Source organism: Crinia signifera, chromosome 9 (assembly GCF_055691185.1).
Source record: "Crinia signifera chromosome 9, ASM5569118v1, whole genome shotgun sequence".
In the NCBI taxonomy this organism is placed as follows: domain Eukaryota; kingdom Metazoa; phylum Chordata; class Amphibia; order Anura; family Myobatrachidae; genus Crinia; species Crinia signifera.
The window spans coordinates 130,031,346-130,274,064 of record NC_139225.1 but is presented as its reverse complement, the minus strand read 5'-3'; the positions used below and the strand labels follow the sequence as shown (position 1 = coordinate 130,274,064).

General features: G+C 45.2%; 2 protein-coding genes across 4 annotated transcripts; both read right to left on the bottom strand.

The window, feature by feature from the left end:
• Positions 1-94,847: 94,847 nt before the first annotated feature.
• On the bottom strand, positions 94,848-135,602 carry LOC146036034 (cytochrome P450 2G1-like). Of its 2 annotated transcripts, XM_083159801.1 has the most exons (10): positions 135,347-135,602; positions 130,343-130,505; positions 120,216-120,368; positions 110,548-110,708; positions 107,269-107,445; positions 105,043-105,184; positions 102,402-102,589; positions 98,707-98,848; positions 98,024-98,070; positions 94,848-97,028 (listed from the first exon to the last, which is right to left on the bottom strand). In XM_083159801.1, exons 1-10 carry the CDS (start codon positions 135,515-135,517, stop codon positions 96,945-96,947), a joined length of 1,428 nt encoding a protein of 475 aa, XP_083015927.1. In that variant the 5' UTR covers positions 135,518-135,602; the 3' UTR covers positions 94,848-96,944. The 2 variants fall into 2 exon arrangements, with proteins under 2 accessions (XP_083015927.1, XP_083015926.1); XM_083159800.1 differs by lacking the exon at positions 98,024-98,070 and having other exon boundaries at positions 135,347-135,600.
• Positions 135,603-143,673: 8,071 nt separating this feature from the next.
• Positions 143,674-218,261, bottom strand: LOC146036032 (cytochrome P450 2G1-like). 2 transcript variants are annotated; one of them, XM_083159798.1, is made up of 10 exons: positions 218,237-218,261; positions 217,690-217,955; positions 205,584-205,746; positions 197,999-198,151; positions 194,320-194,480; positions 192,556-192,732; positions 155,259-155,400; positions 154,586-154,773; positions 152,473-152,614; positions 143,674-148,915 (listed from the first exon to the last, which is right to left on the bottom strand). In XM_083159798.1, the coding sequence occupies exons 2-10, from the start codon at positions 217,867-217,869 to the stop codon at positions 148,734-148,736; spliced, it is 1,488 nt and encodes a 495-aa protein (XP_083015924.1). In that variant the 5' UTR covers positions 217,870-217,955; positions 218,237-218,261; the 3' UTR covers positions 143,674-148,733. The 2 variants fall into 2 exon arrangements, with proteins under 2 accessions (XP_083015924.1, XP_083015925.1); XM_083159799.1 differs by lacking the exons at positions 217,690-217,955; positions 218,237-218,261 and adding an exon at positions 206,764-207,325.
• Positions 218,262-242,719: the final 24,458 nt, after the last annotated feature.

Sequence of the window (242,719 nt, the reverse complement as noted above, 5' to 3'; positions counted from 1 at the left end):
TATGCAAAACATCCATTCGTAGTGCGGTGGGTACATTAGCAGTGCGGCGGCGGTGCAAGGCTCGCTAAGCAGCAAACTAACACTGCGAGCCAACCAGAATTATCTCCTTCAGGGATGTAGTTCAAATCCCGGCAGTCGGAATTCCGGCCGCCGAAATCCCGACCACCGAAATCCCGGCACTTTGTCCCTCTGTGGGTGTCCACAGCACCCATAGACCCTTTACTTGACTCTTGAGCCTAGAAATAACTCAAATAACTCACACTGAAACACCTTATCCTAAAAATAAGACACGGACACCAACTGCGTAAGTTTAAAGGTCATGGAATATTTATTGTAACTGGTATGACCCTATTTGTTAAGGGATGGCAAAGAAAAGCACTTGAGACCAGCAACCCCCGCGGATGTTACTCATGGCAGCGCCCAGGGCGCCCCAAACCGCTAACATCTCTCCATTGTGGGTACAGCCCGCGCTGTAACGGATATGCCCCACCCCTCCTATGGCCTGACGCAGACACTCCCAGGAAGTGACCAACGCCCCACCGCGTTCACCGCGTTGAGTCGGGACTCGCCCGCCATCCTGGCAGAGGGGGGGGAGGGGCCACAACCGCACAGAGACCACCTGACCACCCCACCTGAGTGCTGGTCGATAGCACCTTCTTGCCGATTAATAATTAAAGCTATTAAATATATTTGGTGAAAGGCCCGTGAGCCAGGTAGCACAGATAAAGGGAAGGAAGGGTGGGAATCCAGACTCAAAGAGGAAGTCCTTCCTATCCACTTGCCTATAAGTACCCCTCTCTAAGCTGCCGCCCCTATGCTACCTGATTGGCAGATCTAACTGCCACTCACCTGAAATTTCCTATGGCCTTATCCTATCTGTCAATAGCTTTATTTAACAATCACAAATTCACAGGCTCTTAAATACACTTGAGCCTATGCGGCCCTTGTTCTATATTACCTCTCAAACTGTACCTGTTCTTAAGGCCCCCATACACTAGGGCGACTTGTCCTTAGGACAAGCCCCCCCGACTTCCCCCTGAGCTTCCCCGGCTGCTCCCCGGGGGAGCTTGATTAGATTGGCACTTGATGTGCCATTTTTTACATGTGATAAATCGTCTCGATTTATCACATGTAAAAAACCCGGGGAGCAGGGGGGGCTACAGAGGTCGGAGCTGGTGGGAGCAGGGGGGCTGGGGACGCTGCGGGGGACACGTCTGTGTCGCCCGCTGCTGGGGACGCTGCGGGGGACAGCGTCTGTGCGGCGAGGCGGTAGAGGGAGCAGGGGGGGCTGGGGACGCTGCGGGGGACACAGGCGGCATAGAGCCGGGCAGGGGGAGCCGGCGGGAGCTGTCAGTGCTAGAAAAAAAAGCCTATACAATGAATGGGCAGCCTGTGATTGGCTGAGCGCTCTCTCAGCCAATTGCTGACTGGCTGAGAGAGCGCTCAGCCAATCACAGGCCGCCCATGCATTGTATGGGCTTTTTTTTTTTATTCAATACTGACAGCTCCCGCCGGCTCCCCCTGCCCGGCTCTATGCCGCCTGTGTCCCCCGCAGCGTCCCCAGCCCCCCCTGCTCCCTCTACCGCCTCGCCGCCCCACTAGGTCCCAAGTCGGGTGGTCGGACGTGCAGCAGGTCCGACCACCCGACGCAGATCCGATGCGCACGGGACCGCGCATCGGATCTGAGGGGACATCAAAACTAGCCGATTTTGGTCCGATTTCGGCCAGATCCGACTGATCTGGCTGAAATCTGACCAAAATCGGCTAGTGTATGGAGGCCTTAACTCATGCGATCTAATGCTAATCTGCCAGTAGTGTACTCTGTGATCTAATGCTAATCTGCCAGTAGTGTACTTTACAATATAATGCTAATCTGCCAGTAGTGTACTCTGCAATATAATGCTAAACTGCCAGTAGTGTACTCTGCAATATAATGTTAATCTGCCAGTAGTGTACTCTGCAATATAATGCTAATCTGCCAGTAGTGTACTCTGCAATATAATGCTAATCTGCCAGTAGTGTACTCTGCAATATAATGCTAATCTGCCAGTAGTGTACTCTGCAATATAATGCTAATCTGCCAGTAGTGTACTCTGCAATATAATGCTAATCTGCCAGTAGTGTACTCTGCCAGTAGTGTACTCCGCAATATAATGCTAATCTGCCAGTAGTGTACTCTGCAATATAATGCTAATCTGCCAGTAGTGTACTTTGCAATATAATGCTAATCTGCCAGTAGTGTACTTTGCAATATAATGCTAATCTGCCAGTAGTGTACTCTGCAATATAATGCTAATCTGCCAGTAGTGTACTCTGCAATATAATGCTAATCTGCCAGTAGTGTACTCTGCAATATAATGCTAATCTGCCAGTAGTGTACTCTGCAATACAATGCTAATCTGCCAGTAGTGTACTCTTCAATACAATGCTAATCTGCCAGTAGTGTACTCTGCAATATAATGCTAATCTGCCAGTAGTGTACTCTGCAATACAATGCTAATCTGCCAGTAGTGTACTCTGCAATACAATGCTAATCTGCCAGTAGTGTACTCTGCAATATAATTATAATCTGCCAGTAGTGTACTCAGCAATATAATGCTAATATGCCAGTAGTGTACTCAGCAATATAATGCTAATATGCCAATAGTGTACTCAGCAATATAATGCTAATATGCCAATAGTGTACTCTGAAATATAATGCTAATCTGCCAGTAGTGTACTCTGCAATATAATTCTAATCTGCCAGTAGTGTACTCAGCAATATAATGCTAATATGCCAGTAGTGTACTCAGTAATATAATGCTAATCTGCCAGTAGTGTACTCTGCAATATAATTCTAATCTGCCAGTAGTGTACTCAGCAATATAATGCTAATATGCCAATAGTGTACTCAGCAATATAATGCTAATATGCCAATAGTGTACTCAGCAATATAATGCTAATCTGCCATAAGTGTATTCTGCAATCAGGGGCGGGCTGGGCCGGGGGGCCGCTCCATAGGTGCTGTTGTGGGCCGCCTTACCTCCTCCTCCACCGCCGACGTGATATATAGTAGTTACATAGTAGGTAAGGCTGAAAAAAGACTTGCGTCCATCTAGTTCAACCTGGTATAGATATCCATTGCTGATTTGGTAGGTTCTGGTATTTTACAGACAAATTATATTTCTTATTTCTACCCATGGATGTTTTTCTCCAGTAAATGTTTGTCCAACTTTGCCTTGAACGCATTTAATGAGCCAGCCGTTATCACCTCTCTGGGAAGAGAGTTCTAGAGTTTGACTGTTCTGACCGTAAACAGTGCCGAATTTCCCATTAGGCACGTGAGGCACGTGCCTAGGAGCGGCACATGTTTGGGGGCGGCACTTGGATGCTTCTGTTGCTGCTGTCAGCCTGAAATGTACCAGTAACTCCACAATATCCACTGTACTGTTCCATATTCCATCTTGTATAGCGTGTACATGGATAGGGCATGCAGATACTGTCCCTGTAAACTGTCCTACTGTACTTACTCTACTTACTCTACTCTACTGTACTTATTCTATTCTATCAAATGAGGGCTTAATCAATAAAAAAAATACAATTAGGCAGGGGGGGCATTATTGTTGTGCCTACGGGCGCCCTCGCTCCTAAATCCGCCCCTGACCGTAAAGAAATTCTTTCTACTAGCTGAATGAAATATTTTTTCTTCTAATCTATACTCATGCCCTCGTGTCCTAGATTCCTTTCTAGTAGAAAAGAGGTTGTGTGACAGTTCCTTATATTGGCCCTTGATATACTTGTACATGTTGAGCATGTCTCCCCTTAAACGTCTCTTTTCTAATGTAAATAGTCCCAAATTGCTTAATCTCTCCCCGTAGCTTAAATTCTCCATTCCCCTAATAAGCTTTGTTGCTCGCCTTTGGACTTTTTCTAATTCTATGTCTAATTCTCTTTTTATAGTGTGGGGCCCAGAACTGCACTCCGTACTCGAGGTGAGGTCTCACCAATGCTTTATACAGTGGCATAATTACCCTTGAGTCCCTAGTTTCCATTCCCCTCTTAATACATGCCAGAATTTTGTTGGCCTTTTTTTGTAGCTACATTACAATGGGCACTACATCCCAGTTTGCTGTCTATTTGGACTCCTAGATCCTTTTCAAGTATGGAATTACCCAGTTCCTCTCTGTTGTAACTTGCACACTGGTTGTGTCTCCCAAGGTGCATAACCTTACATTTATCTACATTGAACCTCATCTTCCATTTTTTTGCCCACTCATCTAGAATTGCAAGATCATTTTGAAGCATGGTGACATCTTCTGATTTGATGACTTTGCTAAGTTTTGTATCATCCGCAAAGATGGATACATTGCTGAGTAACCCTATCCCAATATTGTTAATAAAAATGTTAAACAAAATGGGCCCCAAAACCGAACCCTGGGGCACTCCACTTAGTACCGGTATCATATCTGATACGGCACCATTCACAACCACTCTTTGGACCTTATTCTGGTAACGGCGGCCGTACGTACGTACGTTCCGTATCAGCGTACTTTTGCCGTACGCGGCCGTTGAGCGAAAGTCCAGCCACAAAACAGCCGCATACGGACGGGCACAAACACAGACTAAGGGAAGTGGCGTACAATTGAGCGTACGCCAACGTACACGGACGGATCACCCCTTAGACTCCGACAACTGGCGTACAACAGAGCGTACGCCACCGTTTACGGACATCTCTCGTCCGTCTTCCCACCGACTTCTTGCGGCTATCTGAGCGTACGCCACCGTGCACGGGCGGGTCTCTATTGTTTTCAATGGAAAACTCAGCGTGTCACCGATCGTGAGAGTGAGCGTACGTCCGTGCAAGCTGGCATACCCTTCACATATATGAACCTGCTAATCTAGCCTTTCAACTATGATTAAGCCAATTAAATGAATTATTCTAATTGTTAATCAATTATTGTTTTCTATTACTTCAATTGTCTACCTTAATGAACAGCCTAAAAATAATAAATTTTACCCCTCCTTACATGTATATTTATTATGTTCTAATGTTGCATTTTAATCACTATCTATGTGTCCACACATTGCTTTTACATTTAAATAAAGTCATGGTGGTGTTTCTGTGTATGTACTAAATTATGTCAATAATTAGTTTAATCCGATTTTGTAAGATGTATACCTAGTTTAGGAAAAAAAGAAAAGATTGTCACTAATTCGGCGCACCTAGGAGAAAGAAATATATTATATATATATATATTCTAATATATAGCTTTTATTGGTTTATTTATTAACAACTGGGACATATAAAAACACAAATAAAGGTAAGACAGGGTAAGTATAAAAGGGGATTTACCCCGCGTAGTGTGTCCCCTCTATCCCCAATAGGTCTGTAGTGATTCTTAGTGTAGGATACTGTTAGATTGGATCAGCGCTTTTAATTATCGGGTATTCCTGAAATACCTTCTGATTGGTTGCAGAGCGAGTAACTTATGTGTGTATGGTGCTGTTTCCAGCAATTTGACAATTTGCTGGGATGTTGCCAGATATATTGTATCTCACTGTGTCTCGGTGAGGCACATACAATCAATTGTCTAGGAAAACACAATGTGTACCCCTTGAGTCATCTGCTATATATATTTTCTGCCGGGGGTATTGCTGTTTATGCCTAGTATGCTGGTATTTGCTGGAAGCACTTCACTTTGATCGCACAATGTGTATGGTGCTGTTTCCAGCGATTTGACAATTTGCTGGGATGTTGCCAGATATATTGTATCTCACTGTGTCTAGGTGAGGCACGTACAATAAATTGTCTAGGAAAAACGCAATGTGTACCCCTTGAGTCATCGGCTGTATATTTTGCCGGGGGTATTGCTGTTTATACCTAGTATTCTGGTATTTGCTGGGAGCACTTCACTATGATCGCGCAATACAGGGGTGATACTCGGGATACACCCTTTTTAGTATGCACCCTGTAGTGCCGCGTCTCCTGCCAGCTTCTTCCTGAGTGATGGGAGAGAGTCGTGCAGTGCGCTCTAAGCTCAGGCGCTACACTGTGGGTGCAATCTGTGTCCCGGCTTCCTCTCCGTGTGCTGGAGAGAGCCGCGCCGGACACTGATTGCAAGTGCGCCTTTGCTGCATGGGTGTGTCGGGTCTCTGTGGTGTCACTAGCAGTGATTGCTCAAGTGATCCACACCCAGACGCCCGTGACTCGCCTCAGAGTCGTGTAGCGCTGCCAATCTATCTAAATACAGATCAAAAATATACATTTCAATGGGGAGGGGGAAGAGGGGATTTAAACACACTAGGTGTGTTTGGTTGACGCACGTGTCGCCACCAGCTTCATCAGGACCAACCGCGTCAGCCCCCAGAAGTCCTTCTTATACCTGCACACCCCATGAATATTCATCAATTCAGGTATGGGTGTGTCTATCAGTTATCGGCTCATTGTTTGTTTTTTTACTTTTTTTTACTTTTTTCTCGTTGTCATAGTATATTGTCTCTGTCAATGTGTATTAGTTATTACGCAGTATATTATGCTCTTGTTTCTTTGCTGATACGTCTTGGTTTATCTGTTGTTATGAGAGCGAGACTTCACTAATTGCTTGATGCAGTTACATTGTTGTGAATAGGACTACATAGGACCTGTTGATGCTATCGGCTAACTTAGTGAAGTAACTCAAGGGTTAAATTAATGTTGATATTCAATGATATCCTTATTTAAATATGTTTATGGTTTTATGACTATGTCTGTTCTTGTATGGACAAGTTAAATGAATAAATATGTGTGGATTCCACACATTGACATAATAATCTCTCATCATAAGGAGAAGAAAAAAAGGATGTAATATTACCCTTATGCACAGTAATAAATGAAGAACGTGGAGATACAAAACCCGGACTTCATGATCACTATAATTTAATTATTCACCACTTTTTGACACTATTCAAAAACAGAACTTCTCTGTACAACTAATTCCCTACATGCACCAAATAGAGGATATCAGGAATGAATAATAGGATAATAATATTAAAAATAAAAATAAAAACATAAATAAATGCATCTGTACACGACAATGCACGGATATTCCCAGTACCAATATGAAGTCTCTCTACATCGTATTTACGCTATACCCAAGGGTAACCCTGCGCAAAAGACAACCTAGAACTGCAGCTTAAGAGATGATATAGACACGGGGACACTCGGAAAATCTTATCCAGATGTCATGGACAAATCTGGATATAATCAATAAATGCTTAATCCTCTCCCATTCCCCGCAGCTCCCCTGATGATCTGTTGAATCAAGAAAATACGCAATTTCAGGACATTTCTAAACTATAATCAATCAACACAGTAATAATCACGTCCTACATTTTTATGCATTCTTATGGAGTCCAGTGGTGATAGTACTCTCACTATCTGTGACAATTTCGCTTTCCCTTTTTTTCTTCTCCTTAGGATGAGAGATTATTACGCCAATGTGTGGAATCCACACATTTATTCATTTAACTTGTCCATACATGAACAGACATAGTCATAAAACCATAAACATATTTAAATAAGGATATCATTGAATATCAACATTAATTTAAACCTTGAGTTACTCCACTAAGTTAGCCGATAGCATCAACAGGCGATGTAGTCCTATTCACAACAATGTAACTGCATCAAGCAATTAGTGAAGTCTCGCTCTCATAACAACAGATAAACCAAGACGTATCAGCAAAGAAACAAGAGCATAATAGGCTGCGTAATAACTAATACACATTGACAGAGACAATATACTATGACAACGAGAAAAAAGTAAAAAAACAAACAATGAGCCGATAACTGATAGACACACCCAAACCTGAATTGATGAATATTCATGAGGTGTGCAGGTATAAAAAGGACTTCCGGGGGCTGACCCGGTTGGTCCTGATGAAGCTGGTGGCGACACGCGCGTCGACCAAACACACCTAGGGCGAAATGTAATAGGGTGCGATTTTTGGACGAGTTCCAAACTCGCCAGAAATCGCACCTTTAAAAATCGCATTTTTTGACGCTAATTCGCATATGTAATGAGATGCGAATTAGCGGCAAAAAATGCCATTTGCCGCGATTTAGGTCGATTTTTAGTCATGAAAATGTGCGCATTTTCAGTACTGAAAATGTGCGCATTTTCATATATGCGATTTTGGTTGTAAAAAAAAAACGGCGTGCGGTCCCCCCCCTAAACATAACCAGCCCCGGGCTCAAAAAGCCGGTGCTGGTATCATAAAATCAAAGGAACAATCAAGTTGGGGTTCCCTGGATTTTATAAAACCAGCACCAGGCTCAAGGTCCGGCGCTGGTTCCCAAAATACGGGGGACAAAATGACTAGGGGTCCCCCGTATTTTAAGAACCAGCACCGGACACAACCAGCCAGCAGGGTAATGCCACAGCCGGGGGAAACTTATTATATAAGCTCCCGCGGCCAAAGCATTAACCCCCTGGCTGGTCAGCATGGGCAGGGGTCCTGGGGAAGTGGGGACCCCCCAAATGAAGGGGTCCCCCCCCTCCAGGACTTACCAGCCCATGCTGATAGTCCGGGGCTGTCCTCCATGCCCCTGGGCTGTGGGCATGGAGCTGATGCTTTGTGTAAAAAAAAGAATGATAACTATTGTTTTACACTGGCGAACTATGAGTCCCAGCAAGCCTACCCCGCATGCTGGGACTTGGGGAACCACAAGTCCCAGCATGCGGGGCATTAAAGGGCCCGCTGGCACTTGTAGTTCTGCAGTGTAAAAAATAGTGCACAAAATCACACTGACACCCTGTAAAATAAAACTTTAATACACACAAAACACACACATACTGATACTTACCTACCTTGAGCCCGTAGGTCGGTCCCTGGATCCTGGATTCTTCCTCCGGGGCTCCAGGGCAGAAGAGTCCGGTTCCGGGGCCTTGGTCCTGGTTCCGGGGCTGGTCCTGGGGTTCCGGGGCTCCTGGCGTGAAGAATCCGTGGTCCGGGATCCGTGGTAGTCCAGAGGGGTACCTAAGGAGGAAAATCCAACTCACCTGCTCCCCGGCGGCGACCTCCGGTGACAGCGCTGCTCCAGACTGGTACCCGGCTTGCAGGAGGTTGTCCGGCGCTGAGATGTTTCCTCCTCGCCGTCTCTGAACAGAATGATTTCTCGGCCAATCAGGAGCCGAGAAAGTCGGCTCCTGATTGGCCAGAAATCATTCTGAATATAGACGCCGAGGGAGTAACATCTCAGCGCATCCAGAGTATGTGTCTCGTTGAGGCACATACAATCAATTGTCTAGGAAAACACAATGTGTACCCCTTGAGTCATCGGCTATATATATTTTCTGCCGGGGGTATTGCTGTTTATGCCTAGTGTGCTGGTATTTGCTAGAAGCACTTCACTTTGATCGCACATTGTGTATGGTGCTGTTTCCAGCGATTTGACAATTTGCTGGGATGTTGCCAGATATATTGTATCTCACTGTGTCTAGGTGAGGCACGTACAATAAATTGTCTAGGAAAAACGCAATGTGTACCCCTTGAGTCATCGGCTGTGTATTTTGCCGGGGGTATTGCTGTTTATACCTAGTATTCTGGTATTTGCTGGGAGCACTTCACTATGATCGCGCAATACAGGGGTGATACTCGGGATACACCCTGTTTAGTATGCACCCTGTAGTGCCGCGTCTCCTGCCGGCTTCTCCCTGAGTGATGGGAGAGAGTCGTGCAGTGCGCTCTAAGCTCAGGCGCTACACTGTGGGTGCAATCTGTGTCCCGGCTTTCTCTCCGTGTGCTGGAGAGAGCCGCGCCGGACACTGATTGCAAGTGCGCCTTTGCTGCACGGGGGTGTCGGGTCTCTGTGGTGTCACTAGCAGTGATTGCTCAAGTGATCCACACCCAGACGCCCGTGACTCGCCTCAGAGCTGAGATGTTACTCCCTCGGCGTCTATATTCAGAATGATTTCTGGCCAATCAGGAGCCGACTTTCTCGGCTCCTGATTGGCCGAGAAATCATTCTGTTCAGAGACGACGAGGAGGAAACATCTCAGCGCCGGACAACCTCCTGCAAGCCGGGTACCAGTCTGGAGCAGCGCTGTCACCGGAGGTCGCCGCCGGGGAGCAGGTGAGTTGGATTTTCCTCCTTAGGTACCCTTCTGGACTACCACGGATCCCGGACCACGGATTCTTCACGCCAGGAGCCCCGGAACCCCAGGACCAGCCCCGGAACCAGGACCAAGGCCCCGGAACCGGACTCTTCTGCCCTGGAGCCCCGGAGGAAGAATCCAGGATCCAGGGACCGACCTACGGGCTCAAGGTAGGTAAGTATCAGTATGTGTGTGTTTTGTGTGTATTAAAGTTTTATTTTACAGGGTGTCAGTGTGATTTTGTGCACTATTTTTTACACTGCAGAACTACAAGTGCCAGCGGGCCCTTTAATGCCCCGCATGCTGGGACTTGTGGTTCCCCAAGTCCCAGCATGCGGGGTAGGCTTGCTGGGACTCATAGTTCGCCAGTGTAAAACAATAGTTATCATTCTTTTTTTTACACAAAGCATCAGCTCCATGCCCACAGCCCAGGGGCATGGAGGACAGCCCCGGACTATCAGCATGGGCTGGTAAGTCCTGGAGGGGGGGGACCCCTTCATTGGGGGGGTCCCCACTTCCCCAGGACCCCTGCCCATGCTGACCAGCCAGGGGGTTAATGCTTTGGCCGCGGGAGCTTATATAATAAGTTTCCCCCGGCTGTGGCATTACCCTGCTGGCTGGTTGTGTCCGGTGCTGGTTCTTAAAATACGGGGGACCCCTAGTCATTTTGTCCCCCGTATTTTGGGAACCAGCGCCGGACCTTGAGCCTGGTGCTGGTTTAATAAAATCCAGGGAACCCCAACTTGATTGTTCCTTTGATTTTATTATACCAGCACCGGCTTTTTAAGCCCGGGGCTGGTTATGCTTAGGAGGGGGGACCGCACGCCGTTTTTTTTCTTTTTTTTTTGTTTTAACTATTTTTTTACAACAGAACCATGCACAGATCTCAATGATCTGTGCATGTTTCTGATAAAAGCGCCAGGCAGAACCTGGTCTATTTTTTTTGCGATTTTTAGTAAGCTTTACTAAAAATCGCAACCCATTAAATATGCGACTTCTATCCTTTTTAATGGGAAAACATCTGGATGCGATTTTTAGTCTAACTAAAAATCGCACCTTTAAAAAATGCGATTTTTCCCGCAAATCGCACCCTATAAAATATGCGATTTTCGGGAAATGGGCGAAAACGGCATATTTTGCGGGAAAAATCGCAAAAAAAAAAAAAACGCACCCTATTACATTTCGCCCCAAGTGTGTTTAAATCCCCTCTTTCCCCTCCCCATTGAAATGTACATTTTTGATCTGTATTTAGATCAGGGCTGGGCAACACCGGCCCTCCAGATGTTAGTGAACTACACATCCCAGCATGCCTTGCATCAGTTTCAGCATGGCCACATAGCAAAACTAATGCAAAGCATCCTGGGATGTGTAGTTCACTAACATCTGGAGGGCCGCTGTTGCCCAGCCCTGATTTAGATAGATTGGCAGTGCTACACGACTCTGAGGCGAGTCACGGGCGTCTGGGTGTGGATCACTTGAGCAATCACTGCTAGTGACACCACAGAGACCCGACACCCCCGTGCAGCAAAGGCGCACTTGCAATCAGTGTCCGGCGCGGCTCTCTCCAGCACACGGAGAGGAAGCCGGGACACAGATTGCACCCACAGTGTAGCGCCTGAGCTTAGAGCGCACTGCACGACTCTCTCCCATCACTCAGGGAGAAGCCGGCAGGAGACGCGGCACTACAGGGTGCATACTAAACAGGGTGTATCCCGAGTATCACCCCTGTATTGCGCGATCATAGTGAAGTGCTCCCAGCAAATACCAGAATACTAGGTATAAACAGCAATACCCCCGGCAAAATACACAGCCGATGACTCAAGGGGTACACATTGCGTTTTTCCTAGACAATTTATTGTACGTGCCTCACCTAGACACAGTGAGATACAATATATCTGGCAACATCCCAGCAAATTGTCAAATCGCTGGAAACAGCACCATACACATTGTGCGATCAAAGTGAAGTGCTTCTAGCAAATACCAGCACACTAGGCATAAACAGCAATACCCCCGGCAGAAAATATATATAGCCGATGACTCAAGGGGTACACATTGTGTTTTCCTAGACAATTGATTGTATGTGCCTCAACGAGACACAGTGAGATACAATATATCTGGCAACATCCCAGCAAATTGTCAAATTGCTGGAAACAGCACCATACACACATAAGTTACTCGCTCTGCAACCAATCAGAAGGTATTTTAGGAATACCCAATAATTAAATGCGCTGATCCAATCTAACAGTATCCTACACTAAGAATCACTACAGACCTATTGGGGATAGAGGGGACACACTATGTGGGGTTAATCCCCTTTTATACTTACCCTGTCTTACCTTTATTTGTGTTTTTATATGTCGCAGTTCTTAATAAATAAACCAATAAAAGCTATATTTTAGAAAATTTCTTTCTCCTAGGTGCGCCGAATTAGTGACAATCTTTTCTTTCTTTCCTAAACGGTGTTCTATTCATTGTCCAGTGGCAGCACACCGCATAATCAATAACTAATACCATTGTTTATAGATCTATAGGGGTCCCATCAATATCATTAATCTATACCTTCCTGTGCGATTGACAAACCCCCCTGTTTTTAACATGTATACCTACCCTGATGTTATGTGTGATGTTTTAATCTAACAACAATAAAAAATCATGCCTTTTCACTATGTGTTATTTCACCCCAAAACACACACATTCACACATCATTCGTTACCCCTCACCTCAAATTACCAATATAACTTACATTACACATCTGTATGTACCTGCCCTTACAAACCCTCTCACATATTTATGATTAAAAACACAGGCAACTTCAAACTTTACAAAAACTTTTATTGTTAACAAACATAATAAGGGGGGGGGGTAAAAACAAATTACATGAGGGCCTCCAGACGTCCAAAAAGAATATTTAAATAAAATAAAGTCAGGAATATTTCCCTCATTATATTGGCCACCTCCTCCTGGTGCTGTTCAGTGTCTGTAGTGAAGGGGAAAAACACAGTATAATTAATATATAATATACACAAATGTTTGTTGCATTGTAACATAATATGAATTTGTGAGTTAAGTGTGAAGGCCACATACATTTTTCAACTACATTGAAGATGGGTCTGCTGTAAACACAGTACTAAAAATTAATATGTTTACACACACATACTATTACATAACATTAAATAAATTCCTCCTTCTTGGATGAATGTATGCTGTATCCCAATTGGTAGGTTTGTGTTGGGGGACTCACCTCTAACCTCACAATTAGGCTGTGCTATTTAAGGGTAATGACATTGTTGGGGCTTAAGCACTCCTTACTAATCAAGATTTTGGACATTGCTGTACAAATTATAGGCCTAAAGCTATGTTTGTAAAGCATGCATCTGCATGGCCTCACACACTTTTAACAAAACAATCTATAAATTAATGTTGCACATCATGCTGGGAAGTGGAGTTACACAACACCTGGACCCACATAACTACAACACCACTAATGTTGGATATGTCATTGGATGTACTGTTATGTCAATTATTCAAGGGGTGAGCCATGGCCACACTCAAAAAAACCACCAAGGGGACCCTTGTTCCTGGAGAAGGACAGGCCACACCGACCTGCAGTGATATGTTGCAACTAATGATGATGTTGGATACACATATGTGGTTGTTGTGATTGTTTTTGTGTAGAAATGTGTAGGAAAACATTAGGCACATTATTTACTTACGGCTAGAAGACACATCCTGCTTGCCGCTGGTTGGGTGTCCGGTGGTTGGGGGGGGGGGCAGGAGCAAGGGGGATGGGATTGGAGTTGGGTTAGAGGCATTGGTTTGGAGTGGGGATTGGAGAGGTTGGGGTGTGGGTGGTGGGGAGGTGTAGGGTGGTTGGAAATGGGGTGGGGAGGGGGTAGGGGTGGGGGTAGGGGTGTGGCTGGGGGTAGGGGAGTGGCTGGTGGATGGGGAGGTTGATATGGGGTGGGATCCAGCAGGCCCCAAAATTTCCTCCTCCGGCCCTTCCGCTGCCTCCTCCGGCCCTTCCTCAGCCTCCTCTTCCTCCTCCGGCCCTTTCTCTGCCTCATCTTCCTCCTCCGGCCCTTCCTCTGCCTCCTCTTCCTCCTCTTGGGCTGGCTCCTCCCGTGCTGGCTCCTCCTGGGCTGCCTCCTCCCGGGCTGCCATGCGTGCCCTTGCGCGTGCTGAAATGTTCATGTTGATGGCATTGCAATCAAAGGTTTGGTTTCATAAATTTGGGGGACAAAATTTTTTAACATTAGGCATGCTCATAACCTTACAAATTATCATTTCAGTTGCATATACCCCCCATATACCCCCCCCCCCTATACACCCCATATACACCCACATACTCATGCACATGTTTTAAAACTATAGAACTCAATGCTACAAAACGCATACAGATTTGAAATTTATATACTTACATCGGGCAATATGGCGCCGAATGGCGCATAGCAGATGTGGCTGCCTCCGCTGCAGGTCAGACCAGCGCCGCTGAACCTGCCCCAGGTTTCGTCGGACGCCGGTCCTGCGGTATATTAAGCAGCGGGCAGCGTTATACGCCCGCCGCTTAGGTGCAATAGACAGATATGGGCCCCTGGGCCCCAGGTGCTAGTCCATTACTTGGACCAACGCCAGCAGCTCCATGTTGTTGAAGGGGGTAGCCCTTGGGGAAAACATATTGGCAGTGGCGCAGTTATTAATTGCAGGTACATATATAACTTTGGGTGGTTGCTGATTGGTCTAAAAGCGAGTTTTTTTATTAATAACTTTATCAATCCATCTTGCATTAACAATATGTATGCGAATAAAAAAAATTGCGGACCTTTACTATATGCACACCATAACATACATTATGCTTTCAATGTAGAGAGACGTACTGTATATACAGTGTGCGAAAAATAATACACGCAAACCATCTACTAATACATACGCTGATAACAAGGCACATACAACATGCTTTCAATGTAGAGACGTACTGTATATACAGTGTGCGAAAAATAATACACGCAACCATCTACTAATACATACGCTGATAACAAGGCACATACAACATGCTTTCAATGTAGAGACGTACTGTATATACAGTGTGCGAAAAATAATACACGCAACTATCTACTAATACATACGCTGATAACAAGGCACATACAACATGCTTTCAATGTAGAGACGTACTGTGTATATACAGTGTGCGAAAAATAATACATGCAACCATCTACTAATACATACGCTGATAACAAGGCACATACAACATGTTGGTTTATGACACATTTATCCTCATAACAAATGTAGGGAAAGCATTGTTATGTTAGTATGTTTATACATTTGTGTTAAAAAGCATACATGTACTCCCAACAGAGACCACCTGAAAACACTCATCATTGGAATAACATGTGCACACATTTCACCATGTAGCACACAATGGTCAACAACCTGTGCATGTGCATGTACAGGTGAATGCTCAGGTGCGTTGAGACCAGCGTAATTTCCGCGGTCATAAACGTGGAAATAATCGGAGGGAAATATAGGCGGGAAAAACTGTGAAAATTAGCTACTACATTGTGGTAAAAAATATACGCCCCCTTGATCCAGGCGGTAAATTACCACATAAATATCCAGTCAGATGCTGGCCATAATTGCTGCAAACATGTCTGAGTCAGATGATTCCGCAGCTGAGGACGCCCTACGAAGAGCACAAGCAGAATCCCTGCTTGAAAGTTTGAGGCAGAGGGAGCAGGAGCGGAGAAGGGGGCCCCTCACTAACAACGCCACCAGCTCCAGAAGGACCAAGCAACCAGCCACAACAACAGGTAGCATCTCTCCAAACATGTGAGACCAGCAGGTGCATGGTGAGAGAACTGGGGCCACCAGAAAACGACCTGCACCATCTAGGCCGAGTACTGAGCAGGATACCACCACCAAAAAATGAAACCCTGCATTTCTAGAGGCAGAATTGAACATTTTAGTTCCCAGGGCACGAGAATGGATAGAATTGCCAGCCAGGAAGCCGGGTGCCAGTGCAAGAAAAAAACCTTTGGGAGAAGATCACAGAGGAGGTGAACCAGGTGTCAAAAGTGGAAAGAGATATGGCATCAGTGAAGAAAAGGCAAGTGTGTTGCTCCACCTGATAATGTCATATGTGTGTACAGTACATATGTTACATGTATGTTTTGATAGTAATAGGAAGGTGTGTTTGTAGATATTGCTACACTTCAATGTCACATGTGAACACAACGATGTCTAATAACCCACATTTATATATGAAACATGCACCATTGGTGTGATGTGAGGTCATGGGCACACTTCTGCTCATGTGAAGTATGTGATGGGACAACAGAAAGTGTGTAGTTGTTAAAGAGTTGTAGTAACAAGTTCCAGATGATGCTACTGAAACAATGATGTCAAAACTGTGCACATGTAGCTGGTGTGAAACTACACATCCCAGCATGTCTTCCCATAGTTAAATAACTCCATATTATCAACACTGTCAAGCTATGGTGGGATGTGTAGTTTCACTACAGGTGGAGGTGCATAATTTGTCCAGGGATGATGTCATTTCTGCATAGTGATATATGTATGTGCATTTAGTGGGCTAATGAATTAGATGAGACACTGAAATGCCTCATAATGGAGACATTTATGTGTGTGTGGGAAACATAAGCACCAAAAACATAAGGTCACACACACTAGGAAATGTAACGTAGTCATGATGTTCACTAGCACAGTGGTGCACATATCTCATGGTGATATTTGTATGTTTTAACTTGTAGGTGGTCAGACTTTAAAACTACACTGAAGAGGAAGATGACTGACCAGTACAACCACAGCATGTCCACCGGGAGGGGGCCTATCCCAGAGAACTTGGAATATGCCCCCATGGAGGAGGCGGCCTTGGATGTAATTGATGTTGCCGAGGTCAGGGGGATATCCAATATGGATAGTGGGCTCCCGGTGGAGGTTTTTGCTGCTCATTTTGATGGTAAGTCACAGTAATGCATTGTATTTGGGTAGAGAGATTTTTTTGTGTATGTGATGGTGACATTGTTTAAAATTATTATCCTAGAAGAAGCAGGACCAGCTGATCAACCGGCAGCATCTTCCTCTTCAGAGCCACAGGTGGAGCAAGTGGTCCAGCCTCCACCAACACACCACCTCCCGCCACAGGCCACATCTGATGCCAGGTGGATCGAGATGCTGGACAAGATCCGGCAGCAAGGGTTGGAGGCTGCAGGCCGTCACCAGCAGTGTGTGCAATTCATGGGGGATTGGAAGGAGAGCAACACCCAGCATATTGAGGCCATGCAACGCCAGAATGACATTCTGGTGGCTGGCATGCAAAGCATTGCCCAACAACTCAGCCATGACATTCTGGCGGAGCTGCTGACCACCGCCAGATCCCTAAGGGACAATCCCCCATCTGCTGGGCCACCCCAAGCTGCTCCCCAACTTCCACCTCTGCTGACCCTCCTGTGTCCACTAGGGGAAGAGTTGCACTGGACTTCCACTTCCTATATTGGCCATCTATCCATTTTCGTACCATGGGCATTAAAGTCCTTATTTTGACCTCTAGAAATGCAGGTTTTATTTTTGGTGGTGTGTATCATGTTTAGTATTCTCCCTGGTTTTTGCAGGTCGTATTCTGGTGACCACATTTCTCTCACCATTGCATTTGCAGGGTAACACATGTTTGGAGATATGCAACCTGTTGTTGTTGTTGATTGTTATTTTTGACAATATGTTATATTTAATTTTTCGTTCTGAATTTAAATTGTGAACTAAGCTGTGATGCTGAACAGCAAATACATTTATTTTAAGAATGAAAACACAATTGTATGTGTAATTTCTTGTGTGAAACAAATACATGTATGTGTACTTACTGACTAGGGTATTTTTGTGCATTTATTGAAGTGTTGTAGAAGTTTCCCATGTGTAACCCTCTCCATGGCCATTCATATGTTCATATCCAACTTTTCCCAGCTAATTAGTTTGTGTCAGCACATGTGCAGAGCAACTTAATAGGTGAGAAAGCAGTTTCTGTGCAGGTGAGGGAACTCCAACATTAGTAGGTAAAAGCAGGTCCAGAACAATGATCTCGTCATGGAGTGGGTGAGGTAGGCAAACAGGGATCAAAATGTACATTTGTGTAGGAATGCATATGTGTCCTCCCTAAAAAACCAGTAATGTCTTGGTTCAGGTATGTTAAAGATGTGTGAGTCGAACAAACATGATGAAATTGCTTGTGAACAAACATGTTAACACATTTTCATAAAAATGATTTCTCAGTGTCATAAGCAGATGTAGGAATCCTTTGTTAGAGAGATGTGATTGCAATAATGTGATTGGTGGCATTTTACATCCAGAGTGTAGTAAAATTAAATTCATAGCAGCGCAGAAAGTGGTACAGTAATGTATTTTGGATGCTATACAAAGATTGTGTGCAAAATAGTGGGCATGGGCTGAAAAACATTGCAGAAACATCCTTTGTAGGTGTTAGATGTGGTTTATGTATTTGTATCATAAATACAAAACATATGTATGTTTTAGAGTGAAAACGTTGACATATGTCTACGTGTGTAGATTGAGTGTGCTGCTGTGTAAAGTATAGGAAAACACGTAGAGATTGTGTACAAATGTTTTAGAAATACCTACCTTAGCATATATAAGCTGATCTTAAAAAGATTCTTACCTTAAATAAAACCAACCTTTACATGTAGAATAGAATCAACTTTATTGGCCATGTGTGCTTGCGCACACTAGGAATTTTTTGTGGATTACAGTGCAGCATCAAGCAGGGATGAAAAGGGGGGAGAGAGACATTACATATATTACATAAAGACATTACAAGCATTTAATTTCTAGCTACGACTATGGTGGTCAGGTCGCCAAGTAGGGACATGTTGTTTGGCTGTTGATATTGGGATTGCATTCGCTTTGATTGGATTGTTCAGGTGATGGACGGCTAACGGAAAGAAGCTTCTTGCGGATCTGGACGTTTTGACGGGGATGGACCTGAACCGTCTTCTGGATGGAAGGATGTCGAACAGGTTGTGACCAGGATGCAGCTTGTCATTTGCGATCTTCTCAGCACGTTTCCTTACCCTGGATGAGAACAGATCCCTTATCGGGGGGAGGTCGGTCCCTATGATCCTTTCTGCAGTCTTCACTACCCTCTGCAGTTTTTGTTTGTCGTTCTCGCTTGCGCCACCGTACCAGACTGTGATCGAGGAACATAAGACAGACTCCACGATGGCGGTGTAGAATACGCACAGCAGCTCCTGTGGGATGTTGAATTTCCTGAGTTGCCTCAGGAAGAACAGGCGCTGTTGGGCCTTTTTGATGTTTGTGGTTATGTTTAATCCCCATCTTAGGTCACTGGACATGGTTGTCCCTAGGAATTTGAAGGAATCAACCCGCGGCACCATGTAGAGAAGTGTAGAAAGATATGCTTCCAATGTGTTTGAGTGCTGTGTGTGGCTTGCAGGTAGTGAAATAATGGTTTGGACTTAATAGACTGCAGCATTGCTTATTACATTCAGGTGTATGTGTTTGAGTAGTAATCAGCGTTAATTAGCAGACACATGCGCCCGCTCTCATGCGGTATCTGTAGGGCTGGTCAGAGGCGGCGGTTGGTGTCCGCCTGTTTTGTGTCTGAAATGAACGGTGCTTTCTCCGATCGAGCGGTAGTAGCAGCGTACATTTTTTGTGCACACCCCCGTATACGCACATGTTTACGCCCAGTTTCCCTCATTATTTTGGCCGCTCCCCTCTTGCGGACAGGTTTTTTCGCACGGAAAGACCCGTCCGTGAGCATTGTGGAGTCGTCGCGCCTGCGCATTGCGGAAGGTACGCATGCGCAGATAAAAAAAAATAAAACGGGAACGTACGCTTACGGCCCAGCCGCCCGAACCAGAATAACCTCCTTTGTTCTCTATTACATAGCCAATTCCCTACCTATCTGCAGATATTTTCACCCAATCCTAGGTTCTCCATTTTATTAATCAATCTCTTGTGTGGGACAGTATCAAATGCTTTAGCGAAATCTAGGAAAATCACATCTACAGCATTTCCATTATCAAGGTTTTTGCTTACCTCTTCATAGAACCCTAGTAGATTAGTTTGGCATGAACGATTTTTCACGAACCCATGTTGGTTAGTATTGTAGTATGAGAAGACGGTGATGATCTAAATATTCCTGGATACCATCCCTTAAAAATCCTTCAAATAGTTTACCCACAATTGATGTTAAACTAACGGGTCTGTAATTAGCAGGATCTTCCTTTTTTCCTTTTTTGAATATTGGCACTACCTCTGCTATTCTCCAATCTTTTGGTACTATACCTGACGATAGTGAATTGCTAAAGATATAATGTAGGGGGGTAGCTAGTTCATCCCTTAATTCCATTAATACCCTCGGATGAATCCCATCTGGCCCTGGTGATTTATTTGTTTTGAGTTTGCTTAGCCTCAGTATTATTTCCTTCGGCGTGAAATCCACAATGAGATCTGGCTTATTTGTCCCGTTTGTGGTAAATGTTTGTTCCACAGTCTGCTCTCCCTTAGTAAATACTGATGAGAAGAACTCATTTAACAGTTTTGCTTTTCCCTTGTAACAGTGACACTTTTTCCACAAGTATCAGTTAGTGGGCCTATGTTTTCCTTAATTAAACGTTTACTATTTATGTATTTAAAAAACTTCTTTGGGTTGGTTTTGCTTTCAGTGGCTATGCACTCTTCATATAATATTTTAGCTGCTTTGATTACCCCTTTACAAGTTTTTTTGATTCTTTGTATTTTGCGAACGCCTCCTCATTCAAGTTATTTTTATAGAATTTAAAGGCTCTGGTTTTATTGTTGATAGCTGACCTTACTTCTTTGTCCAACCATGGTGGCTTTTTTTGTTGAATTTACCTTTAGTTACTTTAGGAATGTATTCAATAGTTAGTGAATCAAGCACCTTTTTTTAGAGTATCCCACATTTCCTCTGCATTTTTTCCCTCCATAACCGTTTCCCACCCAATTCCTGTTAGGGCTTCCCTGAATAATTCAAAGTTCGCTTTTCTGAAGTTCAGTATTTTTTCAGATCATTTTGGATGTAATTTTCTGAAGTTGATTTTCAGTGAAACCATATTGTGATCACTGTTACCTAATTGTTCAATTACTTTTGTGTTTGAAACTAAGTCTGTGTTATTTGTTAATACTAAGTCCAAGAGTGCCTCATCACGAGTTGGAGTTTCTACCGTTTGTGTAATAAACTGGTCTTTAAGTAAGCTTAAGAACCCATTGCTCCTTGCTGATTTACCTGTTTCGTTTTCCCAATCAATGTCGGGTAAATTAAAATCCCCCATAATTAATACCTGACCCTGATTTGATGCTTGTTTGATTTGGTTTAAAAGAAGAGACTCTTCCCTTTCATTTATATTTGGTGGTCTATAGCATACCCCTATTATAAATTTGTTTTTTGTTTTTTTTATTATTGTCGGTTATTTCTGCCCACACTGTCTCCGAGTTGTCTTCTTCCAGGTCTGTGCTCATATTTTTCTCACATGATGTTAAGTTATTATTTACATATAGGCACACACCCCTGCCCCTTCTATTTTCCCTGGCTTTCCTGTAGAGTGTATATCCCTCCATGTTTAATGCCCAGTCATGCGACTCATTACACCATGTTTCTGTAATACCAATGATGTCGTAGTCGTCCCTACTGATCACCGTTTCTAGCTCCCCGATTTTACTCACTAAGCTTCTTGCATTAGCCAGTAAGCATTTTAATTTATGTTTATTTTTAGATATGGCTCTAATATTGTGATTAGTTTCACCCCAGGACTCATTTGAATTCTTTACTAGCTTCCTCTTTCCCCTCTCCCCTTCAATAGACTCTCTACAGGCCTCCCCACCATGCACACTGCCTGCCCTCTTTATAGTTCTGGGAATTCTTCCTCTGTCCTTCCCTCCTTCCTGTATACTAAGATCATCTGTACCTAAGAACTGTAATGGGGTAACGTGACTGTTACAACATAACATTTTATTACATGACATTCCTGATGCACCCTGAGAGTTACCCCCGATTATACCCTTGTTATGTCCCAGGACTTTGTCTATGACTCCGTTCCCCCCCCCCCCCCATCTCCTTCCCCCATATGATTCCTGATCCCAGTCCGGCTGCCCCGTCCCCCCCCATCGCCTAGTTTAAAATCTCCTCCAACCCTCTAACCATCCTTCCCCCCAGCACCGCAGCCCCCTCCTCGTTCAGGTGCAATTCATCACGGCAAAAAAGATGGCGCCTGACCGAGAAATCCGCCCAGTGTTCCATGAACACGAATCCCTCTTTCCTACACCAATCCTTTAGCCACACATTTACCTCCCTGATCTCCCTCTGCCTCCCTGAGCTAGCGCGTGGCACTGGTAATATTTCTGAGAAAATTACCCTAGATGTCCTCGCCTTTAATTTCTTACCTAATTCCCTATACTCTTTCTTGAGGACATCCCACCTACCATTGACTTTGTCGTTGGTGCCGATGTGCACCAAGACCGCCGGGTTGCTCCCAGCCCCTCCCAACAATCTGTCGACTCGGTCCGCGATGTGTCATACCCGAGCACCCGGGAGGCAACAGACCGTGCGGCGATTGCGGTCCCGATAGCAGATTGCCCTGTCTATTCTCCTAATGATGGAATCCCCTACCACCACTATCTGCCTTGGTACCTCACTAACTGTCATCCTGTTTGAGCTAGAGGGACCACTCCTCTGGTTGCTAGAGGAAACAGTCTCCTCCAGCTCCGTCATTTCGTCTCTATCCTCCCCCGAAACTTCATCCAACCGGGCAAATTTGTTCGGGTGTGATAGATCCGAGATGTCGTTCCTGTCCCTCCTGTCCCTCTTGTTTCCCCTTCTAACCGTGACCCAGCTGGCTGGCTGATCCTCCACCTCTACCAGTGACCCCATCTGCAACTCCTCCACCGTTCTATTTAGGCTTTGCTCAAGATTGTTAATGTCTCTCAGTCGCTGAACGGCCCGCTCTAGATCAGTGACCTGGGCTTCCAGGGCGGACATTCGCTCACATCTCGTGCAGATGTATTCGCACTGGGACTCTTGCTCCAGGTGCGCCTACATCTTGCACAACATGCACTGAGTGAGATTCTCAATCAGGGCCCCACCCATTTTATCTACCTCCCTGCGACTAACCCCCTAGTATACAATAGAGAGTTAAATTACAATGCAATTACACACTACAAGTTAATTTCTATCAAAATATAATAAAGTTGATACTTATCTGTTCCTGCAGCTGTGTCACACTCCTGGTGTCCTCACACCTGATGTGTCTGCAGCAGCGACAGTAGGGCTCTAATCTTGTCCTCTGGTCTCCTGCTGATACTGGCTGTCTTGCAGTCTGCTGACACACCACTCTGTATCTGTCCGCTTCCTCTGTAATTTCTTCCAGTTGCACGTTTTCCTCAGTGGCCCACTCTCAGATCATGCAGCACACTATCTGCACTTTGTGGACCCTTTAACAGGTCAGGCACCTGGGCTTCAAGCAAGGAGAAAAAAAAACAAACAGAAGGGACAGAAGCCTCTTGCAACCTGGTTTAACCCCTTCCTGGATGTAACTCCTTCTTGGATATAACTCTGCACATAAAAAATGGCAGTTCAAAATTCACAAGTTCATTACATTCACTTGCCCCCTGCTGTTCTTATACTGCTGCTACTAATCAGCTACCCACCTGAGGTAGATAACCACTCCCACACTCCCTCCTTCAGCACTATACTGTGCAAAAAAAAAATTACACAGTTTAAACACACAAAATATACAATCCCCTCAGATTAATCCCACAATGCACCTACTAAACACACCACTCCTTCTTGGATATAACTCTGCACTTATTAAAAATGGCACTTAGAATAAAATGGCAGTTCAAAATTCACAAGTTCATTACATTTACGTGCCCCCTGCTGTTCTTATACTGCTGCTCTTAATCAGCTACCCACCTGAGGTAGATAACCACTCCCTCCTTCAGCACTATACTGAGCAAAAAAAAAAAATTACACAGTTTAAACACACAAAATATACAATCCCCTCAGATTAATCCCACAATTCACCTACTAAACACACCACTCCTTCTTGGATATAACTCTGCACTTATTAAAAATGGCACTTAGAATAAAATGGCAGTTCAAAATTCACAAGTTCATTACATTCACTTGCCCCCTGCTGTTCTTATACTGCTGCTACTAATCAGCTACCCACCTGAGGTAGATAACCACTCCCACACTCCCTTCTTCAGCACTATACTGAGGTAGATAACCACTCCCACACTCCCTCCTTCAGCACTATACTGAGGTAGATAACCACTCCCACACTCCCTCCTTTAGCACTATACTGAGGTAGATAACCACTCCCACACTCCCTCCTTCAGCACTGAGGTAGATAACCACTCCCACACTCCCTCCTTCAGCACTATACTGAGGTAGATAACCACTCCCACACTCCCTCCTTCAGCACTATACTGAGGTAGATAACCACTCCCACCAGTGGTGCAAGTAGAATTTTTTTCTTGGTGGTACTGATGGCCTCCACCAAAAATGGGCGTGACCATGTGTCATGAGGGGGCGTGGCCACACAAAGCTAGAGGAGTGACTAAATGACAATAGTGGCGTGGCATCAGGAGACAGGGAATGAGAAACAGGGAATGACTGGGGGTGGGTTGGCTCTTGGGGGAGAGCCGGGCAGCTTGTGCTTACAATTGTGCAGCCTGCTCTTCAGTGTGACAGGCTAAATCAGCAGTAGCCGGTAGCTGCATACAGCACCAATCATAACGCTGGGTGGGCTGCGGATGCATTATATTTAGACTTAAAATAAAAATAGAATTGACAGTGGGTCAGGGGGTAAGTGGTACTGCGTACCTGCAACATATTTCTTACAGGTACTCCGTACCACGCCGTACCCCCTTACTTGCAACACTGACTCCCACACTCCCTCCTTCAGCACTATACTACTAAACACACCACTCCTTCTTGGATATAACTCTGCACTTATTAAAAATGGCACTTAGAATAAAATGGCAGTTCAAAATTCACAAGTTCATATATATATATATATATATATCCGGTACCTTCTGGGCTTTATCAGAACCAGCAAGGAAAAGCGGCACTCCACGGACTTATAGTAAATAGGCTTTTAATCCATAAAGTGATACTGTGATGTACAACGGATTTATAGTAAATAGGCTTTTAATCCATAAAGTGATACTGTGATGTACAAGTATCACCTTATGGATTAAAAGACTATTTACTATAAGTCCGTGGAGTGCCGCTTTTCCTTGCTGGTTCTGATAAAGCCCAGAAGGTACCGGAGATACATATATATATATATATATATATATATATATATATATTTATTATGCAGCGGGCACTTTAGGCACTGGGTTTTTCTAAAATTTGGTAGCATCTAAATCCCAAATTATTTCTGCTGTTTGCAGTCTGTGTTCCTGTTATTGTGCAGGGGCAGCAGCCTATGGTGTCTTGGTTATTCAAGGGGGGCAGCCTGTGGTGTCCTGATTATGCAGGGGGAGCAGCCTGTGGTGTCCTGGTTATTATGCGTAGGAGCAGCCTGTGGTGTCCTGGTTATTATGTGCGGGAGCAGCCTGTGGTGCCCTGGTTATTCAGGGGGGGCAGCCTGTGGTGTCCTGGCTAATATGCGGGGGAGCAGCCTGTGGTGTCCTGGTTATTATGCATGGGGAGCAGCCTGTGGTGTCCTGGTTATTATGCAGGGGGAGCAGCCTGTGGTGTCCTGGTTATTATGCAGGGGGAGCAGCCTGTGATGTACTGGTTATACAAGCCTTCAGCCCCCCCCCCCCCTGCATTCGTCTGAATGCGGGTCGCAATCGCGGCTCCGCTCTCTTACTGAATTATTCTCTACCCATTTGCGGCACTATTATTTTTTTCCGGGGGGGGGGGGGGGGGGCAGTTGGATCTCCAGGAATCGCTGATGCGCTGTTACTTATGGGCCAGTGCTCTGAACTTGCCCCCTAGGCTAAAAGTTGCCAGCCAGCCCAGGGGCAAACGCAGGATTTTCAGAAGGGGGTTTACAGAGGGGCGGAGCAAAGCACGGAGATGGACACTTAGATGACCCAGTATAAGCCGGGTCAGTTAAAGTATTATAGATAGACCAAATGTATATAAATAATAATAATAATAAAAAAATAATATATATATATATATATATATTAATATATACATACACACATTATATATATATATATATATATATATATATATATATATATATATATATATATATATATGACACAGGGGCATCAACAGCAGTGTAGGCCCCTGGGCATAACAATGTATTGGGGCGTATAGTGGAGTGGGCTTATTATTCATAATTTTCTGGTGGGAGGACAGCTTGCTTGACTGCAGATATCTCCAGTTCCCTGAAATATATTTCTTAGATTTTAATGGAATTAAAAACTAGATAATCCCACCTACCAAATGGTATTGGGGACTAGGGGATCAGAGTTCAGGAGGCAGAGCAATCTGCCAATGAGCATATAAAACTACATACCAGGTGTGTGGAGCTGGAGCAGTAACTAGCTGCTGGAAGGCGGATATCTCTGGTTCTGCGAATAGTAGAGACAAGCTACTAATGTCCTTCAAAGGAGCAGAGTCCCAGCTTTTGGAATATACCCTCAGAAAAACTCAGACAGAACCTGAAATATCTGACTGGGAAGAGCAATTAACAGGCTTGGATGGGGACCACTGCTTTGAAGTCAGATATCTCCGGTTTCCAAGGGCCGATTTTTAAAATTCTTGTACCCATTGAAAGAGGGAACCCTCAGCTTTTACCCAAGGGCCCTAAGACTCCTGGGGGGGGGGGGGGTTCTGGGTACTCAGACCCCCCCCCCCCTGCGTGCGCTCCTGTCTGCAATGTAATGCTAATCTGCCAGTAATGTACTCTGCAATAAAATGCTAATCTGCAAGTAGTGTACTCTGCAATATAATGTGAATTTGCCAGTAGTGTACTCTGCAATATAATGTGAATCTGCCAGTAGTATACTCTGCAACATCACGCTAATCTGACAGTAGTGTAATCTGCAATATAATGCTAATCTGTCAGTAGTATAGTCTGCAATATAATGCTAATCTGCCAGTAGTGTCCTCTGCAATAACTCTAACTCATTTTTCAAACATAGCTGATTGGCTAGTGCGTTATCAACAAGCACTAAAACATCGGATTTCATAGAATGTTAAACCTCGATACTTGGGTCTGTTCATACAGTAAGTAGTCAGATCACTGCCCCATGTTAATGATCAGCATTTTTTTTATATACAAGATCTACAATACAATAAGAAGATTAACCCTTTGAATGCCAAGTGAATATGTCAAAAAATAGGTGTGAAAATTGTCAAAATATTTATTCATCATAATGACCTGTAATGTTACCCTTATATAGGAAATATAATCCTTTTTTTACACCACATCTTTATTTGAATCTATATAACAAATGTGAGCGACTGACATTTTTATTGGATATTTTGCATATCTCTCACAGAGATGTTGGCACTCGAAGGGTTAAATTAAACTCTCAGGACAGTACCGGTTTCATAAACAAAATGCATTAAGATTTTATCTGTTCTTTTTTTGTTTTATATATATATTCTTTATTTCTTTTCAAACATACATAACAACAAAAAAAATAGGGTTTACAGTTTAGATCTTATACAATTTTTTTAACAGATTTAAAACATTTATCAACATGTTGATCTGTTCTTGGTCTGTTATTGAGGTTTTGATGAGAGAGACAGAATGGCCTTTAAATAAATTAATCTGCTGAAGTTCGTCTGTAAATCATTTGTGCTTGTACTCCTGCCAAAATATATTTGTTTGGCATTTTTGTAGCTGAACAAATAAGATAACACATCTTTCAGGCTATTTAATTCAAGACAAAAATGTTAAAACATGAAAAAAAAAACTGGTTTAACCTCTGCCTTTATCTCAATATCATGATTAATGTTACATGTCATAGCGACAGAGTTGAGTTATATAAAGGTACATGCTGAACCTTTCATAAATTCTACAGAAGAAAAAAAACAAAATATTCCACCTCGCCATCATGTGATAAAAAAGCATTCTTGGCCAAAGGATGAAATTCACAAAAGTTTTCTAGAACATTTACCTCACATAATGTTCCATAAGTATTGCAACAAAGCCAGCTGTGGCAAAAGCAGAATACAGATGGAGTCGGCGGTATTTGGACTATTTGTCTACAGCAAAAAGATCAACAACCATTAGTTAGACAAGCAAAAGGTCGACATGCCAAAAAGTCAGCATGCCAAAAGGTCGACATGCCAAAAGGTCGACATGCCAAAAGGTCGACACTGCCATTAGGTCCACAGTTTATAGGTCGACAGTCAAAAGGTCAACATGGGGTTTTCCACTGTTTTTTGAGCACATGTCGGCACATGTCTACCATCCAAAAAAACAGTGAAAAACCCCATGTCGACCCTTTGACTGTCTACCTAGACACTGTCGAACTAATGGCAGCGCCGACCTTTTGGCATGTCGACCTTTTGGCATGTCGACCTTTTGGCATGTCGACCTATTTGCTTGTCTAACTAATGGTGTCGACCTAATGGTTGTCTATCTTTTTGCTGTAGACAAATGGTCCCGCTTCCGGAGCCGGCCTGGTTCTTGCAGCCGCCAGTTCCCACCAGGGGGCGCGTGCGCACGAGATGCTTGCGTGCCCTGTGGCAACGGAGCTCCCCGCCACCTTCTGCCACCTCCCCCACCGACATCGTCGATCCCCATCACCGCCCTGTCCCCCCCCTAACCATGCCCATCTCCCCGAAACGGAGATGGGCAGGGTCCCACTGCCCAGCCACCGAGAGACTGGGACACGCGTGCACTGGGGCAATTTGATGGAGTCCCCCTCTGCCGGCTCTCTCCAGTGGGGACGTTGTGGCGAGAGCCGAGCAAGAATGAGAGGGGTTCCATCTGTACCAAACAATGCACATAAAAGTTACTCAGCTTGGCATGCATTCTAACCAGGGATTAAAGTGGTCCTGGAGAGGAAGTGGAACTTATTTCCTTACTTTCACACCATTCACCAACCCCCACTTAAAACCCTGTAGCTCAAATAATGTGCATGCCATTATCCCAGTTTGCACTTATCCCTGTCAAATGCATCTTATATACAATGTGAATTAGAAGCACAAGCAGTTTCTGCTGTTTAAAATGATATACAGCATGTCTATATTCTGTATGTATTTGCAACTGTATCTGAATATGAAATGTTTTGCTACAGTGGTTTCCCCCTCAAACACTGTAACATAATTTGGTATGCAGATACAGATACAGTTACAATTACTTACATAATGTAGGCATGCTGCATATCATTGTATACGACTGTATCAATATATTACATTAATACATTAATGCTGACTGTTATAAAATACTTATGAGACTACAGTATTTGGCTTCAGAAGACTAAACCAGATTTAATGCTGATGTTTGGTCTGCTAATTAATTCAAAAACAATGCATTTGACATTGCCAGTATTGTCACGTTAGCCACAGAGTGCTGTGAGTTGAATGTTCTGTCATAATCCAATGTACAATAATACACCTGTTACTATCTGACCTTGGCTTTTCAGATAGACTCTGATATGGTTAGCCATCAGTCCAGTTTTGTGAAACAAGGTAGCAACTTTTTAGCATTAGTGTAGTAATCAGTTTGCATATAATGGATACAATTGTGATTTAGTATACAACTTATTATATAACTAGGTGATTCATCGCGCCCTACGGGCCCTCTTCACACCGTCGTAAGGCGTTGCGCACCCTTAATTTGTGTACGTTTGTATTGTGAGACATATGGTTAGAATTGTATGAAGATGGCCTGTATTGCAGCTTGAGTTATAGGTGAATTGTGTTAAATAGAGAGCATATGATTTGGGAAGGGGGTGTGTATTGTTTCATTTAATTAAAAAGCGGTTACAGAGTAAGATGTACATTGATAGTGTGGAGGGTACAGTGACATTTATGTGTGTGGGGGGGTGCGTGTTGTTTAGGTGTGTGTGTGCAATAGTATAGTAGGGTGTTTTTGAGTCAGCTTGTCCCCACTTGCGGAGGTCACGACACAGGAAAACAGGAGGCTGGGTAGTGATAATGGTGTGTGGGCATAAGGGGGACTAAAGAGAAGGGTTCCTACTGGGTGGGAGTTAGGGTGCATGAGAGCAGGAGACTGGTCTATGAGGCATGATAGGGGTATGTGGGCAACACAGCGTCAGTGACTCCCCAGAGGTGGAAGTTACGGTTCAGGAGTGCAGGAAGCTGGGTAGTGATAGGGGTGTGTGGGCATACGGGGGACTAAAGAGGAGGGTAGGGACACTGTGCAGCTTCTGCCAGGGGGTGAGGGTCCAGCGTGGCAGCACAGGAGTACAGGACGATGCCCCTAAATCAGTGTCTCCTCCTACTGGGTGGGAGTTAGGGTGCATGAGAGCAGGAGGCTGGGTGGTAAAGCATGATAGGGGAATGTGGGCAACACAGGGTGAGCGGGTCCCCACTGGCGGAAGTTACGAGGCAGGAGAATAGGAGGCAGGGCAGTGATAGAGGTGTGTGGGCATGAGGGGTAGTAAAGGTTTTTGGCTGTTGCAGAGTAGGGATGGGCATTGGTGCAAACGCCATCGATGGTTGGCATTGATGGTGATTTTGCACCCTGCCATCGATAGTAGTAACATATTACTTGGATAACCATCGATTGTTGTAGCTATCGATGGTCATCCATTATATCTGACTGAATAGGGCGTGGGTCAATCAGAACTCGGTGGCGGGATCTCCGGGTGTGGGGGGGCCGAGCTATGCTCCGTGTCCCGGCACCTTAAAAAAAATTGAAACTTGATCGGTTCTCCTTTGCCATTGATGTAGGGAAACCATCTGGTCCTCCCACATCGATAGCAAAAGTATTCAACATTGGCCATAAACCATCGATGATTTGAAATCATTGATGGTCGATGGGCATCCCTAGAACTGGAGGACGGTGGGGGACAGTATGCAGCTCCCGGCAGTGGGTGAGCGTCTCCTTGCCCTGGGAGGAAGTAAGGGGTGTATGAGAGTAGGAGGCTGTATAATAGTGGTATGTGGGCAAGACATTGATAAAAGTTGTGGCGCTGGTGCAGAGGACCGTGGGGACACTTCTGGCAGTGGGGGAACCTGCAGCGCGGCAGCTAGGGGCTGATTTCCCACCTAGGGGCGGCACCTGCTTTTGGCGGTACAGGATCCCCCATTCTGACGGGGATATGTGAAATGCAGGAGCGGGGTCGGGGGGGTCCGCTGGGGGGAATTGCCGGAAGGTGGTCAGGGGGTCCGCAAATCGCGGGAGGGGGCACGGGGGGGTTTGAATCGCGGGAAGGGGGGTCCACAAATTGCGGGAGGGGGGTTGTGGGGGTCAGTGAATTGCGGGGGTGTGCCGTGAATCGCGGGAGGGGGGCGCGGGGGTCCGCGAATCGCGGGAGGGGGGCTCGGGGGGTCATGAATCGTGGGAGGAAGGGGCCTGGGGGGTCATGGGGGTCCTCAAATCGTGGGAGGGGGGGTGCGGGGGTTGCCGTGAATCACGGGAGGGGGGGTCTGCGAATTGCGGGAGGGGGTCAGGAAATCGCGGGAGAGGGCACGGGAGGGGGGGTGGCGGGTGTCCTGGGGGGGTGCTGGCAGAGGGGGCGGGGGTGCGGGAGTAATGGTGGATGGTGGCTGTGGAGTAATGGTGGATGGTGGGCATGTACTGTAGCCCTGGCTGGGCGGGGGGAGATGATGTCATGGGGGTGGGGTGTGTAGAACCCTGGTCTTTTCCTTAGGAGGGGCGGGTTTGTGTATCCCGCTGGGCGGGAACGTTAAACACATACATAGAACACTGGTCTTTTCCCTGGGGGGGCGGGTTTGTGTATCCCGCTGGGTGGGAACGTTATATACACAGGGATGAGTGACAGATCTGGCTAAATATATAAGAGATGAAATATAATGAAAAATGGGAACATATACTGTACTTACCACTACTAACCAGGGGTAAAGTTGAGGGAGGGGGGTTCAGGTTGGAACTGAGATTTAGTCTTAGTATGGTATGTGGTTAGATGATTTTAATAAAGTACTTGGACCAGAGGCTGCTGAAAAGGGGGACGTACTAGATGTAATGTCTGGTTTGTAAGTACATAATGCATTTCTATGAGCAGTGGAGGATTTTGCCTATGGGCTGCAGAAGAGTGCCCCTCCCCAAAGTAAAATCCGCAACCCCACTCAGCCTTAGTGGCGCCAGATGCAGTCTGTGAGACTGTACTGGCTTCACAGTGACTGGCAGTGACCTCTTATTGGAAGTCATATCTGTCAGTTACCCAGAGTGAAGGCAATCCCATTGGAAAGTTTCCCTTCCTCCAGGACTGCAAGTCTAAACTGCGATAGGCAAAGTGTAGGAACTACTTTGGCGTCACTCTGGAAAAGCTACCCTACTATACTGTGGGTTAGATCCCTGGGACCCACAAAAGAAGATATCTTACAAAAGAAGAGGTATTATAGTGTGGTGGCGCTACGACCTTTTACAACCGGTGTGCGATAGGCAGGGAGCTGGCAACTTTTCCCGGGAATTGGCCCGGGAACATTTCATTTTTGGTGTGAAAGGGGTATTAGAATGCAGTAAAGCACATTTGGTGCAAATAACGTACAGTACAGTCTAGAGCCCAATCAGTATAAAAGCTAGTCTCAAGTAGCCAATCATATATATAACAGGAAATAAATCAGATAAGTAATAATCAGAGATGTCAAACATTCCTAAGCCTCCTGATTTGTAGGTGGGGCCTAATTTAGACCTGACCACAGGGCACATTTTGTTTGCAAACAGACAAAGCCATGTGCACTACAGGTGTGGCTGATATAAAACGTTTAGAGAGAGACATCATATCAATTCCAATTGAGGGGGTAATTCAGACTTGATTGCCTAGCAGCAAATTTGCCAGAGTTCAGGTAGATGATGCCCCGCTACAGTGAAATCCCAGTTTACAAATGAATGTGAACACTGTGAGAAGGGATGTGTACGGCTGCAGATCTATTCACAGCCGTGCAAAAATCTTCAAAACCATTCGTAACCGGCTGGCCATGGAATGGTATTTCCACAAGGGCACCAGTAATCGCAGGCTCAGAGTAGCCAGAGACTTACTCGGTGGCAGTGATGGAAACAGGCATACAGTATATCCGGCCTGTTGCTGACATCGCATGCCCTAAAATACTTGGGCACACCTGCATTTTCCCTGTAACTTCCAGCAGTTTTTTCAGCACGATTAACGGTTTTCTTGTTACTCAAATGAAATGTCTGGTTTACACCCCCAGACGTCTACTTCCTGTCAATCAACTTGGGAACGGCATGCATATAGAAATAGTTTCAGGAAATCATCACAGGATGGCCTCGCGCATGCGTACTGCAAACCATACAGTGCATAGGTGCCAATACTGTGGGAGCTAAGGGGCCCGAGCACCCACGGAAATTGATGAGCACCCACGGGCCCGAGTCCCGCTGCTGGGCCGCCATATTACCTTGCTAATTTGCGGCTGCAGCACCCACATTGCCGGACTCGCCACCTGGGAAACAGTATGCCGGGAAGAGTGTATTCTGTCCGCGGAGTACCTGCACTGTGGAGGCATTTATGTACCTGCACTGTGGGGGCATTTATGTACCTGCACTGTGGGGGCATTTATGTACCTGCACTGTGGGGGCATTTATGTACCTGCACTGTGGGGGCATTTATGTACCTGCACTGTGGGAGCATTTATGTACCTGCACTGTGGGGGCATTTATGTACCTGCACTGTGGGGGCATGTATGTACCTGCACTGTGGGAGCATTTATGTATGTGGAACTTTGTTGCCCTAATTTGAATATTGGAGACAACTGTACATAATATAAATTGGTATTACTTTGTGGCCACACCCCTTCCCCAAGAAGCCACTCCTCTATATTTTTGGCTTGAGCACCCACCAGAAAAAACATAAATCGGCACCTATGATACAGTGTAACAATAATCAATCGCTGAGTGAACAGGTCTGAATTGGGCTCCAAGGGTCAAAGGTATCTGTCCTTAACAAGGATAGCATTTAGGTCTCTGTATTCTATACAAGATATAATCACTCAAATCCTCTTAACAAAAAGGAGCCCAGCTTCTATAGGTGACAAACTGATGAACCCACATTCATGGTTCTTCCTGATATATTCAACTGCCTAAGTGCCAGAGGAGGCATTTTTCCTGGCTTCAGATTGATTGTAGCGTAATTGTGTAGCGTACTACGGCCCATATGCATGCCCAGTCTATCGATAACAAGCCGTCATGCAAATTCGCGGCTGTGCGATCAGGCCTGAATTACCCCATAAGACTCATTTGCAAGCCGATATACAAGTGCTAAATACAAAAATATTCTGGGCCTCATCCAGACCTGTTCACTAGGCTGTGTATGTTCGCAGCCTAGCAGACAGGTAAATGCTGCCCGGCCGAAAGTTATGTGATGTCAGCCGCCTGCCCCAAGCAGGCATCATCCTTGCCGGCATTAGCAGGGGAATGACCAGCATTTTTAGGGGGATAAGACACCGGGCGTTTCCCTGCCCACTCGTATTGTGCCCCTCCTGGAACGGATGGAGCAGCAAGTGTGAAACTCACCAGAGCTGTTTGCTCCCTGGGTTTGCACATGCGCCTATTTACACAAGCGCAAACCATCAACATCGGAACAGGGACATATTCGGACCCGAACAAAGGGGTCTGAATCGGCTCCACAGTGCAGTCTAGCTAAGTGGGAATGTTGCCTCCGATTGGATAATTTGTGCACAATTTGGATACATCTTTGAGTGAAAAATATGCTCAAAGAAGCCGGGTCACACAGGAGCTAAGAAAGCTGCTTGGCACAACTGTGGCAAGAGTATATGAGTATACAGATGTAGCCCTCTTCGTACTTGCAGGGGCTGGTGATTCTATTGCCAGCCCCCACCAGCGGCCGGCTACCGCCAGGGGCAGGAGATGCTCGCTCACCCCGTAGTACGGAGCCTGCTGGGGGACCCCACCGCCTCCCCCGCCGTCACCGCCGGTCCCCCTCGCCCCCCGAGCCCCCTTCCCGAACTGGGCATTGTCTCCCTGAAGCGGAGATGGGCAGGGATATGCTGCCCAACTGCCTTGATACCGGGACGCGCGTGAAAGGGATCTGGTGGGTGCCGGGCAAAGTTAAAGCCAGCTCCATCTGTACATCTGCCGCAAGGTCTCCTTTCAAATACACATTTGGGTACTTGTGTATTACAACGGCGCCCGATTTCATGTAAATCGCATCCGATATCGCATCCGATTTTCTGACGATTTTTGGCCGATTTGATCTGCGATGCAATTTTGCGTCCGATTTGCGTCCGATTTTCGGCCGATTTTTTGCCGGTTTTCGGCCATTTCCTCCTGATTTGCATGTTATTCCATCCTTGCACACCCCCAGGTACTATGCGATGGTATGCGATGTGATTTTCGGGAAAATGCCCCTGATTGTACAATTAAATATCGCATAGCAACGCATGCCAGCAAGTGGCATGCGATGTGATTTGCAATGTTAAATGCACCCCCATTGTTAATGCCACCCCCACTATCAATGCCAACCCGAAGCGTGGCGAGCGGAGCGAGCTCGCGAGGGGCGGCGGTACGCGTCCTCCGACCTTGTCATACCCCCACTATCCATGTCGGCGTGGAGTTGATTTTAGATAGTGTGGCGAGCGCAGCGAGCCACTGAGCCCGAAGCGTGGCGAGCGCAGCGAGCCCCGCGAGGGGACGCGGATTACTTTACATGTATTCCGCGTCCCCTCGCCGGGCTCGCTACGCTCGCCATGCTTCAAGCTCGGTGGCTCGCTGCGCTCGCCACACTATCTAAAATCAACTCCACGCCGACGTGGATAGTGGGGGTATGAAAAGGTCGGAGGACGCGTACCGCCGCCCCTCGCGGGCTCGCTACGCTCGCCACGCTTCGGGTTGGCGTTGATAGTGGGGGTGGCGTTAACAATGGCGGTGCATTTAACATTGTAAGCACCCATCAGGGTGATTGTACAATTACAAATCGAATCGCTTCACATGCATCGCATGGCATGCATCACATGCCACTATATGGCATGCGATGCACTACGATGGAAATCGGGGGTGTGCAATGATGGAACAGCATGCAAATCGGCCGGAAAAAGTGAGAAATCGGTCGAAAATCGTCCGGAAATCGGCCAAAAATCGGCCGCAAAATCGCATCCGATTTTTCCATGCGATTTGTGGCCGATTTACGGCCGATTTTCGGCCGATTTCGTGGGCGCCGTCAAAATACACAAGTACCCACATTTGTTGCCAAATTATAGTGGTATACCTGTGCCATAAGCATCTCTGTGCTACATATTCCATTCCCTTTGCAACAGGCTAATCCCTTGCAAATATTTGCTGCACTCATAAATAATTCATGCCTGGCTTCACAAGTCGAATAACATTATATCAATTGTATTAATCCATATAGAAATGTGGTTAGTAGGCTAGACTTACGTAGTGGACATGTCAACGCACGTTTTGCTTGGTTAGTTTTAGCAAGACAACAGAAAGGAAAAAATTCAGCAAACACTGATGTATAACTGCATTGTGTAATGCCCGGTACACACCAGGACGATGGTGCTCATGAGCGGGTTGTCACACGAACGTTCGACCCGCTCACGAGCTGATGGCGCTGCTGAAAATGCGGCTGATGTGTTCGCAATCCGATCACGACCCCCACCCACTGCAATGGTTGGTTCTGAGATCCTACCTGCTGCAGGTAGGATCTCAGAAAAGACCGACCGACCAGCGGGGACGCGCATCGGATCGGGATCGCATCAAAAGGACACTGAAATGGCCCAAAACATGGCCAATTTACATACAATCGGTTGAGATTGTATCTAAATTGACTCATTTTGGGCCATATCGTCCTGGTATGTACCCCACATAAGAATAGGTACTGGTGTAGTTTCACAGCGCCAGCATGACGTCGTGCGTCTGAGTCCCCTTGCGGGGCTCACTTCGCTCGCCCACGCTGCGGGCTTGGTGGATCGCTAAGCATGCCACACTATCTAATATCAACTCCATGCCAACATCGATAGTGGGGGTATGAACTATGCATGTTGGCATAGTTATTAGTTACTAATACCTAAGAATATCAACAATTTAGTAATATTAAGTAATGTTTAGTTGAGGAGATATCCTGCAATATTTCTGTATGAGCAAATTTCCCAAAAAATGAATGGTGGCAAAAATGATATACCTACCCACATATGCAAAGCTATACAGATCTGGACATGCATCCAACCTGCATGGACAACACCTGGGCCTAGAGTGCAATAAGTCATCAGCATCATGTTCATTCACCTGATCCAGGGGAGGCTCCAGTGAAGCGGTCGACAGCACAGTTCAAAGATTAAATAGGGGAGCCATACAGCTGCCATTCCAATTCGACTTACTGGCAGTTGGTGTTTCCCCCCCTATTTGAATTTTGAAGTGTGCTGCAGTGCGGCCCCATTACCTGGAGAGGAACCGGAAGGTTTACCAACTGTTGGTAATCCGACAGTCGGAATCTCAACTGTCAGGAGTCTGACAGTCAGAATCTCCCACATACAGTAGAAGGAGAAAAGAATATGTGAGGAGTGAAGCTTACCACCAAGCCTGCAGCATGGTAAGTGCAGTGAGCCTGCATGGATCTTGAATGTGCTCCCCCCCCCCCCCCCCCCCCCTCCCTGTTGGGTTCCTGACAGTAGGGATTCTGATGTTGAAGAAATGAACATTTCAATCCGACTGTCAGAGAGTTATAACATACCCCTCTGGAGATGCAAAAAGCTATGCCTCCAAACAGGAGCTCATAAGAAAATGGCTGGTCAGAATAAAAATTACAGGTCAGACTTTCTGGTCTGCATATGGGAGACTGCCCATCGCCACCCTTGCTCGCATTGCCACCTCCTTTTCCTCTTCCCCAGTTGTAAGATTTAATGTATCTATATGGAATACCAATCTGCTATCAGCATGCAATCATTATTGGACCTGTGTGTCAGATCCTGGTCCAGGAAGTGAATCTGCACAGGTGAGCATCTCTGTACTTACCATAGCTCATGCTGATTCATGTACAGCTGTATGCCTCTGATAAATTGGCATCCAGAATTTAAAAAATTAATCAAAATAAATAATTCTGTGATACCCTGTCTACCTAGCACACCAAGCACCAGTTTTTACTGTGTATTTGAAAAACTATATACTATATTAAGATTCCACTGGTGTCTGTCTCCAGGCTGATCAAATGGTCACAAATATTGTTCATATATAGAAGACAAAACAGTAGTTACTGTGTATGTTCTTGTTGCCATATTCATGGCAATTCCCAAACATGAAGGAGAAGATTATGTTCCATTCCCAGTCAGTGCTGGTGGCTCACAGAATGATCCTAGAAGATATTAGAAGATATGCATAAAGAAATTAGAAGATATGCATAAAGATGTTATTCTCACACCACATTACTATATTGACAGTTACTGTAAAGGCTGAATGAACATTGCAGCAGGGGCACACCTCTGTCTTGGCACCTGTGCCCACACTGCACTCAAAAGAACAGAGCTGGTGATTTTTATGAGCATGATGCACTAGACAAAAAAGGAACCTGCCCAGTTACCCCGGAAAACAGGTGTTTTGGGTTCTTCCCAGAATTAACAAATTCCCATTTGTGACTAGAACATATGCAGTGATGGCATTTCTACCACTGGATACATAATCATGGAGCAAAGAACTGTGCTAATTCTCTGCTCCAGTCATTTGGTGGTTACTAGCACAGTCAGCTGGTGAGTAACAGTATAGTGCAAATTCCTGGCTCCAGGCAGTTGGTGAGTATAGGTACAGACAGTGCTAGTTCCTGGCTCCAGTAAGTTGGTGAGTTCTAATATAGTGCTACTTCCTGCATCCAGGCAGTTGGTTAATATATGTACAGTGTTTGTTCCAGGCTCCAGGCAGTTGGTGAGTATGGGTACACGTTTCGTTACTGGCTCCAGGCAGTTAGTGAGTATGGGTACACTGCTAGTTCCTGGCTCCAGGCAGTTAGTAAGTAGAGGAACAGTGTTTGTTCCTGGCTCCAGGCAGTTCATGAGTATGGGTACAGTGTTTGTTCCTGGCTCCGGGCAGCTGGTGAGTAAGGGTACAGTGTTCATTCCTTGCTCCCGGCAGTTGTTGGCTCTAGACAATTGGTGAGTAGAGGTACAGTACAGTACATTTCTAGTTTCTGGCACTAGGAAATTGGTGAGTACGGGTACATTTCTTGGTTCTAGCCTTTTAGCGATTACAAGCACAATATTAGCTCCTGGTAGTTAATAATTACATTTAAATCACCATTTACAGTATTGGCTCTGGAAATTTGTCAGTTACAAGAACTTTACAAGCGAGTGTCTATTATATTTGGACCAGATAAGCGCAGTAGCTCCTCCTACCTTATGGAGAGTGGATGGCTGCCAATCTGCTATTTTTTTTGGGTGGCCGTTGAGTTCATCCATTTTATAAACACAGGACTTAAAGTGGTCATGCAGAGGTGTAGGGAACTAATTTCTCTATGCCACCTATTTACTCCCCCTCCCCCCATCCCCTACCCCATTAGGCATTGACAGGGCCAGTGGTAGGGTTTTTTTGCACCTCCATGCACTCACCAGAATGCTTTTCTGTGAGAATTAATGTGCAGGGCCAATGTGGAGGTTAAAATGTTCCACCTCACCATTAGAGGTGGTGGAACTCAGTTCCACCCTGTTCCCCATCACTTTAACCCCTGTATAAACACAAACATTCTAAAAGGAAAAGGAAGGTTGAGATAAATGTGGATGCACAAAAATCCCAGCTTCTAGTAACTTAACTGGCTGTAGCCCCGATAATCCAGGTAGCTTTGGTGCAGTCAATGCAGAAGTGGTTTACCATTGGAAGCACATTCTATTAATGGCAGTCTGGACTGGCAGTCCCAGGGAGAGACAACCGCTACCCCTGGGACTGACAGTACAGTTTATAGCTAGTAGAGAACACTTACAACTTGCATCTTGCCAGTCCATGGACTAAAATATTGGGAGATGTGGTGGATTTTACTGGGAGGAGGGTTGCTGCTCCTAGCTAAAACAAGCCACTTGTTAAGAATTATTTTGCAATCGCTTGCAAGTACTATGGACCTGATTCTGGTTCACTCAAAAAATCTAACTCTCTCTGAACATGTTACATCTGTCCCCCTGCCATGCACATGTTGTTGTTTTTTTCCATTAGAGAATTTGCTTTTTCGAGTGAACCAGAATCATGCCCTATGTTCCTTGCAATCATTCCTTTTTTTATGTTATTCTGAACTTTAATTGCTATGTACAATATAATACATCACCCTATAACATATTGGTGGTGATTTGTGATTTCCTTCTCAACATTTACTGTAACCATAGAACACAGGTTAAATGGGAGCTAGAGAAGATATATGACTATGGGCCCTATTCAGTATGGTAATTATGAGGGGCCGGTATGTGAAGTTTTTGGTTTGCCACCAGGTGCCGCTGCAATTCATCATTGCTCCGGCACTGTGACAGCTGATCTGGAAATCCCAATTTAGACTCAAATAATCCCTGCAGATAAATAATCACAGTAAATAGCCAAAGATGTAACTGGGAAATAAACAGGATACAATGTTGCTTATTAGTGGAGCATTTTTTCCCCTAATGGATTAGAAATAAATAACTAGAATACTTTATTGTTGACTTTTAAAGCTATTGAGATGCAACATTGCATCTCAATAGCTTTAGATGCAACATGCAAGATCCCAACATTAACTGTATTTATTTGTAATCCATTAGAAGTACAAGTAGCCTCATTTATAAGCAGCATTGTATCCTGTTTACTTGCTACTGTGTACATCTTTGGATATTTTACATGGTGATTTGAGTCTACAGTATCAGACGTTTAATGCTTTGAAATTTATATCAACTAAACATTTAGTCCCGTCGTGCTGAACATATGGGGCCTGCTTCAGGCCTGTCCACCAGGCTGCGTGTAATCGCAGCCTAGCGAACAGGTCAACACCACCCGTCACCCAGCTGAATGCCCATCCCCCTACCTGGTGTCCGAATCCCGTTGCAAGCATGCTGCCAGGAGGAGGAGAAATTATTTGATGGTTTCTTCAGCCTTTACTCTGAAAAGTAAGTCAATACTTCCTTTTCAGATTCCCACAGATCGCTGAATTAGGGGCGGGTGCTGATCCCTTGTGTCATGTGACCCATCCCAAGTAGGCATCGGCAAGCCTGCATTCTCAGGGGAACACCAACGTTTTTATGGGCACACCCATATTGTGCATTGCCCTGCTCTAGCCCCCCGGCCTGCCCCCTTCCCTCCCCTCACAGTGCGAACGCCTCAGTGATTGTGATACTCGCCGAAGGCGTTCACACAGGGGGTGTGTGCATGTGCAGACCCCCACCATCGATAACGGGGGCCAAATTCGGACCTGAACTGATGGGTCTACATCGCCCCCTAAATTCTATACTATGGGGTTAATTTACTTAGATAGGAGGTCATTAGACATGGAATGTTGCCCATAGCAACTACCTATTTATTTAGTGCCTTCTAGAAGATAATAGATAGAAGCACCATCCTATCTTCAATAAAAATTTTAGTAAATAAACCCCAATGTGTTCCAAAATATGCCTGCTGCATGATGCTGGAAGGGAAATTGGAACATAATGATTCTTAAAATGTGATACACGTCTCATCAGAGTGGCTTCCAGTGCACCGACCGCCATCCGCCAAATGGGGAGTGCACACATCGATACGCTTGTACGCCCCATTCTCAGCAATGGATGCTCGAGTGTGTGAGACGCTCGTGCGTCCATGTCCACTGGATCGCCATCCCACAGATACCATCGGATGGTGCACCAGTGGACATACAGAGAATGGCCCCATCTGTAGTTCCATCTTACCAAATACACCCAGTGTTCACTGTGTACTCTGGAGATGTGGCCCCTGAAAAAGGGGGCATGGCCCAATTGAACTGAGCACTGACTTGGCTGTTCTAGAAGCTAGGGGTTAAATAAGTGTTACAAAATGGAAAGTAGTAGAAAGTATAATATCAGTGGAACATAAATAGTGCTGAATAAATGTTAATAATATACTTTCTAGCACTCGCAGTGTCACTTTTTTATCCCTAGCTATACCCGAGCCGCGACCCAGGTTATTGCCGCTCCAGTCCGGGCCGGGGCTTGGTGTAAAAGGGGTAAAAAATGTAACCCAGGTCCTATTACCCGGTGTCCGTCCCGGCAAATGTTCAGGGTCGGACACAGGGCTTACCCGGAGTCAGGGGCAGTGTAAATGGGTAACCAGGGTCATCCAACCCAGGGATCCATTTCCACCAATCAGGGAGCCCCAACCTCCGGACTGCAGCACACCCTGAGGTCAGTCCGGAGGTTTGGCAGGGGCTGCTGTCTGCGGTACTGTGCAGACAGCAGCGGAGGCTAGGAGGAGGTAAATGGATGCCTGTGTGTGGCATCCATTCACCTCATGAACAGAGGCTTGGGGCAAACAGAGGCTGGGGGCCGCCCAGCAGCTTACCTGGGTGCTGGGCCTGCCTCCAGTATGTCGGTCGGCGTTGCCGGGGTGTCGGTCGGCGGGTTTCCCGGGGCTTGGAGATGATGTCATGTCCAAGTGACGGCTCAGGGTCCAACTTCACTGGCGTCGCCCACCCAGCATAATGCCGGTGTAAAAGGAAACAACTGCCGGGTCACATCTGAGTCCAATAACCCGGTTGCGACCAAGCAGTTTTTCCCTTGTGTGCTGCCCTGGGGTGACTGGAATTTGCTGGCTTTTTTCCCACACCCCAGATTCAAAGGTCATCAGAGATACAAGGTCACCTTGATGCTGGTTGGTGGGCAAATATTTCTTGGCTAATGAATATACTAAGAACCTTGATTGTTGATTAGTAATGTGGAGTGTGCATCTGCACTGTGTGTTTACTTTGCAGGCCAGAGATGACGTGGTTCGCTGCTTTTCAGGTATTCACTTACATTAGCACTATAATGTGTCATTCATTGCTTATAACCATTATTCTTGTAAACAGATAAAAAGGAAAATCTTATCAATTGAACTCAATGAGTGTAATGAAATTGTTTAGGTCCAAAACAGTTCACAATTGTAGACATCTGTAAATGTACTGTAAAATGCTTGTTAAATGTTTTTTTGCATGGTGTCAGAACTACATGAGAAATGTGAAATGTGACCTGACCTATATATTTGGCAGCTGCTCTCTGGTCCATTGCGATGTTTGAGGGCTCAAATCCACACACACAGTAAATGGTAGAAGAAGCTGGTACACTGGGCATGTGCAGCAGCATTGCTCTGTCCCTTACACTGCATGATGTGGTGGCAGCTCTGCTCTAGTAATAAATAAACAGAGAAATAAGGTGGAAATTATATATTAGAAATATATGAATATATATTTTATTTATTTATTAAGAGTTTCTTAAATAGCGCACACATATTCCGCAACGCTTTACATAGTTGAACGTTCACATCAGTCCCTGCCCCAGTGGAGCTTACCATCTATATTCCCTACCACATGTACACGCACACACAGACATTCTAGGGTTAATTTGTTGGTATCGAATGAGCCTACCAGTATATTTTTGGATTGTGGGAGGAAACCAGAGCACCCGGAGGAAACCTACGGAAGTTCGGGAAGAATATACAAACTCCGCACAGTTAGGGCTATGGTGGGGATTGGACACATGACCTCAGCGCTGTGAGGCATTAATGCTAACCATTACACCGTCCGTATATATATGCACAATATGCCATTAAATAAACGGTGGGGGACAATAAAAACATAAAATTTATTAAACCTGTTAATCTGAGCATCCACATCTTAGTTTTAACCACATTTTCTTAACTTTTTTTTTCTTGACTAACTGTCTTATAAAGAAGGTGTAAATCAGGCATGTCCAACGTTGGCCCTCCAGATGTTTTGAAACTACACACCCCAGCATGCTTTGCAATAGTTTTAGCATTCTCTAATAGCAAAACTGTGGCAAAGCATGCTGGGATGTGTAGTTTCACAACATCTGGAGGGCCAACGTTGGACATGCCTGGTGTAAATGGTACACCTCTGTTTTTAATAAATTACAAATAAAAACTACATTTAAGATTTGTAACAATCATTTGGCTCTTTGTAAAGGTATCCTTTGAGTGCACCCTAAACAGCTCTACTACTATTTATTTTTCATTTTGTAACCTTAGACAAGTCTCATCCAGCTTGTGCCATCTATCAGAGTAATGTCATCTATTACAGTGCCATCTATCATATTAATGATGTAGGCACTTTAGATCATGCATCCACACCCTATACTGTGCTCACATGTGCATTTGCAATTTGCATAATTATCTACAGTTCTTGTGTGGTTTAATATGGGGATTATTTCATCTCTAGCCAAATTCATCCAAATGAAGAAAAACATAAAAGGGACTTACTTTCATCACCAATGGGCCTGATTCAGGTCTTGTTGCTGTGTGTTACTACCCAACTGTCCCATTTCGCGTGACCAGTCCAGCTCACCCGGGGCCAGCAGTGTCACGCGGTGGGGGGGGTAGTTGGGAGTCCAACCCCTGCTACCTGCTGCTCTGCTTAGCAGAGCTGCAGGGAATAGATGTTGTGCGTATGCCCACAACTTCTACTCACTGAAGAGGAGCGCTGTGGGACAGCGAGAGCACTGTGGGCATGGGTCACTCCCCCTGAACTGGAGGCCTCTAATTTCAGGGGTGCATCTTCAGCATGCACAAGTTTCCCACCTCCGCTGCCACCAATGTTGGGATGTACAGTATGCTTTGTGCATGCACCAGATCCAAACTGCAAAAGGGCCTAAAGGGTCTGCAACATTAATCACACTACGGCATCAAACAGTCAGTGATTAACAGTCTGATGCCATTTAGGGACAGGGAGAGGATGGCAACAGCCTCCATTTCCCAAATCAGAGGAATGTTACAGCTGTAGTTGGGTAGGAACATGGTCAGGACAGCCGTTCTTGTTGCGGTGGCCATCTTGCACGACCCCAGCTGGTGGATATTGTCACAGAGGATTGGATGGGGCATCCTAGATTTTAGCTCAGTCTACAATGCCTCCTGCTGCATTACCACATTATTCCTATTACCAATAGTGCTATTGCTTCCATGTAAACAGCAGGAACGGCTTCTCCGTCCACATCTGAGTTTAGACTAAAATCTCCAGAACATTTCCTATCAGTGGAAGATAGTCTGCCAAGACATCGAGACCCATTAGTCAGTCAGACCTATGGGTCTGTAGTGAAACAATCACTGTATTTAAATAGCATATTACAAGGATTAATACTGAACATGGAGTACTCTCACTCTGATCCTTAATGGTTCTGTTTTGCAGAAAACCTCTGTAAATGTACAGAATGATAGAATTTATACCTCCTGAAATTTGGGGGCGTGGCTTTGCAGTCAGGGGTCGTTGTCTACAATCACGTCACTCCCACAAGGTCATGCCCTGATTTCACTGCTGTGGGGACATGTCCAGCGCTCAGTGAGTTGCTGGCCATGCCCTTAGCCCCCCTGCCTACCTGAATAGACGCTTCACACTCTGAAGACTTATGTCTCAACTTCTGACACTTGAAGCAGTTGTCATTTGGCTTTTTGGGCATTTTACGCCTTTGGTCTCTACAGGTTTGCACTCTTGAAACTGCAGTAGCTACTACTGAACAATCTCTGTTGATAGCTTCATAGCACAAGGCTCCATAGCAACTACAAGGAACTCGTACTTGGGCATAAAGTTTTGCATCATTTATAAGTATTAACACTTTATTATATAATCATCACCATCTCTACAGCCTTTACGCTGTGCAGTTTCCAAGTTTCTTAAAAAAAAATCTGTGTTTATTGCACACCCAGCGTATATAAATATCGGTATCCTGACAGTGGATCAACCTGGTTTAGGTCAACAATAAAAAGGTCGACCACTAGGGGTCGACGGCATCTACTTAGATGTCTATACTTCGACGTCTGCATTTACATAGACAGTGGCGCTGGATCCAACTGGATCTTAGTCATCAGTAACAAACATAGGTTTTTTGTTCTTTTTTGGTGCCAGTCCACTTGGGGTCTTATTCAGACCTGTTGGCTAGGCTGCATATACTGAGTATACTTGCTGTCTAGAGAACAGGTCAGGGTAAATAAATAACTGATCCATACTCTGCCACTCTTGTGTAGTATGCTAGATGTAAATGGTACACTTGATTTTATGGCCTCTCCACTACATTTTTATTTAGCTTATTCATTATTTCACACATGTTTTGGGAACAACCAAAGACTAAAGGCAATACTAATTTACCATAGATTAGATGATCATTAATTAAATGGAGAGCACAGCCTTCCAATAGAATGATGCCAAGTACTGAAAAATCAGGAAGGGAAAGCTACAGTATGTAATTGTAGGAGAAGATAGCATCAGATGCATATTAAACACATGGAAATAGCATCATAATTAATACACATAACACAAGAAGGCAGCTCCGGGCATAACTGAAACTGGGTTACAAAGCAGTGACATGGAAATATACCGAAGGTGCAGGACATGTCAGGCTCTTACTTTTGCACCTTGCATCCTAGCTGTAACACTTTTAGCAAAAATGACCCATAGTCTAAGCATTGTAATTGGCACTGCATATGGTGCTTGTGATTTTTCCACCATCATTTATTCTTTATTTTATTTCTTCACAAATTGCCTTTAATGTCTAAAAGAGGTTTTGTCATGAAGCCTTTTTTGGATCATCCTATATAAAAAATATTTCATACATGTACTATTAAAGAGAGACACATGACCTCTACTAAAAGACCTCTTCCAGTACTAGTACTGAAGGCCCCCATACACTAGGGCGACTTGTCCTGAGGACAAGTCGCCACCGACTTCCCCCTGAGCTTCCCCTGCAGCTCCCCGGGGGAGCTTGATAAGATTGGCACTTGATGTGCCATTTTTTACATGTGATAAATCGTCTCGATTTATCACATGTAAACCCGGGGAGCAGGGGGGGCTGCAGAACAGGGCTGCTGGTGGGGGGCGCTGCTAAGGCAGCGTGCAGGGGACGCTGCGGGGGACAGTGACAGAGCCGGGCAGGGGGAGGCGGGAGCTGTCAGTGCTGGAAAAAAAAGCCCATACAATGAATGGGCAGCCTGTGATTGGCTGAGCGCTATCTCAGTCAATTGCTGACTGGCTGAGAGAGCGCTCAGCCAATCACAGGCTGCCCATTCATTGTATGGGCTTTTTTTTTCCAGTGCTGACAGCTTTTCCTGCCCGGCTCTTGTACTGCCAACTCTGGGCAGTATTCAATGAGCATTTTGGCGATGTGCAGCGAATCCTGTTTAGGATTCGCTGCACATTCGCCACTGCTCGCTGCCACCTGGTCAATCATTTGTCGCTTATAAGGACTGGACACACCCCCATTACAACCCCAACATATTGGAAACTCAGTGCTAACATGCTCTATCTTATTATGAAATAATCATATGGAATTCCATGCTTTTTTAACCATTATAAATGTATATACAGTCTCTTATCTATTTACATATCTCTAGAGAGATATATGCTGATACATGCTGGTAACCATGAATTTTTATTGTTTTTTTTTTATTATCATTTATATGCATAATAATATGTTTTATTAATTTATTTTAGCCGGCGCTGGAACACATACCTTTTTGCTATACCTATTTTGGGGCTGACAATCCCATTACCAGCTGCCTGTTAGTAGCGTATCTCCCATTCCTTTTTCCTTTGACACTCCAGCATTCACCACTTTCTGACCCCGGTCACAGGTAAGCCCCCTGCTCACAGAATATAGCTAGGTGACATGCTGCCGGAAACAGGGGTATGTTTTGGCACCCCCCTTACTCCCTGCAGTGAATCGGGGGCCTGGCCATCAGGGTGACAGTACCGATTATAACCTTGTTTTGTGAGGAAAGGGTTCAGGGCCGGTGCATGGCACCAGAGCGCCCCAGACTGGGGGGGGGTGCCCCCGCGCTCACTCGCTCCACGGGGAGGGGGCCGACGCTTCGCTCCACGGGGGGGGGGGGGAATGGCCAACGCCGCTTCACACCACTAGGGGGGGGGGTTCGGCCGCCGCTTCGCTCCACAGTGGGGGGGTCGAGTTGGTGGCAGGAGATGCAGTGCAGGAGGAAGGGGGGGGGGGTGTTAGAGATGCGGCAAGGGCCATAGCACCGGTAAGGCTCCAGGAGGGTCTGTGCGGGGGCTACTCCCGCCGCAGATGGACACAAATAATGACATGCACGCTCTAGGATTGCTCTGGGGGGGGCTCACTTACCTGTTTCTGCTCTCGTCAGCCGGAGCAAACTGTGATCTGGCTGTAATTCTTGCATGTACTCCCGGCCTGTCCCTTTCAATGATAGATGCGCTGTTGGACACAGCACACAGAAATATGGGGCAGCTGCAGCCTGATACTGACAGACGGATATTTTCTGGCTGTCAGGGGGTATGCATGTATATAGCAGCACTGGCCCTAGTGCTGCATGCACACTCCCTGGCTGGCTGGCTCACCTCAACACTTGGCCAGCAGCACAATGAAGAAGGAGGTCACCTGTGCCACAGTGGAGAAAAAAGGTTGCACTGCAGCCGCGGAGGAGGGGTTTCCTGCGGCACAATAAAGGTGAGCAGTGAGCACCCTCAAACCTGCAAGACGGCTGGAGCTTGCGCTCCAACGAAGCCGCCCTCCCTACAACCCAAACTGCGGCTGTTACCTGCCGTTGGTATGTAGAGCATGAAACAAACACACAGTTGCATAGGTTACACTCCTTACAGCTCTCGAGCACACGATCACAGAGACGCTAGGCCACGCCCTAGCGTCTCTGTGATCGTGTGCTCGAGAGCTGTAAGATATAAGCATAGTGTCGACCCATAAGGAATTTATACAAACAGGTGTGAGGACAAAAGACGCCTGACCTCTGTGGAACTTTGGGAATTATCCACCTGGGACTGGTATTGTTTATCACAAAAACTTTCTCTATATTACCTTTGTGCATTGTCATTATCCTTTTTTGCATTAATAGAAGGATTATTTATCATTTCAGCTTTGCAGTCAGGGGTAGGGATGGGTAATCATATGATGTTTCATCGATAACATTGGATTGATGCTTTCAATGTTCGATGTTTAACCCTGCAATGTTAAGGATCCAATGTTTCCTCAACATCGCTAGATTTCTCCCCCGATGTTTTTCTCAATTTTCCAATGTTTTATTTTTTTGTGTGTGTGTGTCACTGTGTGGTGCTGTAACTGCTTTCGGCAGCAAGCTCACTCCTTGTTTTATATTCATAGACAACTTAAAAAACATACAAAACAGTAACACACACTGGGCCAGATGCACTAAGCTTCAAAAGTTATAAAATGGAGAAAGATAAACCACCAGCCAATCAGCGCCTACCTGCCATGTAGGCCACGCCCTAGCGTCTCTGTGATCGTGTGCTCGAGATCTGTAAGATATAAGCATAGTGTCGACCCATAAGGAATTTATACACACAGGTGTGAGGACAAAAGACTCCCGACCTCTGTGGAACTTTGGGAATTATCCACCTGGGACTGGTATCGTTTACCACAAAAACATGGCCAGCGCTCGGTGAGTTGCTGGCCATGCCCTTAGCCCCCCTGCCTACCTGAATAGACGCTTCACACTCTGAAGACTTATGTCTCAACTTCTGACACTTGAAGCAGTTGTCATTTGGCTTTTGGCCATTTTACTCCATTGGTCTCTACAGGTTTGCACTCTTGAAACTGCAGTAGCTACTACTGAACAATCTCTGTTGATAGCTTCATAGCGTAAGGCTCCATAGCAACTACAAGGAACTCGTACCTGGGCATAAAGTTTTTCATCATTTATAAGTATTAACACTCTATTTTAGAATCATCACCATCTCTACAGCCTTTACGCTGTGCAGTTTCCAAGTTTCTTAAAAAGAAAACTGTGCTTCTTGCACACCCAGCGTATATAAATATCGGTATCCTGACAGTCGATCGACCTGGTTTAGGTCAACCATACCATGGTCGACCACTAGGGGTCGACGGCGTCTACTTAGACGTCTATACTTGGACATCTGCATATAGACCAGTGGTCAGGGAACTCGGTCCTCATTACCCCACACAGTGCATGTTTTGCTAGTAACCCCGCAGGTGCACAGGTGTACTAATTACTCACAGACACATTTTATAAGGTCCGCAGATGAAGTTAATTATTTCACTTGTGATTCTGTGAGGAGACCTGCAAAACATGCACTGCGTGGGGTAATGAGGACCGAGTTCCGTGACCACTGACATAGACAGTGGCGCTGGATCCAACTGGATCTTAGTCAACAGTAACAAAGAAGACATGGGTTTTTTGTTCTTTTTTGGTGCCAGTCCACATGGGGTCTTATTCAGACCTTTTGGCTAGGCTGCATATACTGAGTATACTTGCTGTCTAGAGAACAGGTCAGGGTAAATAAATAACTGATCCGTACTTGTGTAGTATGCTAGATGTAAATAGTACACTTGACTTTATGGCCTCTCCACTACATTTTTATTTAGCTTATTCATTATTTCACACATGTTTTGGGAACAACCAAAGACTAAAGGCAATATTAATTTACCATAGATTTGATAATCATTAATTAAATGGAGAGCACAGCCTTCCAATAGAATGATGCCAAGTACTGAAAGATCAGGTAGGTAAAGCTACAATATGTAATTGTAGGAGAAGATAGCATCAGATGCATATTAAACACATGGAAATAGCATCATAATTAATACACATAACACAAGAAGGTAGCTCCGGGCATAAATGAGACTGGGTTACAAAGCAGTGACATGGAAATATACCGAAGGTGCAGGACATGTCAGGCTCTTACTTTTGCACCTTGCATCCTAGCTGTAACACTTTTAGCAAAAATGACCCATAGTCTAAGCATTGTAATTGGCACTGCATATGGTGCTTGTGATTATTCCACCATCATTTGTTCTTTATTTTATTTCTTCACAAATTGCCTTTAATGTCTAAAAGAGGTTTTGTCATGAAGCCTTTTTTGGATCATCCTATATAAAAAAATATTTCATACATGTACTATTTAAGAGAGACACATGACCTCTACTGAAAGACCTCTCCCAGTACTAGTACTGAAGGCCCCCATACACTAGGGCGACTTGTCCTGAGGACAAGTCGCCACCGACTTCCCCCTGAGCTTCCCCGGCAGCTCCCCGGGGGAGCTTGATAAGATTGGCACTTGATGTGCCATTTTTTACGTGTGATAAATCGTCTCGATTTATCACATGTAAACCCGGGGAGCAGGGGGGGCTGCAGAACAGGGCTGCTGGTGGGGGGCGCTGCTAAGGCACCGTGCAGGGGACGCTGCGGGGGACAGTGACAGAGCCGGGTAGGGGGAGGTATTCAATGAGCATTTTGGCGATGTGCAGCGAATCCTGTTTAGGATTCGCTGCACATTCGCCACTGCTCGCTGCGTTCCGGAGCCTCGCCGGCTCCAGTATTCAACGAGTCTGGGGCTCGCTGCCCCTGACCGGCGAATTTTAACTCCTGCCGCGATGCCGCAGGGAGCCTGAGGACGGCGGCAGGCAGGGAGATGGAAGTCTCCTTGCCTGCCCCAGAACGTTTGTGAGGGGAGGTGGGCTCCCCGGGTGCCAGGCAGCACAGGCTGCCCCCCGGGGGTGCCAGCAGGGGACCGGGTATATTCACTATACCCGATCATGCATATGTAATGATTGGGTGCAGTGAATATATGAATATCTAATGAGCGGCTCGGCTCCCGGCCCCCTGCTGGCTGGTCTGTGTAAAAAAAAAATATATATATATATTTTTTTTTTTTATTAAATATATATTCATGTGCTTACAGCACATGAATAAAAATAGCATGCCCCTCCTCAGAATAAAATTCCTGATTTTTTGACACCAAATGTAAAAACAAAACACTTTATTTTAAAAGTTCACATTCCACTTCACCATAAAAAGATAGCGATTGCTACTCGGTGAATCATGATGAAAAAAACCTTGAAATGTATTCGCCATCTGGTCATTGAATAGGGTCATTCACCGTTTTAGTCAAAAATTCGCCTTACAGCACAAAATCGCCATAAAAACATGGCGAATCAGCCTCATTGAATACCGCCCTCTGTGTCCCCCGCAGCGCCTCCCTGTCTTACTAGCAGCCCCCCCTCGCCGCATTGACGGCTCCCTGTGGAGGTAGTGCAGGCGGGGACCGCAGGCGTCGCAGAGCAGAGACTGTCGGCGCAGCGGCAGAATAGAAAGAAATCTTATTCAAAAGACTGGGCGGCCGCTGAGCTCAGCCAATCAGCGGCCGCCCGGGCTCACAGAATATAGCTAGGTGACATGCTGCCGGAAACAGGGGTATGTTTTGGCACCCCCCTTACTCCCACGGGGAGGGGGCCGACGCTTCGCTCCATGGGGGGGGGGGGGAATGGCCAACGCCGCTTCGCACCACTAGGGGGGGGGTTCGGCTGCCGCTTCGCTCCACAGTGGGGGGGGGTCGAGTTGGTGGCAGGAGATGCAGTGCGGGAGGAAGGGGGGGCTCTAGGATTGCTCTGGGGGGGCTCACTTACCTGTTCTTGCTCTCGTCAGCCGGAGCTTTGCCGCTGCTCACTACCGCCCTGCAGTGGCTGAGAGGGTTGCTATTATGGGGGATAATACCAGGTGTAACCTATTAGCGTGCCTGTCAATGAGCAGCAAAACTGTGATCTGGCTGTATTTCTTGCATGTACTCCCGGCCTGTCCTTTACAATGATAGATGCGCTGTTGGACACAGCACACAGAAATATGGGGCAGCTGCAGCCTGATACTGACAAACGGATATTTTCTGGCTGTCAGGGGGTATGCATGTATATAGCAGCACTGGCCCTAGTGCTGCATGCACACTCCCTGGCTGACTGGCTGGCTCACCTCAACACTTGGCCAGCAGCACAATGAAGGAGGAGGTCACCTGTGCCACATTGGAGAAAAAAGGTTGCACTGCAGCCGCGGAGGAGGGGTTTCCTGCGGCACAATAAAGGCGAGCAGTGAGCACCCTCAAACCTGCAAGACGGCTGGAGCTTGCGCTCCAACGAAGCCATCCTCCCTACAACCCCAACCCACCTCTGCCACTGGCTGACTCCGAATTATCCCGCTTGCACCCCCGCCCTCTCCAGCTGCTCCCTCTCCCCCTTCCCAGCGTTCAACCCCCGCTACCTCCAGCTGCTCACACCCCTCCAAAATCTTGGCTGATATGTACACTTGTTTTTAAGTTATAGGCCATTAACACTGTATGAAAAAATGTGTTATTAACATTTTGTATTTAATTGCAATTCCACTAACTGAGCTAGAGAAATGGGCAAGATTTATTTATTACAGTTTCTTATATAGGGCACACATATTCCGCAGCACTTTACAGAGTATATTTGAACATTCACATCAGTCCCTGCCCCAGTGGAGCTTACAATCTATATTCCCTACCACATGTACACGCACACACATTCATTCTACTGTTTTTGTTGGTAGCCAAATAACCTACCACAGTGGTTCCCAAACTTTTTTGTATCGCGGCACCCTAAAACATCGGAATTTTTTTCACGGCACCCCTAGGCCAAAAGTTTCTTATGGAGAAATTTTGAAAATAATGATAAATTAAGTAAAACATGTGTAGATGTAAAAAAACAAAGGTGGGTCCAGACCGCACACAGCCACTGAGACCTGAAACATGGCTGGTCTGCTCCTGGCTTTGCAGCCAGGAAGCCACCAGGCAGTGCTTAGTTGTGTACTGGGGAGGAACCTGGCAAGTGTGTGAATTTGCATGTTGCCCTATTAATGCAGGGGGCATGGGTGTGTATGGTTAGGATTATAGGCTGTGAGGGGGATATGGTTAGGCTGTGTGTGTGTGTGTGGGGGGGGGGGTGTATGGTTAGTGGTTTAGGGGCTGTGAGGGTCATAGTTTGGGTTATATGCTGTGTGTGTGTGTGTGTGTGTGTGTGTGTGTGTTTTTGGTGGTGGTGGAGGGGGGGGGGGGGTCCTGATGACCATGACCCTGAAGGTTTGAGTCCCCCACAGTGGTTGCAACTAACCTTTCCATGCTGTGCTTGAAGAGGGGTGATCTCTCCAATAGGAACCTCAGGGTCCTGGGATCCCTCTAATTATGGTCTTGTTCTCTATTTGAACCCGCAGCATTCCTTTAATGGACTGCTCCATCCCTGTCCTGTATTAGCTGTAGAAGGCACTGGGACCAGCTGTACACAGTGCCTTGCACATTCCTTCAAGCCTGTAGCAGCTCCATGCAGACAGCGTGGACCTCAGCCCACATGGATACAGCAGCGGCCGGTCACTTTCGCACTCCCTATTGCCGCATGCAAATGTAGGGTGGGCGCTGTGCGGCAGCCATCCACAGGACACTGCTGTGTAATGGTGCGCAAACCCACACTGCTTCCCGGCGGCTGACTCTCCTCTCTTCCGCCAGCCCCCTCCCAGCGCTGACTCCCACACTCACACCCCCCGGCGGCTGACTCTCTCCGATCTCATCATCCCACTCCTGCGGGCAACAAATTAATTAAATGCAGAAGCCAGGCTGCCTGTACAGCGACACTGCCTGCGGCACCCCTGTCACAGTCCCAGGGAGCCGCGGCGCACAGTTTGGGAACCACTGACCTACCAGTATATTTTTGGATTGTGGGAGGCAACCGGAGTGCCCGGAGTAAACCCACGCAAACACGGGGAGAATATACAAACTCTGCACAAACTCTGCACAGTTAGAGCCATGGTGGGAATGGAACCCATGACCTCAGCGCTGTTAGGCAGTAATGCTAACCATTACACTGTCCGTACTGCTCCGTATATATGACACATGGTGGGGATAGAACCCATGACCTCAGTGCTGTGAGGCAGTAATGCTAACCATTACACCGTCCGTACTGCCCCGTATATATAACACATGGTGGGGATAGAACCCATGACCTCAGTGCTGTGAGGCAGTAATGTAACCATTACACCGTCCGTGCTGCCCCCTATATATATAAAACACATGGTGGGGATAGAACCCATGCCCTCAGTGCTGTGAGGCAGTAATGCTAACCATTACACCATCCGTACTGCCCTGTATATATAACACATGGTGGGGATAGAACCCATGCCCTCAGTGCTGTGAGGCAGTAATGTAACCATTACACCATCCGTGCTGCCCCGTATATATAACACATGGTGGGAATAGAACCCATGACCTCAGTGCTGTGAGGCGGAACAGAACCCATGACCTCAGTGCTGTGAGGCAGTAATGCTAACCACTACACCATCCGTACTGCCCCGTATATATAACACATGGTGGGGATAGAACCCATGACATCAGCACTGTGAGGCAGTAATGTAACCATTACACCATCCGTGCTGCCCCGTATATATAACACATGGTGGGGATAGAACCCATGACCTCAGCGCTGTGAGGCAGTAATGTAACCATTACACCATCCGTGCTGCCCCGTATATATAACACATGGTGGGGATAGAACCCATGACATCAGCACTGTGAGGCAGTAATGTAACCATTACACCGTCCGTACTGCCCCGTATATATAACACATGGTGGGGATAGAACCCATGACCTCAGTGCTGTGAGGCAGTAATGTAACCATTACACCATCCGTGCTGCCCCGTATATATAACACATGGTGGGGATAGAACCCATGACCTCAGCGCTGTGAGGCAGTAATGTAACCATTACACCGTCCGTGCTGCCCTGATTTCATTTTAAGCCTATTTTATGGGCTTTTATATGATACGTAACAGTAGATCTCAAAGACAATTAAACATACAACATATCCATAATTAAAATTTAGATTTTCTCAAAAAGCCAAGTTTAAAAAAACAACAACAACAAAAATATTGTTCAGAATGTTATTGATCCATGCACCTAAGGCAAGCAAGCAGGATGAATCTATGACTAGGGAATAAACACATTGTAACATTCTGAGTGACACACTGGAAACTGTAACTACAGTAATTAAAGATACAATGGGCAGTATTCAATGCTTTTTACCAGCTGTGACATCGAGCAGTGCTGACTGCTCGCCGTCACAGCTCGCACGGTCAACTATTCAACTGACCCCCCTGCACACGCCGTTTCCACCTCATGCAAACAGTGTGTGAGGCCACCAAAACAAAGAGGTTCTCGGCTGGATCTGACAGCGAGGATTCCCTCAGAACGCTGAATATGGTGAACAGCCGCACGCGCGCGCGCGGGGGGGGGGATTTAAACGGTGAGGGTCGCTTCTTTTCGGTGATCCTTGCCGTTTAATCCCCTCATCAGCCGCATTGAATATGGCCAAGTTACCTTTGCTCCCAGAAAGTATCCATGCACACACTGGGAAACTTACCTAAATGTGCCTACTACAGGGTGATTTGTGAGACTGAGGGATATCTCAGATGGGCATGGGTCATTGGGTAGACCCATATAATGTGGACACGCATTGGTTCGACCACAGAAGGTCAACATGGCTTAGGACAATATGTCAACAGGGTTGGAAGGTCGATGCCAGCATTAGGTCGACAGTACAAAAATGTTGACATGAGTTTTTCACTTTTTTTTTCCGAATGTTGACATGGACATGGACGCCATGCTTCGGGCACGGTAACTCGCTACTCTCAGAGCACTTGTTTATTCTCCCACCCCGCAGTAGGGGATGATATCGCCTGAAAACTCATGTCGACCTTTTGACTGTCAACCTAGACCAGAGGCGTAACTAGAACCGTGTGGGTCCCGTAGCAAACTTTTGTAAGCCCCGCCCATTGTCAAGAAAGAGAGTCAAGGAGTTACAGATGCAGTCGTGGAGAGAAAAGGAGAGAGAGAGTGAGGGAGGGTGTCATCGAGAGAAAGGGGGAGAGACAGGGAGTGAGAAAGAAGGTTTTAGTGAGAGACTGAGTGAGCGGAAGGAAAGATAGGGAAAGTGTGGGAAGAGAGGAGGGGAGGAGAGAGGAGAAATAGAGACTAGGGCAGAGAGATATAAAGAGAGAGGGGAGACGAAGGGGGAGAAAGAAAGTGAAGAGAAAGGGAAGGGCAGGGAAAAGAGAAAGAGAGGAGAAACAGCAGGGTAGAGAGGAGGAAGGGGAGAGAGAGCAGGGGAGAAAAAAGGAGAGAGAAAAGGGGATAGGCAGGGAGCAAAACAGAAGAAAGAGACAAGGTGGGGAGAAAATGGAGAGAGAGTGAGGAAGAGCTAGAGGGAGTGATGGGTGAGGTGTGCCATGTCTCCTGTGTGCAGGGGCTTCTGAAGTGTGCGCTTGGTGTCCTGTGGGGAGGAAGTGAGGTGAGAGGGGAAAGAGCAGGGGGAGGCAGAGAGGATGGAGAGTAGGTGCTTGAAATTGTTGTGAAAGGCATATTCCCCACTCTTACCAGCCATCCGAGCAGGGTCTCTCCGTGTACTGGCACCAGCAGTGGCACTTCTCACTTCTCTTCTAGCGGACCCCTGCTCTCCAATCCACCGTGTCTTCTCTTGCAAGACATTGCCGCTCTACTGTGCTCCTTTATGTGACTTCTGTGCGCCGGGTGTCTGTCTGTGCCACCTATCTCATGTGCTCTAGGTGTGCTGTGCAGTATATGGACAAAACAAAACAGAAGAGAAGAAATCAGAAGACAAATAAGAGAAGGGCAGTAAAAGTGAGAAAGGGGGCACATGAAGGGGAGCATTTTTATTTTTGTGAGCGGTTGTGTAGGTAGGGGGCCCGGTGCACTGCTTTGCCCAGGGGCCCATAATGCTAAGATGGCCCTGCTGAGTGCATAATACTATATCATTAGAAGAGCACTTTTCTAATCATTTACACAATAGCTCCAATAACAGACATTTCCCTTTGACTATTAACAAGCCATCGGATTATAAAGTTAGGAATGCATTAATATCTCACACATAGGCGTGCGCAGCCCATTTTTTTGGGGGGTGCACCATTGGAGGCGCGTGTCCATCTCTGCCTACTGGGCGTGTCCATCTCTACCTACTGGACGTGTCCATCTCCGCCTACTGGGCGTGTCCATCACCGCCTACTGGACATCAATGCAAACTACTGTAAATAGAAGGTGACTTATTTATAAATCCCCCCCACACACACACACACTAGAAACAGGGACAATGCGTGCCGAAAGCACTGCAAAAATGTACACTGTAATGCCCATTACACATTGCGCCACACACCATAATGCCCATTACACATTACGCCACACATCGTGATGACCACTAACCGTCATGCCTCACACTGTGATGCCCATTACACATTGCGCCTCACACCTTAATGGCCACTACACATTATTAACATTAAATGTTTCTGTGGCCTGCAGCCCCTGCTTTATTTTAAGAAGTTTTATATGCGCTCCCCCCATTATAATTGAAGATGCTTCAGCCATGCCCCCCTCCCCTTAATGTAATATATATATATATATATATATATATATGCACAAATGTATGTGTATATATATATACATATAGTGTACAGTATTAATACATGCCATGTGCATGCATGTACTTACTTTTCAAGAAGTGCCCCTAGCTCTGCAATGGTGAGATGGGAGGAGGAGGGTGGTGTGACAGGGTTAATTCCTGGAGTCAGACAGACTCCGCAAAGGCCCATGAGAGGAGGAGCTGCTGCGGCTGGGCATGCGCAGCAGCCCTCCTCCCAGCCAGCGGCAATTTTCCTTAGGGGCAGTGATACAGCGGCAGCCCACCGGTGTGGGAGCCGAGTATCTTTAGAAATCTCCCGCTCCAGCGCTACCGCCGGCGGGTGGCTCAGTGGCGGCAGCGCACTACCGGGTGGACGGCAGCACCATCGTCAATCGTGTGGGGGGTCATTAGGGGGTGCCTGTGCACCCCTGGCACCCCCCGTGCGCACGCCTATGATCTCAAACCAGTTATGAAATGCTTTACCTTATAAGACCCGAAAACTGTTCCAAATATTCCAATTTTTGCGTTGTTTACTCAGCACTAGGAGTGGTTCTGGAACATCAGCCAAAACGGTGTTACAGGACAGAACACAGCACTCTTTATGGGCCCCATACATCAGCAATCACAATTTATGGATTTCCAGATACAGGGATTTTTTGGCCAGATAAATGGATTTTACAATCTATCTGACTTTGCCCACACATTACAGATTTATTTCAGTGATCGGCAGATTTTTCCATCGATGATGAAGATTGCATCTTCATATCTGGAAATTGTCCAATCGATTGTCATTTCAGCTGTTCATAATGTAAATAGATGAAGAAGACGAATTGGGAATGCCCACACATCTAAAAAAGATCTGCAGATAATACCAGATTATTAAACATGTTTAAAAACCTGATTAAGCAATCAATTGGCGATTTTGATTGGGATTGCCAAAAGGGGGAGCCCACACATCTAAAATTAATTGTAGCAATCATCTCCATATCTGAAAATTGCCACAATTAATTGCTGATGTATGGGGCCCTTTACTCTGGATCCCTTATTATAGGAAGGCCAGTAGGATAGGATACTTTATATTCTGAAAATAGAGACAGAAGCTGGCACTGTTTAGAATATTCTGCTGCAACTGCCTGAACATCGAACAGTTTTTGGTGTCTGTGCAATTGTGGGTCTGATGCTTCCCCTAATCTGCGACTGAGACAGGCTGGAAGTGGTCATTGCTGACATCGCAGACCCTCCTCAAAAACGCCTGTGCATGCCAATAGTTTTTCATATACTTTGAGAAAATGTCACGTTTCCACCCCAAGCGCCGGCTTCCTGTCAGTCAAACTGCAACTACTGCATTTAAACTGCGACGTCAAAGCAGTCAAAAATGTTGTTGATAATTGTTGCTGTCCATACACCATGCGTCTGAGGTGCACACGCAGATGTATGATAATCAGCCAAATCTAAAAAGTCGCTGATTAGCTATCAGGTCCAAATCAGGTCAAGTAGACACTATAGCCAGAATATAATGATAGACGTTTTTGGTCCGATCTTGTGAAATGTCTGATTTTCAGCACATTGGACATTTTTCAGAAGATTGATGTTCTAGTTCAATAAAAGTCAGCTGTATTTGGCACCAAATAGGAGCCGCTGGTAAAAAGTCAGATCCAGATGTTTTCCCATGTTAAAAATACTTCTTGGACTTCACAAAGAATGACAGTGTTTTGCTGCCAAACACTCCCATAAATTGGTATGCAGATTAAGCCATATTCTGTGTGTTATTGCGGCTGTATCTGCTACCAAATTATGGAGGTTATTCTGGTCGGTGCGTACATTTCCGAAATCTTTCAGAGCGGGCCGCACGCTACGCTGTGCGGACATCGTCCGAAGAAACGCCCACCGGACCTCCGCATACGGACGGACTCACACTGGAAGAACAGGGCATGTTTACGGACGACATCCAAACCTTGCGTGTGCGGTGGAAACACACATATTCTGCACGGTCTTACAGCGTATGCACGGTCTTACCGCGTCAGAACGGACGGGAACCTGGCCGTACGCACCGATGCGGTGTATTTACGCAAAAATCACCACTCTTATCTGACCTCCGAAATCGATCACATGACACACTTATGCAATTAGGCAACCTCATTAAAAAGTGATTGTTTCCTATTGAAATCAATTAATCCTAATACATACTTAAACACATTACTACTACATTCATTACAGACATTAACCCTTACATCATGTGAACATAACATACATCTATATACAGTATGTACCTTTTGCTAATTAAAAATATTCTAAACAATTTACACATATACTGTTTAATGTAAAAAAAAAACACACAGACAACTTCTAACTGTTTACAACTATTTATTATATTTACAACATTTTTAAAACGAAAAAAAAAAAAAATTAAAGTAGCAGGTCCGTTAGGTCCTGCAGATCGGCCAGGACCAGCTGTATGTGTGCCCTTAGACGCAGGAGGGCCCCGCGGACACCCTCATCTGCTTGGGTTGGCTCATCTGTGGGCATGGTAAAGGGGGTACAATTAGTAATGATATTCATGAATACATTTAACATAGTCATACATAAATTAAATAAATGCAAGGTGACAGGTGTGTGTATATATATATATATATATATATATATATATATATATATATATATGTCTACAAAAGAAACGATAAGAGCAAGCGCACTATAGTGCATGAATCAATTTTAAACAATTTATTGAAGGGTACACAGAAGATAAAACAGGTAGCGGGGGTCACGTACCACAACAAGTGGCACTAGTCGCCGCAGTAGAATCGCATAAACTGCTTTTCCCAGCAGTAGTTTGTAGGAGAGGTTACACTCAATTGTGGCATCCACAGCAGCAGCGGTTGCGGTCTCACACCCCACAGGTTCAAAGTTCTTGGTCAGAGAAGACGCTAGGCCACGCCCCAACGCGTTTCGCCATCGACTTCGTCAGAGGGCTGGCCTAGCGTCCCTCTCTGACTCTATTTAACAGAGTAGGCTTGATTACAATCCTGGTAGCACCTGATCAGTTAACTCACCATAGCTACTAACGATCTGCACTTTCAATGATAGTGCTCCAATTTACCTCAATTATTTGAACTATCTTTATTTATAAAACGGCCACCAAGATTATATCAACCTTAAAAACATACACAACAAACATTTGCACCCCAGTATTTACATAGGAACAATATTGACAGGAATGGTATATAAGCATTTCATTATACAATAATATATAAAAACAATTACAATTATAAAAATAGTATAAGACAATAAATATACTAATTCCCTCACATATAAATGGTGACGGAAATGACGGTACAAACACATCTAAAAATAATTTCTTCTTATATAGAAACAAGTTTTCATAAAAATGTTTATGTCCTAGAACAAAGATATTTCATGAAATGTTGATAAAAGCAACAATGAATTATCCAACAGAATATAATGACATCCAGGTGATATATAGCAGCAAGTTTCTTTTTTGATCCCATGTTCATAAAAAATACAAGCAAACGATCAACAGCAGCGAGGATAAGAATAACGTAATGTCTGCAATAGGCATGGAGTGGGTTAAACATCCAAGACTGTTGTGTGACCTAGGGAAGCATGTGACTCGGTGGTCCAATAAGGACTTAGGGAAGAGCAGTGTTAGCTGGGATATCAGGGCAGGAAAGGGAGGAGTATTTCTCTCTTTCCTGAAAGTTTTTCTGGTGAGTGGAACTGTGCCCCTGAGCTCCCCAGTTAGTGTATAACTGTATTCAGTTGAGTGCTGATACATTGCTTTGCTGCCTCAGTAGTGCTTTCCCTGACTATTACCATGCCATGCATACCTCCCAATTTCTGAAGATTGCTAATAGGGACTCTCACAGCGCCCGCAAGGGGCATGGCCTATGCTAATTAGGTCGCGATGTATGCTAATTAGGTCGCGGCATATGCTAATTAGGCCGCGGTATATGCTAATTAGGTCGCGGCATATGCTAATTAGGTCGCGGTATATGCTAATTAGGTCGCGGTATATGCTAATTAGGTCGCGGCATATGCTAATTAGCCGCGATTAGGCCCCCCCCACCCCTCTGCAATGCTGAGTAGATGCTGTGCGAAGTCAAGGAGGCCTGAACAGACGCTGTGGCATCATCCCTGTCTCTGGTCCCCGTTCACGGATGGGCTTGTGGTAGACGCCCGGCTGCAGGTGAAGCCTTGGAGGCTCCTGCGCTGCGGCCTGCTTCCGGCCCCAGGCCCCGGGGCGGCTAGAGCCAAGGGGTGGGACGCCGTGGGGCAGCAAGGCCCGGTGTTGTAGGTGAGCGCTACAGTAGCTGCGAACATTAGGGGTCGGGCAGCGTGGGCCAGGTTAGTGCGGGCAGCATTTACATGTCCTCATCGGCCAACTGTGAGGCGCTGCCACCTAGGGGACATACTACTGCACGGGATTCTGGGGGGTGGAGTCAGGGGAATTGGCAGGCTTCCACCGGTGGGGTGCTCTGGATCCAAGGCAGGGTCTGGGGGTGCAACCACGGCTAGAGTCTCCACTACCTCCTTTGACCCCTCTCTGCTGTCCGCAGCAGTGTCCTCCGTTGCTGGGGCTCTGGTGCCCATTGTGAATACTCTGCCCCGGGAGACGGTGGGGTCCTAGACAGTTAGAGGATTGGTCTCAGGGGGCACAAAGGAGGCCCATTCCAGGGTGCTCAGAATTCTTGCAGGCTTTCAGGGATATGGGGTCAGCTGTTGCCATGATGGAGAGGGAGACACTCTGAGGTGATGGTTCTGCACAGAGCCGCATACGTGACCGAGGCCTACAGTCCTCGGGGTCCCCCCCCCCTTTTTGCATGTTCCCGCAGATGTTGAGGCACAGCTGGACTACAGCGAAGAGGATTCGTTCACTGCTGGCGAAGTCGGGGAGGACAATGCAGATGATGACACATGGGCTGCTCAGCCTGAATCTTCAGTCGTCAAGTCCCCACGGATTTTCGGGCAGTGGAGTCGGCTATGGAAGCGGGCATGGATAGTGATGCTGATGTTGGTACATGTACGGCGCGGCCTGGATTTTCAGGTGAGGGGGCTGAGCCTGTGTCGGGCGGCTTATCTGGCATTTCTCACTCGTACCTCCCCCCCATGGGGTTGACATTGGTTGGGCGCTGCGAATGCACAGCAGTCCTTCAGGTATCGAGGCATTAAGTGAGAGCCGTAGGGGGTAAATTTAGAAGGATGACTTTATGTACTTGTTCAGCCTAACCGACGAGTCCAAGTAAGCCTCCCAGGCTCGGTGTTCCTATGTCTTAATTAGATCAGCCTCAACCCCTAGATCAGTGGTTCCCAAACTATGGGCCTAGGCTCCCTGGGGTGCCTCAGGATACTGGCAGGGGTGCCTCGGGTTGGTGGTCCGGGACCAATTCAAACTATTTACGTTCAATTATTTCTGGACAAAACCAGTGCTGGTGGCTGCCAATCATAAAATGTGTACAATCGGAAGCAAATCCTGCCCTTTACCACATAACTGACCCTAAGAGAAATATATCAACAGAATCTACTTGATTTGATATATTTTTGGGGCCTGGGGGTGCCTTGGAAAAATTCTGATACTCTGGGGCAGTGATTTTCAACCTTTTTACCTTGCGGCACACTAAATAAGATTTTAAAATTGCCAAGGCACACCATGATATCCCCACAGGGCAAAACACATTGGCCCCCACAGGAAAAAAAACAAACCTATTGCCCCCAATATAAAAAACAATCACACTGGTCCCCACAGGTAACACAAATAAAATACATTGGCCCTTTAAATGAAAAGAAGAGACCAGTAAATAACAGTTGAACTGGTGGTGGCTGTAAACTAGTTTGGGCATCTCAAGATCTGGAGGCACACTTGAGAACAGCTCAAGGCACACTAGTGTGCCACGGCACAGTGGTTGAAAAACACTGCTCTAGGGTGTCGCAATTAGAAAAAGATTGGGAACCCCTGCCCCAGATACAGCGTTCCTAATAAAGTAGTTCAGCTCAGGGACCATCCTTCTCCAGGGTATTTCTCCAGAAGGGTGTGATTATTACTGCAGAATAAATAGATTACATAACATGGCGGTGGAAGCGCAGTACCAGCGAATGAGTTATTTAGGAGCATCAGCCTTTTAAAGCTTGGATTAGCTGTATTCTAAGGTACAAGACCTGTCATTTGCTTTGCAATGCTAAAATTACGATGAGTGAGGGAAAGGTGACATGATTGGCGGTAGAACACATTAGGTAAGCGCATGGGCAACGCTGTGTTCTCGCACAGTAATATTCCCTTCTAAAAATTTCCAGCGCTCCAGGCTATGCTACGGACGCATATCTGGATTGGGGGTCGTTCAAATCAAAATATTTGCTTCTCGAATGTGTGACGAGCAGCAAAATAAAAAAATAAATTAAAAAAAGGCAAAATCTCTAGCATTGCAGTAATAATCATTATTTTCGATAATAATATTCCACAATAATACTTCTAAAATGTATTGGATGCCAAGAACGAAATGAGTTTTGGTGGGCATACGTGTCCAGGTGAATTAAAATATAGACTTTAAGTTCAAGGCAGCAATCTATGGGTGCATACGTCCCCTGTAACGCACTACGTAGTATGGGAACAATGTACATCACCACTACCAATTAAATAGCAGCAATGCCATGAATAAATAAATCAGGATTATAACACCTTTAGCCTGTTATTCACTAGCCTTAGCGAACGGATCTGCTGTGTAGAGGCGAGGAATACTTCATCGTCAAGTGTTGCCGATGGGGTGTTCCATTTCTCATGCATAATTTAAGGGGTTACACACCTTTACACTGGGGCGTTGAAGTGTCCCCGTGTCAGGGCTGTATCTCTCACTACCTTTAGGAATTGCTTTTTGTTGGCCCTGCTTATTCTGAACGCTGCGCTAGGCTCCTGGGTGGTTTCCGTTCGCTATTCGGACATTTTGGTGTGCTAATTGCTGAGGTTGGAATGGAGGAGCGGTTACTTACCTGTCCTTTCTGGGAATCCAGATTGCCGCTGTGTATGACCTCTGTTACCTGAAGTCATTTGTACCCATGGGTCACTTGTCTGCCACTCACTAATAAGGGCCGCTGCGGGCGTGGCCAGATCCCATCATCTGGTTCGCTTGTCTACCATAATTGGGCAGGATGGTATCCAGCTGGCTCTAGTAGTTGTCAATGCAGGGCTGCAGCCATCTACCCAGTAGGCCGGGTCTTCTTGGTTGCGTGGGCTAGGGGCAGCTCGCCCTGCAATGTTTTCACTTCCCAATTCTATTTAGGGAACGTATGTTCCGGGCGTTGGGTTGGCTGATCTGCGCAGTCAGGTTGGCGGGGGTTGGGGTTAATGTTGTCTATTCTAGGAGATGTTTAGTGCCGGGAACTTCAGGGTGGTACTGGCGCATTACCTAATGGGTATTTTCTTTTTTCTTTTGATTTTTCCAAAAAATGCCCTCCCCTCCCCACCACCCCATCACCTTTTGCTTGCTGCTGGTTTAGGGTTGCGCAGACACTGCTTACGATACGCTATTGTCCGGGAAGAGTCTATCCTTGCTGTTTTGCTACAGCTGCATGGTGCCCCTCGGGTGCCTTATCTGGTAGTGCTTTCTAGGACCCGCGCTGCGTTTTTTGCTGGCATAAGATATCCGACTAGTCCCCGGGGTTCGGGGGTTTAAGATTAGGCGGCCGAGATGGATCTGACGGCTGGGGGCGGAAGTATGTCCTTGGTTCCTGTGGTGCCCTAGGTCATCCTCCCAGTGGCCTTGGCAAACATTTATACACTGGTCAGGCTTTCCTTTGCAGGCTCTGGCTCCTGCAGTTTGGTGGCTCTCTGATGACCTGATGTCAGTTTGCTGGGTCGAGGTGGCGTTGTCCAGCGAGTTTCCATTGGGAATTTGGAATCCATTCCCACTGCCTTGGGGCTGCCACATCGGCTATAGCCGCTCAATTGGCCTTGTTGAGCTTTAAATCGCTAGGAAGATGGCGCTCCGCAATTTAAATAGTACATTAGGCCTCACCTACTGCGCTGTAGGTCCTTGCGCTTTGTATGTATGTGTTTGATTGAGGTCATTTGTTTATTCCCCCATCCTTGTCCATCCTACTCGGGGATTAGCTACGCTCTGCTGTTGGGCCAGCGTCCGGAGTTTTCTCGCTTTTTGCCTGAATTGACGGACTGAATTTGATCACTCTGATTCGGCTATAGTCTCAATTAAGAGTCCCTCAGCAGGTCCAGTCGTTTTTTCTCCGGCCGAGTACACCCGTTTTTTCCTTATACCCTTCCATTACCTTGCCCTCCCCCTGTTTGTCTCTTTCCATCTTTGTTTCCTGGTATGGCTTCAATTGGTATTGGAGCATGTCTTAAGCACCTAAAATTGTGCTTCAACAGAACAAATTTATTTTCTTTTTGGCAGATCCTCCTATTATACTTAGGTCAACCCTTTAATATAAATACTACTAGTCTCCTCTTATAGCTTCTCCTTTAGAGGTATGGGGAAGGATAGGCTCAGAGTGTGCATAGTTGAACATTCATTTGTGTATTGGGCTGCCGGCTGGGCCTCATCTGGGGGTAGGCCGGTTGTGAATTCTCTGTTAGTCTGGTGGCTTGGAGTTCGAGGGCCGTACTGGCTTGAGTTTAGAAGCGTTCCTTGAGGTGAACGTCCGCCAGTGTCTGAGGTCTTTGGTACTTCAGCTGGAGGCAACAATTTGGGAAAATGTCCCGATTGAAGCTGTCGGCCTTGATCTTGAGTGATCTTGCAGCCATTAATACAGCTTGGTTTTTCTGCACCTTGGTTGGTCTCCAATTGTTTCCCCGACTCCATTTTGAGAGATGTTAGAAATGGTAAGGCTTCAAATGAGGCTCGGAAGCAGCTATATCGGCGGTGGCACAGTGGGTTCTAGCTGCCAGAGGTGCTGTTGACCCACAGGAGAGGATTAGGTTTTGGTGCCATCAGGTCTTCCTGCCTAACGGGGTGCATTTGGTTAGGGATGGTTCATTAATTTTGGAGGATCTATCTCTGGTTGTAGCTCAGTGCGTTAGGTTGGTGGCCGGGCGGGGATTCTGGGCTCAGAGTCCCCGCTTTGGCGGGAAAGAACGGCAGGTGAATAGAATTAGTTCTTATTCAAATGATGATGCTACGTATATGTTTGCTTTTCGGTGCGCTCGCCTCTCATTGGCTTAGGCCTTCGCTCGATCTCCCGCTCGGGGGGCAGCGAACCCATCAGATGGGTGGGTAGTCAATGCAGTAGGTCGAGCGGATACCGCTTGTTAGGGTAGGCTTGATTACGTATGCAGATTGTGTGGGTGGAGCTTAGTTAATTAGCCGTTCTTTCTGGGCCACCATTAATTAATTAATTATTAATAAATTAATCTAGCTTAAAAGTGCTAAAATAAATCAGCTAACAAATTCTGCCAAACCTAAGTCTCCGAGTCTTTATTTCAGGTTTAGTTTGTAAGTTTTGAAATGTGATGTATATACATGCTAGAGGTCACACACATCAGATGCTAGGATGTTTAGAATAACGTAATGTCTGCAATAGGCATGGAGTGGGTTAAACATCCAAGACTGTTGTGTGACCTAGGGAAGCATGTGACTCGGTGGTCCAATAAGGACTTAGGGAAGAGCAGTGTTAGCTGGGATATCAGGGCAGGAAAGGGAGGAGTATTTCTCTCTTTCCTGAAAGTTTTCCCGCCCTCCCTCCCTTGTGTTATTATGGTTGGGTGGGTGTTAATCGCGTTGGCTGATAGGCGGGAAAGAACGGCAGGTGAATAGAATTAGTTCTTATTCAAATGATGATGCTACGTATATGTTTGCTTTTCGGTGCGCTCGCCTCTCATTGGCTTAGGCCTTCGCTCGATCTCCCGCTCGGGGGGCAGCGAACCCATCAGATGGGTGGGTAGTCAATGCAGTAGGTCGAGCGGATACCGCTTGTTAGGGTAGGCTTGATTACGTATGCAGATTGTGTGGGTGGAGCTTAGTTAATTAGCCGTTCTTTCTGGGCCACCATTAATTAATTAATTATTAATAAATTAATCTAGCTTAAAAGTGCTAAAATAAATCAGCTAACAAATTCTGCCAAACCTAAGTCTCCGAGTCTTTATTTCAGGTTTAGTTTGTAAGTTTTGAAATGTGATGTATATACATGCTAGAGGTCACACACATCAGATGCTAGGATGTTTATAGTTTTTCTTTCTTTTTCAATTCCTGTGTATACACCGGATAAAAAACAAATACGATAAAAAATATATATAACATAGCAGCATACAAGAAGGACCTTTATCATATACAAGCTGCGTTTTTTTATACCAATATGGCAATAAGGGCGTACAAAACAGACAATAATGAAAAATATAATAATAAAGTGCTCTAGAGTATTAATAGCAGCATGAACTTAAACAATTATATCTTTATATCAAGGCAGCATGCACATACACAAAGATGATGGTGGAATATATAAAGTGCTGTATGGACTTAATAGCAGCATAAATGTGCAAATGGACAATGCTTGAAAAAAGGGGCTCTTGTATCTCAATAGCGATTTTTGTTACTTAATAACAACTTTTAACCGATGAATGCTGTAATTTCCAGCCCTTCATTGAGTCCTTCAGGGCTCAGAGTCCCTAAGTGATACATCCAAAAGGACTCTCTTTTAAGCAACATTTTGTCCCGATTTCCACCTCTAATATCTGTCATTACATTCTCAATGGCCACAAATCTCATCCCTTGCAGGTCACAGTTTTGGCAACGAGCAAAGTGCCTGGGCACACTATGATTAGTCACTCGGTTCTTTATGTTTCTGCAGAAACCGGTGGCTCATATTTTCTTGGTTTCCAAGTCCTATTTCTATTCACTTGTTTCCAATCCGTCCCAGTGTTTTGGGCGGACCGGACTGGCTGGGATGATCTCTCTTCCCACCGTGTATTCCACCTTTTTCTAGGTGGTTGGGGATAGTTATTTTAGATGTTCGAAATGAACGGTGGTCATTTTTATTTTTATTCCAAGTTCTCACTTGTTTAAGATCATAATCTTCTTTATCTCTTTTGAATTTTTTCACTTTAACCTGTATGATCTCCTGTTCTGCTTTATTAATTTTGCTGTCTATATATTCTTTAAATTCTTGAACCTCCTTAGTGTCTTTTAAGACAAACTGGGGTTCCAAGTTTTCTAACTTTTTTTCTATTTCTTTTATATTATTCTTTTTTTCAAACACAATTAATTTCATTAATTCTAAAGAACAATTATCTAAAATTTTATACCATTCCTGTAAAAACTGTGCATTCTCATGACCAAATGTTGGCTCTTTAATCAACCTTAAACCTCTAGGAACTCTGGAGTTTTTTATATAGTTATCCAGAGCTTCAATGTCCCACCAGGACCTAATTTCTTTAAGTAATAGATATTCCGCTTCCTCATAAATATCTGTAGTTTCATTTTTAGGAACCTCTTCTGTTACAACCATATTAGAATCAGAAAATACATTCCCATACTGATGGGATCGCTTTTCCCGCATGTCAGCAAACCTGGACATAATTCCTTAGTAATGCAGCAACTGTTTAAATGGATAATTGTACAACAAACAGAGAAAAATAACAGTGCGCAAAAACTTATGAGAAAAAAGCCAGTGTCCAAATCTGAACAATAGTACCACAGGAGTGTATCCTCCACACAGTCTCTTTCAAATGCACTTAGGTGTATATAGCCCGGCCGCTTAAGCTCTTCCTCTCATGGAGGTAATCCTGAATCCACAGGTGTGTTTTGTCTACAAAAGAAACGATAAGAGCAAGCGCACTATAGTGCATTAATCAATTTTAACCAATTTATTGAAGGGTACACAGAAGATAAAACAGGTAGCGGGGGTCACGTACCACAACAAGCGGCACTAGTCGCTGCAGTAGAATCGCATAAACTGCTTTTCCCAGCAGTAGTTTGTAGGAGAGGTTACACTCATTTGTGGCATCCACAGCAGCAGTGGTTGCGGTCTCACACTCCACAGGTTCAAAGTTCTTGGTCAGAGAAGATGCTAGGCCACGCCCCAACGCGTTTGGTCATCGACTTCGTCAGAGGGCTGGCCTAGCGTCCCTTTCTGACTCTATTTAACAGAGTAGGCTTGATTACAATCCTGGTAGCACCTGATCAGTTAACTCACAATAGCTACTAACGATCTGCACTTTCAATGATAGTGCTCCAATTTACCTCAATTATTTGAACTATCTTTATTTATAAAACGGCCACCAAGATTATATCAACCTTAAAAACATATACAACAAACATTTGCACCCCAGTATTTACATAGGAACAATATTGACAGGAATGGTATATAAGCATTTCAATATACAATAATATATAAAAACAATTACAATTATAAAAATAGTATAAGACAATAAATATACTAATTCCCTCACATATAAATGGTGACGGAAATGACGGTACAAACACATCTAAAAATAATTTCTTCTTAAATAGAAACAAGTTTTCATAAAAATGTTTATGTCCTAGAACAAAGATATTTCATGGAATGTTGATAAAAGCAACAATGAATTATCCAACAGAATATAATGACATCCAGGTGATATATAGCAGCAAGTTTCTTTTTTGATCCCATGTTCATAAAAAATACAAGCAAGCGATCAACAGCAGCGAGGATAATAGTTTTTCTTTCTTTTTCAATTCCTGTGTATACACCGGATAAAAAACAAATACGATAAAAAATATATATAACATACTGTAGCAGCATACAAGAAGGACCTTTATCATATACAAGCTGCGTTTTTTTATACCAATATGGCAATAAGGGCGTACAAAACAGACAATAATAAAAAATATAATAATAAAGTGGGTACTTGTTTCCTATCTGGGCGCCCAGGTTTTCTACGTACGGCACCGTAATGAAATCGGATCGCATCGCATCGTACACATACACGATATTGAACGATGCGATGCCATGCGATGCGATCCGATTCGATTTCCCATAGGAAACAATGTGAAATGGCTCAATTTAGCCAAATTCTCATAGGAACAATAGTAAATGGGCCAAAAACACCCCTGGACATTGAAATGTCCCCCCAAAAGTAGTTGACGCCACCCCGCCATCAACGTGAACCCGAAGCGTGGCGAGCGCAGCGAGCCCGCGAGGGGCGGCGGTACGTGTCCTCCGACCTTTTCATGCCCTACTATCCACTAGGGCGTGGAGTGAGAATAGAATAGTGTGGCGAGCGCAGCGAGCCACCGAGCCCGAAGCGTGGCGAGCGCAGCGAGCCCCGCGAGGGGACGCGGATACCTTTACAGTTATACGCGTCCCCTCGCGGGCTTCCCAGGTGTCCCTGGCGACGCGGACACCTGGGAAGCCCGCGAAGGGACGCGTTTACCTGTGAAGGTATCCGCGTCCCCTCGCGGGGCTCGCTGCGCTCGCCACGCTTCGGGCTCGGTGGCTCGCTGCGCTCGCCACACTATTCTATTCTCACTCCACGCCGACGTGGATAGTAGGGCATGAAAAGGTCGGAGGACGCGTACCGCCGCCCCTCGCGGGCTCGCTGCGCTCGCCACGCTTCGGGTTCACGTTGATGGCGGGGTGGCGTCAACTACTTTTGGGGGGACATTTCAATGTTCAGGGGTGTTTTTGGCCCATTTACTATTGTTCCTATGATAATTTGGCTAAATTGAGCCATTTAACATTGTTTCCTATGGGAAATCGAATCGGATCGCATCGCATCGCATCGTTCAATATCGTGTATGTGTACGATGCGATGCGATCCGATTTCTCTACGGAGAATAGCATGGTGCGCAATTAACTTAGCGGGCGCCCAGATAGGAAACAAGTACCATAAAGTGCTCTAGAGTATTAATAGCAGCATGAACTTAAACAATTATATCTTTATATCAAGGCAGCATGCACATACACAAAGATGATGGTGGAATATATAAAGTGCTGTATGGACTTAATAGCAGCATAAATGTGCAAATGGACAATGCTTGAAAAAAGGGGCTCTTGTATCTCAATAGCGATTTTTGTTACTTAATAACAACTTTTAACCGATGAATGCTGTAATTTCCAGCCCTTCATTGAGTCCTTCAGGGCTCAGAGTCCCTAAGTGATACATCCAAAAGGACTCTCTTTTAAGCAACATTTTGTCCCGATTTCCACCTCTAATATCTGTCATTACATTCTCAATGGCCACAAATCTCATCCCTTGCAGGTCACAGTTTTGGCAACGAGCAAAGTGCCTGGGCACACTATGATTAGTCACTCGGTTCTTTATGTTTCTATAATGCTCCAAAATTCTTATTTTGAGAGCCCGTTTTGTCTGCCCGACATATCTCATGCCGCACGGACATACCAGAAGATACACTACATACGTAGTGTTACAATTAATTAGTGATTTTATTTTCCATCTTTTATTTCCTTTGGCAGTGATTTCTTTACAACCCTTCATGCTGTGGGAACACATCTTACATCTCCCGCAGCAGAAGAAACCCGATGTTGTTGGTAATCGGTATGGCATGGAAACTGAATCTTCCGGGGCTTTAATTGGAAGCAGACTGGGTGCTAATCTTGTTTTTAAAGTCTTGGCTCTTTTAAATACTATATCAGGACCTGGACCCAAATAATCCCTAAGAAGAGGGTCCATCTTAAGAACCGCCCAATGTTTACTCAAGGTTTTACGTATTTGTAAGTTGTGAGAATTAAATTGAGTCACAAAGGGACAAAAACTTGATTTACTAGTTTTTTTTGTCCTTGTATTGCAGTAATTGTTTTCTGTCCAAATTCCTGGACCTTACCAAGGCACTATCAATCAGGTTTTGGGGGTAACCTTTTTCTTGAAATCTGGCAATGTACACCAGGGCTTGTTGCTCAAAAGAATCAATAGTGCTGCAATTCCGTCGCAGTCTCAACAGTTGTGAGAAAGGAAGATTATCTTTCCATTTCTTTGCATGACAACTGTCGTACTGCAAGTAATTGTTACTGTCAACCTTTTTAAAAAAGGTGCATGTGTCGACAGTGGTACACTGTTCCTCTTTAATGGAGAGGGTTAAGTCTAAGAATTCTAAGCTTTTTTCATTGTAATTGCAGGTAAATCCCAGATTATACTGGTTGACATTTATGAATTCAAAGAACTTTAAAAACTGATCATGTGACCCCCTCCAGATCAATAACAGGTCATCTATGTAGCGACGGAATTCAACAATATTTTCTTTAAAGGGATTATTGTGGTAAATGCATTCTTCCTCCCACTCCCCCAAATAAAGATTAGCGAACCCTGGGGCACAAATCGTCCCCATAGCTGTCCCACACAGCTGGATATAATAGCGCCCCAGGAAAGTAAAATAATTAGACTTGAGGACAAAATTCAAACATTTGACAATAAATGCAACCTTGACTGCTGAAATATCCTTATCTCTAGACAAAACTGCCTCTATACACTTCACTCCCTTCTCGTGGGGTATTGAAGTGTATAGGGCATTGACAGCGATGGTTGCCCAGCTGTACTCTCTTTGCCATTCCAGTGATTCCACAATTTGAAGCACAGAAATTGAATCTTTTGTGTAAGACCTTAATTTAGAAACATATTTTTGTAAAAATGTATCCACATAAGCAGAGAGTCTGGAAGTCACAGAGTCGATACCCGATACAATCGGTCGACCTGGGGGGGTAATTGGATTTTTGTGTAATTTTGGCAAATAGTATATTGATAATATAACTGATCAGGTGCTACCAGGATTGTAATCAAGCCTACTCTGTTAAAAAGAGTCAGAGAGGGACGCTAGGCCAGCCCTCTGACGAAGTCGATGACGAAACGCGTTGGGGCGTGGCCTAGCGTCTTCTCTGACCAAGAACTTTGAACCTGTGGGGTGTGAGACCGCAACCGCTGCTGCTGTGGATGCCACAATTGAGTGTAACCTCTCCTACAAACTACTGCTGGGAAAAGCAGTTTATGCGATTCTACTGCGGCGACTAGTGCCGCTTGTTGTGGTACGTGACCCCCGCTACCTGTTTTATCTTCTGTGTACCCTTCAATAAATTGTTTAAAATTGATTCATGCACTATAGTGCGCTTGCTCTTATCGTTTCTTTTGTAGACAAAACATACCTGTGGATTTAGGATTACCTCCATGAGAGGAAGAGCTTAAACTGCCGGGCTATATACACCTGAGTGCATTAAAAAAAGAGACTGTGTGGAGGATACACTCCTGTGGTACTATTGTTCAGATTTGGACACTGGCTTTTTTCTCATAAGTTTTTGCGCACTGTTATTTTTCTCTGTTTGTTGTACAATTATCCATTTAAACGGTTGCTGCATTACTAAGGAATTATGTCCAGGTTTGCTGACATGCGGGAAAAGCGATCCCATCAGTATGGGAATGTATTTTCTGATTCTAATATGGTTATTACAGAAGAGGTTCCTAAAAATAAAACTACAGATATTCATGAGGAAGCGGAATATCTATTACTTAAAGAAATGAGGTCCTGGTGGGACATTGAAGCTCTGGATAACTATATAAAAAAACTCCAGAGTTCCTAGAGGTTTAAGGTTGATTAAAGAGCCAACATTTGGTCATGAGAATGCACAGTTTTTACAGGAATGGTATAAAATTTTAGATAATTGTTCTTTAGAATTAATGAAATTAATTGTGTTTGAAAAAAAGAATAATATAAAGGAAATAGAAAAAAAGTTAGAAAACTTGGAACCCCAGTTTGTCTTAAAAGACACTAAGTAAGTTCAAGAATTTAAAGAATATATAGACAGCAAAATGATTAAAGCAGAACAGGAGATCATACAGGTTAAAGTGAAAAAATTCAAAAGAGATAAAGAAGATTATGATCTCAAACAAGTGAGAACTTGGAATAAAAATAAAAATGACCACCGTTCATTTAGAACATCTAAAATTAACTATCCCCAACCACCTAGAAAAAGGTGGAATACACGGTGGGAAGAGAGATCATCCCAGCCAGTCCGGTCCGCCCAAAACACTGGGACAGATTGGAAACAAGTGAATAGAAATAGGGCTTGGAAACCAAGAAAATATGAGCCACCGGTTTCTGCCACTCCACCAACTTATAATAGATTTGCTCCCTTACAGCAGGAAACCAGCTCCAATGATAATCCCCTTTTTTTAGAACAGCGCCGCAGAGAGACCCAAACCCCAAACAGATACGGGAAAAGAAATCGGGAAGACGGGGCAAAAAAGGGAGGGGAAAGAATCCCTCTATTCAAAAGGAGAATCCTAAACTAGTGAATGAAGAGATTAAGGTAATTTTTAATTTATCTGGAGTGGTTTTGACCAATGCTCAATTAAACCTTTTAAGAAAAGGCTTATCTTTTGCTCCGGCTGCTAATGTCAATAAATTTGATTTATTGGTAGACCTTAACCTGTACATCCGTAAATTAACTCTTAAGCGCCATTTTTTGAAAACTAATTTGGGGGATAATATAGGTACATTTAATGAAAATGTTGATACCTCAGGTTTGAAAAAACAAAGTACATTTTATCCTGTAGAGTCTCGGGGTCCTAATGTCGAGCTGTTTGCTCAGCTGGTGAAAAAGGACTTTGAAAGTTTCCCAGAAACGATTAGAATTGATGAATATAATTTAACATCAAAAGAAAATTCAGCTATAAAAGAACTTATGGAGGATCAAAACTTAATTTTTAAGCAGACGGACAAAGGAGGGGGTTTGGTAATATTGTCCAGGGATTCTTATGTGAAGGAGATGGAGAGATTACTGTCTGATCCAATCTCATATAAATTACTAACCAGAGACCCAACAAAAGAATTTGTGGAAGAGCTCAGAATTATTTTAGAATCGGGGAGATCTAGTGGTGTTTTGTGTAAAGAAGAATACGATTATTTATACAACGAACAGCCAAGAGTGGCAACAATATACTATTTGCCAAAATTACACAAAAATCCAATTACCCCTCCAGGTCGACCGATTGTATCGGGTATCGACTCTGTGACTTCCAGACTCTCTGCTTATGTGGATACATTTTTACAAAAATATGTTTCTAAATTAAGGTCTTACACAAAAGATTCAATTTCTGTGCTTCAAATTGTGGAATCACTGGAATGGCAAAGAGAGTACAGCTGGGCAACCATCGCTGTCAATGCCCTATACACTTCAATACCCCACGAGAAGGGAGTGAAGTGTATAGAGGCAGTTTTGTCTAGAGATAAGGATATTTCAGCAGTCAAGGTTGCATTTATTGTCAAATGTTTGAATTTTGTCCTCAAGTCTAATTATTTTACTTTCCTGGGGCGCTAATATATCCAGCTGTGTGGGACAGCTATGGGGACGATTTGTGCCCCAGGGTTCGCTAATCTTTATTTGGGGGAGTGGGAGGAAGAATGCATTTACCACAATAATCCCTTTAAAGAAAATATTGTTGAATTCCGTCGCTACATAGATGACCTGTTATTGATCTGGAGGGGGTCACATGATCAGTTTTTAAAGTTCTTTGAATTCATAAATGTCAACCAGTATAATCTGGGATTTACCTGCAATTACAATGAAAAAAGCTTAGAATTCTTAGACTTAACCCTCTCCATTAAAGAGGAACAGTGTACCACTGTCGACACATGCACCTTTTTTAAAAAGGTTGACAGTAACAATTACTTGCAGTACGACAGTTGTCATGCAAAGAAATGGAAAGATAATCTTCCTTTCTCACAACTGTTGAGACTGCGACGGAATTGCAGCACTATTGATTCTTTTGAGCAACAAGCCCTGGTGTACATTGCCAGATTTCAAGAAAATGGTTACCCCCAAAACCTGATTGATAGTGCCTTGGTAAGGTCCAGGAATTTGGACAGAAAACAATTACTGCAATACAAGGACAAAAAAACTAGTAAATCGAGTTTTTGTCCCGTTGTGACTCAATTTAATTCTCACAACTTACAAATACGTAAAACCTTGAGTAAACATTGGGCGGTTCTTTAGATGGACCCTCTTCTTAGGGATTATTTGGGACCAGGTCCTGATATAGTATTTAAAAGAGCCAAGACTTTAAAAACAAGATTAGCACCCAGTCTGCTTCCAATTAAAGCCCCGGAAGATTCAGTTTCCATGCCATACCGATTACCAACAACATCGGGTTTCTTCTGCTGCGGGAGATGTAAGATGTGTTCCCACAGCATGAAGGGTTGTAAAGAAATCACTGGCAAAGGAAATAAAAGATGGAAAATAAAATCACTAATTAATTGTAACACTACGTATGTAGTGTATCTTCTGGTATGTCCGTGCGGCATGAGGTATGTCAGGCAGACAAAACGGGCTTTCAAAATAAGAATTTTGGAGCATTATAGAAACATAAAGAACCGAGTGACTAATCATAGTGTGCCCAGGCACTTTGCTCGTTGCCAAAACTGTGACCCGCAAGGGATGAGATTTGTGGGCATTGAGAATGTAATGACAGATATTAGAGGTGGAAATCGGGACAAAATGTTGCTTAAAAGAGAGTCCTTTTGGATGTATCACTTAGGGACTCTGAGCCCTGAAAGACTCAATGAAGGGCTGGAAATTGCAGCATTCATCGGTTAAAAGTTGTTATTAAGTAACAAAAATCGCTATTGAGATACAAGAGCCCCTTTTTTCAAGCATTGTCCATTTGCACATTTATGCTGCTATTAAGTCCATACAGCACTTTATACATTCCACCATCATCTTTGTGTATGTGCATGCTGCCTTGATATAAAGATATAATTGTTTAAGTTCATGCTGCTATTAATACTCTAGAGCACTTTATTATTATATTTTTCATTATTGTCTGTTTTGTACGCCCTTATTGCCATATTGGTATAAAAAAACGCAGCTTGTATATGATAAAGGTCCTTCTTGTATGCTGCTAAGTTATATATATTTTTTATCGTATTTGTTTTTTATCCGGTGTATACACAGGAATTGAAAAAGAAAGAAAAACTATTATCCTCGCTGCTGTTGATCGCTTGCTTGTATTTTTTATGAACATGGGATCAAAAAAGAAACTTGCTGCTTTATATCACCTGGATGTCATTATATTCTGTTGGATAATTCATTGTTGCTTTTATCAACATTCCATGAAATATCTTTGTTCTAGGACATAAACATTTTTATGAAAACTTGTTTCTATTTAAGAAGAAATTATTTTTAGATGTGTTTGTACCGTCATTTCCGTCACCATATATGTGAGGGAATTAGTATATTTATTGTCTTATACTATTTTTATAATTGTAATTGTTTTTATATATTATTGTATAATGAAATGCTTATATACCATTCATGTCAATATTGTTCCTATGTAAATACTGGGGTGCAAATGTTTGTTGTATATGTTTTTAAGGTTGATATAATCTTGGTGGCCGTTTTATAAATAAATGTAGTTCAAATAATTGAGGTAAATTGGAGCACTATCATTGAAAGTGCAGATTGTTAGTAGCTATTGTGAGTTAACTGATCAGGTGCTACCAGGATTGTAATCAAGCCTACTCTGTTAAATAGAGTCAGAGAGGGACGCTAGGCCAGCCCTCTGACGAAGTCGATGACGAAACACATTGGGGCGTGGCCTAGCGTCTTCTCTGACCAAGAACTTTGAACCTGTGGGGTGTGAGACCGCAACCGCTGCTGCTGTGGATGCCACAATTGAGTGTAACCTCTCCTACAAACTACTGCTGGGAAAAGCAGTTTATGCGATTCTACTGCGGCGACTAGTGCCGCTTGTTGTGGTACGTGACCCCCGCTACCTGTTTTATCTTCTGTGTACCCTTTAATAAATTGTTTAAAATTGATTCATGCACTATAGTGCGCTTGCTCTTATCGTTTCTTTTGTAGACAAAACACACCTGTGGATTCAGGATTACCTCCATGAGAGGAAGAGCTTAAGCTGCCGGGCTATATACACCTGAGTGCGTTTGAAAGAGACTGTTTTGTGCACTGTTATTTTTCTCTTTTTCTATATATATATGTGCTTTCGAAATGTGTATATATATATATATATATATATATACAGTGGTCGAAGTGGAAATTTTGAAGTGGGGGTATGGAAATTTTGAAGTGGGGGTATGGAAAAGTAAAGAGTGAATATAGTGCGCACCTTCGGACACCCCCCTGTCCATCAACGTCCCCTGCCAGACTGCCCCGTTGTACAGGGGTATTACAAAAGCACAATATGTGCTGCTGAGTGATCAGAGAGCATCCTAAGGGGAAAAAAAAAACTTTTTTTTTTATCTTCAGATTAAAGTGGGGGTATGCCATACCCCCGTATACCGCCCCACTTCGACCACTGTATATATATATATACAGCTTCTATGGTGCGGCACTCCTGGTATAAATCACGATACTGACCAAACAGATATCACAACGTTTCAGTTCTTTACTGAACTTTTTTCAAGTGTACACTTGAAAAAAGTTCAGTAAAGAACTGAAACGTTGTGATATCTGTTTGGTCAGTATCGTGATTTATACCAGGAGTGCCGCACCATAGAAGCTGTATGTTATTCACCCTGTGAAGGCACCCGGGCTATCGTTTATATCACTAGGAGTGCCAGACCCACGATGTGTATATATATATATATATATATATATATATATATATATATATGTATATAGAGACATATATAACTATACAGTATATATGACACATACATCTATACATACATGCATACATACTAGATGGAAAGCCTGTTTTTTTCCCTCTACCCTTTACTCTGCAGAACACCTCACAGTCATAGTGCACCTTCTGAATCCAAACCCACCCATGACTAAGCTCTGAGAAGCATGTCATGAGCTCCACCAATAACAACTCATCAAAAAGCGCTCAGTGTCTGTTCTCTGATGCAACGTGGCATGGGACTTAGTCAACTCTCAGGAATGCACAGTACATTTGTGCAATCAAGCATGGCTTGCCTGCTGATGGTCTGCTCCATAAATCATTGTCATAATGCCAGGTAGGTAAAGCTGCAGCACTAACCCACTCCCATGCACAAAATCATTATTAAGACAAAATCAACCAAAAATTATGGTGGCAACAATACATGCAGACCGCAGGGGGTGGTTAGCTAGAGGAGGGACCAGGGGCACTGACCACTTGTGACTCCATTCTAAGCCACGCCTGTCCATACTCCATTCATGCCATACTTAATCTAGTTTAGAAATATCAATCAACTGTAAACTCAATGCACCTATATGAGGCTACAGATTGGACACTTGCAGCAGGGACATGTAACCCTTAGATGAGCACCTCATCCCTTTCTTCCAGGATACAGATTAACTACACAGGTTCAGTGGCACTTAAAATCGACCTGAAAGCCATCCCCACAACCTGTGTCATTAATATGTGTACATATTACAAGCAAAGAAGGAAAGGACTGTTAGGGGGAACGCACTGAAAGTTTTTATTAAAATGTAACTTTTAATGATTTTATTCTAATATTCCCTATATCAGAATAGGGGAACTTACATAAACAGCTGAAATTTTTAAAGAAGTTAAAATCACATACAATACATACACAGATACATATAGTGTGTTCAAAGAAGGAAATTGTTGTGTTTTCAAATTTACACAGTTGTCTGTCCCTGAGAAATGTCCATTCTATGTGGCCCTGAAGAAAAAATGAGTTTTGCTATTGATGTAATTCCATAAAAAAGGAAAGACTCTGATATTACAAACTGTTGCCACGGTATTGCAGTTTATAATATAATGCTGCCTAACCTCTTGACACAGGGTACAGTAATCAGAGGATGTTACAAAGTGTAACAGTAACTTTTGAGGGTTTTAAGGTCTTCTTTATCAGATATTTTTGGTGACATTCTATGGATTGAGATAAATGCGCATTTTTTTTATCGCACCACTTCGCACTTTTTAAAATCGCAAGATTGGCCCATTTTTCACATATTTAATGAGATGCGAAAAACGGCCCAAATAGTGCGAATAGGTGCGAGTTGGTGCGATGTCTTTAGTCCTGAAAATGTGCGATTTTCATGTCTGAAAATCGCACGTTTGCAGGAAATCGCAAATTAAAATAAAAAAACCGGGCATCCTCTCCGGCAGACGCGCTGCTCCCGGCTGGTACCCGCTCTCGGACTGAAGAGGCGCAGAGATGTTTCATCTTCCGCGCCTCTTCTCAGAATAATTCCATTGGCCGCCTAGCGGCCAATCAGGTGCCGACTTTCTCGGCTCCTGATTGGCCGCTAGGCGGCCAATAGAATCATCCGGAGGAGAGGCGCGGAAGATGAACATCTCTGCGCCTCTTCAGTCCGAGAGCGGGTACCAGCCGGGAGCAGCGCGTCTGCCGGAGAAGATGCCGGGGTCGTCGCCGGGGACCAGGTGAGTAGGATTTCCTTCCTTAGGAACCCCTTTTGGACTTCTTCGGATCCTGGACCCCGGAGACATCAGCCCTGGAGCCCAGGACCCCGGACCAGCCCCGGAACCAGGACCAAGGCCCCGGAACCGGACTCTTCTGTCCAGGAGCCCCAGACCCCGGACCCAGGATCCAGGGACCGACCTACGGGCTCAAGGTAGGTAAGTATCAGTGTGTGTGTTATGTGTGTATTAAACTTTTATTTTTCAGGGTGTCAGTGTGTTTTATTTAACTATTTTTTGTACTGTAGAACTACAAGTGCCAGCGGGCCCTTTAATGCCCCGCATGCTGGGACTTGTGGTTCTCCAAGTCCCAGCATGCGGGGTAGGCTTGCTGGGACTCATAGTTCTACAGTAGAAAACAATAGTTTTTCTTCTATTTTTTTACACTATCCATCAGCCCGATGCCCACCGCCCAGGGGCATCGGGGACAGCCCCGGACTTTCAGCATTGGCTGGTAAGTCCTGGAGGGGGGGGACCCCTTCATTGGGGATCCCCACTTCCCCAGGACCCCTGCCCATGCTGACCAGCCAGGGGGATAATGCTTTGGCCGCGGGACCATATATAATAAGTGTCCCCCGGCTGTGGCATTACCCTGCTGGCTGGTTGGGTCTGGTGCTGGTTCTTAAAATACGGAGGACCCCTAGTCATTTTGTCCCCCGTATTTCGGGAACCAGCGCCAGACCTTGAGCCTTGTGCTGGTTTCATTAAATCAAGGGGACCCCTATTTGTCGGGGACCCTGATTTTATGTCACCAGCACCGGCTCAATGAGCCCGGGGCTGGTTATGCTCTGGCGGGGGACCCCGCGCTGTTTTTTTTATTTTATTTTAACTGTTTATACTGATTTTTACACCAGAACCCTGCACAGATCATTGCGATCTGTGCAGGGTTCTGGCTAATGCGCCCATCAGAACCTGGTCTGATTTTTGGGCGAATTATAGATATACTTTATACAAATCGCATACCATTAAATATGCGATTTGTATACTTTTTCATGTGAAAACATCTGGATGCGATGTGCTGCGAAAAGCAGGCATCGCATTTCCAGTGTGTCCAACTTGTTGGCCAAAATCGCACTTTTTTCACATTTTCGCAGCTCATTAAATATGCGAAAATGGAAAAAAATGCGATTTCGGACGTTTTTGCAAAAAAACTCGCAAAAGTCTAATTATCTCAACCCATAGAATGTCACCCATGATCTATATGGCCTTGACAAAGCTGGTAAACAGCGAAACATCTGCGCTACGTTGGCACTCTGTCTGTCCTTGAGATGTCCATTAGCCCAGATTATTTGATGTAGAAAAAATGTTTTGCTCAAAATGTTTGGTTAGGAATTAGACTCTGATAATCGGTGGTGCATTATATGTAATAGCACACTCCAGCAGTGCAGTGCAATCAGATTAGGAGAAGGGTTCTAATTGATACAATATATTTTCTTTATTAGAGAATTAAATACTCCCTATACAAATCACTATATAGTAATTTTGGTCAAGTTAATATACAAAGACTGACAAAAAGAGGGCGCCAATAGATCATATATCTGATAAAGAAGACCTTAAAGCCCTCAAAAGTTACTGTTACACTTTGTAACATCCTCTGATTACTGTACCCTGTGTCAAGAGGTTAGGCAGCATTATATTATAAACTGTAATACCGTGGCAACAGTTTGTAATACAGGTTGAGTATCCCGTATCCAAAATGCTCGGGACCAGGAGAATTTTGGATAGCGGATTATTCCGTATTTCGGAATATTTTAATATTTAAATGATGTATTTTGAAGTATCTTGCATTTATGCTGTATAAACACATAAAATACACACATATATATTTTATTACCACATGAAATGCACACAAATATATTTTATTTGTTCAAAAAACAAGGTTTCAAAACATGAAACAAAATTTGTGTACTATCTCAGATATTGAATTTAAAGGCCAAGCAATCATTTTCTAGTACATATATAGTGCCAGTTACATATCATGTCCTCAGTAGGGCTGTTACAAATGTCCCCAGTGAGTTTTTAGCAAAAAAACTTTTTTTTTTCACTTTCTGGAATGTATGGTTTTCGGAATAATTCGGATAACGGATATTCGGATACCTGTATCAGAGTCTTTCCTTTTTTATGGAATTACATCAATAGCAAAACTCATTTTTTCTTCAGGGCCACATAGAATGGACATTTCTCAGGGACAGACAACTGTGTAAATTTTAAAACACAACAATTTCCTTCTTTGAACACACTATATGTATCTGTGTATGTATCGTATGTGATTTTAACTTCTTTAAAAATTTCAGCTGTTTATGTAAGTTCCCCAATTCTGATATAGGGAATATTAGAATAAAACCATTAAAAGTTACATTTTAATAAAAACTTTCAGTGCATTCCCCCTAACAGTCCTTTCCTTCTTTGCTTGTAATATGTACATACTGTAGGGAACAGCACCCCCGTATCTGATAAGAAAAAAATATTTTGGGGCCTCCTCACCCTGTTTTGAAACAGGGATTTATCAATTCATTAGGTTGTGCGAACACTAATTAAATCCTTATGGAGTAGAACCCTATCATTAATATGTGTCCAGGATGAAAGGGATGGTTTGGCCACCCTATCTAACCCCTAAATGTGTCTGTTGCTACCCAGTTTGTTTTATGAATTTATAGTATTTTAAAACACAATTGAATCACCAGTGCTACATAGCAAATAGTAGATGAGAAAAGGAATAAAGATTCTTTATGTATACATACCACTTTCGGCCGCCTGCACCACCTCACAGGCCTCCTCATCCTCCTCTTCTTCCCGGGCCTCCTCAGCTGCCACCACCTCCTCCTCCACTGCCACCACCTCCTCCTCCACTTCCTCCCCTTCCTCTGGCACCTCCTCCGCCTCCACTTCCTCTGCCTCCACTTCCTCCGCCTCCCCTTCCTCCAACACCACCTCCTCGGCCATCTCATCTGTGACCTCCTCCTGGGCCTGGGCCACCTCTGCCTCCTCCCGGGCCTGTCTTGCTTGATCCCGTGCTGTGTTGGAGAAAAAAAAACATTAGTGCCAATTAGGGGTCATTGTGACAGATGTATTAAGCCTTAACAAGCAATAAATGCAAAGGTGATAAGTAGAGATAAATGTCCAGCCAATCAGCTCCTTACTTGCTTTTATCAAACATAGCCTGTAACATGGCAGTTATGATGTGACATTTGGCCCATTGTATGCATCACAAACAATACTCCTAGACAATTACATATTATATCCCCATTACAGGATGTCAAACAGGAAGTAGCACACATATAGTGTATGCCATGTTTAACTCATGATCAGCCAGGTTACCTTATTGGCTTAAAAAAGGTCATGTAAGCAATAATGTACAAATGGCCATTTAATGTGTAAACACTCACATCGCGCAATCCTGGCCCTGATTTGCTGGAACAAATCTGGCTGTCGACGCCTCAGGTCTGACCATCGCCGCTCCAGCTAAGCGATGGTCCTCCGCACCTGGGTGCTCGCGAATATGCGGCGGCGGGCCGCGGCATAAGCATGACGCTTCTGCCGGTTTGTGATAAATGGGCCCGCACGCCCCAGCCTGGTCTCCATAACGGAGACCAGTGCCCTGAGCTCCGCGGGTGAAAATGGGGCTGCTCTCCCATAGGCCGCCATCTTAGCAATGGCACAATACAAGCAATCATGTCCTGTAATTGGTTGTTCAGAGTGATATTTGGTATTAACTTTATTGTTCATTTTTACATTAACAGCGTGTATGCGCCACAACAGACGGCTAAAACATTGCTTCGCAAAACAACACTTGCTGTAGCTTTGCATCGCAGAGCTGACCTTGGCATTACTTAGTATGTACAAAACAGACAGGGTGAAAGAAGTTGGGAAACCATTATACTCACCAAACATGGCTGAAAAAAACAGGTGAAATAGTGTGCAACACTATCCAGTTACACGTAACTCTATAAGGTACTAAAATAGACAGCTTTATTAGTGTGAAAGCTATACACCAGAAACATAGCAAATAGTGCAAGACCTTTTCCCAATATTAGGCCATGGTGCCATGTAAACACTTACCTTCTACCGGCCCACACTAGAGATGTGGAATGAAATGTACCTAGCATCAAGGCAGTATTGAGAGACCTTTCACATGTGATTTGGATGCAAGCACTGATTACTATTGCCTGAGTGGTGGACTGGATTAACATATGGAATGGGTTAGTGTCATTTGTTGTACATACCAAACAAGTGCACAGTACAAATGAACAATCACATTTAGATTTCATGTCTGGCCACAGTTGTAGGTGTTTATTGGTGTTCAAATCTGCAAATAAGTACTAAATCAGACTTTGAAAGTATGCCTGGTTTTGTACTTTTGTTTGTCCGCTGGTATGGGCATGGCCTATGCGCCGCACGGTGCACGCTGCCGTACGGAACGCTGCCGCAAAGAACGCAGGGTGTCGCTGATGTACGCCAATGACAGAAATAGTATATAAAGGTGTGCTAGAAAACCAAAATGTTGTTGCAAACATGGCTGGATCTCAATCTGAGGGAGACCAGGAGTGCCAGGAACTCTTTGCTCGCCTGGACTCCAGCACCTCCTATGTGCCCCTCACCACAGACCAGCCAGTGGGAGAAGAGCAGCCAGCTGGCCCAGCAACATCAGCCCAATCTGCAGCTGGGCCATCTTCTGCCTCAGCAGAATCATTGGGAACACAGCAGGTGGCTTCCCAACAGAGTAGCCTGGCCAGCACTTCAAGTACAGCGACAGGTGGCCGTGGCCGTGGGCGTGGCCGAAAGAGGCCAACAGAGGAACCAAGCAGCAGGAACATGGCATTCGAACCGCAGGAGCTAGCCATACTGGTACCCCGTGCACGAGATTGGATAGAGTGTCCACAGGACAGGTTGACACACACAAGGAGATGGAAGATTTGGGAGGACATAACTGTGGAGATTAATGCGGTAGCTCCACAAGTTCGTGAGGCGGAGCACGTAAAGAAGAGGCAAGTTCATGTGTGTTACATTTAAGCAGTACAAGACCAGTAATTTTTTAATTAGATGTTAGATGGAGTTGGTAAATGGTCGGTCACGTTGCTAGGAGCAACAGACATGATTGCCATGTCACTTAGTTGATCGTTATTGTAGGGTGAGTGTGAATGTATCTTCTAAGGGTTGGTTTTATAGTTTAATATAATGTAAGTTATGTGGAATGAAGCACATGTTGTAATCTGTTGCAGATTGCAATGGCTGCTACAGCAAACATCAGGAGTGACATGTAGTAATATGTAAACTTGGATTGCAGGTGGCACGACTTCAAAACCAACCTCAAGAAGAAACTGACCAAACGGTGGGAACACAGCCACACCTCTGGGGCTGGCTCCATGCCAGGCCGCCTAAAGCTCACCCCCCTGGAGGAGATGGCCGAGTGCTGTATTGCTATAGAGGAGGTCCGGGGGGTTAGCAACATGGATAGCGAGGCCCCAGCGAAAGTCTTTGCTGCTTTTGTTGAAGGTAATTATTTGGCATGGCATAAGTAGTTGGTACTAATTTTCTTGGAATGTGTTGTAATTGTAATTTTCTCTTTCACCAGCATCCCCACCGTTTGGTCAAGAATCTCTTGAGGAGGTGGAGGAGTCTGTGCCACCTTCCACCAGTGGCAGGCATGTGCAGCAGCAGCAGGCAACGGCCAAAACGGATTACGACAGGTGGGTGCAGATGCTTGGCCAGATTCACCAGCAGGGAGAGTTAGCATCAGAGCGGATGCGTAGGACCGAGGAGGTCATGCAGGGTTTGGTCAGCACCCAGCAGGCAATAGCTGGGAGCCAGCTGGCTATTGCTGAGGCCCAGCAGGCCATGGCTGGCACCCAGCAGTCCATAGCTGCCAGCCTGCAGGTGCTTGCAGATCAAGCCCTGCGCCAAAATGACCTCCTCCTCCACCATAATGAGCTTATGGTGGAGCTAGTTTCCAGCAATAGGGACCTATTGTCATCCGTTTCTGGTGCATTTCCACCACCAGCACTCCCTGCTGGCAGAGGGGGAACACCATCCCCCCCTTCACCAGCATCTGCTAGCAAGGAGCCTACCAGGCCCAAATGTGCCCGAAAATGAACTTGTGTCCGCATTAATCTCCACCCTTATGTCTTCCCAAATCTTTCATTGAGCTGTGTGTGTCAGCTTCCTGTGTCCAATCCCGTGCAGAGGGTACCCACATTTGCCCTCGGTTCGAATGTCTTGTTTGGTTCCCCTGTTGCCCTCTTTTGGCTACCATTACTGTCTGCTGTACTTGAAGTGTTGTTGCTATACTTTTGTTGTGAAGCCACCTGATGTATTCCTAATAATTCTGCTGTGGCTATGTATGTCAAAAATACATTGTTTTATTTTGTTTTATTTTTGTACATTCCTGGTATGGTACCTTTTAATTTGTTGCATGTGTCCAAAAACATGCTTTTTCCATTTTCTGTTTGACGTTATTGTAATAAATTTATATTTTGATCCCCAAATGTGTGGTTTTATTGGTAAATGTAGAAGTAACGGGGGAAATTTACCAATATGAAAAACCTAGTTTTTCGTATTGGTATTTCCCCTACGGTTGCATACGACTGTTTTAGTCGTATGCAAAGTCGTGTTCCGGAGGGGAAATTACAAAGCAGTCAGATACGACTGCTTTGTAACCCTCCGATGGTGTAGCCATCCGTAGTAGCGGCCGTATATACGGCTGCTAATACGAATTATTTCTAGCAGTCTGCACGGATCAGTCAGATCCGTGCAGGCTGCAAGGTGTAAAAAAAAATAGAAAAATTAAATAAATTTTAAAAAAAAACAGCGTGGGATCCCCCCCACAGCTGTAACCAGCACCAGGCTGAAGGAGCCGGGGCCGGTAATTAAAAATCAGGGAACCCGACAAATAGGGGTTCCCTGATTTTTAACAACCAGCCCCAGGCTCCTGCTCTGGGGCTGGTTCCCAAAATACGGGGGACAAAATGACTAGGGGTCCCCCGTATTTTAAGAACCAGCCCCAGGCCAAACCAGCCAGCAGGGTAATGCCACAGCCGGGGGGAGACTTTTTATGCAAGTCCCCCCGGCCAAAGCATTAACCCTACCGACCAGTCAGCCTGGCCAGGGGCCCTGGGGGAGTGGGGACCCCCCCAATAAAGGGGTCCCCCCCCTCCAGGACTTACCTGACCAGGCTGAAGCCTGGTGCTGTCCTCGATGCCCCTGGGCGGTGGGCATCAAGCTGATAGCGGTGTGAAAAATAAAACAAAGGTCTTTCCTGATTGGCCGCTAGGCGGCTAGGCGGCTCCTGATTGGCCAGAATTCATTCTGAGCCCTGACGCCGAAGAGGAAGGATCTCTCCGGCTCTGAAAGCCGAGGAGCGTCGCGGGAGATGCCGGCAGCTGCTGGAAGTCGTCAGCAGCTGGCAGAAGACCTGGATGTCGACAGATGAAGAAAGAATCCATGGAGGACCTGGGTGAGTTGGATTTCCTTCCACAGGTCCAACATGGATTATCCTTGGACAGGACGCCGACCTCGGAGCCGCCGACACGGAGCCGCCGACACGGAGCCGCCGACACCGGAGCCAGCGACCTACCAACGGGATCAAGATAGGTAAGTATCAGTATGTGTGTAATGTGTGTATTAAACTTTTATTTAAAATGGGTGTCAGTGTGTTTTATTTAACTATTTTTTTTACTGTGGCACTACAAGACCCAGCGGGCCCTTTAATGCCCAGCAGGCTGGGACTTGTGGTTCTCCAAGTCTCAGCTTGCTGGGGAGGCTTGCTGGCACTTGTAGTGCCACAGTAAAAAACAATCGTTTGTTCTATTTTTTACACTGCTATCAGCTCGATGCCCACCGCCCAGGGGCATCGAGGACAGCACCAGGCTTCAGCCTGGTCAGGTAAGTCCTGGAGGGGGGGACCCCTTTATTGGGGGGGTCCCCACTCCCCCAGGGCCCCTGGCCAGGCTGACTGGTCGGTAGGGTTAATGCTTTGGCCGGGGGGACTTGCATAAAAAGTCTCCCCCCGGCTGTGGCATTACCCTGCTGGCTGGTTTGGCCTGGGGCTGGTTCTTAAAATACGGGGGACCCCTAGTCATTTTGTCCCCCGTATTTTGGGAACCAGCCCCAGAGCAGGAGCCTGGGGCTGGTTGTTAAAAATCAGGGAACCCCTATTTGTCGGGTTCCCTGATTTTTAATTACCGGCTCCAGGCTCTGTCAGCCTGGTGCTGGTTTCGGCTGTGGGGGGGACCCCACGCCGTTTTTTTTTTTATTTATTTAATTTTTCTATTTTTTTACACTGAAGCCTGCACGGATCTGACTGATCGGTGCAGGCTAAAACGCAAATAGAACAGGAAAATGGTGTTCTATTTTCCTGTCGTATTTGCGTGGGTGTTTTACACCACTAAGCAGCCGTATTATCAGTACGGCTGCTTAGTAAATCAGAAACCACCATTCTTTTGAATGGTGATTTCTGTCGTATCCTATCGATGGTGTAGGACATTCGTATTTGTAACTACAAATACGAATGTCCCATCTTTAGGAATACGAATTGTTGTATTTTTGGGATTGTAAATCCCGAAAATACAAATTCGTAAAAAAAAGGTGTATTTCTCCCTACGAATACACCTTTTTTCTACGAATCCATTTTGGTAAATGTCCCCCAACATGTCTATTTATATTAGTGATAGTAAGTTCTGTCCATTGGTTGCAGTGTAAATGTGTGTCAAAACTGCAGCATACTGTATATTTGTGTGTTTAGTAATGGTCCATTTAAGCTGCAATGGTTCCAATTGAAGCAATGAGAAGAGTGTAAATAATGAGTAATGAGTAAAGGAGTGGATTTTATTGTGTTCAGCTGACATTGGTTGAGGTGCGCCCGTACTGATTGGGCGTTCCGATTGCCTAGCGCATGACCGAGTGGTGTCCGCAAAGAAATACTTGCTTATGGACACCGTATATTTCTTGCCTTTTGGTTCGCGTGCATTCGGTGTGCTGTCCGAATGCACGCCTACCAGAATGAGTGCACTCCCTCGTGTACGCCTATGTTTACGCCCAGTTTAGCCCACTTTGAAACTACGCCCCTGTGTAGTTCCGAATGACGCCCATAATACTCCCATATTTCCCGAGTGAATGCGGTGCACATTTCTGTACGGTGTTAGTGTGAACAAGTACGGAGACCATGCGTGGCACATGCGCATAGCGTTGTCCACGCATACGCAGAGGGCTAAAAAATGCCATCCGAAAGAATTCGGGAAAGTACGCATCGACCAGAATAAGGCCCTATGTTACTGAGTATGGCAGGAAAACACTGTAGCATAACATTTTATATGCAGATTCAGTGTCTTGGGAGGGATCTGATAGGGTACCTCTTAGGGCAGAGTGCGGAAAGAAGCTCATAGACTTCTATTGGATAATGCTACCCTAATTACTCACCAGCAATGGGTAAACATGGCAAAAAAAGTAAAAACATAGATAACATGATTTAGGGCTTAGTAGGAACAAGGTAAGTATAGGATTGGGGAGGGAGCACAAGGAAGGGGGGGCAGCGCTGGTCTCATATCTCACAGCTTGACATCATGTGGTGTGTCTGAGGATCCCAAAAATCATGCAGCACATGAAAGGCACGAGAACCTTCCACTGCACGGACATGCCAGTATTACAGATTAGCAGTATTTGAATCACCGGTGGACGGGAGCTTTGTTTTCAATGGGCAGGTCTTGGTTGGCCAAAGTAAGTTCCTGAATCAGCAGCCTTATGAGCAACAGCAGCAGGCAATTTTAATGGGATGCTTGGAGCTCCCCTCGGCCCAACTATTTTTCATCATCATCATCATCATCATACCCTTTAAACCTGATCTGATGTTCTTTTCACACCAGAAAGCAAGGAACCACATGTGTGCAATAAATGTACCTGTGTACTGTATGCCTTTTATGTAGGGATGGCCATCGACCATCAATGATTAGAAATCATCGATGGTTTATAGCCAATGCTGAATAGTTTTGCCATTGATAGGGGAGAACCAGATGGTTTTCCACCATTGATGTCAAGCTTAAACAAATAGTTTCATTTTGTTTTTTCCTCAAGGGGCAGGGACACAGAGCACAGCTCCGCCCCTGACACCGGTGAAGCCCCACCCACATATTTTGATTGGCCAATCAGTCAAAGCAAATGGATGACCATCCATATGTAAAAACATTGAGGTCATCCATTGCATAGTTACAAACATCAATGGCAAACGCAATGATGGCCACCCCTAATTTTATACAAATACAAAAGGTTAAGCGCCCAACAGTTAGGAACACAAGCAATATGAGTCTTTAAAGGGTCCCAGGAAGTAAACACTTGGTATCCTTTCTTTCTTTTTCCTCTTCTCTTAAGTGCCACATCAACCTTGATGTGTTTTGTTGTATCTGTCCACATGTAAGCATACATGTACGCATATTTGATCTTTGGGTGACACGTGGTGAACCGATAAAAACTACCCCAAAAAGGCACTTAAGGGAAGAGGAAAAAGAAAGAAAGGATACCATGGGTGAAATGTAATAGGATGAGAGATTCAGAAAGTGAGAGATTTGGTAAGAAATCTCCAGGTTTTTTTAAAGCGGCAATCATTTACTCTGCACAGACAGTTTGATTTTGAAGTGTAATCATTTACACTTTAAAATCAAACTGGCTGTGCAGAGTAAATGATTGCCGCTTTAAAAAACACCTGGAGATTTCTTACCAAATCTCTCACTTTCTGAATCTCTCATCCTATTACATTTTACCCCAAGTGTGGGACCCTTTAAAGACTTTTAATAGTGTTAAAATTGGACTACACATTGTTTGTTTAATCTTTGTATTCCATATGTATGTTCGTTATGGAGAAATATGTATGAGAAACTGAAACTGAAACTGAAGATATTTCCATTTAAAAGTAAGAGTGAAAATATTCATATTGCTTGTGTTCCTAACTGTTGGGCGCTTAACCTTTTGTATTTGTGTATTATTGCGTGTTTTAACACCAGGAAGGTAACTCCTGGTTGGTTATAGCTGCCCTCACCAGAGCCAAGGATTGTATATTTGTTTTGATTTACCCCTAATTTTGTGTCACCACTGAATGAAAGCTTAGGATGGCCTCCCAGACATGGATCCGGAGTCTCCAGTGTTGGCCTTACCTCCACTACAATTGCCTTTCCAGCACTGTCTGTAGTTATGGCAGTGAAATGTGTTTCTCCTACAGATATGTGCACTAGGCAGTATGGGAGCCGGTAAATAGAGCCCCTTCACGCCCCAATCCCCAGAGCAGCATGCGAGCTGATGCATTTGCCTACACATCGGATGCCACCGCTCACCACTGAATGATTTTTCCAGCATTTGCTCTGAAAAGTACGTCTACACTTTTCAGATGCCCGCATTCCATGGAATTGGGGACATTCGTTGACACCATGTGACACCAGCCGCCCACCCCAAGCAGACATCAACACGCCTGCGTTCGGAGGGATATAGCATAGCCGCAAAACCCTGGGTGGTCCCCTGCATCCACTCCCTACAGTATGTGCGAATGCCCAGGAGAGTTGACATGTGAAAAGGTCAACACACCACAAAGGTAGACACTCAAATGGTTAACACACATTTTTGGGGTGTCAAAATTCAGCATGTTACCCCATTTAGTGTACTGCTTTGCTCGCCATGTCAAACATATGTGGTGAAATGTAATAGCCTACAAGATCGGTGGCTGTGTGGGATGCCGGCTGAACTCAGAATTTTTTTAAAGGGGAAGGCACTTATAAAGCAAAACCCCACTACGCACATGCAGAGATTAGCATAGAAGTGCTGGGGAGTAGAACTATGGGGGTTATTTTGGTTCACTCTTTCTGACAAATTCCTTCTTAGATGGACAAAACCATGTGCACTGCAGGTGGGGCAGATGTAACTTGGGCAGAGAGAATTAGATTTGGGTGGGTTTTTTCTTCAAAGAGAGATCTATATTGCAGTGTAAAAATAAAGCAGCCAGTATTTACCCTGCACAGAAACAAAATAACTCACCCAAATCTAACTCTCTCTGCACATGTTATATCTGCCCCCCTGCAGTGCACATGGTTTTGTCCATCTAAGAAGGATTTTGTCAGAAAGAGTGAACCAAAATAACCCCCTATGTTCCCTTACCAGCACATCTAGTTCTGGCACATGAGTCCCGGAATGCCGCCCACAAAGCATTATGAGGTGCGATTTCAGTAATGGTGTCGGCAGTCAGAGACTCCTGCATCACCACCAGGGGCCACCAGGGTCCACTCTGTACTTGTGCAGAATAGATTTACTCCATTACAGAAGCTTAATGGAGTCTTGGATGAACGTATCACATACATTAGTGCCAGGAAAGTAATTAAGTTAGCAATTAGTATATAAGAAGCTAGGGCAAAGGGACATATTGGCCATGACCCGACAAGGACAATAATTAACAAATGAAAGTCTGGCGCATGATGGAAAGGATTAAACTCATTTGCTCCAGTAAAGTTGTGAAAACAAGTGAGCTGTGATAATGGGCCTTATTCTAGTTCACTCTTTCTGACAAAATCCTTCTTAGATGGACAAAACCATGTACACTGCAGGGGGGCAGATGTAAAATGTGCAGAGAGAATTAGATTTGGGTGAGGTATTTTGTTTCTGTACAGGGTAAATACTGGCTGCTTTATTCTTACATTGCAATAATATCAGTTTGAAGTCAAAACCCACCCAAATCTAATTCTCTCTGCACAAGTAAAATCTGCCCCACCTGCAGTACACATGGTTTTGTCCATCTAAGAAGGATTTTGTCAGAAAGAGTGAACAAGAATAAGGCCCTACGATCTGATCTGCCAAATATCAAATGCTACATGATAAGTACAGTAAAAAATGATGACACAAATGATTAAAACATGTATACAGTATTATAATGTTTAATTTTTCATTAAATCTGCATACCATTTAAAAAATATTACAATACCACACATACAGTATCTTATAAGATTCATAAGGTTTGGATAAATCTGCTTTAGAGTTTATGTACTGAAACACGTAGGAAGGCCCCCCGCATATGTGTTATTGCCAGTGTTCTGTATATGTATTATTTATTTATTTACAGTTTCTTATATTGCTCAGCATATTCCGTTGCGCTTGACAATAGGTAACTACAGTGATTAAACAAACTGGGTAGATACAAACCGACATGGAGGTAGGAGGGCCCTGCAAGCAAGCTTATAATCTATAGGGGCAATAGGAGAGATACATAAGGATAGAATTCCACAGCATGGCAGTCCCATCAGATTACAAGACAGTCCTGATGGCATGCAATTAGATCTAAATGCTACTGGAGGTTGTGTGGGGGTGCTGAATATGAAAAGCTTGCCTGAAGAGGTGAATTTTCAGGGAACGCTTGAAAGTTTGGAGGCTAGAGGAAAGTCTTAGTGTGCCTGGAAGGACATTCCATAAGGTGGGTGCTGCCTGACAAAAATCCTGCAAGTGTAAGTAGTCGCGAGTAATGAGTGTGGATGAGAGACGCAGATCTTGTGCAGAGCGGAGAGGTCGGGTGGGGATATATTTTGAGATAAGCGAAGAGATATGTATATAAATAACATGTTTTATCTGCAATTTGTGATCCTGAAGAAAGGACTTGCAAACTCTGAAATGTTGAACTAAACTAAACTTTGCTTTTGGACAGTATTCAGAGACAAGTTCTAATAATTCTGATAATGGGTTAGAAGGCACCACTTAAATCAGAAAGTAACATTGGCAGTCCATAAACCATTAACATAAAATCAGTCAATTTACTTTGATAATTCACAGTTAAACATAATGGCCCAATGTATCAAGCTTCAAAATGTGACAAATTGGAGAGCCAATCAGCCCCTAACTGTCATGTTACAGGGTGGGTTTGAAAAATGACAGGTACTGTAGGAGCTGATTGGCTGGTTGTTTATCATTCTCCACTTTATCACTTTTTGAAGCTTGATACATCTGGCCCAATGAGTTTGCAATTGTGCCCGCTTTCCGTGTCTTGGTTTGCACGGGGTGAGATTTCATTCTGGCAGGGCGGCATATAGCTGATCGTAGGGCTCTGAAATGAGCAGCCCAGCAATCAGGTCTGAATTAGTCCCACTGTTGTAATACCCGGGTTCCCAAGGGATTGAATGATTGTTCGTGCTTACAATTTTTTTTTGATCCTTGTTATTAATATTCGCCTTAAATGTATTTGTGTATGTTTATTCTTGCATGACCTGTTTGCTGTATGAATCTATGTCTCCACCATTTGACTCGTTGTGCAGCCATTGATCTGATAGTGTGGGATTATTATAATAACCACTTTACAGTATTTGGTTTATAGTGGAAATAATGTTTGGGGTTCTTACAAAAGGGTCAAAGGATGTTTTCACATCAATACAAACCTAAAAAGCAGATCCCAACACTGTATATTGAAATAAAGGTATAGGTGTATCTAATATTGAACCAGTAGGTACATAGTAAAGATATTAGTGCTCTATTAAAACAATAATGATGCAAATAAAAATGTCATAGAATAAAAATGACATTGAAATAGTTTTGCACAAAGAAATTTTAAAAGACTATTCAACTCCTATTCATATATTCTGTTTCCAGTAAGCAAACAATCATACCCAGCTAGAAGATGTGCAGCCACTGAACTCTCCAGAATAACCCCCTGTAGGGGTCTGAAAGAGGATAATTACCACCTATGTCAAAGAAATGACATATTGGGGAAAATACAAGCAGGTGCTCGGGGGCTGGCTCTGGTCTCACACCTGGTCAGGGATTGGTCCTCCATACAATCATCATCATCATCTCGTTGTCAGCTAATTATGTTTCAAACATCTCCAGGGTCTTTACAAGGCAAATGACACCTGCAAATTCTGAGCTCAATTTAGCAGTTAACGAGGAATAAAGGCAACTTTATATGGTTTGGGAAAGTGCACCAGTCCAGATACTCTGGGCGTAATGTCGAGTTCTTCCTGAGGCACAGGGGACTTCAGGTTAAAATTTTGCAGGATGGTGATAAGGAAGAGGAACAATTCCATTCGCACCAGTGGCTCTCCGAGGCAGTTTCTCTTTCCTATCGAGAGTGAGGACATAACAGTAAATTAAGTGTCACATAACACACATAGGGACAGATGTACTAACCCCCCCTTAGCGCTTCTCAAATAATGGGTCCCGTTTCTCCTGCATAACGAGGAGAAACAGGCACCCGTTATTTGCTAATGTATTTACCCCCTGCAAGCCGATAAGGAGAGCCGTTATGCCCAGCGTTAACGGCTCTCCTTATCGGCTCCCCCGGCGTCCCACGCATGCTCAGTGCACTCCCCCCCCCCCCAGCTCTACTGGGCATGCACGAGATCTCGCAAAAAACGTGAGATCTCCTGCGCAGCCTGAGCCAGAAGCAGGGCTAGTGTTGTCCCTGCAGTGGGGGATAGGACAACGCTAGCCCTGAGCTAGCGAAGTGGCTGGGGCGAATTAATGCTTGGGTGGCTGTTAATACATCGCCCCGGCCGCTAAACACTAGGGGGGATTGCAGGGGACAGCCCCGCCGAGCTTAACTCGGCGGGCTGTCACTAGCGCACGTTAGGTGCGCTAGTAGTACATTAGGAAAATCGTAATCCCCCCCAGTTAACCAGCGTTAAGTGCATTTCTGCACTTAACGCTGGTTCATACATCTGCCCCAGTATACCATAACAACTTATCTTACATTTGGAAGACGGAGAAATAAACTCTAAGGAGTTTATTTACTAAGATGGAAGTTCTATTTCAGATGGGATGTTGCTTCGGGGCAACCAATCCGATTCTATCTATTATATTCTAGAAGGTGCTAAATAAATAAGAAGTATATTCTGATTGGTTGTTAATACTATGGGCAACATCCCATCTTAAAGAGAACTCCCATTAAGATAAATAAACCGCTAATACTGACGGATTTAGGGATTTTAAACAAAAGGTAAAAATAAATAAAATATATAAAATACAATCACAAATTACAAGTATCTATCTGAGAAATTCAGGCGAACCTACCAGCTTAGCAAATCTAAGAGCATTTACAGTACTGGCTTTCCCTACCTGTGTTTCAAAGCCTGATAAATGCGAACTGATTCTGATTGGGTGCTCTGTGGAAAGTTTATGAGTATTAATTTCTCATCATTCATAATATCTCATCACTGAATTTTCTAATTTATCCAATTCTCAGTCACCATTTCATTTAAATCTATCCTATCATATTTATTTATTCTCCCTGGTGAAACTAAAATTTGAGAAAGTTCTACTGGCGCCCGGGACATAAGACAACTCTCTTGCATAGGTATGAAGACTAAATTTGCTATGAAACACTTTAATACCGCTCCTGTGATGCAGTATTGCATACCTCCCAACCGTCCCTATAACCGCAGGAACGCCCCGGTTTTCGGGGATGTTCACGCGTCCCTCCCACCACCATCCCTTTACAGATCCCTCCCAGCATGCCCTGCGGCCAGAACCGTGCTCTGCACATGCGCAGATGGACGCCCAGGTCACGGACCCAGAAGTCAAGCACCGGAGCCGCATCGCAAGGGACAGCTCTTATCACAAGAGCTGTCCCCTGCGTTAATAACTGCATATGTTAGAGCATATGTGGTTATTAATAATGCGATGCCCGGCGATACAGGGCAGCGGATGTTAGAACATCCCGCCCACAATTTTAACATCAAAGGCTCCCACAAACGGCTTGCTATGGGACCCCCACAAATCTTTATGCATAAGGCGCTTACCTCCAGCAAGAGGCATGAAGGCATTGTTCTTCTGAAACTCTCCCTTCTCATTGAGAAAATTTTCAGGGTTGAACTCTGTGGGGTACTTAAAACAGGACGGATCCTTCAGCACAGATGTCAGCACTGGGAAAACATCAGTATCCTGGAAACGTGAGAAATTTCATAGTGAGTGCAGTAAACATAACTTCACATCTTATGCAAATGTATTTTTTTCCTCATTGATCGTCTTGCTTTATTACTTACCAATTAAATGTTTAAGTGAGCAAAATGTGTGTTCATTACATTAAACTTTATTATTGAGAGAACACTGGTTTCAGTTTGCTCAGGATGCCAATCCATGCTGATTTCAATAGTCCTGCCTGTTATGTGTATTCTACCGCTTATAGTTGTGTGATGTGCTAGAGCCAGTGGTGTACACAGGGCCGCTGAGAGGTATGCCGGGCCCCGGAAAAATGTTGGAGGTGTGGTCCAATCGTGGGAGGCGTGGCCACCTCCCGCAGTTCGGCCATACCCCAAAATGTGTAAGGGGGTGTGTGAAAACCGCTCTAAAGTCAAGGGGGAAGTGTCCCTCCCCTCACTCAGCAGCAGCACACACCTACAGCATGTGCTGTGCTGACAGCAGGCTCAGCATGAGCTCTCACGCTGTCAGTGAGACGCTCATGCTGAGCCTGCTATCAGCACAGCACATGCTGTAGGTGTGTGTTGCTGTTACTGCTGCTGCCCTGGAGGGATGGAGAGGGAAGGGGGGAGTCAGACCAGGGCCCCCGCCGGGGGCCTGGGCCTCCAGCAAGCCCAGGTAATTAGTACCTGCTCCCCCCCTCTCGGCGGCCCTAGGCATACAGCTGCTATGGGGCCCGAGCTGTTCCAAACGCCCACTGCTCCCCCTGTACCATGTCACTGGCTCATTAGCCCGTAGCTTCCCTTCCTCCTCCTTAAGAACGCCTACCTATAGATGGAGTTTTTTGTCTCGGTGTGCCGTTCGACGAGATGGGGTCACACGAGCGTCTCATTGCCTTCATGGAATTACATACTCCTGGACTTTCTCTGATTTGATGAAATTGCCGTTGGCAACAGAATCAATGAGGTCCCCAAGTGTTTCAATGGATTTCTTCAATAGTAAAGAACCTTCAATAGTGTAATTGATTAATTATTTTATTTTGGGTTGTGTTGAAATGACTATCCAACAATCAGTGTGACAATCCCAAAATCAGTTAGGTCCTCTCATTTCCTGGTCACTTGGGACAACTAGTGAGAAGATTACCTGAAGTAATAATAAGGAGTTCAAAATGCCGTCTTGTCGAGGAGTTACACTTTTGTGAGATGAGTGGAGAACAATTTCAAATTTAACGGCATGGTTGAAGTTATGGGTCCGGAGCAGCAGGGGAGATGCCGCGACCAACCATAATAATGATTACAGGAGAGTTATTATGCTTTTTTTTTTTTTTTCCTGGGGGTGTTGGTCAGGGTGGTGGAGGCATCATTAGTAGCCAGAGTTTCCATGTGGGGGCAGTCATGGAGATAATACGTGATTTTTTTCCATGTTGGCCACGAATCTCACATAGTTCTTTAAGCCAATAATTGTGGGTATAGTTGGAGTTTTCCAATTTTTGGCGATTAATAATTTAGCAGCTACTAGGATGTGGGAAAGCAGTTTGTTTAAAGGTGGGTCTAAATCCGGGTATGGGCGGGCTAACAAAAATACCCATGGGTCTAATGTAAGTGGGAGACCTAAAAGTGATGTCATTAAGTCAAGAACTTTATTCCAAAATTGAGATATGAGTGGACAGGTCCACCAAATGTGAAAAAGAGTTCCTCTTTGACCGCATTCTCGCCAGCAAACGGGAGCAGCTGAGGGGTAAATTCTGGACCGTTTGTTTGGATTATAATACCATCTATAATATAATTTGTAGGAGGTTTCCTTAAATTGTGTAGAGATTGAGCATTTTGCTATGCCTTCTCGTACTTCCTCCCAACAAGATTCATCGGGGGGCCTAAATCTCTCTCCCACTCCCGTTCGTGACGAGTCTGCGAGGTTGAGGATGAGGTTACTAATAGTGAATAGATATGGGAAATCAATCCTTTTTGTATAGAGCAGGCATGGGGAACCTCAGGCCCGGGGGCCGTATGCGGCCCCCGTAGCCTGTCTGAGTGGCCCTCCTACATGCCTGGCAGCTTTGCCGGGAGTCAAGTACAGGGGAATTCACGCAAGAGGTCGGTAGTTCTCGCGAGATTCCTCTTAATCAACAGCAGCCGGAGACTGTCAGTCCTATTCAGCGGCAGCCATAGGAGCGTGGGACGGCTGCAGCAGGACAATTTGTAAGATACATTTTTACATATGGCCCTCGAAGGATTTTCCCACCATACAAATGGCCCTTGGCACACAAAAGGTTCCCCACCCCTGGTATAGAGTATCTAGCACACAATGATTCAAAAAGAGTTAAATCTCTGGTAACATCTTTTTGGGGTAGAGATAAAAGATAGTGGCGAATTTGAAAAAATTCTAAAAAAAGGAGGGGTGAAGGAATAATTATTTTTAAGGTTGTCTATAGACATCCAGGTATTTCAAATAATTAAATCATGTGCCGTCTGTATTTCCGCTTTATGCCATAGCTGGAATCTACAAGGCGAAGTGCCTGCTGGGAATGTTGGGTTGTCCCATAGTGGTGTAAGAGGGGAGTTGGGAGAAGAAAGTTTGTATTTAGTTAAGGATTTGTTCCTTATGGAGAGTTGAAATTTAAGAGAAGGAAGAGAATTCGTCAGAGAGCTGGCAGGTTCTGCCCAGGCTCCACAGGGAGGATAAGTCACGTAGGCCTAAAGCTGAGGCCTCTAGGTCAACCCAGGCTATAGAGCTTTGGGGTACGAATGAAGTGACAATTTGGATTAAATTGCAGGCGATGGTCTGATTTTGACATGCAAATTTAAGTTGTGCACCTCTAATTTTGATTCTGTAACATTTCTGTAAGTCTAAATTGCTTATCTCTACTATAAATATAATTTTTTTGGGCACTGAAAAACATTGATTAATAATAAGAATAGTTTTATTTATATAGCGATATTTCTCCAATAGAACTCAAGACGCTTAACAGATAGTATGAATGTAATAAAGTACAGGAGTAATAAAGTAGAGAAAAGCATTTTATAAATGATACTTAAGGGAATTACGGAAATTCTTAAGTAAACAGGAAATTCTTAAGTCTGTTTTTGAAAGTTTCTAGAGTGGGGGCCTCTTAAATGTGCGGGGAAGTGAGTTCCATAGAGTCTGAGCCGCATGGCTAAAAGCTCGACCCCTAGATAAATCATGGTAGATTTTAGATATTGCTAAATGTCTTTCATCTACAGATCGCATTAATCGGGTGGGACAGCATGGAGTCAGAAGCTGCTTCAGGAACCTTGGGCCTTGGTCATGTAGGGCTTTAAAACTCAGTAAATTAATCTTGAAGATAATTTGTCACCTTAGAGGGCATTGCAGTAATCTAATCGAGATTATACAAATGCATGTATGACTTTTGGCAGATCTTCATATAGTTTTTTTAATTTCAATTATGTACTTGTCATCATTGTAAATGGCACAATCATGCCAACATTACTCAGTATTGAAATTTTATAAACATTTAACTTCTATAGCTATTGGAATTACCTTTTGGTGTAAAGGCAGAGTTACAATTACAGTCAGAAATAGAGAGAGAGAGATATACCTTTGGTAGTGTGTATCCTTTAAGCTTCACCTCTTTTATCGTTTTCCGTGGTAAACTCAATGGAGCAAGGTCACTGAACCGTTGTATTTCATGGATCACTGCTTCAGTAAAAGGCATGTTGTTCCGGTCCTGAAGGGTTGGGCTGCGTTGTCGGCCAATGACTTGGTCAATTTCATCATGCACTTTGGCTTAAAAGCAGGAAAAATATAAAACTAAATCCAAGATAATATTAGTAATAAAATGTGTACTGCCAGGCAACTTTGTTATAACATCATAAAATACCCAACGTAACAATACAATATATGAAGTGGCTCAGAACTCTGTGAAACCTTTAAAAAAACAAATCACATACACAGATGATGACAATGTTCATTGAGTTAAGGTTCATTGTTCAATGTTCACTGTTTAGCTGAGTTTTATATAATTTGGTTCTTTAAAAAACCTTTATTTCAAATTATTCAACAAAACATTTTTATTGCACAGAATCTCATAGATGGCAGCAGCAGGGGACAAAAGACTCAGTACATGTTTAGGACAGTCAGTATACATATGGTATCGATATCATAGCTGCCTACTTACCATAGATACAGATTATTAGTCAGAGATGGTAGACTTATGGTAAGTGGTCTTGGTCAGAGGCTTATCTATAATGGCTAGTACCAGAGCAGATGCCATATTGTGGCTAGAACAGATCCCCCATCTATTCTATATGCCAGGAAAACTATCCTTCTAGGGTGGTGTAGCATAAAGATGGGAAAATGTACTGCACACAGGCCCCTCAGGCATTAATACACCTCTGGTCTCGGTGGATGGAAACTTTTTAGAATTTTACGGCAGATAAGAACCACTTCAAAGCCAAGTGTCCAAGTAAGTTGCATGTTTAATTAAACCAGGGGTGGCCAAACCAGGTTTGAAAATGTGACAGTTGGTAATGACTACAGCTGTGCACCAGCTAGGTGATTTGGAAAAAGTGGACCATTAGTAGGTCTCGAGGACCGGTTTGGCCACCCCTAAATTGCACAAACCAAAATCTGAATATGACACAATGGGGCAGATGTATTAAGCCCTAACAAGAGATAAATGCAAGGGTGATAAAGAAAGATGAACGCCCAGGCAATCCCCTGCTAACTGCCATGTTACAGGCTGTGTTTGAAAAAGGTCAGTAAGGAGCTGATTGGCTGGACGTTTATCTCTCCTTATCACCCTTGCATTTATCTCTTGTTAAGGCTTAATACATTTGCCCCAATGCTTACTACAAATCCTGGTGTACTTTGAGTTTGCTTGCCTAGAAATTTTACATGTTTTAGTGATATCACACACAACATGACCACACAGTATAATGCAGAAGAGCCATTAGGCATTGCTTCAGTACTATGCTGATGTGAGTCAACGAAGTGAGTTATACAGTAGTAACATCTTTCTGGTACAATGACTCACTTTTTACTATTTTAATATATTTCTGATATCCTGCATCACTGCAATAGGTGCGATAAGTAGAATGGGACTTAGATAAATAGAGTTTTGATATGTTAATGCAGGGTGGTTAGAACAGTCAAGGATGTCTCCATTCTACAGAGGGACCTTGATAAACTTGATGAATGGACTAATAAATGGAAAATGAGATTCAGTGTAGATAAATGTAAGGCTATGCATCTCGGGAAACGAATGCGATTTATAAACTAAATAGAGTAGAATTGGGCAAATCAAAATGGGAAAAGGACCTACTGCACATGTACTGACAACAACTGGGGTGCAGTGTCATGGTGTAGCCACTAAGGCTAACAGGATATTAGCTTGTATAAAAAGTGGCATGGAAACTAGGGAAGACAATGTAATTATGCCACTGTACAAGGCACTGGTTAGACCTCACCTAGAATTTGTTGTGTAATTCTGGGTCCCACACTACAAAAAGGACATTATGGAACTGGGTAAAGTCTAGAGAAGGGCATCAAAGCTAATAAAAGGGAAGGAGTCTTTAAGCTACAACGACAGACTAGTCAAATGAGTAATGTTTAAGCTAGAACAGAGACGATTAAGGGGAGACATGCTTAACATGTACAAATATGTTGGGGGGGGGGCAATATTCTCAACTATCAGGCAACCTCTTTGCTTTGAAGTCAGAAACTAGGACATGCGGGCATGCATTCAGACTAGAGAGAGAATATTCCGTACCCTTAGAAAGATGGTTAGGGCAGAAAAGCTATAGAATACTCTTCTAGAAAAGGCAGTGATGGCAGAATCATTGAACACATTTAAAATAAGGTTGGACAAACATTTTCTGGAAAAAAAACATTCAGGGTTACAACTCATCACTACTTAGTCCATAGTTGGAATAAAGGATAAACTGAAATGGGAATACCCTATCTAGTATATACCACCTAATGGGTCCTGCATAAGGTTGAACTTGATGAATGTAACTCTTTTTTCAACCTCAACTGCTATGTTACTATGTTATTACCTAAGATGCTCCTTGTTGAATGGAAATATTTTGACATACTGTATTGATGAACATACAGTACAACTTTGTTTCAAACATTTACAACGGGTAAGGTATTGGCAACTACACTTTTATACATATGGAGCGAGCAATCAATGTGATGGTGCTAACCATAAAAGATAAAGGATTTAGTGCCACACTTACCAAGGACATCAGGATATTTCACAAAAAGGAGGATAGCATAGGCCAGCGTTGTGCTGACGGTATCCACCCCAGCAAAGAAGATCTGTACTGTGTTTGCCAATAAATTCTTCATATTAAATTCACTGTTTGAATTAACGTTCTCCTGATGAAGTAATGAGTAAGCTTTAATAATTATCATTGATTCAATAAATAAATAAAGTCTCTATTAACATGCACATTTACTAATGTCCTTAAATATTATCTATTGTATGACCATAATAATCTGATCTTCATAAACAAATAACCTCTCCAATTACTTCATATGTTCCTTTGGGAAACTGTACATATTATATTCCGGCACTCAGGATGATGGTCTAAAGACCAACCCCGGCATCCCTATATGGAGAATCCTGCAATGGGCTCAGTAAGTGTCTTAAACCTCTCCCATACCCCTCTCACCATATCCTTGCAGCAGCCTAACCCCCCCCCCCCTGCAGCCTGACCCTAACCCTCCCAGCTAGTGCCTAAACCAAACCAACACGGCCTAAGCATAACCTAACCCCTCATCATAAGTGCCTTGCCTCCCCCCCCCGCATCATAACCCCACCATTCTCCCCCCCCCCCCCCAAGCCATAACCCTAAGTCTACCCTCCTCCCCTTTCTTGGCTACCCGCTTCTGTACCTACATACTCAGTGATCATGATGCCAGTGGTTGGATTTCTGGTGTCGGCATCCAAATCCTGATCATCCCAATGTCTCAATTTAAAAAAAAAACTTGTTAAAATCTCTGCCAAAATTGAAGATGTAATGTACTGTTATATCATTATCATCTATATATGTCTAGTGTCCATTTGTGTGTCTCCGAAACACTGCCATCTGTTAGCAGCGATTGAAACTATATCTCTTTCACTCTCACACATACACAAACACAAGGGAAATCACAAGGTAGCAGACTAGCTTTCAAAGAATTATTTTCGAGCATGCTTCCATTATCTTCGAGCATACTTCCAATCTGAAACAGATCTGTTCTCTATTTGTACAGAAATTCCAATAAAACCAGTGGTTCCCAAATTTGTTTGAATAACGGTGCCCTAGAGTATTTCTTCACCCCTAGTCCAAAAGTTTTGAGAAATTTAGAAAAAATATTTATTCTGTCATCCTTAGTTTCCGTTATTTGGCAATGGAACAGGGTTTGCTTCTGTTTGTCCAAATTCTTTAGATTATAATGAGAAGCCACAAGCACTAGTTTTTCATAATACATTTACAATAAATGAACTAAAATTAGTAATGAACCTCCAAACAAAAGTACTCCTGCAATGCTGCCGTGACACTCTGTTTGGAACCACTGCATTCAGGGGCGTAACTAACTATTTTGCGCCCCCCCCCCCCCCGCATGTTTTTTTCAGCGCCCCCCCCACCCCCACCCCCGCATACCTCCCAACTTCTGTGTTGGTGAAATAGGGACACTCGCGCGGCTAATTATGCTAATTAGCCGCAACCTCATTTTCATATGAGAATAGACGCTCTATTCTATTAGATTGGGGGGTCTCCCAACTGCCACCCCCCGCAGCGGGACAATGCCTACCGCGGGTGGGACAGCAGCGGGACAGGACCCGAAAATCGGGACTGTCCCACTGTAATCGTGACAGTTGGGAGGTATGCCCCCGCACACACCTAACCTGCCCCCCCTTCTTACCCGTACCTGCACCCGCAGTTTTCATTGCAGCAGGAGCCGGCCGGGACCGTGACGGCCAGGCAGGTCCCGGCAGAGAGCCGGGCGAGATACAGACTGCGGGTAACTATAGCCCCGCAGCCCCACGGCGGTGCCCCCAATTTCTCTGCCCCCCCCTTCCCTTCTTACCCGTACCTGCACCCGCGGTCTGCGTCTCGCCCGGCTCTCTGCCGGGACCTGCCTGACCGTCACGGTTCCGGCCGGCTCCTGCTGCTACAATGAAAACTGACTTTTAGAAAATGGCTGCCTCCATACTGCAGACAGAAAACTGTCTGCAGTATGGGGGCAGCCATTTTCTAATTGTCAGTTTTCATTGCAGCAGGAGCCGGCCGGGACCGTGAAGGTCAGGCAGGTCCCGGCTGAGAGCCGGGCGAGACGCAGACCGCGGGTAACTATAGCCCCGCAGCCATCCGGCGGTGCCCCCAATTTCTCTGCGCCACCGCGGGGGCTGCAGTGCTATAGTTATGCCACTGACTGCATTAATACAGTAGTATCGATCTTAATCACACATTTACCTTTTCCATTTTAATGAGGAAAGCATCAATATAATCTCTTGGGTTATTAGGATCCAATGATTTCAAGTTGATTTGGATTCTGGATTCTACAAAGTTGCTGAGTTTCTTTAGTAGGTGATATGTCCTGTGGTGACGCCCAGGAATATATCCCATCAGCCCTGGAAACATATCATACATCTGGGGAATGAAATTAAATTATGTTATATTAATATTATTATTTATTATTTTTATCAAGGATAAACTCCATTAGGAAATGCAACATTGTGGTTAGTGTTTGATAAAAGAATCCAAACAGCTACAGTTCTCTGATTCCATCTGTGTGCTTTGAAATGTAACACTTCTTTGTCTCAATATTTCTAGGAAAAGCACTGCAGAGAGTCCCTGATCTCTCCGCCTAGTTCATGTTGGCAAAGAATTGCACAACCGCAAGGAAACAGTGGTGCAATTATGTGTTAAGAAAATGCAGCAGGAGGCACCTTTAGATGCAGCCTCAGTTCGTAAGGCTTTTGGGCATCGGTCAGACTGAGTAAGGGCACTTATTCTGGTTCACTCGCAAAAGCAAATTCCTTCTCAAATGCACGGGAAAATACTGACTGCTTTATTTTTACACTGCAATATAGATCTCACTTTGAAGTAAAACCCCACCCAAATCTAATTCTCTATGCACAAGTTACATCTGCCCCACCTGCAGTGCACATGGTTTTGTCCATTTGAGAAGGAATTTACCTTTGTGAGTGAACCAGAATAAGGGCCAAGGTGGAGCTTCTGCAGGCTGGCCGTTGGATCTGGAAACATACAGCATTTTGAATGTTTAAAATAATTAAATTAATGTTATATGTGTTACATGATGCACCGGAGTACTGAGTTCAACTAAAAGTGAGAAAGGAAGTTAATGCCAAATTTGACGTGTATGCATCATATGACCGTACACTTAAAATCCCTATTAAAGATAATTACTGTACATTTCAGACTCTCTGAACTGTTTCTGCTGATCTATCATACAGAAGTTATTTCTGTGTAGTTACAGAACATGGGGATATTCAATCTTCGCCGTTATGTCTGACAGGGGAAATAGCGGCGGCCGCCTATACATTGCTGCTGTTTCTGACAGCATTAAAGGCGGAGTCCGACAAAACATATATAAATGTAAAACTGGTTGGATCTGTTTTGTCGGAAATGGTTGTGGATTGTCGAATTCACGGCTGGTTTTCGACAACCCACGGTCGTTTTCACCGAAACGCCCCCTTTTCAACACTCGGCAGGTGGAACATTAAATTCCGCCTGTCGAGTACCTGTCGAGCTGGGTGAAAACGGGCAGAGATTCCGACTGTCGGTGTGTACTGACAGTTGGAATCCCGTATTAAATACCACCCAGGGACATACCCCTTAGTAAAGACCAGTCTGGACTCCAAAAACTTCAAACAATCAATGTTTCATAACTTTTACTTAAGTTGTTTGATCAGCATCATCAGGATTCTGTAGTTCTGAAACAAGCAGTCTTGAGAGCCGCCATTAAAATCTCTCTCTGGGCGGGATGTATCAACATACATCCCCGCCCTTCGCACGGCAGCCGCCGCGATTCTACCGCATATGTACTAACATATGCGGCCAGCATCGGGCTGCGGTAACGGAGACCCCCGCGATACCTGTGATGTTGGCTGCAGGGGTCTCCGTCACCTCCCGGCGGCTGCCAGCGTCCCCCTGTGTCTCCTCCTCCCCCCTGAAGCCGGATGTCCTCCCGGCTGTCACACCAGGGGGAGGAGATGATCACAGGAAGACGGGTGGGGGTGGGCGCGCGGACGGCGTACGTCGGGCGGCGAAAGAAGCCCATAGGCTTCTATAGGGTATCGCCACCCTCTGGGTGGCGATACCCTGGCCTGCGAAAACGGGGCGAACCGGTGATGATACATAGGAAAATGCGGTAAAACGGGGGTTTTACCGCATTTTCCCGTTAGTACATCCCGCCCTCTAACTGTTTTGAGATCATAAACTTATTGAGTACCGCACACAAGATTGAGGGGCAGATTTATTAAGCTTGGAGAAGAGATAAACTGGAGATAAAGCAGAGAAAAGGTAAAAGGAGATAAAGCACAGCCAATCAGCTGTGTTTGAAAAAGACAGTTGGGAGTTGATTGGCTGGAGCTTTATCTCCTTTTACCTTTTCTCCGCTTTATCTCCAGTTTATCTCTTCTCCAAGCTTAATAAATCTGCCCCTTAGATCCATATATATATAATCCTGAAGAGTAACAAGGTGGCACTCAAAGGGCAGTATTCAATGACGCTGATTCACCATGTTCTACTGTGATTGTGTGCTATTTTCGTGCTGTAAGACAAATCTTTTAACTGAAAAAGTGATTCTCCCTATTCAATGTTCACTATTCGCCGATGGCGAACATTGAATGACAGACAATTTGCCGTCTGATAGTAGCCGAAACCAATTTGCTTTGGTTTTTCAATTTGAATCACCATGATTCGCCGTGAGTGTATTCAATGATCAGATGGCAAATTAATTTCAAGGTTATTTTCGCTGTGCTTCACCGTGTAGCAATTGCCATCCATTTAAGGTGAACTGGAATGTTATCTTTTAAAATATAGATTTTTTTTTTAATTTGGTGTAAAAAAATCAGTAATTTCATTCCTGTGAAGGGGCATGCTATTTTTATTCATGTGCACATGAATATATATTTACTATATATGTTATTTTTTTTTTACACATAACAGCCAGCAGGGGGCCGGGAGCCACTCATTACATATTCATATATTCACTTCACACTGCTCCCGCTCATTACATATGCACGAGCAGGAGCAGTGCAGTGGCTCACTAACCGCATCCCCTGCCAGCTCTCCGGAGGACAGCTGCTGCTGCCGCCCGTGTCCCCGGGAACCCTGCTTCCCCCACACACATTCTGGTGCAGGCAGGGAGACTTCCATCCTCCTGCCTGCCATCATCCCCGGCTCCCTGCAGGGTTAAAATTCGCCATCAGGGGCAGCGAGCCTCTGCGGCGTTGTATAGGGCGACAGCGAGGGCTGGCACCAAATGCTCCAGCCCTCTGGAAAGCGTAGAATGTCGAGAATCGACATTGAATACTGCCCAAAGACTTAGCTGGTGTAAATGATGATCCAAAGCTTTAGAATCTGTAATAGCTCTTTCAGAATCTTTAATAACTCTCTGTAAAAACACTGGGACTTTACTCAAATATTGCTATGGGGTCTGGCTATGCTTGATCAACCCCTGGTTTAATAAATAAATTACAGTATGTTCAATAAAGTCATTGTTACCTGTCCCCAGGCTGAGCTGACAATCATTAATGCTTCATTCACCCAATTCAAAACATTATCTATGTCCTGGTCCTCATAATCGTGATGATTCCCAAACATAATGGAGAAAATAATATTGCAAACAGCTCTGCTGAAATGGTGCTGAGGATCAAAGAACGATTCTGGAAGATATGAAAAAAAAATGGAACTTTTCATCTTGAAGCCTAAGGGGTAGATGTATGAAGCAGTGATAAGGGAAGAGAAGTAATCAAGTGCCTTGTACTTTATCACCGGCCAATCAGCTCCTGACTGTTAAGCTACAGGCTGGGTTTAAAAAGGAACAGTCAGGAGCTGATGGGCTGGTGATCATGTACCAGGCACTTTATTACTTCTCCTCCCTTATCACTGGTTCATACTTTACATCTACCCCTGAGTGTCTTATCTCCAGGTACTGTAAAGGGAACACGCGGAACGATTTTTGCTAGTGAGCAATTTTGTCTAAGCGATTGTAACTAAGCAATTGTGACTAAGTGATTGTGACTAGATGTACCAGCGATATTTGACTAGGTGCACCAGCGATTTTGAATATACCAGAATTAACATATTGGGTTGACATTTAATTGCAGATCGCCTAGTGAATATCGCCCTCAGCAGTGAACACCAGTGATTTTGACTAGACAGCCAGCGATCTAGTCAAACTTTTCTTCCCAGGCAACTATTTTTTAACTAAACGATATTCACTTAAGCGTGGCAGCACATCGCTAACGCCCATAGGGCGATATGTCTAGACTTGTCAGCAATTTTTCCTAACCATGTGTTCACCCCTTAAGGATAGAGGAACATTAAACCTGCAATTTAGTTTCATGACAGATGACAGTATTTATACAGTAGTAAGATTCCCAAACGTAGAAACACATGCTCACAAAACTCATTACAAACATCGTCCTACTGATTAACCATATGGTCATGCTAAATGTGGAACTGTTGTAAAATTAGAAGATTCTGGTGGAAAGTTCTAAATTTACTTTTTGATGTGATTCATGTTAGACTGTCTATAGAACCTTTAGCACTTATGGGTTTGTTGTTTCGTTTATGGCCAATGGTCAATGGTCAAAATCAAAAGGAATGATCTTTCACTGCTTATTATAACACTGTGCTGTTGCAAAGAAATGCATCCTAATTCATTGGACTGGGAAGACAGCTCCACAATTGACAACTCTCCAGCAGAAGCTCACAAAAATCTTGTATTGTGACAGGAAATACCCTAAAATGGATCTTCATAATGGAACTCGAAAATTTCTTCAAACATGGGCCCTTATTCTGATCGGTGCGTACTTTTCCGAATTCGCGTGGAGAACGCGACGCGCATGTGCCACGCATGGTCTCCGTACTCATTAATACCGTACAGAAATGTGCACCGCAATCACTCGGGCAATATGGGTGTGTTATGGGCGTCATGCGGAATGACACAGGGGCGTAGTTTCAAAGTGGGCTAAACTGGGCGGAAACATGGGCGGACACGGGGGAGTACACATATTTTGGTAGGCGTGCATTCGGACAGCACGCCGAATGCACGCGAACAAAAAGGGTAGAAATGTGCGGTGTCCAAAAGGCTACTATTGCTTTGCGGACACCACTCGGTCATGCGCTAGGCAATCGGAACGCCTAATCAGGACGGACGCACCTCAACCAATGTCACCTGAACCCAATACAATCACATACTTTACCCATTACTTGTTAATTACACGCTTCTCACTGCTACAATTGGAAGCATTGCAGCTTAAAGGGAACATTACATGCTGCACTTGTCACACACTTTAACACTGCAAATAATGAACACAACTTAATATTAATAATACTAATACACATGCCACTTCTGCATGTATCAATTAATACAGACATTTGTGGGGCCAAAATAACATTTATTAAAGAAACTTTGGCAAAAATTTCAAAAACATCACAAAACAAATGGTACCATAACAGGACTAAAACGAAATAATATAGAATAAATAGCCACAGCAGAATCATTAGGAACACATCAGGTGGCTTCACAACAAAAGTACAGCACCAACACTTCAAGTACAGCACACAGTAATGGTAGCCGAAACAGGGCAACAGGGGAACCAAACATGACATTTGAACCGCGGGCAAATGTGGTGACCCTGGGCACGGATTTTGACACAGGATGCTGACACACACAGCTCAATGGAAGATTTGGGAAGACATAACGGTGGAGATTAATGGGGACACAAGTTCATTTGCGGGCACGTTTGCCCCTGGCAGGCTCCTTGCCACGTGCAGCAGCTCTTCGGCCTCGTCCACGGCCAGAGTCAGATGGTGGCTCACGTGGAGCACATGCTGGTGAGGGGGTGGATGTTCTTCCCCCTCTGGCAGCAGGGAGTGATGGTGTTGGTAATGCACCCGAAGCGGGTGACATTAGCACCCTATTGGTGGTAACTAGCTCCACCATAAGTTCATTATGGCGGAGGAGGAGGTCATTTTGCCGCAGGGCTTGATCAGCCAGCACCTGCAGGCTAGCAGCAATAGCTTGCTGGCTGGCACTCATAGCCTGCAGGCTCGCAGCAATACTCTGCTGGCTGGTGGTCAAACCCTGCAGCACCTCCTCGGCCCTACGCACCCGCTCGAATGCCGAGTCTCCCTGCTGCACAATACTATCCAGCACACGGCCCCACATGGACAATTCAGCCGTGGACAATCCCGGCTGCTGCTGCACGGGCCTGCTACTGGGGCCAGGTGGCACAGACTCCACAACCTCCTCAAGAGAATCTGGACCAAGCGGTGGGGATGCTGTTGAACGAGAAATTACCAATTACCACACATTCCATGCCAAATTTTAAACATCTACTTATGGCCTGGCAAATAATTACCTTCAAGCGTAGAAGCCATCACTTCCGCTGGGGACTCGCTGTCTATAGTGCTCACCCCCCGGACCTCCTCCACTGCAATGCAGCACTGGGCCATCTCTTCCAGGGGGGTGAGCTCCAGCTTTGATGGCATGGGGCCAGCCCCAGAGGTGTGGCTGTGTTCCCACCGCTGGGTCAATTTCTTCTTGAGGTTGCCTTTGAAGTCGTGCCACCTGCAATCAAAGTGTACATATTAATACATGTAACTCCTCATGTTTGCTGTAGCACCCATTGCAATCTGAAACATAATACAACATGTGCCTACTGACACCAAACTTACATTATATTCATTTTTAAAACCAACCCTTAGAAGATACAACAACAGTCACCCTCCAATAACTATCAATTCAATGTCATGGCCAACATGTCTGTGCCTCCAAGCAACGTGAACACCCATTGACCAACTCCATCTAATATTGAATGTAAACATTACTGGACTTGTACTACTCAAATGTAACACACATGTACTTGCCTCTTCTTAACGTGCTCCGTCTGACGAACTTGTGGAGCCACTGCATTAATCTCCGCCGTTATCTCCTCCCAGATCTTCCATCTCCTTGTGTGTGTCAACTTTACCGCTGGGCACTCTATTAAATCACGTGCCCGGGTCATCAGGATGTCAAGCTCCCGCGGTTCATATGCCATGTTTCTTGTGGTTGGTTCCTCTGTTGCCCCACTGCGGCCACGGGCACGGGCACTGCCACTGCCACGGCCACGGGCACGTCCACCGGTTGCTGTACTTGAAGTGCTGGGCTGGCTACTCTGTTGGGAAGCCACCTGCTGTGTTCCCAATGATTCTGCTGATGTTGAGGATGGGCCAGCTGCTGATTGGCCTGATGTTGATGGGCCATCTGGGTGCTCTGGGTTGAGGGGAACATAGGTGGTGTTGGCCTCCATGCGGGACAAGAGATTCTGCACCACCTGGTCTTCCTCTGACTCTGAGCCAGCCATGTTTGCAACAAGTGTTTGCCTTTCTAGGACAACTTTAAATACTATTTCTGTAATTGGCGTTAATCAGCTGCAACCTGCGTTCCGTACGGCCGCGTCCCGTAAGCCAGCGTCAACCGTGCGGCGCATACGGGCCGCCCCTTGGTGTTGAAAAATATTTCCAAAAAACCTGGCAAACTCAGTAAGTCTGATTTATTAGCTAAATGCTGATTCCAACACCAATGACCAAATAAAACTGAGGTCAGACATGAAATGTATATTTGAATGTACTTCTGTACTGTGCACTTGTTTGCTATGTAGTACAACTGACACTACCCATTCCATATGTCAATCCAGTCCACCACTTAGCCACAAGTAATCAGTGGTAGCATCCAAATCACATGTGAAAGCACTCCAAATTCAGGTTAGATGCTAGCTACTTTTCATTCCACCTCTGTAGTAGGGGCCAGTAGAAGGTAAGTGTACACATGGCAGCATGGCCTAATTTTGTGAAAAGGTCTGCCACTATTTGCTATGTTTCTGCTGCATAGCTTTCATTATAAATTAGATGTTTAGTACCTTGTTGAGTTAGGTGTAAGTGTCTAGTGATGCAGACTATTTCACCTGTTGCTTATACCCATGTTTGGTGAATGTTAAAGATTAGATATAATGTGTTTCCATCTAATTTTACACTGTCTGTTTAGGATGGGTGTGCGATGCAATGGGTTAGCCGTCTGTTCGGGCGCATACACGCTGTTAGTGTAAAAATGAACAATAAAGTTAATACCAAATATCACTCTGATCAACCAATGACAGCACATGATTGTTTGATTTGTGCCATTGCTAAGATGGCGGCTTATGGCAGAGCAGCACCTTTCTCGCCAGCAGAGCTGAGGACACTGGTCTCCGTTATGGAGACCAGGCTGGGGCGGGCGGGCCCCTTTATAACGAACAGGCAGAAACGCACTGCCTATGCGGTGGCCCGCCGCCGTATATACGCACGCACCCAGGTGCGGCGGACCATCGCTCAGCTGGAGCGGCGGTGGTCCGACCTCAGGCGCAGGGAGCCAGAGAGGCTGCAAGCAATAAGGGCCAGCATTGCTAGATGTGAGTATTTCAACAGTAAATGTGGATTTGGACATGATTGCTTACCTGACATTATTTCATACACTAAGGTCACCAGCCTGATCATGAGTTAAACATGGCATACAATATATGAGTGCTACTTCCTGTTTGACACCCTGTAATGGTCATAAAATATGTTATTGGGGAGGATTAATGCTTGTGATGCTTACAATGGGCCAAATGTCACAGCATACCTGCCATGTTACAGGCTGTGTTTTGTAAAGGCCACTGAGGAGCTGTTTGCATGTACAATTATCAGTACTTATAACCTTTGCATTTATAGGTTGATAAGGCTTAATACAAATTACCACTAAGTGGCACTTTTTTGATTTTTCCCAAACACAGCACGTGCACGAGCAAGACAGGCCCGGGAGGAGGCAGAGGCGTCCCAGGCCCAGGAGGAGGCAGAGGCGTCCCAGGCCCAGGAGGAGGCGGAGCCAGCTATGGGCGAGGAGGGAGAAAATGAAGAAGGGGTGGTGGAGGAAAGGGATGGAGTGGAGGAGGATGTGTGGCCAGTGGAGGCAGAGGTGGTGGCTTTCGACCACGAGGTGGCAGCCGAGGAGGAAGTCGTGCCAGCCGAGGAGGCCCAGGAAGAGGGGGAGGATGAGGAGGCCTGTGAGGTGGAGCAGGCGGCCGAAAGTGGTATGTATACATAAAGATTCGCAATTCCTTTTGTCATCCACTATTTGATATGTAGCACTGTTGATTCAAATGTGTTTGAAAATACTATAAAGGCAAACAACAAATTGGGTAGCAACAGACACACTTTGGGGTTAGATAGGGTGGCCAAACCATCCCTTTCATCCTGGACACATATTAATGACACAGGTTGTGCGGATGGCTTTTAGGTCGAATTGAAGTGCCACTGAACCTGTGTAGTTAATCTGTATCCAGGAATAAAGTGATGACTTGCTCATGTAAGGGTTACATGTCCCTGCTGGTTGCATACAATCTGTAGCCTCATATAGGTGAGTAGAGTTTACTGGTGAATGATCTTTGTAAACTAGATTCAGTATGGCATAAATGGAGTATGGACAGGCGTGGCTTAGACTGGAGTAACAAGTGGTCAGTGCCCCTGGGCCCTCCTCTAGCTAACCACCCCCTGCGGTCTGCATGTATGTTTTGCACCATAATTGTGTGTGTATTTGGTCTTAGTAATGCTTTGGAGCATGTGAGTGGGTTAGTGCTGCAGCTTACCCGAACTGACATTCTGACAATGATTTCTGGAGCAGACCATCAGCAGGCAAGCCATGCTTGATTGCACAAATGTACTGAGCATTCCTGAGAGTTGTGTAACTCCCCTGCCAGGCTCCATCATATAAGAGATACTAAACTTTGTTTGCCGAATTGTGATTGGTGCAGCGCGTGGCATGCTTCTCAGAGCTTAGTCATGGGTTGGTTTGGATTGCGAAGGAGCAGTATGACTGTGAGGTGTTCTACAGAGTAAAGGGCCAAAATCAGGCTTTCCATGTAGAATGTATGCATGTATGTATAGGTGTATGTCTCATATATATAGTTAGATATGTGTATATATATATATATATATATATATATATATATATACACACACCTGTCACAATGCATGTTTAAAATGTAGGTTTGACTATGTTAAATGTATGCATGAATATCATTAGTCATTTTTAAATTTGAATTTCCTCCACAGATGAGCCTGCCCAAGCAGAGGAGGGTCGCCGTGGGGCCCTCCTTCGACTACGAGGCCTGATGCGGCAAATGTTAACACTGATGGACAGCATCATTGATGCCGAAAGTTAATTTTCTGTTTTTGAAAAGTTTTTTGGAATAAATATTTATTTAAAGTTCAAAGTTGTCAGTGTTTTTTCCTAACATGCTAAAGTATATGTGTAAGTTGTTTAAAATCTTTAAAATAAGCAAAATGTACATAGTGTATCTAGATGTATGTTAGCGTCACATGCTGTAAGGGTTAATGTGTGTCATGAATGTAGTAGGAATGTGGGTCAGTATAGATGAGCATTTAATTGATTGAAATTGATAACAATCCCTTTTTCAGGAGGTTGCCCAATTGCCTAAGTGGGTCATGTGATCGCTGTGTGTACTCAGTACAAAAGTGTTGGATTGTGCGTAAATACTCCGCATCGGGGCGTACGGACAGCTTCCCGTACGTTCTGACGCGGTAAGACCGTGCTTGTGCGGGAAGACCGTGCAAGAATCTGTACGTTTCCACCGCACACGCACGGTTTGTATGTCGTCCGTACACACGCCCTGTTCTTAAAGAGTGAGTCCGTCCGAATGCGGAGGACACGTGGGCGTTTCTACGGACGATGCCCGCACGCCGCCGCACAGCGTGGCGTGCGGACCGCACCGTAAGAATTCGGGAATATCCGCACCGATCAGAATAAGGGCCATGGTCTTTTATTATAGACACTCTGGACACTGAGACTAAAACTCACAATCTTTCAACATTTGATAATGCATAGGAAACTAATTTCTGACATGTCTACCTATGTTCTACTGGGATGCAGTTGAAATCCCGGCACTTTGTCCCTCTGTAGGTGTCCACAACACCCATAGAGAGTGTGCTGAACGTAGCAAGGCACCAGGCCCGCTGCGTGGCGAGCGGAGCGAGCTCACAAGTGGAGGTGATCCACGTCCCCCCCTTGTCGGGATTTCAGTGGTCGGGATTTTGACCACCGGGATTCCGACCGCCAGGATTTCAAACCAATCCCGTTCTAACCCCTGCTGCATTACCTGTGTTCCAAGGACTGAAGTAAAAAAAAATTAAATGATGCACTAGGGCTTGTGTATTCATGTCCAGCTATGTTTTTAAATGCTTTTGAATTTACCGCACTCTCTCTCTCCAGCTAAATTTGGAATATTATTATATAACTATATGTCTACTAAGCATTCTCACTCGCCTCCCCCTGCCCCCCCCAACTCACTCCCTTTCTATACTCCCCCCCCCCTAACCTGTCCTTTATACTTACCTTATGTTGTATGTCCTTCGTCTTGTGTTTGTCTTTGTCTTTATCTCTGTTTACTTTCTTCCCTTTTAGCACCGTTTAATGATCTATTGTGCACTACTTGTGTATCGGTTCCTAATCTGTATGTAACATATTCGGATACATTTTATATCATTATAAGAGTTAACGGTACTTATGTATTATCTGGGCTCCCATGTTAAATGCACCCCATTTTTTCATACCCCTACTATCCAACCACGCATGGAGTTGATTTTATATAGTGTAGCGAGCGCAGCGAGCCACCGTGCCCGAAGCGTGGCGAGCAGACACGGTCTCATAAGAAAAACGGGAGCCCAGATATTACATAAGTACCGAGTTAACTAGTAACACATTGTTTATTATTCAGGATAATGATAATATGCTAGGCTCATTTCATATTATTACTCCTTAAGACATGATCTTATATCTTAAAGTATAATGTGATATTTGATTCTCTTCAGTAGTTGTTACTCCATGTTTGCACTTGATACCCATGGTCCTGTTAAATTATGTTTGTGCAAAATATTTTCACATTTGAGATACCACTACTCCGTTACCTCCCACCAACGGTGTCTGTTAATCACACTGCTAGTAAATCCTCATTGAGGCTGATGTTGCGTCACCATTGCACACATGCGCAGTGCAACTTAGATACATGTGCAGTATCAAATAATCACTCCACTGCATTCGAAATCGACTTTGCCTCCAATATAAATTATTTCACCCGGACATGTACAGTGGTACAAAAATTATGGTTAGAATTGCAAGAATATATCAACCAGACCCTGCACATAGACTTCGTAATCTCTAAAACATGGGTATTCTGGGGAATCTAGTCGCCACAAGACCAAAAAAGACTTACACTGGCTAATAGGAAAATACTGATAAAAATGGAGGCAGCAACAAAAAAAAAAAAATATTAGCCCAATGGATAACACCTACTCCCTCCTCTATGAACCTAGTCCACCCGAGAACAGTACATCTAATTCTCATGGATCGGACAGATACATCTTCTCAACAAGAAAAATCAGCAGAATTTTTTTTTTAAATACATCTACCTTATATATCTGTAGATTGTAAGCTTGCGAGCAGGGCCCTCCTACATTTTGACTGTCTGTAAATACCCTGTTTTGTTGTATCACTGTCTGCTATTGTAAAGCGCAACGGAATATGCTGCGCTATATAAGAAACTGTTAATAAATAAATAAATATAAAAACAGTGTCACTGCCCCTGAAAATAGCTCTTAGAATTTCCTTTGCAGACACAACTTGGTATATACAAGAAACAATAAATAATGAACCCCCATTCTGAGTAAGATGGATAGGCAGGAGGGGCAAATTTAAATAGAGAGGAAAGGAGGGTTTAAATAAATAAGTCAATCTTGTAAATTGTGCAATAAAACTGATAAAAAAATGTAATGTAACAGAGATACGAAGTGCTACTTGATTTTAAATGTATTGTCATTTATTGTCAATAAAAATTGATTAAAAGTCAAAAAAATATTCCATCCACATTTCTGGAGCATTGTGATTCCTTCTCAGGGCATGAACGTAGTTAGAAGAGTTTATAGGACAGAACTGAGAAAAAATAGGTGGGATAGTGGCACAATGTCCAGATTAGTACAATTTTATATTTAAAACTTAGTAAATACTATTTACCATTACCATAGCCTACAAATTGTATTCAGTTTTTCTTTTCACTTATATGCTCAGATTGTGTTTCCCTTGTACTAACCTTGAGTATTCTTTAGTTCTTCCACCAGAGAACTAGCTTCTTCCTGAATACGCTCTTCAGTGCTCTTTTTCCCAAAACCAAAATCACGCAAAGCGGGCATGGTAAACCGTCGGAGCGTCCTCCACCTCTCTATGTTGTCGGTAAAAACCAGTCCTATAAACAGAAAAGTCAATCATATCTAATACACGCAAAAAAAAAAACATTGATCCACCACTAATTCATCCGTGCAGGTGTTTTTTTCCAATCTAAATTTTTCACATAGGTGAAAAAGGGGCCTCCACTTCAATAGGGAGAATCCCCATTCACCCTAAAAATGGAGAAAAGTGCCAATTCCCCATAGTGGTAAAAATGACCTTGCTAGCAAACATAGGGCCAGATGTACTAATCCTTAGAAAGTGATACAGTGCAGAGATAAATTATCAAGCATTCATGCACAACCTGTAACCAGACAGTTAAGAGCTGATTTTGTGGTTCTTTCTCTCTTCTCTTTAACTCTCTATGGGCCAGATGCACTAAGCTTCAAAAGTGGTAAAATGAAGAGTGTTAAACAACCAACCAATCAGCTCCTACCTGCCATGTCACAGACTGTGTTTGAAAAATGTCAGGCAGGATCTGATTGGCTGGTTGTTTATCACTCTCCATTTTATCACTTTTCAAGCTTAGTGCATCTGGCCTTATGAGGCTTAGGGGCCAAATTATTTTTACTAAAATATGGTGAAAAATTGTGTTTTACTATCACCTGAAAACATGCATTGGGTTGACCACTGAAGGTCAACATGAGCTTTTCACTGGTCCGTCCCCCCCCTCCCCAAATGTTGAGATAGACTCCGTTAAAGTGTGCTTCGTGCCCTTGCATGCTTCTAGCACTGAGCCTCGCTGAGCTCGGTATACTTCTCTGCTTTGTACTAAATGTTACTTACTGTTTACCTTATCTTCCCTGACTGACAGTTATGACCATACCCAGGGGTTAAAGAGAGGGGGAATGGGATGGAACTGAGTTCCACCACCTCTAATGGTGATGTGGAACATTTTAAACTCAACATTCTAGTTTGCAAGAGGATGCCAAAAACCCTACCACTGGCCCTAATGGGGGTAGGGGAGGGGGGTTAATTATATGGCATAGATATTATTATCACTCTCCATTTTATCACTATTGAAGCTTATTACATCTGTCTTTAAGGTACTTGTGTAATATCTGAGCGCCCGGTTTTTTCATTGTATTACATCACATCGCATGCAATATACTGGCATACAATTCATGCGATGCGATTTTTCATTGTAAAGACCCAATTTTTAATTGTATAGTCACCCATGGGTGATTTTGTACCCCCACTATCCAACTACGCATGGAGATGATATTATATAGTGTGGCGAGCGCAGCGAGCCACCAAGCCCGAAGCATGGCGAGCACAGTGACAGGGACGCAGAATACATGTAAAGTAATCCGCGTCCCCTTGCGGGGCTCGCCACGCTTTGGGCTGGGTGGTTTGCTGCGCTCGCCACACTATATAAAATCAACTCCATGCGTAGTTGGATAGTGGGGGTATGAAATCACCCATGGGTGACTATACAATTAAAAAACCGCATCGCATCGCATGCCTTCATTAGTGGTATGCGATGAAAAAATCAGGCGCCCAGATAATACAAAAGTACCATCTTCAATAATGTGTGAATTATAATCCACTGATCCCATGTTAATTACTGTTATTATTATTATTATTATTATTATTATTATTATTGTGAGCTGATATTTTTTGTTCTAAATGTTAATTCAAATGATGCTAATAGGGAGTGTTACGTAACTGTGCTTGTCTTCATGATAAACAATGGTACCAAGTTCATACTATTGACATTTTATATGCAGTTTATGCTCTACTGTAACAGACACATACTGTAGGCTGGTACAAACTATGTAATAAATCGCTTGTACAGTAGACAAATCTCTTATATATTTGGCTACATATGTCACTCAAAGTGTGTGAGTGTATCTGTAACGCTGGGTGGAGCCTCTGACTCACATGACAGAGAACCAGCCCAGTGAGCCCACAGTGCCAGACACCCTCTGCCTCCCCATTTTGCCCGGGAACCTACTCCACAGCCACCAGGTGAGCCCCCCCCCGCGCCCCCCCCTTCCCGCGATTCGTGCCCCCCCCCGCCAGCCCCCCCTCCTTCGCGGCACCCCCCACGCCCCCCCCTCCCGCGATTCGCGGCAAAACACCCCCCGCCCTCCTGCGATTCGCTTCACACCTCATCCCCCCGCAACCCCCCCTCCCGCGATTCGCGGCAAAACAAACAACCCCCTTCCTACGATTCGCGGCACCCCCTCCCGAGATTCACGGCAAACCCCCCTCCCACCATTCGCGGCACCCCCCCGCGACCCCACCCCCTCCCGCAATTCTTTGCAAACCCCCCCTTTGACCCCCCCTCCCGCAATTCACGGCACCCCCCCCACGATTCGCGGCAACCCCCCCTCCAGTGATTCGAGGCACACACCCCCTCCCGCAATTCACATACACACCCCCCTCCCACGATTTACGGCAACCCCGCCCCCGCAACCCCCCCTCCCGCGATTTGCGGCAAACCCCCATGCCTCCCCCTCCCGCAATTTGCTGCACACCCACCCCCCACCCCCACGACCCCCCCTCCCGCGATTCGCGGACACCCCCCCCCGCACGATTCAAGGCAACCCCAGGATTAAATGGCACAAGCAAAACACTGACATGGCTATGGTCGACAGTGAAAAAGGTTGACATGAGTTTTTGAAGATTTATTTTTCACTTTTTTCTCATGGACACCAATGAAGTGCCACTTATGTCAACATTTACATGTGTTGACCTTTCTGTGTTTATTTTTTCTTGTGGCGATTCGCGGCAACCCCCACCCCCATGCACACGACACCCCCCTCCCGCGAATCGCGGCACCCCCCCACCCCGTCACACCCCCCTCCCGCAATTCGCGGCAACCCCCCCCCCCCACCCCGTGACCCCCCCCTCCCGCGATTCGCGGCAACCCAGCGCGCAGCCCCTCCCGCGATACGCGCCACCCCCCCCGTATGCCCACACACCCCTATCACTACCCAGCTTCCTGCTCTCCTGAACCGTACATTCCACCACTGGTGAGTTGTTGATGCTGTGTTGCCCACATACCCCTATCATGCCTCATAGCCCAGCCTCCTGCTCTCATGCACCCTAACTCTCACCCAGTAGGAGGAGACACTGACTCAGGGGCACCGTCCTGTACTCCTGTACTGCCACGCTGGACCCTCACCCACTGACAGAAGCTGCACAGTGTCCCCCACCCTCCTCTTTAGTCCCCCTTATGCCCACACACCCCTATCACTACCCAGCCTCCTGTTTTCCTGTGTTGTGACCTCCGCCAGTGGGGAGCTGACCCCAAAACACCCTACTATACTATTGCACACTCATACCTAAAAAACACGCACACACAGCCCCCCCACACCCACAAATGTCACTGTACCCTCCACACAATATACATCTTACTCTGTAACCGCTTTTTAATTAAACAAAACAATACACCCCCCCTTCCAAATCATATGCTCTCTATTTAACACATTTCACCTATAACTGAAGTTGCAATACAGGCCATCTTTCATACAATTCTAACCATATTTCTCACAATACAAACGTTCACAAATTAAGGGGGCGCAGCCCCTTACGCCAGTGTGAAGAGCGCCCGTAGGGCGCGATGAATCACCTAGTGCTATATAACTAGTGGATTGGCAAAAAAAAAAGTACAGCAACCAGGGCATTACCTACCTCCTGTAATTGGGACTGCAGCAAGTCTCCATGGGCTGCCTTTGCATAATCAGGTTTCCGAGTCCGGCGCATGCACAGTGTTGTCCACGGTACTCTGCATGCGCAGAAGTCATTTTTTGGTGCTGCCCTGCATTTGCGCACAGAGAGGCATTCCGGAGGGAGGGAATACTGGCGGATTTTACCTGGGAGGGCTGCAGCCCTGCTGCCCATAGGTAAAAAACAGCCACTGGCATGCACACTGGATGATTTACATGACCTGTTGTTCCGTACCCCTCAGAATAGTGCACATGGTTTAAAAAGTAATCTAATATGTACCAAGCTTATGTGTTTATTCATATGCCCCCATGTCACATACTGGATAAAACAAGGCATATTTTTCCTTTAACAATCATCAAGTCCGTTCTGTTAGAAAGTTAGACATTTTTTGAATGCCTGAATAGTTGCAAAATGTATTAATTTATAACTTATGTAAACTTCCAACTATTTCAACTGTGTGCCCTGCATTGGAAAGGGCCCAGGAACATTGGCCAGAACTGACTGTTTTACAGGACCCAGAGTTCATTTACTGTAGAGGCCAATATGTGCTTATGTTCCTGTCATTTCAGTGTTATTGGGAATGTACTTTTAGTTCTGCAATCTTTTTCATGTAAGTGCCTCAGAAAAGCCTGCACATTTTGTTTGTCTATTAACCATTTTGAATGTTGTTTTGTACTAATTGGCGGCTCTTGTGACCAGTGGAGACTCTAGAGGTGGGGTTGCAGCACAGTTCAAAATTCAAATAGGAGAGTCACACCCACTGCCACTCCAAACTGACTCACCGGCAATTGGTGTTTCTCCCCTATTTGAATTTTAAATTGTGTTGCAGCCCCATCCCCTGGAGCCGCCACTGCTTGTGTCTTATTCTGGAGATGAGGTGAAGGATATATCCTGACAGCTCTGTATACTAAAGTAGGGCTTCCTTAGCTTATCACCAAGTGGCTCAGTTGTTCTGCTTGATTACAACCTAACATATCTGGGCATATCAATGATTAAAGGAACATTACTGTACACCTAAAATACAAGTATCTTCAGATATCATAGTTGCCTACTCTTTCTACTGACCAGGACTTGTTTTATATTACACATTGTAGTGTCTTTGATAAAGTTCTGAAAAGATGTAGTTGGTGCACTTTCATATTAAATATTGAAAATGCCAGGATCTTACTGTACCACCAACAGGTTTCGGTTACCTCAGAGCCTTCCTCAGGGTGTCACAAAACGTTTTGGTGGGACAGAAGATCACGTGGGAACCTGGAATGTGATATTTTCATTGGTATCATGTGGAAGGTACAACCCGGGCTCAACATCCACCCCCTGATGAACGATTACAAATGCCTTACAGTTTAAGGCCCCATATGGTACTAAGAATGTTTATTGGCTTTATTGTACTGTATGAATACAATTTGTTTTGTTACTTTTTACACTATGAGGAGTGTATCCCTTTTTGTTTTTGAGGAAGTTGTGAAGTATGGAGGGAGTGTTGACTTTATCTTATGACAACATACGAATAGCAAGGCCTAGGCCGCTGGAGGGCAGCAGTTTGGAGCTGGTCCCCCCCGCACTGCATCACCTAGCAAGCCGCCCACTCCCCCCCTTCCTGGGGAGCATCGCGTCACATCCCGGGACCCGCATCACCCACCAAGCTCCCCACCCCGGAACGTCACAGTGATGGACACCCCCCTCCCCTCCCTGGGGAGAGTCGCAGCGGCCAGCCCCCCCTCCCCTGGAACATCACGGTGCCGGACACCCCCTCCCCTCCCTGGGGAGAATCGCGGCGGCCACCGGCGGCCAGCGGCGGCTAGCGGCGCTACGCATGGCAAGCGACACCCACCCCACCCCCCCGAACGTCACGGCGCCGCATCACTGGACCCGGCAGGCGTCCCCCCTGGAGTGGGTAAGTGGTTGATCGCCGGGGTGCCTGCCCCCCTCCCTGCCTGGGGCGCTCCTGTGCCTAGCACCGGCCCTGCCTAGGAGAGGCCTATATCTGGTATGGTTCCACATTATGCCTTTATATAGTGATCTATATCTGTTTAAGAAACATTTATGAGTTTTGTAACCTTTTTTTTTTCCCCAAAAAAGTGTTTATTAAAATGTTTACACAATAATCAGTGTAAAAAATAAATAAAAAAACAGGCAATACAATGAAGGCAAAAACAGCTGGGAGAGGGGACAGAGCATATCTAAAATGGTACAAAACCTACAAGAATTGTTGCAATAATAAGCGCGTATAGACTAGATGTGCGGCCAAAAATATAGGGCTCACTCTAAGCTGTAATAGTTAAGTATGTCTGGGAAGATTTGAAGTCAAGCCATGGCAGCCATGTTGCTGTCAACCTCGGTTGGCTTTCTGGCGTCACTCTCATCTCTTCCATAGTCATGTACTATCCTGCTAACCACTCCTTTATGGTAGGGGTTGTAGTACATCACCATCTCACAGAAATGAGTGCTTTGGCGGCACTGTTAAGAAATTTTAATAGTGACTTTTTATATGTTGATAGGTAACCTGGCACTAAATTAAGAAGGAGGGTTTTGTGACCTTTTGTCTTTGAGGTATTCTGAGGATCGGAAAACCAACCTGTCCAGGAAGATACTAACGTGATCAGAGGCGTAACTAGACATTCATGGGCCCCATAGTAACATTTTTAAAGGGCCCCCCTCCCAACATTGTCACAATGAAAAGAGTGAGGAGTGAGAGAGAGGGAGGGGGTCATCAGAGAGAGATAGAGAGGGCTTCATGGAAAAAGAGGAGAGAGGTGAGACAGAGCGGGAGGCAGGGGTGATAGAGGCAGGGGGAGAGAAAGAAGGGGGCATGAGAGTGAGCGGAAAAGAGAGGATAGAGATGGGCAGGAGAGAAGAGGAGAGAGACATGGGAGAAAAATGGAGGGAGTGAGAGAAAAAGATGAGGGGGACTGGGGGAGAGAGGGAAATAGAGGAGATAGGAGGAGAGAGAAAAAGATTAGGGGGCAAGGTAAGACAAAGAGGGGTAGAGAGAGCAGGGGTTTGAAAGGCTTCAGACATGTTCCTAATCTCTACCCCCCCCCCCCCACCCCATGAATGCAGGTTGCATTGTGCACCCCCTTCTATATTTGCAGCACCATGTACCTGAAGCCGTGGCAGGTCTCTTAATTAGCGCAGGGTGGCTTCAGTTCACTGGCTCAGGGACGCCCTCTCACCAGCACCAGCGGGGGAGCAATGTACAGCAGCGGTGCTGGATTTGTGAGTGTGGGATTGAGATGGAGCTGCTGGAGGTACAATGGAACTGCGGCGGGGTGATTATGGTACTGCAGCAACAGAGCTTAATGGGTGGGCACTGAACTGCTGTTCAATGGCCACGGCTGCTCACTTGCTCAGACGGGTCTCCGCCTAAACAGCGCTGGTGGGAGGAGCATTGGATGGTGGCAGTGGTAGTAGAGAAGGGAACGTGGAACGTATGTTCACTGGCTCTCGCTGCTCAGCATCTCCCTCTCACCAGCGGATGCTCGGGACTACAGCTGCGGCACAGCTCCCTGCAGCAATATATAAAAAAACTAAATGAACAAATCTTCAAAAGATGCAGGGGGATTGCCAACTGGGACCTTGGGCTCCCAAACGGCCAGGCCCCATAGCAGCTGCACCCGCTGTACCCTCCATAGTTATGCCACTGAACATGATCACTATCAAATAAGTGTGAATATTTGGGAATCCCAATTAGGTGCGCTGGTGCCACCATCTATTTCTCTACAGGCAAAACTCTATTTTGCTCAGCACACATCGCGGTTGCATCGCATGTGTACCACCATGTGTGCTGAGCAATCTGTGCTTTACCACCTTGCTCAGGGCGGAATAGCTGTCGGCCCCGTGTGCACGGGGCCTTACTTTATGTTGTCAAAATGTTTCTGGGCAAAATAATTCTTCAAAAGCACAAGAGCAAATACATAAAGAACTTGTTAAAAATGAAGATGTCTATTTACTAAGCCTTGAATAGAGATAAAGTTGACAAAGATAAAACATCAGAGAAATAAAAATAATTTATAACACTTTGCGCTGCTAAGTAGATTAATTAGTGACCTCACAGAACACTGGGCACACTGTTAGGTTAGTTGTGCAAGTTTGTAGTCTTTCCGGCACATTTATATGTCACAGTAGTTGTTAGTAAGCTGTGATTAAGTCCTTTGGCTCATACATACAGTTTGCAGCTGATAAGTGCACCGTAATGATATGCTCACCCTCCTCTGCTTTGTAGACGAATCCGGAGGGGCCGGGGAGCCGGATAATTTGACGGCTCTACCCGGTGCAGGTGGTAGTAGGTGACTTGGGGTGAAATGAGGCAGGGGGCTGTGCACGGTAAATGATGATTTGTCCGATGGAGCGGGAGTATGCGGCAGAAGATTTCGCCAAACAGGCTCTCTCCCCAGCGCTCCGTGGATCGGAGCAGTGTTCTGCTGAGCCCCAGTAATTGGAGAGGGGCAAATTCAGCAAGCTGGCACAGAAACCGGAAGTAACGACCACATAGATTCTCCACGTAAGGGCGGAAGTAACGTCACCACATAGAGTCTCCACGTAAGGACGGAAGTGACGTCGACGCGTTTCGTTTCCTAGACAACCGGAAACTTTTTCAAGACGGTTTGATAACGTCCACCCATATGCTATTTAAAGGCTGATGCGCTTCTTCCAGATTGACAGTTAATTACTGTTTGAAGCTATTGTTCAGTGAGGCATCATTTATTAGAGTATATATATATTTTTTAAACACCAGCCAACCAGCTCCTAGCTGTCATTTTTCAAGCACAGCCTGTGTCATGGAAGTTAGGATTTTGCAGGATTTCTAAGGAAGGTTTCCACATGGGTGTGGTATGAGCTTCTGACAGTGGGGATCCCGACATTCAGTATCTTGATGTCGAGATCCCGACTGCAGGTGCTCCGACAGGGGGGGCGAGCGCAAAGAAGAACCTTGCGGGCTCACGGCACCCGCCACGTTGCAGGCCCGGTGGCTCACTATACTCGCCACAGGTTCTATTCTCCCTCTATGGGGGTCGTGGGCCCCAACAAGGGAGAGAAGCAACTGTGTGTTGGTATCGCCCCTGTTGGAGCACCGGCAGTCAGTATCCTGACGCCGGGATCCTGACTGTCGGGATCCCCACTATCAGAGCGTCATCCGGCACCCTTCCAGATATGTTCTGATGCATACGTAATGTCACCATCATGTAGGGGCAGAGGCAGGAGTGTTTTTGAAGAAGAAGAATTGGTGGGTAGCTGGAATTTGAAGTGCTATGCATAGACAGCCATGTGTACCCAGGGCTAATTCTACAGGGGGACGTGCAGTGCAAAAACACGGGGCGCTGCACCCTCTATGCTATTGCACAGCTCGTGCTTTGACTACTATTGCCACTGGGCCGCCAGCTTTGACTGCTGGAGCCGCTGACTTTAAACTGTCAGTGGCTCCGGGTGCTCCTTCGAGTCGTCCATCCCACCTGACCCCTAGGGCGGAATAACTCCTAAATGATATACTGCAGCATGCATCCTAACACAGGATCCCTGTGTAAGGAAACCAGCAGCGTCATTTAGAGTAACTGCACACACCAAGCAGAGAACTAGGTCCAACTCTGGATATCGATCTGCAGGGATGCCATATTAATGAGCATTCACAGTGAGTTCCATGCCAGGTTGTCTTTTTCTGTAAGGCCATGCCCCTTCCTGTGCAGCCGCTCCCACTTTCAAAAGTGAACGCAAGCAGTGGCATAAGTTAGTCCATGTAGCTGGAAGCAAGATAAAAGTTGGTCCCCCCCCCCTCCCCCATAGCTAGATAGCTATAGAGGGACTAGGGTTGGGATCTATTACTATACATCACTGCCCCTTGCCGCTCCGGCCACCGTGATACTAGCGCATATGTATTAACATATGCGGCTAGCATCGCACTGCGGTGACGGAGGCCCCCCCAATACCTGTAATGTGGTGTGCGGGGGGTCTCCGTCACCTCCCTGGGCGCCTCCTCCCCTCATGCCGGGACAGCTAAGCAGGCTGTCCCCGGCACCTCCTCCTCCCCCTGCAGCCGGAAGGATGTCCGGCTGCATTGCTAGGGGGAGGAGGGGTTTACCTTCCGGGTCCAGGAGGACATGCAGGAAGGTAAGCCAGAGGGAGGTGGAGAGGGGGGGTCGACTGAGGCGACGGGTTTGCGGGTAACGATAGAAGCCCATAGGCTTTTATAGGGTATCGCTACCCAAAGGTCTGCCCACCCGCACCACTGCACACAAGGCAACAGGGAGGGGGGTCGCCCACCTGCACCACACAAAAATTTGAAATATGTTGAAAAGCATTAAATGAATTATTACTCACCATGATTCTTGTAAAAAGGCTGCCAGCATGGTATGTCCCCCCGATTTAAGTAATCATCTCCATTATCTAAATAGATTTCTTTCACATATTTGTATCCAGTAACGACCACAATTGGACGGGATCCGAGATAGATGGTATAGACATCACCATATTTCTCTCTGAGCTGAATGAGATGAATAATACACATGTAGAATAGTCAGTTATTATAATTACTGTAGTATGTGCTTCCAGATTAACCACTTACTGAACAAATAGCAATATATTGGTGGTGTTATATGCACTATTGAATTAGAAACAACAATGGGTATATTTAAAAGGTACCTTAATTAAATGCCTATTTTTTTCTGGCAGTTCTGGAAGTTCCAGACCTGATTTTTCACGTGACATTTATCAAACACTGATTTTCCAAACAATTTTTCTGGTGGAAAGTAAGTAGGTTGTGACAGATGAGATAGGTAATAAAATATTGGGGGAATTTAAATGTAAGTTTGCTGGCAGCCACCAGATGTTGTTCAATGGAGCTATTCAATTGTATACCGCATGGGTTGTGAGCTTCGAAAAATATTATCTGTTGGTGGCAACAATTGAATCTTCCCGCCATTATGTTTAAACAATATGGCCATTGGGGTACTATACATTTATTATGTGGGCAATCATTATACTGTATAATTAAATTAGGTGGAAAAAACATGCAACATCTCCCCCTGTAATGTTGGATACACGCTTTGCCGATAGATCTGACAACTTCCGGATCCACCTACATAGCGGTTAATATATAACATACTAGGTGATTCATCGTGCCCTACGGGCGCTCTTCACACCATCGTAAGGAGCTGCGCCCCCTTAATTTGTGAACATTTGTATATGAGAAAGATGGTTAGAATTGTATGAAAGATGCCTGTATTGCAACTTGAGTTATAGGTGAAATGTGTTAAATAGAGAGCATATGATTTGGAAGGGGGTGTGTATTGTTTTGTTTAATTAAAAAGGGGTTACAGAGTAAGATGTACATTGATAGTGTGGATGGTACAGTGACATTTGTGGGTGTGGGGGGGGGGCTGTGTGTGCATGTTGTTTAGGTGCAATAGTATAGTAGGGTGTTTCTGAGTCAGCGGCTCCCCACTGGCGGAGGTCACGACACAGGAAAACAGGAGGCTGGTTAGTGATAGGGGTGTGTGGGCATAAGGGGGACTAAAGAGGAGGGTGGGAGATACTGTGCAGCTTCTGCCAGTGGGTTAGGGTCCAGCGTGGCAGTACAGGAGTACAGGATGGTGGCCCTTAGTCAGTGTCTCCTCCTACTGGGTGGGAGTTCGGGTGCATGAGAGCAGGAGGCTGGGCTATGAGGCATGATAGGGGCATGTGGGCAAAACAGCGTCAGCGACTCCCCAGTGGTGGAAGTTACGGTTCAGGAGAGCAGGAAGCTGGGTAGTGATAGGGGTGTGTGAGTATACGGGGGACTAAAGAGGGGCTTAGGGGTGCCGTGAATTGCGGGAGGGGCGCGGGGGGTGCCGTGAATCAAGGGAGGGAGGGGGCGCAGGTGTTGGCGAATCGCGGGAGAGGGCGGGGGTCCGCAAAGCGTGGGAGGGGGCGTGAATTGCGCGAGAGGGGGTTGCGAATCGTGGGAGGGGGGCTGCACGGGGGGTCCGTGAATTGCGGGAGGGGGGGCACGGGGCGCGATGAATCACCTAGTTGGTTATATATTCTTGTAGACGGATGGTAGGATGTTGCTGTCATTCAGAATGCATTTACATAAACAGTAATAGTAGCAGTAAAAGGTCTGACTTAAAACATCTACAGTAAAACAGAACAGGTGTTATATATTATACAAAGAATTGGTTGATGATGTGTAGGTTGACGTGCACATAGTTAATAGTTGTCACTGGAAAAAAATTGCTACAAGAAAAAATCAACACAGAAAGTTCAACACATGTAAATGTTGACATAAGTGTGGCACTTCATCGGTGTCCATGTCGACACATGAGAATGAATATGAAAACATTCAAAAAAGAAAAATAAATCTTCAAAAACTCATGTCAACCTTTTTCATTGTCGACCATAGCCGTGCCAGTGTTTTGCATGTGCCATTTATTCCTGGGGTTGCTGTGAATCACGCGCGGGGGTGGGGGGGGGAGGAGGTGAGGGGTGTCCGCGAATCACGGGAGGAGGGGTGGTGGGTGGATGCCGTGAATTGCGGGAGGGGGGGGGGGGCGGGGGGTTGCAGTGAATCGCGGGAGGGTGGGTCGCGGGGGCGGGGGGTTGCCGCAATGACAGGAGGGGGGGTCAGGGGTGGGGAATTGCGGTAGGGGGGGTCGTGGGGGGCACCGTGAACCGCGGGAGGGGGGGCCCGGGGGGTTGGCGCGAATCGTGGGAGTAGGGTCGCGGGGTGCCGCGAATCGCAGGAGGGGGGGTGTCACGGGGTGGGGCCGCGAATCGCGGGAGTCACCGGGGGTTCCGCGAATTGCGGGGGGTGTGCTGCGAATCGCGGGAGGGGGGTTGCGGGGGGTGCCGTGAATCGGCACAAGAAAAATCAACACAGAAAGGTCAACACATGTAAATGTTGACATAAGTGTGGCACTTCATTGGTGTCCATGTCGACACATGAGAATGAATATGAAAACATTGAAAAAGTGAAAAATAAATCTTGTCAACCTTTTTCATTGTCGACCATAGCCATGTCAGTGTTTTGCATGTACCATTTAATCGTGGGGATGCCGTGAATGGGGGGGAGGGAGGGAGGTGCATACCTCCCAACATGACCCTCTCCTGGAGGGACACATTGCTCTGTTTCTGGACTTTCTTCTTAATTTATGGATTACCATCACCTGTGCTTAAACACCTTTCTTATCAATTACCCTGTTTAAAACAGGTGATGACAATCATAAATTAAGATGGAAGTCCACAAACAGAGCATTCTGTCCCTCCTGGAGAGGGTCATGTTGGGAGGTATGGCGGTGTGGGGCGCTCACCTGGTGTGTCTGGTGAGTAGCTGTGTCTTTGCTGTCTAACATGGAGAGGCAGAGGGTGTCTGGCACTGTCTGTGGGCTCACTGGGCTGGTTCTCTGTCATGTGAGTCAGTCATGTGAGTCAGAGGCTCCACCCAGCGTTAGAGCTCCAGACACACTTTGAGTGACAGATGTAGCCAAATATATAAGAGATACACACCTACCAATCGGCAGTTCAATTTGAATTTACTTGCCCAGTTGTGATGTCAATCCCTGCAGACAGTGAACAGACTTGACAGTGGTCTACTCTATTCTCAGTTTAAACGGTTTCTTGAGCACTGCACCCTGTGCTAGTTTTCCACCTTCCTTTAACTCAGGGGTAGCCAACTCCAGTCCTCGAGAGCTACCAACAGTTAACGTTTTCCAAGTCTCCTCACAGAATCACAAGTGAAGTAATTAGCTCCACCTGTGGATCTTTTAAAATGTGTTAGTGAGTAATGAGTGCACCTGTGTACCTGCGAGGTGAGCTGGAAAACATGAACTGTTGGTAGTTCTCGAGGACTGGAGTTGGCTACCCCTGCTTTAACTTCACTGGGTAATTACATTGTTTATTATTGTTGCTACCCTTTATTCTACCATCCACCCCCAGTCCCTTCTGGGTGCTTCAGTGTTTTCTGACATGTTTTATTTTCTCTTGTTTTTTATTCTGTAAATTTCCATTTGTATTTTACTCTTCTACAAAATGCTTATTCTTGCCACTGTAACCTATGTAGCGCACCCGACACATTAAACACCACATGGGGGGAATGTGAAACAGTAAGTTCTTGAATCTTTTCATTTTTGGTTTATTTTAATCAATGTCCCTGTTGCATTACCAAGGTGAAGGTTTAAATAATTCACAGGTGACATTATAGGAAATATTGGATTTTTATTTAAAAATATATAAAAATCTCAGATACTAAAACTGCATATGAGTATATGGTAGTCAACAAGGGGTAAATTTACTAAGGTGAGAGTTTTTAGAAGTATGAGTTGTTGCCTATAGCAACCAATCAGACTCTAAGGGGGGGGGGTTACTAAGATGGGAATTCTATTTCACATGGGCTGTTTCTATGGGCAACCAATCAGAATCGAATTCTTATTTATTTAATATCCTCTAAAAGATAATAGATAGGATCTAATTGGTTTCCCATAGCAACATCCCATGTGAAATAGAACTTTAATCTTAGTAAATTTCCTCCTCACTATTATCCTCTACACCAGGGGTCCTCAAACTATTTTGCTCTGGGACCCCATCAGACAATATAAATAATTACGGGACCCCAGCAAGTTACTGCAGAAGGTCATCACTTCACATGTTCACATGTGTAGTCAGCAGACGGCACATACATGGCAGCATTGTGGAGGCACAAACTGATGGGAGGAGTGTATTATACCATAACCCATCACATCACATCACATGTGTAGTCAGCAGACAGCACATACATCGCAGCATTGTGGAGGCACAGAGTGAAGGGAGGAGTCTAATATACCATAACCCATCACATCACATATGTAGTCAGCAGACAGCACGTACATGGCAGCATTGTCGAGGCACAGAGTGATGGGAGGAGTCTAATATACCATAACCCATCACATCACATATGTAGTCAGCAGACAGCACATACATGGCAGCATTGTGGAGGCACAAAATGATGTGAGGAGCCTAAAATAACAGACAATTCAACAGATTTTTCAGACTCCTTGAATCACTGACTGAGATTAGAAAAGTCATCAGCCTGATGGTCAGCAACATGGAGTCGTGACCCCATGCTGAGAAGGACGGGACCCACTTTGGGGTCAGGACCCACAGTTTGAGAACCACTGGCAACATCTCACACTTCTAATAACTTCACCTTAGTAAATGTACCCCTTGATGTCTCTATCCCTAACATACTGTATACTCATATGCAGTTTTAGTATACAATATTTTTATATATTTTGGAAAATCCAATATTTCCTATTATGTCACCTGTGTAATATCTTTTTCATCGAGTTTAAGAAAAGCTTAAAGAGGACTTACTTTCATCAGAGATTTCACTATACCTCCTACTCTTAACTCAAAGATGTTCCCCAGCAGTGGCAGAGGTTTTGGTCCAGGGGGAAGGTTCGCATTTCTCCGAAATCTTAAATACAAGATGATACAAGACACACAGAATATTAGTAGCAGTGTCAGATATTGTGGTACATCCATCCTGCAATAGTTCCCACTGGCTTCAGTTCTGTGCGTCTGACGGTCTGCCAAGCACTGAGAACACTCTGTTCTCTTTATTTGTGTGTTATTGGAATACGGGTCTTGCAGCTGGATTTAGAAAAAAACAAAACTGTAGGTGGAGCATTGTGAAGTGAAAGTTCTGGAAGGAAGTCACAGTGCTTCAATTATGTGAAGGCTTAGATCATATGTTTTTGAACGCAGTTCGTTACAATGGTACAAACAGTTACTTTTTTTAACATAACGTTAAGGATGAAGAAACTGTTTTTAAAGTGTGAGAAGTAACACTAAAAAATGTATATGTTATATATTATTTTATTATATCTATCTATCTACACATACATACAACCCCCCCCCCCCCCCCCCGAATCCTGTATTTTTCCCTGACCGGAACAGAGAATATGTGCTTTATGACTTCTCTGATGCTCCTCTCCCCAACTCAGCTCCCCTCCATGATCAAGTTATGGTAGAACTCAGGTTGTGCCAGTTTAGGTTGGGGCCTGCCGGCCACCACAATCCCACTCATCTGGTAAGTAGCTTTACAGCCTATGGTATACTATTGCACACATACAGTATATCTATCTATCTATCTATATAAACAATTTTAAACAATACTTAGTGGCACTCCTCCTGTAAATGTGGTATTGTGGCAGATGTACTAAGCCTTGGGGGCATACGTTATAGGTTCCAAGATGCCGGTAAGTTTAGACGTTTTTAAAAGCAGAAATGAAACTAATCTGTGGGGCTCATGAGAGGACGTTTACAGTATATTGCTCCTCCCTATTCAAGATTAAACTGTCACACCTTGCTCACATGTGCCCTGGCACACCTATCCCTATTGAGCCATATGGCATGATTCGCTTGACGGGAGTCTTGTGCTGCATACTGTTTTCAGAATTGTGCTACTTTTTCTTCATCACTGCCTTTTCATCAGTCTTTTGCCTGTTTAACCTGGATTGTGTAGTTAAGGGGACCTCAAATTAACAAATTGTTGCAAATTGGAGATTTCTAGTATTACTCCGAAGGAAAAAAGCCCAGTAATAATATATTTTAAGGCTTATCAAATGTGCATGGTTTCATAAATTATATGCGTTTTATCATCATGTTTTTTTTTTTTTAATTCATTATGTATAAAATATTGTGTTTTATAGGCGGCCGCCTACCACTCAAGAGATATATATATGTATGTAAATAAATTTTCTTTTTTGATCTTTTTCTAAAACAGTCTCCAGCTTGTCATTGCACGTTAATTCAACTCATGGTGTGTGTCTTAAAGAGACAGTAACAAATTAGCGCAGCTTTCCTAACCTTAGGGTTAATTGGATCTCTCTGTGTGAAGTCCGGTTCCAGAGTTCTGACACCGGATTATAATACAATTTGGTACTCTTTACTTATCACGGCACCCACAATTCTGATCGCGGTCATCGCGGGTAAAAAATCGCGGGCATCGCATGCACTAAAAAAATGGGTGCGATGCGACCGACGCGATGCCCGCGATTTCCTATAGGGAACAATGTTAAAAGTCTCAATTGACCAGTTTTTACTGTTCAATGCCCCAATGGTCCCGATTTTTCCATAGGAAACAATGTTAAATGGGCCACAGAGCCCAAATAGGCACCCTGAAGTGTGAAATGGCCCCCACAATTGTTAACGCCACCCCACGATCAACGTGAACCCGAAGCGCAGCGAGCCCGCGAGGGTCGGCCGCAGGCATCCTCCGACCTTTTCATACCCCCACTATCCACGTCGGCGTGGAGTTGAGAATAGAATAGTGTGGCGAGCACAGCGAGCCACCGAGCCCGAAGCGTGGCGAGCGGACGCGGATACCTGTGAAGCCCGCGAAGGGACGCGTTTACCTGTGAAGGTATCCACGTCCCCTCGCGGGGCTCGCTGCGCTCGCCACGCTTCGGGCTCGGTGGCTCGCTGCGCTCGCCACACTATTCTATTCTCAACTCCACGTCGACGTGGATAGTGGGGGTATGAAAAGGTCGGAGGACGCGTACCGCCGCCCCTCGCGGGCTCGCTGCGCTCGCCACGCTTCGGGTTCACGTTGATCGTGGGGTGGCGTTAACAATTGTGGGGGCCATTTCACACTTCAGGGGGCCTATTTGGCCTCTGTGGGCCATTTAACATTGTTTCCTATGGAAAAATCGGGTCCATTGAGGCATTGAACAGAAAAATCGGGTCAATTGAGACATTTAACATTGTTCCCTATGGGAAATCGCGGGCATCGCGTCGGTCACATCGCACACGTTTTTTTAGTGCATTCGATGCCCGCAATCCCCGCGATGGGCACCGTGATAACTAAAGAGTACCTACAATTTATATGCCCAAACACTTAAGCATATACAGTAGAACGCTGCAGCAGATAGTATATATATACTTTTATTGTATTTATTTTCAATTTAACTTTATATATTATTTACTCACCAATACATTAGCGCCTGATTTAGGTCACCGAAATTCGCTGACCATTGTTTTGGTTAGAAAAATTACTAGCCTGATTGGCAGCAACATGGAGTCATGACCCCATGCTGAGAAGGTCAGGATCCACTTTGGGGTCAGGACCCACAGTTTGAGAACCGCTGGTGGAGTTTATTACTTTTACCACATTTTTCAGAATTGATTCTTGCTCAGGGTCATTAGGTTGTCATTGTGCTACCTTTTCCTCCAATTTTGCATACAGTGTTCATGTATTTGGGCCCTAAAGCTAGATGTCTCCAAACTAGGTCATCAAGGCAATTTAACATGAAGTTTTTGCCCAACAGACAATGCCATCTATAGATTGTAGAATTCTATAGGTTACTTACCATTCTTTAGAATTCAAATTGTATTGCATGCGTACCGGGCTATACCCAATTTATATCACATCTTGAACTATTCCAAAAAATTGTGAGAGAATATCACATTGTACTGTATATGGACTAGGCCAAAGAAAAAGCACGAGGTTTAAAGCATATTATCACTTTCCTAGTAGAGTTATCTAATGCCTTTGTATATTGTGATATATGATTAATTAGATATTAAATTATGCTATGTTTGATACACAGGGTGTCACCAGAATATATATACAAAATTTTCGATATATATATACAAAAATTTTGATTAATGTTGTATTATACTAGGCTCGATACAAGTGGTTTGTTAAACTATATGTATACAACATTTTTCAATAAAAAGTATTTAAAACAAAAAAAAAGAGGGATCCATCTCTGTTCCCCTGCGACACATCCACAATAGGACTCTTGGGTCATAAACCCAGAAGTCCTCTGTTCACAGGGGACAGCCCTTAACAGCTTTAATAATCTCTGGTATGAATGCAAGAAGGGGCATGTTGTATCACATTGTACACTAATGATACCTCTTGTCCATTGTGTGTGTGGGGGGGGGGGGGGGGGGATTTTCCTTGAAGTCATTTTATGAATAAAATACAGTGGTAGTCTAATGAGACACACACGTAAAGATCAGGGATGGTCTCCCCAGTTCTCACTTTGAGTAGTATAAGGGTGATATAATTTTTTCATGTTAAAGTTGCATGGATGGCAGCCACCAGCAAGACTCAAGTGGAACTACTGTACATGTGGACCTCTTTATTACCTCTAGAGTTTTTTTTCTTTCTATATAACTACAAGTGTCAGGATGACATTACATCTTATTATGTTTAGAATTAGGTTCAGTAGTCCAAAAGCCCCTCTCCACCCTCCTATATTTCTTCCAAACCCACAGGATGATTGGTTTCATACAGCATGCTGTGTGTCCTTTCACTTACCCCTAGGAAATCTGTAAAAATGTCACTGCACTCTCTAAAAACAGGCACTGCTAATCAGAATAAGTATAATGAACTAAGCAATTTAACACAGAACAAAATTGAGGTCCCATCAACCATAATCCAGGTGACCTTCTCTGGTCCAGGGAGTGAGACCCCACCAAGTTTCCAAAGGCAAGTTACTCAAAGGGTCTGAAGGTGCAGGTGATCCTCACTCACAGAAAGGACAAGCAGATCTTTCACCTAAAGGTATCTTTAAATTGAAATTTCCATGGAAATTTCTCTTTAAAGATACCTTTAGGTGAAAGATCTGCTTGTCCTTTCTGTGAGTGGGGATCATCTGCACCTTCAGATCCTAGACTACAAAAGGAAAGTGACTTATTTATTTACATTCACTGTAACTATTCACGGGTGCTCTGTAAACTCAACTTATAATTGTATGTTCCATGATTTGTATTTGTGGGGAAGGTGATCCCCGATAAGTGTTAGTGTCACGACCACCATGGCTGCTACCCAGTTCCCCTATGCTGTGCCTGGCCCTAAGACTTATGTCAGCGTGTCTCCTGTCACAGCGCTCACCTCCGCTCCTGTTCCTTGTGCTGGTGGTGTGCATACTCTCGCACTGTCACCACCAGGTGACAGTGGTGGCGTGTACTCCGGTGCCATGCAGGGTCTGGGTGGCGTGATATATGAGCCGCCATGACAAGTCTGTGTTTGGTTTGGTCTCTGGCTGGAATCGCCAGCAGCAGCGCATGTGCGCACAATCCCTGCCGGCTGGTTTCCGTCGCCTCCGATGGTGGCGGCCATGTTTTGGAATCCGTCAGCCTATACTGCGCGGCTCCACCTAGTGCTGTCAAACAGCCATCCAATCACCGCACAGCTCACCCTTCAAGTACTGACTTACCGGGCAAGACCGTCAGTCAGTACAATTATGTCCATTCCTATGCATCATTGGAAAAGTTTTATTGTTCCTCAGTGAGAAAAACAAAATAGCAATCTAGCAAATATGATACCTTTTAATGGCTAACAAAAATAAATGTTGTTAAAATGCAAGCTTTCGAGACTTCTTAGGTCTCTTCCTCAGGCATGGTATACACTCTGCTGTGTATATATATGTGGTTCTTCACACACCTTGTTATACCATGCCTGAGGAAGAGACCTAAGAAGTCTCGAAAGCTTGCATTTTAACAACATTTATTTTTGTTAGCCATTAAAAGGTATCATATTTGCTAGATTGCTATTTTGTTTTTCTCACTGAGGAACAATAAAACTTTTCTTATCAACTGGCTAACACGGTACCAAACTTTTTTCTTATGCATCATTGCTCACTCCTGGCTGTCTGCAGCATTTCCTACAGTTCCTGTGCCTCTGGTGAAGTCATCCTCTACTCCTGCTGATCGTCTCACTGCTATACCTGTGTACCACGGAACCTGCTGCCGCCTTAACGGACTGGCTAAGGATTGCCCCCCAAAGGGGTATTAACTTTCTCCTCACTCCTGATGGTTATTCTCCACGGTTATTCCTGGTTCTGCAGCCATGATCCTATTCAGCAAGGTCACTCGGACTTCATCATTATTCCCTCGTCCAATTCTTCAATTATTTACCCAATCATCCAATCTTCATCCAACCATCCACTTATTCTTCCAATCATCCAATCTTCATTCAACCATCCAATTATTATTACAATCATCCAATCTTCATCAAACCATCCAATTATTCTTCCAATCATCCAATCTTCATCCAACCATCCAATTATTATTACAATCATCCAATCTTCATCCAATCATTCAAGTCTTCATTCAATCATCCAATTGTTCAACCATTCTTCAATACTTCTTTCAATTACCAAGCATCTTCAACTTCTTCAATAAAGTATTGCATATCATTGACTTTTATCATACCAAAAACTACAGTATTATTATTGTGCCATTATTACAACCTGTACCGCAGTTTCTTCATTAAAAAAGGTTTTACTTTATTTCATTGCTTCACCCCCTTCTTTCGTTAATGCAACAACCTTATATTAAAGCACCCAGCCTCCGTTACACTCCAGCTGGTGCTTCACGAAACATGACAGTTAGAGTTAGACAGAGCAGCTGCGCAAGGAGGTGAAGGAGTTGTACCCCTTTGTATACAAGTTACCCAAAGGCTCCACACTAGTAAGAGACTCAGGTGTAGATGTATGAAGCAATGATAAGGGAGGAGAAGTGATAAAGTGCCTGATATAAAGTGCCTGGTACTTTACCACCAGTCAATCAGCTCCTACCTATTCCTCTTTATACCCAGCCTGTACTGTAACTTAATAGTCAGGAGCTGATTGGCTGGTGATGAAGTACCAGGCACTTTATCACTTCTCGTCCCTTACATCTACAGCACTGAAGAGGCAGCTCGTCAGAATGGACCCAACTTTAAAAGCAGTCAGGCCCGTTTTCCCGAAAACTGACATGTTTTGTCAAGATCACGGCCGGATCTCAACAATCCACAGACCATTTTCGCAGACACGCTCCCCTTTTGGCAGGTGGGCCATTGATTCCTCCCTGCAGATAAACTGTCGAGCGAACCTAAAACGGACCAGGGTCCCAACTGTCGGGAAATACCGACAGTCGGGACCTGGGAATGACTATCCCAAGACGTTAATGGGTGTACACATGGGGTGACTATTTTAATCAATTTTGACTACATAATCAAAAGCCTGGCCAAATAGACAGTGCAGGCAAGAATATTCTTGCTAGACTGTGTATTCCAGAACCACTTTGTCTATTCTATCTGATACTACAGACAAGCCAAGTGGAGGCCAGATGTGTTATCTTCCTGTCAGAGGCGTAGCGAGCCCGGAGCCGGCGGAGCACACGCTCCGGGCGCAGGAAGCTAGCCTGGCGCCGGAGCTGTGCCAGCACCGCCAGCTCGCTCGCCCGCCTTCGCCGTTGCCCTGCCCGCTCCCCCGCGAGAGACGTGCTGCTGAGGCGGCTATGTAAAATTGTAACAACACGTCTCCCGCACGCTGGACCGCTAGCCAATGGGCGCTTGCGGTCCAAAAGCCAATCAACTGGTGGCTGCTGGACCGCGAGCGCCTATTGGCTAGCGGTCCAGCGGGAGATATGAATTTTACACAGCAGCACAGCGCGTCTCTCTCCCGGACCCAGAGGAGGGAGAGGAGGGGTGGAAGCGACGCACGTCGCAGCACAGCAGGGGGAGGGGTGAGGTAAGGTGCACCCTCCCACCCTGCTGCATCCACCCTGCATCACCCGCGCATCCACCCACCCTGCTGCACAAACCCACCCACCCTGCTGCAACCAAACACCCACCCACAAAGCTGCACAAACCCACCCTGCTGCACAAACCCACCCACCCTGCTGCAAGCAGCCACCCACCCACCTGCACAAACCCACCCACCCTGCTGCAACCACCCACCCAGCTGCACAAACTCACCCACCCTGCTGCAAGCAGCTACCCACCCACCCTGCTGCAAGCACACACCCACCCACCCTGCTGCACCCACCCACCAACCGTCCCACCCTGCTGCACCCACCCACCCTGCGGCACCAATCCACCCTGCTGCACTAACCCACCAACCCTGCTGCAAGCAAACACCCACCCACCCTGCTTTACCCACCAACCATCCCGCCCTGCTGCACCCACTCACCCTGCGGCACCAACCAACCCTCCCAGCCTGCTGCACCCACCCACTGACCCTACCACCCTGCTGCACCCATCCTCCCACCTTGCTGCACAGCGGCTGGGAGCGGGCCGCTGCACAGTTCTGCACCCCTGGGCAACGAGCAAATTCAGTCCCCCTTGGCATCGAGCATGAAGCCCCTGGCATTGAGCATCTAGGTAAGTGGCACTTATGTGTCAAATGTGTAATGGACATTATAGTGTGTTATATAGTATGCAATGGGCATTGCGGAGTGTTATATAGTATGTCATGGGCATTACACTGTGTTATATAGTATGTCATGGGCATTACAGTGTTATATAGTATGTCATGGGCATTGCGGAGTGTTATATAGTATGTCATGGGCATTGCGGAGTGTTATATAGTATGTAATGGGCATTGCAGTGTGTTATATAGTATGTGATGGGCATTACGGTGTGTTATATAGTATGTAATGTGCATTACGCTGTGTTATATAGTATGTAATGGGCATTACGGTGTGTGGTATAATGTTGGTCTGTGCAAACTTTTCACTGCGCAGGAGCCTCACCTATGACATATTGGGGGGGAGGGGGGGCGCAAAACATGCCCTTGCTCCGGGCGCCATGGCACCTAACTACACCACTGCTTCCTGTGCTTACCCAATTCTGAGCTAATAAGCTGCAAAGTGTTACAGTTCTCCATAAAGAGAGTTCAATAAAGACAGTACACGCATCATAGAAAAAAACATATTTAATAAAGTCCATCACTCACCACTTTATCGGGAACAGATTCATAGAGAACAGTCTACTAGCAATCCAAAATATTTGGTAAAATGAAATTAAAACATATAAAATAAAAACATATAATAGCACTAACTCTTGTAAGCAGGGCCGGTGCAAGGTTTTCGGAACCCTACACAAAACTACAGCTTACTGCTCCCACCACCCACACCACAATAACCGACTTTCCAGAACCTCAGGTGAAAGTGTGGAGGTGGTGCCTTAGAAGTTCCACACCTTCCATATGCATTGAGTTCAACAAGAATGCCTCTCCCAGGGTCATCCTTGATTTTGAGATAGCAACACTTCATGTGGCCCCCTGATTCTGACAGGCAGCTGCCTAAAAGTAGAGCCAGCCCTGCTTGCAAGACACCAGTGCTAGTGGCAAGTAACTTGAAGGTGCTTAGAATAATTGCGAGACATGCAACTGTCTTGGTTTTGTACTTGAAGATTGTAAGGCTTCAATAAACAGTATATAATAATGATTTCTGTATACAGTAGATGGGTACATCATTCTAAATAAACATTGGGCCAGAGCACCTATATATAGCATATGAATATTATTAATCACTATAACAGCACAAAACCAGGATGCCCATTAATGTGCAGGGTTAGTAAAACAATCTGGTGCATCCTTATGATCTCTGAAGGGCATGACATCATTCGCCCAACCCTCCCCGCTGCAAACTGCTTGGCGAGTAAACAGAAATGCGCATGTGCAAACCCCGACCATTGCGGCAGGGGCCAAATTCGGATCAGTACGAGTGACCAGAATCGGACCCTTAAATGTGTATATTAGCTTGTATGCAGCCCAACTTCCTGCCCTGTGGTTTCATAGCCATCGCTATTGTCACTGGGACCCTGCATAAGTGCCCGGTGCATACCACACAATTCCTTTAATACCACACGTTAGATCATGGCTTGAGTCACCAATGCAAGCACAGGGTGAAAATATTCAGGAAACAGTCCGCAGATGGGCTGGTGTGTGATTCTGCATCAGCCCCAGAGTGAGAAATGAGCAGTTTTTTGTAGCAAATGTAATTTAGAAATGTATGTACATTTATGGAAACAATGGATATGGATTAGGCGACTAATTGCATAATTTATAAAATAGTGATAATTGACTGGATATGTAAAAATTACTAAGATATAAACAAGTAAATAGTTATAAAGAGGGGCAAATTTAATTAGTACAATATAAAAAAATTTAAAAATATTTTTTTTTTAAACTACTGTATTTATTGTAAAGACATAAAAACATGAGGTAATAAGAAGAGGACAACTATAGCTAAATGCTTATCTTTTCTTTTGTGCTAGGCAGGAGGCAGTAGGTTTTCCAACGCGTTTCATTTATCCCCTTGAAGAAGTCAGATAGATGAAATGTGCGGGAGAACATGGCGTGCAGGGGGGGGGGACACGTGAGTGGCAAGTGGCATTTGGAGGACTCGAAAGGCTGCAAATGTAGCAGCCTTGCGAGTCAAACAGAATAAGGGTCTCTAAATAAACAAAAAATATTACAGACCAGTATATCATGCGCTATAAAGCAGCCTAGAACACCCTTCCAAAAATATGAAGAACCACTTCAAAGAATTACATACAATACCAACAAACGATATTGGAGAGTTCCAGCAGAGGAGGACTTTTGTGACCCTCACCACACCCCCACATCCAGGGACGCCTGTCATATGGGATAACATCTTCATGCTTTTTTGGCTGCATTTATTTGTGGGCAAGAATTTATGGTGAGAGTCTTCATTTGTCTTAATCTTGCTCTGTTTTAATAACCTTTTTAATTGTTAATAACAGTTACTACACTATGGTGATCACTTCACTACACCAGGGGTCATAGGCGAATCTAGAAATATGCTAATGCGTGGTCCCAGCCCAGAGAGAATGGTTTTGTGCACGGCCTAGCTGCGCGTGAAAAAAAAATTAAGGGGTGTGTCCTAAAAAGGGTGTGGTCTCATTTGAGGGTGTGGCTTAACAGGGGCAAGTCACTCACCTATTTTTTCACCGCTGTGGGGGTATGTGCCATGTCCACAGGTTCAATTATTATTAACGGAGGCGGGGAAACGCGTCATTGAGCAGTTACTTTTTTTTTCATCTCTCCGCAATATAGGACGTCCCACTATTTACCACTGTACAGCTGTTCAACTCAGCGAACATTTCATCCCTGGTTGGAAAGAGCCCGGGCTCCCTACTACAAAGAGCCAAGATCACTACTACTTCTATAGACCGGCTTACCAGCTAAAGGTACAGGGAGGACGTTCCTACACATATTTTTAATTTTCAGAAAGACTTTTTTTGTTTTTTTACTATGTCTGGCCAGACTTAATCTTGGAATCCTTTTATCTGAGTGGAGCTTTAAAAACACCATTCCATTTACCACTATATTGGGACAGATATTAAGGTCCTGGTTCCAAAATATCCAGGCGTGATATTAAGGTCTTTTTAATATTTGGTCATTTATTTATGTCTAACATGTACACATATATAATATTTTATAATTAGAGTGTATATCGTGTTTTATCACTGGCCAGTGAGTTTCTATATAATAAATTTATATTCTATACATGGTTTCTAGCGCGTCGTATATGTTTTTCTTGTTCTGAGGTCTGTATTTGGGGGAAATAGGCATTTCCCTTTTACACGCTGCTGGAACCTGCTGGGGCATTGTATGTTTAATTAATTTTTTTAAATATATATGCGCAGCAGTGTATATGGTCTACACCTAAACCTTTTTTTTGAAATAGGAGACAGTGGGTGGCATTCTATGGGATGAGATAAAATCGCGTTTTTTTTTATCGCACCACTTCGCACTTTTGCAAATCGCAAGATTGGGCCGTTTTACGCATATTTAATGAGATGCGAAAAACGGGCCAAATAGTGCGAATACGTGCGAGGTGGTGCAATGTCTTTTAGTCCTGAAAATGTGCGATTTTCATGTCTGAAAATCGCACGTTTGCAGGAAAGCGCAAATCAAAAAAAAAAAAAAACGAGCGCAGGGTCCCCCGCCCGAGCATAACCAGCCCCGGGCTCATTGAGCTGGGGCTGGTGACATAAAATCAGGGTCCCCGACAAATAGGGGTCCCCTTGATTTAATGAAACCAGCACCAGGCTCAAGGTCCGGCGCTGGTTCCCAAAATACGGGGGAAAAAATTGACTAGGGGTCCCCCGTATTTTAAGAACCAGCTCCGGACCCAACCAGCCAGCAGGGTAATGCCACAGCCGGGGGACACTTATTATATAAGGTCCTGCGGCCAAAGCATTATCCCCGTGGCTGGTCAGCATGGGCAGGGGTCCTGGGGAAGTGGGGACCCCCCCAATGAAGGGGTCCCCCCCCTCCAGGACTTTCCAGCCCATGCTGAAAGTCCGGGGCTGTCCCCGATGCCCCTGGGCGGTGGGCATCGGGCTGATGGATTGTGTAAAAAAAAAAGAAGATAAACTATTGTTTTCTACTGGCGAACTATGAGTCCCAGCAAGCCTACCCCGCATGCTGGGACTTGGAGAACCACAAGTCCCAGCATGCGGGGCATTAAAGGGCCCGCTGGCACTTGTAGTTCTAAAGTGCAAAAAATAGTTAAATAAAACACACTGACACCCTGAAAAATAAAAGTTTAATACATACACAGCACACACACACTGATACTTACCTACCTTGAGCCCGTAGGTCGGTCCCTGGATCCTGGGTCCGGCCTCCGGGGCTCCAGGGCAGAAGAGTCCGGTCCTGGGGCCTTGGTCCTGGTTCCGGGGCTGGTCCTAGGGTTCCGGGGCTCCAGGGCAGAAGAGTCTGGTTCCGGGGCCTTGGTCCTGGTTCCAGGGCTTGTCCTGGGGTTCTGGGGCTCCAGGGCAGAAGAGTCCGGTTCCGGGGCCTTGGTCCTGGTTCCGGGGCTGGTCCTGGGGTTCCGAGGCTCCAGGGCAGAAGAGTCCAGTTCCGGGGCCTTGGTCCAGGGCTGGGTATGCTCGGGCGGGGGACCCCGCGCTCGTTTTTTTTTTATTTTAACTGTTTATTTTATTTTTTTTCAACAGAAACCTGCACAGAACATTGCGATCTGTGCAGGTTTCTGGCTAATTCGCCCATCAGAACCTGGTCTGATTTTTGGCTGGTCCTGGGGTTCCGAGGCTCCAGGGCAGAAGAGTCCAGTTCCGGGGCCTTGGTCCAGGGCTGGGTATGCTCGGGCGGGGGACCCCGCGCTCGTTTTTTTTTTATTTTAACTGTTTATTTTATTTTTTTTCAACAGAAACCTGCACAGAACATTGCGATCTGTGCAGGTTTCTGGCTAATTCGCCCATCAGAACCTGGTCTGATTTTTGGGCGAATTATAGTCACACTTTATACAAATCGCATACCATTAAATATGCGATTTGTATACTTTTCCATGTGAAAACATCTGGATGCGATGTGCTGCGAAAAGCAGCCATCGCATTTCCAGTGTGTCCAACTTGTTGCCAAAAATCGCATTTTTTTCACATTTTCGGAGCTCATTAAATATGCGAAAATGTAAAAAAATGCGATTTCGGACGTTTTTGCGAGAAAATTCGCAGAAAGTCTAAAAATCTCATCCCATACAATGTCTCCCAGTGTGTTTGTTGGGATTAGCGCTGATATTTTTCCGTGTTTGTGTTCTCTTTTTTTTAATACACTGATCACACTGGCTTGGTACCCGCACAGCTTTCTCTGCCTTGAGGCATCAGCTGAGGTGTTATTATCATAATACTAACTGTGGAATTTTTTTTAACATTTTGTTTTTAGATACATTTGCAGAGATCACATTTCCTATTATGGGAAATGTGGTTTGGTTACTAAAAATAGGGGGGAATTAAAAAATTTGGAGCAGTGGATCTGAAAAACTGCTCCAAAAGACCTTTAAGGAATTTACTGTAGGTGATACTAAAATAATGCAAAACTCCCTTTTTTCTCATTATTATAGTAAAAATATATAATACAGCTAATAAATCTGTACCTAAAACATACTTTACTAAATTCTCCACAGATAAACACTTGCACTTTAACAGTCAACGAGGAATAAAAGCAATTGTGTATGATTTGGGAAGATTTGCTAATCCAGATATATTGGGTGTGACGTCCAGCTCTTCCTGTGGCACAGGGGATTTCAGGTTAAAGTTTTGCAGGAGTATGGCCAGGAAGAGGAATAGTTCCATTCGTACCAGGGGCTCTCCGAGGCAGTTTCTCTTTCCTTTGAAGCAGACATGATGAAATAATAAGAAAGGATCACACATAATAATAAAAATAATTCACTTTAAACCTAGAAGTAAGGGCTTTATACAACCACTCACCACATTATGAAAAAAACATAGGGAACGTTTAATAATATAGCAAATAATTCTCAATCATTCCAGTGAAACCATATTGTGATCACTGTTCCCTAATTGTTCAATTACTTTTGTGTTTGAAACTAAGTCTGGGTTATTTGTTAATACTAAGTCCAAGAGTGCCTCATCACGAGTTGGAGTTTCTACCATTTGTGTAATAAACTGGTCTTTAAGTAAGCTTAAGAACCCATTGCTTCTTGCTGATTTACCTGTTTCGTTTTCCCAATCAATGTCGGGAAAATTAAAATCGCCATAATTAATACCTGACCCTGATTTGATGCTTGTTTAATTTGGTTTATATTTGGTGGTCTATAGCATACCCCTATTATAATTTTGTTTTTTGTTTTTTTATTATTGTCGGTTATCTCTGCCCACACTGTCTCCGAGTTGTCTTCTTCCAGGTCTGTGCTCATATTTTTCTCACATGATGTTAAGTTATTATTTACATATAGGCACACACCCCCGCCCCTTCTATTTTCCCTTTCTTTCCTGTAGAGTGTATATCCCTCCATGTTTAATGCCCAGTCATGCGACTCATTACACCATGTTTCAGTAATACCAATGATATCGTAGTCGTCCCTACGGATCACCGTTTCTAGCTCCCCGATTTTACTCACTAAGCTTCTTGCATTAGCCAGTAAGCATTTTAATTTATGTTTATTTTTAGATATGGCTCTAATATTGTGATTAGTTTCACCCCAGGACCCATTTGAATTCTTTACTAGCTTCCTCTTTCCCCTCTCCCCTTCAGTAGACTCTCTACAGCCCTCCCCACCATGCACACTGCCTGCCCTATTTATAGTTCTGGGAATTCTTCCTCTGTCCGTCCCTCCTTCCCGTATACTAAGATCATCTGTACCTAAGAACGGTAATGGGGTAACGTGACTGTTACAACATAACATTTTATTACATGACATTCCTGATGCACCCTGGGAGTTACCCCCGATTAGACCCTTGTTATGTCCCAGGACTTTGTCTATGTCTCTGCCCCCCCCCCCCCCCATCTCCTTCTCCCATATGCTTTCTGATCCCAGTCCGGCTTCTCTCCCTGATGGTCCCATAATGTCTTGCTGCCCCCACCCCCCCGTCGCCTAGTTTAAAATCTCCTCCAACCCTTTAACCATCCTTCCCCCCAGCACCGCAGCCCCTTCCTCGTTCAGGTGCAATCCATCACGGCAAAAAAGATGGCGCCTGACCGAGAAGTCCGCCCAGTGTTCCATGAACACGAATCCCTCTTTCCTACACCAATCCTTAAGCCACACATTTACCTCCCTGATCTCCCTCTGCCTCCCTGAGCTAGTGCGTGGCACTGGTAATATTTCCGAGAAAATTACCCTAGATGTCCTCGCCTTTAATTTCTTACCTAATTCCCTATACTCTTTCTTGAGGACACCCCACCTATCTATGACTTTGTCGTTGGTGCCGATGTGCACCAAGACCGCCGGGTTGCTCCCAGCCCCTCCCAACAATCTGTCGACTCGGTCCGCGATGTGCCATACCCGAGCACCCGGGAGGCAACAGACCGTGCGGCAATCGCTGTCCCGATAGCAGATTGCCCTGTCTGTTCTCCTAATGATGGAATCCCCTACCACCACTATCTGCCTTGGTACCTCACTAACTGTCATCCCGTTTGAGCTAGAGGGACCGCTCCTCTGGTTGCTAGAGGGAGCAGTCTCCTCCAGCTCCGTCATTTCGTCTCTATCCTCCCCGAAACTTCGTCCAACCGGGCAAATTTGTTCGGGTGTGATAGATCCAAGATGTCTTTCCTGTCCCTCCTGTCCCTCTTGTTTCCCCTTCTAGCTGTGACCCAGCTGGCTGCCTGATCCTCCTCCTCTACCAGTGACCCCATCTGCAACTCCTCCACCTTTCTTTCTAGGCTTTGCTCAAGATTGTAAATGTCTCTCAGTCGCTGGACGGCCCGCTCTAGATCAGTGACCTGGGCTTCCAGGGCGGATGTTCGCTCACATCTTGTGCAGATGTATTCGCACTGGGACTCTTGCTCCAGGTGCGCATACATCTTGCACGACATCGCGGGAGGGGAGGTCGTGGGGGCCGGAAATCATGGGAGGGCGGGTGCGGGGGGTGCCGTGAATCATGGGAGGGGTGTGTGAATCACGGGGAGGGGGGCGCAAATCACGGGAGGGGGGCGCCGTGAATCACGGGAGGGGGTTCGTGGGGGTCCTGCGAATTACGAGAGAGGGGGGACGTGGGGGTCCCGCGAATCGTGGGAGGGGTGGGTCGCGTAGGGCCGCAAATCGCAGGAGGGGGTCCGCGGGGTGCCGTGAATAGCGGGAGGGGGGGTCCGCGAATCGTGGGAGGGGGCTTGGGTTCGCAAATCACGGGAGGGGGGCGCTGTGAATCGCTGGAGGGGGGTCGCCTCGAATCGCGGGAGGGGGGTGCGGGGGTCCTGCGAATCACGGGAGGGGGGGTGTCACGGGGGTCCTGCGAATCATGGGAGGGGGGGCCAGGGGGTCACGGGGGTCCAGTGAATGGGGGAGGGGGGGTCGCGGGGGTGCCGCGAATCGCGGGAGGGGTCGCGGGGGTGCCACGAATCGTGGGAGGGGGGGTCGCGGGGTGCCACGAATCGCAGGAGGGGGGGTCGCGGGGGTGCCGCAAATGGGGGTCCCACGAATGGGGGGAGGGGGGGTCACGGGGGTGGGGGGCACGGGGGTCCCGCAAATGGGGGGAGGGGGGGCGCTGGGGGTGCCGCGAATCGCGGGAGGGGGGTCGTGGGTGTCCGGGGGGGGTTTGCTGGCAGAGGGGGGGTTGCAGGAGTAATGGTGGATGGTGGGCATGTACTGTATCTCTGGCTGGGCGGGGGGAGGTGATGTCAAGAGGGTGGAATGTGTAGAACGTTATACACATAGAACACTTTTGCCTGGGGGGTGGGTTTGTGTATCCTGCTGGGCGGGAACGTTACCTACACAGGGGATGAGTGATGAGTGACAGATCTGGCTAAATATATAAGATATATATATATATATATATTGTCCAAATAAAATGCGCACAGTTCTCTGTGGATGCGATCAATCTGTCCAAATGTTTGTTTCAACGTGTAGTCCAATCTCCAAATCAGGGCTCACCTGTGCCCAAGCATGTGAAGAATGCCTTTACGGGAAGAGGGCTTGCAGCTGACATCCAGTGACGTCTGCTGCCCATTCCCGGCAAATTACCATGGGAACACCTATTTTTTTATGGGAACACCCATGAAATGTTGGTCGTTCCCATGCGCGCAACCCATGTCTGCCGCCCCCTGTCTGCACTGCTGCGTGCGAACGGGCCAGGGAATAATCAATTTGCAGCGCCCCCTTGCGCAAAGCGGCTGCACATAGACATAAAAGTTTATATACATACGCAGTTGCACAACATCGCTCCCCTGTGCTAAGGAACCAACCTGAATAAGGGCCAATATGGTATTTACCTGCAGCTAGAGGCATGAAGGCGCCATTCTTCTGAAACTCTCCCTTCTCATTGAGAAAATTTTCAGGGTTGAATTCTTTTGGGTACTTAAAACAGGATGGATCTTGTAGCACAGAAGTCAGTGCTGGGATAACATCGGTGTCCTGGGAACATAGGAGAATTGACTGTGAAAATGCAATAAGTGCCAACACCGCTCAATCTGTAAGGTACATCCTTTATTGATCTGCATTTCCTTTATTGATCTACATGCTTTCTGCTTATCAATCCAATGGTATAAAGAAATAAACATGACCTTTATAAAGCAAAGATAGATTGTTCTGTGAGGAGTTACTGTATGATGAGACACACTGGGGCCTTAACAAGAGATAAATGCAAGGGTGATAAAGAGAGATAACGTCCAGCCAATCACATCCTAACTGTCATGTTACAGGCTGTGTTTGAAAAAAGTCAGTAAGGAGCTGATTGGCTGGATGTTTATCTCTCTTTATTACCCTTGCATTTATCTCTTGTTAAGGTTTAATACATCCGCTCCAGTGTCTATTACAGTGTACGTTTAGTCAGAGAGACACCTTAAGCAGCACAATAAGCTACGAGACAACAGGACTACCAAACAGTTAAGACATTAATCCATACCTCCCAACTGTCCCGCTTTCCGTGGTTTTATGGGGAACATCCCTTCTGGGGCCGGCACTGTCCCTCAGTGGGGGTGGAGGGTGGGGGCAGTTGGGAGTCCCCCCTGTCACCACTGTCACTCAGCTGAGCAGTGAATAGATGGTGTGTGCCTGCTCACATCGTCTATTCACGCAGGCAGAGGGGCTGGGGGCATGGCTAGGAACTCAGAGCCTTTTACCATGCCCCACAGCGTCAAAATGGGGGCGTGGCCTCGCAGAATGATGTGATTCTTAGTTCACATTCCCCTTGCCGCTAGACCATGCCCCCAAATTTTGGCCGCGCACAGATGTCTGACTGCAGCACATCATAAAGTTGGGAGGTATGAATAAGCACCTAAAGAATAGAGTTAATGGAATGTAGAATGAAGATCTGATACAGAAAAGTAAACTAAGCAGGTGTAAAGCAGGAGTAAGTGAGACGCCAGGTACTGTGCAACTCCATTAACATTGGACATGGGGTGTTTTTGCCAAAAATGCATCTCGGTCGGAACATGATGCGCTGAGTAATTTGATATGCAACACTTGTCTGTGGGAGGTAGGCCCTTATTCAGATCTGATCGCAGTACAAATTTGTTTTCAAAATGTATAATAATAGTACTATATAGACTACTATGACAAATGCTCTATCATAAAAATGTAACATTACAAGCTTTCATGTAAGAACTATTATGAAGAAACTATGGGTCCGATTCACAGATGGACTCTTTAGTACATCTGCTGTGTAGCAGCGGCTGTACTAATATATGCTAATGCCGTAGGCGGCGTCTTGTAAAAATAGACACTTCCTGCTGTGTTCCGCTGCTGTCTAAACTTCCCATATTTAGGTAATGGAATTGTTTCATAGTAAATAAATTAGCAATACAATTCAATGCACATAGGAATACTGGGTGCAATGTTTAGGATGACAATGTCAATAACAAGGAAACAGAAGAGGCAGACCCCACAGAAAAGGCTGGTTTCAGAAATTCAGGGGGACCCCAACTTCTTTTTCTCCCTGAATTTCTAAAACCAGCAATGGCTCTTGGAGGCCGGGGCTGGTAACTCACGGACAGAAGGACCCCACGTCAGTTTTTTTATTTCTTTATTTTACACTATGAAGCCTGCACAGATCTGACCGATCCATGCAGGCTTCTGCCAAATACGGCTGGAAAATTAGGAGTATTTTCCAGCCGTATTTTCGGCTCAATTACCGGCGCCGTATATTACAGACGGCTGGTTAGTAAAGTAGGAATCACCATTTGAATGAATGGTGATTTCTAGTAGTATTCTTTCGATGGCATATACAGTACATTCGTATTCCTGAATAGTCAAAAGAATACGAATGGCCATAGTAAATTCTAAAAACATGAATTTACGGCCGTATTTAGTAAATTTCCCCCACAGTATTGACTATCGACCTAGATATTGTCATCCAGCCATCCAGATCCCAGAAATATTGCATACCTTTGGTAGTGTGTATCCTTTTAGTGTCACCTCTCTAATTGTTCTCCGTGGTAAACCCAAGGGAACCAGGTCGATGAATCTTTGGATTTCATAAGTCATTGCTTCTGTGTAAGGCATGCTGCTTTTGTCTTGCATAGTTGGGCTGCGGTTTCGACCAATGACATTGTCAATTTCCTCATGTGCCTTGACTTGAGAACATAAAAAATACATACGTAACAGAAATCATCATCATCAGCCTCATAATGGGATGTGGCTGTAAAATTTTCACATTTTGTAAATACACCGCAATACAAAAGAAAAACCCCACAAATTCTAATACCTAATTTGTGTGTTAATGTGTTAAATAATTGATTTTGTTTTTAAAACCATGGGGGGAGGGGGGGGACACAGCACGGGGGAGGAGGATGCCGATGGTAGCAGTAGCGATGATATCGATGGCACATGCACAGCAATTACTGGGGATATTTTTTAAGGAAAAATACCTGGATAATGGTTCAGAGGGGCACGGCAGGGACAAAGCTTTCTCACAGCACATCTGCATCTGAGAATGCGGATGGTGATAAATTGGCTCTTTAGAGCAACTTCATCTTATTCGGTATTCACCAAGTGCCATTTACTTATCAATATGATGATGCTAAGTGTACAAAGAGAACGATTTTATTAAATAACTCACCGAGGACATCAGGGTGTTTCAGGAGAACTAAGAAAGCATAGGTGAGCGTTGTGCTCATAGTCTCCACCCCAGCAAAGAAGAGCTGCAATGCGTTTGCCACTAAATTCTTCATATTAAATTCACTGTCGGGGTTATCTTTCTCCTGATGAAGTTAAGAGAATGCACTGATAATTATCACCGATCCAATGTAAAGTCTCTATTACCTTTTTATTTACAGTTTACAGCATATTCCATCACACTATACAATAGGAAACAACAGTGATAAACAAACTGGGTAGTAACAGACCGATATAGAGGTAGGAGGGCCCTGCTCGCAAGCTTACAATCTTTTTCAATATAATAATTTGACATTCATACAGTAAATACTACTGTTTCCCCCATAATAAGATGTACCCTGATAATAAGCCCTACCCTTACTTATGCAGAACAGTCCAAAATAAGCCCTACTCCGAAAATAAGACCTAGCTAAATCCCCATTTTGCCAAGTCCCTGAGCTATACTACAATGCTCCCCTCCGCCAACTCCGCCCCTCCCCTCCTCACATGAAATGGATGCCGCTGTTAAAGATTTATACTTTTTGTACTAGATCTCATCTCATCTGATCTCATTGCAAAACAGAGATGCGATGAGATGCGATATTGTATACAATATTGTATACAATATTGTCTTCTATATAATAAGTTGAAGAGTCTGTGTGCGTGTGTGTGTGCGTGTGTGTGTGCGTGTCCGTCGCATTGCGGACACACCGTGGCACTCAGAGACACCAAATTCGGCAACAAGATACCTCTGGACCCGGTGGTGTGCACCTCGAAGCCGTTTTTGGGAAATTTCACTTAGAATTTTAAAAAACACCAAGTTTTAATTTTCCTTCATTGATGATCTGGGGAAAAGATCGACGATCTGGGAAACCGTGGACGAAGGAACAACTCCACACCTGATTTCATTGCTGTCATTGAGTATGACAGACACATTCTAACATTATGGTGAAGGTTTTAAACAATTAGGAAATAATTGAGGATATACATAGACCACACATAACACACACACACGTACACATTGTACACGCACACACACACAGTACACCACTTACGCACACATAGCACACAACACACATTTATACATAGAGCACCTCACACACTTAAGCTGTGTACACATGGGGGAAATAGGGGCTGAAATCGCTGGAAACACACCGCATGCAGTACAATACAAATCCATACACAGTACAACACACACCCAAAAACAGTACAACAAACACACAACTCCTGGCTTCAATCAATTCTATGGAGACGGACCACGATAAAATGGCCGCCCCATAAAGCAGACAGTTCTCTGAAACTGTTTGCGGTATGGGGGCGGCCATTTTATCGTGGTCCGTCTGAATAGAATTATTAATTGAAGCCAGGAGGGGAGCCGGGACGAGCAGACAGGTAAGCCTGCGGCGATGTGGGGGGGGAGGGCATCGGCGGCCGGGGTGGGGAGGGGGGAGGCGCCCCCCCATTAACGGCGGGGGTGGGGAGGCTGGCGGGGAGGGGGAGAGGCGCCCCCCCATTAACGGCGGGGGGGGAGCGCCCCAAACCAAGCTACGCCACTGAGAACACAAACACACTTAAACATTGCCAGGATATGCACAGCACACTACACACATATATATACGTAGCGCACTTCACAAACTTACACATTCGGCAGATATACACACAACACAACACACACACATAACACACAACTCACAGTACAACACACACCAACATTCACTACAACACACACCCAAAAACAGTACAATACACAGAACACACACTTAAACATTGCACACATACACACACATAACATACCTCTAACAGCACAACACACACCCACATTCACCACACACACCCAAAAAACAGTACAACACACACAAAATACACATTTAAACTTTGCACAGATACACAAAGACACAACACACACATACATAGCACACCTCACACACTTACGCATTGGACAGATACATACAATATCATACCTCCCAACTTTTGAAGCTCTGCAGGCGGGACAATGCTCCTGCGTGCCAGAGGCGCGTCGAAATTTTCGGGGACGTGGCCTAATTTGGGGGCGTGGCCTATACTCATGGCTCTTCCGCGAGGCCACGCGCCCCCATTTTGCCGCTATGGGGGCATGACCCAGAGGCTCTGTGAGCCTCTAGCCATGCCCCCAGTCCCCTGGCTGCGGGAATAGACGCTGTGCGCATGCGCACAGCGTTTATTCCCCGCTGCTTAGCAGCTGACAGGGGGGACTCCCAACAGCCCCCCCACACCGCGGGACACTGCCGCCCGCAGGTGGGACATCGGGACAGGCCCTGACAATTGGGACTGTCCCGATAAAATCGGGACTGTTGGGAGGTATGCAATATAACACACAAAACCACATACATTACAACACACACACAAAAACAGTACAACACACACAAACACACAGAACACATAAAAAATAATTTGCCATTTATTTAACAGTCTGTACCGGCAAATAAAAACTGTACCTAATGTACCATTTCTACTTTGTTCCCCATATCCGTCTCTCCAGTCCTCCAGTTGCACTGAGAAATCTTTGTCCTGGCCAATGCACCCATTGATCAATACAAAGTGGGTACACTGCACTCACCCTGTTAGTCAGTTGGATATCAGGCACAGCTCTGCCTTAAGGGTTTCCCAGACTCTTTTGGTTCATAGATAATGTTTGGTCAATGGGCATGAGCGCTGCATGCATTTGTTTGAATGTTATGAGTGTAAGAAGTTGAAGAATAAGACTGAGATGAAGATTTGTCATGTTATAGTGTACAATTTACTCAATAAATCGTGAAAAAAAATGTGTACATACTGTAGAAGTACAATCAAGAAATCAAAGTAGGATTAAAAAATAAATTATGATTCAAACTGATAATTGTTTGGATGGCGGTGGGTTGGATGGCGGTGGGTTGCGAAACAAATCTATAGGTGGAGGGGGTATGGATATTGTGGGCATAATTGGTGTTTGGTACACCTACAGGGGGTACCCAGATGATGAGAAATTTTCACTACAGTGTCACCGTAGGGGGATTTCCAATTGGGGTTCAGGTGGTCTTTTAGGGACCCCTTTACAATTCCGTTGGTCTCTTCTCCTGGAGCCTATGGTCTCCCTCAGTGATTGACTATCATTAAGGGAGACCGTAAGCTCAAGGGGAAGAGACCTACAGGATTGTAAAGGGTCCCTAAAAGACCACCTGGACCCCAATTGGGAATCCCCCTATGGTGACAATGTGACCGTGACACTGCAGTGAAAATCCCATCAATTGAGGGCCCCATGTAGGTGTAACAAAAACCAATTATGCCCACAATATCCATACCCCCACCTATAGATTTGTTTCACAACCCACCCCATCCAAACAATTATCAGTTTGAATCTGAACTTATTTTTTAATCCTATTTTCATTTCTTGATTGTACTTCTATGTACACTTACATTTTTTTCACGATTTATTGAGTAAATTGTACACTTTGTAACATGGCAATTCTTTTTTATCAATGCACCCATTGATGATTGTGATGGCTGGATCAGTGGATTGGCTCGGCGGGTGTAAGGAAGAATTTGGCCCATTGCACCCATTCCCAGTGGGGCATTACAGTGGTGCGGGTAGCGTGCGTCGCGTCATGACATCATGTGGCCAGGCCCGTGGACCTGCTCCCACACTCAGGGGCTGCCCCACTGTTTGGTAGAGATGCCCAGTGCATGTGCTTTACAGATCCCCAGACCTCAGAGACTGTTGCAGGTTCGGTGAGGGGAGTGGCAGTGGCAGGGAGCTGTGAATTTTTTATTAATTATGGCGGGGTAAGTAACGCCCACCCCGGTCCCTTCGCACTCAGCGCCTGTAATTACACACCCTAGAAACTGTACAATTTGAAAGTATAGAAATGGAGGTGTGGCCACGTCCCTTTCTGATTTTGTACCGATTTCTGACCCTCAGATGTTGGAGGATATGTCATACAGTAGGTGCTAAATCTCAGGAGTGGATGTGGAATTCATCAACACATACAAGTTATCAACTCAGGAGCGTTGTGTTTCAAACAACAACACCACACCTGATTTCATTGCCGTCATTGAGTATCAATGCAAACACATTCTAACATTATGGTGGAATCTATAACAAATTACAATCTTAGGTCTTTGGCACAGCATATTGTAAGATTACATTTATCAGCAATTTTGGAAATAAAGAAACCCCAAGGGTTTCCCGGGCAACGCCGGGTGGGTCAGCTAGTATACAATAATTGTAACGTGTATGGGCACCTTTAACAGTGGCATCCAATCACAGCTGCAGCATCTCACTCTCTCACAGTGAGCACGCACCCTTCCCTTTCTGTGAATGACGCTGGCGTGCAGAATTCGGGGTATAGACACTTAAGATGATGTTGAAGAAGATGACATGACCATTTTTAAATAGAGGTACATTTTTTTTGTTCACAATTACCTTCTTATTGAATTTTCTGTCAATGTTAATTATAATAAGACCTACTCTGAAAATAAGCACTATGGTGTTTTTTGGACTGAAAAAAATAAATAAGACAGTGTCTTATTATCGGGGAAACGCGGTATATAATGTATGCAAAGGTTTTCCAATGTTTAATAAAAAAATCATTCCTCCATATGCTCCATTATAATTATGCAACACTACTATTACTACATATAAGGGGGTATTTATCTCAAGCTGTGTACACACGGGGGCGATAGGGGCTGAAATCGCTGGGAATATGGTCACTGGCGACCATATTGCCAGTGAAGGGAGTGTGCCCCGGCGATAAATCGCCGGGTGCGCGCTCCCGTTTTCAGCCCCATTTTAACCGCTGTTAAAGATTTAGGTGCCAATACACGTTACAATTATTGTATACAATATCGCATCTCATCCGATCTTCGTTTTGCGATGAAATCAGATGAGATGAGATCTAGTACAAAAAGTATGTGCAGCACATACTTTTTGTACTAGATCTCATCTCATCTGATCTCATTGCAAAACAGAGATGCGATGAGATGCGATATTGTATACAATATTGTATACAATAATTGTAACGTGTATGGGCACCTTTAACAGTGGCATCCAATCACAGCTGCAGCATCTCACTCTCTCACAGTGAGCACGCACGCTCCTGTGACCAGCTAATTACCTCTGCGGCACCGCCCGGCAGAGGTTCCCTTTCATCAGCGACCATCTCTGGTCGCTGATGAAAAGGAGAAACTGAGCAATATATTGCTGAGCAATATATCTCCCCCGTGTGTACGGGGCTTAAGTTTGGAGAGAGACAATTTGGAGAAAAAGAAATCAGTAGCCAATCAGTACTAACCAGCAATGGCTACAGCAATAACTATATAGAGAAACAGACTGGGCTGCAACTCACACACCGCTGGCCGAACTCAGATGTTTTTTTTTTTAAGGGGCCATCACTTACAAGGAAAAATCATGCCTTGTAAGTGATTGCCTCTTTAAAAAACATCCACCTTTGGCTAATGTCCCACACAGCTGCCGAACTAGGGCAGCTGTGTGGTCAATTTGGTCAATGCAGTCTGTGCAATTTTGTGTAAGAAGCCATAATCCCTTATGTAAACATGATAAACCTGGACATTTATATTTTGTTTATGGAATCAGTGATTTCTCTGCTCTTTACTCAAAATTTGGATAAACTTTTCTCTTTATTTTAGGGTTTCTCACGTGAAAATGCTTGATATAAATACTCCCAGTATATTCCCATAATTCAGTATAATCTCTCACTAATTAATTTTATCACTTATAAAAACACAAAATGAGTTAAGTTTTCCATCTACACCATCAATTTTTTTTTTTTCATAGCATATACAGATGTAGCGGGATTCATCTTTGCAGGGGATTGGCGATGGCGACGCCAGCCGCCATCCCCTGCCCCACGCCATCTGTATGCCGGAAGGGGACGCGCGTGCACGAGGTGCGCGCGCGTCCCCTTCCGACGGTGCTGCCCTCGGTCGCCCGGTGCCCACACCGGGCGACCGCACCCCCCGCAGTGTCCTCGAGTCCACCCCCAGCCCCCTCGAGCGGGAGGTGGACAGTATTGCGTCCGCCTCGCCGCCCCGCCGTCCGGATACTGAGACGCGTCAGATGGAGCGCCGTGTTGCTGGCGGATCGCCAGCAACAATAAGTCCGGCTCCATCTGTATACTTCTAATTTCTTTAATGATGTATTTTCAAATCCACTACATGTCTGTTCCCCCCATTTATCAGGTACAGAAATAGAACTTCTCTAACATACAGTAACTCTCTGAAAACACTGTTCCCTAGTTCTTCAATATATATGGAATTACTTGCATTTTATTTACCCTAACCTGTATTCAGAATACATCCTCATTATTATTTTACTATAAGCTTTGTTTTTAAAATAGTTCCTATAACATCACAATACTTTTTCTAGCCCTGTCCCTTCCCTCCTATTCTCATGTGCTCTCTGGAAGGCCAGATACATCTGCAACAAGCGGCTTTTCCACAAACTTTTTCCTTACCCACTCTCTTAACCTTCTTGCCATCACTGAAACCTGTCTTTCTTCGACACTATTAATCCTGCTGCCTGCTTCAATCCTGGGAGCTTCCATCCCCCAGAGAAGGGACGCTTGGCTTGGACAGGAGGAGGACAGGGGAGGATTGAGGGGAAGACGGAAAGTGCGGAGGAGCGACGAGTGTCCCTGCGCTGGGCGCAGCGTCCTCTGGCCAAAGACGCGGCCCTCTAAAGCAGAGACACCATTGGCTTGAGAATCCCCTGCCATCCCCCGGGAACATCCTGGCCAGCGGGATCCCCAGCCGTTACACGCCGCTACACCCAGCTGCTTTACACCTGGACAGGCGCAGATGGGCAGATGATCCCGGAGGACACCGGCTTATGCAGCGGTGGGGACTCCCAGAGAGGGCCCAACCTCAGTCCCAGGCTTTACAGACTCTCCCAGGCCTCACTAACCACCGGTGCCCCCCCTCCATACACACACACACACTGTCTCTTGCTCCAGCCCTTGCTCAACAGCAGGACAGCCTCAGGATCCATCCACAGCTCCATATAGCATCTGTTAATCAAGTAACTCTCTGTGAGAGTCTGATATATTATTTCCTCTATGAGGGATCACAGTTCACTTTTTAACTTAATATTATATATATACAACATGAATTATGAGTTATTACATGCTTCCCCCCTAGAATTTTGCTAGTCCCCACGCACTCTTACATAAAATATTACACCTTGGAAAACATGTACAGTACATAACAATTTTATACAAAGCTACTCTCTATAACGTAAAGGTAAGTTACCCTTACTACTTCTCTCTGACCTTCTTAACTCTGGTACAGACATGTCTATCTTTGATAAAGCAATGCTATTCATATCATCAACTACAATTTCATGACGACTATAACATGAACTTTGTGGGCTTGGGCAACTAGTCCCGGTAATAACAGGCCCATTCATAAGCATTAACATTGCCGTGGGGTCAGTAAGAGGATCACCCCTCTCTTCTTCAGGGAATCCAATCCCCCTTTCACTTTCATCTTTCATAGTAGACGGTAACAGTTCAGTTGTGCACAGTTTTAATTGATTCCGATGCACCACACTAGTGTATCCATCTGTTTGTCTCTCTATCCGATACGTGAATACGTTGGTGTCTGGGACCCCAACAATTTTATAGGGCTCTGCTTCCCATTTGTCATCTAACTTTCCAGAACGGTGATTTTTCCTTTTCCACACGCGACTTCCCAACGGTAAGGGGATTGCTCGGGCGTCTAGGTTATAATTTTGCTCTTGTCGCTGATGCACTATTTCCATCTTTTGTAACACTGTCTCTCTAGCAATTTTCATCCTTTCTTGGTGTTCTTGTTTCCAATCTGTTTCAGGAGGAAGGGAGTCATTTAACACGGGCATCAGTTCCAAATCTTTAGGGAGTTTGCCCCTTCTGCCAAATAGAAGATAATACGGCGTGAAGCCTGTAGAACAATGTTCGATGTTGTTGTATAAATAAGTGAGCTCTGGAAGGATGCTCGGCCATCTGGATCTACTTTCAAGTGGAAGACTTCTGATCATCCCAATCAAGGTCTGATTAACCCTCTCAAACAATTCGTTCATTTGAGGATGATAGGCAGTTGTCCTTAATTTCTTACACTCATACAGTTGACAGAGTTCTTTAAACAATTGCACCTTGATCTGTTAAAATGCGATCCGGATATCCGTAAGGGCGAACAAACTTATTTAGGAAGACTGCTGCCGCGGTCATGTCTTTCACTGGTACAGCCACTATAAACTTGCTGTAATGATCGGTTATAGTGAGCATGTATTGATATCCTTGAGAACTCATATCCAATTTTACGTGATCAAGAGCCACTAATTCAAGGGGATATTGGCTGGTGATAGGATGTAAAGGGGCCTTCTGTGTTGGCCCAGTACTTCTTTTCCTGGAACAGACAGCACAATTCTGGCACCACTTTTCTACGTCCGATTTTAACCCTATCCAGAAATATCTACTTCTCAACACAGCCTCAGTCTTTTGCATCCCAAAATGTCCAGATTCATTATGATATGCTGTCAATAGATGTTCCACTTGTGATCTGGGCACGACTATTTGCAGGAGACTTTGATGCGTTCCGGGATCAACAATGCTCCTAACCATTACCCCTTTTCTGAAAAAGATTTTATCACGATGCCTCAACAATTTTATTAACTCCGGGTCTGCGGTTTTTCTCTGTTCCTTGGTTAGCTGGACGTCATTCTGTATCATCTGCTTTAGTTCTTGTAAGATAGAGCTTTGAGTTTGAACTTTACTCCAATCGATTCCTTGGATCTCTTGATCCTCTTCCCTTGGGTTCACTGTAATGACGTTTTGTCTGACTTTAGAACAACTAAATGGGGGAGTCTCTATGTCTTCCAATTCGTATTCTTTCTCCATTAACTCATCTGTGGGCAAGCGGGACAAAGCATCAGCAGCGTTGTTTGTTTTACTGCTACCATACTGGATAGTATAATTAAAGTTTGCCAATCTCAATACCCATCTCTGTTCCAGAGCATTCAGGTGGGCTGTCGGAAGATGGGCATATGGGTTGTTATCAGTGGCGGATTCAGGGGGGGGCACCTGAGCACGTGCCCCCCCCCTGTCATTTCATTTAGTAGCTGAGGACCAGGGCTTTCCAACGAGCCCAGCCCCATGTCTCTAGCCCCCCAGGAACCAAAGATATCGCCTGGCAAAGCTGTAACATTTTTTTCCCCATAGGATAATATGGGACCCGGCAATTCCAACCCCCACCTAGTTCCAAAGGATTCCAGTTCCCTCCCTGGCTTTCCAACGAGCCCAGCCCCATGTCTCTAGCCCCCCGGGAACCAAAGATATCGCCTGGCAAAGCTGTAACATTTTTTTCCCCATAGGATAATATGGGACCCGGCAATTCCAACCCCCACCTAGTTCCAAAGGATTCCAGTTCCCTCCCTGGCATCACAGAAGCTTGTGGTTGATCTCTTTCAATTCCAAATCGCTGGGCCTTCAATATGATACCAGGCTGGTCCAAATCGGTCAATCGGTTCCAGAGATATTGCATGTAAACTGATTTTTTTATTTTTGAAATGTAATTTCATGGCTGTTCATGTTCTTTGATGGCAGATTACTCTGAAACCAAACGTTTCAGTTTCACTGGACCAAAATCATTCAAAGCCCACTCAAATCAATATGATACTTGTCTCATGTAAATGGGTCAGTTGGTTCTGAAGATATAGCCGGTTAAATGAGATAACTGATTAAAGAGAGGGAGGGGTGGTTTTCTTTCCCCCTCACACCAGAAAATGCAGGGACTAGGCTGGTGTAAAGGGGGCCAACCTGGGAATGCATTTTCTGGTGTGAAAGGGGTATTATTTCAAAGAGCCGGGACCTGCAGTGCTCTGAATACAGCCAGGCTCTGTCACTATCAGTAGCTATCACTTCTGCCTGGCGGCGGCTGTCCCCTATTTACCGCGAGCATGTATTCTCCCTTGGCAATGAGCATGTAATCCCACATGGCAACGAGCATGGAACCTCTGGCAATGAGCATGGAACCCTTGGCAATGAGCATGTAGATAAGCAGCACTTATGTTGCATAATTTTTAATAGGCATTATGGTGTTTGGCATAATACATAATGGACTTAATGGCATGTAACTTAATGTGTAATGGACATTATGGTGTAAATGTTTAACGCGCGCCTTTGATGGACAATGTCCCTGTTTTTGAAGCGTATTGGGAATTTTCGCTTAATCTGTGTGGCATTATGTTAATTCTGGCTCAATGCGTGTGGCATTATGTGAATTTTGGCTCAATCCTAGTGGCATTATGTGAATTTTGGGTCAATCCGTGTGGCATTTTTTGAATTTGGCTCAATCTGTGTGGCATTATGTGAATTTTGACACAATCCATGTGGCATTATGTGAATTGTGGCTCAATCCATTTGGCATTATGTGAATTTTGGCTCAATCCATGTGTTATTATGTGAATTTTGGCTCAATCCATGTGGCATTATGTGAATTTTGGCTCATTCCATTTGGCATCATGTGTAGGGGCAAGTATAGTGGGGTCTAGTATTTTGTTGCATAATGTGTAGAAGTTGTATATAGTGTTGTACACTACACTCAAGGACATGCCCCTTGTTGAGTGGCCACACCCCCTTTTCCGGAGCGCGCCTTCGGCGCGCGCACAACTGCATCCTTCACTTTTGTCGCCATGGTGGGCCTGCGTACTTTAAATGCCAGGGCCTATTTTTAATCCCATTCCCACCCTCTCTCTGCCACTCTCTTAGCATGTACACTGGCATTACTAACACCACCCCTCCCCCACCTAAACCCTCTTTTATCATGGTGCCCCCCCTGTCATTTTATCCTGGATCCGCCCCTGGTTGTTATCGGTGGTTATTATTACTTTGGCTGCGGCTAGATAATTTTAAAACTTTTCTGAGATTGCCCAAACTACAGCGAGAAATTCTAATTTAAAGGTACTGTAATTTTCACTGTTTCTCTCGGTTTTTCTTAAACCTCTGCTGGCGTAGGCGATCACTTTATTATTTACATTTTCCTTCAGATACAGGACGGCACCCAGTCCCTGATGGCTAGCGTCTGTACTGACATAAAAGGGCTGTTCATAGTCTGGATAAGCCAATAATGGAGCTTTCAGTAAGGAAGATTTCAACTGCTCAAAAGCTTTTTGATGTACCCATCACACAGGGATATTGCTTTTCCTATCCGCACCGGACTTTCCCAGCAAAAGTTCATGCAGTGGGTTAGCAATGTTGGAAAAACTCTTTGATAAATCGTCTGTAGTATCCTACAAACCCTAGGAAACTCCTAACTTCTTTAAGGGTTTTAGGAATTGGCCAATTTTCCACAACACAGGTTTTTTCAGGATCTGTCTCAATTCCATCGGCGCTAACTATATGGCCCAGATACTGTACACGAGGCTTTAGCAGATGACATTTTGCTGGTTTTAACTTGAGTCCGTACTTAGTCAGCTGGGAGAGTACGTCATCGAGATGTTGTAGATGATCTGAATATGATTTAAAAAAAAAAAAGTCATCTAAATATAAGAGGACCATATCGTAATTTCGGTGTCCAAGACAGTGCTCCATTACGCGTTGGAATGTCGCAGGTACATTACACAGCCCAAATGTCATTCTGTCCCATTCGAAAAGGCCCATCGGGGTGGTGAATGCTGACTTTTCTTCATCCTCGATGGCCATTGGGATTTGCCAGTATCCGCTTGTTAGATCTAGTGTAGAGAAAAACTTGGCAGTCTTTAATGCAGTTAAAGTCTCCTCAATACGCGGCAAAGGATAGGCATCCTTATGGGTCACAGCATTGAGCTTCCGGTAGTTGACACAACACCGAAGACTTCCATCCTTTTTCTTCACGATCACTAACGGTGCGGCCCATGGACTACAGCTGTCCCTGATCACTCTGGATTCTTTCATTTCCTCTAAAATATTGTGTACTGGCTGGTACAGAACAGGGGGCAAAGGACGATGCCGTTCTTTAATAGGATGAGCTGTTCCAGTGGGTATATGGTGACAAGCTCCCAGGGACCTGCCGAAATCGGATGCATGCTTACTAAATGCGGCACTATTTTTCAACACGATCTGTATCACTCCTTGGCTTTGTTCCTCTGAAGTGCCCTCATCACCAATCTTTACATCTGTCTACCAGGAACATTCAGTTGAGTCAGATTCATGCTCCTCGGGGCTTGCCCCATATTGAGCTACCGTTAATACTTTTCCTAATACATCTTGGAAAGTCACTTGCAGGATCTTGGCAACAGGACAATATCGGAACAACCTAACCGGATAGGGTTGAGGGTTCAATATGCGTATTGGTACTCTTCCTTGCCGTATGGAGGCTAGAGCACGGGCGACCACAAAAGGGTTCTGGCCTTCATTATCGCAAGATTCGATCAATGCTTCATAATCGCGCCCACCTGGCCCCATTCGAGCCTTACACCACATTACCCTTTCGAATTTGGTTGAAGAATTATAGGACTTCGGTCCGCGATCCGTGCTTTTCCTATTTCCCCAAGCTTATTAGCAAAATTTCTTTGGCCTTGTATAAAACGAATGGTCTGTTGTAAGACTCTCCTTTCATCTGGAGGGACTAAAGATATCTTGGTCTTCAGGGCGTAAATAATCTCATCCAGACAGTTGCGTAGAACATTCATCCCAATGATGACAGGTGGAAAATATTCATTTTTATCAGTGGAAATTAAACAGCCCTGCGCTGGTAACTTGGTGTTTCCAATTTCTATTTCTGCTTCCCAATAGCCACTACACGGGATGGGTTGACCGTTACTTGCCACTAAATTCATCCAGTTAGTAGGGGGTGTGTTAATTTCCTCTTTCTTGCAGTGTTTCATAAATTCGTCTAATTGAATCGTTGTCACTTGGGAGCCCGTGTCCAGTAACGCAGGGATTTTCACTCCCCTTATCGAGATCTCCAACGAAAGACACTCTCCCACGTAGTGTGGTTACCATTCCTCTGACGATGGACCTACTGCCTGGTCTCCTCCCGAGGTTCGGTCCCCTGCCTCGGGACCACCGCATTTAAAGCTTCCTGTTGACAGTTGTGAGCAATATGTCCGCTCCTCTGGCACCTCCTGCAAATGGGCCTACCTTGGGAGTCAAACTGATCCATAGGTAGCCTTCCCGTAAATCTTGGAACATCCCATCTTCGAGGCGGCATTCTTCGATCTGAACGCCACTCTTGCAGTTTGTTAGGCATCTGGTGTTGCTTAAGTTCTCTCAGTTCTTGACAGACCAGGTAAAGGCTTCTGGTAAGCTGTGTTATCTTTCCCTCTAAGACCCCTACTCTGTCAGGTTGAACAGGGGCTTGCACTTGTTGGGCGACAGGAAACTCTTTGGCAGGTCGGTTTTATATACGGTGTGTTTTTTAGGTGAAACATCTGACTCTACCATATCGTCTGACTCAGAGCTCTTATCTTCATCTAGCTGTTCGTCCTCCAAAATTTTCAGTACCGCCTCCTTAAACTTCAAAAATGAAGCATCTGGGTTCTGTGATCGATACATCCGAAGCTGTTTCCTCACATCTTTGCTCCTGGCCCCTTCTACAAATACATTTGTCAGTGTCTCATTTCTTGTTGAATTTCGCGAGGATCCAAAGCCTGTAATGCCTTGAGTGACTCCTGAAGACTCAACGCAAAGTTTCTTAGTGTCTCATTAGGTAATTGCTGTCTTGCATAAAGCCATTTCTTCAACGCTGCCACGGTTCGAGATTCAAACATGGTGGTCTTGATTTGTTGGTCTGGCCATGACTTGACTTCCCTCTTGGCAGCACCTCTTAACTGTCCAATAAGCATTTGGACTTTCTGCTCCTCCTTCAATGGGTAAATGGTAAATATGGATTGTAGCTGGGACTTGAAATCCTTAAAGGTGGTGGTGCCAGATAGTCGCACTTTGCCCGAGTACGTGGGCATCCATGGAGCTCCGTAATAGTAAGGCATTGTGATGGGTGAAGTTGCTATCGTCGGGCCGGCAACATTCTCGTTCAGTACTCCTTCCCCTAGGGCTCCAGAAGCTGACGGCTGTTCCTGAGACTTTTTTTTTTTTCGTTATTCCCTTGCGCACAATTAGTTATCCGAATCCTGTTTGTGACGCCACGGAAATTCCTTGTAATATTTTGGAATTTTATTGCACTGTTTAAATCTCCTTTCTTCTTTATCTTTCAGGCTGGAGCTTTCTTCTTCCTCCACACAAGAACGGTTCCAGAATTGGTGAGTATATGTAATTCTATTTATTAACAGTAAATTATTTATAGTTGACAATTAAGTTTAGAACATCTGGAAATTCCTATATTATGCCTCGGCAAGCTACATTCCTTCAAGCTTAGAATACATTCGACATTCTTAACATTACAATGAAATTCTACTAGAGTAAATAGCCAAGTTTATCTCGATTTAACTAGTTCAACCATATATCTATAACAATCTAGGTAGCATAAGACTCTGTCAGTTATGTCCGCTAAACAGTTCTCTATCGACATAGGACAATCTCTTATATATTTGGCTACATCTGTCACTCAAAGTGGGTGTCTGTGTCTATAACGCTCTGTTCCTGGACTTTCCTCTTAATGTGTGATTGCCTTCATCTGTGCTGAACACCTTTCTGAGAAATTAACCTGTTTAAAACAGGTGATGGCAATCATACATTAAGGGGAAGTCTAGAAACAGAGCATTGTGTCCCTCCTGGAGAGGGTCATGTTGGGAGGTATGTGACAGAGAACCAGCCCAGTGAGCCCACAGACAGTGCCAGACACCCACTGCCTTCCCATGTTGCCCAGCACTGCTACTCCACAGCCACCAGGTGAGCGCCCCCCTCCCGCGATTTGCGGCAAAACCTCCCCCCCGCGCCCCCCCCCCCCCCCCCCGCGATTCGCGGCAAAAACACCCGCTCCCCCGCGACCCCCCCTACCGTGGTTCGCAGCAAAAACACCCCCCGCGACCCCCCCTCCCGCGATTCGCTGCAAAAAGAACCCCCCCACGACCCCTCCCGCAATTCGGGGCGGCACCCCCCCTGCGACCCCCCTCCTGCGATTCGCGGCACCCCCCCCCCCCCCCCCGCAATTCGCAGCAGCCCCAGGATTAAATGGCACATGCAAAACACTGACATGGCTATGGTCGACAATAAAAAAGGTTGACATGAGTTTTTGAAGATTTATTTTTAATTTTTTTAAATTTTTTCATATTCATTGTCATGTGTCGACATGGACACCAATGAAGTGGCACACTTATGTCAACATTTACATGTGTTGACCTTTCTGTGTTGATTTTTTCTTGTGGCGATTCGCGTCACACCCCCCGCAACCCCCCCTCCCGCGATTCGCGGCAACCCCCGTGACCCCACACCTCCCGCAATTCGTGGCAACCCCCCACCGGAACCCCTGTGAACCCCGCCCTCCCGCGATTCGTGGCACCCACCCCCGCGACCCCCCCTCCCGCAATTCGCGGCACCCCCCCGTGATTCGCGGCAGCTCCAGAATTAAATTGCACATGGAAAACACTGACATGGCTATGGTCGACAATGAAAAAGGTTGACATGAGTTTTTGAAGTTTTTTTTTTTCATTTTTTTAATATTTTCATATTCATTCTCATGTGTCGACATGGATACCAATGAAGTGCCACACTTATGTCAACATTTACATGTGTTGACCTTTCTGTGTTGATTTTTTCTTGTGGCGATTTGCGTCACCCCCCCCCACCCACCCCCCCCACAACCCCCACTCCCGCGATTCACGGCACACACACACACACCTCCCCCGCGATTCTCGGCACCCCACCCCGTGACCCCCCCTCCCGTGATTCACGGCACACCCCCGCGACCCCCCTCCCATGATTCGCCGCAACCACCGCCCCGTAACCCCCCCTCCCGCGATTCGCAGCACCCACCCCCGCGACCCCCCCTCCCGCAATTCGCGGCACCCCCCCCCCCCCCCCCGCGATTCGCGGCAGCTCCACAATTAAATTGCACATGGAAAACACTGACATGGCTATGGTCGACAATGAAAAAGGTTGACATGAGTTTTTGAAGTTTTTTTTTTTCATTTTTTTAATGTTTTCATATTCATTCTCATGTGTCGACATGGACACCAATGAAGTGCCACAGTTTGTCAACATTTACATGTGTTGACCTTTCTGTGTTGATTTTTTCTTGTGGCGATTCGCGTCACACCCCCCCTGAACCCCCACTCCCGCGATTCACGGCACACACACCCCCCCGCGATTCTCGGCACCCCACCCCGTGAACCCCCCTCCCGTGATTCACGGCACACCCCCCGCGACCCCCACTACCATGATTCGCCGCAACCCCCCTCCCGCGATTCTCTGCAATCCCTCCCCTCCCGCGATTCGCAGCATCCACCCCCCCACAACCCCCCCTCCTGCAATTCGCGGCACCCCCCGCGACCCCCCCTCCTGCAATTAGCGGCACCCTCCGCGACCCCCCCTCCCGCGATTCGCGGACACCTAAGTTGCAATACAGGGCATCTTTCATACAATTCTAACCATATTTCTCATATACAAACGTTCACAAATTAAGGGGATGCAGCCCCTTACGACGGTGTGAAGAGCGCCCGTAGGGCGCGATGAATCACCTAGTCCTAAGATATTTGGCTTCTATTTTAACATAACATTTGGTACTTATGTAATATCTGGACTCCCATTTTTCTTATGAGACCGCGTCCTCTCGCGGGGCTCGCTGCGCTCACCACGCTTTGGGCACGGTGGCTCGCTGCGCTCGCCACACTATATAAAATCAACTCCATGCATAGTTGGATAGTAGGGATATGAAAAAATGGGGTGCATTTAACATGGGAGTCCAGATAATACATAAGTACCCTACATTTTCCTTAACAACAAAAGTTCACTTTGCAAATATCAGTATATTTTGACACCAATGTCCTGCAGCAGTATAATATCCTATTTCCTTCAGAGTCTGTCTTTGAAGTTGAAACATTCCTGCTACCTTTATATATTTCCCTATTAATAGCTCTCTTCACAATGTCTCAAGTTGGTTTTTAAACAGGACACTGTTGTTTTATTCACTCTCTCTCCTCTTATATTTATCCTGCGTGATTTCTCCCTAAAGTTCCTGCTTAATCCTGGCTTAATGTACTGACAAACTTTGTCTTGCAAGTCCTGGAAAGAGAATAGCTTTTTCCTGACTGTGATGTGCGTTTATCTGTGCTCTTTTTACACCACAAATGCGACAGCCTTTACTTATACAACCTGCTGCACTATAAATACGTCTGCCAGCACTCTCACTGTCCCTTTTATCTGAGATAATAGCTGGTTTGAGAGCTATAGGCAATTCTAACTCCTGGGGTGTAAATCATTGACTGTTTCTACTAGATATTTGTAAGATCCTATAAACCATGGGTCTTCAACCTGTGGCCCTCCAGATGTTGTGAAACTACATGTTCCAACATGCATTGCCACATTTTTTCCTATAAGAGCATGCCAAAAAACCTCAGGGCATGCTGGGACATATAGTTCCACAACATCTGGAGGGCCACAGGTTGAAGACCTGTGCTATAAACTATGGCAAGTTCAGCTGTTTCCTAATACTGCGACTAGGAGATTCTTGTGGGGAGGTCCTAAGTACGTCACCACCTCCTCCTGCCCACAGTAAGCGCCTACCGTTGGCTCCCTTCTGCAAGGCCTCACCTCTGTCACCTCCCACCTCCGGGGCAGCTGGTCGCAGTGACTTGCCGGGATTTTAGCCGCACTTCCTTGCTGCCACTAGCCCGCCTCCTGCTACAGCATTCACTATTACCGGCTATTAGGTTGCCGTGCAGGTCCGCCCTTCAGCATCACTGTCTTAAGGAATAGAGGGACAGCTCCGGGTCCGGGACCGCCCAGCGCCGGCCTTCTCCTACCCGGCTCACCTTTTTATTGGCGTCCAGAGCTCCGGGACTGCCCAGCGGGCGGGGTCACACCTCCTGGCGGACCGGGATGCGATTGGCTCCTGCACCCGGTCACCGGATCTCTGTCCTGCGTAAGTATCGCCTCTGCAGCCCCTTTACAGTCCGGTCCCAGCAGCTGCTCTCCACTTCATCTATGCTGTGTTACTCTGCTTTTTCATAGCTGCTCTCCGCTTCTGCCATGCTGCCCAGCTCTGCTGTCACTCTCCTCAGCCACACCAGGGAACTGTTTAACCCCAGTTAACGGCTGCTGCGTTTTTTTATGCTCAACCACGCGACCCCCCATAGTCATGCCGTGGGCACGCAGTTCTGGGGCTTGAGCACCCCAACTTTATTAACTGATAACACAGAAAATCAACGAATCAATAAATCTATGCTTTTATTATATTCTGTTTTCCTGACTGCTGCTATTATTGCTGCAGATGACTTTAGCTTGTTGCACAATGTACTATTCACTGTGTATGAGGCTTTCCTTTTGCGCTAAACAGTTATAATATGTTAGAAGCAGCAGCCATTTTGTTGAATCATGACTTGCATAATAATATTATAAAATGGCTGATCATTCAGAACAGAGCTGTAAAAGTGATTTCTTATAGAGAATTGTTTTTGGTTTTAGAAGCTTAAGAATGTGATGTTGACAGTATAATGGAGCAAGGACAGACACCTAGACTCCACAAACTGAATAATATGGGAACAAGGCCACACATACGTAGACCCACAAGGCCACTGAAGTTGGGTGTTGGGTTAATTATGACATCATGATTGAAAGCAGAGCTTTCCAATAAGACTCAATGCTTATGAGTAATTAATTAATGTGATTAAGGCTTAAATATCAGAGTTACAGAAGGAGGGGGAAGGCAGTTGAGGAAGAACCAGCAAGCACGGGGGGGCTGGAGGCAATTATGAAGGAGGTTTAATCATGGCTGATCACTGTCCTTGAAAGGTGTCCATTTTGATTTGATATAGAATTACTGTTTAACCCCTTCCTGACAGAGCCAGTTTTTGCGTTCCTGACAGAGCCCTTTTTTTCAAATCTGACATGTCTCACTTAAGTGGGGATAACTTTTTTTTGCTTTTACTTATCCCAGTGATTTTGAGATTGTTTTTTCGTGACACATTGTACTTCAAATTAGTGGTAAATTTGGGTCGATACAGTCTGTGTTTTTTTGTGAAAAATACCAAAATATCGTGAAAAAATGGAAAATTTAGCGATTTGCAAAATGTTAAATTTTCTGCTTGTGAGACAAATAATCTTACCACTCAAAATAGTGAATAACTAACATAGACCATATGTCTACTTTATGTTGACATCATTATTTCAACTTCCTTTTAATTTTTTGGGACACTAGGAGGCTTACAATATGAATAGCAAATTCTCAAATTTTCAAGAAAATTTCAAACACTGATTTTTTTAGGGACCAGTTTAGTTCTGATGTGACTTTGAGGGACTTGTATGTGAGACACCCCCATAAATGATACCATTTCAAAAACTGCACCCCTCACAGTATTCAAAACAGCATTTTGGAAGTTTGTTAACCCTTTAGGTGTTTCACAGGAATTAAAACAAAGTGTAGGTGAAATTTCAAAATTTCTTTTTTTTTGCAGATTTGCAATTTTAATAAATTTTTCTAAGGAACACAGTACATTTTACTAGAGAAATGTGACTGAAAATTGATTCCCCCAATTCTTTTGTTTTCATAAATATCCTACATGTGGCCCTAGTGTGCACGGTGACCAAACCACAGGCTTCATAATAGAAGGAGCACCTACTTGATTTTGGAGCCTCCTTTTTATGAGATTATTTTTTAGGCACCATGTAGGTTTCTAGGCACCATAAGATGCTAAAAGTTAGGAACCCCCCCACAAGTGACCCCATTTTGCAAACTACACCCCTCAGGGAATTCATCTAGGGGTATAGTGTACATTTCAAACCCCCAGGGGTTTCACCAATTGTGGTACAACTGGGCAGTGAAAATGAAAAATTATTTTTTTTACACAAAAATACAGTTCTGGCTCCAAATTTGTCATTTTCAGAAGGTATGAAGGAGACAAAGCACCCCAAAATCTGTGCCCCAATTTCTCCCGAGTACGGCAATGCCTCACATGTGACCAAAAAATACCAGTTGGGTGCATGGCAGGACTCAGAAGGGAAGGAGTGATTTTTGGATTTTGCAGCTCAGATTCTGGTGGAATTTTGGTGGGTGCTATGTCGCATTAGCAAGACCCCCCAAGCACCAATACAGTGGAACCCCCCCACAAGTGACCCCATTTTGCAAAGTACACCCCTCAGGGAATTCATCTAGGGGTATAGTGTACATTTCAAACCCCCAGGGGTTTCACCAATTTTGATACAAGTGGGCAGTGAAAATGAAAAATTACATTTTTTTACACAAAAATGCAGTTCTGGCTCAAAATTTTTCATTTTCAGAAGGTATGAAGGAGAAAAAGCACCCCAAAATCTGTGCCCCAATTTCTCCCGAGTACGGCAATGCCTCACATGTGACCAAAAAATACCAGTTGGGTGCATGGCAGGACTCAGAAGGGAAGGAGTGATTTTTGGATTTTGCAGCACAGATTCTGGTGGAATGAATGGTGGGTGCTATGTTGCACCAATACAGTGGAACCCCCCCACAAGTCACCCCATTTTGCAAAGTACACCCCTCAGGGAATTCATCTAGGGGTATAGTGTACATTTCAAACCCCCAGGGGTTTCACCAATTTTGATACAAGTGGGCAGTGAAAATGAAAAATTACATTTTTTTACACAAAAATGCAGTTCTGGCTCCAAATTTTTCATTTTCAGAAGGTATGAAGGAGAAAAAGCACCCCAAAATCTGTGCCCCAATTTCTCCCGAGTACGGAAATGCCTCACATGTGACCAAAAAATACCAGTTGGGTGCATGGCAGGACTCAGAACGGAAGGAGTGATTTTTGGATTTTGCGGCTCAGATTCTGGTGGAATTTTGGTGGGTGCTATGTCGCATTAGCAAGACCCCCCAAGCACCAATACAGTGGAACCCCCCCACAAGTCACCCCATTTTGAAAACTACACCCCTCAGGGAATTCATCTAGGGGTATAGTGTACATTTCAAACCCCCAGGGGTTTCACCAATTTTGATACAAGTGGGCAGTGAAAATGAAAAATTACATTTTTTACACAAAAATGCAGTTCTGGCTCGAAATTTTTCATTTTCAGAAGGTATGAAGGAGAAAAAGCACCCCAAAATCTGTGCCCCAATTTCTCCCGAGTACGGCAATGCCTCACATGTGACCAAAAAATACCAGTTGGGTGCATGGCAGGACTCAGAACGGAAGGAGTGATTTTTGGATTTTGCAGCTCAGATTCTGGTGGAATTTTGGTGGGTGCTATGTCGCATTAGCAAGACCCCCCAAGCACCAATACAGTGGAACCCCCCACAAGTCACCCCATTTTGAAAACTACACCCCTCAGGGAATTCATCTAGGGGTATAGTGTACATTTCAAACCCCCAGGGGTTTCACCAATTTTGATACAAGTGGGCAGTGAAAATGAAAAATTACATTTTTTTACACAAAAATGCAGTTCTGGCTCAAAATTTTTCATTTTCAGAAGGTATGAAGGAGAAAAAGCACCCCAAAATCTGTGCCCCAATTTCTCCCGAGTACGGAAATGCCTCACATGTGACCAAAAAATACCAGTTGGGTGCATGGCAGGACTCAGAACGGAAGGAGTGATTTTTGGATTTTGCAGCACAGATTTTGGTGGAATGAATGGTGGGTGCTATGTTGCACCAATACAGTGGAACCCCCCCACAAGTCACCCCATTTTGCAAAGTACACCCCTCAGGGAATTCATCTAGGGGTATAGTGTACATTTCAAACCCCCAGGGGTTTCACCAATTTTGATACAAGTGGGCAGTGAAAATGAAAAATTACATTTTTTTACACAAAAATGCAGTTCTGGCTCAAAATTTTTCATTTTCAGAAGGTATGAAGGAGAAAAAGCACCCCAAAATATGTGCCCCAATTTCTCCCGAGTACGGAAATGCCTCACATGTGACCAAAAAATACCAGTTGGGTGCATGGCAGGACTCAGAACGGAAGGAGTGATTTTTGGATTTTGCGGCTCAGATTCTGGTGGAATTTTGGTGGGTGCTATGTCGCATTAGCAAGACCCCCCAAGCACCAATACAGTGGAACCCCCCCACAAGTCACCCCATTTTGAAAACTACACCCCTCAGGGAATTCATCTAGGGGTATAGTGTACATTTCAAACCCCCAGGGGTTTCACCAATTTTGATACAAGTGGGCAGTGAAAATGAAAAATTACATTTTTTACACAAAAATGCAGTTCTGGCTCGAAATTTTTCATTTTCAGAAGGTATGAAGGAGAAAAAGCACCCCAAAATCTGTGCCCCAATTTCTCCCGAGTACGGCAATGCCTCACATGTGACCAAAAAATACCATTTGGGCGCATGGCAGGACTCAGAAGGGAAGGAGTGATTTTTGGATTTTGCAGCTCAGATTCTGGTGGAATTTTGGTGGGTGCTATGTCGCATTAGCAAGACCCCCCAAGCACCAATACAGTGGAACCCCCCCACAAGTGACCCCATTTTGCAAACTACACCCCTCAGGGAATTCATATAGGGGTATAGTGTACATTTCAAACCCCCAGGGGTTTCACCAATTTTGATACAAGTGGGCAGTGAAAATGAAAAATTACATTTTTTACACAAAAATGCAGTTCTGGCTCAAAATTTTTCATTTTCAGAAGGTATGAAGGAGACAAAGCACCCCAAAATCTGTGCCCCAATTTCTCCCGAGTACGGCAATGCCTCACATGTGACCAAAAAATACCAGTTGGGTGCATGGCAGGACTCAGAAGGGAAGGAGTGATTTTTGGATTTTGCAGCACAGATTCTGGTGGAATGAATGGTGGGTGCTATGTTGCACCAATACAGTGGAACCCCCCCACAAGTCACCCCATTTTGCAAACTACACCCCTCAGGGAATTCATCTTGGGGTATAGTGTACATTTCAAACCCCCAGGGGTTTCACCAATTTTGATACAAGTGGGCAGTGAAAATGAAAAATTACATTTTTTTACACAAAAATGCAGTTCTGGCTCAAAATTTTTCATTTTCAGAAGGAATGAAGGAGACAAAGCACCCCAAAATCTGTGCCCCAATTTCTCCCGAGTACGGCAATGCCTCATGTGTGACCAAAAAGTGGCAGGACTCAGAAGGGAAGGAGTGATATTTGGATTTTGCAGCAGAAATTCTGGTGGAATGATGGTGGGTGCTATGTCGCATTAGCAAGACCCCCAAAGCACCAATTCAGTGGAACCCCCCCACAAGTGACCCCATTTTGCAAACTACACCCCTCAGGGAATTCATCTAGGGGTATAGTGTACATTTCAAACCCCCAGGGGTTTCACCAATTTTGATAAAACTGGGCAGTGAACATGAAAAATTACATTTTTTTTACACAAAAATGCAGTTCTGGCTCAAAATTTTTCATTTTCACAAGGAATGAAGGAGACAAAGCACCCCAAAATCTGTGCCCCAATTTCTCCCGAGTATGGCAATGCCTCACATGTGACCAAAAAATACCAGTTGGGTGCATGGCAGGACTCAGAAGGGAAGGAGTGATTTTTGGATTTTGCGGCTCAGATTCTGGTGGAATGAATGGTGGGTGCTATGTGGCATTAGCAAGACCCCCGAAGCACGGTGAAATTATGAACCTAATATTCCATAGATGTGTGGTATATTTTAAAACACTCCTTTATACATAGGCCGGGTTTGTCGGGGCAAGTGTCACACTGGAAAATAGTTTGCTTTCTTATTCCCTTTTTATAGCAAACTTTGCACCTTTTTTGTGTCCTGCCCTTTTTTCCAGTGGAGGGGATTTCATCAGGAAAATGCTGCCCTGGTACAATACGGGGGCCAGTACTAGAAGTACTGGGGCCCTCTGCCTGCTGGTTCCCAAATATTAGGCCCTTTATGACTTCCTCTTGAAAGTGCATAAATGTCCCCCTCTGGCCGGTAGAACGGAATAGCACGTAAGCGTTATACAGTGCCATCTGGATGATATACACGGCCACCTTCTTGTACCAGATTTTTGTTTTCCGCAGGGCACTGTACGGCTTCAGTACCTGATCTGAAAGATCCACTCCGCCCATGTACCTATTGTAATCCAGGATACAATTAGGTTTTGAGGTGTGGGTACTGGTACCTCGTACAGGGACGGAGGTGGTACTGTCTCCGTGAATTGTTGTCAGTATAAGGACATCCCTCTTGTCCTTATATTTGACCAACAACATATTTTCGTTGCATATTCCCCTGCTTTCACCCCTTCTCATTACTTGGGCAATGTGCGTTTTTGGGAGGCCTCTTTGGTTCTTGCGCACAGTACCGCAAGCTGCTGTACCTCTTGAACCAAGGGCCTTAAACAGGGGGATGCTAGTGTAAAAGTTATCCACATAGAGGTGATAACCTTTATCCAGGAAGGGGTGCACTAAATCCCAGACAATTTTCCCACTAACACCTACGAGGGAGGGGGGGCATTCTGGCGGTTGAATTCTTGAATCCTTCCCTTCATAAACCCTAAACCTGTGGGTGTACCCTGAGGTGCTTTCACACAGTTTATACATTTTTATGCCATACCTTGCCCTCTTACTGGGAAGGTACTGGCGGAATTTAACCCTTCCTTTAAAATGTATAAGGGACTCGTCGATACAAATAAATTTTTCAGGGATGTACACCTCTTCAAATTTGGCACTGAAATGATCAATGACCGGCCTGACTTTGAATAGCCGGTCAAAGGTGGGATCATCTCTGGGTGGGCACTGTGCATTATCGGTGTAATGTATAAATTTAAGAATTGTCTCAAATCGAGTCCGGGGCATGGCCATACGGTAAAATGGAGTACTGTACAGAACATCTGTACTCCAATATTGCCTAATTTCTGGCTTTTTTACTATGCCCATATGAAACACCAGACCCCAAAACGTCATCATCTCTACTGCATCTACAGGGGTCCACCTAGCAAATGATGACGTGGGGTTTTGAGCAATAAACTGCTGGGCATATAAATTAGTTTGGTCCACCATTAAATTTATAAAATCATCAGAGAAAAATAATTTGAAAAAGTCAATTTCTCTGAGACCTGTGGAATCAAATTGGATTCCTGGCATGGCCAAAAACTCAGGAACCTGGGGCTCAAAATTGTCTGGTGGTGGGGTCCATACTAGATCAATTATTGGGGGGGGAATCTCAGCTGATCTACGGGGGCGTCTTTGAGGGGGTCCCTCATCACCAGAGGAGGAAGAGGAGCTTAAGACGAATCCTTCAAATTCCCCGCTTGCATCACTGCCTGTGTCAGAGTCAGAGGCAAGCATGGCATATGCCTCCTCCACTGAATACATTCTCCTGGATGACTGGGAGGACATTTGGGAGGACATTTGGGAGGACATTTGGGAGGACATTTGGGATGCCATTTTTATTTTTGTGTTACTGGTAGTGAAATGTTTCAACACGTGTATAGTGTAGGGGGGGGTACAAACTTTATTTCAACCCGGGGGATATGTAGTGTGTATGTAGTGCAGAAAAAAAAAATACTTTATACCAATAAAAAAAAAAAAAAAATGAAGGGGTTAAAAATAAAAAATTGAAGGGGTTAAAAAAAAAAAAAAAAGGTCCTGCGCCAAAAATTGAGCACAGATGTTGGTCAGTAACGTCTGTCACTGAACAGCGCTCAAAGGCAACAGGAATCTGATCAAAAAAAAAAAAGGTGATCAGTGATGCGACACTGATTACCAGTGAGGGACAGCAGGTGCACAACCTTTGGTGCAACTGACAGTGCAACTGGCAGCAACTGACAGGTATATATATAAAAAAAAAACCTCTGCGCCCCCAAAAAGTTGCTGATCAGCACAGATATACTGATCAGCACAAAAGGGGGGGTAGCAGACACAAAATATACACTCTCTATCACTCTCTGTCACTATCTCTCTCTATCTCTCTATCTCTCACTATCTCTCACTATCTATCACTCTAGGACACTGCAGCAGCAGCACTGACAGTTATATGTATAAAAAAAAACCTGCACCCCCAAAAAGGGGGGGTAGCAGACACAAAATATACACTCTCTATCACTCTCTGTCACTATCTCTCTCTATCTCTCTATCTCTCACTATCTATCACTATCTATCACTCTATGACACTGCAGCAGCAGCACTGACAGTTATATATATATAAAATAAAACCCCTGCACCCCCAAAAAGGGGGGGTAGCAGACACAAATCTCTCTATCTCTCTACCTCTCACTATCTATCACTATCTATCACTATCTATCACTGTATGACACTGCAGCAGCAGCACTGACAGTTATTTATATATAGAAAACCCCTGCACCCCCAAAAAGGGGGGGTAGCAGACACAAAATATAGCTCTCTCCTGTCACTATCTCTCTCTATCTCTCTCTATCTCTCTCTATCTCTCTCTCTATCTCTCTATCTCTCTATCACACTGCAGCAGCAGCAGGAAGTCTCAGGAAGTCAGATCCAGGAAGCGTCCAGCACGCTACAAGCAGTGATAAGGTGATCAGGTAAGGTATTTGCAAGGATCAGGTAAGTATTAGCAAGGATCAGGTCGGTATTCACGGCAGGCAGGCACGGTGACCGTTCTGCACGCTATTCCAGACCGGAATGGCGTCTGCAGCGCAGTCACCGTCAGTTTAAATGTCGCGCCTTGGCTGTGATTGGTCCGTGGGTCCCACGGACCAATCACAGCCTTGGGGGCAGGTGGGGTGAGGGTGGGGTGAGGTGTCATCGTCACCGATGACCCCCTCATGCCCCCTGACGCCCGGCGGTGATTGACACCTGTGTTACCGAGCGTCCGATTCGCTGGTAACACAGGAAAACGCTGTGAATGGCTGTTCACACTGAACAGCCAATCACAGCGATCGCCGACGGGGGGCGGCATCGCAGCCCCCCCTGGGCATGCAGGGACATGTCTGCTGTCAGGGACAGCAGACATCGTCCCTCTGTCACTGCGTCTCGAGACGCAGTGACAGTTTAAACTCATGACGTACATTTATGCCATGTGTCGGGAAGTACCTCCCGGCCATGACGTAAATGTACGTCAAATGTCGGGAAGGGGTTAAGTATTAGCTAATCAATTTTATGTTTCTTGTGTTAGTCTGCATTTGCAAATACCTGTAATGAAGCTATTCTTTAAGTAAAGCATTGCCATACATTTTATAACAAGGTTGTGTGGGTGTGCAATCATTTCAGCGTTGCCGTTATATTTAAAGGTAATAAAGTAAATATATTTGGTTTGGGTTATTTATCATATCTAAGCTTATCAGATAAATATCTGCTTTATCAGTTGGAGGCCCCAGCGAGATTCAATGATGTTGGTTTTTACATTTTATCAGTTATTGAGAAAATCAAAATTTGAAAAAAAAAATTAGCTATTTAAAAAAAAAAAAAAAAAAATAAATAAAAAAATGTGTAGAAAAAATTGTAAAGGCGGTGCATTTTTTTGTACACTAATCTTTCTCAACATCTGTTAAAGTGTGCTAATCCAATATTACTTGAAGCAACTTTGCTATTTAATTATAAAACAAATAGATCGTAATTTAAGGCATGGAAAGACAACGCTGCATTTTGCAGACTGTCAGCTTGCTAAACCCCCCCCCCATCGCCCATTTCTTCTCTGTGTCAGAGAATAGATAAGGAGAGCAGCGAGAAACTTGGCAGGAAGTTTTAAACAACCTTGCTTGTTCCTTTTGTTTATTTGCAAAGCATGCAGACTATAGCAAGCATATTGATATAAAGGTTATACTGGCAATAATTTTCTACTTTTTAAAAAAAATATTCTTTAAATGACAGTATTTTTTTGTTTGTTTTTATTTTTTTGACCGCGGTTGGATTGTTTGGTGTATATTGTCTGCTGAGGATATTGCTGAAGTAACTAATCTGTAGCGGTTGTTTTGATAATTAGAGTTTCTTTGTTTGTCCAATCTATAAATTTTAAAGAAGTTGCATATATTTGTTGTAGGTTTTCCCGTGCTTATAATTTGGTGATTAGAGATAGGTAGAGGAGGTTGTGCATTTACATTTCTTTCTGGTTGACTGGCCAGCAACATGTGGAAGAAATGGAATGCATGATTTATCCATAATCTGTATTGTTTGGAAACTCCCGGATTGTCTACTGTATATGGTTTATATAAGAAAATGTTAATAAATAATTAAATATACGTTGCATTGTTAGAGCTAGCAAGCAGTCGGATCACAATAACAGTTTGAGCTAATTTCTTTATATCCATAGACAGAGGTCCGTTAAAATACAGAGTTTAAAGGAGTAGACGCTAATATTGTAAACCAAGTAACAGTTCATTTTTACCACCAGAATAAATAAAGTTAATTGGAATATTGTTTATAACAAAGAAAGTAAGATCGAGTTTATCTCATTGTAAAGTTTTTTTCTCTTGTCTTGTGGAGATGAAGTACGTAATGTAGGACTGATGTTTTTCTGCTATGGGTTTTTGATTTAATTTTTTTTGGTTTATTAAACAAAGCAGCTGTGAGTTGGAAACTCTAAAGTGATGGATTCAGTTGATGTAATGCGAGATAAGGAGTTGTCCATGTTAGGTGAAGAAACAGGAAATGATCATGTGAATTCAATGTTTTTTTCAGTTAATGAGTAATACATTTTGAATAAGAAAAGTGATATATATATCGATGAGATATAAGTCCAATATAACATCTATTCTTAAAGGTTCATATTGATATATTAGACCATGTTTTCTGTTTGCAATTTCTGTTGCCTATTTGCTTGATCTGGATACATATATTGAATCAGATATACCTTGAGTAATGCGCAGATAAATCCTGGGTTTATTTTTATTTTTATGGATGGAAGGTAATCAGTGATAACTGACTCAAGGCTGTGGGGTTTTCTTTAAGCCAATTTTTGTTTTGTTTTTGATTTGTGTTAATTTAATTTTGTTTGTTTTAAAAGGGGGAGGGTACTAAATTGATAGAGTATCTTAAGGGGTTAATACTGTGGCCACAGTTAGCTAAATAACCAGGGGAGATAGTGATCTAATCGTGTAATGATCACTTAGACAATGTGCAGATATGGTAACAAAGAATGACATATTGCATATAATTTTTTTCTGATTTGATGAGTTGATTTTTTCCTGTGAGAGTGCTGACCGGTAGCGAGATTCACAGGGGGCATCTGCCACCTACGTACAAGGTAGAATATATGGGGAAACATAATAAGAGAAGACAGGGTGGGGGTGGGACACGTGGGATGCGTAGGTATGATAACATTTGGGTGACATATAACGCAGCGTAGGTATGATAACATTTGGGTGACATATAACGCATGGTTAGGTTTTTTGGGGACATTTTTCATTTATTTTATTTATATTTTTGTCTTTGAAAGAGGTAATACTGTTTTAAGCATTTGTATGGGATCACAGAAAGTTCTGAGTATGTGACTAGTGTGAGCAAGTGAGAAGGAATAGAAAATACTATGCTGGTCATAGTTAGTTGGAATTGGCGATGATGATGCACATGTGAGGTAATGATTATTTGATGAGAGTGAACGCGCAATGGTCTGGTGACAGGTGGTGAAAGCTTCAAGAATTGAGATAGTATATCCCACTAACCCACATATGTTTGGAAAGATTGTACTGTCCCACTGAGGGGTTAATTCTGTTCAGTGAGAAGTGAGGAGAGGTGATATTTCTTTTAGAGCCCTAGGGAAGAAAAAAAAATGGGGAAAAAAAGAATAATAATTTTGAAAAAAAAAAAATTTTGTTTATTTTTGAAAAAGCAGAAGGGAATAAGTTTTTTTCAGTGATGAGGTGAGAGTAACATCAGAAATAACTCTGTAGGAGATTAAAGGCAGGAAATGGTTAATGAGATTGATAAGAGAGTAAAGTTTTATTCCTAAATGATGTGAAATATCCAAGGAGTGTTACAGAACTGTTTTCCATAACAAGGACACTTAAACAATTATGTGTTGAAAGATCTTAGAATTGAAGATATTGTTTACCCTTTTGAAAAAGCACAATGAATAGATTAAAGTTATTGCAATGTTTGTATGGGACAGTGATCAGCCATACCCAGGGATGACCTCCAGCCCCCTCCCCATTGCTTCCCTCATGTGATAATGTTGTTTTGTCAACATCTGTTTAAAAACTGCCATTTTTTTTTCCAAATGACAAATGCTAATATGATGTCTGAGCTTAATAATGCTATTGCTTTTGCTTGTTTTATTTAAATTAAATCCCAGCCAATAGAGGTGTGACCATTCCAGAAAAAAGATTAATTGACAAATTGATGCATTTCATTTTGCACAGAAAAAGCAAGTGTTTTAAAAAAATATTATTATTATTATTATTATTATTATTATTATTATTATTACTGAGCCACTAGAAATTCTTTAGAAAATAATATTGAGTCTGCAGGTACCTCTGCAGAATCCTTATCAAAGCCCTTATTGAAAAAATACAGATTTTATAGTGATTATTATAAGATGCATATTGAGTTGCATTTTTAGGCTTACTGATTTATCTGATTGCATGTTGCCACTTTACTAGATCCATTGGTCATGCATAGGAGCCCACAAATAAGGAATTAGGTGCAGCACTACTGGGTACTGCTACTAGTAATTGCATTTGCTGCACAACTAATCATAATATTCTCTCAAATATTTGTAATGATTTATTGATTGTTTTTTCTCAGAGTGGTTTGGAAGAAATTGTGTATTATTAACAGGAATCCATGAGAGACTGCTGTCAGAAGGCACTAACCGATATGAGGACCCTCACGGGGTTAGAGGATACGAGTGATGCTCATAGGGCATTAGCAATTAGTATTTTGATGAGTTTTCAACTACTAATCATGTCACAAGTTTCTGAACATCTATGGACCACTGACAGGCAGGTTACATATATATCGAACTGAAATGAGATGCCCAAAACTTCCATGGATTCCACAATGCCCTCTAAAATCTGAGGCAGAAATAGTTTTTTTCCAGATTTTACAACAAAGCATATTATCTAATACCCATAGTATTTGCAACACTCCGTTATTGTAGGTTATCTACCCAATGCGATTATTCTTATTATTTTTTTAGTGTAAATCAATTCACTTTACAGTTATGGAAGTATTACAGTCATCTAATCATTGATTTATGATCTGCATATCTCTTACTATCAAATAGCAGATAGTCAGGACTTAATACATTTATTTACAGCACAGTCCAATTAAGCCAAAGTTTTATGGACAGCCCCACTATGTCCCACAATGAGTTGCATGATTCCTACCACAATGCTGATTCAATATGTTTATGATCTAATGATGTGTTTAAATTCTTTACAGGATTCTCTTACTGACACCTTTTCTATTACTACTACTAAATCTAACTGACACAGAGCTGACAAAGTACAATATACTGACATCATTGCTTCATTTGAGGCTCTGATACACGCACTGACAGAAGCCACAGCACTGGATATATCAGATTTATCATATACCTGTCTTTACTGTAATGAACAACAAGCAGCGGCCTTGGGAGTTTGAACACATATACATGGGGGTTCACATAGACCCATCAGGTTCTACAGTTGCACACTTGACCGAGTGGTATCTGCTTTACCAACATGTTTAAGGACTGTGGCGGCTGCTGCAGCCTTTGTATAGAAATTACTACATTGCTACATCTTTTCTAATGAACTCTTTACGGACAAGACACATTTCCAGTGCATGGTTCTCTCGTTGGGAACTTTTGCTCCCAGCGCCACATGACCTGACTATTGTCAGGTGTGGTACGCTAAATCCTGCTACTCTGCTACCTGGTGGAACCCGGGAGTCCCAGAGGATGGATGAGATGCAGGATTTAGAACATGTTTGTGAGGAATATTTAAAGCAAAATTTCTCCAATTAGACCTGATATCTCTGACACGCCACTACCATCTACAAAGATTGTAGTTGTCACCAACAAGGAGACTCAGGATGGCCATATACGGGATATGCGGTAGTATTGGATGTAGAGATCCTCATTTTACATCGTGATTTTGCTATGATATAATACGCTAATATCACAGCAAGTAAAGGAGCTCATTGAGGCTGTGCAACTCCCTGCAAAGGCAGTAGTTGTTAAGTGTCAAGCTCACATGTTATAAAGTGATCTTGTTGCACTTGGTAACAAAAATAAGATGGCCACTGTTGTGAATCACACCACTATACAATTTAATGTTTTTACAATTGACCAGCAGAAGCTCATAAAGCATCAAGAGTTGTGTATTTAACAGGAATGTGCCAATGGATGATGAATGGATGCAGTCAAAAGGCTAATGGCCTATATAAAGATGGTGGAGGCAGATCAGTAGCTCCCCAAACCCCTCCTCCTGGCAGATGCGGAAGCTGCCCATGGGATGACCCATGTAAGGAGAGAGAGGGCATGTATTTTGATTTCATCTTATGCAGAGAAAAGGAGTCCCAAACTCAACTGCAAGAGAATGAACTCAGGAAAATTATTCCTATAGAACCATCTAACATTTCTCCTACCACTGGTCCATTCCTAAGGTTAAAAATAAATGTATTGAATTTACATGCATATAAAATTGTCATTATATTTAAATGGTATCTGATATGTTATCTTGATTATAAGGAACATCCCAGCTGTCCCATGTACAGCATCCTTTACAGCAAAGAAATTTATTGAGATATTTGTGTTCAGATATGTTATCCTATAAGGTATATGGTATTAAAAAAATTATAGAGGTACATATTTGACAGGAAAGGTATTCTAAGGAATAAATCAATGTATGGTTATTGAAGGTTGGTTGCACTCACCATTCACTAAAAGGTTTTAGTCAAAATTGAACATGTTAACAAATGCATATTGAGAACACATAATTTAGGGTGGGTGTGGAAATTACCATGAGTTGACTTGAAGTTTTGTCTTCGGTTTTGTATGACATTCACACTACTCCTCAGCAGCCACTGAACCTGTCCCCTTATAAGATCATTATTTTAATTTATATATACATTTTTTTATTTTTGAGAGACCATCAATCCCTATTCAACATCCAGCAGCAGACTTGTCACTCTAATTCTCACATCATCTAAATACTTTACCAGAAAAGCAAACAAGCTTATGAAGGGATGTTGTTATAAGGTCCAGCCTGGAGACTATGCAATGGTGAGAAAATTCTTACAATTAAATGTATCGTAGATCAAAGGCAAGACCCGTCCCTGTGAAACAAACCAATTAAATTAATGCGTCTCACTGCAAGAAGGTTTCCGACCTGGTGGTGATATCAGTTGAAAGAAATAGAAACTGATGCAGATAAATATTGTGACTGTGATTCTAACTTAATAAACTTATTTGATGATGGGCCTGTCCAGGGCCCCCACACAGACCAAGACAAGGTCCACGGAATCGGGGGGCATCCTTAGTGGTGTCCCTGCGGGTTGTGGGCAAGAAGAGGTCCACGGAATTGGGGGATACCCTTAGTGGTGTCCCTGCGGGTTGTGGACAAGGTGTAAAACAATGATCCCCATGAGTGACCAAGTTTCCCATACACTTATTAACTGAAGAAGTCATTTTTGTTTTTTAAGTTTTCATATTTTTATAGTGAATGAGGGTTACCAGGGATTGGTTGCTGGCAAGGACAGTGTGTATAGTTATCAAAGAGGTATTACTAGAGTCATGGTGGTGTATTCTACTTCTGCTTTTAATTTTAATCCCACAAGTATAATCATAACAGACACACATATACGTCATACTACTGATGCTCCCAGGTTTCGGTATGCATCAGAGGATGGTAATAAAATACTGATAGCCAATATGTTAAACTAATTAGAAGGTTTAAAATAAATATATGAGTAATAACATAAAAGTAACTGAGAACGCCCACACAGGAACCATTGATAGAATACATCTAGTAAGGTATCAGTAAAGAAGAGGCATTCTAAGTAAGGATGGTAACAATGGTGCAAACATAATATCTATATGCAAACTGACATTTCTTCTTTAAGACGCTCATCATGAGCTGATAAAAAGAACAATAAGGTAAACTGATTGTTGGTTATATTTTGTCATCTACGATATCACTCCGGTAATGTTGGGTTAATGGCTACTTATATTTGCAGTCAAATCAAACAACACTTAATTTTCTATGTAGGATTTACACAAGTGAATCTTATAAGGTTACTGACTCTCCCTAGGTTTAAAATTGGTAAAGAGTGTAATAACAGGAGATATTTTGGAGTACAACAAAACATGTAGTTATGTGACAGAGTTGGGTGTGCTAGTATAAAATCTAGATTAAAAAAAAAGGGTACTCATTGAATTGTTTCTTATGATGTTTTCTCAAATATACTGTCTCTTAAGATATGGACATTACCACAAGGATTATATTATATTTACAAACTTAAGGTTTCTAAATGGTTACAAACAAGATCTATTGTAATAAAATTTACTTTTACTAATTAATACAGTGGTGATTCAACATGAAGATTTGAAAGTAACACATGGTATATTAAAGAAACACACTTATTTACATTATCCCAAGTTTATAAAATTGTATTTGAATTTGTGAATATAATTAAATATGGTACAAGCATCACAAATACTAAACTGATGGTCACGTTAAAAGGAAAGTTGAATTAAATTATTTGGGTTGAAAAAAAATTTAGTTTATTGAACAGGTGTGAGTGATGTGATTCCCTACAGTTGGTTTATTTGGTTGAACCCCAATAACTGGTTCGCATAAGTCAATGTTATATATGCTTTAAGAAGTTTGATGTTTTTGCCAAGATAATATTATTGATTTTTCTGTATACTAGTGAAATGCTTCAAGCAGGTTTTCCGATGTATTAAGAGAGAAACAAATGATGCACAGTACGAGAGATATGAACTTTCTTCAGAGATATGAAAAAAGTTGAGGATGGACTGATAATACAGAAAATCAACGAATCAATAAATCTATGCTTTTATTATATTCTGTTTTCCTGACTGCTGCTATTATTGCTGCAGATGACTTTAGCTTGTTGCACAATGTACTTTTCACTGCGTATGAGGCTTTCCTTTTGCGCTAAACAGTTATAATATGTTAGAAGCAGCAGCCATTTTGTTGAATCATGACTTGCATAATAACATTATAAAATGGCTGATCATTCAGAACAGAGCTGTAAAAGTGATTTCTTATAGAGAATTGTTTTTGGTTTTAGAAGCTTAAGAATGTGATGTTGACAGTATAATGGAGCAAGGACAGACACCTAGACTCCACAAACTGAATAATATGGGAACAAGGCCACACATGCGTAGACCCACAAGGCCACTGAAGTTGGGTGTTGGGTTAATTATGACATCATGATTGAAAGCAGAGCTTTCCAATAAGACTCAATGCTTATTAATTAATTAATGTGATTAAGGCTTAAATATCAGAGTTACAGAAGGAGGGGGAAGGCAGTTGAGGAAGAACCAGCAAGCACGGGGGGGCTGGAGGTAATTATGAAGGAGGTTTAATCATGGCTGATCACTGTCCTTGAAAGGTGTCCATTTTGATTTGATATAGAATTACTGTTTAAGTATTAGCTAATCAATTTTATGTTTCTTGTGTTAGTCTGCATTTGCAAATACCTGTAATGAAGCTATTCTTTAAGTAAAGCATTGCCATACATTTTATAACAAGGTTGTGTGGGTGTGCAATCATTTCAGCGTTGCCGTTATATTTAAAGGTAATAAAGTAAATATATTTGGTTTGGGTTATTTATCATATCTAAGCTTTTCAGATAAATATCTGCTTTATCATAACACATAAAGGTCACTATAGTGTCTTGCAGGTTTCTGAGTTTTTCCCCTCTGATGCAGGAGAAATGGTATACTCTGGAGCTCTTATGCATTGGGTACCCAGTCCGACTAGTCCATTATGCCTCAATTGAGGGGTGCACCATTTCACGTAACAGCATCTGTTAATCAAGTAACTCTCTGTGAGAGTCTGATATATTATTTCCTCTATGAGGGATCACAGTTCACTTTTTAACTTAATATTATATATATACACAACATGAATTATGAGTTATTACAAATGCACATTCTATAGTACAGATAGAGCATGTTTCCTCTTTGGCCGGCACTCGCTAGACCCCTTGCGCTGGCGAGCGCCGGCGAGAGAGACTGGGATGCGCGTGCGTCTCACATGCACGCGCGTCCCAGTCTCTCGACGGTGCCGATGCGGGTCCCTGCCCATCTCCGCTTCAGGGAGACGGGCATGGTTAGGGGGGACTGCGAGGGGAGGCGGAAGGGGAGGCTGCAGGGACCCGGGACAAGGTCCGTTGCCACGGGGTGCGCAAGCATCTCGTGCGCGCGCGCACCTGGCGGGAGCCGGCCGCTGCCAGGGCTGGCGATAGAAACGCCAGCCCTGCAAAGTTAAGGCGGGTACCTAGCTTTTTTATCTTCCTTATTTACACTTACTAACACCTTAGGCACTCGGGGTGGGTGGTGGAACTAGTTTGGTGGGGTCCCGTTCTCTGAACGTAAACTTAGTTTTAGGGACCACCAGAGACGAGGTCACAGGGACAATTTTTGGTGTATTTTGGTTGGTGTATTTTTTGGGCCAAGCACCTTGATTTTGCTTTATTTTAGATTTCAGTTTTTATTCTAATTAGTATGTATTATATAATTTGTCAGTTTTAAGGATGAGTTTAGGGCATGGATTCTCTGAGTTTGAGAGGATAGGCTGCACTGGGGTGGCACATCACTACACGTAATTTAGCACTTTAAAATATTTTTTTTTATCATAGAAATTTTATTTGTAATCTTTAGTGAAACCCATTCATTTAATTACAGTATCTGGTTGATTTGATGTTTTGGTTAATGCTATAATGGTATGGGAAATCACAAATCCAATAAATATAGGTGGTGCCCACACTCCTTTTTTTTTATAACATAATAAAATACAATCCTGTATAAAGTCCTGAGTGAGAAGAAAATAAATATCACAGCAAATGTATAGTTGCAAACAAGAAACCCCATATTAAAGGCAGCAATGTTAGCATTAATACTTGCAAAACTTATATATATATATATATATATATATATATATATATATACATACATATACTTATAGTTACCGATGTTATTTAGTAAAATCCTACAACAAGCATTTAGGCGTAGATACACCCATATGTGGAGGTAGACATGCCCTTTGGGCAGTGTGTGACACACCCTCCTTGTCAGCACTTTCCACTGTGATCTCACTGATTCTTGATTTCAAAAGTAGGCCAGTATGCTTTTACCTTTTCCATTTGAATGAGGAAAACATCAACATAATCCCTCTGGTTATCCGGATCCAAAGTCTTCCGATTAATTTCTACTCTGGTTTCCACAAACTGGCTGAGCTTCTTTAAAAGATTATATATGTCGTGGTGACGCCCAGGAATAATTTTCATCAGGCCAGGAAACATATCAAACATCTAAAGGTGTAAATGAATGAAATCACATACAAATATAGATAGAGGAAAGAACTGTATCTCTAGCAGGAATATGGAACAAGCTGATAGAGTTTGCTCTCACAGATGAACAAAAGTAATACATTATTACGGATAACAATTGTTAAAATATTCATGCAGTATATTTTATGCTATTATATTTGATTAAGGCCCTTAATCTGGTTCACTCGCAAAGGCAAATTCCTTCTCAAATGGACAAAACCATGGGCCTTATTCTAGTTCACTCGTTCTGAAAAAATCCTTCTTAGATGAACAAAACCATGTGCACTGCAGGGGGGCAGATGTAACATGTGCAGAGAGGGTTAGATTTGGGTGAGTTATTTTGTTTCTGTGCAGGGGAAATACTGATTGCTTTATTTTTACACTGCAATATAGATCTCACTTTGAAGTAAAACCCCACCCAAATCTAATTATCTCTGCACAAGTTACATCTGCCCCACCTGCAGTGCACATGGTTTTGTCCATTTGAGAAGAAATTTGCCTTTGCGAGTGACCCAGAATAAGGGCCTAAGTGTATATTGTTATTGCTGATTTAGACCAAGCCCTATAATATCCTCTTTGGTGTACTTTTTAGGAATTGATACATCCCAGTTGTAGCAGCTGGTCTTAAATATTTTTGTGTATAGCTTTATCTGTGTAGGGGCCTAATTCAGCATTAATCTGAGAAATAGCCGCTGACTGTGAGTAGGAAATCGCCACCCAGACGGAAAGAAAACATGCCCCGTTCAAAATTGAGAATGCATCGCAAATTGAGATATGTGCGCAGATCCATTTGCAAATCCCGAGACATTGAAGGACACTTCCCATCTGACCATACATGAGTAGGTCTGAGGCTGAGACAGGCTGGAAGTGTTCAGTGCTGACGGAGACCCTCCCCTCCAATTTTTTTCAACCACACCCAGAAAATGCCATGGTTCCTCCCAATACTGGTCTGCTGTCAGTCACTGTCTATGTGCAGTTGTTCTAAAATGGTCTGAATTTTGAATTCTCTATTAAGTGATGCATGCTGAATTAGTCCCTATCTTAGCACCTTGTTTAAAGCAGAGCGGAAGCTGGGGTCGAAGAGGTGAGTCGACTAGTAGTCAGAGGTCAAGCGGCTTGGCAATGCCATGGTGTCTTTTCCTGCTGATGGTCACATTCTAATGACATCTCTGCTCTGCCTTAGTTAGTGCTGTTCATGCAGGTGCCGGATGACTTACCGACAGTCGGGATTCCGATGGTTGTTTCTCCAAGTTACATGGGCTATATTACCTCGTGGGGGTCCACGACTCCTATAGAGTGCAGCTCGCCACTGAGCCCGTGTGTGGGCCTCCTGCCAGTCAGGATTAGAAAGTCGGATAAATGACCATCGGAATCTTGACTGTTGGTAAGTTATACCATACCCGTTCATGCATGCTTATACGAAACCTGTGCTCAGCATGCAAGATCGCAGCTGTGGGCTGGGAACGCCGGATCAGCATAACCAGACTCCTCCACACATTGTGCTATAGGGACTGGCAACGTCTTTCTGCCATTGGTCCATATCCTATATTTAAATAATGTCATTCTTACCTGTCCCCAAGAGGAGCTCATAATCTCTAATGCTTCATTGATATAAGATAGAGCATTATCTATGTCATCTTCCTCGTATTTATGATGATTTCCAAACATCATGGAGAATATAATAGTGCAAACAGCTCTGCTGAAATGGTGCCGAGGATCAATAAAGGATTCTGGGAAGAATGGGAAAAAAGTTAGAAAGCTTTAATCATTAAACCAGAGAGGAACTGAAACAGGTGGCCCTTAATTACACACTTAAACACACAAAAACACTATTGAATATTTAATATATACAAAATATTCCTGAATAGGACAAATAATAATATCACTCAGTGGTTCACAAGGATCAGGGTGAGCCAGGGGCGTATGGCCGTCACCCATGGGAACGCCTAGCATTTTATGGTCGTCCAGATGAAAATGCTGGGCATTACATTGGCTACGCGGACGGGCTGATGCCTGCCAGGGGAAGGTGGCTGATGTCAAAGGATGTCAGCCACACACCCCTTCTTTGGGCAGGCACACGCAAATAGAAGTCAGTTCAGACTGACTTATTGGGAAGCCAGGAGAAAACATTCAATGATAAATGAATGAATACCGGAATCCCCATACCAGAGCCCAATGGAAATGACATAATGCTTCATAGCATCAGATAGATCATAACATGTTCAGAAGTAATACTGAGCCTAATAGCAATAAACCCAGTTGGTCAGTTTTGACCATCATATTATACACAACACTGAACTGCTACTGAGAACCATAGATAGCAGCAGAGTAAAGGGGTGTACTCACACTGCTGGATATACAGTATGCCGGGGGTCACCCCCAGCAGCAGCCCGCCTGTACAGCCGTATAGACACTGCAGGTCAAGTCAAAATATTCTTGCATGCAGTGTCTATTTGGCCAGGTGATAGCGGAACTGCGGGACCACACATCGCCATCTGTGTACACACAGGGCAATTCAGGGAACCCTTCTAAACGATTTTGACGATGTAGTCAAAATCACTTAGAAGAACACCCCTTTACTGTTATACTTTTCAATGTTCAACCAACTGTAAAACATGGAACATGACTTACGGTGAAACACCATGGTAAAAGCTACGTGAAATGAACAATGTTTGAAACTTGAAGCCTCAACATGGAAAACCACCGCTACTGTAGAAGCTTGAGTAGAAGGAGAAAATCATTAGGAAACCCATTGATCTTCAGAATGGGAGTCACCCTAGAACCAGGGGTGGCCAAATCGGTCCTCAAGATCTACCAACGGTTCACGTTTTCCAAATCGCCTAGCTCAGGGGTGGCCAAACCTGTCCTCAAGATCTACCAACAGTTCATGTATGTCAGGCCACCTGTGATCTATAGTAGGGATGAATGCAGCAGGTTTGAAATGGTGACATTAATGACTACAGCTGTGCACCAGCGACTTGGCCTGGGAAAAGTGGACTGCTGGTAGATCTCAAGGAATGGTTTGGCCACCCTTGACCTACTGTAGCTGGTGCACAGGTGTAGTCATTACTGTCACCTTTTCAAACATGCTGCATTCATTCCTACTATAGATCCACAGGTTGCCTGAAAGACATGAACTGTTGGTACGATCTTTAGGACAGGTTTGGACGTCCCTGTCCTAGACCAAACATTTTAAACCCTCATAAATATAAAACTCCCAGTATAGTCCGGTTGGCCCTCAAATTGTGTAAAGTAGAAATTACAGTCAGGGTTTGAAAAACTGATGATGTTGAAATAATCACATCACATAAGATTTATAGACCTGATAGACTTTGCAATAGATTTTGGCTCAATGTCCTGCCAAACATAATAAGGGCAAGGCTCACCAAGGACTTTTGCACTTCTTTGGAGCTCAGCCACTGCTTGCGGAGGCAAGGATAAAGCCACACCAAAGCCAGTAAGCTGCACAGAAAGAGAGCTAATAGAAGCATGCCTCTAAGGGTACTATTCAATGCCGGGGGTGAGTGGCCGGCGAGTGGGTTAGACAGCGGGGACCGCAGAAAACAGGGGGGGTCAGTTGAATACTGACCGGGCGAGCGGTGACCGCAGCCCTGCTCGCTGTCACCGCTCGCTCCCGGCATTGAATAATACCCTAAGTGTGGGGGTTGAGCACTGATGGACACCTTGGATGTGCATGTGGCCAGAAAGTGAACTGTGGTGAATATAGGGCCTGATTCAGACAGCAAGGCTGCAATTGAGTGTGTGATTTTGTTTCTGTGCAGGGTAAATACTGGCTGCTTTATTTTTCTACTGCAATATAGATTTCAGTCTGAACACACCCCACCCAAGTCTAACTCTCTCTGCACATGTTACATCTGCCCCAGTTGCAGTATAGCATGGTTTTGTCCATCTGCAAAAATTGCAGCCTTGCTAATGGGTCTGAATCAGACCCATAGACTGGAGCTCAGTCAGCAGCAGTGGGAGGAAGAAAGATACAGTGCTGCAGGTAGGAGAATCAGTGGACACTGAAGTAGTGTAAATGTAAGTAGGGGGTGAGACAGCCAAAATTTAGATTTGTATTTCTTGAGAATTAAAGTAAAAAAACTTGTGACCAACTTTGGAAGGTCCTAGTCCAGTCACAATACATACAAGGATCTCAGCTGAGACTACTCCATAAGAACTAACAAATCATTGGGAATGGGGCATGATATAAACAAGAACATAACAAAAACACCTGGAGCAATAGAAAACTAGAGAGAAATCATAGAAATGTAGTAAACCCATCTCCAGCTCCTTTCAGCCTGCCGGTCCTACCACCTCTACTCTGTTCAGACCCTCTTGTCCCTATTTTGCTCCATCCTACCCCCTTAGCTCGTATACTACTTTTTACATTCCTCCTATTCTAGGTCTGTTCCAGCTTCCTTCTCCCTTCAGATGAGTTCACATTGAATAGACTGGATAGACCTTCTCATTGAAAATCTCAGATTTTAAAAAAAATCTATTTACATAAATTGTCCAAAAAAGTCCTTGAAACAATGGGGGTGATTCAGGTTGGTTTGCAAAAGCAAACTCCTTATTTGATGGACAAATCCATGTGCACTGCAGGTGTGGCTGATGTAACATGTGCAGAGAGAGAGTTAGATTTGGGTGGGGTTTGTCCAAACTGAAATCTAAATGGCAGTGTAAAACTAAAGCAGCCAGTATTTATTAAAAATACAGATGGAGCCGGGCTTGTCTTTGCAGGGTATGGCAATGGCGACGCCAGCCGCCATCCACCCCCCACCCGCCATCTGTATCTGCGAAAGGGGACGCGCATGCACGAGATGTGCGAGCGTCCCCTTTCGTACGGTTCCCCCGGGTCCCCGCCGGCTTGTCGGCGGTCACACGGGGTCCCTACCGCCTCCCCGCACCCCCCCTTACCCTGTCCATCTCCCGGAAGTGGAGACGGACAGGGTCCCATCTCCCCGCCGCACGGAAACTGAGACAGATGGAAAGCCGGGCTGCTGGTGGATCGCCAGTGGTGACAGTGGCGATTCACCAGCAAGAGGGAGCCTGGCTCCATCTGTAACTCACCCAAATGTAACTCTCTCTCTGCACATCTGCCCCACCTGCAGTGCACATGATTTTGTCCATTAAAGAAGGAGTTTGCTTTTGCAAACCAACCTGAATCACCCCAATATCCATACTGCCTCAAAAAATTCCCTAAACATTTTCTATTTTTTTCCTAATTATGGGCTTTTGTACTAACCTTGAGTCTTCTTTAGCTCTGCAACCAGGTTGGATGCCTCTTCTTGAATATGGTCTTCAGCGCTCCTTTTCCCAAAGCCAAGATCCCGCAAAACAGGCATAGAAAATCGACGGAGCGTCCTCCACCGGTTCAGGTTATTGGTAAAAACCATGCCTGTGAATAGGAAAGTACAGTAAGTCCTATTACTGTAAGTTCAGTGATGATTCAAATGGTAGTGCCAAAACTGGCCTGGCTAGAAAGCTTCAAAGCTTTTCAGCTGAGTCCTCAAGCAAAACTGTTAACTATGATCCTGATTCAGAGATGACTTCAATGTCATTTTTGTATGCATCGACAACTGCGCATGTGTCAGAACTGCACTTTCGCAGGTTCTGCAATAGGGTGGTGATGGGGGTTGCAGTAGAGGATTAATCTGCAAAGTGATTGTCCGGCAGGGTAGTAGCAACTCAAATGGAGGTAGGTCATGACCAGGGAAAGTCACAGCTTGCGAATGTGGTTCCGTACGCACAATAATTATCGTGTCTTAGTTCCAATGGCTTTGCTGCACATCCATAGGGTTATTCAGTAAGCTGATTATTGACTAACTAGGTGATTCATCGCCCCCTACAGACGCTCTTCAGACCATCGTGAGGGTCTGCGCCCCCTTAACCTGTGAACGCATTTATTGCGTGGGGGAGTGTTGGGTGCAAAGGGGCTATGGGTGGGGGAAGGTGGTTAGGGGTTCGTGTGGGTGGGGTGGCGGGTGCGGGGATACTGTGGGTGGTGTAGGTGGGGTATGAAACATTATTATGTTTTGTACGCCACTGTGCTCTGCTTCCCCTCATGCACTTATGGTCGAGTGTGGAGCGGTGTCACCTGTCACTTGCTTCTGGCCACTCAGACATGGTCACAGGCAGCATGCCACCCATGATAGGTACTGTCTCTAGGCCCTCTTATGGGAAGATAGATGTGGATAGACGGAGCTGAGAAATGGTGGGGGATGCTGCTGGGGGGAGTGCGGTGGAAAGTGAGGATACAGCTGGGGATACATCTTCTTCTCTCGCTCATCACAGCTATTTGATAGGCTACCCAATCTGTCACTCTATGGCTCAGTAGTGCTAGAATCTATATTTATATTAATCAGTAGTGCTAAGGTGTATATATATATATATCTCTTATATATTTGGCTACATCTGTCACTCAAAGTGGGTGTCTGTGTCTATAACGCTCTGTTCCTGGACTTTCCTCTTAATGTGTGATTGCCTTCATCTGTGCTGAACACCTTTCTGAGAAATTAACCTGTTTAAAACAGGTGATGGCAATCATACATTAAGGGGAAGTCTAGAAACAGAGCATTGTGTCCCTCCTGGAGAGGGTCATGTTGGGAGGTATGTGACAGAGAACCAGCCCAGTGAGCCCACAGACAGTGCCAGACACCCACTGCCTTCCCATGTTGCCCAGCACTGCTACTCCACAGCCACCAGGTGAGCGCCCCCCTCCCGCGATTTGCGGCAAAACCTCCCCCCACCGCGCGGCCCCCCCCCTCCCGCGATTCGCGGCAAAAACACCCGCTCCCCCGCGACCCCCCCTACCGCGGTTCTCAGCAAAAACACCCCCCGCGACCCCCCCTCCCGCGATTCGCTGCAAAAAGAACCCCCCCACGACCCCTCCCGCAAATCGGGGCGGCACCCCCCCTGCGACCCCCCTCCCGCGATTCGCGGCACCCCCCCCGCAATTCGCAGCAGCCCCAGGATTAAATGGCACATGCAAAACACTGACATGGCTATGGTCGACAATGAAAAAGGTTGACATGAGTTTTTGAAGATTTATTTTTAATTTTTTTAATTTTTTCATATTCATTGTCATGTGTCGACATGGACACCAATGAAGTGGCACACTTATGTCAACATTTACATGTGTTGACCTTTCTGTGTTGATTTTTTCTTGTGGCGATTCGCGTCACACCCCCCCGCAACCCCCCTCCCGCGATTCGCGGCAACCCCCGTGACCCCACACTTCCCGCAATTCGCGGCAACCCCCCACCGGAACCCCTGTGAACCCCGCCCTCCCGCGATTCGCGGCACCCACCCCCGCGACCCCCCCTCCCGCAATTCGCGGCACCCCTCCGTGATTCGCGGCAGCTCCAGAATTAAATTGCACATGGAAAACACTGACATGGCTATGGTCGACAATGAAAAAGGTTGACATGAGTTTTTGAAGTTTTTTTTTTCATTTTTTGAATATTTTCATATTCATTCTCATGTGTCGACATGGATACCAATGAAGTGCCACACTTATGTCAACATTTACATGTGTTGACCTTTCTGTGTTGATTTTTTCTTGTGGCGATTTGCGTCAACCCCCCCCCCCCCACAACCACCACTCCCGCGATTCACGGCACACACACACACCTCCCCCGCGATTCTCGGCACCCCACCCCGTGACCCCCCCTCCCGTGATTCGCCGCAACCCCCGCCCCGTAACCCCCCCTCCCGCGATTCGCGGCACCCACCCCCGCGACCCCCCCTCCCGCAATTCGCGGCACCCCCCCCGCGATTCGCGGCAGCTCCAGAATTAAATTGCACATGGAAAACACTGACATGGCTATGGTCGACAATGAAAAAGGTTGACATGAGTTTTTGAAGTTTTTTTTTCATTTTTTGAATGTTTTCATATTCATTCTCATGTGTCGACATGGACACCAATGAAGTGCCACACTTTGTCGACATTTACATGTGTTGACCTTTCTGTGTTGATTTTTTCTTGTGGCGATTCGCGTCACACCCCCCCTGAACACCCACTCCTGCGATTCACGGCACACACACTCCCCCGCGATTCTTGGCACCCCACCCCGTGACCCCCCCTCCCGTGATTCACGGCACACCCCCCGTGACCCCCCCTACCATGATTCGCCGCAACCCCCGCAACCCCCCTCCCGCGATTCTCTGCAATCCCTCCCCTCCTGCGATTCGCAGCATCCACCCCCCCACAACCCCCCCTCCTGCAATTCGCGGCACCCCCCGCGACCCCCCCTCCTGCAATTCGCGGCACCCTCCGCGACCCCCCCTCCCGCAATTCGCGGACACCTAAGTTGCAATACAGGGCATCTTTCATACAATTCTAACCATATTTCTCATATACAAACGTTCACAAATTAAGGGGGCGCAGCCCCTTACGACGGTGTGAAGAGCGCCCGTAGGGCGCGATGAATCACCTAGTATATATATATATATATATATATATATATATATATATATATAGTAGTGCTAGGGTACATTACAGGCATCAGAAGAGGAGGCACAGAGCAGGGGGAAGCTGCACTGCTCAGTATTGAGCCCTCTTCATAGCTGATGCTGCTGCATACCAGGTGACAGTGCTGCTGCTGCTGCTTCTCTCACATGCATAGCCCATAGGCAAGCAGAGATCCGGCCAATCAGAGGTTGCCCTTTACCACACAGCATGCAGGGAGTTGTATTCTCTAGCAGCATGGTGGTGGGGAATGGAACACAGAGCAGACGGAGGCTGCAGTGCTCAGTATTGGGCATCACTTATGCCTCTTCTTAGCTGCTGCTGCTGCTGCTGCTGCATAACATGGGACAGTGCTGCTGCTGAGCTTCCTCTCTCACATGCACAGTCCATAGGCATGCTGCATCCGGCCAATCAGTGGCCGCCCTTTACCGCACAGCATGCCTGGAGTCGTAGTCTCTAGCAGCATGGTGGTGGGGAATGGAATGATTTGTAGTACAGAACCACACACTGATCCCAGCAGCCGGCTGTCCCTCACCTGTGTCAGCTCCTCTCCTCCAGCATGTTCCCTGTCATCTATTCTCTGTTTGATTATCACCCACACTAACCCCTAACCACCTTCCTCCACCCACACTAACCCCTAACCTCCTTCCCCACCCATAGCCCCTTTGCACCCAAAGCTCCCCCACGCAATAAATGCGTTCACAGGTTAAGGGGGCGCAGCCCCTCACGATGGTGTGAAGGATGCCCGTAAGGCACGATGAATTACATAGCTACATTATATTGACTCTTTGTCAGTTACATTGCAAGGGCCTTATTTTGAAACCTGTTGCAGAAATTCTAATATAAACTACTAAGTGATTCATCGCGCCCTACGGGCGCTCTTCACACCGTCGTAAGGGGCTGCGCCCCCTTAATTTGTGAACGTTTGTATATGAGAAATATGGTTAGAATTGTATGAAAGATGCCCTGTATTGCAACTTAGGTGTCCGCGAATCGCGGGAGGGGGGGTCGCGGAGGGTGCCGCGAATTGCAGGAGGGGGGGTCGCGGGGGGTGCCGCGAATTGCAGGAGGGGGGGTTGTGGGGGGGCGGATGCTGCGAATTGCGGGAGGGGAGGGATTGCAGAGAATCGCGGGAGGGGGGTTGCGGCGAATCATGGTAGGGGGGGTCGCGGGGGGTGTGCCGTGAATCACGGGAGGGGGGGTCACGGGGTGGGGTGCCGAGAATCGCGGGGGGGGTGTGTGTGCCGTGAATCGCGGGAGTGGGGGTTCAGGGGGGGTGTGACGCGAATCGCCACAAGAAAAAATCAACACAGAAAGGTCAACACATGTAAATGTTGACAAAGTGTGGCACTTCATTGGTGTCCATGTCGACACATGAGAATGAATATGAAAACATTCAAAAAATGAAAGAAAAAAACTTCAAAAACTCATGTCAACCTTTTTCATTGTCGACCATAGCCATGTCAGTGTTTTCCATGTGCAATTTAATTCTGGAGCTGCCGCGAATCGTAGGGGTGGGATGCCGCGAATTGCGGGAGGGGGGGTCGCGGGGGTGGGTGCCGCGAATCGCGGGAGGGGGGGTTACGGGGCGGGGGTTGCGGCGAATCATGGGAGGGGGGGTCGCGGGGGTGTGCCGTGAATCACGGGAGGGGGGGTCACGGGAGGGGGGGGTCACGGGGTGGGGTGCCGAGAATCGCGGGGGAGGTGTGTGTGTGTGTGTCGTGAATCGCGGGAGTGGGGGTTGTGGGGGGGGGTGGGGGGGGTGACGCAAATTGCCACAATAAAAAAATCAACACAGAAAGGTCAACACATGTAAATGTTGACATAAGTGTGGCACTTCATTGGTATCCATGTCGACACATGAGAATGAATATGAAAATATTCAAAAAATGAAAAAAAAAACTTCAAAAACTCATGTCTACCTTTTTCATTGTCGACCATAGCCATGTCAGTGTTTTCCATGTGCAATTTAATTCTGGAGCTGCCGCGAATCACGGGGGGGGGGGGTGCCGCGAATTGCGGGAGGGGGGGTCGCGGGGGTGGGTGCCGCGAATCGCGGGAGGGCGGGGTTCACAGGGGTTCCGGTGGGGGGTTGCCGCGAATTGCGGGAGGTGTGGGGTCACGGGGGTTGCCGCGAATCGCAGGAGGGGGGGTTGCGGGGGGGTGTGACGCGAATCGCCACAAGAAAAAATCAACACAGAAAGGTCAACACATGTAAATGTTGACATAAGTGTGCCACTTCATTGGTGTCCATGTCGACACATGACAATGAATATGAAAAAATAAAAAAAATTAAAAATAAATCTTCAAAAACTCATGTCAACCTTTTTCATTGTCGACCATAGCCATGTCAGTGTTTTGCATGTGCCATTTATTCCTGGGGCTGCTGCGAATTGCGGGGGGGGGGGGGTGCCGCGAATCGCGGGAGGGGGGTCGCAGGGGGGGTGCCGCCCCGAATTGCGGGAGGGGTCGTTGGGGGGGTTCTTTTTGCAGCGAATCGCGGGAGGGGGGGTCGCGGGGGGTGTTTTTGCTGTGAACCGCGGTAGGGGGGGTCGCGGGGGAGCGGGTGTTTTTGCCGCGAATCGCGGGAGGGGGGGGCGTGGGGGGGGAGGTTTTGCCGCAAATCGCGGGAGGGGGGCGCTCACCTGGTGGCTGTGGAGTAGCAGTGCTGGGCAACATGGGAAGGCAGTGGGTGTCTGGCACTGTCTGTGGGCTCACTGGGCTGGTTCTCTGTCACATACCTCCCAACATGACCCTCTCCAGGAGGGACACAATGCTCTGTTTCTAGACTTCCCCTTAATGTATGATTGCCATCACCTGTTTTAAACAGGTTAATTTCTCAGAAAGGTGTTCAGTACAGATGAAGGCAATCACACATTAAGAGGAAAGTCCAGGAACAGAGCGTTATAGACACAGACACCCACTTTGAGTGACAGATGTAGCCAAATATATAAGAGATTTTTAGATACAAATGGTAGAATAGAAGTCCAAGATAGTGAAAGAGCTTTTGCAAGTTTTAAAGACCACGAGTATGAAAGGCAAAACGAATTGTAACAGTGACAGCAGTCCCATATTGAATTGTTGCCACGCCCACGTCCCCATTATGGCAGTATGGATGGTGTAATGGTTAGCATTAATTCCTCACAGCACTGAGGTCATGGGTTCGATTCCCACCATGGCTCTAACTGTGCGAAGTTTGTGTATTCTCCCCGTACTTGTGTGGGTTTCCTCCGGGTGCTCCGGTTTCCTCCCACAATCCAAAAATATACTGGTAGGCTGATTGGCTCCCAACAAAAATTAACCCTAGAAAGTCTGTGTGCGTGTATATGTGGTAGGGAATATAGATTGTAAGCTCCACTGGGGCAGGGACTGATGTGAATGGTCAAATATTCTCTGTAAAGCGCTGCGGAATATGTATGCGCTATATAAGAAACTGTTAATAAATAATAAATAAATAAATATATAGAGGGCAATCCGGGTTCAACCCTTCTTATAACCCATGTCGAATTGCTGGGTCGGTTAACCTGGGTAACTTACTGTAGTGCATACACACCGCACCTAGACCCAGGTCACAAACCCAGCAATAACCCAGGTCCGAGGTGTAGTGTATTGCTCAAAAAACCTGGGTTATTGCAGAGTCGACCCGGGTCGAGGTGCAGTGGGACCGCACCAAAGGGAAAAAAAGGGTTAAACACGGGAAATAGGGGATCATTCTGGTTTGCGAACTTCCTCGCACGTTCGTATGGGGAGTTCGATGATGAAGATCTGCGCATGGTCATGTAGGTCTTCTCTGCGGGTGCCCTCAGAGACTTGCATAGTCTCTGTTACGCGCTCGCATCAGGTGGGGGTGGAGTAGGTGGCCAGGGGGCTTCCCCATGCGAACGGAGGCAGCCACCTGCCTTCAGGGCGGCCGGCCAATCTCACCTGTTCTTGGAGCAGGGCGCTGCTAATCTAAGTCACCAAAGACTGATTTAGATTAGCTAGCGCTACAGAAATCATTCCATGGCTGGCGAACATCAAATGATTTCGGGCCCGCATGCAAGCATACGAATGGATGTTTATGCAAAACATTCATTCAAAGGACTGCGGGGAAATTCTGCATTTAGTGGGGGTGGGCATTTGCACGGTTGGCGTTATACGGCTACCGCTGCTTTGCGAGAAAACCAGAATCAGGCCCATAGTCTTTGTAATGGGTGACCCTGGTTTACTGCGAAAACGACACACACGGGTTCTGAATCCCGGGTCGGACCCAGTTATGCAATCTGAAAATAGTGGCCCCTACTAAATGTAAATAGAATCTTCCTTCTTAAAATAAATTGCAACAGGGTAAAATACATACAGGTTAAGAAAGATGTATTACCATTATTTTTGTAGAAATTTTCGAAATATGGCATGTTCCCCCGATTTAAGTAATCATCTCCATTGTCCAAATAGATTTGTTTTACTAACTTGTATCCGGTGACCACCACGACTGGATTGGACCCCATATAGATGGTAAATATGTCACCATATTTCTCAGTGAGCTGAGTGAGAAGAACATTGATCAGGTACATATAGTAGGTAATATAGTAATATCTTCATTTCTTATACATATTGTTCTAAAATGTAATTCAACAGCAATCAAAAAATTCACAAATGAAAGAACTTAATGGTGTATACAGTTATACACACAGTGCGATTCCATTTCTGTTTAATCCCAATTTGGCAACCATTGAATGATTTCTCTAACAGTGGATGCAAGGAAGTACAGCAATGGGGGATCCGGCGATTTGGTGGGGTGCTGTGCAGCTTACCTAGGCAACCAGAATCAGGGCCCTAGTCAGGGGCTGGCTGGCAACTTTTAGCCTGGGGGGCAAGTCCAGAGCACTGGCCCATAAGTAACAGTCACAGACCGTGACGTCAGCTCCAACCCTGTTCCTGTTTCTATCCCAGCACCAGAGTAAGTCCTGAGCTACACACAGACTCCACACACTAGGTAAATCATTTGATGGTAAATTATTGCAAATGGATTTGCAGATAATTGCAGGCCTGTGCAATTTTCACAGGCTTATTGCACACCGTAATGCCCATTACACATTATGCCACACACCGTGATGCCCAGTGCACGCTACGCCACACACCATGATGCCCATTACATGAAACGGCACACACCGTGATGCCCATTACATGCTACGTCACACACTGTGATACCCATTACATGTTAAGCCAGACACTGTGACACTCATTACACGTTATGCCAGGGCTGAACAAATGTTATGTTAATGTAGGAGCCAGGATAAAAGAGCTAGGCAAACCAAAAATTTGGAGAGTGCAAGCCAAAAATTTACACCATAATGCCTATTACACGTTGCACACCCATTACATTACACCACATGCCATAATGCCCATTACACATTATACGAAACCACGTAATGCCCATTACACGTCATACCAAACACTGTAATGCCCATTACACATTATTCCACACTGTAATGCCCATTACATATAATACCACACGCTGTGATGCCTATTACATTTTATGCCACATAAGTGCCACTTACCTACATGCTCGTTGCTACGGGCTTCTTATTTGATGCCAGGGTTTGCATGCTAGGACACCTGGGGTTGCATGCTCTATGTGTCAAGGGTGGCATCGTACTTGCTGAGCTGCCTGCGCCTGGGGCCGCCTGAGTGCAATTGAGGGCACATAATGACTTGACTGGAGTCTGGAGACCTGGGCACCGCTGGACAGGGCACATAGTGGGGGGTGCAGGACAGCCATTGGCTGCTCTGCATCCTGAAGTCCTGGGGAGGCAAGCCACAGCCTGGACCAGTCACTGGGGCCTGGGTGCTGCCAGGGTAGAGACTAGATCCCCTTCAGTTACAGTAACTGGCTTATGATATACTGTAGCACTACTACCGTGGTCTCACAGGCGGCAAGCAGCAGGCACAGTACCCCTCCATGTGCCATGGCTGGCAGCACCCAGGCCCAGCCCGGCATTCATTGAATAGTTACTTAACTACACTGGCACTCTTTTCTGTGGGCGGCGCACGCTGGGAGCTCTCCCCACGGCACCTCCAGCTTCAACGTGTGACTCTCCCCACGGCACCTCCTGCTTCAGCGTGTGACGTAACAGCCGCGGCCGCGCTGCTGGTGGCATGATATTGACTAGTACTAGTGGTCTAACGGTAGCCAGTAACTGTAACTGAAGGGGATCTAGTCTCTACCGTGAGACCACTAGTACTAGTCAATATCATGCCAGGGTAACTGTAACTGAAGGGGATCGCAGCGCGGCCGCGGCTGTCACGTCACACGCTGAAGCAGGAGGTGCCGTGGGGAGAGCGCATCCCTCCTCCTCCTCCCAGCGTGAGCCGCCCGCAGCAAAGAGTGACTGCCAGTGTAGTGAATGCCGGGCTGCGGGCGGGCGCGGCTCTAAATACACTGGACCACCAGGGCCCTTTTCAATATTTAAACCGGCCCACCGCACCAATTGATATAGCGGCCCGGGGGGCACATGGCATCCTGCCCCCCAGCCCAGCCCGCCCCTGGCCCTAGTGTATGCTTATACTAATGACAATTATGAAACCAGGGGTATGGATAGGAGCAATATGGTCACATACAGATGTAGCTATGCTCACTGTTGCCGCAATACATATGCATTAGCATATGCGTTGCGACATGCAGCGTGGCACAACGGTCTTCAGACACGCCCATAGTTTAATGATACGTGTATGCATGCACACCTTACAGTCATGGATACAATAGTTGCGCCCAGAGTCGGCCCTATGCATAGGCAAACTAGGCAAATGCCTAAGGCGTTTGGAAAGCCATGGGGCACCAGCAGCTTCAGCTGATTAAAATTATATGCAGCATGCCTATATTCTGTGTGTGAGTGAGGCTGTATCTGCATATGAAATAGTGTATTCATGGAAATCACTGTAACATAGCATTCTGTATGCAGGTACAGCCACAGTCGCACACAGAATATAGGCATGCCGCATATTATCAGAAGCTCCTTATGTGTCCTGGTCATATAACAATGCAAATAAGATGAATTTTCAGCAAAAAAAGGCACCCAACGTTAGCAGAACTGGCCAGGAGCTGCATGGCCTATTGAGGCAAGATGTATGAGAAAACATCTGTATCCAAGCAGAGGCAGTGTTAGCGGCTGTGCGAGTGCTGTCTGCGGTGGGTTGGTTGTGCAATAGTGTTCGGCATATGTGCAAGGGGCAATATGTGTGTCATGTATAAATGCATTAATAATGTGCGACATGTGTAACAGGCATTTTGTGTGTCATGTGTATAAGGGTATTAATAATGTGCAACATATGTGTAAGGGGCATTATGTGTGTCATGTGTATAAGGGTATTAATAATGTGCAACATATGTGTAAGGGGCATTATGTGTGTCATTATGTGTATGAAGGGCATTAATAAAGGTTGGCATAATGTGTAAGGGGCATTATAATTATAAGGACATTAATAATGTGTGTCATGTGTAAGGGGCATTACTGTGTGGTATTATCAGGGGTGCCGAGAGAAAGGGGTAGGGGGTACAAATTACCCAGGCCAAAGTCTGATGGGCCCGGGCCCCCTTCCCTTAAGTGACAGCAGCAGCTGCAGCTTTTCTCCTCTGCCCAGCACACACTGCTTTGTGCTGTGGCCATGGAGATGCTTAAAATACAATATTTTCTCAGGATTTTTTTCCAAGGGTATAATGTGAATAATTTCAGGAGTAATGTATATAAGGTAAAGTGGTACTACTGTGTGATGTAACGTGAATAAGGGACACCATTGCATGATATAATGTGAATAAAGTTGCACTACTGTGTGGCATCATTTGAATTGGGGGTACTATTGTGTGGCCATGCCCCTTCCCAGCAAAACACACCCCTGTTTGGGCTGTGCACTGAATGTGTGCACTGTTTCCATTTAAAATATTGCGGGTAGGAGCACCAAAATGATGACTGCTATGATGAGGGTTGATGGTGCTGGGAAAGGGGAGCAGGGTCAGAGGCCACACTGGCTCCACTAGTGGTGGTGCTAGGGGGCACCAGCCAAAATCTTGCCTAGGGCGTCATTTACACTAGGGCCGGCTCTGGTTGCGCCAGCCATGCCTCAATTACTATGCATCAGTGTGAAGCTGAGTATGACTACATCTGTACATCACTGGAATGGAGAACATTACAATAATCAACAATCCATGCCCCCATCCCTCATTCATTGTCTTCAGGACAGACAAATCCAGTGCTCAAACCTTGATCATTCAACTAGTTATAGCTGGGAGGGGGCTGAAGAGTATATAAATGTCATTATTTAACCTCTGCGCAACATCTTCTCCTAATTATACAGATGGAGCGGGTCCCAGCTTTGCAGGGGATGGCGGAAGATTCGCCAGCCTCCATCCCCTGCCAGCCGCCGGAGGGGATGCGCGCGTGTCCCCTTACAACGGGGCTCCCCCCGGGTCCCCGCCGCCTCGCCGACGGTCACCCCTGGTCCCCGCCACCTTGCCACCCCCCCCCCCTAACCCTGTCCGTCTCCCTGAAGCGGAGATGGTTAGGTTCCCGTCCCCCCGCCGACAGGGGCCGGCGCTTGCCAGTGCAGGGGATCTGGCGAGCGCCGGCCAAAGATGGGACCCGCTCCATCTGTAATTGATTGTTACAATCATTAGGAGGATAATTTTAACCTAAGCAATTATTGAAAATATACCAAAGATTATATCAGGACTAATTGAATAGCCCCCGGCAGAGGCCTAAATTCATCCGAGTCTTCCGAAAGTAAGTTGAAATTTGTCCCGTCCCCCCCCCCTTCTTAAAAAATGGGCGGTGGAGAAGAGTCATGTAGGGTACACACCAGAATGATCATGAGCAGATCGTGAGAAGATCGTGAGTAGATCCTACGATGGTTGCACGATCTGTTGGAGCACAATCTGCTCACAATCTGCATACAATCTGATCACAATCTGTACCCAGTGGAAGCAATCGTTTTCAAATCCTGACTGCAGCAGGTAGGATCTGCAAAAGTTACCAAAAGACCAATGGGGACACGCATCATATCGGAACAGATCTAAAACATGCCAAAACATGATCAATTTACATGTCGGAATTGGGGGAATTGTGGCCAAATCGTTCTTGTGTATACCCAGAATCAGGCTCACAAGATATAGCCATCTGCAGCATGAATCAGTGTTAATTGGTGGGTTCCATCTCACAGTCTAGCAGCAGGGGCGGGTGCGCTGTTGCTTGCTGCAGTGCAGGCTAAGCGGGACCAGACAGGAGCTGCTGGGACAGACCTAATTATCTCTGCAGCAGCAGCGGATTTGCAAAACCAGTTAGTAATGCTTTTTAAATGATTGCCTCAGGTTATTTGGCAGACACAATGGGAATTCACAGATACCTGCATTGTGCAGGCTATTATATGTACTCCCAAGTTTATTTATGTAATGCAAATATGTTTTATGTGATACTTGTACAGTATATGTTAAGGCCCCCATATACTGGGCGATTTACTTGCAATTTGGGTTATTTTCCTGTGATTGCAGCAAAAAAAACGATAGCTGATAGCTGAGGATCCCCTTTTTCCAGGGATACCAGAATTTTGAAAATCGGCCCTGGGGAACTGCAATTCCCAGTCATATTTCTCAGGTTTTCTCTAACGCACGGTTTTCTGAGAGTATATTCCAAAAGCTGGGACTCTCCCCTTTCTGTGAACACTAGCGGCTTGTCTCTGTCATGCCCAGAACCAGAGATATCAGCCTTCCAGCAGCCGGTCCCTGCTCCAGCTCCAAACGTCTGGTGTACAGTTTTATATTTTTATCAATGGATTGCTCTGGCTCCTGATCTCTGATCCCCAAGTCCCCAGCACCTCCTGAAAGTTGGGACTCTAGGTTTTTATATTATTGAAGGCTAAGAAATCTATTTCCAGATAATGGCGATATCTGCAGTCAAACAAGCTGCCCTTCCACCGGAAAAAAGATGAATATTAAGCCCACTCCATTATCCAACCCTCCCCTGCATATAAAAACCCCCTACCTCCCTGGAAGTCATTTACAAGGGGCCCTTCATTCAGCTCAGTGCCCCCTTCCACACGTTAGTGTTCTCCCTCCCACCACCTGTGCAGTAAAGGAGTAATTAGCAGAAGTTACTGCTCCAGGTCCTACATGTTGAATGGAAGATAGAGCACCCCCTGCCACCCGTGGGACATCAAAGCTGCTGCTGATAGCACCCTCCACCCAGTGGCGTAACTACCTATTTGCTGGGTACACATTAGACAATGTTTTGTGTCTACAATCAGCTTTATCATCCCAACTATATTTAAGAGCATACATTAAAAGATTCTATGCTCAATCCTCAAGGCTACAGATTTCAAGGATATCCATGGTGCACAGGTGATAATTAGTCAGGGTTGCCGACTTTTTAATGCTCCTCTCCGGGAGAAGCCCGGAGAGGAGACTTTCCTTACCCGATCGGGGGGCGGGGGCTTGGCGGTGACGTCATTAAGCCCCGCCCCCACTACGGGAAATAGAAGAAATGACTGCTGTCCATGGAGGGGGCGGGGCTAAAATGACGCGATTGTGCCATTTTAGCTCCGCCCCCTCCTCTGAGACCCGCGGATTGCGGCATTTACATGCCGCGATTCGGGGGATTCAGGGGGGTCCACTAGATTCCGGGAGGGTTGCCCACCCTTCCGGGGGGCCGGGAGGAAGTCCCGATTTTCGGGAGACTCCCGGGAATTCCGGGAGGGTCGGCAACCCTGTAATTAGTACAACAGTCAATTTGATTTATCCACCTACAGTATGCTCTAGTTTGGATATCGTTAAGACCAGGGGTCAGATGCACTAAGCTTCAAAAGTGATAAAATTGAGAGTGATAAACAACCAACCAATCAGTTCCTGTCTGACATTTTTCAAACACAGTCTGTGGCATGGCAGGTAGGAGATAATTAGCTGGCTGTTTATCACTCTCCTTTTTTATCACTTTTGAAGCTTAGAGAATCTGGCCCCAGTACTGTTAGGGTAGCTTGAGGACTATGTTTGGGAAGCACTAGTATACACTCAATTTATTATGGTGCAATCAAGTATTTTTGTTCGCCTACAGTATGTGTCCCCAATTCATATTACTAATAAAAGTATACTGGCTTTCTCGAATAAGCACAAACACAACGTACTGTATTTGGTCACTGAATAAGCTCCAGGAGCCTAAATCTGCTTTAGTTTCAGGTGATTACCTATACAAACTGAGACTGGTCCTGGTAAACACACATTTGGAATTCCCAAACACAGTCCTCAAGGCTCACTAAAGGTGGGTCCACACCTAAAGATTAGCTCTCTGATCTACTGTATCTGGTGAGAGGAAAAACTTGGTAACATGTTGCAGCAAATAACAACCAATCATTTGCTCCAAAACACTGGAAAACAGACAAAAACTTTTGTTAGTATAAATGTAATGCATTTATACCCTTTAAGTGTCAATATCTCTATGAGAGATGTGTAAAATATCAGCTTAAAATGTCAGTGTCACTCAGATTTGTTATATAAATTCAAATAAAAAATGTTGTGTACAAAAAGATTATGGGGGGATATTTAATAGGCTGAGAGATTCAGAAAGAGAGAGATTTTTTTAAAGATTTAATCATTTACACTGCAAAACCAGTGTATATGGCATTACCTTGATGGCTGTTTGGGCCCGGTGCTGGCTGCCAAAATACGGAAGACCCCTACTCATTGTGTCCCCCATAATTTGGGAACCAGGACCGGCCCTTGAGCCTGGTGCTGGTTTTAGAAATCCTGGGGATCCCCTATGATTTTTGACCACTGAATTTCTAAAACCAGGACCGGTTCTTTGAGCCCGGGGCTGGTTATGCTCAGGAGGCCATTTTCATTTCTAATTTTTTCCTTTACACATTTTTTTGGACAGAACCATGCACAGATTGCACTGGTCTGTGCATGGTTCTGTCAAACTCGCCATGTTGACGTTGATGTTCACGTTTTCCATAAATCGCATCCTATTAAATTTGCGAGTTGTATGCTTTTTAATGGGAAACATCTGGATTGAATTAAAGCATGACACAAAATTGACAGGTCAGAATGTCTGATTTACGTGGCAAAAAGTGTGATTTTAACCACAAATTGGACTTCATTAGATTGGTGATTTCAGAAAAACGGGCAAATTCGGCTGTTTTTTTTACTAAAAATCACAAAAGTCGAAATATCCCATTAAATGTCACCTGTATATCTGATTGATCATTGCCTGTTTTCCAGTATTTGGGAGCAGATGATTGTTATTTCCTCCTATACAGATTTTTGTTTCCATCAGACAGATTGGACAGCTAAATCTTTAGGGGGGACATTTACTAAGACAGGAGTTCTATTTCACATGGGGTGTTGCCATGGGTAACCAATCAGAATCTACTTCTTAATTAGCACCTTCTAAAAGATAATATATTGTGTCTGATTGGTTGCCCATAGCAACATCCATTCTGAAATAGAACTCCAATCTTAGTATTTAGAATGTAAGCTCTAACGAGCAGGGCCCTCTGTCCTGTTCTTTTCTTAGAATTTATCTCTGCCACTGTTATAATTGCATCAGTGTCTTTTTTATTTACCATGTACTTGTCCTAATTTGCACATCTATGTATTGTCAGGCGCTGCGGTACCCTTGTGGCGCCATATAAATAAACGTTGATAATAATACTAATAATAATAATACTAATAATGGAGTGTACCAAGCTTAAAAATGTGTACACATGGTGGATATTTGGCTATGGGTGACTTCCCTTGAACTCCCCAAAGCCCAGAACCATACAATCTTGACCACCTTCACTTGCGATTTTGACTACAGTATGTGCTATTTGGCCAATGGGCAAATACATTGCACGTTAGACAGCAGTGGCTTAACTAGTGTAAGGCAGCCCCCGCTGCCACTTGGGGGAGCGAGCAGCAGCATGGTCTGCGTGGGTTCCTGTTCCGCCCGGCGCACTGACACAGATTAATCATTCTGACATGCTGCGGTGCGTAATTACGGTGGCGTTCTTCACTCTCCTGCTCGCCTTGCCCCCGATGTCAAAGCGTGCGGTTCACAGACGGATACAGGGGGAGGCGAAGGGGACTATTGTCCCCCTAAAAGAAAAGTCGAGATCCGCCCATGTCCTGCTGCCTGCCAATGAACGGCCTCCCGTGTCCTCGTAGTCTCCTCACCTGCTCTGCCCGTCCCCGAGCAAGACGTACTCCCCTCCACCAGCAGAGCCGGCCCTAGCCTAAATGACGCCCTAGGCAAGATTTTGTCTGGTGCCCCCTAGCACCGCCACTACTTCCGCCTCTGACCCTGCTCCCCTTTCCCAGCACCAACCCACATCATAGCAGTCATCATTTTGGTGCTCCTTCCCGCAATATTTTAAATAGAAACAGCGCACACATTCGGTGCGCAGCCCAAACAGGGGTGTGTTCTTGCTGGGAAGGGGCATGGCCACACAATAGTACCCCCAATTTAAATTATGCCACACAGTAGTGCAACTGTATTCACATTATATCATGCGATGGTGTCCCTTATTTACGTTACATCACACAGTAGTACCACTTTACCTTATGTACATTACTACTCACATTATTCACATTATACCCTTAGAAAAAAATCCTGAGAAAATATTGTATTTTAATCACCTCCATGGCCACACTGCAACCCAGCACAAAGCAGTGTATTCTGGGCAGAGGAGAAGAGCTGCAGCTGCTGCTGTCACTTAAGGGGAGGGGGCTCGGGGCCCACATCAGACTTTGGCCTGGGTAATTTGTGCCACCTACCCCTTTCTCTCGGCACCCCTGATAATACCACACAGTGATGCCCCTTACACATGACACATTATTAATGTCCTTATAACCATAATGCCCCTTACACATTATGCCAACCTTTATTAATGCCCTTCATACACATAATGACACACATAATGCCCCTTAAACATATGTTGCACATTATTAATGCCCTTATACACATGACACACATAATGCATGTTACACATATGTCGCACATTATTAATGCATTTATACATAACACACATAATGCATGTTATACATTTGTCACACACTATTAATGCATTTATTCATGACACACATAATGCCCCTTACACATATGCCGAACACTATTGCACAACCAACCCACCCGCAGACAGCACTCGCACAGCCGCTAACACTGTGACCTCTGCCTCTGCTTGGATACAGATGTTTCCTCATACATCTTGCCTCAATAGGCCATACAGCTCCTGGCCAGTTCTGCTAACGTTGGGTGGCTTTTTTGCTGAAAATTCATCTTATTTGCTTTTTTGCTGAAAATTCATCTTATTTGCATTGTTATGACCAGCACACACAAGGAGCTTCCAATGATTAAAATGATATGCAGCATGCCTATATTCTGTGTGCGACTGTGGCTGTACCTGCATACGGAATGCTATTTTACAGTGATTTCCATGAATACACTATTTCATATGCAGATACAGCCTCACTCACACACATAATATAGGCATGCTGCATATCATTTTATTCAGCAGAAGCTGCTGGTGCCCCTAGGTATTCCAAATGCCCTAGGCAATTGCCTAGTTTGCCTATGCCTAGGGCCGGCTCTGTCCACCAGACTCCACAATATTCCCAGGGCAACCTCAGGTAATAATACTACAGCTCATTAAAGAGACAGCAGCTGCCCCTTTGTATAGTGTCTCCTATATATGCAGGTGGCTGCCTCACTGTCATCATGGTTGCAATGTGATGAGCGTAATCACCCACCCGTTAGCCCTATATACAGTGACCACTATGTGTGGTTATCTCACTGTTATCATGGGTGCTATATGATGGGAATCATCCAACCATAGGTAAGGGGCATTTTGGTGTGTGGTGTAATGTGTTATGCTGTGTACACACGGTGCAATATGATTGCTAGCGATATATTGCTAGCAATATATTGCCAGCAATCATATTGCTCAGTGTCTCCTTTTCATCAGCGATGAAAAGGAGACACTGCTACGGAGCGGAGGGGGAGTGCAGCAGCAGCAGACGCTGCTGCTGTCACTTTGAAGGGAGGAGGGAGGGAGCAGCGGCACGGGGCTGGGGAGATCAATGCTGATCTCCCCGGCGCTGACCTCCGTGAAAGGAGGAGGGAGGGAGCAGCGGCACGGGGCTGGGGAGATCAATGCTGATCTCCCCGGCGCTGAACTCCGTGAAGGGAGGAGGGAGGGAGCAGCGGCACGGGGCTGGGGAGATCAATGCTGATCTCCCCGGCGCTGACCTCCGTGAAGGGAGGAGGGAGGGAGCAGCGGCACTGGGCTGGGGAGATCAATGCTGATCTCCCCGGCGCTGACCTCCCGGCGATCGCAGCAGGGAGTGCACACGGGAGCGCGCAGCTGGCGATTTATCGCCAGCTGCACTCCAAATCACTGGCAATATGGTCGCTCAGCAACCATATTCCCAGCGATTTTACCTAATATTGCTCCCGTGTGTACACACCATAAGGGACATTACAGGAGAGGTGTTTGGGGGGGGGGGGGGCAGAATCTTATTTGCCTGGGGTGGAGCAAAGTTTATAGTTACGCCACTGCGACACAGTCAAAATTGCCTTGCCTGCACAGTCTATTATTTATCCATGCAATACTGACCTCACAGGGCTGTGCATAGGTATTGCAAGCAGGGGAAACACAGCAAGCCCGTGAGGGGCGGCGGTACGCGTCCTACGACCTTTTCATACCCCCACTATCCACGTCGGCGTGGAGTTGAGAATAGACAGTGTGGCGAGCGCAGCGAGCCACCGAGCCCGAAGCGTGGCGAGCGGACGCGGATTCCTTCACAGGTATCCGTGTCCCCTCCCGGGCTTCACAGCTGTCCGCTGCGCTCGCCACGCTTCGGGCTCGGTGGCTCGCTGCGCTCGCCACACTTTCTATTCTCAACTCCACGCCGACGTGGATAGTGGGGGTATGAAAAGGTCGTAGGACGCGTACCGCCGCCCCTCGCGGGCTCGCTGCGCTCGCCACACTTCGGGTTGACGTTGATCGTGGGGTGGCGTTAACAATTGTGGGGGCCATTTCACACTTCAGGGTGCCTATTTGGCCTCTGTGGGCCATTTAACATTGTTTCCTATGGAAAATTCGGGTCCATTGAGACATTGAACAGGAAAATCGCGTCAATTGGGACATGTAACATTGTTCCCTATGGGAAATCGCGGGCATCGCGTCGGTCGCATCGCACCCATTTTTTTAGTGCATGCGATGCCCGCGATGGCCGCAATTCTTTAACTGCGATGCCCGCGATCAAAATCGCGGGCGCCGTGCTAGGTAAAGAGTACCGAAATAACTTAGATGCAACATTATCTGTTCCACCAGCAGCATTGGTGATGTTCCCCTACAACACTCCTATCATACCCACTTCTGTAATTACAACAAACGTTACTATTAAGCATTTTGTAAGATATCTGATCTGCATCATACAGTTGACAAAAAACTTTAGTAGGACTTACTTTAGTCACAGAGTTCACCATTCCTCCTACTCCTAACTCTCTGAGGTTCCCCAACAATGGAAGAGGTGTTGGTCCAGGGGGGAGGTTTCCCTTTCTCCAAAATCTCCTCAAACATAAATACCCGATGAGGAGTAACACATATAATATCAGGAGCTGTGTGAAATCTAGTGGAAAATACATTCTCAGCTACTGTAGCTCCCACTGGCTTGAGTTCTCTGTGGATCTGATGGTCTGCCAAGACACTGAGCGCAGTCAGTCAGCTTTGCCTATGAATGACAGTGGATGGTTCATGCAAATGGATTAAAAACAACTTTAGTGTACTGTAGGTGGAGCATAACAAACATTGTAGATGGAATGAGTCACAGAGTACTGCAATGGAGTTTTGGCTTAGGGAATATTCAGTCTTTACTGCTGCATTTGTTGTAATGACATAATCTGCTACAGTGGTACAAACAGAATAATATTCTTGTAAGAAATACAAAGATATTCTATTACCCAGAACATGTCATCGTTAGCAGAAATGATCTCTAGACCAGGGCATACTTACCGACTTTTTATCTCTCCTCTCTGGGAGAAGCCCGGAGAGGAGAGATACTGCTGCCAGGAGGGGTGGTACTTGGCTGATGACAACAAACCCTGCCCCCATGCCACTCAAATGCAGAAAACCCACCCCCATGCCACTCAAACATGGTAATTTGCAGGTCCATGGATTGGGGGAGGTGCTAAAGTGGTGCGAAATGATGTGCATCATTTTAGCCCTGCTCCTTTGCCACAAACCCACAAAATCCAGGATTTGGTGATGGGGGTAAGTGGGAAAGTGGGAGACTTGCCTACCTTCTCCGAGGGGGGACGGGAGGGGGACCCAATTTTTGGGAACCTCCCGGCCATTCCGGGAGGGTAGTCAAGTATGGATCAGGGGTTCTAAAACTCAGTCCTCAGGTCCCCCACACAGTTCACATTTGCCAGGTCACTCAACATTTTAAAAGATCCACAGATGGTGCTAATTATTTCACTTGTGATTCTGCGAGGAGACCTCCAAAACATGCACTGTATGGGGTTCTGAGGACTTTGAGAACCTTTGCTCTAGATAATAGATGCCCCATAATTGCTAAGCATTTGTTAGGAATCCTCCACAATTGTGAAAAAATGATTTATCTGACTATGGGCCTAATTCAGCATGGATCACTAATTAGAGAATTTGCAGAGTGGTTACCTAATGATTTCACATGCGTGCAGTTCGAATTGTTCATGCGCAAGGGGAAATAGTGACTGGAAACCCATGAAACGCCGGGATCCGTCTGCTTTTACCCTGACACTCTCGGTAAACGGCTGAGTGCTGCCCCAAAATGCCAGTAGGCTGTCAATCATCTTGTGTATGGCCATTGATAAAAAGCTGTTGCTGGCTTTCATCGCAGGATGGCCACCCACATGCGCATAATAAAGTGCGTGCATGCACGGCCATTCAATAATCGGCAGGGCTGAATAGGTCCCTTAGTGTACATTTAAGCACACATTATAGCATGCTTAAAAAGGTTAAGATTACTGGGATGGGGATGCTAAAAAACAGACAAATGCTGACACAGACATACAAACAGCCACTGGCACACCTACACTGACACACACACACAATTACATGAAGACAGACGCTGACACACACATACTGGCACAATTACAGATGCTGACACCGACACTCGGACCAACCACACAGGCAGTTGTTGTCGCACAGATACAAGGAGGCTGAAACACTAGCAGACACTGACATAGACTGATACAAACATGCAGACAGACACTGACACATGGAAGCTGACATACATATGCAGACGCAGATGTTGACACACAGACAAATGTTAATGATGACACACACTGTTAAACATATGCTGATACAAAAATGGAGGCTGATCTACAGAGAGACTGACACACTAATGCTGACACAGATATTTACTAACACATGGGCACTGACAGATACTGGCATAGGGGCAGATGCTGACACACAGACGCTAACTCAACTGAAACATGTTCATAAAGTCTCTGACACAGAGACAGATGCTGACATGCTGGCACACAGATGCTAACTCACAGACATTGACACACTAACCCTGACAGATGCTGATACATGGACACGCAGATGCTAACACACTGCATGCAATGACATAGCTGCTGGGCAAAGTTTCTGGACACAGTGCCAGGTGGGTATGCGGGGAGGGGGGGACTGAACACAGAAGTTGGGTGGGTGAGCGAGGGAGTCCGGTGCTTTAAAAAAAGAAAAACAGTGCTTGAAGGAAGTGCAGGTATGACATACCTTTGAGTACTGTGGGGGAAATTTACTAAGCTGAATATGCCTATTTAAGGTGTATTCGGAGGCAGTCGTATGCAAATAGCTGCCGTGTATTTGTTTTGCCAAGTCCCCGGGATGCCTACATGGACCCAAGAGGATGTGGTCTATGCCGGAAGACCCTGGTGAGTATGGTTTCCTTCCACAGGTACCCATATGGATTACTACTGGACCAGTGAATGGACGGATACCTACCTACGTGTCGATTTAGGTAAGTATCTGTATGTATGGGCTCTGTATGTATTAAAGTTGTGTCAGTGTGTGTGTTTATTTCACTACTAGGTGATTCATCGCGCCCTACGGGCGCTCTTCACACCGTCGTAAGGGGCTGCGTCCCCTTAATTTGTGAACATTTGTATATGAGAAAGATGGTTAGAATTGTATGAAAGATGGCCTGTATTGCAACTTGAGTTATAGGTGAAATGTGTTAAATAGAGAGCATATGATTTGGAAGGGGGTGTGTATTGTTTTGTTTAATTAAAAAGCGGTTACAGAGTAAGATGTACATTGATAGTGTGGAGGGTACAGTGACATTTGTGGGTGTGGGAGGGGCTGTGTGTGCATGTTGTTTAGGTGTGTGTGTGTGTGTGTGCAATAGTATAGTAGGGTGTTTTTGAGTCAGCGGCTCCCCACTGGCGGAGGTCACGACACAGGGAAACAGGAGGCTGGGTAGTGATAGGGGTGTGTGGACATAAGGGGGACTAAAGAGGAGGGTGGGAGATACTGTGCAGCTTCTGCCAGTGGGTGAGGGTCCAGTGTGGCAGTACAGGATGGTGGCCCTGAGTCAGTGTCTCCTCCTACTGGGTGGGAGTTAGGGTACATGAGAGCAGGAGGCTGGGCTATGAGGCATGATAGGGGCATGTGGGCAAAACAGCGTCAGCGACTCCCCAGTGGTGGAAGTTACGGTTCAGGAGAGCAGGAAGCTGGGTAGTGATAGGGGTGTGTGAGTATACGGGGGACTAAAGAGGGGCTTAGGGGTGCCGTGAAATGTGGGAGGGGCGTGGGGGGTGCCGTGAATCAAGGGAGGGAGGGGGCGCAGGTGTCCGCGGATGGCGGGAGAGGGCGGGGGTCCGCAAAGCGTGGGAGGGGGCGTGAATTGCGGGAGGGGGGTGTGTGCGGGGGGTGACGTGAATCGTGGGAGGGGGCGTGAATCGTGGGGGGGGGTGCGCGGGGGGTCCGTGAATTGCGGGAGGGGGGGGGCACGGGGCGCGATAAATCACCTAGTTGGTTATATATTCTTGTAGAAGGATGGTAGGATGTTGCTGTCATTCAGAATGCATTTACATAAACAGTAATAGTAGCAGCAAAAGATCTGACTTAAAACACCTACAGTAAAACAGAATAGGTGTTATATATTATACAAAGAATTGGTTGATGATGTGTAGGTTGACGTGCACATAATTGTCACTGTAAAAAAATTGCTACAAAAAAAAAATCAACACAGAAAGGTCAACACATGTAAATGTTGACATAAGTGTGGCACTTCATTGGTGTCCATGTCGACACATGAGAATGAATATGAAAACATTCAAAAAAGAAAAATAAATCTTCAAAAACTCATGTCAACCTTTTTCATTGTCGACCATAGCCGTGTCAGTGTTTTGCATGTGCCATTTAATCCTGGGGTTGCCGTGAATCGCGAGCGGGGGTGGGGGGGGGGAGTTGAGGTGTGTCCGCGAATCACGGAAGGAGGGGTCGTGGGTGGATGCCGTGAATTGCGGGAGGGGGGGTCGCGGGGGGGTGTGGGTGCCGCGAATCGTGGGAGGGGGGGACGCGGGAGGTTGCAGTGAATCGTGGGAGGGTGGGTCGCAGGGGTGGGGGGTTGCCACAATGACAGGGGGGGGGAATCGCGGTAGGGGGGGTCGCGGGGGGTGGGGGGTACCGCAAGGAAGGGGGGGCCTAGGGGGTTGGCACAAATCGGGGGAGGGGGGGTCGCGGGGTGCCACGAATCGCAGGAGGGGGTGTGTCACGGGGTGGGGCTGCAAATCGCGGGAGTCGCCGCGAATTGGGGGTGTGTGCTGTGAATCGCGGGAGGGGGGTCGCCGGGGGGTGCCGCGAATCGTCACAAGAAAAAATCAACACAGAAAGGTCAACACATGTAAATGTTGACATAAGAAAATCGGGACTGTCCCGCTGTAATCGTGACTGTTGGGAGGTATGAAATAATAATAATCAGTGGTGGTTTTTACCTATGGGCTACAGGGCTGCAGCTCCCCCAGGTAAAATCCAGCACTGTAGTGAAGCCAGATGCAGTCTGTGAGACTACACTGGCTTCACTGTGACTGGCACTGACTTCCTGTTGGAAGTCCGACCTGCCAGTCACCAAGGCAGTCCCATTTGGAGGTGTTCCCTCCCTCCGGGACGCCTTTCTGCGGGCTGCCGTGCAAAATCCCCTATATCAGTACTGCGCATGCCAGTACCCAGTGCCTGTCATCCGTATTATATAAGCATCAGGACCATGATTCCCTTATATGGGCCTATGTCGAAGCAGTGCATAGAAGCTGGCTACATGCGAAGTACAGATGTTTGTACTGCGCATGCACCAGTCCCGACGCCTGTCATTATTGCACAGGCGCGGGGAATTCTTTGCAGGATCCGGGAGAAGCAACAGCAGCGGTGACGGGGGGGGGGGGGGTTGCCGGGATACTGCGGCCAGAGGCAGCTCCCCCAAACAGGTATGGACCACCACTGATAATAATAGATCAAGGTACAAACAGCGCTCAGGACACCACACAGCATTGTGTCTAAGCGGTCACAGTTTTGGAGACCATTTAATCTTTGTCAAGATAGCGTAATCAAAGAATCCTTTTTTGCGTAACACCTGTCTGTGAATGCAGAAATATTAATAAGCAATATACATGAAATCATGCTGCATACGTAATCTGCGCTTACTTGCATAATGCAGCCTTTTTGCGGTTATGCGCACACTAATAACTAAAGAAATAAGAGACCAATGCTGTATGCTGTGATTTTGTGGTTCCAAAGCACAAAATGTATTAGCTTACCAAGAAAAGAATAATATCACAATTTACGGTTTTTACATAAGTAAAGATTTAACAAGTAACAGTAATCTGTTATTTTGCTATTTTTTTACCGTTTTAACACGGTCATTTGCGCAGTCTGAAAGGTGCAGAGTGAATTTACCGGTTCTATTGAACTAGTATTTCTAAACGGTAATAAAGCAGGGTCCTACCAGTTTCAGACCCGTTTTGTTCATTAATCAGTGTTAATTAGCAGACACAGGCGTCCGCTCTCATGCGGTATCTTTAGGGGTGGTCTGAGGTGGCGGTTGGCGTCCGCCTGTTTTGTGTCTGAAATGAACGGTGCTTTCTCCGATCGAGCGGTAGTAGCAGCGTACATTTTTTGTGCACACCCCCGTGTACGCCCATGTTTACGCCCAGTTTCCCTCATTATTTTGGCCGCTCCCCTCAACACGCCCCTATGCCGCCCACAGTGACCGTACTCTGGCGGACAGGTTTTTTCGCACGGAAAGACCCATCTGTGAGCGTTGTGGAGTCGTCGCGCCTGCACATTGCGGAAGGTACGCATGCGCAGATAAAAAAAAACCCAGGAACGTACGCTTACGGCCCAGCCGCCCGAACCAGAATCGGCTGAATTGTAGCTAATATACAATTTTTTTTTTAAATATAAAGACAGTGATTTGGATGTGTAGTGACTACATAGGCATGTGCACAGTGAGTGTTAGGGGTGCACAGGCACCCCCTAATGCTGTGCCCACCCTTATGAACACCTCCCGGCCGCTAGCTATACCAGCAGTACCTTTTACCAAAGACATTTTTTTTTTAGAACTGTGTTCCATTTAAAGAAGCGTCCAATAATCAGTTATGTGTGTTTGCATTGTTAATTGTACTAGACCATTGTCATATACATACCTGAGTCATCCATACGTGTTTTTGACATTATTTGCATGTACTGTTACTAGAGATGAGCGGGTCCGGATCCCCGAGATCCGACAGATCCGAATATCGGGGATCCGGGCCAGATCCGAGCCGGCTCGGGAGTTCCCGCCTGAATTCCGGACCAATAACAAGGCCGAACGTCATCATCGCGCTGTCGGATTCTCGCGGGAGCGGGATCTTATAAAAGACGCACGCGCGCCCCGCCATCTTCACTCCAATCTTGGAGAGGGAAGAGGGTGGTTGGGAAGCTCCGTGTGCTCCGTGCTGTGCTCTGTGCCATGTGCTCCGTGACCTGACCTGTGACCTGACCTGTGCCCTCACTGCCCTGTGCTGTGCTCCGTGCCATGTGCTCTGTGCTGTCCTGTGGCCCGTGCCCTGATGTGATTTATTTAGCCCTAAGCCCTGTGTTGTGATTTATTTTATTTAGCCCTGAACCCTGTGTTTTTTTTGTGATTTAACTAACTAACTCAGTGCTGCAGTGCTCACACACAGGGGCTGCAGTGCTGCTGAGTAGTACACTGTGTACAGGGGCAGCATTAATACAAGGGGCTGTGTCCAGTGTGACAGCCTATATCTTATCCATTGTCCAGTGTCACAAGTCACTCACGACATATATCCTGTTTCCTGTCCTGTGTGACGACTGACGACATATCCTGTGTCCAGTGTGACGACATATATCCTGTGTCCAGTGTGACGACATATATCCTGTGTCCAGCGTGACAAATATCCATTGTCCAGTGTGACGACATATATCCTGTGTCCAGTGTGACGACATATATCCAGTGTCCAGTGTGACGACATATATCCTGTGTCCAGTGTGACGATATATATCCTGTGTCCAGTGTGACGACATATATCCTGTGTCCAGTGTGACGACATATATCCAGTGGCCAGTGTGACGACAATATATCCTGTGTCCAGTGTCACAAGTTACAACATATATCCTGTGTCCAGTGTGACATGTAATGTGTGCCGGCATATATCCTGTGTCCAGCGTGACCTATATCCATTGTCCAGTGTGACGACATATATCCTGTGTCCACTGTGACGACATATATCCTGTGTCCAGTGTGACGACATATATCCTGTGTCCAGTGTGACGACATATATCCAGTGGCCAGTGTGACATCTAACCATTGTGTGACGGCATATATCCAGTGTCCAGCGTGACATATATCCATTGTCCAGTGTACAGGAGCTGTGTCCAGGGGCGGTGTCCAGAGGCTGTGTCCAGTGTGACGGCTGTGTCCATTGTCCAGGGGCTGTGTCCAGTGTGACGGCTGTGTCCAGTGTACAGGAGCTGTGTCCAGAGGCTGTGTCCATTGTCCAGGGGCTGTGTCCAGGGTGACAGGCTGTGTCCAGTGTCCAGGGGCAGTGTCCAGGGGCAGTGTCCAGTGTCCAAGGGGCTGTGTCCAGTGGGACAGGCTGTGTCCAGTGTAAAGTAAGAAAAATAAATAAAAGTAATAAATAAAATAAAAACACATTTTTGGAGGATGATGGAGGAGAACATAGTGGGAGTGCTGAAGCTGCTACCACCAGTCATGACAAGGCCGATAACTCTTTGTATTTGCTGTTTGGAACATTTCTCTTTTTTTTGGGATAGTTTATTAAACTGCCACCCTGTCTGCCCCTGCAGTGCCGCTCTGTCAGGTTGGAAGTGTAAGGTCCACATGTATGTGATGCCCACTGCTGTCGCTTAGCTTAGTCATCCAGCTACCTCTGTATACCCTTTTGGCCCAACTACAGTTAATGAAAACAATTTTGTAAGCTGTGAAGTGATCAAAATTGACAAGAAATGAGAGGAAACTAATGTTATTGAGGTTAATAATACTTTAGGGGCAAAAACAGGCCCAAATTCTGTTATTTTAGCCATTTTTAGCATTTTTTCATAAAAATCCAGATCCCAAACCAAAACCCACAAGGGTGGTTTTGCCAAAACCAATCCAGATCCAAAACACGAAGGGAGATCCAGATTCAAAACCAAAACCCGAAAAAGTGGCCGCCGCACATCTCTAACTGTTACACAGAGTAATTAGAAGATTAAAACTGAAATAGGCAGGATATAATGGTTTAGAGAGATGGTAGTAGACATGTGATAGAAACATAGAAACATAGAATTTGACGTCAGATAAGAACCACTTGGCCCATCTAGTCTGCCCCTTTTTTAAACATGTTACCTCAAACCATATTTGATTCTTATTTCTTTGTAAGGATATCAATATGCCTATCCCAAGCATGTTTACAGCCTCTACCACCTCTGATGGGAGGCTATTCCACTTATCTACTACTCTTTCTGTGAATTAATTCTTCCTCACATTTCCCCTGAATCTTCATCCCTCTAGTGTCAGCGCATGTCCTCGTGTTCTGTTGCTCCTCTTCCTGTGAAGAATGTCTCCCACCTGTACCTTGTGAAACCCTTGATATATTTCAAAGTTTCTATCATGTCCCCCCTTTCCCTCCTCTGCTCTAAAGTATACATATTGAGATCTTTTAGTCTTTCCTGGTACGTTTCGTGATGTAGGCCATGCACCATTTTAGTTGCCCTTCTTTGTACAGTCTGTACAGTCTGCCCTTCTTTGTACAGTCGATGGTGGTAGACATGTGTGATTGGTGGTGTTAGACACACCCAATGGGCGGTGTTAGGGGGTTATTCTGGTTGATTGGCAAGGCTTCTAATTTGCATCCTTGCAAATCCACCAAACCCCTCCCGGCGAATGAACGACCCCCCCCCCCCCCCCTCGCAGCGCGGGTTCGCCCGCACAGGCTGCAAATGGATGTTTAGCATAAACATCCATTCGTATGCCTGGGGGTAACCTCCCACATCTTTCGATGGTCGGCGACCATCGAAAGATATGGAAGGTGCACGCATCTAAAAATGACTTTCAAGTCACTTATATATGCGTGCACGCTGGGATGGATATGGGTGGGCAGCTGACATCCGGTGATGTCAGCTGTCTGTACCCAATGGCTGCGCTAATAATCAAATACCGTATTGCGCAATAATGCTTAAGCATGCACCCTGCTAACAAACGCCATAATGCTATTAAATACAGAGATATAAGTTTGGTTTTGACACACCCAAGTGCTCAAGTCTGCATGCCTGCGTCCATTATATTCACTGGCACAGATGCCATAGCAAGCAAATGAGGGACGTGTACAGGAATGTGCACAATCACTATGGGGACCGGGCTGAATAATGGACAAAAGAATAATCAGTGTAATACCATGACAATCACTCTGCAGCAATGTAGTATCCTAATACAGGATCAAGTCTAGCTAGATACAGTACCCTCTAACAGCCCCCAAATAGGGACATCAGCAGCATCAAATGTAAAGGCTACTAAAAATGCAAACTAATTACAGACCATAAAAGGTTTACTAAAATAACTTTACAGAGAGGTATAGAAAAACAAAGGGTGGGATGTACTAAGGGAAAAATGCGTTTTGTGGGGTTTTACTGCATTTTCAATTGTTCCCGGAAACCCCGTCTTTGCCAGGCAGGGTATCAATACGCTATAGAAACCTATGGACTTCTATCACCACGGCGCCTACCGCAGCCTGCAGACGCCAACCCCCCTCCCCCTGGCTTACCTTCCTCCGTGAAACTCCTCCTCCCCCTAGCAACAGTTCACAGCTGGAGGTCCTTCCGGCTGCAGGGGTGAGGAGGAGGCGCCGGGGACAGCCGCTGGCACAGGGATGTGCCGGAGACCCCCTGCACACCACATGACAGGTATTGCAAAGGGGGGTCACCGCTTAGCAATGCTAGGTGCATACGTTAATTGATATGCACTAGCATTGCTGCGGTGGCACGGCTGGGGATGGCGGTGTATTTTAATACATGCCGCCCAAAGAGAGAAAAAAGGCAGCGTAAAGGGAAGACTATTAAATCAACCTATTATAAGAAACTGTTATATGGGATATGCTCATTGGGCGAGATGCAGAAAATAAAAAAATGTGTCCAAACCTCTGAAAACGCAGTTTTTGGAGGTCTGGCTGCAGCGGGTCTGAAACGGGTAGGACCCTGCTTTTTTACCGTTTTCAAAAACCGTTTTTTTGGAAACGGTAAATTCTCTTTGCACCTTTCAGATGACTGCACAGATTACCGTTTCAAAACGGTTAAAAATCGGCAAAATACCATGGGGGGGGGGGGGGGTTGTGCTGTCTGAAGGGGGCATTACTGGAGCCTATGGGATATATGATCAGCTAACTGCCATTCCATCGGAGAGCCATAAGAATACATATACTGGTCATGACCCTTACAACTGCCTGTCAATATATTTAACCAGTGGATGTGACCATTCAGGCACCTGCAGAAATCTACAGTCAGTAAGAATTCAACAACTAAATATTTACATGGACATGCTTGCGATATTATTGACGGTACTTCTTTACTTTCACGGCGCCAGCATGGCGCCGCGCGTCAGAGTCCCCTTGCGGGGCTCGCTTCGCTCGCCCACGCTGCGGGCTTGGTGGCTCGCTACGCTCGCCACGCTAATTAAAATCAACTCCATGCCAACATGGATAGTGGAGGTATGAACTATCCATGTTGGCATGGCGTTAACTCCGTTTATTTAACTTAATTAGTGGCGAGCGTAACCCGGAAGTACGCGCGGCGCCATGCTGGCGCCGTGAAAGTAAAGAAGTACCTTATTGACATATAGGGGGTCATTCAGGTTGGCTCGCAAAGTACATTTGGTTTGCCAATGGACAAAAACCATGCTGCACTGCAGGTGGGAATGATGTAACATGTTCAGAGAGAGTTAGATTTGAGAGGGGGGTGTACTTCAAACTAACAACTATATTGCAGTGTAAATATAAAGCAGCCAGTATTTACCCTGCACAGAAACAAAATAATTCACCTAAATCTAACTCTCTCTCTCTCTGTACGTTACATTAATTTTATCAGATACTGGCCATTGTAATGTTTTATTTATATTTATTTTTCCCATTAGACTCAGCAGCAGATTGGAATAATTTTGATTAGTGCTCAGTAACAGTGAATGTTACATCTGCCACACCTGCAGTGTACATGGTTTTGTCCATTACAGAGTGAATTTGCCTTTGCGATTGAACCAGAATAACCCCCTAAATACAGTATGTATCAGTTACCTGTCCAACTTTTAGACCAGAAAGAAAAAAATTCTCAACAAGATCTACAGTATGTGTATCTAAAATCTGCAGAACCGTTCCAGTTTCATAAACAAAAATGCATTAAGATGTGTCCTGCTCTTTCCCTGTTACTGAGGTTTGGAGGTTACTCCTGCTCCCAAGGGGGCACCTCTCCTCCCCCTGGAAGTTTAAATCAGTTATTTAAAAGCCAATGATATTGCTTCTGTGGCCGAGTTCTGAAATATATATGTGTTCTCTATCTATCTATATTTCTGAACAGAAATATATATTTTATATAAGGTTATTTATATAAGGTTATATAAAAGGGTTGTGTGTGTGTATGTGTGGGGGGGGCACCAATATATATCTTGCCTCCGGGCGACTGGGGTGAATTTACACCACTGAGAGCTAGGATGGCCTTCATCCAAAATTTTCTGCTAAAGTTAATCTGTAAATCATATGCGCTTCTAATCCTGCCAAAATAAATGCCTTTTGTAGTTGAGCAAACAAGTTATCACGTGGAGTAGGCCCTTGAATTGTTGACAACAGATTATAAAAACTGCATTTAACCTCTGCCTTTATCACTGTTTCACAAGGGCCTTATTCTGGTTGGAGCGGCCAAACGTGCGTACGTTCCAAAACAACGTACGCTATCCATACGCGGCCGTTGGGGTTAAGTCCACCCACAACTCAGCCGCATACGTACGGGCAGAAACAACGTCGAAGGGGAGTGGCGTACAAATGTGCGTACGCCAACGTACACGGACGGGCCAGCCCTTACACTCCGACAACTGGCGTACAATTGAGCGTACACCACCGTTTACGGACGTCTCGCGGCCGTCTTCCCACCGACTTCTTGCGGCTATCTGAGCGTACGCCAGCTTGCACGGACGGGTCCCTATTGTTTTCAATAGAAAAGTCAGCTTATGTCACCGCTCGTGAGAGTGAGCGTACGTCCGTGTACGCTGACATACCCTTCACATATATGGACCTGCAAATCTTGCCTTTCAACTATAATTATGAAAATTAATTAATTGATTGAATTAATTAATGTGCAAAATAGTGGGCATGGGCTTAAAACATTGCTGAAACATCCTTTGTAGGTGTTAGATGTGGTTTATGTTATTGTATCCTAAATACAAAACCTATGTTTGTATTAGAGTGAACAAGTTGACACATGTCGACTTGTGTAGATTGAGTGTGCTACTGTGTAAAGTCTATGAAAGCACGTAGTGAATGTGTATAACTGTTTAGCAAATACCTACCTTAGCATATATAAGCAGGTCTTAAAAAGAATCTTACCTTAAATTAAACAAACCTTTAAATGTAGAGAAGTATAGAAAGATAAGCTTCCAATGTGTTTGAGTGCTGTGTGTGGCTTGCAGGTAGTGAAATCATGGTTTGGACTTAATAGACTGCAGCATTGGTTATTACATTCAGGTGTATGTGTTTGGTAGTAATCAGCGTAAATTAGCATATCCAGGCGCACGCTGGCATGCGGTATCTGTAGGGGTGGTTTGAGATGGCGGTTGGCGGCCGCCTGTTTTGTGTCCGAAATGAACGGTGCCTTAGTCGATCGTGCGGTAGTAGCACCGCTCATTTTTGGTGCACACCCCCGTGTACGCCCATATTTACGCCCATTTTCCCTCATTATTTCGGCCGCTCCCCTCTTCACGCCCCTATGCTGCCCCCAATGCCCGTACACTCGCGTATAGGTTTTTTCGCACGTTGAGGCCCGTCCGTAAGCGTTTTGGGGTGTTCGCGCCTGCGCATTAGCGAATGTACGCATGCGCAGATCATAAAAAAGCCCGGGACGTACGCGTACGGCCCGGCCGCTCCAACCAGAATAAGGCCCATAATGTGCATGCCATGGCTACATAGTCAAACATACCCTTTTTCCACTTGCAAAAATAACCCGGGTCAATGCACATCGGCCCAGGTTTTATGCTAGTGGAAATGTGTCCAAAGCATAAATCCCGGGACGACTGACCCAGGACTCTGTTACCTGAGTTGGACTTGGGATGCTCCCTTGTCCAGGGGCAGTGTAATCGTGTATCCTGGGTCAATGCAACTGGGCCTGTTCACTGCAATGTAGAAGCAGCTGCTGGGTGATGCTCTCATCTTCAAGCACCGCTCCGACCCCAACTTGATTACACTTCATAGTCAAATCTTGAATCCCTTTATATTATCTTTTGTGTGGTTATGCTAGAAAAAGCCCTTTCCCTAGAGTATAAGTGTGCGTCTGTAGTGCAAAACTGAAGTGAGTATGGGCCTGATTCAGGAAAAGCAAAAATAACCATGCTGCACAGCAGGTGGGGCAGATGTAACATGTGCAGAGAGTTAAGGCCCCCATACATTAGGCCGACTTGTCAGACCTGATATCCCTGGCAGTAGATGTGATACATCTTGGGTGCTTGAAAGCACCCACAATGTGCCACTGAGGGCTGCACGTAAGATATCTTATATCATATGTGCAGCACGTATAATCTCCGGATCCGATCCGATGCACACGAGACCGGACTTCAGATCGGATGTCATACACAAGTGATCTTATGTGCAGAACATATGATATCCGGATCCGATCCGATGCACACAAGACCGGAAATCAGATTGGATGTCATACACAATTGACGGCCCAATTTCACAGCTCAATCCACCGAAATCGGGTGAAATTGGGCCCAAATCGCATAGTGTATGGGGGCCTTTAGATTTGGGTGGGGTGTGTTAAAACTGAAATCTAAATTGCAGTGTAAAAATAAACCAGAGAGCATTTAGCCAGCACAGAAACCATATAACCAACGCAAATTTAATGATCAATGTTCAAATCAAATTGAGTCTAGTTCAAATTGCACTGTGTTTATGTCCCTTTGTGATGTGCGCTCCCACACAGTGAATATAGCTTGGCAAAATAGTATGTGCAGGTATTTTAGAACAAGCAAGATATGCTGTGTGTTGGCCGAAAAATTTTGGGGCATTTCTGGCATTCCGCAACAGCGTGCAGGAGATTGCCGCAGCTGCAAGAGGACATTAATCTACCCTTCCATCAACTGAAGCAAGAGGTGCCATCAAGGTGGAACTCCACCCTGTATATGCTTCAGCAGATGGTAGAACAGCAGAAAGCCATTCACAGCTATACAACAAGCCAGGAGAGGAGGGGGTATGTACCTTAGCCCAGCTTATTGGAAAATAATTTCTGTGTTGTGCAAGATGCTCAAACCCTTTGAAGTAGCCACCTGAGAAGTGAGTGCAGAGACTGTGAGTTTGAGCCAGGTGGTTCCCTTAATTAGGCTTTTGGAGTAACAACCTAAGAAATTGAAGGAGGAGGTCAAACAAGGCCCATGTGCAAAATATGTTGGACTTGTAGATCAAGTCCTTTTTTCTCTTCGACAGGATACACGAGTTGACAATATGTTGAGAGAGGAACACTACATTTTGGCAACCGTGAGTGATCCAAGGTTCAGTTCCTATGCTGTGTCTTTCTTTTCGACTGAAACAGATCTTAAGACATGGAAAAAGCTCCTGGTGAGCAAATTTGGCAGCTGAAATGACATCTCCTCCTTCAATTTCTCAAGAATCTGCCCATAAAAAAAACTACATTTTCCCAAAAGATCTAGTGGGGATGAAAAGCAGTCCAAAAAAGTTTTGATATCTGGTCAGGTCTAAGGGATTGACCATATTAGTGACACCTCTAGCATAACTTCATCAGATACAGTCACCATGCAAGGAATAGTAGAGGACTATTTTCAGGCATGTCAAAGAGTCCTTTCACATACTGAAAGGAAAAAAGTCAATATGGAGGCCCTTGTACACGCTGGCTTTGTATTACTTCAGCTGCCATCCTCCAGTGTGTACTCGGATAGTCTTCAGCACAGCTGGAAACCTTGTGAGTGAGTGACGTTGGAGGCTACTTCCTCAACATGTAGAAAAAAAATTTCACGAGGAAGACCTTTCCCACCAATTCCATCGGAAAACATAGACATCACTAATGGAGGATTCCAGCAATGATGAACTGATTTTGTGTGATGATGATGATGATGATGAGAAGGGTGTACACACTGATGAGAGTGATTATTAGGATGGCGAATGACAGTCAATCTGTAGTTTTTTGTGGGGGGCCCAAATGAACCAGTCATTTCAGGCACAGGTTTGGCAGTCCCTCTGACTGAAATGACTGGTTTGTATTCAAGTGTGCAATGTGCATGTCCTTTTTTAATAAGCTAAGGGTAGGTGGGCCCAAGGACAATTCCACCTTGCACCTGTTCTTTTTTCTTGATATTCTTCTTTTTTTCTGACAGTATCTCACTATGGTATATTGGGGTGCAGTGCACACAAACATTAAACAAGAGCAAAATATATATACTGTATATTTATATATATATATATATATATATATATATATATATATATATATATATATATATACTTATATTGAATAATTAGAGGCTGGCACACCATTGCAAAAGTAGAAAAATATTTTATAAAGTGAAAAAGGGTATCCAATAACTTGCAGCGGAGTTTTTCAAAAAATACAGGTAATACTTAACAGCCATCACAAAAGCTTCAAAGACAGGGCATCAGATACATAAAATCCACTGCAGGTCAGCCATGCTCAACAGCTGTTTCGGCGTGGGGGTGTTGCCGTCGTCAGGAGCATACTTGACTGAGACAAACAGCGCATATATATAGTGTCACTAAACAGCCTAATGAGATTGAAAGCATGCTCACCTGTGCTGCACCAGCAAACAGACATAACTCCTTCATCTCACCACAGCGTCCGGGCGGCCGGATGTGATGCGGCGCCACTTCCGGTATAAGCCGGTCAGTAGCGTCGGTCACCACGGCAACCAAGACAACGTTGCCTGGAGATACAGAACGCGGGGAAGCAGGGTGACCCGCCCACCGCGTCTGTCACCAAGGCAACGGCCGACTCACAGAAGCACCGCGCGAACCAGCACAGACAACAAGGCAAAAAGCCCGATCGCTACGCTGATCACGCCAGGGCTCTAGGTCAGCTGATAATAGAGTGACATGTCGACAAGACACCAGACAAACTGAAGTCCTGTCGCATAACAACTCTATAGTGGGAGAAAAATACTTTATAAATAGGAAAAGGGAGCGCTATAATAAAGGCTGATAGGTCACATATATAATATGCGCGAATGTCAATAAAGGCATAATGTCTGAGAAAATGGCATTGATATAATAGTCACATCAATAAACAATACATATATATAAAAAAAAGAAAATATGAAAAAAGACATGAAAAAATTTTTTCATGTCTTTTTTCATATTTTCTTTTTTTGATATATATGTATTGTTTATTGATGTGACTATTATATCAATGCCATTTTCTCAGACATTATGCCTTTATTGACATTCGCGCATATTATATATGTGACCTATCAGCCTTTATTATAGCGCTCCCTTTTCCTATTTATAAAGTATTTTTCACCCACTATAGAGTTGTTATGCGACAGGACTTCAGTTTGTCTGGTGTCTTGTCGACATGTCACTCTATTATCAGCTGACCTAGAGCCCTGGCGTGATCAGCGTAGCGATCGGGCTTTTTGCCTTGTTGTCTGTGCTGGTTCGCGCGGTGCTTCTGTGAGTCGGCCGTTGCCTTGGTGACAGACGCGGTGGGCGGGTCACCCTGCTTCCCCGCGTTCTGTATCTCCAGGCAACGTTGTCTTGGTTGCCGTGGTGACCGACGCTACTGACCGGCTTATACCGGAAGTGGCGCCGCGTCACATCCGGCCGCCCGGACGCTGTGGTGAGATGAAGGAGTTATGTCTGTTTGCTGGTGCAGCACAGGTGAGCATGCTTTCAATCTCATTAGGCTGTTTAGTGACACTATATATATGCGCTGTTTGTCTCAGTCAAGTATGCTCCTGACGACGGCAACACCCCCACGCCGAAACAGCTGTTGAGCATGGCTGACCTGCAGTGGATTTTATGTATCTGATGCCCTGTCTTTGAAGCTTTTGTGATGGCTGTTAAGTATTACCTGTATTTTTTGAAAAACTCCGCTGCAAGTTATTGGATACCCTTTTTCACTTTATAAAATATTTTTCTACTTTTGCAATGGTGTGCCAGCCTCTAATTATTCAATATACCATTTATCTTATGGACTGTGCACCTACCCATCTGGATTAATAAGAGTTCAGAAGTGTGCGGACTGCTAATACCCAGATATATATATACTTATTATTTTTTTATGACACAGCTTGTCCAAAACTGCGTGGAGGCAGAACAATCACACACGGAACTTCTGACAGTATCACACTATGGTGTATTGGGGTGCAGCGCAATGCACACAAACAATGTAAATAAAGTTAATGGGGCAGATGTATCATAGCAGCGCTTATCGCGCCGCTATGATACTTCCTGCTTCGCCTCAATAGCGAGGCGAAGCAGGAAGGGACATCGACAAGATGTATTAACATCTTGTCTGCCGAAGCGGGGGAGCGTTAACTCCCCCCTTCAGCGATGTCCCTTTCTGGAGATAGCGCATCAGTTAATACTGATGCGCTATCTCCTGTCCCCCGGCCGGCCGCACTGGGCATGCGCGGGATCTCGCTGTTCACTCGAGATCCCCAGCGCAGCCCAGACCTAACAGCAGGGACAGCGCTGTCCCTGCTGTTTAGATAGGGCTTCGCCAGCCTGATGCTTCGTGCGGAAACCTGGCTTCGTGCGGAACGGTCAGCGATGCTGACCGTTCATACATTCGGCCTGCTATCATTTTGATAGCAGCGCCGATATGGACAGGGGCGCATAGCGCCCCTGTCCATTACCGCATCCCGGCACGATCATACATGGGGGAGAAGCGGTATCAGTGCACATAACGTGCGCTGATACCCCTTCTCCCCCATAACGACGGATCATACATCTGCCCCATTGAGAGAAAAATATTTTTTTTAAAGGAGGATGCAGCTTGTCCAACACTGCCACACTTCCTGGAGGCAGAACAATCACACACGGAATTTCTGTCAGTATCAGTATGGTGTATTGGGGTGCAGTTCACACATACAATAAAGAAGAGCAACTTTTTTTATTTTGTATAAAACTGCGTGGAGGCAGAACAATCACACATGGAACTTCTGACAGTATAGTATATGGTGTATTGGGGTGCAGTATACACAAACAATAAAGAAGAGCACATTTTTTATGGATGGGGCTTGTATTACACTGCATGAAGGCAGAACAATCACACACGGAACTTCTGACAGTGTAGTATATGGTGTATTGGGGTGCAGTGCAGCACACCACACACCATAAACAATGAAAAACAAAAATGAAAAGCTGACTGACAGCATGCCTGTGTACTGTACCCCACTACTCTGACTGACAGACTCTGCCCCCTGCGCACTGAAACAGCCTGCCTAACACACGACCAGTACAATAACCCAGCACAAACCCCTCTGCACAGCACAAACCCCTCTGCACAGTAAAAACCCCTCTGCACTGCGCAACACCCCAGACTACATTGCAGAGCTGTGCACAGCTTCTGGAAGCGTGTGCCAAAAATGGTACCGAATTTTCAGGACACCGAGCCTTAAAGGACTCGGTGTCTCGCGAGAATCTGACGTGAGATTACCGCGTTCAACCGTGCTCGGGTTTCCGAGCAAAGCCAGAAACTTGCGAGCACGGCTTGTGGCGGGCTTGGGGGGTGCTGTTCAGAGCAGTTTTGATTCCACAGAATCCGAAACGCTCATCTCTAGTTCAAAATGCTTTTGGTTCAAATCACACTGTGTGTATAGTCTAAATTGCATAGCACAAACTGTATGGGCTCAAATCACACTTACAGATGGAGCCGCTGGCTCGCTATTTGTCAAGACAGGAACACGCGAGCATCTCACACACACGTGTGTCCAATATCCGCGAATGGGTCCAATTTCCGCGAATGGAGCGCAGCTCCATCTGTAGCACACATCTCAACGTGTGTTTGCACCAAACTCTCTCTAGATATGTTAAATTTGCCCTACTTACAGTGCACATGGTTTTGCCCATTTGAGAAAGACTTCGCAATTGCAATCAACTCTGAAGCGGATAGTCAGACCAATACTAGACTGCATCATCGATTACGAAACTAAAATTGGTTGATTCTATATTGAAGAGAGCTGTTATATAGAGATAGCTGCATGAGGGTGTTCATGACTTTCTGATTGCTACTTATACAATAAACCCAATTCTTATGTAAAATGCATCCCTAGAAAAGCCCCTAGCCCACCCCATTATACAGTATCTGTTAGATTCGTACTTCTACAACCAATAGCTCTTTTTGTGGATACAGGGCATTGGTGAGTGGAAAGCCACAGGGCTTGGATCTATAAATGTACCATATGCTCCTTGTACAGTATGTCAATATCCCACATGATGATGGTTTAAATGCATTGAGTAAGCCTTATCCAATGTTCCCCTATTGGCTCTCCCACTGAATGTGTCATTGAGCTGGCACACATTGTTTTGAGAAAGAAACCACTTGTGTATGACAAAGAGTACCATATGTAGCAATATTACCATCATTTTATTTGCAGTATGGTCATTTTTTGTATTGTCATTTATTATTATTCCTATGTGTCATGCGTACTTATATTTTAGTACAAGTTCTTTAATAAAAGTTATATTTTAAACATTTAAACCATTTCATTATACAAGTGTGCCCCAAAAACCCTTGTGTTCTCCCTTTGTCATCCTCGTGACAAAATATTTTTTCAGTTTTGTTTGCTGAACTTTTTTTGGGAGCACCACCAACCGGACACCACCTTTCATTTTTTCGTTTGAGCGGTAATAACGTTGGTCAAATATTTATTTATATGTACGTTTATAATTGTCAACAATTATACTAGCCAGTGCCGACTCACATCCATATTGTAACAACGTATGACAAAGAGTACCATATTTAGCAATATGGGACCATAATGGAGGTCTTACCTTGCATCTTCTTATGCCAATGTCTTTATGACATATATGTCCGGTATATCAAGCCTACTGTATACTGTATTTTTTAAGTGCATCATTGACAACATTTTTGTTGTGGGACAGTCATAAGGATTTGAACCAACTTGATCAGCCTGTGAAGTTCACATACTACTGTACTGTACATTAATAACAATGAACACATTTTCATGACGTGACGATATCTGGGGCGAAATGTAATAGGGTGCGTTTTTTTAGACTAAAAAAAAATCGCACCAAATCGCACCTTTAAAAATCGAGTTTTTTGCCGCGAATTCGCATATGTAATGAGATGCGAATTAGCGGCAAAAAATGCGATTTGCCGCGATTTGCCGCGATTTTTAGTCATGAAAATGTGCGCATTTTCAGTCATGAAAATGTGCGCATTTTCATAAATGCGATTTTGTGCTAAAAAAAAAAAGTAAAAAAAAAAATGGCGTGGGGTCCCCCCTCCTAAGCATAACCAGCCCCGGGCTCATTGAGCCGGACCTGGTTCCAAAAATACGGGGGAACAAAAAGCATAGGGGTCCCCCGTATTTCTGAAACCAGCCCCGGACTCTTGGACCGGTCCTGGTTCCAAAAATACGGGGGACAAAAAATCTGGGGGTCCCCCGTATTTTGAAACCAGCACCGGGCTCCAACAGCCCGCGGTGTCATGCCACAGCCGGGGGACACTTTTTATACAAGGTCCCCCGGCCAAAACATGAGCACCGTGGCTGGTCAGCCTTGGACGGGGTACCTGGAGGAGTGGGGACCCCCCCAATAAAGGGGTCCCCCCCCCCCAGGCTTCACCCGTCCAGGGCTGAAGCCCGGGGCTGTCACCGGCGTCCGTGGCCAGTGGACGCCGGCCTGATAGGGTTAAATCCATCATACATATCATTACATTGCTTTTTACCGGCGAACTACAAGTGCCAGCAGACCTCCCCCGCATGCTGGGACTTGGAGAACCACAAGTCCCAGCATGCAGGGCATTAATGGGCCCGCTGGGACTTGTAGTCCACCTGTAAAAAGAATGTTTATAAAAAACACACACACAGAGAAGTACAAGTTTATTACACACACACACCTCAATTTTACACCAGCATACTTACCATTCCTGGATCCAGCGCTGGTCTGGCTGCTTTACAGCCGGCTCCCCCCGCACTGACAGGCAGCGGGGAGAACCGCTTTCTCCGTTGCCTGTCACCGGCTTTCTCCGTAGCTTCTGTAGCTCTGTCCCAGTGCTACAGAGGCTGAGAGCGTGATTGGCTGAGCTACAGTATGCGTCTCCATGGAGACGCATAGCTCAGTCCTGATTGGCTGAGCTATGCGTCTCCATGGAGACGCATACTGTAGCTCAGCCAATCACGCTCTCAGCCTCTGTAGCACTGGGACAGAGCTACAGAAGCTACGGAGAAAGCCGGTGACAGGCAACGGAGAAAGCGGTTCTCCCCGCTGCCTGTCAGTGCGGGGGGAGCCGGCTGTAAAGCAGCCAGACCAGCGCTGGATCCAGGAATGGTAAGTATGCTGGTGTAAAATTGAGGTGTGTGTGTGTAATAAACTTGTACTTCTCTGTGTGTGTGTTTTTTATAAACATTCTTTTTACAGGTGGACTACAAGTCCCAGCGGGCCCATTAATGCCCTGCATGCTGGGACTTGTGGTTCTCCAAGTCCCAGCATGCGGGGGAGGTCTGCTGGCACTTGTAGTTCGCCGGTAAAAAGCAATGTAATGATATGTATGATGGATTTAACCCTATCAGGCCGGCGTCCACTGGCCACGGACGCCGGTGACAGCCCCGGGCTTCAGCCCTGGACGGGTGAAGCCTGGGGGGGGGGACCCCTTTATTGGGGGGGTCCCCACTCCTCCAGGTACCCCGTCCAAGGCTGACCAGCCACGGTGCTCATGTTTTGGCCGGGGGACCTTGTATAAAAAGTGTCCCCCGGCTGTGGCATGACACCGCGGGCTGTTGGAGCCCGGTGCTGGTTTCAAAATACGGGGGACCCCCAGATTTTTTGTCCCCCGTATTTTTGGAACCAGGACCGGTCCAAGAGTCCGGGGCTGGTTTCAGAAATACAGGGGACCCCTATGCTTTTTGTTCCCCCGTATTTTTGGAACCAGGTCCGGCTCAATGAGCCCGGGGCTGGTTATGCTTAGGAGGGGGGACCCCACGCCATTTTTTTTTTTATAAAAACACTTTTACACATTTTTATTAACAGAACCATGCACAGATCTCAATGATCTGTGCATGGTTCTGTCAAATTCGCCTGTCAGAACCTGGTCTATTTTTTTTGCGATTTTTGGTAACATTGACCAAAAATCGCACCCTATTACATTTGCGAGTTGTATACTTTATAATGGGAAAACATCTGGATGCGAATTGAAATGTGACTAAAAATCGCACTTCTAAAAGTGCGATTTCGCGGTAAAAAGTGCGATTTTTTACCGCGATTTTCAACCTATTAAATGTGCGATTTTCGGAAAATGTGCGATTTCGGCCGTTTTTGACCAAAAATCGCACATGTCTAAAAAATCGCACTCTATTACATTTCGCCCCTGATGTACATGATGGATTGGATATCACATTGTACAGAAAATAAACAGATATGATATTGCAGGCGACTAACCACCACGCACCTGCTCTCAAGGAGAGTCTACTAGTCTCGGGATCAGGGGCGCTGGAACGTTTTTAGGTTGGGGGGGGCAAGATATAATCTCATTTTGGCGCCCCCTAAATTGCTATGGCCCCTACCCCCTCCACTAGCAGGGAAGGTTAGGCTGCTAAGGGAGGGGGGAAAGGGTTAGGCTGTGTGAAGGGACGATAAGGGGGGCAGGGGGAGGGATTCCTTCCTTTGGGATGCTGGTGTCAGTATTCTGTACCTACGCACACAAATATAAACATTCATATATACTTACATACCTACACACACGCATACATACATACATACATACATACACACACAGACACACACACACACATATGTACTCACACATGTACATACATATGCATATATACACACACACAAATACCTATGCACACATATAAAAGCATATATATTTACATACATACACATATATACATGTGACTCAGACAGACATACTGTGAAATGGTGAGGGAAAGGTTCTATGACCCTGGGGTACTTACCATTGCTACAGTCAGAAAGTCTCTTCTTTGTAAGGACCCAGGGAAGATACAGAGGGGGCGATTGGCTCCCCTAAGCTGCCCTTAGCCCCTTCCTCCCGCAGGGCTGCGTGGGCAGTGGTGCCAATGGCTAGCAAGGCACTAGGCATAGGCAGCAGGGCAGGAGCCGGGCAGCCACAGCGATGCGGAGCTGAGGCCCGTAGTGCCGTGCATGCGCAGTAAGGTCCGTGCGCAGTGCAGTCAGGAGACAGCCGACTCAGCCTCTGAATGCTGAGCGGCTTCCTGTCTGGCACTGTACGCGGCGGACGGGACTGTGACAATGTGACATTCACGCTGTCACACACAGCAGCGCAGCGGCAGGAGAGACCTGGCGGCACCGCGCACACACACACACTGACAGTCATGTCCCCCTTGACCCCCCCTGTCGCCGGGCCTGCGGCCGGGAGCAGGTTTAGCGCCTCAGTAATTTTGGGGGGGGCAAGCTGCCCCCTCGCCCCCCCCGTTCCGGCGCCACTGCTCGGGATCCGTCTGAGTGATGCGGAATAACTCTAATGAGGACAGCACGGAGCTGCAACTGGTTCACATGTCCTACAGATATGGGAAACAAGTGTACTCACCCAAAACTGGATAAATAGACTTGATAGTAGGTTATTCTTGAGGTTTTTGGGTCCAGTAACCACAGTGATATAGAGTTAACATTTTTTATTGAGTTTTTGCACCGTGAATTATTTTTTCATGCTAGTATTTTTATTTTTAAGGATGTACTGTAGGTTTGATTTTCACTGTTTTTAAATTTATATATATATATTTTTTTTTATTAGTTCTTGTAGTGGTCTGGTATATTTGTACCAACGGGATGCAGTTAAAATCCCGGCGATCGGGATCCCGGCGTTCAGAATCCCGACGCCGGAATCCCGACCGCCGAAATCCCGACACATTCTCCCTCCGTGGGTGTCCACGACACCCCTGGAGGGAGAATAAATTAGTGTGCCGAGCGTAGCGAGGCACTGGGCCCGCTGCGTGGCGAGCGCAGCGAGCCCGCAAGGGGGGGGGGGCGATCCACTTCCCCCCCTTGTCGGCATTTCGGCTGTCGGGATTCCGGCGTCGGGATTCTGAACGCCGGGATCCCGACCGCCGGGATTCAGTACTGAATCCGTACCAACGTATGTTGTCATAAGCACATGGGTGTGTAGTGGACCACGTTAATATGTATACACCTCTTGGGTACCTACAGTAGGCTTGTTATCTTTTAATATTTAAAAACTCGTTTGTCATTAGACACATGTATATTTGTGCTCCAACTTGATCATTTACAGTAGCATGCTGTTATAATTTAGTCACTTGCTCCATGTGGCATTCCATTGTGGAACGCATGTGGTTGTGGGAAATAATAGTTTATTAGATATACTTCGTAAGCACTTCATGAATTTATCTGCGGCTGACACTGGTTGGTTTTATCAGTATTTTGTCCCCACAGGTGATGGCAATCATACATTACCAGAGGGGATAAGGTCGTATTGTCGATAGCACTTAGGTCGACAGTCATTAGGTTGACACCATTGGGTCGACAGTGGCAAGGTCGACGGGTGTATAGG

Bases quoted from the DNA above. Each gene is read 5' to 3' on its own strand.
- LOC146036034 (XM_083159800.1), bottom strand. From the start codon at position 135,517: ATGGATGTACCACAATATCTGACACTGCTACTAATATTCTGTGTGTCT. The intron at 130,506-135,346 runs GTAAGTCCTCTT...CATCTCATTCAG, and splicing joins TAGTGAAATCTCTGATGAAA to CTCAGAGAGAAATATGGTGA. The intron at 102,590-105,042 runs GTAAGTGTGGCA...CCTGCTTTTAAG, and splicing joins GAAATATCCTGATGTCCTTG to CCAAAGTGCATGATGAAATT.
- LOC146036032 (XM_083159798.1), bottom strand. From the start codon at position 217,869: ATGTATTTTCCACTAGATTTCACACAGCTCCTGATATTATATGTGTTA. The intron at 192,733-194,319 runs GTAAGAATGACA...TTACACCTTTAG, and splicing joins TGAGCTCCTCTTGGGGACAG to ATGTTTGATATGTTTCCTGG. The intron at 154,774-155,258 runs GTGAGTTATTTA...TATGTTCTCAAG, and splicing joins GAAACACCCTGATGTCCTCG to TCAAGGCACATGAGGAAATT.